The sequence below is a fragment of the Anomaloglossus baeobatrachus genome, chromosome 4 (genome assembly GCF_048569485.1).
Source record: "Anomaloglossus baeobatrachus isolate aAnoBae1 chromosome 4, aAnoBae1.hap1, whole genome shotgun sequence".
Taxonomy (NCBI): domain Eukaryota; kingdom Metazoa; phylum Chordata; class Amphibia; order Anura; family Aromobatidae; genus Anomaloglossus; species Anomaloglossus baeobatrachus.
This window is the reverse complement of record NC_134356.1, coordinates 394195028-394483385: the sequence shown is the minus strand read 5'-3', so window position 1 is coordinate 394483385 and position 288358 is coordinate 394195028. Positions and strand designations below refer to the sequence as shown.

At 49.9% G+C, this 288358-nt stretch overlaps 1 protein-coding gene across 3 annotated transcripts; it reads right to left on the bottom strand.

Moving 5' to 3' along the window:
- Nucleotides 1-62316: 62316 nt before the first annotated feature.
- UPF2 (UPF2 regulator of nonsense mediated mRNA decay) lies at nucleotides 62317-286465 on the bottom strand. 3 transcript variants are annotated; one of them, XM_075345277.1, is made up of 22 exons: nucleotides 286234-286465; nucleotides 278766-279115; nucleotides 277522-278301; nucleotides 274513-274673; nucleotides 257060-257257; nucleotides 244262-244408; nucleotides 198077-198180; nucleotides 183871-183956; nucleotides 180613-180721; nucleotides 160994-161107; nucleotides 152189-152305; nucleotides 139583-139768; nucleotides 131029-131232; nucleotides 130599-130874; nucleotides 129015-129198; nucleotides 126644-126789; nucleotides 113322-113426; nucleotides 100549-100647; nucleotides 90139-90306; nucleotides 88453-88594; nucleotides 72346-72466; nucleotides 62317-63458 (listed from the first exon to the last, which is right to left on the bottom strand). In XM_075345277.1, exons 2-22 carry the CDS (start codon nucleotides 279095-279097, stop codon nucleotides 63449-63451), a joined length of 3789 nt encoding a protein of 1262 aa, XP_075201392.1. In that variant the 5' UTR covers nucleotides 279098-279115; nucleotides 286234-286465; the 3' UTR covers nucleotides 62317-63448. The 3 variants fall into 3 exon arrangements, with proteins under 3 accessions (XP_075201392.1, XP_075201390.1, XP_075201391.1); XM_075345275.1 differs by lacking the exon at nucleotides 286234-286465 and adding an exon at nucleotides 286065-286120; XM_075345276.1 differs by lacking the exon at nucleotides 286234-286465 and adding an exon at nucleotides 285822-285884.
- Between the last annotated feature and the right edge of the window lie 1893 nt (nucleotides 286466-288358).

Below are 288358 nucleotides of genomic sequence, written 5' to 3'. Positions count from 1 at the left end.
TTTTGATCCAGAGAAAGGCAAAAACCCCAGGACACCTTCAGCCAAGTTGTGTCACAGGGGAAAAATTCCTTCTCGACCTCGGAAAAAAAGTGATCAGTTCTAGAACCCTGGATAAAAACTAATTATGTACGTTATTTTTATTTAATATTACAGTGCTAATTAAACTAGTACTATAGTTATTAGTTTAATGTAGGGTTTTGTGAGTTTTATAGATTTTAGGTATTATACTATTCTTCTGCTGATCTCTTATTACAGTATTATTTTAATTCTATTATAGCGACCTCTGGACCGGGCTATGATCGTCAATGGGATTACAGTGCCTGTGGGCCACATGAAGCAGCCTCAGGAGCCATATGTGGCCCTTGGCCCACGCGTTTGAGGTTGCTGGGTTAAGGAGTTAAACTAATGCACTTTGAGCTAGTTCACTGCATCAATAACTGTAAGGTGCCAGCTAGGTAACATAGCCAACATATGTGCTACATGGAGCAGGATCAGTTCCTGGTTGATTTATTTTTTTTGCATAAGTGTAATGAATGATTCTTGGAATTCTTATGATATGTTGCATCTAGTTGAAACCATTAAAACATTAATTTCAATATATTCCTGTTTTTATCAGAAAGGTGATTTAATGGTAATAGACTAATTCAACCCTTTTGCTGCAAAACACAGACCAGATGCATCATATCCAACATGACATTTTGGTATTTCATATTACACATCCGTGATTTTGTGTACTAAGAGGAGAACACTTGAATCACTGATAATTCTGTTATAAAGAATGCAAATGTTTACTATCTGAACAAAGAAAAGAATAAAAAAGGAAAAAAATAACCACCATCGAAATAAAGGTCCTGGAGTTGCTTTATCTATATTTATTTTCTTAAATTAAAGTTACAAACTTGCAAAAAAATAAGGTGCCACTTCCCATGCTCAGAGCCTCAGTAACCTCCTCCCCCACTCTTGAGGGCGTGTCCCTCTTCCTTTTTCTCTACTTTTTTCCTCTCCAATACCTTAACTTTTGCTAATCTTTTTCTTATGATTTATGTGCATGCACTCAATTATTTGTATTCATGATGGTTCTCCATGTGTCTTGTTAATGAGTGTTATATGGTTCCTTTTTTTGCAAATCAATAAAATTTATAAATTGAAAAAAATAAGATGCATATCCATGTAATCTGTTAACAAGGGCAAAAATATTATTATCCCAAATTATCCATCACTTTCTAAAGCTCAAATATGTATATATTTATGCTCTGTAAGAACACTAACAGAGCATCAGTTCTGAAAATGTATATGTTATTGTATAACCTGCTACTAATGATCTAAAGGCTTATAGTAAAGTTTTGATTAAAAAAAAAAAATCAAAGTTTAGCTAAAAATTCTTCTTCTTCAGTGATGTTTTTCTAAAGTTAGCCCATGGTTCTCATCTTGTACCCAGGTCTAGGAAGTAGCTAGCTTACAGCAGCCATATTAAGTAGATATGGAGCTATAGTTCTGTCACAGGGTCACTGGTTGTTTAGGGAAATTAAAGCCTTGTGAACCTATGCACATCTCTATGTTAATTTACATATAGGGCAAGGCTGGATCTATATAAATATCTAGTCATTTCAAATTAGAAAATTGGATACTACATATGAAGCTTGATAATAATGACTGATAAGATATAGATGTGCACTACTGACCTGAAAATACAGAATGGAAGTTTTTGTAGTACTAAAGTAGTTTATCCAGATTTTTCAACACATTCTAAAAAGTTGTTTTGTTAGGTGATGATTTATCCATTTTCTCAAAAATCCTAGGGCCCAAAAATGTCAGTCTGAATATACAGCTTAACTTTGTCTATTTCATTTTATTTACTTTGAAAAAAGGGATTTTTTTCAACATGTATTCCTATTGACATTGTAGTTCAGCTGCCCCCACAGACAGAGAACCAACCAGTGGAACCGGATAGGTGTCTAAATATTGTGTGTTGTTGAACCATAACTGTAGTTCTTTCTTCCTGCATGCTAAAATAACTATGTTTAGCTAGTCTAGTAAATGAACCCGCAGAATAACCAAAAACTGAAATGTCATTGTTAGTATGAAAGTGTGGACATAAACAATGCAAAAGAACTCTAAAAGACACTAGCCTAACATCAAAATACTCCCAAGTATGAAGGGAAATATATGCTGTGATTTCCATTTTAGAAAATCCTGATTGCCATACTTCAAAAATGCAGTGAAACATTTTATTCCAACATTACAAATGTGGAATAATAAAAACAAACATTTACAGTGAAGAAAAGGGTTAGCACACAAGCTGGAGAAAGACTGTATTTGGGTATGTTGCACATTGAGTTTTTGAGGAGTTTTGGGAGCAGAAAATAAGGGGAAAATTAGCAAAAATCTTCAAATTATTTTTAAAAAACGCAAAGCTCATCAAAAGCTTGGAGTTTCTGGTCAGTTTCCACTCCAAAAAGTCAGTAAAGAGCCTTTAACGTCTGGCTTCTTAACTTTCACCAAGGCATTCCTCAAAATCATACGAACTGAAGTTCTCTTGTCAAGTCCTCTCAAGCAATTGGATCAAAGTGCTTATCCACATGGTTCAAGAAGCTGATCCATAAGTGAACAGAAGCTATACAGAGCAATATAAACCATTTTTTTCATCCTGATTTTGAATAAATTTAATAGAAATCCACTCCAAAAAGCTCTTCCTGTTCATATATATGGGAAATCTTCTTTGAGGTTTATGTAAGAAGATTTTTAAGCATTTGTTCCCCAAAATGTTTACAAAAATTACTTGTGGAAAAAAAAGTAGGTCATGACATTTTTTTTATGTGGATACTGATGGAATCTGCTCCATAATAGGTTGTCAAATCAAAGGATACAAAAAAATGCTTCAGGAATTTTTCTTACAAAACTCTTCATGAAAAGAAAAACTCCTCCAAACATTCACCCACAACCCGGTCCTCTTCAAAAACTCCTAGTGAACATAGCTTTCCTGTATATAGTATTTCCTTTATATTTCACTCTTTTTACCTTGGCTCAAAAACTCCTCTGGCATTATATGTGAAACGATCAGAAAACGACCAAAAAGCTACGTACACACACACACACACACACACACACACACACACACTTGTTTTGCTGCGTTTTCAGGGTAGAATTAATTAATTAAGAGTGACAGCATTCCCAATAGTGTGAATAGGTGTGTATCTGATCATGATATATTGACAGAAAAGAAAGGAACAGCCGCACACTGAAATGCCAAAAACTTTAAACTACTGGAAAAGAAATAAAAAAACAATTTTTTTTTAGGTGTTTCGCATATAAGAATTCTCCATTTCCGTACCTGCCCAGTTGCCTTGCTACGGCAACCTCCTTATACTCTATCCTACTGCCTCTGTCTAGGGTGCGCAGTTAGTCAAAAGGACATCACTACATATTAAATACAAAGATACAAATAAAACACTGAATGCCGATACGCACCTATTCACACTATTGGGAGTGCTGTCAGTCTTTTTTGTATCTATGTGTTTAATATGGAGTGATGTCAATTTGACTAGCTATGCACCCCAACTTTAGCCATTAGCCACATGTGTTTTTATCCTCTAATAGCAGGTCACTCGTCACCTATACATATAGGTTGTATTTATTTTTTAAATCCAGACAGAGGCAGTAGGATCCCAAAGTAGGACTAGGACAAATGAATAGTGTCATTCAAAAGTACAACTCGTCCCGCAATAAAGAAGCCCTCATATGTCTATATTGACAGAAAAATAAAAAAGTTATGGCTATTACAAGAGCGGGTGAATAAACTAAAAGAAAAAAAATAGAAAATGGCAAGGTGGTAAAGAGGTTAATTTTTTTTATTATGAGATCTAAAAAGAATCAGATTATAATATATTCTGAATTATCATATGATCATTGACAAGCTTATAACTTGAGGGGTGGACCTCATGGTAATTTCATTTTTAGCATGATTACCTCACAAATTTAAGGTACCGTCACACCTAACGAGATCACAACTGAGTTACGGTTTCCGTGACGCAGTAGCGATCATGTTAGCGATCTTGTTATGTGTGACACCTACCAGCGATCAGGCCCCTGCTGTGAGATCTCTAGTCGTTGCAGAATGGTCCAGGCCATTTTCTTCAAAGGCGATGTCCTGCTGGGCAGGACACATCGCTGTGTTTGACACTTTGTGACAGGGTCACAGTGACTGCTGAGATCGTTATACAGGTCGCTACTTCGACCTTTATTGTTCCTGCATCGCTGGTAAGATCTGACTGGGACGTCTCACCTGCGACCTCCCAGCGACTTACCTGCGATCCCTATCAGGTCGCATCATTTTCGGGATCGCTGGTAAGTCGTTGTGTGTGACTGGGCCTTTAAAGTTCACTATCTGATTATAAGTGATGAAGCCAAAACTTGACCATAGTCATTATACATGATACTTATGGGTTGATTTCCTGTTAAATTGTTCATATTGTGCCTATTGTCGATCAAGCTGAAAACATGACGTTACTCATGTGACTGCAATGAAAAGTACAGGCCAGAAACTGTCATGCCGCTTGTAAATTATACATAATTAGTAATTAGCGAGCATGAGTAATCTGCATAGCACAAGCTGTGTGTACATCATCTCACATACCAAGCAGAAGAAACATGTCATGAGTGTGCTAGTACAGTTATGATATGTGACCTGCCTGCTGCCTACTTCTGGGTTCTTATCTTTTTGCCTGGAGAGCCATTCACTTTACACAAACAATATTTCTATAATAATTCACTGGTCCAGTCTCTTGTATCTTCCATCTTCGCTATTCAAATAGGAATGTTTGAAGCCTTACAACTGTTGTGCAGTATTCTTCCATACTTAATAGTGTTATCTAGGACTATATTATATACACATAATATATATATATATATATACACATTTTTTTTATATTTTATTTTTTACTATAGGCTTAAAATAGCTGCTGCTTATTCTACTCGGTCACCGACCAATTTTGTTGATCATTCAACTGCTTCACATTAACACAGCAACTGTTCCACTTACAGACTGTTATGTTGATGGGGTGTGACTGCCGACATTATGCCGAATGACAGCTGGCTCCCTGCAGTTAGGCAGTGGACAGCCGTCTGTCAATCAGCATGACATCAGCAGTCACACCCCTTCAGTAGAGCAGAGCTGAAGAGATTCTGCTGCTCTCTTGATGTGACATAAGTGGAAGCCACTAAATTGCCGGCAGGAGCAATCTGTGACCACTCTGTGCTGGCAGAGATCGGGCCCAAGAGCAACTGGCAGCTGGGTGGCAATTCCCTGACTGTTAGCTTTTAGCGCTTAGGCCCATAGTAAAAACATTATATAGTTCCTGATAATCCCTTTACGACTTGGACCTGGGATGAATGGAGGCTTATAGGCAGGCGTGAATTCAGCCGGTTCTTAATGGCTCAGTGGTACTGTATATTAAAATAACTTGTTCCCCAATTCGGGAAGAAGCAGTGCACCAATCCTTTAATAAGGTTGGCTCAACTTCAATGCCAAGTAGGCGCATGCGCACTCTGCTCCTTTGCTCTCTGCAAACTTTGAGAAGAGCACAGGTGGTGCAGTTCTTTGGAGAATGCTCCTGTAATCACGGCTGTGCTTGAACTATGGAGACTTTTTTTGTTGTGACTACAGAACCAAACTTCTATCAGAGACTGAAAACTGAGAACTGAGGGGAAATGAAGAGAAAAGTAGTGGGCGTAGGCGGAGAGGTGGAATAAGACACTGGCTGCCTCCTCCTACGTGCCTTATCGCACACTTCTCCCTCTTGTGTGCAGTCCAGTAGCAATATATACAGGCTACAGTACTGCATGGTTACTAGAAGAGACGAAAGTGCACTAGCACATTGGGGTGCTCAGTACTTATAACAACCAGTTAGATGCACGGATGCGCGTGACTCGAGTACCTGACTATAATGGAAGTCAATGGGATACTCGAACATTTTTCCTGGAAATCTTCAGTAAAAATGCTCATGTCCCTCATTGGGCGGCACGGTGGCTCAGTGGTTAGCACTGCAGTCTTGCAGCGCTGGGGTCCTGGGTTCAAATCCCACCAAGGACAACATCTGCAAGGAGTTTGTATGTTCTCCCTGTGTTTGCGTGGGTTTCCTCCGGGTGCTCCGGTTTCTTCCCACACTCCAAAGACATACAGATAGGGACTTTAGATTGTGAGCCCCAATGGGGACAGCATTCCTGATGTATGTAAAGCGCTGCGGAATATGTTAGCGCTATATAAAAATAAAGATTTGATTTTTTTTTTTTGATTTCCATTATATTCTGGTGCTCAAGTCGCGAGCATCCAACTGCTCTTTACTAGTCACTTTAGAAGTTCTTTTCTATTGGCTGGCAATCTATGATGTCGTAGGCTGTCATCAAACAGAAAAGGACATATTACTGTTTCTAGTGGCAGCAGGAAGAGCAAAGAAAAGCCAAACCAATAATGGATCCATTGGGCAGACTGAAAGAGATGGGTTGCTTTTCATCCATGGGATTAAGATCATACAATTTTGCTAAAGCCAGGAAGTCAAGTCATTGCAGAGGAAGGATCAAGTTCAGGTCAGAAAACAGAACAGAGGTTGGATGCAGGGAGATCAGGTATGCACAGGGAAATACAAAGGGCACTGGAACTGAAGACAAGACTAGAGGGTGGGGAGACACAAACACAGGAAGGAGGATGAACCAGAATGGGTAAACAACTGACAGGAGTGGGAAGTCAGGGACTGGGACACATGGACAAACGGGGGAGGGTACAGGTAAGGGCATAATAACAAGGAGTCAGATCAAACAAGAAATCTCACCAGAGCCAATCACAGGCTGCAGAGCAAAACTATAACCAGCACTGGAATGCTGATGCAGCAACCTGATGTAGTGTCTCATGAAACTGGAATGAGGCTAATGGGAGTTAACCCCTGACATGACCAGGCCGGGTCCGGGAAGCTCTGGAGAGGGGAATACCGGCCCTGGATTATGACAATCACTAAGTGGACTGGTGAACAAAACATTGCACTGATTAGGTAAGAATGGGTGTCAGTAAGGATTTGGCCTAGAAGCATGCCAGTGTGAGTTGCAGAAATCTTATAAAATAAGTCAACACTATACATATTGAGTCTTTGCATTAACTTGATGTACCGTATTTTTCGGACCATAAGACGCACTTTTTTTCCTCCAAATTTGGGAGGAAAGTGAGGGGTGCGTCTTATGGTCTGAAGCTGCGGGGTAGGGAGCTGTGGGGAGTCAGCGCTGTGGAGTGGGATCACAGGAGGCAGGGAGGGTCGCTGCTGCAGGAAGCCGGCGCTGGAGAAACCACGTGTGCCCGCTGCTTAAAGTAAGTGAATATTCATTAGCTGCTCCCCGCCCACCTCTCTCTGCAGTCAGCGGGGATGAGCAGCAGCAAATCAATAGTTTAATGTAAACAGCGGTCACACGTGGGAGCTCCAGACGCCGGCTTCCTGCAGCGGCTGCAGAGACTGTGTGTCCGCTGTTTAGGAGGCAGGAGCAGGGGGCCGCTGCAGTCATATCTGGCCCGGAGGAACTGCACATCACTGCAGTGTCCGGGCCAGAGCACGGCATACCTTCACAGCACAGCCGCAGTCTCTGTGCTGAGGGCTAAAATTACTTTCACTTTGATCCTTCCTCTGCACTAGAAACGAAGTCTCCCGTAGCTGACAAGGACCTACAGTGATGTAATGCAGAGGGGTGGCCAGAGCAGCACAGAGCAGCACAGTGCCCGCCTCTTCATTACATCACTGCAGGTCCTCGAGCACATCAGTAAAAGTAAGGCAATAAATAATATAGTATATAAAGACATTACTGTACACCTGGATGGGGTTGGATCATATATATATTGCACACACACACACACACACTCTATAACTATATACACACACACACACACACTAATATCTATATCTATCTATATATATATCTATATATATATATATATATATATATATATATACACACACACACACACACACACACACACACACACACTCTCGCATACAATATAACCATATATACACACACACACACACACACACACACACACACACGCACACACACACACCAGATTGGAGGATCACATATAATGATGGGGAACATACATATTCCACGATGGGGGCCATACATACCTGGAAGGTACCCAGAATGGAGGATATGAGGACAGAATTTGGTGATATTATTACCTCAGTAACACTGTCAGCAGTAAAATAACAGTGTGTCATGACCACATTCTTTTACTTTAATTTTATTTTTTTTCTATTTTTTCCTCCTCTAAAACAAGGGTGCGTCTTATAGTCCGGTGCATCTTATAGTCCGAAAAATACGGTATTTCTCAATAATAGTTTAAAAATACTTGTTATAAAATTGTACTTCAGTAGCCATAGAAAAATCAGACTAAAAGATTAAAAAACACAGAAGCAGCAAACTTTGTGAAAATCAAAATTTATGTCAGTCTCAAAACTTTAGGCCAGGCGTGAGAGATCATTAGATTATTGTGCCATTATCCACGCTATTGCTCAAACTGATAATAATGTTCCTCTTCCTATAAAATATAATGCCAGTCAATTTCTTTAATGCTTCCATGCTTCCAATGCCTGGATCGGTAATCACTCAGAACATGGTATTTTAGGTATGTCAGTTACATAAATATGATCTAATGCGTACAATATTTGTAAATGCATCACTGTGTCCAAATAGAACCTGTTATTTCAGGTATGAACTTACAGATTTATGTATCTACTTACTTGATACAAGCACAAATACAGGAAGAAAAAAAATACATGCAAAGTTAAAATATTTTGGTTTAAATAGAAGGAAGCCAGAGCAATGTGTCAGCACCATCTATAGATCCTCTGTGCAATCTTTGGCTCCATTGTTCAACCACCTGAGAACACAAAATCCAAGCCCTGAAAATACCTTGTGTCCCCAAAAATAAGCCCTACCCCAAATATCTATGATATTGGTGATTGCTTCTTGTCCTGATGATGGAGACTTTGTTCTCTGAAACACGTAGACCTGAATTAAACAAAAAAGAATCTACATATAATCAACAGCCTATTCATTTGGCGTCAGCGTGGCATTATAACCCTGTCTTCTCTCCAGTTTTGAACTTCATTATCAAAAGCAGACACCCCCAAAAGAGAAGAAAACCCTGCAAATCATACTCACCAGACCCCGAGCAGGAAGACCTGCGTTGGAACACACACACACACACACAGTGATACTGTGCTGCTCCTGGGACCTGGGATGCAGTGGAATGCAAAAATGTGTGGTGGAAACCATGGAGGACCTGGTGCCAGGTCCCCCTGCCGGCTGAAGCAATACGGTATTACCAAAGTTGTGTGTGTGTGTGTGTTGGCTAGAAGCAGGGGACAACCACTGTGGAGCACATCTACTGGGACGCAGATGTCCAGGGTTTGGTAAGTATGATTCTCCTGAGAGGGGGTGTGTGGGGGGCTATGGGGGGAGTTTTGCCTTACTTGGGGGGGGGGGGATGAACTTACTTCGAACCAGTGTTTCTCCTGAAATTAACCCCACCCCAAAAAGAAACCCTTGTGCATTTTATAGGGCAAAAAATAATATAAGACATCATCTTATTTTTTGGGAAACATGGTAGTCATTTGCTCACCTATTCTGTATGCACATACTGTATGAATGTGACGCCCCTGGACTATTCATGTCGTCACAGGGTACTGCAGAAACTGCCCTCCCCCTGCGGTATTCAACCCCCCATGGTTCTGGGTCTCCATCCTACAGTACTGCCTCCATCAGCATTCACAAATCCTAGATACACTTTGCACCACACCTGTCAGGCACACCAGTGGGCTACTTAAGCAGGAATAGGGCCGCTCATCTAGGGATCAGACAGGGAGGTGGGAGGTGTCAAGTCGGTTGAGTGAGCTCTGAGGAAGCTGGGAGTTGTAGCTCCCAGGGGAGAATTAAACTAGGTTGCAAACGGTGGTCTGGGCCTAGAGGAGTCGGACCCCCGGTCGCAGGGGATTGAGGTTAGGTGCCTGGTACCCATCGAGGAGGATGGCCAGCAGCCTGGTCCTATCACCGGTCCAGGACCGAAGGCACGTCGGGGTACATGGACCCTAGGTCGGGAAGAAACTTCAGACGACCCGGCAATTAACCTTCGGAGGTCAGGGCCTTTATGGACTGTTCCCACCAGCTCAGAGATCGGGGGCACTAGCGCAACGAGGGGGATAGGGCTTTCCTAGCAAGCAGCCCACTGAAATCCCAAGCGTGAGCTCCTGAGAGCAGGCTCCTTCACTTAGCCACAGTGGGAAGCGGGGCCCGGACAGCTCCGAGCTACCGGGCCACAACAAACAATCTAAAACTTTTGTGCTAGGAGGCAGGTTACGGACCACCGGCAGTACTGCAAGGGACGGGACCCGAACGAGCTCCCCTCAAAAGGCAACGGCGTACAGAGACTTTGTTTACCCTGTTGTCAGCGTCTGCTTCATTGCTGAGTGAGTACCCGTCTGACTACTGCACTGCATCCCCGCAACTCCATCCAGAGTCCCGGGGCCTACCCCTACCCGTGGAGGGTAACATCATTTAGCTGCCCCACTCCATCACCCCGGGTACTCTCAACGGCAGCGGCGGTACTCCCAATTACCTCACACCACGGGTGGAAACACAAACTATACCAAATCCCCTGTAAATATTCCCTTTTCATTTGAGTGTGGCCCCTAAGCCCCCGGGTATGGAGACCTGTGACGCCCTGGGCAAGCCAGGGGTCACAGGTCACAACACCACACGCACCCCACATTCCCTGCAGGTACACAAGGTCAAAACTAAAATCCTTGTTGCCTTCCTCCAGGGGCTGATGTCCACACCAGGGGGTGGGCCAGGCGGTTGGCTCCGCCCACCGAGGAGTTCACAGCCCTGGAGGCGGGAAAACCAGGCAGTTGAAGTCTAGCTGAGGGCTAGAGTAGGAGTTGAAGTCTAGCTGAGGGCTAGAGTGGAGTTGAGCTCAGGCAGAGCTTGAGTGAGAACAGAGAACAGTGAGGGAAGTGAAAGGAGAAGGAAGTGAAGTAATAGTGGAGCTAAAGTAAGAGCAACAGAGAAAGTGACAGAAAGAAGCCTGAAGTTGGTCCGGGTGTGGGCCCTGGACTGAGACAGCAAGGTTGGCAGACGGCGGTGACTGTCTGCAGGCGAGACTGACTGGAGGTTGCCGAAAGGACCGTGGACGGGTGGTGACCCGGCGGTACCGGAGCGGTATACGAAGATTAGTCAGCACAAGGGCAGGGGCCTTTCGGATCCCGGCAAGGCTAGGAGTCGCCGAATTTGCCAAATCCGTCAGTGAAGGGGACGACTGTCTCCCAACAACCAAGTCCTGTTGAAGGCAACAGTCCAACCGTTAAGGGGAGACACCGCCACCGCCAAGGCACCAGTTTCCCAGGGCCAGCGCCTGCGGGCAAGAGTGGAGCTCCTCCGGCTCATATCCAAGCTGGGGAGCGGGTTACCGGTGGGAACCCATCGCTACCAAACAACAACACATGGGTGCAGGGAAGAGACCGTCACCGTCAACTGCAGGGGAAGTCAGCACCGTGAACCGTCCGAGGGACCCGTCCAACCAGCCGTTTGTTTACCGAGAACTGTGTCGTGTTTACTGGCTGAGTGAGTACCTCCGTGCCGTGCGGCACAGCGCTGCCCCTGCACCTCCACAGGCCCCAGACCCGCCTGTCCACCATCCCAAACCCATCACTGGGCCCCGGGTTCACCAACCCCTACCCACGGAGGGGCAACACAACAACTGGCTGCTCCACACCATCACTCCCGGGATCCCCCAGCCAGAGCAGCGGTGGTGTACATACAATCACCACAACCGTGGGTGGCGTCACGGACAATAAACTATCCCAAAACAACAATTCCCCTTTTCACTCACGGGCGAGGAGTGCTGCTCGAGTCCCCGGGATCCGGCCCATCGCTCGAGCCACCGAGCAGCGGCAGCGGCAGGCCGCAGCAGCCGCAGCGGCAGCCGGACCCGAGCAGTGGGAGAGCGTGGCGTCCCCTCCTCCGCCCGCGACAGACCCTCGAGCCACGAACGATCACCACCCCCGGATCCGAGTGGTTCGATCCGCTGCAGGGGTGGCACATGAACATGAACTCTACGCTGTTACCACAAATTGCAATTTTGGTGTTTTTGCATTCCTTATTGATTTAAGTAGAGGTTGAATTTTTTTTCCAAACAACATTACATCCTTTAGGTTGCGTTCACATGGTGCGTCCACATTGCATTTTTTGGCCAAGATTGCAGTAGAACCTTTTGAGAAAGCTTACACTGAAAAGCAGGCTAGTGATGGGCATCTCAGAGGACTGGACCGAGGCAGCTCCATGGCAGCGTCTCCCTGCTCCTCTTGACTAGCAGGTTTTTTCATGTGTGTCTGTACAGTAGGGACAGACGCATAGTCCCTGACCAGCTTTTCAATGTATCTCTTCTCTGAAACCCCTGCAGCATTTTAAAATAAAATGTACACAGCTGCAAAAATGCAGCAAGTGTCTGATTAATGCTGCCTATGGTTAGGGGCTGCATGAATTTACTGTCAGGTTCCTTTAAAGTCCCAACTTCCGACAACATATGTATAATTAAGAATGTTGTCCACTAGTTTTTCTTTGTTTTTCTCTTAAAACCTAGCCCAGCATTGCCGAACAATAAAAATCACTTATACTCACTGCAGTATAAAATAAAATAAGCAAGTATTCTGTTAATAGTTTTCAGACTGAATCCACATTAGTATAGGAAAATCTATTCATGCTGTGCGGTTTTGACATGGTCATTGGTTCTAGACTAGCTGGGGCCAGCTTTTTAAAAAACAGACAACCTTGTGGGGCTTTCTTGTCCAATGGTGTCAGGAGTGTACAGAAAATGCTGTAATTGAGGAAAAGAAAGAAAAGGGATCCTGTGGACATAGAGATCTTGCGGAACTGGTTAATGCTCTGATAGATCTTCACTGCAGTGAAGCAAACAACTGTTCTGAATGCCGATGCTTCAGCTACATATGTGATAACATACAATCCTTTGTTCTATAGCACGGAAATGCTATATCAGTATATGACTGCTTTCACCAACAATGCTGTCTAAAGGCCCAGTCACACACAACGACTTACTAGCGATCCCAAAAACGATGCGACCTGATCGGGATCGCTGGTAATTAGCTGGGAGGTCGCTGATGAGATGTCACACAGTCATACCTTACCAACGATGCAGAAACAATACAGGTCGCAGTAGCGACCTGTATAACGATCTCAGCAGTCACTGTGACCCTGTCACACAGTGTCAAACACAGCGATGTGTCCTGCCCAGCAGGACATCGCCTTTGAAGAAAATGGCCTGGACCATTCTGCAACGACTAGCGATCTCACAGCAGGGACCCGATCGCTGGTAGATGTCACACATGAGATCGCTAACGGGATCGTTACTGCGTCACAGAAACCGTGACTCAGCAGCGATCTCGTTATGTGTGACGGTACCTTTAGGCTGGGTTCAGATAGGCATATTTCATGGTCTGTATACAGGCCACAATGCCCAGACTAACCGCAAGTTCCACAACCCAAACCTATAGTTTATACACACCTACCCACACACTATGAAAATGCACAGCCCACTATACACAGTATAATGATGCTCCACAGCCACCCATGTACAGTATGATGCTCTACAGCTTCCTTAAGACACAGACCTCACAACTCCTCCTTTCAGACATGCACAATATAATGGCCCCCAAAACATAATATGATGTATAGTACAAACAACCCTCACACAGTATGATGTCCTCACAGCAACCAGCAAATACTATGGTGCACCCATGACTCCCCCACAGAGTATGATGTCCCCAACAGCACCCCACAAACAGTATGATGCCACCATGACTCCCAACACAGTATGATGGCCTCCACAGTTTACTTCTACCTGTACAAACAAAAAAAACCCTTGCACTGCTCTGCACAGTGTATGCACTGAGACGCCATGCAGCAGGCATGAACTAGTGATGTAATTATTCCTGTTATTCTGACAATCAGACACATAGGTTGGGGTCATCGCCATTTGGTACAGTATGCCAAGGTTTCCAGCCCGTTTGCAAACCCACTCTGTAGTTTGCTGAGGTCCGCGATAGAGCATCTGTACCATGCTGTAGAACATTCTGTTCAGAGCAGGTCAGTACTTTCATGGCAAGCTATCACATCCATATGGGCCAATATTCCTACAGAATGCTCCACAGCCACCCATGTACAGTATGATGCTCTACAGCTTCCTTAAAGGCTACTTTACACACTGCGATATCGGTCCAGATATCGCTAGTGTGGGTACCCGCCCCCATCTGTTGCGCGACACGGGCAAATCGCTGCCCGTGCCGCACAACATCGCCCAGAGCCGTCACACATACTTACCTGTCCGGCGACGTCGCTGTGACCGGCGAACCACCTCCTTTCTAAGGGGGCGGTCCGTGCGGCGTCACAGCGACGTCACTGAAGCGTCACTGAACCACCGCCCAATAGCAGCGGAGGGGCGGAGATGAGCGGGACGTAACATCCTGCCCACCTCCTTCCTTCCGCATAGCGGCCGGGAGGCAGGTAAGGAGAGCTTCCTCGTTCCTGCGGCATCACACGGAGCGATGTGTGCTGCCGCAGGAACGAGGAACAACTTCGTTACTGCTGCAGTAACGATTTTTAAGAATGGACCCCCATGTCGCCGATTAGCGATTTTGCATGTTTTTGCAACGATGCAAAATCGCTTATCGGTGTCACACGCAACAGCATCGCTAATGCGGCCGGATGTGCGTCACAAATTCCGTGACCCCAACGACTCCGCATTAGCGATATCGCAGCGTGTAAAGCCCGCTTAAGACACAGACCTCACAACAACTCCTTTCAGACATGCACAATATAATGGCCCCCAAAACATAATATGATGTATTGTACAAACAACCGTCACACAGTATGATGTCCTCACAGAAACCAGCAAATACTATGGTGCACCCATGACTCCCCCACAGAGTATGATGTCCCCAACAGCACCCCACAAACAGTATGATGCCCACATGGCTCCTCCACACAGTATGATGTTCCCTCAGCACCCAACAAAACAGGATAATGCACCATTTCGCACTGATTGCCGATGCTTCTACGGGTCCGTAGAAGCATCGTCAATCAGTGCGAAACGGCGGACGTTTTTGTGCACGCCATCCCAATACCATCCCCCTATGCCTGATTAAAGGATACATCTGATTTTTCTGCAATCGGTGAGTGCTTTTTTGCTTCTCAAATATTGGCATTTTATGTTACTTAAACTTTGGATTGCACCCCGAGCAGCAGATCCAAGCTCAGGCTGCATGCTAAATGTTCACACAGGTGATACATAATAGTGGTTGAACATTTGTCCGCTGAGTAGTGGTTTGAAATAGATTTTGTTCATTTTTCACAAGTAAAAATAGTGCCCAGTGTTCCTTCTATATTTCTGGATTAAAACAGGATGATGCACCCATGACTCAGCCACACAATATGATGTCCCCACAGCACCCAGCAAATAGTATGGCACACCCATGACTCCCCCACAGAGTATGATGTACCCAACAGCACCCCGTAAACCGTATGATGCCACCATGACTCCCAACACAGTATGATGGCCTCCACAGTTTACTTCTACCTGTACAAACAAAAAAAAAAACCTTGCACAGCTCTGCACAGTGTATGCACTGAGACGCCATGCAGCAGGCATGAACTAGTGATGTAATTATTCCTGTTATTCTGACAATCAGACACATAGGTTGGGGTCATGGCCATTTGGTACAGTATGCGAAGGTTTCCAGCCCGTTTGCAAACCCAGTCTGTAGTTTGCTGAGGTCCGCGATAGAGCATCTGTACCATGCTGTAGAACATCCTGTTCAGAGCAGGTCAGTACTTTCATGGCAAGCTATCACATCCATATGGGCCAATATTCCTGCAGAAAAATGTCAACACCAAGTAAAATTCTTCAGTTCTGAAGGCTAAAGCAGCTCCAACATGCTAATAAAGTGGTCATTCAGTGTACATCTGAAAAAGAAAGCATTTCTATCCCAAATGTAACTAGTCTTTCCAAAAGCATTTAAAACAAAAATGGCTTTAAGATCAAGGGATACTTTGTTAGGCATAACAAAACTTTGGACCAATATTATATATCATACCCCATTGCACCAGAGAATTGTTAAGGAGTGCCATTTGTAACCCTGTTCTGAAACACATGACAGATATCAAAATTATACACTGATGTGGTGCGGTGAGAATAACAGCTAGCAGTATTGTGTGCAAAATACTCAAAAAGCCTCTTGAAAGAAAAAGAGCACAGGAACCCTAGTGCAACCTCTTGAGGGTAGCAATCCTTAAAGTCAGTATCGACCCTTTCAAGAGCCTAGCCCTAGATAGAGGACTCTGGATAGGAAACAAAACCAGACACTCCATTTTTAGATAAATGTTTCAGGGTTTTTGCCCCTCCTCAGTGTAAAGCAGGAGATCTGTTTTGGCTTACGTGTGTACCGTACTTATTTTACATGAGTAGTAATTATATACTATATAATATATACTATATAATTATATACTATATATATACTATATAATGTTATATAAACGTTTGCTAGAGTGATACATTCAATAGCAGTCTCGTCCAAGTTTGCAAAGTTTTACTTTTACAACAGTATTGATAAATAACTTCCGAATATATTGTACATTATAGTGGAACCACAATGTTCCACTTATTTGCATTTGATAGTCTACGATTAGAGTTGATATTCGGGAATACTGACATTTCGAAATATAAAAATAAGGTACGGATTATTCAACACATACATTATATCTTATAAAAACTTATGTTGCCCCCTTATTCAGAATATTGAATTCACTGACAAGCAAAATGGTAATGTTTTGAACTTTTGACTTTCAGGCTCCATATCTCACCATCCACTACAGTTTCGAAAGTGAGATTACCTTTATTTTACAGACAATCATCTTGACTATCTCGTACATAAATTTGACTTTTAACTATTTAGCATATGATTAATTATTTTTAGATTTCAAACATAAACACTAGGCAGTAAATAAAATTTAAACAAAATCTATCTTATCTCTATGGTTAAAAAACTAATTTTATTTATCAATTATCAATTGGTTGGCTATCACACGCAATCACATATACCGGCCAGAGGCGCCATCTTTTGCGCCGTATGAGCAACTTGAGAAAGTCACTGTGATTGTGCCACTTTTCTTTGTCTCCTGATGAACCCCAAAATATAACTGGGGAAAAACGCGTCGAGCCTGGGATTTTTTTCCCGTCAAGATGAAAAAAATACTGGGATATCTGGGTATCATCAAGTACCTATTAAGATAAGAAAAATACCAGGCAGATGTGGCCTTTGAATGCTCCTATGAGATAAGTGAATGAGAACTTTAATGTCCATGGGTCTTTGAAGCTGAGAATGAGATATTTAGTTCACACTATAATTCTATAGGAAGATTAAGAACAAGGGAGGGATAGCCGCCGTGGAATGGGGACACCACTCGAATCCTAGGGTGCGTGTGACTTGAATGTCATATCTCCATTGACAGGTAGCAGTCAGTTACCCTTGAGGGATATTTAGATTGCCCACTAATTCTTGTCTTGATGTTTAAATCCCTTAACTGATGATTATTGGATTTGATTTTTTCCTTTCCTGAGATAACCTTTAGTTAAATTGTGTTTGTCTAGTAGTGTGAGGGGTATTTTTGTGTTTTTTTAATTTTAATAATTGATAAATAAAATTAGTTTTTTAACCTTAGAGATAAGGTAGAATCTGTTTACACCTAATCTGAGAGCACCATAACGTAGGGGCAGAGATCCTAATTCCAGTGGTGTGTCACTTATTGGGCTGCTTAGTGTAGTTTTGATAATCTACTACTGATTAAAACAGTGATTTTATAATTAGAGGACTACTTGGCGTGCTGCCAGGTAGTCCAGCATATTCAAGAGCTCTGTATAACTGAAAACACTGCAGCAGAGAAAACATTAGTTTTATCAAAATGACAGCAAACAGCTCAGTAAGTGACATCGCTGGAATCAGGGTCACTGTCTCTAGATTATGCTGCTCTCAAATGGGATAGCAAACACCGGATGACAGATTCTCTTTAAGTTGATTTCCAAGTGAAAGGTCACCGTTTTGAATCGAAGAGCAGCCATGAAGAAGATTTGTCAATGAAAGACAAACTGCATCATCCAGCTCATTGATCGCAATCTCTTGACCAAGAAAATTGCCAAGCTGCATCATGTGAGTGTCATGACAGTCGTAATAATATGATATGAAGTCCATCCATCCATTCAAAAGCGAAGAGGTGAACGTCCAGGCAAAACACCAAAGTCAACAAGTTGGTTCATCATAAGGTTTATCAATTGTGGCGCGACAAACACAACAGTGGAGGAGGCTCATATGCTTCCTAATAGTGAGATCACAGATGTCCATTCAATCACCGTGTGCCACAAGTTACATAAGTCTGGAATGATGGTTCGAAAAAAGGTGAAAAATCCTTGACTTCAATATTGTAATAAGAAGTGTCGGCTTGAGTTTGCAAAAAAATCTGAAAAGAGGGCAGTAGAAGATTAAAATGGATGATTTGGACCAATGAGACTAAAGTCAATAGTCTAGGCTCTGATGGGTGCAAATGAATCTGGAAGAAACAAGGAAAAAAGGGGCTAACTGATCGAGAAATTGAAGGAACTGTCTAGTTCGGTGGAGGAAGCTTGATGATATGGGGTTGTTTCACAGCCAACGGAGTTGGATACTTGGCCAGGATCGATGGTGATTTCAATTCTGAGCATTATGTGAGTATCCTAAAGGACGAGTTACTTTGTACACTTGAGTGTTATGGGTATGAAAAGGACAGTGTTCTAGCTGGACAAAAACCCAAAGGAAACATCAAGATTGGCCAAGAAATAGTTCAATGAAAATGAAGAATAGGTGCTGGATTGGTCCCCAAAGTCCCCAGACCTCAACCCAATCCAACATTTGTGAGTAGAGTTGAAGGGAAAGCTGTTTACGTCCCCAAGTGAGTTGACCAGTATGACCCAACATTGGGACCGTGTAGAGAGCATTTCCAGGATTCAGACAGTGTTGAAAGACAAAAAGGTGGATTTACAAGTTACTAACAAAATAAAAATTTAAATTTAGATTTTTAGAAACAAAACAGTAACAAAGCAGTGATATGACGAGAATCTGAATAACTAAAATCATATGCTAAATAGTTGCAAGTCAAGATTATGTATGAGATGGCCAATAAAATCAAGGTAGTCTCACGGTGAAATCGTAGTGGATGGGATATTTGGAGCCTGAAAGTCAAAACTTCAAGATTAGTTACCCTTTTGCGCGTCAGTATAAGAAACAGTGCTAAGAAGGTTAAATGTCTGACTCTTGTCACAAAAAGTCATGGGTATAATGACATATATAAATAACAGCTATTTCAAATGTCACTGTACCTTTGTCTCTGTACATCTACCATAAAGGAATGTGTCTCTTGACAGACCGCAATTTCAGCTTTTTATGTTAGCCAGCTAATCCCTGACTGCCTGTAAACTAGTTTCATACAATACGATCTATTGTTCTGGTCAGGTCTGCTCAAATCAGTAAACACCCAAATACTTTTTTTTATCAGGGTCACTGTAGAGAAATGTCAGTCTTGATAAATTCTCCAAGTTAGGGTACCTTCACACTTTAGCGATGCAGCAGCGATCCGACCAGCGATCTGACCTGGTCAGGATCGCTGCTGCATCGCTACATGGTCGCTGGTGAGCTGTCAAACAGGCAGATCTCACCAGCGACCAGTGACCAGCCCCCAGTGACGAGCAAGCGACGCTGCGCTTGCACGGAGCTGGCGTCTGGAAGCTGCGGACACTGGTAACTAAGGTAAACATCGGGTATGGTTACCCTATGTTTACCTTAGTTACCAGCTCACACCGCTTAACTTAGCGTGTGCAGGGAGCAGGAGCCAGCACTGGCAGCATGAGAGCTGCGGAGGCTGGTAACGAAGGTAAATATCGGGTAACCACCTTGGTTACCTGATGTTTACCTTGGTTACAGCTTACCGCAGGCTGTCAGACGCCGGCTCCTGCTCCCTTCACATTCAGGATTGTTGCTCTCTCGCTGGCACACACAGCAATGTGTGCTTATCAGCGGGAGAGCAACAATAAAAAAACGAACCAGCACTGTGTGTAACGAGCAGCGATCTCAAAGCAGGGGCCAGATCGCTGCTCAGTGTCACACACAGCGAGATCGCTAATGAGGTCACAAAAAACGTGACTCAGCAGCGATCTCAGTAGCGATCTCACTTTGTGTGAAGTACCCCTTATAAATTCTCCAAGTTAGGGGTACTTCTCACATAGCGAGATCGCTGCTGAGTCACGGTTTTTGTGACACATCAGTGACCTCATTAGCGATCTCGCTCTGTGTGACACTGAGCAGCGATCTGGCCCCTGCTGTGAGACTGCTGCTCGATGCACACACTGCTGGTTAATTTTTTTTATTGTTGCTCTCCCGCTGTTAAGCACACATCGCTCTGTGTGACAGCGAGAGAGCAACAATCTGAATGTGCAGGGAGCCGGAGTCTGGCAGCCTGCGGTAAGCTGCAACCAAGGTAAACATCGGGTAACAAAGGTTTGCTTATTAACCCGATGTGTACTGTGGCTATGAGTGCAAGGAGCCAGCACTAAGCGGTGTGCGCTGGTAACCAAGGTAAATATCGGGTAACCATACCCGATGTTTACCGTGGTTACCAGTGTCCGCAGCTTCCAGACGCCGGCTCCATGCAAGCGCAGCATCGCTTCCACATCGCTGCTGGCTGTGGGCTGGTCACTGGTCGCTGGTGAGATCTGCCTGTTTGACAGCTCACCAGCGACCAGGTAGCGACGCTCCAGCGATCCTGACCAGGTCAGATCGCTGGTGGGATCGCTGGTGTGTCGCTAAAGTGTGACGTCACCCTAAGATACAGAGGATTTTCCGTAAGACACCATCTTTTAATCTATTAAATCACTAAATGGGAATATGTCAAAGCTTTTGCAAATTTTTTGTCAAAAAGTTGTACATTTTGTTACATGGATTTTTACAGAAAAAAATTAGCAAATTTTATGCCACTCTCAAAAAGTGGGTATGGCTCACACTAGGCAAATTGGTCTAAGACAGATTTACAAATTGCAACTTTGTAAAAAGTCGCAATTTTCGCTCCAGTATGCATAGAAAGTGGAAAGCTGGCATATATATATAATCTCAAATATATAAACATACATACATGTGGTCGAAATTTTTGGGACCCCTCGTTTAATGAAAAAAAACCCACAATGGTCACAGAAATAACTTGAATCTGACAAAAGTAATAATAAATTAAAAATCTATGAAAACAAACAAATGAAAGTCAGACATTAGTTGTCAACCATGCTTCCATAGACTTTTTAAAAAAAATAAAACTCATGAAATAGGCCTGGACAGAAATGATGGTTCCATGGTTCCTAAACTTAATATTTGGTTGCCCAACCTTTTGAGGCAATCACTGCAATCAAACGATTCCTGTAATTGTCAATGAGACTTCAGCACCTCTTGACAGGTATTTTGGCCCACCCCTCAAGAGCAAAATGCTCCAGTTGTCTCGTGTTTGAAAGTTGCATTTTCCAGATGTTTCAGCGCTTTCCAAAGATTTAGGTCAGGGCTCATAGAAGGCCACTTCAGAAAAGTCCAATGTTTCCTCTTAGCCATTCTTGGGTGTTTTTAGCTGTGTGTTTTGGATCATTATCCTGTTGCAAGACCCATGACCTGCGACTGAGACCAAGCTTTCTGACACTGGGCAGCACATTTCTCTGTACAATCTCTTGATAGTCTTGAGATTTAATTGTACCCTGCACAGGTTCAAGACACCCTGTGCCAGATGCAGCAAAGCAGCCCTAGAACACAATAGAGCCTCCTCCATGTTTCACAGTAGGGACAGTGTTCTTTTCTTGATATGCTTCATTTTTCCATCTGTGAACATAGATCTGATGTGCCTTCCAAAAAGTTTAATTTTTTTCTCATCTGTCCATAGCACATTGACCCAGAATCTTTGTGGCTTGTCAACATGTAGTTTGGCAAATTCAAATTTTCAACAATGTTGTCCTCCTTGGTTGTCTATAATGAAGTCCACTTTAGCTCAAACAACAATGGATGGTGCAATCTGACACTGATGTTCCTTGAGCTTGAATTTCACCTTTAATCTCTTTGTAAATTTTCTGGGTTCTTTTGTTACCATTTGTATTAGCCGTTTCTTTGATTTGTCATCAATTTTCCTCCTGCGGCCATGTCCAGGGAGGTTGGCTACAGTCCCACGGATCTTAAATTTCTTTATAATGTGTACACCTGTAGTCACAGGAACATCAAAGCTGCTTGGAGATGGTTTTATAACCTTTTACAAGTTTGTCTATAAATTTTCTTTCTAATCTCCTGAGACAACTCTTTCCTTTACTTCCTCTGGTCCATGTTGAGTGTGGTACACACCATGTCACCAAACAGCACAGTATCTGTAGCCTTTTACACAGGCCCACTGACTGATTAGAAGATTGTAGACACCTGTGATGGTAATTAGTGAACAAACCTTGATTTAACATGTCCCTTTTGTGACATTATTTTCAGGGGTACCATCATTTCTGTCCAGGCCTATTTCAGGAGTTTTATTTTTTTTTTAAATTCTGTGGAAGCATGGTTGAAAAGTAATGTCTGACTTTCATCTGCTCATTTTCATAGATTTTTTTGTGTATTATTACTTTTGTCAGGTTCAAGTTATTTCTGTGACCATTTTGGGTTTTTCTTTCATTAAACGAGGGGCACCCACAATTTTGACCACGTGTGTGTGTCTATACATATACAGAGTGGGTATGGAAAGTATTCAGACCCCTTTAAAGTTCTCACTTTGTTTCATTGCAGCCATTTGGTAAATTCAAAAAAGTTTATTTTTTTCTCACCCCATCTTGTCAGAAAAAATCTTAATTACTTACCGGTAATGGGATTTTCAGGAGCCCATGACCACATAAGAGAATGGTTCCGCCCACCTCTGGACTGGAAACCCACTGAAATAAAAGGGGCGGCACCTCTCCTTCGCATCAGTAGGTTTACAGAGTCAGGGAGGACCAACAAAAAAAAAATAAAAATTGGTTAATCATGCCACCACCAAAGAACAAACACCCTCAACTCTAATTCTCCCCGAAGAGTGCCCATAACCAGTGAATAGGGGGCAACTAAGGGTGCTGTCATGGGCTCCTTAAAATCCCATTAACGGTAAGTAATTAAAATTATACCCTTCCGCCCATGACAGCACCACATGAGAGAGATTAAAGAGAACAGTCACCTTAGGGAGGGACCACCACCTGTAACACCCATCTACCAAAAGAAAAGTCAGCCGTATATGATAAGTCAAGCCTAAAGTGACGGAAGAAGGTAGAGGAAGAGGACCAAGTGGTGGCCCGACAGATTTGTTCAATAGAAACCTCTGCCCTCTCTGCCCAAGAGGTGGACACTGATCTCGTGGAATGGGCCCTAATCTGGAGAGCGACCGGGACACCTTTAGAAGAATAGGCCAGAGAGATAGCATCCAGAATTCACCTAGTCAAAGTGCTTTTGGATACCTTACAGCCCCGTGATGCTCCCTGAAAGGCAACAAACAGGGCCTGAGATTTCCGCCATTCTCCAGTCCTATCCAAGTAGGTCATAAGGGCATGTCTAACATCCAATCTATGTAGTCTAGCTTCTTTATCATTTGAAGGCGGATCACAAAAGGACGACAGAATAATTTCTTGGGACCTTTGGTTTTACCAAAGGTTTGGTTTTGGTTTTAATGGTTTTACCATTTTAGGAAGGTAGGAGGGGTCCGTATATAACACCACTCTATCTACAAAAATCTGGGTAAATGGCTGGGTAATGGAAAGTGCCTGTAGGTCACCAACTCGTCTAACTGCCGTTAAGGCAATAAGAAGTACTACCTTTAAGGACAGTGTCTTAAGTGAAATGTCTGATAGGAGCTCCAATGGGGGGTCCAGGAGTGCATGAAGAACCAAATTTAAGTCCCAGGGAGGCATATGAGGAGAGGTAATAGGGGCAGCTCTAGCGCAAGACATAATGAATCTGCTAATCCACCTATCCTCTGCTAGGTTGTGGTTATATAGGGCCCCCAAGGCTGAGACCTGCACTTTTAGGGTGCTAGTAGATAACCCTAATTCCAATTCCTTCTGAAGGAATTCTAATATAGCCGGGAAGGGAAAAGGGCCACCTAACTGTGCTCCTGAAACCTGTAGAAATTTCCTCCAGACCCTACCATAAATGATGGTGGTGACAGGCTTTCTACTTTTAAGGAGTGTCTCTACTAGGTTCCTAGAGAACCCCTGTTGCATTAGGAGATGCCTTTCAAATGCCACGCTGTAAAGTGGAAGGCAGGATCCCTGGGGTGACTCAATGAAACGGGGTAGGAACCTTTGGAAGAAAATCCGGAAGGGGGTGGAGAACCACCTTTTCCTAGTGAAAGATCAGAAAAGGCTCGCGGCAAAAGAGTGCTGCCAGCTCCGAAATCCGTCTGATGGACGTAATTGCCACCAGGAATGTTACCTTCCAGGACAGAAGAGCAAGGGCGGATTCCTTGAGAGGTTCAAAGGGAGACCTCTGGAGACCGTCCAGAACGAAATTGAGGTCCCATGGGTCCAGCGGCCATTTGTACGGGGGAACTAGATGGGAAAACGCCCTGGAGGAAGGTCTTGACTTGCGGTTTTTGAGCCAGGCGGCATTGGTAGAAGATTGAGAGCGCTGAGACCTGCCCTTTAAGGGAACTGAGAGCCAACCCCGCTTGCAAGCCAGACTGTAGAAAGTCGAGAATTTTGGGGATGGCCAGAGGCATAGGCTGGACGTTAGTTTCCCTGCACCATGAAAAGAAGATTTTCCACATACGGTAAATGCGGGATGAAGCAGGCTTTCGGGCCCTGATCATGGTGGAGATAACCGCGGGGGAGAATTCCGCTCTTGTTAATACCCAGGTCTCAATGGCCATGTCGTCAGCTTCAGGGCTCTGGAGTTCTGATGGGAAATGGGCCCTTGGGTCAGCAAGTCTGGGATGTCTGGAAGGCGCCACGGTACGTCTGCGAGCATTTGTACTAATTCGGCGTACCAGGCGTGCCTGGGCCAGTCCAGTGCTATCAGTATCATTGGGACTCCCTCTGCCTTGATCTTCCTGATTACCCGCGGCAGCAGGGGTAGAGGTAGAAATATGTAAGGCAGGCGGAGGTGGTGCCAGGAGCAGACTAGAGCATACACGCCGATGGATTGCGGGTCGCATGACCTGGCTATGAACGCGGGTACCTTTGCGTTCAACCTTGAGGCCATTAGATCCACATCTGGTGTGCCCCAGCGAGTGCAGATGTGTAGAAACACTTCTGGGTGGAGAGACCATTCTCCGGCGGCCAGTCCTTGGCGACTTAGAAAATCTGCTGCCCAGTTCTTTACCCACGGTATGTGTACCGCTGATATCACTGACCCCGTCGATTCGGCCCAGCTGAGGATCTTGTGGGCCTCGAGATAATCCGCTTTGCTGCGGGTGCCCCCCTGCCGATTGATATAGGCTACAGCTGTCGCATTGTCCGATTGGACTCGAATCTGAAGACCCGCTAGCAGAGGGCAGAACGCCCTGAGCGCAAGGAAGATTGCGCGGATTTCCAGGATGTTTATGGGTAGGGGAGACTTGTGGGGCGTCCAACGTCCTTGAGAAGTGTGGTGCCGGTACACCGCACCCCAGCCTAGGAGGCTGGCGTCCGTAGTCAGGACCAGCCAGTTCACTGGGAGAAAAGATCTCCCCTTCGATAGGGATGAGGGCCGAAGCCACCAGCGGAGTGTATACCTGACTGAAGGAGTCAGGTGAAGATGTCTGTCCAGGGAGAAGGGGCTCTTGTCCCAGGCAGCTAGAAGGGCTATCTGCAGTGGGCGGAGGTGCAGTTGAGCAAAAGGTACTGCCTCCATAGCCACCACCGTCCTGCCGAGCACCTTCATGCTGAATCGAATGGAGCGAGACGGAGGACGTAGAAGGCAGCGTACCGCTTGTCGAAGAGCGATCGCCTTGTCCTGAGGGAGATAGATCAAGCCCCGACGGGTGTCCAGGGACATGCCCAGGAAGGTGATGGATCGTGCTGGGACCGTGGATGATTTGTCTAGATTCAGTAACCACCCTAAGCGGGATATGGTGTCCATGGTGATCTGTACGCTGGTTGAGCAGTCGCGGAAGGAGGGGGCCTTGATGAGGAGGTCGTCCAAGTAAGGGAGAACGACTACTCCCCTGGCGTGAAGGACGCTCATGGCGGTGAAGACCCTTGGTGCGGTGACAAGGCCGAAGGGTAGGGCTACGAATTGAAAGTGGGAGTCCTGAACTGCGAAGCGGAGGAACTTTTGGTGATCTGGAGCGATGGGTATGTGCAGGTACACGTCCTTGATATCTATGGAAGCGAGGAATTCCCCTCAGACCATGGATGCAATAATGGACCTTAGGGACTCCATTCTGAATCTCCGTACGTGCACATGCTTGTTCAGGTGATTGAGGTCCAGGATGGGTCGAACTGACCCATCCTTTTTGGGGACCACAAAGAGGTTGGAAAAAAAACCCCTGAACTTCTCGTCGTCCGGGACGGGTAGTATCACTCCTGCTGTTTGGAGCGAGTGGATTGCTGAGAAAAAGGCCTCGCTTCGTTTTCGAGTCTTTGGGGGGTTTGAGAGAAGGAACCGACTCGGGGGTCTGGTCCGAAATTCTATGTGGTAACCGGAAGACACAAGGTCTTGCACCCATTTGTCGTCTGAGGCGGCAGCCCAGATGTGTTGAAAGAGCCGCAGTCGACCTCCTATTATGAGTGTCTTCCGGGGCGCCAAAGGAGTCATGAGGGGGGAGAACGTCGTGGACTAGTCTCCCTAGTCCTGGACTGTTTCGGTCTAGGCTGCCATGACAAAGTGGGTTTCGGGGAGAGCTGAGACGGTCAGTCCCTGCGTAGTCCGCAGCTAGTGGCGGGGGCAGAGCGGGACGTCGACCAACCACATGAGTTCCGAAAGGAGCGGAACGAGGACTGTGGACGTCTGGCGAAGGTCGTCCTGGGCTTCAGCTGGGGACGGGAGGTACTTTTTCCTCCCGTGGCGTCAGAAATGAGCTTGTCCAGATGTTCGCCAAACAATCGGTCTGGAAAAAAGGGAAGGCCCGTGAGGGACTTCTTGGAAGCAGAGTCCGCTCGCCATTGTCGGAGCCAGAGAGCTCTACGGATGGCTATGGTATTGGAGGCGGCAAAAGCTGAGCAGGTAGCAGCATCAATGGAGGCCTGCATGAAGTACTCCGCCGCAGCGGCAATTTGAGCGGTTACCTCTGTGACGGTATGAGTGAACTGGGATTCCTCAAGCGAAGTGTTAGGGGATTCTGCCCAGACCGAGATCGCCTTTGCTACCCACACAGAGGCAAAGGAGGGCGAGAGGGAGGAACCCGCAGCCTCAAAGGGAGAGCGGGCGAGGTGCTCCACCTGTCTGTCTGTCGGGTCCTTGATGGAGGAACCATCGGGTAAAGACAGGAGCATTTTTGTGGCAAGGCGGGAGACCGGGGGGTCGACCGAGGGCGGATCGGCCCAGCCCTTAGGGGCAGGTGAGGCAAAAGGGTACCGGGACTCCATGAGTTTACGGTTACCGAAGCGCCTGTCAGGCTTCTCCCTTTGCTTTGTGAGGATATCCTGAAACTCTGGGTGATCAGCGAAAACCTTTTGGGGTTTCCTTGCCCTCTTAAAGGAGACCACATGGTCAGTGGTAGTGGATGGGGGGGTCCTCCACATGCAGAGTTTGGTTGATTGCTGCTATAAGGGAGTCTATTGCAGTTTGATCATCTGGGGAGGGTGAAACCAAGGAATCCTCCTGGTACAAACAGCATTCTCCCTCCTCCAGCTCTTCAGAAGCCATGGAGCGTGTGGGAGAGCCTGCCCTGTGTGCTCCCGAGGGAGAGCCATGGGGGCCATGAGACAGTGCTGTTGACACCCGGCCAAGTGCTCTTTTCCTGATCCCTGCAACCGGTGAAGCATGGGCCCGGATTACCTCAGAAGAATCCTCCATAGGGGTATCCTCAGGCTGCTTTCCGTCCAGGGACCCAGAAGGGTGTGGAGGACGACATTGCATAGCCAGCACCAGGTTCTGTAACTGTTTTTCCATGGATTGTGACAAACTGTGCCCATTCCGGTGGGCTGGGAGCCCTAGGCTCTGGGCTGACGGTTGCGGCGGTGGTGGCGGGGGAGTCTTGGGGGGGCTATAGGGACACAGGAATCACAGAGAGAAGAGAGGTGTGTTTACGTGGTAGCTCAGCGTGGCATGCAGTGCAGGCTGAATAATAGACTATGTGAGCCTTAGCACTCTTAGTACCCTTAGAATTCTGCATGTTCCTAATAGGAGTATGTCAGGAGAGGGAGCAATGATATGCAGAGCTACAAGTGAAGCAGTGGGAAGCAAGGATTGTATTTGCTTCCCACACCAGAATCAGCCGATGGCCCTGCGTCCTCAGGAAGGAGTCTCTGAGGAGATCTTCGCGCGTTTTCCTGGGGGGCCGGGGCTTATTGTGGCCTGCGAGGGGCGGGGCTTAGTGCTAAAAGAGCGCCAAGAAGAAGTCAGTGTGCCCCCATGCTGTCGGCAGTAAAAAAAATGACAGGAAGGGAGCCTCTGAGACAGTTTTTCTCCCCCTTTCTCCAGTCAGCACACAGCTACCAGTAGATTATCTCTGCAGGATTCCCTGCAATCAGCAAGGGACTTTCCCCTCCTCCAGCCAGCACGCAGCTATGGTGGGAATAAAGTCTGTAAATTCAGCAGTCCTGGGAGCCTTCCCTGCACAGTCTTTCTCCCTTTGTCTGGGAAACCAGTTAGGGGGGATCTCACCTTAACACTGCCTCAGTCCAGGCAGTGGAAATAGCAGAGTCAGCCTGCTGTGTCCGGCCACACAGGTGCAATGTATCAACTCAGAGCCTGCAAAGAGGGGCTGAGGAATTGTGCCTCTGCCCTGGGCTCTGGAAAATCAGTGTCTGTGGGACCCGTTGTCCAGTAAAAGGCAGCCCAGGATTCAGCGTCGCAGGAGGGGGTACGTGGAGGCAACACTCCGCGTTCCCGCCCATTGGTGGTATTGGGAGATCGGTCCCTAAGGGAAACAGTCACCCTCAAAAAATAACAAAACCTTGAAAGGATGTGCCTCCTACAGACACTAAGCTAAAACTGGGGTTGCCTGGCCCGGCCAGAGGGTGTATACTGCAGAGGAGGAGCTAATGCTTTTTGCATCTACTTAGTGTTCTCCTATGGATAGGCAGCATAACACCCATGGTCCTGTGTCCCCAAATGAGGCGTCAGAGAAAAATGATATCTTTGTCTCATCAGACCAGAGAAGCTTATTTGTCATAGTCTGGGAGTCTTTCAGTTTTTTTTGTTGCAAACTCTATGTGGGCTTTCATATGTCTTGCACTGAGGAGAGGCTTCTGTCGGGCCATTCTGCAATAAAGGCCCGACTGGTGGAGGGCTTCAGTTGACTTTGTGGAACTTTCTCCCATCTCCCTACCACATCTCTGGAGCTCAGCCACAGCGATTTTGGGGTTCTTCTTTACCTCTCTCACCAAGGCTCTTCTCTCACGATTGCTGACTAGGAAGAGTTATGATAATCCAAAACCTCTTCCATTTAAGGATTATGGAGGCCACTGTGCTCTTAGGAAACTTGAATACTGCAGAAATTCTTTTGTAACCTTGGCCAGATCTGAGCCTTGCCACAATTCTGTCTCTGAGTTTCTTGGGAAGTTCCTTTGACCTCTTGATTCTCATTTGGTCTGCATGTACTGAGAGATCTTATTTAGATAACACTTGATATGGAAAAGCGCACACCTATCAGTTTAATTAAATACAGCTGAACTCTAATGAAGGCGTAGAACCAGCTCAAGGAGGATCATAAGGAAATGGACAGCATGTGACTTAAATATGAGTGTCTGAGAAAAGGGTCTGAATACTTATGACCATGTCATTTCAGTTTTTTTTCCAAAAATTTCTACATTTGTTTTTTTTTCCTGTCAAGATTGAGTGCAGAATGTACATAATGAGAAGAGAAAAAAAAATGAACATTTTTGAATTTACCAAAAAGCTGCAATGAAGCAAAGTGAAAAATTTAAAGCGATCAGAACACCTACTGTATGTGTATAATAGAAGGATTTTTGTGTACTCACCGTAAAATCTCTTTCCCGGAGTCTTCATTATATATATATATATATATTACATAAATAAGCTGGGTACAGAAGAACGTGTTTCCATAAAGAACCAGCAACATCCGGCAACTAAGAGCAACCCAATATCCAAACAGGGTGGGTGCTGTGTCCCCCAATGAAGACTCAGAGAAAGATTTTACGGTGAGTACACAAAAATCCTTCTTTCTCTATCGCTTTCATTGGGGGACACAGGACCATGGGACGTCCAAAAGCAGTCCCTGGGTGGGTACAGGAGTAATCATACAGATTCAAAACATATCCAAAACTCTGTAAGAATGCTCGGTGCAAAATTAAACCGGCCTATCATAGGTGTGCGACAGCCCCTGCTGTATCCTGGAAACCCTGGAAAAGGTAAGAAAAGCTTGACTATGCGGCGGCTCTGTAGACTTGCTTGGCTGCCGCCTGGCGTCTGATTGTCCTAGACGCCCCAATTGCACAGGTGGAAAGGTTTTTACACCCCTCGGAGAAAACCTGACTAATCCCGTAGGCCTCTGAAATGGACGGCCTGATCCAATTTGCCGTAGGTAGCCTTGGACGCCAGCATGCCCCTCCTGGGTCCAGTAGACAGGACGAATAGGCCGTCCAAGATGCAGAAGGGCGCGGATCTCGAAACGTAACTCCTCCGAGCTCGCACTAGATCCGGTGTAAGCCGTGACCTCTCCAAGGATCGAATGGAGGCTGGACCGAAGGATGGAAGCACAATCACCTCATTCAGATACTACCTCCGGTAGGAAAAAACCTGAGACGGGTGCCGAACAATCTCGTCTTGGTGAAAAAAACAAGAAAAAAATGACCCGCATGAGAGGGCTGACAGAGCAGACCTTCCTCCGATTGAAGTGACTGTCCTCAACCAAGCCACCTTCCCGGATAGGCGTGAGATTGAGGATCGAACGGAGCTAATTGACGAGACCCTAGAGCCAGCTGGAGGTCCCATGGCTCTAGCGGGGAACGATCTAGCGGTGCCAGATGGACGACTCCTTGGATGAACGTCCTGACTTGCAGCCGAGATGCAAGATTTCTCTGGAAAAGAGAGATAGATCCAACACCTGCCCTTTGAAGGTTGCTGGCGAGAGACCCGCCTGTAAACCTGAGTGTAGGAAGGTCAGTAACACTGGGAGTGACAGATCCAGTGTAGAGGAGTTGACATTGACCTCACACTCTTGAAAGGAGGCCTTTCCGGTGCGGTAGTAGATGTTTGAAGACAGAGGATTCTGAGTTCTGACCATGGTCTGTAACACCTGTGGGGTAAAGCCTGCCTGGGCTAGTAGCCATGGTTCCACAGCCATGCAGTCAAATTGAGAACCCCTGAATATTGATGGCAAAGAGGACTTTGCGACAGAAGGTTCAGACGATCTGGAAGCTACCATGGGGTATCTGATGAGCTGCGTGAGTTCTGCGAACAACGCTTGCCTGGGTCAATCCATGGCAATGAGAGACACTGGGATGCCCTCTGCTCTGAGTTTCTTGAGGACTCTTGTGACTTGATTGTGGAATCGAGAAGCCATCAGGTCCACATTCGGAATATCTCATCTGAGGCAGATCCATTTGAAAGCCTCTCTGTTGAGGGATCATTCGCCTGCCGCCAGACCTTGCTGATATAGTCTGCTGTCCAATTCTCCACGGCGGGGAAAATGATTGCGGACAAAATCTGGAGTGGTGAGGATCTTCTTCACCTATGTCATCGCCATGACGCTCCTTGTTCCGCCCAGGTGATGACCGACTGGATTCTGGATGGCGATTCTTGTATGAAGGGCTGAAAAAAATCTGTAGGGGTCGAAGAAAAAAAAAACTCTGATCCCTAAAAAAAAAAAAATGATAGGCAGACGGCTCTCCTGGGAGGACCACCGACCGTGAGCCGTGTGTTTCGGAACACTGCTCTCCAGTCAGAAGACTGGTCTCGGTGGTGACTGCCTGCCAGTGTACTGGTATGAAAAGACATTCCACTGGAGCGATGAGGGCTGCTGGTCCACCATAAAAATGAGCGGCGGGTTCCCGGAGTCAATTGGATCCTGCGATTCAAGGTGAATAGGGAATTGCCCAGCTGAAGGAGACGAAGGTGGAAGCGGCAAACGGAACCGCCTCTATTGCCGCCACCATCCGACTGAGGACTCTCCGGCTTGGAGTGACGGAGGATCTGGAGGTCTCTTTGGAGGGACACGCGTCCTTGGATGGTATCGAACTCCATGCCTAGACAGGTAATCCTGCTGGCCTGGGGTCATTGATGAGCTAGCCGAGTCGGGACAGGATATCGATGGTGACCTGAACACTTAGGAGACAGTCGTCAAAAAGAAGAACCCCTGATCAACAAGGCGGCCAGATACGGAATCACCAAAAATGACCGTCTGCTATTGCGATACGCAGGAACATCTGTTGGCACATTAGGTGCGACCTGTATGTCCGACGATAGACCTGCTGAAAAACTATTATGTACCCTGAGTCCAGCATCTCTCCGACCCAGGCGTCCGTGATCCAAGTCGTGACGTGATTGAGATGAGACAGGCCCCCCCCCACACCTGGTCTGCGCCCGCGCGCAACGACAAAGAGTCATCTTGCGGGGTAGCACTGTGATCCGGACGTCGTCGTCGATGGCTGGCGTGGCTGAGAAACCCGCCTGAGGTACGGTGCGTTGAGGTACGGAATCTACCTGTTCCTCTGCGGGGACCTGGTTTTCTTGTGCGTGTGGAACCGAAGCTCCCGTGATCTCGTCGATAATCTGATCCAGCCAGTCCCCAAACAAACAACCTCTTGTACAGGGGAGGGCTGTAAGGGATATCCTAGAAGCCGCGTCCACATACTAGGCTCTGAGCCAGATCGCCCGACAGATGGTCCCCGTGCTGCTAGCCGCTTTCACTGGGCAGTAAGCTGCTGACAGAGATGCGATGAGTATGTACTCACCTGCTAGAGCAAACTGTGTGCCAGGTTGTGAACTCCGGATTGCTCGATCCCGCGCGAAAAACCGCTGTGGAGGTTATCAGACCCGGACATCATGGATGCTGCCAGCTAGATGGCAGCGAGGGCAGTAGGAGTACCGTGTCTGCCGTCTGAAGAAAAACTGAACGGGCAACTCTCCCGGTGTCTTGATCTGTGGCGTCTCGGAGCGATGCCCCGTGCGGGAGAGATAGTACTGGAAGATGACCGCCGGAAAAAAAACCAGCAGGGCGACCATAGGAGAGCCTGGGAAAAAGAAAATCAAACGACTTACCCTTGTTGAATATCTTGACCAGTTGTCGTCTGTGCTTGTACAGACTTTCAGCAACGACTAAATGGTCACCGAATTGCCTGTGTGTCCGCTTAACATGTTTTAAGGAGACATGCAAGCAGTGGGTAGCCACAGAGTTCGTCTGGAGCTCTAGCGTATGACTTACCGCTTTGGCCGGACTATCCACCCTACCTCTGACATCAGCCCTCTGATCTGGAATCAGCATCGAGGCTGCATCCGACTCTTCTCCTGAAAAAAGGGTCGGCCGGTCTCGGGGCCGAGGAACACTCGGGGCCTGGAGGTGATGAGATCTCCGGGAGGGCTTGAAAGGAGGCCCAGCAGGTCCTCTTCTGCGCTCCAGTGGTAGGGTCTGGATCAGACCGACTGTTGCCCAGAGCCAGCTGGACCGGGGGAGCATGGCCGGGCGTAGCGCCCTTGAGAGAGTGTCCACAGACTGGGATAGAGGGTCTACTCCTCCGTATAAGGGAGCGCAGCGGAGCTCGGGTGCTGGCGGTGACATGGGGCGCAAGCCGAGCGGTGGGCGTAGCCTGGATTAGGAGGATTTTACCTAGCAGGCTGTGCATGCATAAAAAGCTATAAAGGTGCTTAGAAAAAAAAACCCCACTAGTGACGCTAGGGGGGAGACAGGAGAAAAGGGGAAAAAAGTTAAAGAGATATCGTCTGTTCCTAAGTAGGAACAGCATTCACCCAGGTCCTGTGTCCCACCCAGGTACGCAGAGGTCTCAGAACCTGCGGGGGCAGCATTGCTGAAGAAGAAAAGCAGCCCTTCATTTTTTTATTATTTTTTTTTGCAGTAGGGGGGCTGGCCGGCTTGGGACCGAGCAGGACCTGCAGGGGTCATGCTTGGGAAAAAACACGCACGCGCGCAACACGGGGAGGCGGAGGCCTGATGGTCTGAGGTAGGCCGAAGCAGGGGACTAGATTAGTGGGCGGCCCGCCGGGAGCGCAGCGCTGAGCGCAGAGAAGTCTTACCTGCGCTCTGCCGGCGTCGCTGTGATCCTCGGTCCCATCCTGCCTGCTGGAGAGTTGCCGAACTGCTGAGCACTCCTGCGCTGTGTAACTACGATCCCCTGTGAACGCTGGGGAGGCCTGGGTGTTGCTGAGCGCTCCTGCACTGCAGCTATGATCCGCTCCCTGGATCCTGCATCGTAGGGGACGCTGGGAGGAATGGGGGCGTGCTGCAGCACTGAGCTGGCTGTCTCCGGGCAGAAGTTGAGGGGGGCGTGGCCGGAAAAGCGCGAGCAAACAGGGGGGCGGAGTGCACCGGCCCGAGGTAGGCCCGAAGCAGAGAGCTAAATTAGTGAGCGGCCGCCGGGAGCGCAGCACTGCTGGAGAAGATCCTACCTGCGTCCTGGCGTCGTCGCTCTGATCCACGGCCCCATCCTCTGATGCTGCGGCTGCCGGTGAGTCCAGTCTGCCCCTGGGAGACACCAGGGGGGGGAAGCGCTGGGGAGCTTGGGGAACGCTGCAGAGCGCTCCTGCACTGCCTGAAGAAATCCACTGCCTGAGCCCAGGGTAGGAGGAAGAACGCTGGGGGAGGCCTGGTGCTGTGAGCTCTCCTGCGCTGCAGCCTGCGATTGACATCGGGTCCTGGTTAGCAGAGATCCCTCGTCGCCTCCACCAGAAGCACCCCTTGGGACAGTACCATAGGGGTCGACGGGGAGTGTGTGCCCTTAAAAATTTAACCATGTCGGTCCCCAAGCAGCCCCTGGAGTGGTACCATGGGGCAGGAGGGGGATAGGGCCTGGCGTCTCGAGCTCTCAGACAACCCTGGGGACGGTACCCCGTGGGGGAGGAGAAGGCGAGGGTTCTCTCTGATGCAGGGACTTTAACCCTGCAGAAAAGACAAAAAACCTAGAAGAGATGAGAAGGCTGAGCGGCGCCGTATAGCACGAAAAAAACGGAAAAAAGGAATAGCCTAGGCTGAGGTTGGCCCACAGAGATATGGGCCCACTTCAGCCTCCTACGACACTAAGCAAAAAACTGGCATAGGTCCGCCTCCGGCTCAGGGTGTACACTGCTAGGGAGGAGCTAACTTTTTTTATGTCTACTTAGTGTCAGCCTCCTAGTCACAGCAGCATACACCCATGGTCCTGTGTCCCCCAATGAAAGCGATAGAGAAATATATTTTATACATATTATGCGCAAACTTTATCAAACAATGTGCGAGACACATACAATGCAGCCTCAAGCAAAACTAACTTTAAAAATTACCCACTATTTTTAGGGCTCATTCAGATGAGCATATTATTTATTTTATAGAACCTTTAATTCAAGAGTGCTGTACATGAGGTTTACGTACATTTAATACATATATAATATTCATGTACAGTAAACTGACATGCTATTATAGAAGTGGAAAGCATCCTGCCTTTGTGGGTAAATCTATAGGGTAATTGATTAAGGCAACAGTAGGTTGGAGCATCTTTGATGGTGGTGAGGTGGCAGTGGGGTTATTGCAGATTGTAGACTTCTTTGAAGAGATATTTTCAGACTTGGTCTGAAGATTTCAGCTATGTGAGACAATTAGATGTGCTGAGATACTGAAGATGGAGGATGCTCGGGAGAAATCTTGGAGGCCATTGGGTGAGAAACGAAGAAGTACAGAGTGAAGAACAAAACCTTGTAAGGACTGGGGATTCCATATGGGGAGGCATCAAGAAATTAGTTCAGAGATGTATGGTGAAGACAGATTATGGACAGACTTGTAAACCATTGTTAGTAGTTTAAACTGAATTTGTTGAGAGTTGTGGAAGCCAATGAAGATATTAGCACAGCGGAGAGGCGGAGTAGTAGTAAGGAGAGAGGTGGATTAAAAGGACAGTGGACAAGTGTCAAGAGGTCACAGACGTTTATTGCAGTGATCGAAATGGGAGATGAGGAGGACATATACTAAACATTTTAGAAGATTTAGGATGGAGGAAAGGACAAATTCTGGAAATATTTTAGAGCTGGAAATGGCAGGACATGGTAAGGGCTTGGATGTGTGGTTGGAAGGACAGAGCAGAGTGAAGAGTTAGGGCCGTTTCACACATCCGGCATTTCCCCGGATTCGTCACACTTCAGTACAGTGTTACTGTACAATAGCATCGCAGCAAGCCCCGGTCACATGACAGCATGTGACCGGAGTTTGCCGCGATGCCATTGTACTGTATTACACTGTACTGGAGTGTGAGGGATACGGCAAAATGCCGAATGTGTGAACCGGCCCTTACATTGGAGCAGTGGACATGTGATACAGAGAAACCGTGATATTTACGGTGATAGATTGATGTGGTAGGGTGTTGACCAAGAGGAGTTTGGTTTTGTCCACATTTAGTTTTAAAAAGCATGATGAGATGGATATGGACAATAGACACTCAGATTCTGGACAGTAGAGAGGTGATGTCTTGGCCAGAGAAGTAAATCTGAGTATCAGCATATAAATTGTACTGGATGCAATTGGACTTTGAGTTGTGCCAAGGTCAAAAAGGTAGAAGTGGAGAAATGTAGGTGTCCCATCACAGAGCCATATGGGACACCAAGAGAGAGGGTCTGTGCAGAGGTAGTGTAAAAATGGGAGACACTAAATGTGCAATTATTGAGGTGTGAGGAGATCCCACAGAGAACAAGATCATGCTAAAGGATGAGAGGATTTGAAGGTGGAAGTAGGTAACTGTGTCAAAGGTAGAGGACAAGTCAACAAGGAGATTTATAGAGTATTGGCTTTGGCAGTTAGTAGATTACTTTCTATTTTGGTTAGGGCAGTTTCAGTGAAGTGATGAGGACAGAAGATAGATTGTAGTCAGTTGAAGAGATTGTTCAATGAGCAACTAGGAGAGTTTAAAGTAGACATGGTTTTCAAGAGGTTTTGAGGCAAATGGGTTTGTCTTGTTTGTGTGCACCAGACTGCACAAGTACCATTCTAGCCACTGCTCCTCGACAATTTCCCAATGGGATAAATTGTTTGCTTGGAGAAGTAAAATAAAAATCACGGCATGATCTACTCTAGTCCGTTTTACAGGTCAAAATAATTGATGCAGTGTAAAAAAAAATGCAGCAATGGCACAAGTCTGCAATGTGGATGAGCGCATGAAGTTGGATGCCTCTGGCCCACTAAAAGAACCCAATTTTAGACTATATAGCACTTTCTTTCATGACATGTGCATCTAAGAGTTGGAATGTCGCAAGGGTAATTAAACATTTGCAAATGAACATCTTGAAACATGATTCCTAACATAGGATGCTGTTCTGTACCATACAGGTATTAGCTCAGAAAATAATGGAGCTCAATATTTGTGGCAAGTCCATTCTTCTCCCATATTTCTCTGACTTGTAGGTTTGTGGCTGTAGCCTGTTGAACGTAGGTGTTAGATGATTTTAAGTGTGAATATATTTTGTATTATTAAAGGTATACTGGAGACATAACAGAAAGGCATGTACTATTTTTATTACCATTGTTGCAGATTTGTTTTTCTGTCATTTCTAAAACTTGTTTTTGGATTGGTGATGCCAATATGATTTTAATATAAAGAAAAAAAGAGAATTTTGTTTACTTACCGTAAATTCTTTTTCTTATAGTTCCGTATTGGGAGACCCAGACCATGGGTGTATAGCTTCTGCCTCCGGAGGACACACAAAGTACTACACTAAAAAGTGTAGCTCCTCCCTCCGAGCATATACACCCCCTGGATAACCAAATCTAGCCAGTTTAGTGCAAAAGCTGAAGGAGGACATCCACCCACAAGTAGAGATAGAGCAAAACCCGGAACAACTGGAACCTCTGTCTACAACAACAGCCGGTGAAAACACACGGAACAAGAAAACTGCCAACAGGCAACAGGGAGGGTGCTGGGTCTCCCATGTCGGAACTATAAGAAAAAGAATTTACGGTAAGTAAACAAAATTCTCTTTTTCTTCATCGTTCCTTATGGGAGACCCAGACCATGGGACGTCTCAAAGCAGTCCATGGGTGGGAAATAAACAGAAAATTGAGAAGTAGGCAAAACCTAACTTCACAAATGGACGACAGCCGCCTGAAGGATGCGTCTGCCCAAGCTCGCATCTGCCGAAGCATGAGCATGCACTTGGTAGTGCTTCGAAAAGGTGTGCAGACTAGACCAAGTGGCAGCCTGACAGACCTGCTGAGCCGTAGCCTGGTGCCTGAAAGCCCAAGAGGCACCGACAGCTCTGGTCGAGGGCGCCTTGATCCCCGGCGGGGGAGGCACCTGAGTACACTGGTAGGCATCGGATATGGCCGACCTAATCCAACGAGCTAGGGTCGGTTTAGAAGCCGAGAGACCCTTGCGCTGACCTGTGGTCAGCACAAAAAGAGAGATGCACCGCCTAAGAACAGCGGTGCGGACACATAGATCCGGAGCGCCCGCACCAGATCTAAAGTATGCAACGCTTTCTCAAAGCGATGCACAGGAGCCGGACAAAAGGAAGGCAATGAAATGTCCTGGTTAAGGTGAAAAGGAGACACCACCTTAGGGAGAAAGTCCGGAGTCGGACGGAGAACCACCTTGTCTTGGTGAAAAACCAAAAAAGGTGACTCCGAAGAGAGCGCAGCCAAATCAGAGACTCTCCTGAGAGAAGTTATGGCCACCAGAAAGACGACTTTCTGTGAAAGTCGAACCAAAGAAACCTCCCTAAGAGGCTCAAAAGGGGGTTTCTGCAAGGCCGTGAGGACCAGATTAAGGTCCCAGGGATCCAGAGGCCGCCGGTAAGGCGGAATGATGTGAGATGCGCCCTGCATGAAGGTGCGCACCTGAGACAGCCGGGCGATACGCCGCTGGAACAACACTGACAGAGCCGAGACCTGTCCCTTGAGGGAATTGAGGGATAGTCCTAGTTGCAGACCAGACTGCAGGAAGGACAGAAGGGTCGGCAGGGAAAAAGGCCAAGGGGCATGGCCGGAAGAACGACACCAGGACAGGAAAATTCTCCAAGTCCTGTGGTAAATTTTGGCCGAGGAAGACTTCCGAGCCTGAGTCATAGTGGAGATATCTTCGGGAGGAATGCCGGAAGCCGTCAGGATTCAGGGCTCAAGAGCCACGCCGTCAATCTGAGAGCTGCAGAATTCTGGCGGAAAAACGGACCTTGTGAGAGAAGGTCTGGGCGGTCCGGGAGATGCCACGGCACCTCTACGGACAGACGGAGCAGGTCTGGGTACCAAGCTCGCCTGGGCCAGTCTGGAGCAATGAGTATAACCCGACGGCCCTCCATTCTGATCTTGCGCAGGACTCTGGGCAAGAGAGCTAGAGGGGGAAACACGTAAGACAGACGGAACTGGGACCAATCCTGAACCAGCGCGTCAGCTGCAAAGGCCTGGTGATCGTGGGAGCGAGCCACGTAAACCGGGACCTTGTTGTTGTGCCGGGATGCCATTAGATCCACTTCCGGAGTGCCCCACTTGCGGCAGATCGACCGGAACACTGCCGGATGCAGAGCCCACTCGCCGCTGTCCACGGTTTGACGGCTGAGATAATCTGCCTCCCACTTTTCCACGCCTGGGATGTGGACTGCGGATATGGTGGACTTGGAGTCCTCCGTCCACTGAAGGATGCGTTGAACCTCCAACATTGCCAGGCGGCTGCGAGTCCCGCCCTGGTGATTGATGTAGGCAACTGCTGTCGCGTTGTCTGACTGGACTCGAATGTGCTTGCCCGCCAACAGGTGGTGAAAGGCTACGAGAGCTAGGAGCACAGCTCTGATTTCCAGCACATTGATCGAGAGGGCTGATTCGGACGGAGTCCAAGTGCCCTGTGCTCGGTGGTGGAGAAATACTGCTCCCCAGCCGGATAGACTGGCATCCGTGGTGAGAATCACCCAGGACGGGATCAGGAAGGAGCGTCCCTGAGACAGAGAGAGGGGCCGAAGCCACCACTGAAGAGAGCTCCTGGTCTGTGGCGACAGAGCCACCAACCTGTGCAAGGAAGAAGTCCGCTTGTCCCAACAGCGGAGAATGTCCAGCTGCAGAGGACGCAGATGGAACTGGGCAAAGGGAACCGCTTCCATTGACGCCACCATCTGACCCAGCACCTGCATGAGGTGACTGATGGAATGACGGCGGGGCCTCAACAGAGAGCGCACCGCCAGATGGAGGGACTGCTGTTTGACTAAGGGCAGCTTCACAAGTGCCGGCAGAGTCTCGAATTGCATCCCTAGGTACGTAAGTTTTTGGGTCGGGGTCAGAGTGGACTTGGGCAGATTGACAAGCCACCCGAATTGAACAAGCGTGGCGAGAGTGAGTGAGACACTCCGCTGAAAGTCTGCACTGGATGAAGCCTTGACAAGAAGGTCGACCAGGTAAGGAATCACTGCCAACCCCTGGAGGTGCAGAACCGCAACCACTGCTGCCATGACCTTGGTAAATACTCGAGGGGCCGTGGCTAACCCGAAGGGGAGAGCCACGAATTGGAAATGTTCCTCTCCCATGCTATGAAGAAAAAGACATGGATCGCACATCCCAAAAATACAATGATCTAAAGCCGCTAGGCAAAAAATTAAATAGAACATGAGGTTCTTTTGTTACCATTAGAGTTGAGCACGGTTCGTGGTTCGTGGTTCTCCAGTTCGCGGCTCGAGTGATTTTGGGGCATGTTCTAGATCGAACTAGAACTCGAGCTTTTTGCAAAAGCTCGGTAGTTCTAGAAACGTTCGAGAACAGTTCTAGCAGCCAAAAAACAGCTAAATCATAGCTTGGTTTCTGCTGTAATAGTGTAAGTCACTCTGTGAATCAAACTATTATCACATTTCAGTGTATAGTGTGCGTGAACAGCGCCTTCAGATCACTGCTGTTTCTATAATGGCGATCGCCATTTTTTTTTTTTTTTTTTCTTGTCTTCCTTCCCTAAGCGCGCGCGTCTTGTGGGGCGGGCCAGCATGTCAGCCAATCCCAGACACACACACAGCTAAGTGGACTTTGAGCCAGAGAAGCAACGGCATGTGTGATAGGATCTGCATGTCACATGTCCCTGCATTATAAAACCGGACATTTTCTTCACGGACGCCATTATCTGCCTTCTGCGTCTTTGGTGTCAGACATCACTGTCGCAGCTCCGTCTTCCTGAGTCCTATAGCCGATACAGCTGTATGCGCTGCATACACAGCGTTAGACAGCTTAGGGAGAGCACTTTATAGCAGTCCTTTTAAGGGCTCCAACCGGCAGGGTCAGAGAGCCATAGGTGACAGGTCCTGCAAACAGCAACAGCGTCTGTGTAGCCCAGGTCAGGGATTTCCTACCTGCATTTCACCATTAGGAGGGAATAGAAAGGCAGTCTTCCATTCCTCTACCCAGATCACCACAATCCTGCCACTGTACCCTCTTGTCCTCTGCACACTCCAACTGATAACTAAGCCATTATACTAGCAAACACTCAGTGTACCTAGTGGCATCCTATACGTGGCTATTGGACTTTGCTATAGTCCCACTAGTGCAAAGACATTTGCAGAGCGCGTCTGCCTGCGTTGCACACTACAACTCATTCTAACCAAGCCATTATACTAGCAAACACTCAGTGTACCTAGTGGCATCCTATACGTGGCTATTGGACTTTGCTATAGTCCCACTAGTGCAAAGACATTTGCAGAGCGCGTCTGCCTGCGTTGCACACTACAACTCATTCTAACCAAGCCATTATACTAGCAAACACTCAGTGTACCTAGTGGCATCCTATACGTGGCTATTGGACTTTGCTATAGTCCCACTAGTGCAAAGACATTTGCAGAGCGCGTCTGCCTGCGTTGCACACTACAACTCATTCTAACCAAGCCATTATACTAGCAAACACTCAGTGTACCTAGTGGCATCCTATACGTGGCTATTGGACTTTGCTATAGTCCCACTAGTGCAAAGACATTTGCAGAGCGCGTCTGCCTGCGTTGCACACTACAACTCATTCTAACCAAGCCATTATACTAGCAAACACTCAGTGTACCTAGTGGCATCCTATACGTGGCTATTGGACTTTGCTATAGTCCCACTAGTGCAAAGACATTTGCAGAGCGCGTCTGCCTGCGTTGCACACTACAACTCATTCTAACCAAGCCATTATACTAGCAAACACTCAGTGTACCTAGTGGCATCCTATACGTGGCTATTGGACTTTGCTATAGTCCCACTAGTGCAAAGACATTTGCAGAGCGCGTCTGCCTGCGTTGCACACTACAACTCATTCTAACCAAGCCATTATACTAGCAAACACTCAGTGTACCTAGTGGCATCCTATACGTGGCTATTGGACTTTGCTATAGTCCCACTAGTGCAAAGACATTTGCAGAGCGCGTCTGCCTGCGTTGCACACTACAACTCATTCTAACCAAGCCATTATACTAGCAAACACTCAGTGTACCTAGTGGCATCCTATACGTGGCTATTGGACTTTGCTATAGTCCCACTAGTGCAAAGACATTTGCAGAGCGCGTCTGCCTGCGTTGCACACTACAACTCATTCTAACCAAGCCATTATACTAGCAAACACTCAGTGTACCTAGTGGCATCCTATACGTGGCTATTGGACTTTGCTATAGTCCCACTAGTGCAAAGACATTTGCAGAGCGCGTCTGCCTGCGTTGCACACTACAACTCATTCTAACCAAGCCATTATACTAGCAAACACTCAGTGTACCTAGTGGCATCCTATACGTGGCTATTGGACTTTGCTATAGTCCCACTAGTGCAAAGACATTTGCAGAGCGCGTCTGCCTGCGTTGCACACTACAACTCATTCTAACCAAGCCATTATACTAGCAAACACTCAGTGTACCTAGTGGCATCCTATACGTGGCTATTGGACTTTGCTATAGTCCCACTAGTGCAAAGACATTTGCAGAGCGCGTCTGCCTGCGTTGCACACTACAACTCATTCTAACCAAGCCATTATACTAGCAAACACTCAGTGTACCTAGTGGCATCCTATACGTGGCTATTGGACTTTGCTATAGTCCCAGTAGTGCAAAGACATTTGCAGAGCGCGTCTGCCTGCGTTGCACACTACAACTCATTCTAACCAAGCCATTATACTAGCAAACACTCAGTGTACCTAGTGGCATCCTATACGTGGCTATTGGACTTTGCTATAGTCCCACTAGTGCAAAGACATTTGCAGAGCGCGTCTGCCTGCGTTGCACACTACAACTCATTCTAACCAAGCCATTATACTAGCAAACACTCAGTGTACCTAGTGGCATCCTATACGTGGCTATTGGACTTTGCTATAGTCCCACTAGTGCAAAGACATTTGCAGAGCGCGTCTGCCTGCGTTGCACACTACAACTCATTCTAACCAAGCCATTATACTAGCAAACACTCAGTGTACCTAGTGGCATCCTATACGTGGCTATTGGACTTTGCTATAGTCCCACTAGTGCAAAGACATTTGCAGAGCGCGTCTGCCTGCGTTGCACACTACAACTCATTCTAACCAAGCCATTATACTAGCAAACACTCAGTGTACCTAGTGGCATCCTATACGTGGCTATTGGACTTTGCTATAGTCCCACTAGTGCAAAGACATTTGCAGAGCGCGTCTGCCTGCGTTGCACACTACAACTCATTCTAACCAAGCCATTATACTAGCAAACACTCAGTGTACCTAGTGGCATCCTATACGTGGCTATTGGACTTTGCTATAGTCCCACTAGTGCAAAGACATTTGCAGAGCGCGTCTGCCTGCGTTGCACACTACAACTCATTCTAACCAAGCCATTATACTAGCAAACACTCAGTGTACCTAGTGGCATCCTATACGTGGCTATTGGACTTTGCTATAGTCCCACTAGTGCAAAGACATTTGCAGAGCGCGTCTGCCTGCGTTGCACACTACAACTCATTCTAACCAAGCCATTATACTAGCAAACACTCAGTGTACCTAGTGGCATCCTATACGTGGCTATTGGACTTTGCTATAGTCCCACTAGTGCAAAGACATTTGCAGAGCGCGTCTGCCTGCGTTGCACACTACAACTCATTCTAACCAAGCCATTATACTAGCAAACACTCAGTGTACCTAGTGGCATCCTATACGTGGCTATTGGACTTTGCTATAGTCCCACTAGTGCAAAGACATTTGCAGAGCGCGTCTGCCTGCGTTGCACACTACAACTCATTCTAACCAAGCCATTATACTAGCAAATACTCAGTGTACCTAGTGGCATCCTATACGTGGCTATTGGACTTTGCTATAGTCCCACTAGTGCAAAGACATTTGCAGAGCGCGTCTGCCTGCGTTGCACACTACAACTCATTCTAACCAAGCCATTATACTAGCAAACACTCAGTGTACCTAGTGGCATCCTATACGTGGCTATTGGACTTTGCTATAGTCCCACTAGTGCAAAGACATTTGCAGAGCGCGTCTGCCTGCGTTGCACACTACAACTCATTCTAACCAAGCCATTATACTAGCAAACACTCAGTGTACCTAGTGGCATCCTATACGTGGCTATTGGACTTTGCTATAGTCCCACTAGTGCAAAGACATTTGCAGAGCGCGTCTGCCTGCGTTGCACACTACAACTCATTCTAACCAAGCCATTATACTAGCAAACACTCAGTGTACCTAGTGGCATCCTATACGTGGCTATTGGACTTTGCTATAGTCCCACTAGTGCAAAGACATTTGCAGAGCGCGTCTGCCTGCGTTGCACACTACAACTCATTCTAACCAAGCCATTATACTAGCAAACACTCAGTGTACCTAGTGGCATCCTATACGTGGCTATTGGACTTTGCTATAGTCCCACTAGTGCAAAGACATTTGCAGCACGTCTGCCTGCGTTGCACACTCCAACTAATTATAACTAAGTTGCATTGTCAGGGATATTTATTCTTTATTATTCTGCTGTTAATAAAGCTAGACCACCACTGCAATCTTCACCACCTCTCAATTTTTACTACCACATTTTCAGTCCACAATCTTGTCGCAATCAACATGAGTGGCAAAATGACAGATGCTGGTGGAAAGGGGAAGAGGCGTGGTGGAAAAGGCAAAAAAGGTTTTGTCCGTGGGGAAGGTGGCAAAGCTCCATTATCATCTGCTGAAGATAGACCATCTACCAGCAAAAGTAAGATGTCTACTACTTACCGTGGACAATCCGATGTGCTCCCTTTTTTACGGACACGAACAACAGGAAGAAAGGTAGATGATGGGCAAAAAAGGAAAATGCTTGAATGGATCTCAAGTGGTCCAACAAGTGCCCTCTCAGCCACTTCAAGTACCGCATCCAAAAAACACCAGTCCTCTGAGTTGTCATCCCAATCACACTTGATTTCTCCCAGCTCTGAAGTCTCCATCAGCCCTGCACAGTATGGTGGAACTGAGATGGCTGAGTCTGCAGAGCTGTTCAGTCACACTATAGCCTGGGAATCAGAGGTCTGCTCCCAAGCTACAGTGAGTACAGAACAGGAAATGGTCTGCAGTGATGCCCAGAACCTTTGTGACTCAGATTCAGGCCGTGAGGACCAAGTTTCTGAGCATAATGTTGACCCTTTGTCACAAACTGTAACACCTGTGGTTATAGACAATGAGGAACATACTGATGAAGATGAGACGCAGATACCCGATTGGGATGACAACTTAAATATTCCGTCAGGGCAAGAAGAGGCTCGGTCTGAGGGGGAGGGGAGTGCAAACACAACAATTGATGATGACGTTCTAGATCCCACCTACTGTCAACCCCCAGTCAGGCACTCGAGGAGGTCAACAGAGGCGGTGGAGGAGGATGCAACCGACGACAAAGTTACCTTGCGCCTTCCTGGACAGAGTCGGAGCACTGGTAGCACGTCTACAACTGCATCCTCAGCCACCACTCTGCCTATGAGCATTATTCGGGGTGGATCAACAGGTCGCATGGCCTCTAAGCCTTGCCTAGCCTGGTCCTTTTTTCACATCGAAAAAGATCGCCCAACTCATGTGATATGTAACATTTGTCATGATTCTCTTAGTAGAGGTCAAAAGCTCAGCAGTTTGACAACTTCTTCCATGAATCGTCACATGAATAAATATCATAAGTCCCGGTGGGAAGCTCACCGTGCTGCAATGCGGCCTAGCGGAGCGAACCATCCACCGCCCGCCCCTTCCACTGCATCCGCGCGCTCTTCATCTTCTAGGACTGTGGGGACAGCTGCCACACCTGTTTTTCCACGCAAAACTTCCACCACTGTAACGGCAACAGGCAGTTTGCTTGTAAGGTCGTCAGTTGGTTTGGAAGGGGAAACAAGTGAGTGTGTACAGCTCTCTCAGACATCGATAGCACCAACGTTGGATGAAGGCAACATCATGTCTCCGCCTGCACTTTCCTCACAAACCTGCATTTTTCCAGGGACACCCTACTCAACACCGTCTACACACAGCAGCCAGATCTCTGTCCCTCAGATGTGGTCAAATAAAAGGCCACTTCCTCCGACCCATGACAAAGCTAAGAGGTTGACTCTATCCCTCTGTAAGCTGTTGGCTACCGAAATGCTGCCTTTCCGCCTAGTGGACACACAGGATTTTAGAGACCTTATGTCTGTCGCTGTGCCCCAGTACCAGATGCCTAGTCGCCACTACTTCTCTAAGAAAGGTGTGCCCGCGCTACACCAGCATGTCGCACACAACATCACCGCTTCCTTGAGAAACTCTGTGTGTGAACGGGTGCATTTCACCACCGATACTTGGACCAGTAAGCATGGACAGGGACGTTACATGTCGCTGACTGGGCACTGGGTAACTATGGTGATAGATGGTGAAGGGTCTGCTGCACAAGTCTTGCCGTCCCCACGACTTGTGTGTCAATCCTCTGTCTGTCCAAGTTCCGCCACTGCTTCTGCATCCTCCACCTCATCTGGGTCCTCCACCTCCGCCCCAAGCCTGCCTGGTCAGGCCACCAGCGTTCTCACTGCGCAGAAGGAATCACGCACCCCTCATTACTATGCTGGCAGCAGAGCGCAACGGCATCAGGCGGTCTTTAGCTTGACATGTCTTGGTAATAAGAGTCACACAGCTGAGGAGTTGTGGTCAGCTTTGCGGTCCGAGTTTAATAAATGGTTGTCTCCACTCAAACTGCAGCCTGGTAAGGCCGTGTGCGACAATGCTGCAAACCTGGGTGCGGCACTTCGCCTGGGCAAGGTGACACACGTACCTTGTATGGCTCACGTGTTGAACCTTGTCGTGCAGCAATTTTTAACACACTATCCCGGCCTAGATGGCCTTCTGAACAGGGCACGAAAACTGTCAGCTCACTTCCGCCGTTCAAGCGCCGCAGCAGAGCGACTTGCATCGCTCCAGAAGTCTTTCGGCCTGCCGGTTCATCGCCTGAAATGCGATGTGGCGACACGCTGGAATTCAACTCTCCACATGTTACAGCGACTGTGGCAGCACCGCAGAGCCCTGGTGCAATACGTCATGACGTATAGCCTGGGCCAACGAGATGCAGAGGTGGGGCAGATCACCCTGATGGAGTGGTCTCAGATCAAGGACCTATGCACCCTTCTGCACAGTTTCGACATGGCGACGAATATGTTTAGCTCTGACAATGCCATTATCAGCATGACGATTCCAGTCATTTACATGCTGGAGCACACGCTAAACACTATTCGGAGTCAGGGGGTGGGACAACATGAAGGGGAGGAACTACAGGAGGATTCATATGCGCAAGGGACAACAACATCACGAAGGTCCAGACGTTCATCATCACCAACGCAGCAGGCATGGGACCATGGGGGACAGGGATCGACAAGGGCGCATAGTAGCAGGCGAAATGTTGAGCAAGGTGCAGGAGAACATGAAGAAATGGAGGACGAACTGTCCATGGACATGGAAGACTCAGCGGATGAGGGAGACCTTGGTCAAATTTCAGTTGAAAGAGGTTGGGGTCAGATGTCAGAGGAAGAAAGAACGGGTAGCACCTCTATGCCACAAACACAGCATGGACTTGGTCCGCATGGCTGCGCAAGACACATGAGTGCCTTTTTGTTGCACTACCTCCAACATGACAGTCGTATTGTCAAAATTAGAAGTGATGATGACTACTGGATTGCCACACTATTAGATCCCCGGTACAAGTCCAAATTTTGTGACATAATTCCAGCCATAGAAAGGGACGCACGTATGCAGGAGTATCAGCAGAAGCTGTTACTAGATCTTAGCTCGGCTTTTCCACCAAACAACCGTGCAGGTGCAGGGAGTGAATCTCCCAGTTGTAACTTGACAAACATGGGACGGTCTCGTCATCTTCAACAGTCTACCCGTACCAGTAGGACCTTTTCTGGTGCCGGTAACAGCAATTTTATGGAATCTTTTCATAATTTTTTTAGACCCTCTTTTGCAAGGCCACCAGAGACAACAAGTCTGACACATAGTCAACGGCTGGAGAGGATGATACAGGAGTATCTCCAAATGAACATCGATGCCATGACTGTGCAACTGGAGCCTTGCTCCTTTTGGGCTTCAAACCTACAAAAATGGCCAGAGCTCGCAACTTACGCCTTGGAGATTTTGTCGTGTCCAGCTGCCAGCGTTGTCTCTGAACGTGTATTCAGTGCTGCTGGGTGTGTGCTGACAGATAAGCGCACGCGTCTGTCCAGTGACAATGTGGACAGACTGACGTTCATCAAAATGAACAAGTCATGGATCCAGAAGGAATTTACTACCCCTGTGTCATCCTGGGGAGAGTAAATGCTTGTGGATTTGGAATGTGCTTGATGCAAATCAAAACATCCTGTTTGCAACTAGGGCCCAAGTGCTGCCACTGATGGGGTGGGTGTCTGTGTGGCCCAATTTTTGGAAAAAAGGGAGACTCCGCTTGGAGTAACCCTTGCTTGCTGTGTTTTTAAAAGAAGCCAAGATGAACAGAGCTGGGATCAGGAAAGACTTTGCTACCTACCCCGGTGTCATCCTGGGGACGGCTAAGAATAGCGTATTTTTGAATGTGCTTGATGCAAATCAAAACATCCTGTTTGCAACTAGGGCCCAAGTGCTGCCACTGATGGGGTGGGTGTCTGTGTGGCCCAATTTTTGGAAAAAAGGGAGACTCCGCTTGGAGTAACCCTTGCTTACATTGTTTTTAAAAGAAGCCAAGATGAACAAGTCATGGGTCAGCAAAGACTTTGCTACCTACCCCGGTGTCATCCTGGGGACGGCTAAGAATAGCGTATTTTTGAATGTGCTTGATGCAAATCAAAACATCCTGTTTGCAACTAGGGCCCAAGTGCTGCCACTGATGTGGTGGGTGTCTGTGTGGCCCAATTTTTGGAAAAAAGGGAGACTCCGCTTGGAGTAACCCTTGCTTGCTGTGTTTTTAAAAGAAGCCAAGATGAACAGAGCTGGGATCAGGAAAGACTTTGCTACCTACCCCGGTGTCATCCTGGGGACGGATAAGAATGGCGTATTTTTGAATGTGCTTGATGCAAATCTAGCTGTGAAGTGTACAACTGGGGCACAACTGCTGCCACTGAATGGGTGGGTGTGTGTGGGGCCCAATTTTTGGAAAAAAGGGGAGACTCCGCTTGGAGTAACCCTTGCTTACATTGTTTTTAAAAGAAGCCAAGATGAACAAGTCATGGGTCAGCAAAGACTTTGCTACCTACCCCAGTGTCATCCTGGGGACGGCTAAGAATAGCGTATTTTTGAATGTGCTTGATGCAAATCAAAACATCCTGTTTGCAACTAGGGCCCAAGTGCTGCCACTGATGGGGTGGGTGTCTGTGTGGCCCAATTTTTGGAAAAAAGGGAGACTCCGCTTGGAGTAACCCTTGCTTGCTGTGTTTTTAAAAGAAGCCAAGATGAACAGAGCTGGGATCAGGAAAGACTTTGCTACCTACCCCGGTGTCATCCTGGGGACGGCTAAGAATAGCGTATTTTTGAATGTGCTTGATGCAAATCAAAACATCCTGTTTGCAACTAGGGCCCAAGTGCTGCCACTGATGGGGTGGGTGTTTGTGTGGCCCAATTTTTGGAAAAAAGGGAGACTCCGCTTGGAGTAACCCTTGCTTGCTGTGTTTTTAAAAGAAGCCAAGATGAACAGAGCTGGGATCAGGAAAGACTTTGCTACCTACCCCGGTGTCATCCTGGGGACGGCTAAGAATAGCGTATTTTTGAATGTGCTTGATGCAAATCAAAACATCCTGTTTGCAACTAGGGCCCAAGTGCTGCCACTGATGGGGTGGGTGTCTGTGTGGCCCAATTTTTGGAAAAAAGGGAGACTCCGCTTGGAGTAACCCTTGCTTGCTGTGTTTTTAAAAGAAGCCAAGATGAACAGAGCTGGGATCAGGAAAGACTTTGCTACCTACCCCGGTGTCATCCTGTGGACGGCTAAGAATAGCGTATTTTTGAATGTGCTTGATGCAAATCAAAACATCCTGTTTGCAACTAGGGCCCAAGTGCTGCCACTGATGGGGTGGGTGTCTGTGTGGCCCAATTTTTGGAAAAAAGGGAGACTCCGCTTGGAGTAACCCTTGCTTGCTGTGTTTTTAAAAGAAGCCAAGATGAACAGAGCTGGGATCAGGAAAGACTTTGCTACCTACCCCGGTGTCATCCTGGGGACGGCTAAGAATAGCGTATTTTTGAATGTGCTTGATGCAAATCAAAACATCCTGTTTGCAACTAGGGCACAAGTGCTGCCACTGATGGGGTGGGTGTCTGTGTGGCCCAATTTTTGGAAAAAAGGGAGACTCCGCTTGGAGTAACCCTTGCTTGCTGTGTTTTTAAAAGAAGCCAAGATGAACAGAGCTGGGATCAGGAAAGACTTTGCTACCTACCCCGGTGTCATCCTGTGGACGGCTAAGAATAGCGTATTTTTGAATGTGCTTGATGCAAATCAAAACATCCTGTTTGCAACTAGGGCCCAAGTGCTGCCACTGATGGGGTGGGTGTCTGTGTGGCCCAATTTTTGGAAAAAAGGGAGACTCCGCTTGGAGTAACCCTTGCTTGCTGTGTTTTTAAAAGAAGCCAAGATGAACAGAGCTGGGATCAGGAAAGACTTTGCTACCTACCCCGGTGTCATCCTGGGGACGGCTAAGAATAGCGTATTTTTGAATGTGCTTGATGCAAATCAAAACATCCTGTTTGCAACTAGGGCCCAAGTGCTGCCACTGATGGGGTGGGTGTCTGTGTGGCCCAATTTTTGGAAAAAAGGGAGACTCCGCTTGGAGTAACCCTTGCTTGCTGTGTTTTTAAAAGAAGCCAAGATGAACAGAGCTGGGATCAGGAAAGACTTTGCTACCTACCCCGGTGTCATCCTGTGGACGGCTAAGAATAGCGTATTTTTGAATGTGCTTGATGCAAATCAAAACATCCTGTTTGCAACTAGGGCCCAAGTGCTGCCACTGATGGGGTGGGTGTCTGTGTGGCCCAATTTTTGGAAAAAAGGGAGACTCCGCTTGGAGTAACCCTTGCTTGCTGTGTTTTTAAAAGAAGCCAAGATGAACAGAGCTGGGATCAGGAAAGACTTTGCTACCTACCCCGGTGTCATCCTGGGGACGGCTAAGAATAGCGTATTTTTGAATGTGCTTGATGCAAATCAAAACATCCTGTTTGCAACTAGGGCCCAAGTGCTGCCACTGATGGGGTGGGTGTCTGTGTGGCCCAATTTTTGGAAAAAAGGGAGACTCCGCTTGGAGTAACCCTTGCTTGCTGTGTTTTTAAAAGAAGCCAAGATGAACAGAGCTGGGATCAGGAAAGACTTTGCTACCTACCCCGGTGTCATCCTGTGGACGGCTAAGAATAGCGTATTTTTGAATGTGCTTGATGCAAATCAAAACATCCTGTTTGCAACTAGGGCCCAAGTGCTGCCACTGATGGGGTGGGTGTCTGTGTGGCCCAATTTTTGGAAAAAAGGGAGACTCCGCTTGGAGTAACCCTTGCTTGCTGTGTTTTTAAAAGAAGCCAAGATGAACAGAGCTGGGATCAGGAAAGACTTTGCTACCTACCCCGGTGTCATCCTGGGGACGGCTAAGAATAGCGTATTTTTGAATGTGCTTGATGCAAATCAAAACATCCTGTTTGCAACTAGGGCCCAAGTGCTGCCACTGATGGGGTGGGTGTCTGTGTGGCCCAATTTTTGGAAAAAAGGGAGACTCCGCTTGGAGTAACCCTTGCTTGCTGTGTTTTTAAAAGAAGCCAAGATGAACAGAGCTGGGATCAGGAAAGACTTTGCTACCTACCCCGGTGTCATCCTGGGGACGGCTAAGAATAGCGTATTTTTGAATGTGCTTGATGCAAATCAAAACATCCTGTTTGCAACTAGGGCCCAAGTGCTGCCACTGATGGGGTGGGTGTCTGTGTGGCCCAATTTTTGGAAAAAAGGGAGACTCCGCTTGGAGTAACCCTTGCTTGCTGTGTTTTTAAAAGAAGCCAAGATGAACAGAGCTGGGATCAGGAAAGACTTTGCTACCTACCCCGGTGTCATCCTGTGGACGGCTAAGAATAGCGTATTTTTGAATGTGCTTGATGCAAATCAAAACATCCTGTTTGCAACTAGGGCCCAAGTGCTGCCACTGATGGGGTGGGTGTCTGTGTGGCCCAATTTTTGGAAAAAAGGGAGACTCCGCTTGGAGTAACCCTTGCTTGCTGTGTTTTTAAAAGAAGCCAAGATGAACAGAGCTGGGATCAGGAAAGACTTTGCTACCTACCCCGGTGTCATCCTGGGGACGGCTAAGAATAGCGTATTTTTGAATGTGCTTGATGCAAATCAAAACATCCTGTTTGCAACTAGGGCCCAAGTGCTGCCACTGATGGGGTGGGTGTCTGTGTGGCCCAATTTTTGGAAAAAAGGGAGACTCCGCTTGGAGTAACCCTTGCTTGCTGTGTTTTTAAAAGAAGCCAAGATGAACAGAGCTGGGATCAGGAAAGACTTTGCTACCTACCCCGGTGTCATCCTGGGGACGGCTAAGAATAGCGTATTTTTGAATGTGCTTGATGCAAATCAAAACATCCTGTTTGCAACTAGGGCCCAAGTGCTGCCACTGATGGGGTGGGTGTCTGTGTGGCCCAATTTTTGGAAAAAAGGGAGACTCCGCTTGGAGTAACCCTTGCTTGCTGTGTTTTTAAAAGAAGCCAAGATGAACAGAGCTGGGATCAGGAAAGACTTTGCTACCTACCCCGGTGTCATCCTGGGGACGGCTAAGAATAGCGTATTTTTGAATGTGCTTGATGCAAATCAAAACATCCTGTTTGCAACTAGGGCCCAAGTGCTGCCACTGATGGGGTGGGTGTCTGTGTGGCCCAATTTTTGGAAAAAAGGGAGACTCCGCTTGGAGTAACCCTTGCTTGCTGTGTTTTTAAAAGAAGCCAAGATGAACAGAGCTGGGATCAGGAAAGACTTTGCTACCTACCCCGGTGTCATCCTGTGGACGGCTAAGAATAGCGTATTTTTGAATGTGCTTGATGCAAATCAAAACATCCTGTTTGCAACTAGGGCCCAAGTGCTGCCACTGATGGGGTGGGTGTCTGTGTGGCCCAATTTTTGGAAAAAAGGGAGACTCCGCTTGGAGTAACCCTTGCTTGCTGTGTTTTTAAAAGAAGCCAAGATGAACAGAGCTGGGATCAGGAAAGACTTTGCTACCTACCCCGGTGTCATCCTGGGGACGGCTAAGAATAGCGTATTTTTGAATGTGCTTGATGCAAATCAAAACATCCTGTTTGCAACTAGGGCCCAAGTGCTGCCACTGATGGGGTGGGTGTCTGTGTGGCCCAATTTTTGGAAAAAAGGGAGACTCCGCTTGGAGTAACCCTTGCTTGCTGTGTTTTTAAAAGAAGCCAAGATGAACAGAGCTGGGATCAGGAAAGACTTTGCTACCTACCCCGGTGTCATCCTGTGGACGGCTAAGAATAGCGTATTTTTGAATGTGCTTGATGCAAATCAAAACATCCTGTTTGCAACTAGGGCCCAAGTGCTGCCACTGATGGGGTGGGTGTCTGTGTGGCCCAATTTTTGGAAAAAAGGGAGACTCCGCTTGGAGTAACCCTTGCTTGCTGTGTTTTTAAAAGAAGCCAAGATGAACAGAGCTGGGATCAGGAAAGACTTTGCTACCTACCCCGGTGTCATCCTGGGGACGGCTAAGAATAGCGTATTTTTGAATGTGCTTGATGCAAATCAAAACATCCTGTTTGCAACTAGGGCCCAAGTGCTGCCACTGATGGGGTGGGTGTCTGTGTGGCCCAATTTTTGGAAAAAAGGGAGACTCCGCTTGGAGTAACCCTTGCTTGCTGTGTTTTTAAAAGAAGCCAAGATGAACAGAGCTGGGATCAGGAAAGACTTTGCTACCTACCCCGGTGTCATCCTGGGGACGGCTAAGAATAGCGTATTTTTGAATGTGCTTGATGCAAATCAAAACATCCTGTTTGCAACTAGGGCCCAAGTGCTGCCACTGATGGGGTGGGTGTCTGTGTGGCCCAATTTTTGGAAAAAAGGGAGACTCCGCTTGGAGTAACCCTTGCTTGCTGTGTTTTTAAAAGAAGCCAAGATGAACAGAGCTGGGATCAGGAAAGACTTTGCTACCTACCCCGGTGTCATCCTGGGGACGGCTAAGAATAGCGTATTTTTGAATGTGCTTGATGCAAATCAAAACATCCTGTTTGCAACTAGGGCCCAAGTGCTGCCACTGATGGGGTGGGTGTCTGTGTGGCCCAATTTTTGGAAAAAAGGGAGACTCCGCTTGGAGTAACCCTTGCTTACATTGTTTTTAAAAGAAGCCAAGATGAACAAGTCATGGGTCAGCAAAGACTTTGCTACCTACCCCGGTGTCATCCTGGGGACGGCTAAGAATAGCGTATTTTTGAATGTGCTTGATGCAAATCAAAACATCCTGTTTGCAACTAGGGCCCAAGTGCTGCCACTGATGTGGTGGGTGTCTGTGTGGCCCAATTTTTGGAAAAAAGGGAGACTCCGCTTGGAGTAACCCTTGCTTGCTGTGTTTTTAAAAGAAGCCAAGATGAACAGAGCTGGGATCAGGAAAGACTTTGCTACCTACCCCGGTGTCATCCTGGGGACGGATAAGAATGGCGTATTTTTGAATGTGCTTGATGCAAATCTAGCTGTGAAGTGTACAACTGGGGCACAACTGCTGCCACTGAATGGGTGGGTGTGTGTGGGGCCCAATTTTTGGAAAAAAGGGGAGACTCCGCTTGGAGTAACCCTTGCTTACATTGTTTTTAAAAGAAGCCAAGATGAACAAGTCATGGGTCAGCAAAGACTTTGCTACCTACCCCAGTGTCATCCTGGGGACGGCTAAGAATAGCGTATTTTTGAATGTGCTTGATGCAAATCAAAACATCCTGTTTGCAACTAGGGCCCAAGTGCTGCCACTGATGGGGTGGGTGTCTGTGTGGCCCAATTTTTGGAAAAAAGGGAGACTCCGCTTGGAGTAACCCTTGCTTGCTGTGTTTTTAAAAGAAGCCAAGATGAACAGAGCTGGGATCAGGAAAGACTTTGCTACCTACCCCGGTGTCATCCTGGGGACGGCTAAGAATAGCGTATTTTTGAATGTGCTTGATGCAAATCAAAACATCCTGTTTGCAACTAGGGCCCAAGTGCTGCCACTGATGGGGTGGGTGTCTGTGTGGCCCAATTTTTGGAAAAAAGGGAGACTCCGCTTGGAGTAACCCTTGCTTGCTGTGTTTTTAAAAGAAGCCAAGATGAACAGAGCTGGGATCAGGAAAGACTTTGCTACCTACCCCGGTGTCATCCTGGGGACGGCTAAGAATAGCGTATTTTTGAATGTGCTTGATGCAAATCAAAACATCCTGTTTGCAACTAGGGCCCAAGTGCTGCCACTGATGGGGTGGGTGTCTGTGTGGCCCAATTTTTGGAAAAAAGGGAGACTCCGCTTGGAGTAACCCTTGCTTGCTGTGTTTTTAAAAGAAGCCAAGATGAACAGAGCTGGGATCAGGAAAGACTTTGCTACCTACCCCGGTGTCATCCTGGGGACGGCTAAGAATAGCGTATTTTTGAATGTGCTTGATGCAAATCAAAACATCCTGTTTGCAACTAGGGCCCAAGTGCTGCCACTGATGGGGTGGGTGTCTGTGTGGCCCAATTTTTGGAAAAAAGGGAGACTCCGCTTGGAGTAACCCTTGCTTGCTGTGTTTTTAAAAGAAGCCAAGATGAACAGAGCTGGGATCAGGAAAGACTTTGCTACCTACCCCGGTGTCATCCTGGGGACGGCTAAGAATAACGTATTTTTGAATGTGCTTGATGCAAATCAAAACATCCTGTTTGCAACTAGGGCCCAAGTGCTGCCACTGATGGGGTGGGTGTCTGTGTGGCCCAATTTTTGGAAAAAAGGGAGACTCCGCTTGGAGTAACCCTTGCTTACATTGTTTTTAAAAGAAGCCAAGATGAACAAGTCATGGGTCAGCAAAGACTTTGCTACCTACCCCGGTGTCATCCTGGGGACGGCTAAGAATAGCGTATTTTTGAATGTGCTTGATGCAAATCAAAACATCCTGTTTGCAACTAGGGCCCAAGTGCTGCCACTGATGTGGTGGGTGTCTGTGTGGCCCAATTTTTGGAAAAAAGGGAGACTCCGCTTGGAGTAACCCTTGCTTGCTGTGTTTTTAAAAGAAGCCAAGATGAACAGAGCTGGGATCAGGAAAGACTTTGCTACCTACCCCGGTGTCATCCTGGGGACGGATAAGAATGGCGTATTTTTGAATGTGCTTGATGCAAATCTAGCTGTGAAGTGTACAACTGGGGCACAACTGCTGCCACTGAATGGGTGGGTGTGTGTGGGGCCCAATTTTTGGAAAAAAGGGGAGACTCCGCTTGGAGTAACCCTTGCTTGTTTTTAAAAGAAGCCAAGATGAACAAGTCATGGGTCAGCAAAGACTTTGCTACCTACCCCAGTGTCATCCTGGGGACGGCTAAGAATAGCGTATTTTTGAATGTGCTTGATGCAAATCAAAACATCCTGTTTGCAACTAGGGCCCAAGTGCTGCCACTGATGGGGTGGGTGTCTGTGTGGCCCAATTTTTGGAAAAAAGGGAGACTCCGCTTGGAGTAACCCTTGCTTGCTGTGTTTTTAAAAGAAGCCAAGATGAACAGAGCTGGGATCAGGAAAGACTTTGCTACCTACCCCGGTGTCATCCTGGGGACGGTTAAGAATAGCGTATTTTTGAATGTGCTTGATGCAAATCTAGCTGTGAAGTGTACAACTGGGGCACAACTGCTGCCACTGAAGGGGTGGGTGTGTGTGGGGCCCAATTTTTGGAAAAAAGGGAGACTCCGCTTGGAGTAACCCTTGCTTGCTGTGTTTTTAAAAGAAGCCAAGATGAACAGAGCTGGGATCAGGAAAGACTTTGCTACCTACCCCGGTGTCATCCTGGGGACGGATAAGAATGGCGTATTTTTGAATGTGCTTGATGCAAATCTAGCTGTGAAGTGTACAACTGGGGCACAACTGCTGCCACTGAAGGGGTGGGTGTGTGGGGCCCAATTTTTGGAAAAAAGGGAGACTCCGCTTGGAGTCACCTTGCGGTGTTTTACATGACTTTAGAAGGGCGTGCCATGCCTATATCTGTGTGTCCTCCTCTTTTTCCTTGTCCAGCTGTTTTGTTTTCGCATGAGTACATGTCCTTGTCACTTTCCCATGTGTTTGTGTTGTGTTGTGAGTTGTTTGTCACCTTTTGGACACCTTTGAGGGTGTTTTCTAGGTGTTTTACTGTGTTTGTGATTGCCTGCCATTGTTTCCTATGGGCTCGAGTTCGGTTCGTCGAACGTTCGACGAGCCGAACTCGAGCCAGACCCCCCGTTCGGCGAACCGCCTCGAGCCGAACCGGGACCGGTTCGCTCATCTCTAGTTACCATTCTGATCAGATTGTATTAAGCCCACTGCCACGTCACGGCAAACCTCTTGAGTGGGTCCCTAACCTGACCTTTTTGTGTGGCACCGTGCACTGACCACCGCTGCAGCGACAAAGCGCCAGCAAGGCGGGCAACCTGGTGCCTCACAGCACCCATCTGCAAGGCAAAGCCCCCAAGGCTCCAGGCCGTGCCGCCCCACCGACACCACGCCACCACAACAGCAGCCATCACACAGCACCAGCACACAGTGAGAGGAGCTGTGCACTCACCTCCCACTGGCTCCCATATGTGAACTGGGAGCAAAAAGAAGGCTGACCCCTCTTGCAGTCTCCTGCTGATTAAAATCACCTGTGCCAAATGGGGAGAGTGCAGATCCAAGCAAAAAAAGAGGGGGATAGACTGATATAAATACCATGCTATGAAGAAAAAGACATGGATCGCACATCCCAAAAATACAATGATCTAAAGCCGCTAGGCAAAAAACTAAATAGAACATGAGGTTCTTTTGTTACCATTCTGATCAGATTGTATTAAGCGGTTTTAGTCCTGGTTTTAGTCTGTGGCAAGGAAGTACTCTTCCCGCCAGTAGCCTCCTTAATTATTTCATCCAGTTGTTCACCGAACAGCCTGGACCCAGCAAATGGGAGCCCAGCAAGGTACTTCTTTGAGGAAGCATCTGCCTTCCACTGTCGAAGCCACCAGATCCTGCGGATAGCGAGGGAATTAGCGGAGGCCACCGCAGTGTGGTGAGAAGCCTCCAGCATGGCAGACATGGCGTAGGCTGAAAAGGCTGAAGCCTGGGAAGTTAAGGCAACCAATTCAGGCATAGAGTCCCTAGTGAGGGAATGCATCTCCTCTAGGGAAGCAGAGATGGCTTTGAGAGCCCACACTGCTGCAAAGGATGGGGAGAACGAGGCCCCTGCCGCCTCATAGACAGACTTGGCCAGGAGGTCAACCTGGCGGTCAGTGGGATCCTTAAGTGAGGTGCCATCAGCCACAGATACAACTGTCCGGGCTGAGAGTCTAGACACCGGAGGGTCTACCTTTGGTGAGTGAGCCCACTCCTTGACCACCTCTGGTGGAAAAGGAAAACGGTCATTAGAACCACGCTTTGGGAAGCGTTTGTCAGGACAGGCTCTGGGCTTGGACACAGTGGCTTGAAAACTGGAGTGGTTAAAGAACACACTCCTTGTTCTCTTAGGCAAGGTAAACTGGTGCTTTTCTGCCAGAGAGGGTTGCTCCTCTGATACTGGCGGATTGAGGTCCAGTACGGAATTAATGGACGCAATCAAATCACTAACATTCGCATCACCCTCGGTCAGATCAATGGGGCACATGGAGGTAGCGTCCGAGCCCCCAGTAAAGACATCCTCCTCGTCCTGCGAGTCGGCTCGTGAATCGGAGCCGCGGGACGAGGAAGGAGAGGGGACCCTGCGTCTCCTTTTAGGAGGACGGGGTCTGGGAGCAGATGAAGAATCCTCTGTGAGCTCTGCAGAGCGAGCCGAAGCAGCAGAGGCGCCCTGAGAAGGGGGCTGATGCATGCTCAGCAGAGTCCGGGACAGCTGTCCCATGGAGTCGGCAAAGGACTGGGAGATAGCCTTAGAAAACGATTCTACCCAAGCCGGGGGTTCAGCCACCGGGGCCGGAGCAGCCGGAGGGACCACTGGGGAGACTCCAGGCTGAGGCACCACCATGTTAGAGCAGGCATCACAATGTGGATATGTGCTCGGTTCAGGCAGTACGAGCTTACATGCAGTGCATATTGAGTACAGCCTTGCTCCTAGTGTGAGACATGCTGCTGAGGTGGAGGCTCTGCAGTAAAGAACACACTCCTTCAGAATGACCCCCAGAGAGTGTATAAGAAAGTCCACAACCAGAGGTTGTGGCTTACCAGACCGTTTTGTGTGCCCTCCGAATCCCACAGCTCGGACCCCCAGACAGGTTGCAGAGATGCAGCAGCCAGCGCCGATCAGTGTTTGAACGCTGATAAAATGGCGCCGGAGTGCGGAGGGGGGGCGGGGCCTAGTCCAAGAGCGGGAACCGGAGGGCCAAGGGGATATACAGGGGAGAAAAACATCTCCTCAGAGAGGAGTGTCCTCCCCTGTGCTGAACGGCCGGTGGGCGGCGCCGCACTGTCCCTCTGCATGACTGACATGCAGGGGCAGTGAAAACGAAAGTAGGCCGCAGCTGAAGCCGGGGCCTAAATTTTACAATGCGGCCGGCGAGCAGGCACCCTCGGCGCGGTTCTCAGGTGAAAACCAGAGAACCGGCCGGAAATGTCCCCAAAGTAACCTGACACACTCTCCCCAACAATAAAGATGCAAAGGACCCCCTGCAATAACGTCTCAAATACTTAGCTTGTGAGACGCAGGGCCAGGTCCCTGAGGGATGAGTGCTCCGTCCGGCAGGGTCCTGAAAGGGCTGCGGATGGAGACCGGTCTCCTGCAAAGCAGTGAGAACCGTGCTGGCTCCCACTTCAAACCAGAGCCCGAGGGATGGTGAAGGAGCGCGGCATCTAAGGCTCCAGCCTTGTAAATCAACCTTAACAACACCGCCGACACAGTGGGGTGAGAAGGGACATGCCGGGGGTCCAGCTAGGACCCGCTTTTCTTCCAACTCTTTAAAATCAAAAATCAGATGAGAATGCATGTGTGGATGTATGCCTCCTGAACACAAAGCAATGAACTGGCTAGATTTGGTTATCCAGGGGGTGTATATGCTCGGAGGGAGGAGCTACACTTTTAGTGTAGTACTTTGTGTGTCCTCCGGAGGCAGAAGCTATACACCCATGGTCTGGGTCTCCCATAAGGAACGATGAAGAAAGAATAACTGTTGGGTATTAGACCCACTACTTATTTTTTGCCAATAGTACCAAGGTTAAAAGGGATATTCCCATCTCTAAGGTTATATGTAAAATATGCAGTAGGTATATTCTTCTTCTTCTTATAATATTAGTATTAAAAAATAATTAGCAAATACCTTCAACTAAAAATGTAGTACAGTTCTTCTGAAAAGCTGTGTCACTTACCGTATTTTTCGGACTATAAGACACTTAAATTTTGGGGGAAAGTGGGGGGTGCGTTTTATTGCTGCTGTGAAGGACGGTGCGGTGGTGGTGGAAAGGGTTATCAGAAGCAGGAGCAGGCTGTAGCAGCGCCTACGGTGACCATGTGGGCCCGCTCATTTGCCTCATTTCATATGCACTGCATCCCGACGCCCATCATCTCTCAGCCCTGAAGCCGGCGTTGAGAGGTGGGCATGATGATGGGCGGGGGTGTGCGCATAATAAACAGCCGGCCCGCGTGATCATCCCTGGCTCCTACAGCCTCGAGTGAACGTGTGTGGCTATATTCACTGGCCCCGCGCATCATCATCAGTGCAGGGGGGCAATGAATACATATACTCACTGGTCACTGATCCTTGCAGCATTGCGATGTCCTCATGTCTGCCGGCCTGCTGATGTGTGTGGAGAGCGATGCGCACAGCGATGACATCTCTGTGCGCACGGCTCCACACAGGTCAGTGGCACTGCTGCTGACACAGACAGGAAGACGAGCAATACTGCGTGGAGTGAGGAAAGGTGAATATAAACATTTATGTTTTATGTGTGCCACAGGATGAGGGCCATATAGCAGGATGAGGGCTATACCAGGATGGGGGACATGTATACAAGGATGGGGATAATATACAAGACAGGAAGATCATTACCAGGATGGGGTACCTTAGTAGAGAATTTGGGGACATTAGCCCCATAACAGTGTCAGCAGCAGATCCTCGCCCCATAACCGTGTGTCATGACCACATTTTTTGCTTAAAATTTTATTTTCCTATTTTCCTCCTCTAAAACCAGGGCACGTCTTATGGTCCGGTGCGTCTTATAGTTTGAAAAATACCGTACCTCATGTTCAGGGCATTGCAGGACCTTAGTTGCTAGTGGACATAACCATGGATACCAAACTGTGACTATATGCGTGGTCATATGATAAAAAAATATAAAAAAAACAAAAACAAAAAACAATTCAGATTTACAATTCTTTATTGCAGCGCTGGCAAAGTTTTTTTAAGCTGGTGAAGATCGTGCAGCATTTCTGTTGGAAATGGTACAACTTTACAAGTTTCAATGTGATTTTCCAACATGCAGAATTAACCAAAAGAGGCAAAAGAAAACATTAGGTAAAGCAGAAATGTGCTTTTTTAGGCATTGTAAATACAAGACAGACTGAAAAGAAAGAAGTGCCCGTAAATAAAGAGGGAAAAGAAAACAATACAATTTTGCTACTCCAAAAGGAAAATCAGTGTTCCATTGCCACCAATACTTGTGCACCCGGCATAACTATCAGCTTTAATCATTTGCTTCCTTTCTTATTGTGTTATGTGGCATAAGAAGCCAACACAGTGCTAGGAATTTCACGCAATTGTTGTGCTGTTCCTGGCATTAGACTGGGAGCCAAGTGAATTTCGTCTTTCTCAGTACAACAGTTGGTTAGCGCTGCCTTTTCATAGGCTGATTTCACTAGATAAGTATTAAACTGAGCAGATACCTCTTACCTATATATATTCAACATATTCCTAACCACAAAACTGCCTGAAGGTGTGTATATAAAAAAAAAAAAAAAGTTTTATTTTCTGTTTGTAAAGGTGTTTTTAGCTCTTTTCCACTTCTAACGTTCACCACAACATGGCGTGCGTCAAAGTTTTCATTGTGTCTCCCCCATCGGTGTTGTATCAGCTGCCGTTTGAAGTTCTTTGCCCGCTCTGCTGCAGAGGACAACTTCTTGTCGATAGCTTATTTTGCAAATTTTTTAAAATTCATTTGCAATTCAAGAAAACAAGTCTTTCTAAAATATCGGAGACGCTCGCTAAATAATCCATTTTGCTCTTTCCCCTGCAGTGTAAGGCCACTGATGTCTCATCAGCAAATAGTGCTCCCTCTAGGTGTATCGATTATTTCTAGGCTGGAAGCTTCTTCTGATCAGATGGAAGCAGAAGTGGGAATTCCTGCCTCTCCTCATTACCAGCTCGGTTCCAGGTTGCTCAACTGACCACGCTCTCTCCTGAACATGCTGCGATGTGCTGCTGATCTGACGCAATATCTGTAGGACTCCACTAGCCATGTTGTCAGATGTAGGGCCCAATAGAATAACACTGGATCAACGTCTCCTGTTTAACACCACAAAATAAAAGTAAAGCAGTTATTTATTTTATGCAAAGCTAAAAACTGGCATTTTACATACAAAAATATTAGATTTTTAATCAACAGGAAATAAAGACTTAAAACAGTACATCATCAATTAGTATTTGTAAACTCAATACTGTATGATATGAGGATATAGAATTGCTGCTACTTTATTTAGGAGGCTTTCGCACTGTTTTTAGCATATAGTTGTAGCTAGGAGTTTGGAGTAGATTTCAAGAGGAAAGAAAGACATAAATGAAGGATTAATGCATTTTCTTCCAGCATGAATCTCTTTTGGCTTTGGATTAAAAAGATGGGTTTCTATTAGGTTAATCAAATGTTAGAAGGGGACACTGTTCCAGATCTCCATCAGTAGGCTGAAAGACCACTGGCTCTGAACAGTCACAGAAGTTTGGGCATTGTTAGAAGAAAAAGAAGGGAATTTTGTTACTTACCGTAAATTCCTTTTCTTCTAGCTCTTATTGGGAGACCCAGACGATTGGGGTATAGCTACTGCCCTCTGGAGGCCACACAAAGCACTACATCAAAAGTGCAAGGCCCCTCCCCCTCTGGCTATACCCCCCCCGTGGTATCACGGGTTCTCCAGTTTTAGTGCCAAAGCAAGAAGGAGGAAGCCAATAACTGGTTTAAACAAATTAACTCCGAATAACATCGGAGAACTGAAAAACCGTTCAACATGAACAACATGTGTACCCGCAAACAACAAAAAAACATCCCGAAGGACAACAGGGCGGGTGCTGGGTCTCCCAATAAGAGCTAGAAGAAAAGGAATTTACGGTAAGTAACAAAATTCCCTTCTTCAGCGCTCTATTGGGAGACCCAGACGATTGGGACGTCCAAAAGCTGTCCCTGGGTGGGTAAAGAAATACCTCATGTTAGAGCTGCAAAACAGCCCTCCCCTACGGGGGTGTCACTGCCGCCTGCAGGACTCTTCTACCTAAGCTGGCATCCGCCGAAGCATAGGTATGCACCTGATAATGCTTGGTGAAAGTGTGCAGACTGGACCAGGTAGCTGCCTGGCACACCTGTTGAGCCGAAGCCTGGTGACGTAATGCCCAGGACGCACCCACGGCTCTGGTTGAGTGGGCTTTAAGCCCTGAAGGAACCGGAAGCCCCGCAGAACGGTAGGCCTCTAGAATTGGTTCTTTGATCCATCGAGCCAGGGTGGCTTTAGAAGCCTGCAACCCCTTGCGCGGACCAGCGACAAGGACAAAAAGTGCATCGGCCCGGCGCATGGGCGCCGTGCGGGAAATGTAGATTCTGAGTGCTCTCACCAAATCTAGCAAACGTAAATCATTCTCATACCGGTGAACCGGATGAGTGCAAAAAGACGGTAAGGAGATATCCTGATTAAGATGAAACGAGGATACGACCTTAGGGAGAAACTCCGGAATGGGGCGCAGCACTACCTTGTCCTGGTGAAACACCAGGAAGGGAGCCTTGGATGACAGAGCTGCCAGCTCAGACACTCGCCGAAGCGATGTGATCGCAACGAGAAACGCCACCTTCTGTGACAGGCGAGAAAAAGAAACTTCCTTCAGAGTCTCGAAAGGCGGCTTCTGGAGAGCAACTAGAACCCTGTTCAGATCCCATGGATCTAACGGCCGCTTGTACGGGGGTACGATATGACAAACCCCCTGCGGGAACGTGCACACCTTAGAAAGACGTGCTAGCCGCTTCTGAAAAAACACGGATAGTGCTGAGACTTGCCCTTTGAGGGAGTCGAGCGACGAGCCCTTTTCTGACTCCTATTGTAGGAAGGAAAGAAAAGTAGGCAATGCAAATGGCCAGGGAGACACTCCCTGAGTAGAGCACCAGAATAAGAAAATCTTCCACGTTCTGTGGTATATCTTAGCAGACGTGGGCTTCCTAGCCAGTCTCATGGTGGCAACGACCCCTTGGGATAATCCTGAAGACGCTAGGATCCAGGACACAAAAGCCACCCAGTCAGGTTCAGGGCCGCAGAAGTCCGATGGAGAAAACGGCCCTTGGGACAGTAAGTCTGGTCGGTCTGGTAGTGACCACGGTCGGCCGACCGTGAGATGCCACAGATCCGGGTACCACGATCTCCTCGGCCAGTCTGGTGCGACGAGTATGACGCGGCTGCAATCGGATCTGATTTTTGCGCAGTACTCTGGGCAAGAGTGCCAGAGGTGGAAACACATATGTGAGCCGGAACTGCGACCAATCTTGCACTAAGGCGTCTGCCGCCAGAGCTCTGTGATCGCGCGATCGTGCCATAAATGCCGGGACCTTGTTGGCGTGCCGAGACGCCATTAGGTCGACGTCCGGCACCCCCCAGCGGCAACAGATTTCCTGAAACACGTCCGAGTGAAGGGACCATTCCCCCGCGTCCATACCCTGGCGACTGAGGAAGTCTGCTTCCCAGTTTTCTACGCCCGGGATGTGAACTGCGGATATGGTGGATGCTGTGTCCTCCACCCACATGAGGATTCGCCGGACTTCCTGGAAGGCTTGCTGACTGCGCGCCCCTTCTTGGTGGTTGATGTATGCCACCGCTGTGGAGATGTCCGACTGGATTCGGATCTGCTCTCTTTCTAGCCACTTCTGGAAGGCTAATAGGGTAAGATACCCTGCCCCGATTTGAACATCGATCTGAAGGGTGGACTCCTGCTGAGTCCACGTCCCCTGAGCCATGTGGCGGAGACAAACTGCTCCCCACCCTGACAGACTCGTATCTGTCGTGACCAGTGCCCAGGATGGGGGCTATGGCCACTATAGCAGAGAGTCCTCGGCCGTCTGGGAAAGGGAGACTTCCCTGTCCAGGGAGGTTGACTGCCCGTCCCATTGGCGGAGAATGTCCCATTGCCGTTGGCGCAGATGAAACTGCGCAAAGAGAACTGCCTCGATGGCTGCCACCATCTTCCTTAGGAAGTGCATGAGGCGCCTTAAGGGGTGCGACTGGCCTTGAAGGAGAGACTGCACCTCTGTCTGCAGTGAACGCTGCTTGTTCAGCGGAAGCTTCACTATTGCTGATAGAGTATGAAACTCCATGCCGAGATACGTTAGTGATTGAGTCGGAGACAGATTTGACCTTGCCAAATTGATGATCCACCCGAAAGTCTGGAGAGTCTCCAGCGTAACATTCAGGCTGCATTGGCATGCCTCGAGGGAGGGTGCTTTGACGAGTAGATCGTCCAAGTATGGGATCACCGGGTGTCCCTGAAAGTGCAAGACTGCTACCACTGCTGCCAGGACCTTGGTGAACACCCGTGGGGCTGTCGCCAGACTGAATGGCAGAGCTACGAACTGAAGATGTTCGTCTCCTATCACAAAACGTAGAAAACGTTGGTGCTCCGTAGCAATTGGCACGTGGAGATAGGCATCTTTGATGTCTGTTGAGGCAAGGAAGTCTCCTCGAGACATTGAGGTAATGACGGATCGGAGGGATCCCATCCGGAACCGCCTGGAGTTCGCATGCTCGTTGAGCAGTGTCAGGACCAGAACGGGACGGAAGGAACCGTCCTTTTTTGGAGCCACAAAGAGATTGGAGTACAAACCCTCGCCCTCGTTCCTGAGGGGGGACAGGGATCACCACTCCTTCTGCTCTTAGAGCATCCACCGCCTGCAGCAGGGAAATGGAGTCGGAGGACGAGATTAGAACACTGTCCTGTGCACGTGAGCACAATGTTCGCCACCCACCGGTCTGTGACCTGTGGCAGCTAAATGTCGCCAAAGGCGGGGGGTTCTGCCATCAACCGCGGATGCGGAGAGAGAGAGAGAACTGAGAGTCCTGAGGAGACCGCCTTGTAGCGGTTCCTCCGACTGCCTTCCTTGGGCGTGATTGAGCCCGGCCGGAATCTGAGCCCGTCTGAGGTTTAGTAGCCCTTTTGCCCGAGGACAATTGGGACCTACCGGAGCTTGGGAAGGACCGAAACCTCGACTGTACTTTTAGGACAGTATTAACAGGGTAAGTCGCAGTGCAGACATTGCGGGTTACGGACGCCTCTGCGGTACAGATGTCCCTGTGCTCAAGGCCAGCTGCGCAAGAACAGCTGAAAAGGTTATGTTGCCTATACGGCTGTGGATGCCGGAGCAACCGACACGCCGATAGCTTCCTAGACAGATTTCAACCAGAGTCCATCTGTCTGTGACTGGCGTCTTTAAGTGAAGCCCCATCTCCAGTGCAACTATGTCTCTAGACGCAAGCCTGGAGATTGGAGAATCCACCTTTGGACCCTGGGTCCAGCACTGACCGCGTCAGGGGAAAAGGGATAACGTGTATCCTAAAAACGTTTGGAGAAGACGCTTATCTGGTAAGCGTGGTGTTCCTGGACTGCTTCTCTGAAGTCAGCGTGGCCAGAAAAATACTCAACATCTGTGTGAGATACTGAAAAGGGACTTCTCCTGTTCGTCTCCTATCTCCACTGGGGGAGCTGAGGGAGAAAGATCCAACCTTCCATTGATGGACGGTATAGGATCATTCCGTATGGCGTTACCACCCGGTGTATCCGGATCGATAGCTATGTCAGAATCAAAGCCCTGAAGAGCTGCCTTTTGGTCCAGTAGATTGCCCATGGCCTGTCTGGACTGCAAGTCTCTATATTATGACTACTCCGTCCCTGTCCATGGACAGGGTTGACAGGTGGTTTCTTTGGCCACAACTAGTAGAGACCCAGGCAGACGAAGTGCTAGAGACCCCGGCACGTGCTACGGGGGAGCATGCACACAATGGGACGGTGTCATGAACAGCCTCCCATGTAGTAAAAACAGCACTGAAAATCTGTGTTGCTGTTTTGCCGCTGCCGACTAGCTATCTAGAATTATATAGCCAAGATTGGTGACCGTACAGTGCAATGTATAGCATACAGGCATAAAGTACAAATGACCACTGCAGCACAAGCAATACAAGCAGCATAGAAGCCTGTGCCCTGGCACCCCTGCTCCTATGCTGCTGTATACTAGTCATCTAGGGGAATATAGCCAAGAGTGACCCTACAGTGCAATGTATAGCATACAAGCACAAGTACAAATGAACACTGCAGCACATGCAATACAAGCAGCATAGAAGCCTGTGCCCTGGCACCCCAGCTCTTCTGCTGCTGTAGACAAGTCATCCAGGGGAATATAGCCCAGAAGAGTGACCATACAGTGCAATGTATAGCATACAAGCACAAGTACAAATGCACACTGCAGCCCATGCAATACAAGCAGCATAGAAAAAAACCTGTGCCCCAGCACCCTTGGTTTTCTGCTGCTGTAGTCTAGCCATTCCAGGAGAATATAGCTAAGACTAGCGACTGTACAGTGCAATGTATAACACATAAACACAAATGAACACCTCAGTCGTGCAATACAAGCAGCCTAGAAAGCCTGTGCCTTAGCACACCTGCTTTCCTGCTGCTAATGTGTCGCTCCCCAAGCGGGCATATAGCGACCTGTGCAGTTAAAAACAACACATGTACACACTGCAGTTATCTGTGGTCAGCACTATGTGTGCCGCTTACCGCCCGCCTATAAGCGGGTGTATGATCGCCACCGTCCTGCCTGGTTGCCGAAATCCGAGCTCGGACTTCAGTAATGGCTGCCGGCTTCTTCCCCAGCTCATGTGAGGAGGGGCGGGCCGTGGGCGTGCCCCCAAGGCAGAGCGGGAATCCGGCGCCCGACAGTGTGCAGTGAGAGGGCTGGAGCATGTAAAAAGGCTCCAGCCCTCGGCGCTGCTGATTGCTCAGCGTCTGTCCCCTTCCCTGAGTGACAGGGAGGGGGCGGGAACGAAGCGGCACTAGGCCGCAGACGCCGGGGACTGGATTTATAAGCGCCGCCGCCGTAAAAGCGCGGTCGGCGCCCAGTCCCCGGCGAACTACAAGTCCCAGCCGCGCCGCCGCTCCCGGAGCGTCCGGCGCGGTAGTTCCCAAAACACAAAGTCACTCAGCAAAGCTGCAGTGACTGTAACCCATTACTGTCCCCGGCGCACTAGCACACCCAGCAAGTCTGGAGTGTGCTGTGCCTGTGTGTACGGGGACACAGAGTACCTGTAATGGTGCAGGGCCATGTCCCTGAACGGTACTCCAGCTCCGAATCCAGCAGGTTCAAATGGGTCTGTGGATGGAGCCCGGCGTCAGAGCTTTGAGGCCGGCAGGATCCCACTTCCACAGAGCCCCTCAGGGGGATGTGGAAGGAAAACAGCATGTCAGGCTCCAGCCCTGTACCAGCAATAGGTACCTCAACCTTACAACACCATCCAGGGGTGAGAAGGGAGCATGCTGGGGACACTATGTGTGTCCTCTTTTCTTCCATCCGAAATAGTCAGCAGCTACTGCTGACTAAAATCTGTGGAGCTATGCGTGGATGTCTGACCTCCTTCGCACACAAAGCTAAAACTGGAGAACCCGTGATACCACGGGGGGGGTATAGCCAGAGGGGGAGGGGCCTTGCACTTTTGATGTAGTGCTTTGTGTGGCCTCCAGAGGGCAGTAGCTATACCCCAATCGTCTGGGTCTCCCAATAGAGCGCTGAAGAAATTACACTCATCACAATCTTAATGCAGGATACTTGGAGCACGGAGTCGTCATTGGCGAGATGTGAAAATCCAGGGATAAGGAAAATTGATCCAGCTTCAGTAGTAAAAAAAAATCCTTATTGTAGATAAGTCCAAGAAGGATTACAAAGATTAAAATCATTTAATGTCCATGGCACCCTCAGTGCGTTTCTGGTGTGTGAACACCCTTAATCATGATGCAATGATGGACTTATAAATTTAACTACAATAAAGGAAATTTTACTTCTGAAGCTGGATAAATTTTCCTTTTACTTCTAGGTTTGGGCATTACCCAGACGATCCATTGGATTAAACCGCACAATGTAATGCACTAGCTTTCCAGTAATAGAGCTGTGTCAGAACTTGACACCTGCTGCTCGGGTCCCCTGCAGATCGTTTGAGGTCTCAGCATCAGGACTACATGCAATCAATCTATTTTAATGGGAACTTTTCTAAGGCTGCTTTCACACTACGTTCCTCTCTCCGTTTGCTTTCACACTACGTTCCGCTCTCCATTCAGTGGTCCAGTCAAGGCTTCCGTCCGAACCCCTCACAAAACAGGTGTTTCGCACATATGCAGGGATGGGGCCCATTGACTATAATGGTGCAAACAAAGTCACCATGTGCTTTGTTGTGCACCATTTCAGGGAGTATACGCTTTCTGGAGACTGACACACAGACGCAGTCTATCATGTCTGGGTATCAGTCTCTAGTAAGTGTATACTCCTGAAAATGGTGCACGACAGGGCACACAGTGACTCCATATGCACCATTGTAGTCAATGGCCCTGTTGCCCCATGCATCCAAAACCAGTTTTGCGGGGGGTTCGGACGGAAGCCCTGACGTGAACACGACCAAGGATTGGATTGCAGTGTGAAAGTGGCTTAACAGAATTAAAGTAGAATCCAGAACATGTCTAAAATAAAATATTCTAAGAAATCCGTACCATCCAGGAGAATACAGACATTAAAGGAGAGTACTTGAAGCATACAGGTAGCGCCGCCTGGTGGTCATATATTCATGCATTGAATATAAAATGACGGGAAATAGAATTAAGGAAGCTCTAAAAATATAAAAAGGGGGAAAAAAAATGTCCTGGCAATGAATAAACCACAGCAACACTATGATCACGTATCACAAAACCTCTATATAATAATTTTTTAAAAGAAAATAGTAAAAATAAGAAAATTCTGTCACTTTTAGTTGTGCAAGTTACTTTATTTAAAGTGGAATTACTACCTAAAGCATCTAACAAATAACATCCATAACAGACGTTAAGGATAAGCCTGGCTCAACCACTAAAAGTAGGTGCTGATGGGGTAAATAGTATAACGTATTAAAATGGGAATCCCAGCACTCAATGTAAAATACAGGAAACGTACATAAATTGAGAATGTTTATTAGTTTTGAAATTCTACAAAAAGTGCACCAAAACAGGGGGAGCCGCATTTGCCACTGCCAGCATTGTTACACAGGACTCTTCCTCTCTCCCGGGCATCAAACCAAGGTGCACTTCCCACATCTCATTTTCCTGCCTCTTCATCCCTGGCTGATTTTGAAAAGCTGAAAAATTGGAGCACCTCACATAACACTCTTGATGGCTGTCCGTTTGTGAGCCATGCTGCTCCCATTCATTTAGTACGCAAAACCTTGAAACAGGCTCTAGTAGCCGAAACGTTGGGTTTTTGCTCCCCCCGTTTTTGGTGCACTTTTGCAGAATATCAAAATTAATAAAAATTCTCAAAATTTACTCTGCATCATAGAAGATATGTGTGACATTTCCAGATTAGAGACCCCTACTCATCCCTCACTCTCCTGACACGACTATGGTAAATGGGATTTTAAACTGAGCGTCAGGGCAGTAAAGTGCTGAAGAGGTAAATGATGGAGATGGTGTCCACACCTTAGTATGTGGATGGCTGACTTTGCGCTACAGTCATTTAAACTAGTGAAGCAGATTTAGAAACTTACATTGACTTTCGATGTGCCTGGATTTTTAAAAGCATAAATTTTTAGACGTACTAGGAGCAAGCAATGATGGGGTTCGGTTGCTGGGTTAAGTCTGGACTTGGTTGATTCCCCAACATCTGAGCAAGGGTCTGTAGTGGTATTGAGAAATTTTACATCTCTGATGTGAACTAGAAATGAATGGGTGAAAATCTCTGAATACCAACACAACCCACAGGGTGGGGACCATTCTGTCAAGTCTCAAAGCACCATGTAGAGTTTATAACTAAAAGCATGAAGAACAACAACTCTTTCAGTAAATGGAGACAACTATTCTAAGTAAAAGGTCAAAAAAAATGAAAAAGAAAGAAATTTTGCAAAAAGCTTTCAAAGTGTGGTCTCACCTGCCACCAGTCTTGAAGATGAGATCTGCATTTGGTGCCCCTTTAGGATGCTGGTACCGAGGTCGGCGGTCCCTGTTCGTATTTGCTGGAGCTGGACGTTGTGCCAGAGATTGAAGCATTTCTGCAAATAAGCCAAGGGGATAAAATGACACTGTGTCAAATTCTCTAGTTAATTCATATAAAAAGCCTTCTAATTAGAGAATATGCCATATCAGAGTTAATTTACCCATATTAAACCTTTGGACCTGCTGTTTGGTGATCCAAACCACAGATTCTGAGCTGCAACCAGAACAGCTCTGAATACAGAGCAGATATGCTGAACAAGCAGTGAACAGTTTATGGAATCATTCTTACAAGACTATGCTTTTGAAGAAAGCTGGACATGTGTTAGAAGCATGGACGCTCCGGGAGAGGAGCCTTACATGGTGCCATGGCACATGTGCAGACTGAAGCCGGAATCATTTGTCAGTTTAAGACATTATTTCTACACGAAACTGATAGAATCATAAACATTTTGCTTTATGGACATTAATTTATCAATTAATTAACTTAGAATCCCTTTTGGGTGAAACTAAATTTTAGGGGAAATTTTAAAGGTGGGAAATGAAGAAGACAAACGAAAGAGGTCATGAGACAAGCAACCAATATAAAACGTACATGGTGGACCCTATACGACATGACACCCCTCTGCACAGTAGCATCAAATTGCCTTTGGACATGACATCTACTTTGGGTCAGATTTCGCTTTGCCTTAAGATGTTCTCCCCGATACCTCCAAACCAACCCACAAGGACAGACATTTTTGCGTACAGTCATGCTTCCCACACAATTTGCCAAAGTTTGTGACGTTTATCCATCCATATTCATACACATTTGCCTTGTGACACCTCTCAACCATCAGTCAGCAATACCGGAATAAAAATCATGTGTCCTGCTGGCTACAAATTTTACTTAATCAATTGTGAATTACCAAAAAAAAAAAAAAGACAATCATAAAAAGGTATTCCGTGTCTAGACACTCATGGTATATGCATAGGATAAGTCAGAAACGTCTGGCAGGATCTAGCTTGTCGGATTGCCCGGTGAAAACAAGTTACCACCTAGCCACTGGGTAGGAGATAATGTGCTGATCAATGGGAGCCCCACTGCTGTGATTTACACTAAAGCTGGTGTCACACATAACGACGACGACAACGACGTCGCTGCTACGTCACCATTTTCTGTGACGTTGCAGCGACGTCCCGTCGCTGTCGCTGTGTGTGACATCCAGCAACGACCTGGCCCCTGCTGTGAGGTCGCCGGTCGTTGCTGAATGTCCAGCTTCATTTTTTGGTCGTCACTCTCCCGCTGTGACACACACATCGCTGTGTGTGACAGCGAGAGAGCGACGAAATGAAGCGATCAGGAGCCGGCACTGGCAGCTGCGGTAAGCTGTAACCAGCGTAAACATCGGGTAACCAAGGGAAGACCTTTCCCTGGTTACCCGATGTTTACGCTGGTTACCAGCCTCCGCTCTTGCTGCCAGCGCCGGCTCCTGCACTGTGACATGTGGCTGCAGTACGCATCGGGTAATTAACCCGATGTATACTGTAGCAAGGAGAGCAAGGAGCCAGCGCTAAGCAGTGTGCGCGGCTCCTTGCTCTCTGCACTGTGACATGTAGCTGCAGCACACATCGGGTTAATTAACCCGATGTGTGCTGCAGGAGAGCAAGGAGCCAGCGCTAAGCGCGGCTCCCTGCTCTCTGAACTGTGACATGTAGCTGCAGCACACATCGGGTTAATTAACCCGATGTGTGCTGCAGGAGAGCAAAGAGCCAGCGCTAAGCGTGGCTCCCTGCTCTCTGAACATGTAGCACAGCGACCTTATGATCGCTGCTTCTGCTGTGTTTGACAGCTAAGCAGCGATCATAACAGCGACTTACAAGGTCGCTGTTACGTCACCGAAAATGGTGACGTAACAGCGACGTCGTTGTCGCTGTCGTTTAGTGTGACACCAGCTTAACTAGCAAATTGGGAAATATTTATGAGGTACTTATCACCGCTCCAAAATGGCGTGGCAGATCAGACACCTGACAACCACTCCAGCTATTCTCTATGGGTCTGCTGGAAAAAGAACAGTGCAGCATTCTACAACCCCATAGGGAATGGATGGAGAAGGGGTTACGCATGGAAACTGGACTAATAGAGCCCTTACCTGACCATCTGTGTGGGTCCGTAGTAGTCAGATCTCCACCGAACCACAAGTCATCACCTATCACCTGGATAGGTGATAACTAGTTCTCATAAGAAAACCCCGTTAACGTGTTTCTTCATAATTTCTTTAAAAGAGGTCTCTTACAATATATAGAGCAGACAGCAAGTAGTAAAACAAGGATTAGACTTGACAGCTAGAATCAGTTTTGGGAATACGTCCAAATCCATGTCAAACAGCATTTCTCACATTGATTCTGGTGGAATTTATGAATTTAGAAGAAAACTATCAAGAAGAAACGTTCCACTAAGGCCGCAAGAAAAAAAATTACCACGTGTGATTCATCACCATAAGGAAAATAAGGGATGTTCTTCTCTTGAATGTCAAGCACAGGAAAAATCTAAGACATCCAGTGGTGTTTTATAGCCCCTTTTTTACATGGATAAAAAGCAATAAAGTAAACTACAGCTGGTATGGATTACATTCACAAAATATACACATAATATTTGGGCCTATTGATTAATATAATTATTAAATAGTCTCATTTATTTATTGTACAGTCATTTACAAACAAGTAGTCTCTCTCTTCAGTTTATCTGAACACTTTCCTAAGTAGGGACAAGCTGCGTGGAGAGTGGGTGATGTATTGCGTACAAGAGGGAGCTGGCTCACACAGCCAGGTAGGGTCTAGTTCAGGAACAGAATAGGGAGAGTAGTGGATTTTCGTGAATATTTACTCATGTTAGTCTTTGGTGTTGCCCTAAGAAACTTCAGTTCGTAGTGACTCTTTTGGGAGATGTGAACTTCATTCTTACCTATACAGTGGAACCTCGGTTAACGAGTAACCCGGTTTACGAGTATTTCGCTATACGAGCAAAGCTTGCTGTAAATTTGTAACTCAGTTTACGAGCAAGCTTTGCCATACAAGTAAAATACTCACCGCACACCTTTCCGGTTCCATACTTCCACCGGGCTCTGACCCGCTCTTGCAGTCCACACAAACCCACACAAATATTATGCTCACCTTACCTTCTGTTCCATCGCCGGCCTCCCGGTTCTTGTAGTTCGCCGCTACAGGATATATATCAGGTAACCTTTGCGACGAGGGAGGAACTTCCTCTGTCAGCCGCTTCTCAAAGGCAGCAGAAGTTCCTCCATAGTCATGATGGTTACCCGATACACATCCTGTACAGGCGAATTACAAGAACCAGGAGGCCGGCGATGGAACGAAAAGGAAGGCGAGCATAATATGTGTGTGTGCGCGCATGTGTTTGTGTGTGTTTGTGCATGTGTGGAATGGCACAATAGGGGACCAGGATGGGACATTAAACAATGTGTGGAACAAACTGTCTGTGTTGCAATGATTTCCTATGGGAAATCTTGCTTTGCTAGACGAGTAACTTGGTTTACAAGCACACTCCCAGAACGGATTGTTCTCGTTAACCAAGGTTCCAATGTACAATTTTCATGGTGGTCATTTTCTCTTATCTTCCATTCCCATTTCCTTTGGACCCTTTTCATGCTAAGACTGATCAGGGCATGCAAAGGGTCGACCGACGTTTAGTGCAGGTTCCATATTTCCAAGAGGGTGCCGTTCAGGTAAAGTCCAGACTAGGGACTACTTTATAGTTCCCAATATTTTGAAAATTTTAGTGGTGGCAGTTTTTCAAATCTTTTTTATCGATTACATTTTAACTATTATTGACTATTTTTTTTTAGTAGTATATATTATGTGAATGTAGACCTTAGTGTCATACACAGTCTGTTACTCCAATCGGTGATATATTTAATACTATGGATTACGGGCACATTTTTTGTTTTTATATCAGTGTCATCATTACAGTACACTACACCCGCACTTTAGACCACTGGTAATGAAGGCCAGTATATTAATGTGATGATGGCAAGGCTGGAAAGCAATCCAATAGTGTTGACATGTTAGCTTTTTTTTTTATAATCAGGTTCATTTTTTTTATCGACAAAATTACATAACATAGATAACAGTATTTCCCTGTTAGAACAGTACGGAGAAAAGAAAGACCGTATTCAGTCACAAAAGAAGGGAATTTTGTTTACTTACCGTAAATTCCTTTTCTTCTAGCTCCTATTGGGAGACCCAGACAATTGGGTGTATAGCTTCCGCCTCCGGAGGCCACACAAAGTATTACACTCAAAAGTGTAACCCCTCCCCTCTGCCTATACACCCTCCCGTGCATCACGGGCTCCTCAGTTTTGGTGCAAAAGCAGGAAGGAGAAAACTTATAAATTGGTCTAGGGTAAATTCAATCCGAAGGATGTTCGGAGAACTGAAAACCATGAACCAAAAGAACAATTCAACATGAACAACATGTGTACACAAAAGAACAACCAGCCCGAAGGGAACAGGGGCGGGTGCTGGGTCTCCCAATAGGAGCTAGAAGAAAAGGAATTTGCGGTAAGTAAACAAAATTCCCTTCTTCTTTGCCGCTCCATTGGGAGACCCAGACAATTGGGACGTCCAAAAGCAGTCCCTGGGTGGGTAAAAGAATACCTCGATAAAGAGCCGAAACGACCCTCCTCTTACAGGTGGGCAACCGCCGCCTGAAGGACTCGCCTACCTAGACTGGCGTCTGCCGAAGCATAGGTATGCACCTGATAGTGTTTCTTGAAAGTGTGCAGACTAGACCAGGTAGCTGCCTGACACACCTGCTGAGCCGTAGCCCGGTGCCGCAATGCCCAGGACGCACCCACGGCTCTGGTAGAATGGGCTTTCAGCCCCGAAAGAAGCGGAAGCCCAGAAGAACGGTAGGCTTCAAGAATCGGTTCCTTGATCCACCGAGCCAAGGTTGACTTGGAAGCCTGCGAACCCTTACGCTGGCCAGCGACAAGGACAAAGAGCGCCTCTGAACGGCGGAGGGGCGCCGTGCGAGACACGTAGAACCGTAGTGCTCTCACTAGATCTAATGAGTGCAAATCCTTTTCACATTGGTGAATTGGATTAGGGCAAAATGAAGGTAAGGAGATATCCTGATTGAGATGAAAAGGAGATACCACCTTAGGGAGAAATTCCGGAACAGGACGCAGAACCACCTTATCCTGGTGAAAAACCAGGAAGGGGGCCTTGCATGACAAAGCTGCCAGCTCCGACTCTCTACGGAGTGATGTAACTGCCACTAGAAATGCCACCTTCTGCGAAAGACGTGATAAAGAGACATCCCGCAGCAGCTCGAAAGGTGGTTTCTGAAGAGCCGATAGCACCCTGTTAAGATCCCAGGGTTCCAGCGGACGCTTGAAAGGTGGGACTATGTGGCAAACTCCCTGCAGAAACGTGCGGACCTGCGGAAGCTTGGCCAGACGCTTTTGAAAAAATACGGATAGCGCCGATACTTGTCCCTTGAGAGAACCGAGTGACAAACCCTTGTCCATTCCGGATTGAAGGAATGAAAGAAAAAAGTGGGTAAGGCAAAAGGCCAGGGAGTAAAACCGTTATCAGCGCACCAGGATAAGAAGATCCTCCAAGACCTGTAATAGATCTTGGCGGACGTTGGCTTCCTGGCCTGTCTCATGGTGGCAATGACATCTTGAGATAACCCTGAAGACGCTAGGAGCCAGGACTCAATGGCCACACAGTCAGGTTGAGGGCCGCAGAATTCAGATGGAAAAACGGCCCTTGTGACAGCAAGTCTGGGCGGTCTGGAAGCGCCCACGGTTGACCCACCGTGAGATGCCACAGATCCGGGTACCACGACCGCCTCGGCCAATCTGGGGCGACGAGGATGGCGCGACGGCAGTCGGACCTGATCTTGCGCAACACTCTGGGCAGCATCGCCAGAGGAGGAAATAAATAAGGTAGTCGAAACTGCGACCAATCCTGAACTAATGCGTCCGCCGCCAGAGCTCTGTGATCTTGAGACCGGGCCATGAATGCCGGGACTTTGTAGTTGTGCCGTGACGCCATAAGATCGACGTCCGGCGTTCCCCAGCGGTGACAGATCTCTCGAAACACGTCTGGGTGAAGAGACCATTCCCCCGCGTCCATGCCCTGACGACTGAGAAAATCTGCTTCCCAGTTTTCTACGCCCGGGATGTGAACTGCGGAGATGGTGGAGGCTGTGGCTTCCACCCACTGCAGAATCCGTCGGACTTCCTGGATGGTGGAGGCTGTGGCTTCCACCCACTGCAGAATCCGTCGGACTTCCTGGAAGGCTTGACGACTGCGAGTGCCGCCTTGGTGGTTGATGTATGTGACGGCAGTGGCGTTGTCCGACTGGATACGGATCTGCCTGCCCTCCAGCCACCGATGGAAAGCCAATAGGGCTAGATACACTGCCCTTATATCCAGAATATTGATGTGAAGGGATGACTCTACCGGAGTCCAGGTTCCCTGAGCCCTGTGGTGGAGAAAAACCGCTCCCCACCCTGAGAGGCTCGCGTCCGTGGTGACCACAGCCCAGGTTGGGGGTAGGAAGGATTTTCCTTGCGATAGAGAATTGGGAAGGAGCCACCACTGAAGAGACGTCTTGGTTGCAAGGGAAAGGGAGACGTTCTTGTCGAGGGAAGTCGACCTCCTGTCCCATTTGCGGAGAATGTCCCACTGGAGTGGCCGCAGATGGAATTGCGCGAAGGGCACTGCCTCCATTACTGCCACCATCTCCCCCAGGAAGTGCATGAGGCGCCTTAAGGGGTGTGACTGACCCCGAAGAAGTGATTGCACCCCTGCCTGCAGAGAAAGCTGTTTGTCCAGCGGTAGCTTGACTACCGCTGACTGTGTATGAAACTCCATCCCGAGGTAAGTCAGTGATTGGGTCGGTGTCAACTTGGATTTCGGGAAGTTGATGATCCACCCGAACTGCTGGAGAGTCGCCAGAGCGACGGTAAGGCTGTGTTGACACGCCACCTGAGAAGGTGCCCTGACTAGGAGATCGTCTAAGTAGGGAATCACCGAGTGGCCCTGAGAGTGTAGGACCGCCACAACGGATGCCATGACCTTGGTGAACACCCGTGGGGCTGTCGCTAGGCCGAAAGGCAATGCCACGAACTGAAGGTGTTCGTCCCCGATGGCGAAACGCAAGAAACGTTGATGTTCGGGTGCGATCGGCACATGGAGATAAGCATCCTTGATGTCGATCGATGCTAGGAAGTCTCCTTGTGACATCGATGCGATGACCGAGCGGGAGAGATTCCATCCGAAACAGTCTGGTGCTCACATGTCTGTTGAGTAGTTTGAGGTCCAGAACGGGACGGAATGAACCGTCCTTTTTTGGCACCACGAACAAGTTGGAGTAAAAGCCGCGACCATGTTCCTGAGGGGGAACAGGGATCACAACTCCTTCTGTCTTCAGAGCGTCCACCGCCTGAAAAAGTGCGTCGGCCCGATCGGGGGGCGGAGAGGTTCTGAAGAAACGAGACGGAGGACGAGAGCTGAACTCTATCCTGTAACCGTGAGACAGAATGTCTCTCACCCATCGGTCTTGAACATGTGGCCACCAGGCGTCGCAAAAGCGGGAGAGCCTGCCACCGACCGAGGATGCGGTTCGGGGATGCCGAGAGTCATGAAGAGGCCGCCTTGGAGGCATTGCCTCCGGCGGCTTTTTGGGGGCGAGACTTAGCCCGCCACGCATAGGAGTTCCTCTGGCCTTTCTCCGGCCTGCTGGACGAAGAGGCCTCCTTCCACACAAAGCATAAAACTGAGGAGCCCGTGATGCACGGGAGGGTGTATAGGCAGAGGGGAGGGGTTACACTTTTAAAGTGTAATACTTTGTGTGGCCTCCGGAGGCAGAAGCTATACACCCAATTGTCTGGGTCTCCCAATGGAGCGACAAAGAAACAACACCTAAATTATACAATAAGCAGTGCACCTGCAGTCTATACCCCACATCAGTATAGGTCACACAGTAAGTATTCCATTGCAATATACTGCCCATAATATGAGTTAACCAACATTTTTTAAAGCAACCACATAAGTCCCAGCCATTCGCAGTTCACCTCGTTCCAGCAATAATATTATTCAGTTATGAGAAGAAGAACCTAATCCTCCATACTGTCTTGCAGCAGTGCCGAGAAGGGAAAACCCAGAGTATCCAACCACACCCCCAGATCTTATGGAACTTCTTCAATGTATTTCTTTTCAGGTATACCCCAATCTCCAATCAAAGTACCGCATTAACTCTTTCCCTAAGTTCCTCGATGGCTGGAGGAGCCGAATCCAGCCAGTGGTAGACCAACAGTTTCCTGACCACATATAAGAGACGCGTAATACCAATCGTCACCACCGAGCTCAAGTCCATCCCCCCTCCGGGAGACCCAGAATACATGTACAGTAACAGGCCTTGGCTGTAGACATATATTAAAAACCTGCCCGATCAGTTCTAATACTGCCCTCCAGTAGTCCTCGATATTCCCACAAGATTACATCATGTGAAACAGATTAGCATTCTCCCGCCTGCACCTAGGACACAGATCATCTGTTCGGATCCCCATCTTATGTAATAGACTAGGTGTCATGTACACTCTATGCAGCAGAAATAGCTGCGACAATTGTTGGCTTTCAGAGACAGCAAGGCTTGGAGTCTGAGACAGGACATCTTCCCATTCCTTATCCATCATAGGGCCAAAGTCCCTCTCCCACTTTTCTCTAGCTTGCAAAGGGAATTGGTCAAGGTACCTAGATAGCATGGCTGTATATAACCTAGAGATAATACCGTAGGAGCAGTCAGCTGTCCATAAGAGTGCGATTCCGCCCTATATTAATACCCCCATGATGTGTGTCTTGTAGGTGTGCCAGAGTGTACTGGTAGAAGGAACTATGCTCCCAAATTCAGCTTGGAGCTGTCCAAAACTTTCAAGTACGTTATTTTGAGGTATCTGAGACAGCAGATGTACACCCCTACTCACCCACATTCTCCAGCCCAGGAGTTTCTGCAGCTCTACTAGTCCGTGATTATGCCACGAGGGCCAGTATTCTGTTACTCCTGGTATTCCCAGCAACTCTTTCCCTCTATCCCATAACTTGTACAGCAATGCTAATGTTTGATGTAGTGGTCGGGCTTTGGGAGAGTATCCTGCATCCAAAAATGCCACCGGGTGTCCCTATTTTGCAAGGCCCTTCACTAATTTGCCCCCAACGTCTTATGCCTCATCTTTTCCCCATCCCCTAAAATGCTGCACCTGTGCCGCAACATAATAAATCCATGGGTTGCGGACTGCCGGACCCCCCTCCTCCTCCCCTCTCTGCAGAGTCTCAACATGAATTCTGGCCTGTTTTTTCCACAAGAGTTCCCAAAACAGAGTATTGATTTTGCGAAAAAAAATTCCAATGGATCCATATCGTGGCATTGTGGAGAAGGTACAGAAGTTTGGGAATCAGCACCATGTGTAATAGATTAGTTCGGCCAGTAAGGGACATCGGGAGTCGACACAAAGCATCTATGTTATTCCTAAACTGAATTAACACCGGCTCCAGATTGTGAGCACAGTAATCTCGTGGTCGGGCACCAACCACTATCCCCAAATATTTAAATGTATCCACCGTCTGAATTGGCAGCCCCAGAGTAGTGAAATTAGATGGGAGCAGATCGATAGGGAGCAGAGCTGACGTCTCCCAGTTTATTAGGAATCCCGAGCGCCTGCAAAATTCTTTAATATTAATTGCTGGGTCCATGCTGGCTTCTTTCTGAAGACTCCAAAGTTGGGAAAGTGACAGATGTCTGGAAAGAAGGGAATTTTGTTACTTACCGTAAATTCCTTTTCTTCTAGCTCCAATTGGGAGACCCAGACTATTGGGGTGTATAGCTACTGCCTCCGGAGGCCACACAAAGCATTACACTAAAAAGTGTAAGGCCCCTCCCCTTCTGGCTATACACCCCCCGTGGGATCACGGCTGCTCCGTTTTAGTGCTAAAGCAAGAAGGAGGAAAGCCAATAACTGGTTTAAACAAATTCAATCCGAAGTAACATCGGAGAACTGAAACCGTTCAACACGAACAACATGTGTACCCGAAAAAACCAAAAATCCCGAAGGAAACAGGGCGGGTGCTGGGTCTCCCAATTGGAGCTAGAAGAAAAGGAATTTACGGTAAGTAACAAAATTCCCTTCTTCTTCGGCGCTCCATTGGGAGACCCAGACTATTGGGACGTCCAAAAGCAGTCCCTGGGTGGGTAAAGTAATACCTCAAGTTAGAGCTGCAAAACAGCCCTCTCCTACGAGGAGGCAACCGCCGCCTGCAGGACTCTTCTACCTAGGCTGGCGTCCGCCGAAGCGTAGGTATGCACCTGATAATGTTTGGTGAAAGTGTGCAGACTCGACCAGGTAGCTGCCTGGCACACCTGTTGAGCCGTAGCCTGGTGTCGTAATGCCCAGGACGCACCCACGGCTCTGGTAGAATGGGCCTTCAGCCCTGATGGAACCAGAAGCACAGCAGAACGGTAGGCTTCAAGAATTGGTTCCTTGATCCATCGAGCCAGGGTGGATTTGGAAGCCTGCGATCCTTTGCGCTTACCAGCGACAAGGACAAAGAGTGCATCCGAGCGGCGCAGGGGCGCCGTGCGGGAAATGTAGATTCTGAGTGCTCTCACGAGATCCAACAAATGCAAATCCTTTTCATACCTATGAACTGGATGAGGACAAAAGGAAGGCAAGGAGATATCCTGATTGAGATGAAAAGAGGATACCACCTTAGGGAGAAACTCCTGAATCGGGCGCAGCACTACCTTGTCCTGGTGAAAAACCAGGAAGGGAGCTTTGGATGACAGCGCTGCCAGCTCGGATACCCTCCGAAGAGACGTGACCGCTACCAGAAAGGCCACTTTCTGTGAGAGCCGAGAAAGTGAAACATCTTTCAGAGGCTCGAAGGGCGGCTTCTGGAGAGTAACTAGTACCCTGTTCAGATCCCATGGATCTAACGGCCGTTTGTACGGAGGGACGATGTGACAAACCCCCTGCAGGAACGTGCGTACCTGAGGAAGTCGTGCTAGACGCTTTTGAAAAAATACCGATAGCGCTGAGACTTGCCCTTTAAGGGAGCCGAGCGATAAGCCTTTTTCCAAACCAGATTGCAGGAAGGAAAGAAAAGTAGGCAATGCAAATGGCCAGGGGGACACTCCCTGTGCCGAGCACCAGGATAAGAAAATCTTCCACGTTCTGTGGTAGATCTTAGCAGACGTGGGCTTCCTAGCCTGTCTCATGGTGGCCACGACCCCTTGAGATAATCCTGAAGATGCTAGTATCCATGACTCAATGGCCACACAGTCAGGTTCAGGGCCGCAGAATTCAGATGGAAAAACGGCCCTTGTGACAGTAAGTCTGGCCGGTCTGGTAGCGCCCACGGTTGGTCGACCGTGAGATGCCACAGATCCGGATACCACGACCTTCTCGGCCAGTCTGGGGCGACGAGCAGGGCGCGGCGGCAATCGGACCTGATCTTGCGTAGCACTCTGGGCAAGAGTGCCAGAGGGGGAAACACATAGGGCAGTTGGAACTGCGACCAATCTTGCACTAAGGCGTCTGCCGCCAGAGCTCTGTGATCGCGAGACCGTGCCATGAAAGTTGGGACCTTGTTGTTGTGCCGGGACGCCATTAGATCGACGTCCGGCCTTCCCCAGCGGCGACAGATTTCCTGAAACACGTCCGGGTGAAGGGACCATTCCCCTGCGTCCATACCCTGGCGACTGAGGAAGTCCGCTTCCCAGTTTTCTACGCCGGGGATGTGAACTGCGGATATGGTGGAGGCCGTGGCTTCCACCCACATCAGAATCCGCCGGACTTCCTGGAAGGCTTGCCGACTGCGTGTCCCGCCTTGGTGGTTGATGTATGCCACCGCTGTGGAGTTGTCCGACTGAATTCGGATCTGCTTTCCTTTCAGCCACTGCTGAAAGGCTTGTAGGGCAAGATACACTGCCCTGATTTCCAGAACATTGATCTGAAGGGAGGACTCCTGCTGAGTCCACGTACCCTGAGCCCTGTGGTGGAGAAAAACTGCTCCCCACCCTGACAGACTCGCGTCTGTCGTAACCACCGCCCAGGATGGGGGTAGGAAGGACCTTCCTTGTGATAATGAGGTGGGAAGAAGCCACCATTGAAGAGAGTCCTTGGCCGTCTGGGAAAGGGAGACTTTCCTGTCCAAGGACGTCGACTTCCCGTCCCATTGGCGGAGAATGTCCCATTGAAGTGGGCGCAGATGAAACTGCGCAAACGGGACTGCCTCCATTGCTGCCACCATCTTCCCCAGGAAGTGCATGAGGCGTCTTAAGGGGTGCGACTGGCCTTGAAGGAGAGAATGCACCCCTGTCTGTAGTGAACGCTGCTTGTCCATCGGAAGCTTCACTGTCGCTGAGAGAGTATGAAACTCCATGCAAAGATATGTTAGTGATTGGGTCGGTGACAGATTTGACTTTGAAAAGTTGATGATCCACCCGAAAGTCTGGAGAGTCTCCAGCGCAACGTTCAGGCTGTGTTGGCATGCCTCTTGAGAGGGTGCCTTGACAAGTAGATCGTCCAAGTAAGGGATCACCGAGTGTCCCTGAGAGTGCAAGACTGCTACCACTGCTGCCATGACCTTGGTGAAAACCCGTGGGGCTGTCGCCAGACCAAACGGCAGGGCTATGAACTGAAAATGTTCGTTTCCTATAACGAAGCGTAGAAAACGCTGGTGCTCTGGAGCAATCGGCACGTGGAGATAAGCATCTTTGATGTCTATTGATGCTAGGAAATCTCCTTGAGACATCGAGGCAATGACGGAGCGGCGGGATTCCATCCGGAACCGCCTGGTTTTCACGTGCTTGTTGAGCAGTTTTAGGTCCAGAACAGGACGGAAAGAGCCGTCCTTTTTTGGCACCACAAATAGATTGGAGTAAAAACCCTGACCTCTTTCCTGAAGAGGAACAGGGATCACCACTACCTCTGCCCTTAGCGAGCACACCGCTTGCAGAAGAGCATCGGCTCGGTCGGGACGTGGGGAAGTTCTGAAGAACCGAGACGGAGGACGAGAACTGAACTCTATCCGGTACCCGTGAGACAAAATGTCTGTTACCCACCGGTCTTTGACCTGTGGCAGCCAAATGCCGCAAAAGCGGGAGAGCCTGCCACCGACCGAGGATGCGGAGGGAGGAGGCCGAAAGTCATGAGGCAGCCGGCTTGGAAGCGGTTCCTCCGGCTGCTTTCTTTGGACGTGAGTGAGTCCGCCAGGAATCTGAGCTCCTCTGCTCCTTCTGAGTCCTTTTGGACGAGGAGAATTGAGTCCTACCCGAACCTCGAAAGGACCGAAACCTCGACTGTCCCTTCCACTGCTGAGGTTTGCTTGATCTGGGCTGGGGTAAGGAAGAGTCCTTACCCTTGGACTGTTTAATGATTTCCGCCAATTGCTCACCAAACAGCCTGTCTTGAGATAATGGCAAACTGGTTAAGCATTTTTTGGAAGCAGAATCTGCTTTCCATTCTTTTAACCATAAGGCTCTGCGTAAAACCACCGAGTTGGCGGACGCCATTGACGTACGGCTGGTAGAGTCCAAGACCGCATTGATAGCGTAAGTTGCAAACGCAGACATTTGCGAGGTCAAGGACGCCACTTGCGGCACTGATGGACGTATAATCGAGTCCACCTGCGCCAGACCAGCTGAAATAGCTTGGAGTGCCCACACGGCTGCGAATGCTGGAGCAAACGACGCACCGATAGCTTCATAGACAGATTTCAACCAGAGGTCCATCTGTCTGTCATTGGCATCTTTAAGTGAAGCCCCATCTTCCACTGCAACTATGGATCTAGCCGCAAGCCTGGAGATTGGGGGGTCCACCTTTGGACACTGGGTCCAGCGTTTGACCACGTCAGGGGGAAAGGGATAACGGGTATCCTTAAGACGTTTGGAGAAACGCTTGTCTGGAGAAGCATGGTGTTTCTGGACTGCTTCTCTGAAGTCCGCGTGGTCCAGAAAAGAGCTCACTTTACGTTTGGGATACCTAAAATGGAATTTCTCCTGCTGTGCTGCTGCCTCCTCCGCTGGAGGAGAAATATCCAGCAGTCTATTGATGGCCGCTATAAGATCATTCACCATGGCGTCACCATCAGGGGTATCCAGGTTGAGAGCAGTCTCAGGATTAGACTCCTGATCACCTATTTCTGTCTCATCATACAGAGAATCCTCTCGCTGAGACCCTGACCAGCGTGATGACGCCGAGTGTCTCTCCCAGCGAGCTCGCTTAGGCTGCCTGGGACTGTCGTCCGAGTCCGAGCCTTCAGCCTGTGATGTCTGGGACCCCCTTGGAGCACGGATTAGTTCCAACTGAGGGGGACCTGAATCAGCAGTGCCCATGGTCTGAGTGACCGGCCTGGACTGCAAGGTTTCTAGAATTTTTGTCATAGTCACAGACATCTTATCAGCAAAAACTGCAAACTCTGTCCCCGTCACCGGGGCAGGGTACACAGGCGTCTCTGCCTGGGCCACTACTAGCATAGACTCCGGCTGACGAAGTGGCACAGGGACCGAACATTGCACACAATGGGGGTCAGTGGAACCTGCCGGTAGATCAGCCCCACATGCGGTACAGGCAGCATATGAAGCCCGTGCCTTGGCACCCTTGCTTTTTGCGGATGACATGCTGTTGTCTCCTCAGAGCAATATAGGGGTATAAGCCAAGAAGCGACCGTACAGTGCAATATATATATATATGTACAAACAAAAGTACACAAAACAACACTGTGGCACTAGTGGGGTCAGCACTTAGGTGCTGCTTACCGCCCGCCTAATAGCGGGTGTGTGGTCGCCAGAATCCCCTGTCTGGGTCTCCCAGGGCTATGTCCGTTCTCCAGCTCAGACTGCGTGCAGGAATGGCTGCCGGCGTCCTGTGAAGAGGGGCGGGCCCGTGGGCGTGTGCAGACAACGAGCGGGAAACTGGCGTCCTACTGTGCCCAGTGAGAGGGCTGGAGTATGTAAATAAGACTCCAGCCCTCGGCGCTGCTATTGTACAGCGTCTCTCCCCTGCCCTGACTGACAGGGCTGGGGGCGGGAACGAACGTAACTAGGCCACAGAAGCCGGGGACTAGATTTATCAGCGCTGCCGTCGTAAAAGCACGGTCGGCGCGAAGTCCCCGGCGCACTACAAGTCTCAGCCGCGCCGCTGTCTCCATGGCGGCCGGCGCGGTAGTTCCCCACATAAACTCACTCAGCTAAGCTGCCGTGAGTAAAACCCAGGCGCACAGCGCCACTGTCCCCGGCGCACTAGAACGCCCAGCAACGCTGGAGTGTGTCTGTGCCTGTCTGCACGGGGACACAGAGTACCTGAATGTTGCAGGGCCTTGTCCCTGATGGTACCCAGCTCCGTATCCAGCAGGATCTCCGGGTCTGTGGATGGAGCCCGGCCTCAGAGTCTGGAGGCCGGTAAGATCCCACTTCACCAGAGCCCTCAGGGGGATGGAGAAGGAAAACAGCATGTGGGCTCCAGCCTCCGTACCCGCAATGGGTACCTCAACCTTAACAAACACCGCCAACGAAAGTGGGGTGAGAAGGGAGCATGCTGGGGGCCCTAGTATGGGCCCTCTTTTCTTCCATCCGATATAGTCAGCAGCTACTGCTGACTAAACAGTGGAGCTATGCGTGGATGTCTGACCTCCTTCGCACAAAGCTTGAAAACTGAGCAGCCGTGATCCCACGGGGGGTGTATAGCCAGAAGGGGAGGGGCCTTACACTTTTTAGTGTAATGCTTTGTGTGGCCTCCGGAGGCAGTAGCTATACACCCCAATAGTCTGGGTCTCCCAATGGAGCGCCGAAGAAAACTCAAATGGTTCAATAACCACATATATGGTGGTGTAAATGTAAAACTGCCAAACGTGATAATCAACTATCCTAAAAACATGCACCCTTGACTTTTTAAAGGAAAAAAAAAAAAAACAAACAGGATGGCCCCATGTATGGTCTTCTGCTAACCAAGACCAATTAATTAACCCTTACCTTGATAATCCTCCTGCTCCTGACGTTCATTGATGTCTAGAGTGAGCTTCTTCATCCTCATTCTTTCTTCTTGCTCTGCTTGCTGCTGACTCCAGTGATTTGCAGCTAATTGTGAAGACATGGGCACATTCAGAATCTTAAACTGTGGAGACACAAACAAAGAACAGACAATTATTGAACCGCACTACACTCCGGCAAAAATTCACATAGCATTCTACTTTAGATCTGGTTATGCCATGTATGAGCATTAAAACACAAAGACCACTATTGATTCTGAATAATGCCTCCAGAACATTACTTAGGACCAATTATTAAAACAACAGAGGGGTTTTATTGCAGTTCTCCTAACATCACTGTAGACCATCTACGTTTTGGACGAAGAACAAAGATGTGCGGTGATTCTGTAATCCCCGCCATTGATTATATTATCAGAGATCTGTTTCCGTTTCAGTAAATAATACTTGGTAGAAGAGATTAGCATTGATGTGCAGAGTATTTGCCAGGACTGCAGATTACCAGAAAGAACCTAGAATCGGTAACACAATACTGTGAGTGTTTTATCCACCGATGGATCAGGAGTCAGGAAATGAAACCTCCTCTAGTCTTCCATCTGATTTACTGCACAATTTCTCCATAGTATTTCAGGTACAATTTCTGTCTCATTTACAAGATAGTAACCAAAATGATTGCTCCCAGCTTGATTATCTCAGTGACTATTCTATCTATCCTTTACTTTTATCAAAGTCTCAAAAACTAATTTTAGACATACACCAACAGCTTAACCTATATCCACAGGTGGCCGACTTTTGTCATCATTGTCACCCCCCTCCCATCCTTTCCTCACTCCTCCTCGTCAAATGCTACCTTTGTTAAAGTATTGCACCTCTGCTCACTTGCATCTACTGATATATGCCAGGTCTCATGAGTGAGCGAAGACCGGTATCGCGGACTGGTCCTATTGAGCAGGTCAATTCACTAGTATAGGGAAGGTACTCAATACTGGCCGATCGCACAAATGGCTTGGCAGGTATCTGTGGAAGTGAGGTGACAAGCCCTGCTCACCTCTCAATACATAAGTACAGCTGGAATACCCATTTGCTGAATTTCCATCTTGAATGCCAACTTCTAAAGGTGGCTTTACACGCTACGATATATTGTACGATCGCACCCGCCCCCGTCGTTTGTGCGTCACGGGCAATTTGTTGCCTGTGGCGCACAATGTCGTTAACCCCCATCACACGTAATTACCTCCCTAACAACGTCGCTGTGGGCGGCGAACATCCTCTTCCTGAAGGGGGTGGGACGTTCGGCGTCACACAGCGGCCGCCCAATAGAAGCGGAGGGGCGTCGATGAGCGGCCGGAACACCCCGCCCACCTCCTTCCTTTCTCATTTCCGGCGGGACACAGGTAAGCTGTGTTAGTCTTTCCGGGGGTGTCACATGTAGCGATGTGTGCTGCCTCAGGAACGACGAACAACCGGCGAGCAGAAGGAGGAACGACATTATGAAAATGGACGAGTCAACGATCAGGTGAGTATTTTTGCTCGTTAACAGTCGTTCAGAGGTGTCACACGCTACGACATCTCTAACGATGCCGGATGTGCGTCACAAATTCCATGACCCCGACGACATATCGTTCGATATATCGTAGTGTGACGGTGTCTTAACACTTGACATAACACTTGCCTGGCGCTTGTTGCCTCTCCTTGTCAGCATTACAAACGGCATTGTGTCTCCGCACTCAGTCTCTCCTTCCCCACTTGCCAATGTTGGTCCTTTCTTTAGCTGACTTTTAAGCTGTAGGGGAATTGCAACGTCCAGTTGATGCACTTTCACAGATTCTCCAGTACGCTGCTACAATTATGCAGAGAAAACCAAAGCAAATCATAATTTTACTGAATAACAGAGGATACATAGACTGGAAAAACAAATAAAATGCAAGTATGGAACATTCTTCATCTGTCAATCCGTTACCAAAAGTGCATTCAGCCATTTCTTAGTTTCACTATTAAATATATAAAAGGCCCTACTAGAGATGAGCAGACACGTGAAAGTTTGGGTCCGTCTGGACTTTAAAGTCTGGTTCAGGACTTGGATGCCGAACAGCATATAAGTCAATGAAGAATTAGACTTGTGTGCTGTAAAATAGTTGTGGTAAGGGCCAGGGGGCTGCAAAAAAAAAAAAAAAAAAAAAAAAAAAAAGCAAAAGGGGACAACTGCTTTGCAAACAAATGTGAATAGGGAATAAAATAAATGAGTAAATAGAAGTAGGCTGCCACCTATTTTTGATAAACAGATAGGGTAAACCAGATAGCTGCGGGCTGCATCCCTCATCTGTCAGCTTTACCTTGGCTGTTAGCAAAAATAGAGGGGATCCCATGCTGTTTTTTTTTCAAATTAATGTATATATATATAAAAAAAAAAAAAAAAAGTGTGGGCTCCGCTCTATTTTTGATAACTAGCCAAGGTAAAGCAGTATTGCAAAATTTGCGTTGCCCCACACTTACAGATTGCCTTGGTGCTGTGGGAATTGGGGTCATACTTTAGGGGTTTATGTCAGCTGTGAAGTGACAGCTGGCATCAAGCCCAGGGGTTAGTGATGGATAGATATCAGACATAGCCATTACTAACATGGCAAGCACAGAGTTAAAAATAGACAGGAAAAAAAAACGGATTTTTGTGTACTCACCGTAAAATAGTTTTCTCTTATCCATCATTGGGGGACACAGGACCATGGGTGTTATGCTGCCTATCCATAGGAAGACACTAAGTAGATGCAAAAGCATAGCTCCTCCTCTGCAGTATACACCCCCTGGCCGGGCCAGGCAAACTCAGTTTTAGTACACAAGCAGGAGAAAAAAAAACAGTAAAAACTTCTCAACAGAGGAACATGAGAAAAAAAAGAGTCATAACCAAATAAGGTACTGAGAGAACCAAGGCCCAACAGGGCAACAGGGTGGGTGCTGTGTCCCCCAATGATGGCTAAGAGAAAACGATTTTACGGTGAGTGCACAAAAATCCGTTTTTCTCTAACACCTCATTGGGGGACACAGGACCATGGGACGTCCTAAAGCAGTCCATGGGTGGGAAACAAAAGAAGACAACACAACCCAAAGACTAGGAACCAGTCCTGGACAGCCTGGAGCGCCTACTGAGAGAGGTGCTCTACTGCCGTTTGCACAATTTTCCTACCCAGATTTGCCTCAGCTGAAGCCTGGGTATGGACTCTGTAATGCTTTGAAAATGTATGTAGGCTAGACCAGGTCACAGCCTTACACACACCTGTTCCACTGAAGCCTGATGCCGAATGGCCCACGAAGCGCCAACTGCTCGCGTGGAATGAGCCCGCAGCTCACTAGGAATGGGCTTGAGTTGCAAGCGGTAGACTTCCTGGATCGCAGAGCGAATCCAGCGAGCCAGCGTTGCCTTTGAAGCTGCTTGTCCCTTCTTAGGCCCCTCAGGAATGACGAACAAAGAGTCCGTTTTCCTAAATGGGGCTGTCCTGGATATGTAATATCTGAGAGCTCTGACGAGGTCTAACGAATGCAGAGACCTTTCCACCCTATGAACTGGGTGTGGACAAAAGGAAGGCAGGACAATGTCCTCGTTCAAATGAAACTGGGTAAGAACCTTTGGAAGGAAATCTGGGAGAGGGCGCAGAACCACCTTGTCCTGGTGAAAGATCAGAAAAGGCTCGCGGCAAGAGAGTGCTGCCAGCTCCGAAACTCGTCTGATGGACGTAATTGCCACTAAGAATGTTACCTTCCAGGACAGAAGAGTAAGGGAGGATTCCTTGAGAGGTTCAAAGGGAGACCTCTCTGGAGACTTTCCAGAACGAGGTTGAGGTCCCATGGTTCCAGCGGCCGTTTGAACGGGGGAACTAGATGGGAAACGCCCAGGAGGAAGGTCTTGACTTGCGTTTTTTGAGCCAGGCGGCATTGGTAGAAGATCGAGAGCGCTGAGACCTGCCCTTTAAAGGGAACTGAGAGCCAACCCCGCTTGCAAGCCAGACTGTAGAAAATCGAGAATTCTGGGGATGGTCAGAGGCATAGGCTGGACGTTAGTTTCTCTGCACCATGAAAGGAAGATTTTCCATGTACGGTGGTAAATGCGGGCTGAAGCAGGCTTTCGGGCGCTAATCATGGTGGCAATAACCGCGGGGGAGAATCCCGCTCTTGTTAATATCCAGGTCTCAATGGCCATGCCGTCAGCTTCAGGGCTCTGGAGTTCTGATGGGAAATGGGCCATTGGGTCAGCAAGTCTGGGATGTCTGGAAGGCGCCACGGTGCATCTGTGAGCATTTGTACTAATTCGGCGTACCAGGCGCGCCTGGGCCAGTCCGGTGCTATCAGTATCACCGGGACTCCCTCTGCCTTGATCTTCCGGATTACCTGCGGCAGCAGTGGTAGAGGTGGAAATATGTAAGGCAGGCGGAATTGGTGCCAGGAGCAGACTAGAGCATCCGCGCCGATGGACTGCGGGTCGCGTGACCTGGCGATGAACGCGGGTACCTTTGCATTCAACCTTGAGGCCATTAGGTCCACGTCTGGTGTGTCCCAGCGAGTGCAGATGTGTAGAAACACATCTGGTTGGAGGGACCATTCTCCGGCAGCCAGGCCTTGGCGACTCAGAAAGTCTGCTGCCAAGTTCTCTACCCCTGGTATGTGTACCGCTGATATCACTGATCCCGTCGATTCGGCCCAGCTGAGGATCTTGTGGGTCTCGAGATAAGCCGCTTTGCTGCGGGTGCCCCCCTGCCGATTGATAGGCTACAACTGTCGCATTGTCCGATTGGACTCGAATCTGACGACCCGCTAGCAGAGGGCTAAACGCTCTGAGCGCGAGGAAGATTGCGCGGAGTTCCAGGATGTTGATGGGGAGGAAAGACTCCTGGGGCGTCCGACGTCCTTGAGCAGTGTGGTGCAGGTACACTGCTCCCTAGCCTAGGAGGCTGGCGTCCGTGGTCAGGACCAGCCAGTTCACTTGGAGAAAAGATCTCCCCTTCGATAGGGACGAGGACCGAAGCCACCAGCGGAATGCGTACCTGACTGAAGGAGTCAGGTGAAGATGTCTGTCCAGGGAGAAGGGGCTCTTGTCCCAGGCCGCTAGAAGGGCTAGCTGCAGTGGGCGAAGGTGCACTTGAGCAAAGGGTACTGCTTCCATAGCTGCCACCATCCTGCCGAGCACTTTCATGCTGAATCGAATGGTGCGAGACGGAGGACATAGAAGGCAGCGTACCGCTCGTTGAAGAGCGAATTCCTTGTCCTGAGGGAGAAGGATCAAGCCCCGACGGGTGTCCAGGGACTTGCCCAGGAAGGTGATAGATCGTGATGGGATCGGGGATGATTTGTCCAGATTCACTAGCCACCCTAAGCGGTATAGGGTGTCCACAGTGATTTGTACGCTGGTTGAGCAGTCGCGGAAGGAGGGGGCCTTGATGAGGAGGTCGTCCAAGTAAAAGAGAACGACTACTCCCCTTGCGTGAAGGACGCTCATGACTTTGGTGAAGACCCTTGGTGCGGTGGCAAGGCCGAAGGGTAGAGCTACGAATTGAAAGTGTGAGTCCTGAATTGCGAAGCATAGGAACTTTTGGTGATCTGGGGCGATGGGTATGTGCAGGTACGCGTCCTTGATGTCTATGGAGGCGAGGAATTCCCCTTCGACCATGGATGCAATAATGGACCATAGGGACTCCATTCTGAATCTCCGTACGTGCACATGTTTGTTTAGGTGTTTGAGGTTCAGGATGGGTCGAACTGACCCATCCTTTTTGGGGACCACAAAGAGGTTGGAATAAAAACCCCCGAACTTCTCGTCGTCTGGGACAGGTATTATCACTCCTGCTGTTTGGAGCGAGTGGATTGCTGAGAAAAAAGCCTCGCGTCGTTTTTGAGTCTTTGGGGGGTTTGAGAGAAAGAACCGACTCGGGGGTCGCGTCCGAAATTTTATGTGGTAACCGGAAGACACAAGGTCTGGCACCCATTTGTTGTCTGAGGCAGGAGCCCAGATGTGTTGAAAGAGCCGCAGTCGACCTCCTACAATGAGTGCGTCTTCCGGGGCGCCGAAGGAGTCGTGAGGGGGGAAAACGTCGTGGCCGAGTCTCCCTAGTCCTAGACTGTTTCGGTCTAGGCTGCCATGACGAAGTGGGTTTCGGGGAGGGCTGAGAAGGTCGGTCCCTGCGTAGTCCACGGCTAGTGGCGGGGACAGCACGGGATGTCGACCAACCAAATGAGTTTCGAAAGGAGCGTAACGAGGACTGTGGACGTCTGGTGAAGGACGTCCTGGGCATCAGCTGGGGGAGGGAGGTACTCTTTCCACCCGTGGCGTCAGAAATGAGTTTGTCCAGACGTTCGCCAAACAATCGGTCTGGAAAAAAAAGGAAGGCCCATGAGAGACTTCTTGGAGGCAGAGTCCGCTCGCCATTGTCGGAGCCAGAGAGCTCTACGGATGGCTATGGTATTTGAGGCGGCAAACGCTGCGCAGGTAGCAGCGTCCATGGAGGCCTGGATGAGGTACTCTGCCGCAGCGGCAATTTGAGCTGTTACCTCTGTGAAGTTGTGAGTGAACTGGGATTCCTCAAGCGAAGTGTTAAGGGATTCTGCCCAGACCGAGATCGCCTTTGCGACCCACACAGAGGCAAAGGAGGGCGAAAGGGAGGACCCCGCAGCCTCAAAAGCAGAGCGGGTGAGGTGCTCCACCTGTCTGTCTGTCGGGTCCTTAATGGAAGAACCATCGGGTAAAGACAGGAGTGTCTTTGTGGTAAGGCGGGAGACCCGGGGGGGGGGTGTCGACCGAGGGCGGATCGGCCAAGCCCTTAGGGGCAGGTGAGGCAAAAGGGTACCGAGACTACCGAAGCGTCTGTCAGGCCTCTCCCTTTGCTTTGTGAGGATATCCTGAAACTCTGGGTGATCAGCGAAAACCTTTTGGGGTTTCCTTGCCCTCTTAAAAGGAGACCGCATGGTCAGTGGTAGTGGATGGGGGATCATCCACATGCAGAGTTTGGTTGATTGCTGCTATAAGAGAGTCTATTGCAGTTTGATCATCTCGGGGTGATGAAACCCAGGAATCCTCCTGGTACAAACAGCATTCTCCCTCCTCCAGCTCTTCAGAAGCCGTGGAGCGTGTGGGAGAGCCTGCCCTGTGTGCTCCGGAGGGAGAGCCCGCTGGAGACACCCGGCCGTGTGCCCTTTTCCTGATCCCTGCAACCGGTGAAGCATGTGCCCGGATTACCTCAGAAGGATCCTCTATAGGGGTATCCTCAGGCTGTGTTCTGTCCAGGGACCCAGAAGGGTGTGGAGGACGACATTGCATAGTCAGAACAAGGTTCTGTGACAGTTTTTCCATGGATTGGGACAGAAACTGTGCCCAATCCGGTGGGCTGGGGGCCCTAGGCTCTGGGCGCCCTAGGCTCTGGGCTGCCGGTTGCGGCGGTGGTGGCAGGGGGGTCTTGGGGGGCTATAGGGGCACAGGACTCACAGAGAGAAGAGGTGTGTTTACGTGGTAGGTCAACGTGGCAGGCAGTGCAGGCTGAATAATAGACTATGTGGGCCTTAGCCCTCTTAGTGCCTTTTGAATTTTGCATGTTCCTAATAGGAGTATGCCAGGAGGGGGAGCAATGCTCAGCAGAGCTACAATTGATAGCAAGCACCTCACCAGAATCAGCCGATGACCCTGTCCTCAGGAAGGCTTAAGCTCTATGAAGATATTGCAGGCTTCCCTGGGGGAGGGGCTTATTGCGCCCGCGGGGGGCGGGGCTTAGCACTTAAAGAGCGGGAAGATGAGTCAGTGTGCCCCCCCCTGCTGTGGGTAGTAAAAAACGGCGGGAAGGGAGCTTCTGAGTTTTCCTCCCTCTCTCTACAGTCAGCACACAGCTTGTCGGCTGTGGTTATCAGCCGGCTTTTGCTGGAGCAATTAAACAGAGCGGATAACACACAGCGTGAGTCCCTGAGCCCTGGGTCCTCCCCCCTGCCACCGGGAAGTTATCTGCAAGACTTTCTGCAAACAGCAGAACTTCCCCCCAGTCAGCAAGCTAGAGAAAGTTAACACTGTGTGTGCAGGATCCTTGCTCCTTGCACATAAATACTGTAAATGGCCTGGGAGCCTTCTGCAGCGTCCTTTCTCCCTTTGTCTGGGAAACCAGTCAGGGGGGATCTCACCTGCTTTCCAGGTAGTGAAAATAGAGCCAGCTTGCTGTGGCGTTGTCATATTCAACTCAGAGCCTGCAGAGAGGGGCTGAGGAATCAGTGCCATCTTCAGCTCAGAGCCTGCAGAGAGGGGCTGAGGAATTGGGCTATAGGGCACAGGCCTCTACCCTGGGCTTTGGAAAATCAGTGTCTGTGGAACCCGTCGTCCAGCCCAGGATCCAGCGTCGCGGGAGGGGGTACGTGTAGGCAAAGCTTCACGTTCCCACCCATTGATGGTAGTGGGAGATCTGTCCCAAAAGGAAACCGTCGCCCTCAAAAAATAACAAACCTTGAAAGGAAGTGCCTCCTACAGACACTAACCTAAAACTGAGCTTGCCTGGCCCGGCCAGGGGGTGTATACTGCAGAGGAGGAGCTATGCTTTTGAATCTACTTAGTGTCCTCCTATGGATAGGCAGCATAACACCCATGGTCCTGAGTCCCCCAATGAGGCGTCAGAGAAAGTTTAATTTGAATAAACACTTCCCCACACGCCCTCGTTCAGCAAATTATTTATGAAAGGAAAGTAAATCCTCAACGTTGACATAATCCAATTGGGGAATAAACATACCCTCGTCCACCAATTTATTAATTAAAAATTAAATCCGGGAAGTTTAGTTGTTATCCAAAGAGTAATTTCCCACAACATCCATCGATTCCTATGGAGAACCTTCTCAGAACAAGGCTCCATAAGCTCATTTCTGGGTCAGCGGCAGGGTCGGAATTTCTCAGGAGTGTGAGAAATTCCAGGTCTGATGCTGACCGGCAGCGACTTATGCAGCGTTGCTCTGGGAATGTTCTTAGAATGACACTGGGATCTGGGATCCCCTGTATTTTTGATCAACAGCCAAGGTAAAAACTAACAGCTGAGAGTTGCAGCCCGCAGTTGTCTATTTTACCTGCACTGGTTATCAAAAATAGGCAGGAGCCCACGTCTTATTCTTTTTCACTTTATTGTTCACAGAAGCAGACAGGCAGATTCTGCATGCAATAAAGCTTTTTGACTGTTGAAAGGCTGCAGCGCAACCAAAATTTAACATACGAACAGTACCCAAACACCGAACTATTTTTGTTGTTTTTTTTTTTTTAAAAAAAAAACAACAAATCAGTGTTCGGGTCTGTCACTGACACTCGCTGTTCTTGTACAAACCTCAAACTTTACAGTTTGTTCATCCCTAGACCCTACATAGGGTCTGTTCCTGAGATATTGTGTCGGCGAGCAAAGAATTAAGCAGATTGATTTAATAAACCAGGCTCTTTTGTTTATGTGTGAGATAAATTGCTGTCTTAGAGGTTTAACACTGGTTTACTCTTTTCTCCCCATTAAAAATACATTAACACTCAGTTGATCAATGGGAGATAAGAGGGTGCATCTTAAAGAGGTTTTCCACTTTAACCCCTTCACGACCGGCCGATTTTTCGCTTTCCGTTTTTTTTTTTCGCCATTCTTTTTCTGAGAGACGTAACTTTTTTATTTTTCAGTCAATATGGTCATGTGAGGGCTCATTTTTTGCGGAACGAGCTGTACTTTTAAATGAAACCATCAGTTTTCCCATATAGTGTACTAGAAAATGGCAAAAAAATTCCAAATGCTGAAAAATTGCAAAAAAAGTGCGATAGCACTATGGTTTTTGAGATATTTTATTCACTGTGTTCACTATATGGTAAAACTGATGTGTGGGTGTGATGCCTCAGGTCAGTGCGAGTTCGTAGACACCAAACATGTATAGGTTTACTTTTATATAAGGTGTTAAAAAAAAATCGGAAGTTTGTCCGAAAAAAGTGGCGCACGTTTTACGCCATATTCCGTGACCCGTAGCGTTCTCATTTTTCGGGATCTTAGGCTCAATGACAGCTTATTTTTTGCGTCTCGAGCTGACGTTTTTAACGGTACCATTTTTGCGCAGATGCTACGTTTTGATCGCCTCTTATTGCATTTTGCGCAAAAGTTGTCGCGACAAAAAAACGTCGTTTTGGCGTTTGGAATTTTTTTGCCGCTACGCCGTTTACTGATCAGATTAATTGATTTTATATTTTGATAGATTGGGCGTTTCTGAACGCGGCGATACCAAATGTGTGTATATTTTTTATTTTTTTAACCCTTTAATTTTCAATGGGGCGAATGGGGGGTGATTTGAACTTTTAGGTTTTTTTGTTTTTTTTTAATTTTTTAAAACTTATTTTTTAACTTTTTTTTTTATTTTACTAGTCCCCCTAGGGGGCTATTGCGATCAGCATTCCGATCGCTCTGCAGTATCTGCTGATCACAGCTGCAAGGCTGTAAACAGCAGATACGCTCTCTTTCTCTTTTGCTGTGCCCCGGGCACAGCGAAAGTGAAACTAAGTCAGGTGTAGTACAGGAGTCAACTCATCACATGACCCTGTGCTACCATGACAACTATCGGGAGTCACGTGATCGCGTCACGTGACTTCCGGTTTCGGCGGTAAGTAAAAACTTTACCGCGATCGCGCTTATAATGGCACTGTCATGTATTGACAGCGCCATATAAGGGGTTAATCGGCACGAGCAGATAACGATTCTGCTCGTGCCTAGCAGGCACACATCTCAGCTGTGAAAATCAGCTGAGATGTGTGCCGATCGCGGCATGCTGCCGCCGGAGGACCGCGGGCAGTAAGATTATGTCATTTAGGACGTAATTTTACGGCCCGCGGTCGTTAAGGGGTTAAAGAAAGTAGAACCCAAATGTTCTTATATACTTAAAATAATAAACTTTGCAGAAATTCACCCTCCTTTGGTCTGGGAAGGTCAAGCACCTGCTCTTTTTGGTATACAACAGCATTTTGTATCCACTTTCCTTAAAGTAGAAAACCCCTATAAATTATACATTCCCTCCGATAAAGAACTAAACCATCAATCTATCCGGTCTCGGCTTACTTTGCAGTTATCTATTGATGGACAAATATACCATTCAGAAGCTCTTTATTCAAGCTCTTCCTGACCAAAAAATGTCTAAGGCTGCTTTCACACATCCGGTTTTTGCAGTGCGGCTCAATCCAGCTAAAAAACCTATGCAACGGATGCAGCGAAAAAAACGGATCCATTGCATATGTTTTTCGATGCGGCCCGTCCATTTTTTGACGGATGCGGCTTGATACTGAGCATGCACAGTGCAAAAAACCGCATCCGGCGGCCATAGGCTTGCATTGTAAATCGCACCGGATCCAGCGTGATGCTTTTTTTTCGCTGCACAAAAAAACGTGCCAGGCAACGTTCCCCATCCGGCCGCCGCATGGGCTAAATATGTCGCATCCGGCAAAAAGCGGACGCAACGCAAGGCCATGCAGCACAATACGACGCTAATGCATGTCTATGTGAAAAAAACGCAACCGGCGGCAAAAAAAAAAAAATGGTTGCGTTTTTTCTGCAAAGCACCATATTGTGCTGCACTGCAAAAACCGGATGTATGAAAGCAGCCTAAGTGACAGTAAGTGAAGAATAATGTGTATCTACTTTATTTCCCATTTCCTAGTCCTTAGAATCTATAAAAGCATGCACACATTCATATACAAATGGCATAAGTAGATCTCACTATCCTTTAGTTAGAAGTTTCTCATACAACACTTTTTGCTAAGAAAGCACCAGTCTGTATATGTTGTGTCTGGAGTTGCAGCCAAGACCTATTCAAACAAATGAGGCAAATATTGCAGTAACTGACAATCAAGGATAAGAGTTGTGCTGATCCAAGGTGAACATAAAATAAAATAAAAAAAAAAAACAAAAACAAACCCAGAAATTCATAAAAACAAAAAAAATTGGATATATATATCTAGGTTACAAAAAGGTCCCCGGGATTTCAGAAACATCAAAGCAGACAGATGCTCACCATGACAGTATTCAGAAAGGTTTCATAAATGGCCTAAGATGGGAGAAATGTTTGGCACATGGCCACATACCTGAAGATTTTCCAGCATCATCTTATCAAGAGCCTGAATGAAGTCTTCATCCTCTGCACAAGGTACATGTTTGATCCCACCTCCTTTAATCATCACCTCCTGAAAAAGAAGCAACTCTCTCAACAATGCCAAAAAGATTGGAATTTAGATGTAACATTTCAAAAAGCAAAATTACTTCAGTGAATGAGAAAATTCTAATGAAGGTATGTGACATCTGATAAAACTGAATCCTTGAGCATTTAATCAAGATTTAATTCAATCTGAAAATAACCCCTTAATGCTCCATTAGTGATATATATGTCACAGAGGACGTTTGGGTGTACGGAGCAAGCTCAGGAGCGGAGCCTGCTCCACACAGGCTCGGTATTGGCTGTTCTATAATGGGAGCCAGTCTCTAATAGTAGCAATCAGTTCCGATTGCTACTGTTAACCTCTTAAATGCCTCTATCAATCACTGACCGATGCATTTCTGTCACGCCATCTCAATTTGGGTAACTATCGGCAACCTACGACACGATCGTGGGGTGCTGATGGGTTGCTGTGTGGCAGCCGGTGGGTTGCTTTACAACTTGGCTGTTGGCATTATGGTAATATAACAACTTGCAAAATTGATGTTTTTTTTGTCACACCTCCCACAAAAATAAATAAATAAAAATAAATAAATAAATAATAATAATAATAATAATAATAATAATAATAATAATAATAATAATAATAATAATAGATACCACTGAAGGCTACATCCCCAAAACAAGCAATCCTAGAGGTTTGATGTGGGGGAAAAAAATAAGTCACAAATTGTAAAACAAGAAAAAACAAAAACGGATTTTTGTGTGAGTTACGGTGAGTTAAGTACACAAAAATCCGTTTTTCTCTGACGCCTCATTGGGGGGGTCACAGGACCATGGGACGTCCGATAGCAGTCCATGGGTGGGAAAAGTAAAAAACAAGATAATGCAACCCAAGGACTAGAAACCAGTCCCAGACAGCCTGGAGTACCTACTGAGAGAGGTGCTCTACTGCCGTTTGCAGCATTTTCCTACCCAGATTTGCCTCAGCTGAAAACTGGGTATGGACTCTGTAATGCTTTGAAAATGTATGTATGTAGGCTAGACCAGGTCGCAGCCTTACATACCTGTTCCACTGAAGCCTGATGCCGAATGGCCCACGAAGCGCCAACTGCTCGCGTGGAATGAGCCCGCAGTCCACTAGGAATGGGCTTGAGTTGCAAGCGGTAGACTTCCTGGATTGCAGAGCAAATCCAGCGAGCCAGAGTTTCCTTTGAAGCTGCCTGTCCCTTCTTAGGCCCCTCAGGAATGACGAACAAAGAGTCCGTTTTCCTAAAGGGGGCTGTCCTGGATATGTAATATCTGAGAGCTCTGACGAGGTCTAACGAATGCAGAGACCTTTCCACCCTATGAACTGGGTGTGGAAGAAAGAAAGGCAGAACAATGTCCTTGTTCAAATGAAACGGGGTAGGAACCATTGGAAGAAAATCCGGAAGGGGGCGCAGAACCACCTTGTCCTGGTGAAAGATCAGAAAAGGCTCGCGGCAAGAGAGTGCTGCCAGCTCTGAAAACCGTCTGATGGACGTAATTGCCACAAGGAATGTTACCTTCCAGGACAGAAGAGCAAGGGAGGATTCCTTGAGAGGTTCAAAGGGAGACCTCTGGAGACCGTCCAGAACGAGATTGAGGTCCCATGGTTCCAGCAGCCGTTTATACGGGGGAACTAGATGGGAAACGCCCTGGAGGAAGGTCTTGACTTGCGGTTTTTGAGCCAGGCGGCATTGGTAGAAGATTAAGAGCGCTGAGACCTGCCCTTTAAGGGAGCTGAGAGCCAACCCCGCTTGCAAGCCAGACTGTAGAAAGTCGAGAATTCTAGGGATGGCCAGAGGAATAGGCTGGACCTTAGTTTCTCTGCACCATGAAGAAGGGAATTTTGTTTACTTACCGTAAATTCCTTTTCTTCTAGCTCCTATTGGGAGACCCAGACAATTGGGTGTATAGCTTCTGCCTCTGGAGGCCACACAAAGTACTACACTTTAAAAAGTGTAACCCCTCCCCTCTGCCTATACACCCTCCCGTGGACCACGGGCTCCTCAGTTTTGGTGCAAAAGCAGGAAGGAGAAAACTTATAAATTGGTCTAGGGTAAATTCAATCCGAAGGATGTTCGGAGAACTGAAGACCAAGAACCACAAGAACAATTCAACAACATGTGTACACAAAAGAACAACCAGCCCGAAGGGCACAGGGGTGGGTGCTGGGTCTCCCAATAGGAGCTAGAAGAAAAGGAATTTACGGTAAGTAAACAAAATTCCCTTCTTCTTTGTCGCTCCATTGGGAGACCCAGACAATTGGGACGTCCAAGAGCAGTCCCTGGGTGGGTAAAAGAATACCTCGATAAAAAGAGCCTAAAACGGCCCCCTCTTACAGGTGAGCAACCGCCGCCTGAAGAACTCGCCTACCTAGACTGGCGTCTGCCGAAGCATAGGTATGCACTTGATAGTGCTTCGTGAAAGTGTGCAGACTAGACCACGTAGCTGCCTGACACACCTGCTGAGCCGTCGCCCGGTGCCGCAATGCCCAGGACGCACATACGGCTCTGGTAGAATGGGCTTTCAGCCCTGAAGGAAGCAGGAGCCCAGAAGAACGGTAGGCCTCAAGAATCGGTTCCTTGATCCACCGAGCCAAGGTTGACCTGGAGGCCTGAGAGCCCTTACGCTGGCCAGCGACAAGGACAAAGAGCGCCTCTGAACGGCACAGGGGCGCCGTGTGAGACACGTAGAACCGGAGTGCTCTCACTAGATCCAAAGTGTGCAAATCCTTTTCACACTGGTGAATTGGATTAGGGCAAAAGGAAGGCAAGGAGATATCCTGATTTAGATGAAAAGAGGATACCACCTTAGGGAGAAATTCCGGGACAGGACGCAGAACCACCTTATCCTGGTGAAAAACCAGGAAGGGAGCTTTGCATGACAGCGCTGCCAGCTCAGACACTCTCCGAAGTGATGTGACTGCCACCAGGAAGGCCACCTTCTGCGAAAGACGGGAGAGAGAGACATCCCGCAGCGGCTCAAAAGGCGGCTTATGAAGAGCCGTCAGGACCTTGTTAAGATCCCAAGGTTCCAACGGATGTTTGTAAGGTGGGACCATGTGACAGACCCCCTGCAGGAACGTGCGGACCTGCGGAAGCCTGGCTAGACGCTTTTGAAAAAATACGGAGAGTGCCGATACTTGGCCATTGAGAGAGCCGAGTGACAAACCCTTGTCCATTCCAGATTGTAGGAATGAAAGGAATGTGGGTAAGGCAAACGGCCATGGAGGAAAACCGTTATCAGCGCACCAGGATAGGAAGATTTGCCAAGACCTGTAATAGATCTTGGCGGACGTTGGCATCCTGGCTTGTCTCATGGTGGCAATGACATCCTGAGATAACCCTGAAGACGCTAGGAGCCAGGACTCAATGGCCACACAGTCAGGTTGAGGGCCACAGAATTCAGATGGAAAAACGGGCCTTGTCACAGCAAGTCTGGGCGGTCTGGAAGTGCCCACGGTTGACCCACCGTGAGATGCCACAGATCCGGATACCACGACCGCCTCGGCCAGTCTGGAGCGACGAGAATAGCGCGACGGCAGTCGGACCTGATCTTGCGTAGTACCCTGGGCAGCATCGCCAGAGGGGGAAACACATAAGGCAGTCGAAACTGCGACCAATCCTGGACTAAAGCGTCCGCTGCCAGAGCTCTGTGATCCTGAGACCTGGGACCTTGTTGTTGTGTCGTGACGCCATGAGATCGACGTCCGGCGTTCCCCAGCGGCGACAGATCTCTCGAAACACGTCTGGGTGCAGAGACCATTCCCCCGCGTCCATGGCCTGACGACTGAGAAAATCTGCTTCCCAGTTTTCTACGTCCGGGATGTGAACTGCGGAGATGGTGGAGCCTGTGGCTTCCACCCACTGCAGAATCCGCCTGACTTCCTGGAAGGCTTGACGACTGCGAGTGCCGCCTTGGTGGTTGATGTAGGCGACGGCAGTGGCGTTGTCCGACTGGATTCGGATCTGCCTGCCCTCCAGCCACCGCCAATAGGGCTAGATATACTGCCCTTATCTCCAGGATATTGATCTGAAGGGACGATTCTATCGGAGTCCAGGTTCCTTGAGCCCTGTGGTGGAGAAAAACCGCTCCCCAACCTGACAGGCTCGCGTCTGTGGTGACCACGGCCCAGGTTGGAGGTAGGAAGGATTTCCCCCGAGACAGAGATGTGGGTAGGAGCCACCACTGAAGTGATGTTTTGGTTGCAAGGGAAAGAGAGATGTTCTTGTCGAGGGAAGCCGCACTCTTGTCCCATTTGCGAAGAATGTCCCATTGGAGTGGCCGTAGATGGAATTGCGCGAATGGCACTGCCTCCATAGCTGCAACCATCTTCCCCAGGAAGTGCATGAGGCGCCGTAAGGGGTGTGACTGACTCCGAAGAAGTGATTGCACCCCCGCCTGCAGAGAAAGCCGTTTGTCGCGCGGCAGCTTGACTAATGCTTGCTGGGTATGAAACTCCATCCCGAGATAAGTCAGTGATTGGGTCGGCGTCAACTTGGATTTCGGGAAATTGATGATCCACCCGAACAGCTGGAGAGTCGCCAGAGTGACGGTAAGACTTTGTTGACACGCCACCCGAGAAGGGGCCCTGACTAGGAGATCGTCCAAGTAGGGGATCACCGAGTGGCCCTGAGAGTGCAGGACCGCCACGACAGATGCCATGACCTTGGTGAAAACCCGTGGGGCTGTCGCCAGGCCGAAGGGCAATGCGACAAACTGGAGGTGTTCGTCCCCTATGGCGAACCGCAGGAAACGTTGATGTTCGGGTGCGATCGGCACATGGAGATAAGCATCCTTGATGTCGATCGATGCTAGGAAGTCTCCTTGTGACATTGAAGCGATGACTGAGCAGAGAGATTCCATCCGAAACCGTCTGGTTCTCACATGTCTGTTGAGCAGCTTGAGGTCCAGAACGGGACGGAATGACCCGTCCTTTTTTGGCACCACGAACAAGTTGAAGTAAAATCCGCCACCACGTTCCTGAAATGGGAAGGGAATCACAACTCCTTCCATCTTCAGAGCGTCCTTTGCCTGAAGAAGTGCGTCGGCCTGTGCAGGGGTTGGGGAGGTTCTGAAGAAACGAGCCGCAGGACGAGAGCTGAACTCTATCCTGCAACTATGAGACAGAATGTCTCTCACCCAACGGTCTTGAACGTGTAGCCACCAGGCGTCGCCAAAGCGGGAGAGCCTGCCACCGACCGAGGATGTGGGTAGATGAGGCCGAGAGTCATGAGGAGGCCGTCTTGGAGGCAGTGCCTCCTGCGGCCTTTTGGGGGCGTGACTTGGACCGCCACGCATAGGAGTTCCTCTGGCCTTTCTCCGGCCGGTTGGACGAAGAGGTTTGGGGCTTGGCGGAGGGACGAAAGGACCGAAACCTCGATTGGATCTTTCTCTGCTGAGGTCTCTTAGGTTTGGACTGTGGTAAGGAGGAGTCCTTTCCCGAGGATTCCTTAATAATCTCATCCAGCCGTTCGCCAAATAAACGTTCGCCAGAAAAAGGCAAACCGGTTAAGAACCTTTTGGAAGCAGAATCTGCTTTCCATTCGCGCAGCCACATGGCCCTGCGGACAGCCACGGAGTTAGCGGATGCCACGGCCGTACGGCTAGTGGAGTCCAGGACGGCGTTCATGGCGTAGGACGAAAAAGCTGATGCCTGAGAGGTCAAGGAAGACACATGCGGAGCAGAATTCCGCGTGACAGCATTAATCTCAGACAGACATGCCGAGATTGCTTGGAGAGCCCACACGGCCGCAAAGGCCGGGGCGAAAGATGCGCCCGTGGCCTCATAAATAGACTTCACCAAGAGCTCTATCTGTCTGTCAGTGGCATCCTTCAGGGATGAGGCATCGGCAACAGACACAACGGACCTAGCAGCCAATTTAGAGACTGGCGGATCCACCTTGGGTGAGTGAGCCCAGCCCTTAACGACTTCAGGTGGAAAGGGATAACGTGTGTCAGATTGCCTTTTAGCAAAGCGCTTGTCCGGGACCGCTCTGGGCTTCTGGACAGCGTCCCTGAAGTTAGAGTGATCAAAAAACGTATTGCGCGTACGTTTGGGGAATCGAAATTGGTGTTTCTCCTGCTGAGAAGCAGACTCCTCTACCGGTGGAGGCGGGGGAGAGAGATCCAACACCTGGTTGATGGACGAGATAAGATCATTTACAAAGCGTCCCCCTCAGGGGTATCAAGGTTGAGGGCGAAGTCAGGGTCAGAGCCCTGAGCTCCCACGTCCACCTCGTCATCCTGAGAGTCCTCAAGCTGAGATCCAGAGCAGCGAGAGGAGGCCGGGGAAGAGTCCCAGCGAGGCCGCTTAGCCGGGCTGGGACTGCGATCCGGGCAGGAGTCCTCCGCCTGGGACCTAGGAGCTATCCTGGGAGCGCGCTGCGGCGCGGACCGAGAAGGCCCTGGAGGAGACAAACTAACAGGGGCCGGGGCCTGTGAAGAGCCCGGTCTGGACTGCAATGCCTCAATGAGCTTAGATGACCATTTGTCCATAGACTGTGCAATGGATTGAGAAAGTGACAGTTTCTCAGCGAAAGAGGCCAATGACGGTGACTCTGTCCCTGTCGCCTGCTCAGGGGGAGCAGGGGGGATCTACATGAGCCGATGGGCCCACGAGTGCCCTAGGCTCCGGCTGAGCAAGCGTGGCAGGAGTCTAGCATTGATCACAGTGAGGGTAGGTGGATCCCGCAGGCAACATAGCCCCACAAGAGGTACAGGCTGCGAAAAAAAACCTGTGCCTTAGAGACTTTGCTCCTTGTGGATGACATGCTGTAAGCAATAAGTGTCCATCAGGAAAGCGAGCACAGAGGGTATATAGGAAAAGGCTCTACAGCCGTTCCGAATATATATAATATATATAAATATATATATCTATATCACGGCACCCTAGGGGAACCAGCACCGGAGACCGGTGTGGCTTACCAACCGCTGGTGACCTCCAGATTCCCTGTCGTGGGTCCCCCGGAGCTGTAGAGCTGTGCAGCTGCAGCATACAACGGCAGAATGCCAAACATGGCCGCCGGAGCTCTCAAGGGGGGAGTGAAGCCATGGGCGGCGCCAGTAAAAGGCGGGAATCTGGAGGCCCCATAGTGGTCCATGAGAGGGGAGGGGAGACATGCAAAGATGCTCCAGCCCTCTGTCGGTAATCCCGCCCTTACCCCTGACAGGCAGGCCCGGGACCGGGATTTTTCGCGACTAGGCCGCGATGAAGCCGGGGACTAAATTTAAGGCCGTGCCCGACAAGCAGGCACGGTCGGCGCGGAAGTCCGATGAAAAAACAACGGACGGCGCTACTGGGGGGAAAGGCGACCTCTCTCCCCGTACCGTCCCCATCTGGGGACACAGAGTACCTTCAAGGTTGCAGGGCCCGGTCCCTGGGGATGAAAACGCTCCGGTCCAGCAGGTTCCACCAGGGGCTACGGATGGAGCACGGTCTCAGCAGGTGAATGACTGGTGAAGCTCCCACTTCTCCCAGAGCCGCATAAGAGATGGTGAAGGAGACGGCATGTGGCTCCAGCCTTGGTACCCGCCATGGGTACCTCAACCTTAACAACACCGCCGACATAGTGGGGTGAGAAGGGAGCATGCCGGGGACCCCATAGGGGACCTCTTTTCTTCCATCCGTCATACTATGTATGAGAAATCTTTTTTTTTTTTTCTATGAGTGGATGTGTGCCTCCTTCCACAGAAAGCATAAAACTGAGGAGCCCGTGGTCCACGGGAGGGTGTATAGGCAGAGGGGAGGGGTTACACTTTTTAAAGTGTAATACTTTGTGTGGCCTCCAGAGGCAGAAGCTATACACCCAATTGTCTGGGTCTCCCAATGGAGCGACAAAGAAAGGAAGATTTTCCAAGTACGGTGGTAAATGCGGGATGAAGCAGGCTTTCGGGCGCTGATCATGGTGGAAATAACCGCGGGTGAGAATCCCGCTCTTGTTAATACCCAGGTCTCAATGGCCATGCAGTCAGCTTCAGGGCTCTGGAGTTCTGATGGGAAATGGGTCCTTAGGTCAGCAAGACTGGGATGTCTGGAAGGCGCCGCGGTACGTTTGCGAGCATTTGTACCAATTCGGCGTACCAGGCGCACCTGGGCCAGTCCGGTGCTATCAGTATCACCGGGACTCCCTCTGCCTTGATCTTCCTGATTACCCGCGGCAGCAGGGGTAGAGGTGGAAATATGTAAGGCAGGCGGGAGTGGTGCCAGGAGCAGACTAGAGCATCCGCGCCGATGGACTGCGGGTCGCATGACCTGGCTATGAACGCGGGTACCTAGGCGTTCAACCTTGAGGCCTTTAGATCCACGTCTGGTGTGCCCCAGCGAGTGCAGATGTGTAAAAACACTTCTGGGTGGAGAGACCATTCTCCGGTGGCCAGGCCTTGGTGACTCAGAAAGTCTGCTGCCCAGTTCTCTACCCCCGGTATGTGTACCGCTGATATCACTGACCCCGTCGACTCGGCCCAGCTGAGGATCTTGTGGGCCTCGAGATAAGCCGCTTTGCTGCGGTTGCCCCCCTGCCGATTGATATAGGCTACAGCTGTCGCATTGTCCGATTGGACTCGAATCTGACGACCTGCTAGCAGAGAGCAGAACGCCCTGAGCACGAGGAAGATCGCGCGGATTTCCAGGATGTTTATGGGTAGGGAAGACTCCTGGGGCGTCCAACGTCCTTGAGCAGTGTGGTGCCGGTACACTGCTCCCCAGTCTAGGAGGCTGGAGTCCATGGTCAGGACCAACCAGTTCACTGTTCGGAGTGCATACCTGACTGAAGGAGTCAGGTGAAGAGGTTTGTCCAGGGAGAAGGGGCTCTTGTCCCAGGCAGCTAGAAGGACTAGCTGCAGTGGGCGGAGATGCAGTTGAGCAAAAAGGTACTGCCTCCATAGCCGCCACCATCCTGCCGAGCACCTTCATGCTGAATCGAATGGAGCGAGACGGAGGACGTAGAAGGCAGCGTACCGCTTGTCGAAGAGCGATCGCCTTGTCCTGAGGGAGATAGATCAAGCCCCGACGGGTGTCCAGGGACATGCCCAGGAAGGTGATGGATTGTGCTGGGACCGGGGATGATTTGTCTAGATTCAGTAGCCACCCTAAGCGGGATAGGGTGTCCAAGGTGATCTGTACGCTGGTTGAGCAGTCGCGTAAGGAGGGGCCTTGATGAGGAAGTCGTCCAAGTAAGGGAGAAAGACTACTCCCCTGACGTGAAAGACGCTCATGGCGGCCGCCATGACTTTGGTGAAGACCCTTGGTGCGGTGGCAAGGCCGAAGGGTAGGGCTACGAATTGAAAATGGGAGTCCTGAACTGCGAAGCGGAGGAACTTTTGGTGATCTGGAGCGATGGGTATGTGCAGGTATGCGTCCTTGATATCTATGGAGGCGAGGAATTCCCCTTCGACCATGGATGCAATAATGGACCTTAGGGACTCCATTCTGAATCTCCGTACGTGCACATGTTTGTTTAGGTGTTTGAGGTCCAGGATGGGTCAAACTGACCCAATCCTTTTTGGGGACCACAAAGAGGTTGCAATAAAAACCCCTGAACTTCTCGTCGTCCGGGACGGGTATTATCACTCCTGCTATTTGGAGCGAGTGGATTGCTGAGAAAAAGGCCTCGCGTCGTTTTCGAGTCTTTGGGGGGTCTGAGAGAAGGAACCGACTCAGGGGTCTGGTCCGAAATTCTATGTGGTAACCGGAAGACACAAGGTCTTGCACCCATTTGTCCTCTGAGGCAGCAGCCCAGATGTGTTGAAAAGAGCCGCAGTCGACCCTCCTACAATGAGTGTGTCTTCCGGGGCGCCAAAGGAGTCATGAGGGGGGAAAACGTCGTGGACGAGTCTCCCTAGTCCTGGACTGTTTCAGTCTAGGCTGCCATGACGAAGTGGGTTTCGGGGAGAGCTGAGAAGGTCGGTCCCTGCATAGTCCGCGGCTAGTGGCGGGGGCAGAGAGGGATGTCGACCAACCAAATGAGTTCCGAAAGGAGCGTAACGAGGACTGTGGACGTCTGGTGAAGGTCGTCCTGGGCTTCAGCTGGGGAAGGGAGGTACTTTTTCCTCCCGTGGTGTCAGAAATGAGCTTGTCCAGACATTCGCCAAACAATCGGTCTGGAAAAAAGGGAAGGCCCGTGAGAGACTTCTTGGAAGCAGATTCCGCTCGCCATTGTCGGAGCCAGAGAGCTCTACGGATGGCTATGGTATTTGAGGTGGCAAAAGCTGCGCAGGTAGCAGCATCTATGGAGGCCTGCATGAGGTACTCCGCCGCAGCGGCAATTTGAGCTGTTACCTCTGTGACGGAATGAGGGAACTGGGATTCCTCATGCGAAGTGGTAAGGGATTCTGCCCATACCGAGATCGCCTTTGCGACCCACACAGAGGCAAAGGAGGGCGAGAGGGAGGAACCCGCAGCCTCAAAGGCAGAGCGGGCGAGGTGCTCCACCTGTCTGTCTGTCGGGTTCTTGATGGAGGAACCGTCGGATAACGACAGGAGCGTTTTTGTGGCAAGGCGGGAGACCGGGGGGGGGGGGGGGGTCGACCGAGGACGGATCGGCCAAGCCCTTAGGGGCAGGTGGGGCAAAAAGGGTACCGGGACTCCATGAGTTTACGGTTACCGAAGCGCCTGTGAGGCTTCTCCCTTTGCTTTGTGAGGATATCCTGAAACTCTGGGTGATTAGCGAAAACCTTTTGGGGTTTCCTTGCCGTCTTAAAGGAGACCGCATGGTCAGTGGTAGTGGATGGGGGATCCTCCACATGCAGAGCTTGGTTGATTGCTGCTATAAGGGAGTCTATTGCAGTTTGATCATCTGGGGAGGCTGAAACCAAGGAATCCTCTTGGTATAAACAGCATTCTCCCTCCTCCAGCTCTTCAGAAGCCGTGGAGCGTGTGGGAGAGCCTGCCCTGTGTGCTCCCGAGGGAGAGTCCGCTGGAGACACCCGGCCGTGTGCTCTTTTCCTGATCCCTGCAACCGGTGAAGCATGTGCCCGGATTACCTCAGAAGGATCCTCCATAGGGGTATCCTCAAGCTGCGTTCCGTCCAGGGACCCAGAAGGGTGTGGAGGACGACATTGCATAGCCAGCACCAGGTTCTGTGACAGTTTTTTCATGGATTGGGACAGAAACTGTGCCCATTCTGGTGGGCTGGGAGCCCTAGGCTCTGGGCTGGGAGCCCTAGGCTCTGGGCTGACTGTTGCGGCGGTGGTGGCAGGGGGGTCTTGGGGAGCTATAGGGACACAGGACTCTCAGAGAGAAGAGGTGTGTTTACGTGGCAGGCAGTGCAGGCTGAATAATAGACTATGTGGGCTTTAGCACTCTTAGTGCCCTTAGAATTCTGCATGTTCCTAATAGGAGTATGCCAGGAGGGGGAGCAATGCTCAGCAGAGCTGCAAGTGAAGCAAGCACCTTACCCGAATCAGCCTATGGCCCTGTCCTCAGGAAGGATGAAGCTCTATGGAGATCTTCGCACGCATTCCTGAGGGGGGCGGGGCTTATTGCGGCCGTGGGGGGCGGGGCTTAGCGCTAAAAGAGCGCGAAGATGAAGTCAGTGTGCCCCCCCCCCGCTGTGGGAAGTAAAAAACGGCGGGAAGGGAGCTTCTGATAGTTTTCTTCCCTCTCCCTCCAGTCAGCACACAGCTTGTCACTGGTGGTTATCAGCCGACTTTTCTGCTAAAGCAAATAAACAGAGCAAATAAACATGAGTCCCTGAGCTCTGTGCACTCCTCTGTGTGCAGATTCTCTGCAAACAAACAGGAGTGACTTCCCCCTCCTCCAGCCAGCAAGCTAGAGGAAAGTTAACCCTGTGTGTTCAGGATCCTTCTCTCCTCCTTGCACCCAGCAAGGGACTTTCTCATAATAAATACTGTAGATGTCCTGGGGCCTTCCCTGCAGCGTCTTTTCTCCCTTTGTCTGGGAAACCAGTCAGGGGGGATCTCACTTTAAACACTGCTTTCCAGGCAGTGAAAATAGCAGATTCAGCTTGCTGTGTCCAGTCACGCCGGTGCCATATTCAACTCAGAGCCTGCAAAGAGGGGCTGAGGAATTGGTGTCATATTCAACTCAGAGCCTGCAAAGAGGGGCTGATGAATTGGTGTCATATTCAACTCAGAGCCTGCAAAGAGGGGCTGAGGAATTGTGCTATAGGGGCATAGGCCTCTACCCTGGGGTTTGGAAAAATCGGTGTCTGTGGAACCAGTCATCCAGCCCAGGATCTAGCGTCGCAGGAGGGGGTACGTGGAGGCGACACTCCACATTCCCACCCGTTTATGGTAGTGGGAGATCGGTCCAAAAAGGAAACCGTCACCCTCAAAAAATAACAAACCTTGAAAGGAAGTGCCTCCTACAGACACTAAGCTAAAACTGAGGCTGCCTGGCCTGGCCAGGGGGTGTATACTGCAGAGGGGGAGCTATGCTTTTGCATCTACTTATTGTCCTCCTATGGATAGGCAGCATAACACCCATGGTCCTGTGTCCCACAATGAGGCGTCAGAGAAAAAAAAAAAAACAAACAAAAAACAAGCGCATTTTTTCTCCCCAAACATGCTTTTGTATGTGCAGAAAATTTGCACATAAAAAGCAACACGTGCATATAGCCTTTTAATCACTAGCCCCAATTTCAATGGCTGGCTACACCACACATGCAGCAGAATGGAAAGAGATACAGAACAACAAAGACAACAGGGTTAACATACAGTGTTTTCTTCATCAGTCTCATTTTCCTTGTTAGAATCAGTCATGTAATCGGTATTTTCCTCATCTTCTTCCTCCCTTTCTTCTTCCTCATTTTCTGAAGCATCCTATAAATGGAGATGTTAATGTTATTTAGTGTTGGATGTCACAAGAGCAATAACTGAAACAATATTAAAAAGCCAAGTAGTAGGTAGTCTTTCTATAACTAGGGGCAAAGGTTTGCCTGCATGCATATATCCTGGCACATGCAGGTGACCTGTTGCCCCATCTACCTTGGCAGCTAGCACCCAGTAATGTCCTGCTAGTACCCACCTACTTTTCACATTACAATATGATAATATATTATATATATATAATATAAATATATATAAGTATATATAATGAAGGGAATTTTGTTTACTTACCGTAAATTCCTTTTCTTCTAGCTCCTATTGGGAGACCCAGACAATTGGGTGTATAGCTTCTGCCTCTGGAGGCCACACAAAGTATTACACTTTAAAAAGTGTAACCCCTCCCCTATGCCTATACACCCTCCCGTGGATCACGGGCTCCTCAGTTTTGGTGCAAAAGCAGGAAGGAGAAAACTTATAAATTGGTCTAGGGTAAATGCAATCCGAAGGATGTTCGGAGAACTGCAAACCATGAACCAAAAGAACAATTCAACATGAACAACATGTGTACACAAAAAAACAACCAGCCCGAAGGGTACAGGGGCGGGTGCTGGGTCTCCCAATAGGAGCTAAAAGAAAAGGAATTTACGGTAAGTAAACAAAATTCCCTTCTTCTTTGTCGCTCCATTGGGAGACCCAGACAATTGGGACGTCAAAGAGCAGTCCCTGGGTGGGTAAAAGAATACCTCAATAAAAAGAGCCGAAAAACGGCCCCCTCTTACAGGTGGGCAACCGCCGCCTGAAGGACTCGCCTACCTAGACTGGCGTCTGCCGAAGCATAGGTATGCACTTGATAGTGTTTCGTGAAAGTGTGCAGACTAGACCACGTAGCTGCCTGACACACCTGCTGAGCCGTAGCCCGGTGCCGCAATGCCCAGGACGCACCCACGGCTCTGGTAGAATGGGCTTTCAGCCCTGAAGGAAGCGGAAGCCCAGAAGAACGGTAGGCTTCGAGAATCGGTTCCTTGATCCACCGAGCCAAGGTTGACTTGGAAGCCTGCGAGCCCTTATGCTGGCCAGCGACAAGGACAAAGAGCGCATCTGAGCGACGCAGGGGCGCCGTGCGAGACACGTAGAGCCGGAGTGCTCTCACAAGATCCAAAGAGTGCAAATCCCTTTCACACTGGTGAATTGGATTAGGGCAAAATGAAGGTAAGGAGATATCCTGATTGAGATGAAAAGGGGATACCACCTTAGGGAGAAATTCCGGGACCGGACGCAGAACCACCTTATCCTGGTGAAACACCAGGAAGGGGGCTTTGCATGACAGCGCTGCTAGCTCAGACACTCTCCGAAGTGATGTGACTGCCACTAGGAAGGCCACCTTCTGCGAAAGACGTGATAGAGAGACATCCCGCAGCGGCTCGAAAGGTGGTTTCTGAAGAGCCGTTAGCACCCTGTTAAGATCCCAGGGTTCCAGCGGACGTTTGTAAGGTGGGACTATGTGGCAAACTCCCTGCAGGAACGTGCGGACCTGCGGAAGCCTGGCTAGACGCTTTTGAAAAAACACGGAGAGCGCCGATACTTGGCCCTTGAGAGAGCCCAGTGACAAACCCTTGTCCATTCCGGATTGAAGGAATGAAAGAAAGGTGGGTAAGGCAAACGGCCATGGAATAAAACCGTTATTAGCGCACCAGGATAGGAAGATTTGCCAAGACCTATAATAGATCTTGGCGGACGTAGGCTTCCTGGCCTGTCTCATGGTGGCAATGACATCCTGAGATAACCCTGAAGACGCTAGGAGCCAGGACTCAATGGCCACAGTCAGGTTGAGGGCCACAGAATTCAGATGGAAAAATGGGCCTTGTGACAGCAAGTCTGGGCGGTCTGGAAGCGCCCACGGTTGACCCACCGTGAGATGCCACAGATCCGGGTACCACGACCGCCTCTGCCAGTCTGGAGCGACGAGAATGGCGCGACGGCAGTCGGACCTGATCTTGCGTAACACTCTGGGCAGCATCGCCAGAGGAGGAAACACATAAGGCAGTCGAAACTGCGACCAATCCTGAACTAACGCGTCCGCCGCCAGAGCTCTGTGATCCTGAGACCGTGCCATGAATGCCGGGACTTTGTTGTTGTGCCGTGACGCCATGAGATCGACGTCCGGCGGTCCCCAGCGGCGACAGATCTCTCGAAACACGTCTGGGTGCAGAGACCATTCCCCCGCGTCCATGCCCTGACTACTGAGAAAATCTGCTTCCCAGTTTTCTACGCCCGGGATGTGAACTGCGGAGATGGTGGAGGCTGTGGCTTCCACCCACTGCAGAATCCGTCGGACTTCCTGGAAGGCTTGACGACTGCGAGTGCCGCCTTGGTGGTTGATGTATGCGGCGGCAGTGGCGTTGTCCGACTGGATACGGATCTGCCTGCCCTCCAGCCACCGATGAAAAGCCAATAGGGCTAGATACACTGCCCTTATCTCCAGAATATTGATCTGAAGGGATGACTATCGGAGTCCAGGTTCCCTGAGCCCTGTGGTGGAGAAAAACCGCTCCCCACCCTGACAGGCTCGCGTACGTGGTGACCACAGCCCAGGTTGGGGGTAGGAAGGATTTTCCCTGCGACAGAGAATTGGGATGGAGCCACCACTGAAGTGACGTCTTGGTTGCAAGGGAAAGAGAGACGTTCCTGTCGAGGGAAGCCGAACTCCTGTCCCATTTGTGGAGAATGTCCCATTGGAGTGGCCGAAGATGGAATTGCGCGAACGGGACTGCCTCTATAGCTGCCACCATCTTCCCCAGGAAGTGCATGAGGCGCCGTAAGGGGTGTGACTGACTCCGAAGAAGGGATTGCACCCCTGCCTGCAGAGAAAGCTGTTTGTCGCTCGGAAGCTTGACTAACGCTTGCTGGGTATGAAACTCCATCCCAAGGTACGTCAGTGATTGGGTCGGTGTCAACTTGGATTTCGGGAAGTTGATGATCCACCCGAACAGCTGGAGAGTCGCCAGAGCGACAGATAGACTTTGTTGACACGCCACCCGAGACGGGGCCCTGACTAGGAGATCGTCCAAGTATGGAATCACCGAGTGGCCCTGAGAATGCAGGACCGCCACAACGGATGTCATGACTTTGGTGAAAACCAGTGGGGCTGTCGCCAAGCCGAAAGGCAATGCCACGAACTGGAGATGTTCGTCCCCGATGGCGAAACGCAGGAAACGTTGATGCTCGGGTGCGATCGGTACATGGAGATAAGCATCTTTGATGTCGATCGATGCTAGGAAGTCTCCTTGTGACATTGAGGCGATGACCGAGCGGAGGGATTCCATCCGGAACCGTCTGGTTCTCACATGTCTGTTGAGTAGCTTGAGGTCCAGAACGGGATGGAATGACCCGTCCTTTTTTGGCACCACGAACAAGTTGGAGTAAAATTCGCGACCACGTTCCTGAAGGGGAACGGGGATCACAACTCCTTCCATCTTTAGAGCGGCTACTGCCTGAAAAAGTGCGTCGGCCTGAGCGGGGGGCGGAGAGGTTCTGAAGAAGCGAGCCGCAGGACGAGAGCTGAACTCTATCCTGTAACCATGAGACAGAATGTCTCTCACCCATCGGTCTTGAACATGTGGCCACCAGGCGTCGCCAAAGCGGGAGAGCCTGCCACCGACCGAGGATGCGGTCAGGGGAGGCCGAGAGTCATGAGGAAGCCGCCTTGGAGGCAGTGCCTCCTGCGGCCTTTTGTGGGCGAGACTTGGATCGCAACGCATAGGAGTTCCTCTGGCCTTTCTCCGGCCTGTTGGACGAAGAGGATTGGGACTTGGCGGAAGGACGAAAGGACCGAAATCTCGATTGAACCTTTCTCTGTTGAGGTCTCTTAGGTTTGGCCTGGGGTAAGGAGGAATCCTTTCCTTTGGATTCCTTAATAATCTCATCCAAGCGTTCGCCAAACAAACGGTCGCCAGAAAACGGCAAACCGGTTAAGAACCTCTTGGAAGCAGAGTCTGCCTTCCATTCGCGTAGCCACATGGCCCTGCGGACTGCCACAGAGTTAGCGGATGCTACAGCTGTACGTCTAGCAGAGTCCAGGACGGCGTTCATGGCGTAGGATGAAAAGGCTGACGCCTGAGAGGTCAAAGACGCAACTTGCAGAGCAGAATTACGTGTGACAGCATTAATCTCAGTCAGACAAGCCGAGATAGCTTGGAGTGCCCACACGGCTGCAAAGGCCGGGGCAAAAGACGCGCCCGTGGCCTCATAGATGGACTTCACCAGGAGCTCTGTCTGTCAGTGGCATCCTTTAGCGATGAGCCATCTGCAACCGACACCACGGATCTAGCCGCCAATCTTGAGACTTGAGTATCCACCTTGGGACAGTGAGCCCGACCCTTAACTACTTCAGATGGGAAGGAGTAACGCGTGTCAGTGAGGCGCTTAGTAAAGCGCTTGTCCGGGACCGCTCTGGGCTTCTGGACAGCGTCCCTGAAGTTAGAGTGATCAAAAAACGTATTGCGTGTACGTTTGGGGAACCGAAACTGGTGTTTCTCCTGCTGAGACGCCGACTCCTCTACAGGAGGAGTCGGGGGAGCGAGATCTAACACCTGGTTGATGGACGAGATAAGATCATTTACTAAGGCGTCCCCCTCAGGTGTATCAAGGTTAAGGGTGACGTCCGGGTCAGAGCCCTGAGCTGCGACGTCCGCCTCGTCCTCCAGAGAGTCCTCAAGCTGGGATCCCGAGCAGCGAGAGGAAGTCGGGGAAGAGTCCCAGCGAGCCCGCTTAGCCGGTCTAGGACTACGGTCCGGGCAGGAGTCCTCCGCCTGAGACCGAGGGGCCAACCTGGGAGCGCGCTGCGGCGCGGACCGAGAGGGGCCTGGAGGCGACGAGCCAACAGGGGCCAGGGCCTGTGAAACGTCCAGTCTGGACTGCAAAGCCTCTAGCAGCTTAGAAGACCATTTGTCCATAGACTGTGCAATGGATTGAGAGAGTGACTCAGAGAGTTTCTCAGCAAAAGAGGCGAACTCTGTCCCTGCAGCCTGGTCAGGGGGAGCAGGGGGGTCTACATGAGCCGAGGGGCCCACCAGTGTCCGAGGCTCCGGCTGAGCAAGCGAAACAGGGGTCGAGCATTGCTCACAGTGAGGGTAGGTGGAACCCGCAGGTAACATAGCCCCACAAGAGGTACAGGCCGCAAAAAAAAAGAGAATTTTGTTTACTTACCGTAAATTATTTTTCTTATAGTTCCGACATGGGAGACCCAGACCATGGGTGTATAGCTTCTGCCTCCGGAGGAAACACAAAGTACTACACTAAAAAGTGTAGCTCCTCCCTCCGAGCATATACACCCCCTGGATGACCATATCCAGCCAGTTTAGTGCAAAAGCTGAAGGAGGACATCCACCCACAAGTAGAGATAGAGTAAAACCCGGAACAACCGGAACCTCTGTCTACAACAACAGCCGGTGAAAACACACGGAACAAGAACTGCCAACAGGCAACAGGGAGGGTGCTGGGTCTCCCATGTCGGAACTATAAGAAAAAGAATTTACGGTAAGTAAACAAAATTCTCTTTTTCTTCATCGTTCCTTATGGGAGACCCAGACCATGGGACGTCTCAAAGCAGTCCATGGGTGGGTAATAACAAAAACTGCGAAGTAGGCAAAACCTAACTTCACAAATGGGCGACAGCCGCCTGAAGGATGCGTCTGCCCAAGCTCGCATCTGCCGAAGCATGAGCATGCACTTGATAGTGCTTCGAAAAGGTGTGCAGACTAGACCAAGTGGCAGCCTGACAGACTTGCTGAGCCGTAGCCTGGTGCCGGAAAGCCCAAGAGGCACCGACAGCTCTGGTCGAGTGCGCCTGAGTACATTGGTAGGCATCGGAGATGGCCGACCTAATCCAACGAGCTAGAGTCTGTTTAGAAGCCGAGAGACCCTTGCGCTGACCTGTGGTCAGCACAAAAAGAGAGGTGCACCGCCTGAGAGCAGCGGTGCGTGACACATAGATCCGGAGCGCCCGCACCAAATCTAAAGTATGCAACGCTTTCTCAAAGCGATGCACAGGGGCCGGACAAAGGGAAGGCAATGAAATGTCCTGGTTAAGGTGGAAAGGAGACACCACCTTAGGGAGAAAGTCCGGAGTCGGACGGAGAACCACCTTGCCTTGATGAAAAACCAAAAAAAGGTGCCTCCGAAGAGAGCGCAGCCAAATCAGAAACTCTCCTGAGAGAAGTTATGGCCACCAGAAAGACCACTTTCTGTGAGAGGCGAAACAAAGGAACCTCCCTAAGAGGTTCAAAGGGGGGTTTCTGTAAGGCCGTGAGGACCAGATTAAGGTCCCAGGGATCCAAAGGCCGCCGGTATGGAGGAATGATGTGAGATGCGCCCTGCATGAAGGTGCGCACCTGGGCCAGTCGGGCGATACGCCGCTGGAACAACACTGACAGAGCGGAGACCTGTCCCTTGAGGGAATTGAGAGATAGTCCTAGCTGCAGACCGGACTGTAAAAAAGACAGGATGGTCGGCAAGGAAAAAGGCCAAGGAGCATGGCCGGAAGAGCGACACCAGGACAGGAAAATCCTCCAAGTCCTGTGGTAAATCTTGGCCGAGGAAGACTTCCGAGCCTGAGTCATAGTGGAGATGACTTCAGAAGGAATGCCGGAAGCCGTCAGGATTCAGGGCTCAAGAGCCACGCCGTCAATCTGAGAGCCGCAGAATTCTGGCGGAAAAACAGACCTTGTGAGAGAAGGTCTGGGCGGTCCGGGAGATGCCACGGCACCTCTACGGACAGACGGAGCAGGTCTGGGTACCAAGCTCGTCTGGGCCAGTCTGGAGCAATGATTATGACACGACGGCCCTCCATCCTGATCTTGCGCAGGACTCTGGGCAAGAGAGCTAGAGGGGGAAACACGTAAGCCAGACGGAACTGGGACCAATCCTGAACCAGCGCGTCCGCTGCCAAGGCCTGAGGATCGTGGGAGCGAGCCACGTAAACCGGGACCTTGTTGTTGTGCCGGGATGCCATTAGGTCCACTTCCGGAGTGCCCCACTTGCGGCAGATTGACCGGAACACTGCCGGATGCAGAGCCCACTCGCCGCTGTCCACGGTTTGACGGCTGAGATAATCTGCCTCCCAGTTTTCTACGCCTGGGATGTGGACTGCGGATATGGTGGACTTGGAGTCCTCCGTCCACTGAAGGATGAGTTGAACCTCCAACATTGCCAGGCGGCTGCGAGTCCCGCCCTGGTGATTGATGTAGGCAACTGCTGTCGCGTTGTCTGACTGGACTCGAATGTGCTTGCCCGCCAACAGGTGGTGAAAGGCTACGAGAGCTAGGAGCACAGCTCTGATTTCCAGCACATTGATCGAGAGGGCTGATTCGGACGGAGTCCAAGTGCCCTATGCTCGGTGGTGGAGAAATACTGGTCCCCAGCCGGATAGACTGGCATCCGTGGTGAGAATCACCCAGGACGGGGCCAGGAAGGAGCGTCCCTGAGACAGAGAGAGGGGCTGAATCCACCACTGAAGAGAGCTCCTGGTCTGTGGCGACAGAGCCACCAACCTGTGCAAGGAAGAAGTCCGCTTGTCCCAACAGCGGAGAATGTCCAGCTGCAGAGGACGCAGATGGAACTGGGCAAAGGGAACCGCTTCCATTGACGCCACCATCTGACCCAGCACCTGCATGAGGTGCCTGATGGAATGACGGCGGGGCCTCAACAGAGAGCGCACCGCCAGATGGAGGGACTGCTGCTTGACTAAGGGCAGCTTCACAAGTGCCGGCAGAGTCTCGAATTGCATCCCTAGGTACGTAAGTTTCTGTGTCGGGGTCTGAGTGGACTTGTGCAGATTGACAAGCCACCCGAATTGAACAAGCGTGGCGAGAGTGAGCGAGACACTCCGCTGACAGTCTGCACTGGATGAGGCCTTGACTAGAAGGTCGTCCAGGTAAGGAATCACTGCCAACCCCTGGAGGTGCAGAACCGCAACCACTGCTGCCATGACCTTGGTGAATACTCGAGGGGCCGTGGCTAACCCGAAGGGGAGAGCCACGAATTGGAAATGTTCCTCTCCGATTGCAAAACGTAGCCAACGCTGGTGTGAAACTGCAATTGGCACATGCAAATAGGCATCTCTGATATCGATGGATGCAAGAAAATCTCCCTGGGTCATTGAGGCAATGACTGATCGCAGAGATTCCATGCGAAAGTGCCGCACCTGAACATGCTTGTTGAGAAGCCTGAGATCCAGGATGGGCCGGAAGGAACCGTCCTTTTTGGGGACTAGGAAGAGATTTGAGTAGAAACCTCTGAACCGTTCCCGAGCGGGAACCGGTACAATTACTCCGTTGGCCTGCAGGGACGCCACGGCCTGAGAGAAGGCGGCGGCCTTGGAGCAGGGGGGAGTGGACAGACAAAATCTGTTTGGCGGGCTGGAAGAGAATTCTATCCTGTAGCCGTGGGAGATGATATCCCGCACCCACTGATCGGAGACGTGTTGAAACCACACGTTGCCAAAGTGGGAGAGCCTGCCACCGACTAAGGACGTTGCTGGCGCGGCCAGATAGTCAAGAGGAGGCTGCCTTAGTGGCAGCGGCTCCTCCGTTCTTCTGAGGACGCGGCTTCGTGCGCCAGCTGGTTTTTTCGATCCTTGGCTGAGTTAGTGGACGAGGCTGAGGGCTTAGAGGATGACCAGTTAGAGGAACGAAAGGAACGAAACCTCGACTGGTTCCTGCCCTGGACAGGTTTCCTGGTTTTAGTTTGTGGCAAGGAAGTACTCTTCCCGCCAGTAGCTTCCTTAATAATTTCATCCAGTTGTTCACCGAACAGCCGGGACCCAGCAAAAGGGAGCCCAGCAAGGTACTTCTTGGAAGAAGCGTCTGCTTTCCACTCTCGAAGCCACAAGATCCTGCGGATCGCGAGGGAATTAGCGGAAGCCACCGCCGTGCGGTGAGAAGCCTCCAGAATGGCAGACATGGCATAGGATGAAAAAGCCGAAGCCTGGGAAGTTAAGGCAACCATTTCGGGCATAGAGTCCCTGGTGAGGGAATGCATCTCCGCCAGAGAAGCAGAGACGGCCTTAAGAGCCCACACTGCTGCAAAAGACGGGGGGAACGAGGCCCCTGCCGCTTCATATACAGATTTGGCCAGCAGGTCACCCTGGCGGTCAGTGGAATCCTTAAGTGAGGTGCCATCCGCCACAGATACAACTGTCCGGGCTGAGATTCTAGACACCGGAGGATCCACCTTAGGTGAATGAGCCCACTCCTTGACCACCTCTGGTGGAAAGGGAAAACGGTCATCAGAACTACGCTTTGGAAAGCGTTTGTCAGGACAGGCCCTGGGTTTGGTCACAGTGGCCTGAAAGCTGGAGTGGTTAAAAAACATACTCCTTGCTCTCTTAGGTGAGGTAAACTGGTGTTTTTCTACCAGAGAGGCTTGTTCCTCTGACACTGGTGGATTGAGGTTCAGTACGGAATTAATGGACGCAATTAAATCACCAACATCCGCATCACCTTCGGTTAGATCAATGGGATACATAGAGGTAGCGTCTGAGCCCACAGTAAAGGCATCCTCCTCGCCCTGCGATTCATCTCGTGAATCCGAGCCGTGGGACGAGGAAGGAGAAGAGTCCCTGCGTCTCCGTTTAGGAGGACGGGGTCTGGGAACAGATGAAAAATCCTCTATGAGCTCTGCAGAGCGAGTCGGAGCAGCAGAGGCACCCTGAGAAGGGGGCTGATGCATGGTCAGCAGAGTCCGGGACAGCTGTCCCATGGAGTCGGCAAAGGACTGGGAGATAGCATTAGAAAAGGATGCTACCCAAGCCGGGGGTTCAGCCACCGGGGCCGGAGCAGCCGGAGGGACCACTGGGGAGACTCTAGGCTGAGGCACCACCATGTTAGAGCAGGCATCACAATGTGGATATGTGCTCGGTTCAGGCAGTATGAGCTTACATGCAGTGCATATTGCGTACAGCCTTGCAGCCTTGCTCCTAGTGACAGACATGCTGCTGAGGTGGAGGCTCTGCAGTAAGAAACACACTCCTTCAGAATTTCCCCCAGAGAGTGTATAAAAAAGTCCACAACCAGAGGTTGTGGCTTACCAGACCGTTTTGTGTGCCCTCCGGATTCCACAGCTTGGACCCCCAGAAAGTTTGCAGAGCTGCAGCAGCCAGCGCCGATCAGCATATGAACGCTGAGAAAATGGCGCTGGAGTGAGGAGGGGGGGTGGGGTTTAGTCCAAGAGCGGGAACCGGAGGGCCAAGGAGAAATACAGGGGAGGGAAACATCTCCTCAGAGAGGAGTGTCCTCCCCTGTGCTGAACGGCTGGTGGGCGGCGCCGCACTGATCCCCTGCATGACTGACATGCAGGGGCAGTGAAACCGAAAGTAGGCCGCAGCCGAAGCCGGGGCCTAAATTTTTACATGCGGCCGACAAGCAGGCACCCTCGGCGCGGTTCTCAGGAAAAAAAAACAGAGAACTGGCCGGAAATCAAAGCAAAGTTAAACAACACACTCTCCCCACAATAAATGTACAAGGGACCCCTGAATAACGTCTCAATACTTAGCTTATGAGACGCAGGGCCAAGTCCCTGAGGGATGTGCGCTCCGTCCAAGCAGGGTCCTGAAAGGGCTGCGGATGGAGACCGGTCTCCTGCAAAGCAGTGAGAACCGTGATGGCTCCCACTTCAAGCCAGAGCCCAGAGGGATGGTGAAGGAGCACGGCATGTAAGACTCCAGCCTTGTAGAATCAACCTTAACAGCACCGCCGACACAGTGGGGTGAGAAGGGACATGCCGGGGGTCCAGCTTGGACCCGCTTTTCTTCCAATTCTTTAAAATCAAAAATTAAAAAAAAAAATCAGATGAGAATGCATGTGTGTGTGACCTCCTGAAACACAAAGCATTAAACTGGCTGGATATGGTCATCCAGGGGGTGTATATGCTCGGAGGGAGGAGCTACACTTTTTAGTGTAGTACTTTGTGTGTCCTCCGGAGGCAGAAGCTATACACCCATGGTCTGGGTCTCCCATAAGGAACGATGAAGAAAAAACCCTGTGCCTTAGCAGCTTTGCTCCTTGTGGACGACATGCTGTTGTCTCCTAGGAGAGTGATCACTGAGGGTATATGGGAAAGGGGTATACAGCCCACCGAACAGATAGATATAGAGATATACGTATCTAATCCGGCACCCTAGGGGGACCAGCACCGGATGACCGGTGTGGCTTACCGACCGCTAACGAGCGGTGTGTGTCCTCCAGACTCCCTGCCTTGGATCCCCCGGAGCTGCAGAGCTGTTCACTAAGAATCCTCCACCGGCAAAATGCCAAAAAAATGGCTGCCGGAGCTCTCAGGGGAGGAGTGGAGCCGTGGGCGGCGCCAGAAAAGTGCGGGAATCTGGGGTCCCCACAGTGATCAGTGAGGGGGGAGGAAACATGCAGGATGCTCCAGCCCTCACATCCGACGTCAGGTCGGTAATCCCGCCCTTACCCCTGACAGGCAGGCTCGGGGGCGGGATTTTTGCGACTAGGCCGCGATGAAGCCGGGGACTAAATTTGAGACCGCGCCCGACAAGCAGGCACGGTCGGCGCGGAAGTCCACCGGCCTCCTGAATTCAGCAGCCGCCGCGGCTTCCAGGAAGAAGGTGCTCTCCCTGCACAGTCCCCTATGGGGACACAGAGTACCTTTGAGTTGCAGGGCCCGGTCCCTGAGGTTGAAGAGGCTCCGGTCCGGCAGGGTCCCACAGGGGCTGCGGATGGAGCACGGTCCCAGTAAATGGATGACCGCTTAGGATCCCACTTCTCCCAGAGCCGCATAAGGGATGGTGAAGGAGACGGCATGTGGCTCCAGCCTCTGTACCCGCAATGGGTACTTCAACCTTAACAACACCGCCGACGTAGTGGGGTGAGAAGGGAACATGCCGGGGGCCCCGTGGGGGCCCCCTTTTCTTCCAATCGACATAACTAAATTGAGAATGCATGAGTGGATGTGTGCCTCCTTCCACACAAAGCAGAAAACTGAGGAGCCCGTGATCCACGGGAGGGTGTATAGGCATAGGGGAGGGGTTACACTTTTTAAAGTGTAATACTTTGTGTGGCCTCCGGAGGCAGAAGCTATACACCCAATTGTCTGGGTCTCCCAATGGAGCGACAAAGAAAAAAAAAGCTAAATGGGTACTATATGCTAAATATATGACCATGGCTGCAACGTGACTTTCTGAACTAGAACTGAGTGAGGCACAAGTAATATTTGGTGATATGTGCAGATTTCGGCATCAGATTACTCCCCACACTCACTTTATTTTTTTTTCTCTGTACAATCCTTCTACTTGTGCATTAAGACATTACAATGGTTCTAGTTCCCATACTTATCTGCAGCGTTGATGATTAGCGCTTGCTAAGTAGTAGACCAGGTTGGGCACAGCCTTCTGATAACGCTGTCAGAACAACTACACCCCATAAACCTTCACACTCTGATCAGTCACATATTATTCAATACAATGAGCGGAATAAGCTGCTAGATGCTTCTGCAGAAAGAAGTACTGACAATCCAACATGCCCTCTTGTATATACTGATGGCTGCCAGGCTGCTCCTATACACTACAGGACTGGTGGGATCAGACAATGCGTTGCATTTGTCAACATCACAGACAATTTAGGGTCATTGGGACCTACAAACAGGCCGTACACTTTAGATGCCAAATGCTAATTAGGCAGATGGCTTATACCCCGGCGCCGATTGTGCTGGTGTCTTGAATTTGTAGAGGCTAGTAAGCCCCTGCCAGACTGACAAGCCAATAGCCTGATCCTCCTGCCCACGGATATTGTTGTTATAGGGATGTAGGGACTTCTAAACTACCAAGATTTCAGTGGGACCAGCTAATATTACTCTAATGTGTATACTTACACAGCTAGCACTAACTGGACAGCATTAGATTATATTAACCCTTTGCCTAGGTGAAAGGTAAACCCCCCCCAAGTTGTTAATTTAGTCATATATATCCCGGAAAAGGATCCCCTGAATACATGTATTTACAGACATGTGATGACAGATTTCAGGTCTGCTTCCAAGCCTAAGATCAGTTTATGCTCCAACAATAACATTTCTTCGTATTGTATAAGGCCATTACTGAAAAACTCTGGGATCCCCTAAACTAATGTATTATGTAATGGCTTTACTGCAGAGGGTACTTAGGTTTTAAGTGAAGAAATCAAGTTAGAAAGTATACTGACGTCTTCTTCTGGCTCGTTCATTTCGCTCTCATTTCCAGATTGCTCCTCTGTCTCTGCCCCAGCTTCCTCCTCCTCTTCATCATCCTCATACTCTAGAGCTTCTCCTTCAGTAATGGTGTGCTTTGAATCTTTGTCATGCACGAGGCCTGAAGATGAAAAACAAATATTGATACCAGAGAACACTAAAAGAGAAAATACAGAACACGTCAGGAGAGGAGGAGATCAGAGCTGGGGCAGCTAATATGCAACATTACTACAACCAGACTCTACCCCCCACTCCAGCGCCGATGTCACAACCACCCGTCACCTGGCCACTAATTGGCTGCGGGGTCAGTTGACTGGTGGTCCAAAAGTCATGCCTTGCAGTGCAGCAACGATGGAGTTGAGGGAGGACTCTGGTGGGGAATAGAATTTCCTTTCCTTCATTAAGAAGGCTCTGTTAATTTCAAAAGTAAATAAAATAAATACATGGTTGCACCAGCGCTAGGAAGACTTTTTTCCTTCAAAATGTACTGTTTTGCTTTTGTAAGTGGTTTACTTGCACATTAAACTTTAATGCAGTCTGTGGTCATAAATCAACTGAGAGTAGATAAAAAAAAAACCAAAACACGACAGGTAAAAGAAAAACTCCCATTTTATTGTCAGAATGAGCTCACTGATGGAGCCGCAGGTAGCCCATCCTAAAGCCAGTAACAGGTAATGTAACAGAGGCCATAAAAGACAAGCTGTACAAAATTTTAAATGACACATACAAAAATAATTTTTTTGTACTCAAAGATACATTTGTATAAAAAGGGTAAGAAATGTGGGCAACCCATTAAAAGGGAACTTGCCATGTCTCCAAATGCATATATATGGCAAATGTTTAGGTTAATAGCATTCCAATGTTGTCCGGCTGCCTTACTAACCCTATCATGAGGAAATTGATTTTATATTTTTCCCAGGAGCCGCTGGCTTTCAGTCATAGAGGCGCACAGAGAGGCTACAGGCTCTAGCACCTTTGACGGCTTCGCTCTGCAAGGTAAGCTGTCAATCAAAGTGTCTGTGCGAGCATTTGGGACGGGACATGCTCCAGGTAAGGGATACTTACAATTGCATTAGTGATAAATATTGGGTTTCTTTTAACCCAATAATGAATGACAAGCTCTCTAAATAAGACTATCCTTGTAAATGTAAAGAAGACAAAGTATAAACTAGAATAAACAGAGCGTCTACCCATAATTGTGGGAAAGAGGTGGAAAGAATTGCAAGTAATTATTCTTGCCACATAAACCTCCAGGTAATTGGTAATGTAATAATCCTGACTGTGTTTACTTATATTTCTTGTGGTGACAAAATATTCCCTGGAACAGCTCCGGTAAAGCTCAATAAGGGTGAAGAACTTAAAGGAAACGCTACCGTGGACAAGGAAAAGAAAATGGTGAGAACATTCCCAGGTCTGTCATCAATAGATCATTGTACTGAAAAGAGTTTCCATTTTTCTACATTCTTCAAAAGATAACGCAGAATTAAAAGGGAAATTGTCCCCACCAGAAATACTATGCACGGCACATATAGGGGTAATCTGCAAGCAAATGGTGTTTAAACATTGCTTGTCAGCCTTACTGGAGCGGCAGATAGAGGCGGAAAATTACGTTTCTGGTCATCGGGGCGGTGCAAGGAACAATGACAGCTCGTTATACTGTGAGTGTAGCTGTAATCACTCAACGGCATATTGACTGACAGCCAGCTCCGCAGTGTATGTGTGCAGACTCTCAAAGTGTCAGGCAGTGATTACAGTCACACTCACTGTGTGCCGAGCAGTGACTGTAACCACTGCCTGCACCGCTCCAATGACTGCAGGGAGGATATAACACTCTGTAGCTGCTGATATAGTAAAGCAGCCAAGCAATGGTTAAATGCTATTTACCAGATGATTAGCACAATATCTGCATGTAAACCGCATTTGTGGAGGTGACCAGTTCCCTTTAAAAGGGAATCTGTCACCAGGTTTTTGCTCCCCCATCTGAGATCAGCATAATGTAGAGACAGAGACCCTGATTCCAGCGATGTGTCACTTACTGAGCTGTCTGCTGTCATTTTGATAAAATCAATGTTTTCTCTGCTGCAGATCTAGCAGTTATACAGAGCTCATGAATATGCTGGACTACCTGGCAGCACGCCAAGTAGTCCTCTAATGATAATCTACTGCTGATTAATCAGCGATTTTATTCAAACTACACTAAGCAGCCCGGTAAGTGACACACCACTTGAAACAGGGTCTCTGTCGCTACATTGTGCTGCTCTCAGATTAGATGGCAAAAACCTGGTGACAGATTCCCTTTAATGGATAACATTTTCCATAACTGAAAAAGTATTCTAAACTGCTCACCTAGTTTTACCAGAAACTCTCGCTCCAGATCTTGGACTTGTCGGACAGCTTCGGTTAAGGAGGTGCACAGTTTCATCTTCGGCCTCAGCAGCTCCAAGGTGTCACTTATCATATAGTCAATGTCTATAGGAAATGGGTGATCTTTTGTCCATACATCCAGGCTTTTTTTCCACCAGACATAGCGCTAGAAATGTAAATAAAATAAAGCCAATCATGGTAAAGCACATCATTCAAAAACAAATGTGTTGAAATAAAACACTACAAGAATGTTTGTTTCACAGTCGATTTTTAGTGTGTGCATCCAAAAAACCAATGCTTAGGAACGACCCCTTACTTTGGAGGCATTATGTCCCTCATGCTGAGCAGCTGACTATGCAGCGCCCAGTAAGGAGCAGAGCAGGTTCTCAGGAGCAGAACAGTGTGTGAAGACAGCCGGTGTTTTTCCAAAAATAAGACCTCCCCCAAAAATAAGCCCTAGCAGGGAATTTCGGCATTTTTGGAGCAAGGTTTAAATATAAGCCAAAGTCGCGGTTCAATAATGAAGTGTCCGTGCAGCTAAAAAAGTTAAAGATACTATTGGACACTTTATTATAGACAGCAGGCACCCGCAATCACACTCACCAGACGCCGAGCAGAGGACCTGCAGTGATAGCACACACGTCAGATGACACACACACACACACACACACACACGTCAGACGGCACACCCACACACCTGTCAGATCTCACACACAAATCACCCATCAGATCTCACACATCAGATCACACCCACAACCACCCATAAGACTGCACACTCACACTCGCCACATCCAGCGATGCTGATTTCTTCTGGCCGGCAGCATCCTGAGACGCAGTGCGGTGGAAATCAAGGCCTTGCGCCTGCGGATGGAATGCTGACAGGACCTGGGATGCGTAACTTCCACCTATCTGTCCCTCCGGCCGGAGGCATTCTGTACCGCTGAATGTGGTGAGTGACTAGTGAGTGTGTGCGCGCGCGATATGATCGGTGCTTGTGTGTGATCTGTATGTGTACAAGTGTGGTTGCAATCTGATGTATGAGTGTCAGCCAAAATCGGGGGATGCAGCATGGAGCTTACCTGCTGGGCGTGCCCGCCGAAGACCGAAGGGAGAACCTGGGAGCCACGCAAATGTCCGGGGTCTGGTAAGTATAAGTCTCCTGGGAAAAGGGGGTGGTGGGGTGGTGTATGCCTTTTCTTTTTTTTTTGGGAGGGGGGGGGTATTCTCCAAGAATAAGACCCACTCCAAAAATAAGCCCTAGCACTTTCTTGGGGGAAAAGTATAAAACGGTCTCATTTTTGGAAAAACACAGTATACACCCTCACCCTGTAATAGAGGGACATGCAAGGAATGCTCAGTTGGTGAGGGGGGGGGGAAGCACAGCGTTGGGTAAGAACGGAAAATACAAAATAACTACTTCTAACCAATAGTGGTATGACCTGGAGAGCAGTCACACATATGTAGGTAATTTGTGTGTTTTTTTAGAAGCTTGGGAATTCCCTTTAACAATGTTTTTATATCAGTAGGCTCTTCAAGAAAGTAAACAGATGCAGCAACGTGTCATACCTGGAAATAAACAAGGAAGCAATCAAGCTTGCGTTTGCTAGATCCTCTGTCAAAATACTGGCCACAGGTATCAAGGATGGTGCATACCAATCTGATACGGAACAAGTGCTCGGGGGGATCGAGGAGACTGGAGCTGCCATCCGAGTTAACACCAAAGGATATAAAGGAATACAGTGTACGGAATATGACCGCCGATTCCACCATTCTATAGTTGTACAGTTCTCCTAGGAATTTAGCACTGCTGATTCGGCGTTGGTTAAATTTTGGCTGATTAACCTTTTAAAGCAGAAAAAAAAACTATTTTTAGCAGAAGACAACTGGTTTATACTCATTAGCATATTAAATATTTAGATTTTATTTTAAACTGTGATCCTCAAGGTTCACTACACCATCCCCCTTTTGTCATTGTTGAGGTCAGAATGTTTATTACCTCCATCCCTAGACGAATGTCTTCTAATACGCCATCAACCACATGGATCCCAACATCCTCTTGATACAGCACAAGGCCAGCGAGCAGGTTGGCGACACAGTGGATACTGTTGTACTTCACATTCCAAATGTTGATCATGCAGCAAATGACATAATCTTTTACTTCAGAGTCCTGCCAAGACAGCTTCCTCATTTGCCGCAAAACCTAAAAAAGAGGAACCCCATAACCAATATTTAAGAGAAAAACTTTTAAACCTAGTGCAGTATTAAAAGATTTTTCAAGCACAATGTGGATTGGATCCAAAATGTAACCATGAATGTCTATTCTTTTACTCCATCCAAAGCCCCCTTCAGACATCTGTGACTTAACCCCTTCACGCCCGGCCGATTTTTCGCTTTCCGTTTTTTTTTCGCCATTCTTCCGAGAGATGTAACTTTTTATTTTTCAGTCAGTCAATGTGGTCATATGAGGTCTCATTTTGCGGAACGAGCTGTACTTTTAAATGAAACCATAAGTTTAACTATATAGTGTACAGGAAAACTGCAAAAAAAAATCCAAATGCGGAAAAGTTGCAAAAAAAGTGCGATATCACTATTGTTTTTGAGATATTTTATTCACTGTTCACTATATGGTAAAACTGATGTGTGGGTGTGATGCCTTAGATCAGTGCGAGTTCGTAGACCAACATGTATGGGTTTACCTTTATATAAGGGGTTAAAAAAAAAAAAAATCAGACGTTTGTCCAAAAAAAGTGGCGCACGTTTTACGCCATATTCAGTGACCCGTAGCATTCTCATTTTTCGGTATCTATGGCTCAGTGATTGCTTATTTTTTGCGTCTCAGACTGCCGTATTTAAGTGTACCATTTTTGCGCAGATGCTACATTTTGATCGCTTGTTATTGCATTTTGCGCAAAAAAGAGAATTTTGTTTACTTACCGTAAATTCTTTTTCTTATAGTTCCGTCTTGGGAGACCCAGACCTTGGGTGTTTAGCTTCTGCCTCCGGAGGACACACAAAGTACTACACCTAAAAGTGTAGCTCCTCCCTCTGAGCTTATACACCCCCTGGTGAGCCAGTCGCAGCCAGTTTAGTGCAAAAGCTGAAGGAGAATAGCCACCCACAAGTAGAACAGAGCAAGAGCCAGAACAACCGGAGACTCTGTCCACGACAACAGCCGGTGAAAACACGCGGAACAAGGAAATTGCCAACAGGCAACAGGGAGGGTGCTGGGTCTCCCAAGACGTAACTATAAGAAAAAGAATTTACGGTAAGTAAACAAAATTCTCTTTTTCTTTATCGTTCCTTTGGGAGACCCAGACCGTGGGACGTTCCAAAGCAGTCCCTGGGTGGGAAATAAACAGAAAAAACTAAGTAGGCAGAACCTAACTTCACAAATGGGCGACCGCCGCCTGAAGGATCCGTCTGCCCAAGCTCGCATCTGCCGAAGAATGAGCAAGCACTTTGTAGTGCTTCGAAAAGGTATGCAGGCTAGCCCAAGTGGCAGCCTGACAGACTTGTTGAGCCGTAGCCTGGTGCCTAAAAGCCCAAGAGGCACCGACAGCTCTGGTCGAGTGTGCTTTGATCCCCGGCGGGGGAGGCGCCTGCGTACTCTGATAGGCGTCCGAAATGGTCGACCTAATCCAACGAGCTAAGGTCGGCTTAGAAGCTGGGAAGCCCTTGCGCCGACCTGTGGTTAGCACAAAAAGAGAGGTGCAGCGCCTAACAGCAGCGGTGCGAGACACATAGATCCGGAGAGCACGCACCAGATCTAGAGTATGTAGAGCTTTTTCAAAGCGATGAACAGGGGCCGGACAGAAGGAAGGTAAGGTAATGTCCTGGTTAAGGTGGAAGGGAGAGACCACCTTAGGAAGAAAGTCCGGAGTCGGACGGAGAACCACCTTGTCTTGATGAAAGACTAAAAAAGGTGACTCCGAGGAGAGCGCAGCCAAATCAGAGACTCTCCTGAGAGAAGTTATGGCAACCAGAAAGGCCACTTTCTGTGAAAGACGATACAAAGAAACCTCCCTAAGAGGCTCAAAGGGGGGTTTCTACAAGACCGTGGGAACCAAGTTAAGGTCCCAGGGGTCCAAGGGCCGCCGGTAAGGCGGAATGATGTGAGACGCGCCCTGCATGAAGGTGTGGACCTGAGCCAGCTGAGAGAGACGCCGCTGGAACAGAACTGACAGAGCCGAAACTTGTCCCTTGAGAGAGTTGAGGGACAGTCCTAGCTGCAGACCGGACTGTAGAAAAGACAGGAGAGTCGGCAAGGAGAATGGCCAAGGAGGATGGCCGGTAGAGCGACGCCAGGACAGGAAAATTTTCCAAGTCCTGTGATAGATCTTAGCGGAGGAAGACTTGCGGGCCCGAGTCATAGTGGAGATGACTTCAGGGGGAATACCAGAAGCCGTCAAAATCCAGGACTCAAGAGCCACGCCGTCAATTTGAGTGCCGCAGAATTCGGGCGGAAAAACGGACCTTGCGAGAGTAGGTCTGGACAGTCCGGGAGATGCCACGGCATCTCTACGGACAGTTGGAGCAGGTCCGGATACCAAGCTCGCCTGGGCCAGTCCGGTGCAATGAGGATGACTCGACAACCCTACATTCTGATCTTGCGCAGGACTCTGGGCAAGAGAGCTAGAGGGGGAAACACGTAGGACAGACGAAACTGGGACCAGTCCTGAACCAGAGCGTCCGTGGCGAAGGCCTGAGGATCGTGGGAGCGAGCCACATAAACAGGAACTTTGTTGTTGTGACGGGATGCCATTAGGTCCACGTCCGGAGTGCCCCATTTGCGGCAAATCGACTGAAATACTGCCGGGTGCAGGGACCACTCGCCACCGTCCACGCCTGGGATGTGGACTGCGGATATGGTGGACCTGGAGTCCTCCGCCCATTGAAGAATGCGTTGTACCTCCATCATTGCCAGGCGGCTGCGTGTCCCGCCTTGATGGTTGATGTAGGCAACCGCTGTCGCGTTGTCTGACTGGACTCGAATGTGTCTGCCCGCCAGCAGGTGGCGAAATGCTAGGAGAGCTAGAAGCACGGCTCTGGTTTCCAGCACATTGATTGAAAGGGCTGACTCGGACGGAGTCCAAGTGCCCTGTGCTCTGTGGTGGAGACATACCGCTCCCCAGCCGGATAGACTGGCATCCGTGGTGAGAATCACCCAGGACGGGGCCAGGAAGGAGCGCCCTTGGGACAGGGAGAGGGGCCGAAGCCACCACTGAAGAGAGCTCTTGGTCCGTGGCGACAGAGCCACTAACTTGTGTAAGGAGGAAGGCCGCTTGTCCCAACAGCGGAGAATGTCCAGCTGCAGGGGGCGCAGATGGAACTGGGCAAAGGGAACAGCCTCCATGGACGCCACCATTTGACCCAGCACCTGCATCAGACACCTGAGGGTATAACGGCGGGGCCTCAGGAGAGAGCGCACCGCCAACTGGAGCGACAGCTGTTTGTTTAAGGGCAACTTCACAAGTGCCGGCAAAGTCTCGAACTGCATCCCTAGGTACGTGAGACTCTGGGTCGAAGTCAGAGTGGATTTGGGAAGATTGACAAGCCACCCGAATTGGGCTAGAGTGGCGAGAGTGAGCGAGACACTCCGCTGACAGTCTACGCTGGATGGAGCCTTGACTAGAAGGTCGTCCAGGTAAGGGAGCACTGCCAACCCCTGGAAGTGCAGAACCGCAATCACTGCTGCCATGACCTTGGTGAATACCCGAGGGGCCGTGGCTAACCAGAAGGGGAGAGCCACGAATTGGAAATGATCTTCTCCTATTGCAAAGCGTAGCCAACGCTGGTGTGAAACTGCAATTGGCACATGTAGATAGGCATCTCTGATGTCGATGGACGCCAGGAAACCCCTTGGGTCATTGAGGCAATGACTGATGGCAGAGACTCCATGCGAAAGTGCCGCACCCGAACATGCTTGTTGAGAAGCTTGAGATCCAGGATGGGGCGTAAGGTACCGTCCTTTTTGGGAACTAGGAAGAGGTTTGAGTAAAAACCTCTGAACCGTTCCCGGGCGGGAACTGGTACAATTACTCCGTTGGCCTGCAAGGCTGCCACGGCCTGTGAGAAGGCGGCGGCCTTGGAGCAGGGGGGAGTTGAGAGAAAAAAAATCTGTTTGGCGGGCTGGAAGAGAATTCTATCCTGTAGCCGTGAGAGATGATATCTCTCACCCACTGATCGGAGACTTGTTGAAACCAAGCGTCGCCAAAGTGGGAGAGCCTGCCACCGACTAAGGACGTTGCTGGAGCGGACAGAGAGTCACGAGGAGGCTGCCTTAGTGGCAGGACCTCCTGCGGTCTTCTGTGGACGCGCTTTTGAGCGCCAGTTGGATTTCAGGTCCTTAGCTGAGTTAGCGGACTAGGCGGAAGGCTTAGAGGACGACCAGTTGGAGGAACGAAAGGAGCGAAACCTCGACTGAATCCTACCCTGGGCAGGTTTCCTGGTCTTTGTTTGTGGCATGGAAGTACTCTTCCCGCCAGTAGCTTCTTTAATAATTTCATCCACCTGTTCACCGAACAGCCGGGAACCAGCAAAAGGAAGCCCAGCAAGGTACTTCTTTGAAGAAGCATCTGCCTTCCACTCTCGAAGCCACAAGATCCTGCGGATAATGAGGGAATTAGCCGAAGCCACCGCAGTGCGGTGAGAAGCCTCTAGCATGGCAGACATGGCATAAGAAGAAAAAGCTGAAGCTTGAGAAGTTAAGGCAATCATCTCGGGCATAGATTCTCTGGTTAGGGAATGCATCTCCTCTAGAGAAGCAGAGATGGCTTTGAGGGCCCACACTGCTGCAAAAGTTGGGGAAAACGCGGCCCCCACCGCTTCATACACGGATTTGGCCAGAAGGTCAATCTGACGGTCAGTGGCATCCCTAAGGGAAGTGCCATCAGCCACCGACAACGGTCCGGGCTGAGAGCCTAGACACCGGAGGGTCTACCTTTGGGGAGTGAGCCCACTCCTTGACCACCTCAGGTGGAAAGGGGAAACTGTGATCAGAACCACGCTTTGGGAAGCGTTTGTCAGGACAGGCCCTGGGTTTGGTCACAGCAGTTTGAAAACTGGAGTGGTTAAAGAACACACTCTTTACTCTCTTAGGCGAGGTAAACTGGTGTTTTTCTGCCAGAGAGGGTTGCTCCTCTGATACTGGCGGAGTGAGATCCAGTACAGAATTAATGGAAGCAATCAAGTCACTAAGTTCTGAGTCACCCTCGGAAAGATCAATGGGGCACATGGAGTTAGCCTCCGACCCCCCTGTAAAGGCATCCTCCTCATCCTGCGAGTCAGCTCTTGAATCAGAGCCGCGGGATGAGGAGGGAGAGGAAACCCTGCGGAGCCTCTTAGGAGGACGGGGTCTGTGCCCTGATGATGAATCCTCTGTGAGTTCCAGTGGACGGAGGTCAGAGGATAGGGATCCTAAAGGACCCTTAGCAAGAACATTAGAGGCACCCTGTGAAGGGGGCTGATGCATATTCATCAAAGTCCTGGACAGAAGTCCCATGGACTCAGCAAATGACTGGGAGATAGACCTAGAGAAGGACTCTACCCAGGCCGTGGGTTCAGCCACAGGTGCAGAAGCAGCCTGAGAGACCACTGGGGGTGAGACTCCAGGCTGTGGCACCTCCAAGTTAGAGCAGACATCACAATGTGGATAGGTGCTCGGTTCAGGCAGCAGGAGCTTACATGCAGCACATGCAGCATAAAGCTTTGGAGCCTTGCTCCTCGTGTGAGACATGCTGCTGGAGTGGGGAAAACAGCTCCTACCAAAGAGAATGAACCCCAGGGAGTGTATTCCGAGGTCCACAACCAGAGACCAGCTGTGGCTTACCAGACCGCTGGAAGCGGTGTTGTGTGCCCTCCAGATCCCGAAGCCCAGACTCCCAATGCACAGCACCTCAGCAGGGATGCAGAGTGCAGGATGGCCCAGCGCAGAGTGAACCCTGTCCAAGAAAATGGCCGCTGGAGCGAAGAGAGGGGGCGGGACAGGGGCGTCCCTGTAGGAAAGCGGGATCTGGAGGGCCATAGAGACCTGCAGGGGAGGAGTCACGCACAAGCAGTGGGGAGTGTCCCTCCCCTGTGCAGGACGGCCGCCGGGAGGAGCCGTGCCTGTCCCTCTGCATGAGTGACATGCGAGGGCAGGTAACAGAAACAAGGCCTCCGGCGAAGCCGGGGCCTACATTTGAGCAGCAAGGCCGACACACAGGCACCATCGGCGCGGTTCTCGGGCGAAAGCCAGAGGACCCGCCGGAAATGCCAAAACAAATACAGCAAACACACTCTCCCCATACAATAAAGGACATAGACCCCCAACATATGAACGTCTCAGGTACTTAGCTGCTGAGATGCAGGGCCAGGTCCCTGGGGATGAGTGCTCCGGTCCAGCAGGGTGCTGAAGGGGCTGTGGACGGAGACCGGTCTCCTGCCAGGCATGGAGACCTCGCTGGCTCCCACTTCAATCCAGAGCCCAGGAGGAATGGTGAAGGAGCACGGCATGTAAGGCTCCAGCCTTGGAAATCAACCTTACAACACCGCCGACACAGTGGGGTGAGAAGGGATATGCCGGGAGTCGAGACGTGGACCCGCACTTCTTCAAACTTTATCCAAAAGAAAAATCATATGAGAATGCATGTGTGGATGTATGCCTCCTGAACACAAAGCGATAAACTGGCTGTGACTGGCTCACCAGGGGGTGTATAAGCTCAGAGGGAGGAGCTACACTTTTACGTGTAGTATTTTGTGTGTCCTCCGGAGGCAGAAGCTAAACACCTAAGGTCTGGGTCTCCCAAAGGAACGATAAAGAAATTCGTAGCGACCAAAAAACTTAATTTTGGCGTTTGGAATTTTTTTGCCGCTACGCAGTTTACTGATCAGATTAATTGATTTTATATTTTGATAGATCGGGCATTTCTGAACGCAGAGATACCAAATATGTGTATATTTATTTTTTTAACCTTTTAATTTTCAATGGGGCGAAAGGGGGGTGATTTGAACTTTGTTTTTTTTATTTAATTTTTCAAAACATTTTTTTAACTTTTTTTTATTTTACTAGTCCCCCTAGGGGGCTATAGCGATCAGCAATCCGATCGCTCTGCCCTATCTGCTGATCACAGCTACACAGCTGTAAACAGTAGATATACTCGTTTTCTGCCTCACCAGCTCCGGGTCGGGTGAAACCGAAAGTAATTCATGTGAGCTATAGGAGTCATCACATGACCCTGTGCTACCATGAGAACCACCGGAAGTCACATGATCACGTCATGTGACTTCCGGTATCGGCCGGTGAGTAAATGTTTACCGCCGATGTCGTTATAATTGCGCTGTCACATATTGACAGCGCCATTTAAGGGGTTAAACAGCATGAGCAGATAACGATTCTGCTCATACCTGGCAGGCACACATCTCAGCTGTGAAAATCAGCTGAGATGTGCGCCGATCGCGGCAAGCTGCCGGCAGCAGACTGCGGGCAGTGACACTGACCGCTAGGATGCAATATTACTGCCTGCAGTCGTTAAGGGGTTAATGGTAAGAGGTGTTCAGCAATTTTCATCAGTATCGGTTTTTACCATCAGATTTTCATCAGTGGTTTTCATATTTGAAAAAAATAAAAGTACAAAGCTACTCCGACTCATTGCAATGTTAAAGGGAACCTGTCAGGTCAGATAATGCTATTAACCTGCATGTTACTTGCATTAGAAAAGTGCCCGGGTACTAGGAGAAAATTAACTTCATTCCTCCAGGGAGCCGTTGGCTTTCACTCATACAGGCGTGCCTTTGCGCCTACAGTTTGCACGCACGACAATAATTGACAGCTTGCTGTGCAGTGTATAAATGCAGGAGTCGGCTGTCAGTCAAATTTTTGGGGCGTGCTTACAGCCACCGCTCACTATGTACTGAGCGATAACTGCAGCTGCACTGGCACGCCTGTATGACTGAAAGCCAGTGACTTAGAGGAAGAATATAGTTAATTTTCTTTCTGGAGCCATGCTTTCAATATGGGAACCTTTCTAACACTATTATGCTGCAGATTAACCTTATATCTGCAGGTGAATAATGTTATCCGACCTGACAGGTTCCCTTTAATCACAGGCATCACACTTTTTTTCACAGACCTATAGTATGGGTGACTTTGATCCGTAACTCAGAACAAAAACGGACATAGCAGCGTGATTTTTTTGCAGTCCTCAAACCACAAAAAAAACCAAAAACATTGACATGTGAACAGTCCCATAGATTATAATAGGTACCTGGTGTACCAATGAAAAACACAGATATAAAAACACATACATGACACACAAATGTCTAAATGAGAACTAAAACTGTACAAAAATCACTCTCGTCCATGTACTTCGCCTGGTACCACAACACTGGCGGCCCAGCAAGCATCTTGGAACGTTAGTTCTACTGACCTGCAGCGAGGGATCAGAGACCATAGATATTGATGGCCTAGACTAGGACAGACCGTTAATGTCATATTCTGGAAAACCCATTCACTATACACTGTCTATATTGAAATGCTATCTTGAATCTACAAAGCTCAATGAATGTCCTACCTTTTCTGTTGTAACTTTGGAAAGATCTTTGTACAGCAGTTTCCTAATGTACTCCTGCAGAGGGGGCCTTTTCTTTTTAACAGTCTTCTCAGCTGGAGGCGGATTACAGTAATAGTAGGCATTCTCCACCATTGTTACATATCTGGCATCCAAATGCATGGCTTGCTTTTTGCGCATCATTTGTTCCTAAAAAATAAAATAAAGAATTCATAAAATCAATGAAAGACACATCTATGCATCATATATCAATTGACACAGTTTTGTATCTTGACAAGTGAAAATAGTTTGGGTCTCAAAACACTACATACATAGTAATATAAGAAATTGAAAAGTAGAATATACATAGTATATTACACCCCTCACATTTTTGTAAACGTTTTAACATATGTTTTCAGGGAACACTGGAGATATGACTATTTGGTACAATGTACAGTAGTCAGTGTACAGCTTGTATTTGTATAAGTGGAAATTTGGAGTGCCCTCTAAATAACTCAACACAGCCATTAAGGTCTAAACTACTGACGACAAAGCGAGTACACCTAAGTGAAAGTGCGCAAAACTAAGCCAAAGTGTAAAAACTTTGTGTGACCACCATTATTTTCAAGAAATGCATTAACTCTCTTGGGAATGGAGTTCATTAGAGCTTCAAAAGGAGCCACTGGACTCCTGTTCCATTCTCCATGACAACATCACGGAGTTGCTGGATGTTAGAGCCCTTGAGCTTCTCCATCTTCCATATGAGGATGCCCCACAGATGCTCAACAGGGCTTAGGAGACATACTTGGCCAGTCCAGTAAGCTTTACTCTCCTGTTTTTGCCCCACAAGGCACTGGTCGTCTTGGAGGTGTGTTTGGGGTTCTAACCATGTTGGAACACTGTCCTGTGGCCCAGTTTCTGAAGGGAGGGGGATCATACTCTGCTTCATGTCACAGTACATGTTGGCCTTCATGGTTCCCTCATTGAACTGCAGCTCCTCACAGCCAGCAGCACTCATGCAGCCCCCAAATCATGACACTCTCACCACAATGCTTGACTGTAGGCAAGACAGGCTTGTCTTTGTACTCCCCACCTACTTGCTTCCACACATGCTTGACACCATCTGAAAAGAGCAAGTTTATCTTGTCTCCTCAGACCACAGAAAATGGTTCCAGTAACCCATGTCATTAGCCTGCTTTTCTTCAGCAAACGGTTTGTGGGCTTTCTTGTGAATCATCTTTAGAAAAAATCTGCCTTCTGGGATAACGGCTGTGCAGACCAATTTGATGTATTGTGCAGTGTATGGTCTAAGCACTGACGGGCTGATCTCCCACCCTATAACCTCTGCAGCAGTGCTGGCAGCATTTATACATCCAAGTTAAAAAGATAAACTCTGGATATGACGCTGAGCACATGCACCCAACTTCTTCAATTGACTATGGCAAGGCCTGTGATTAAACCGCTATATGATCTTTGCTATTGTGCTGCAGCTACGTTTCAGGGTGTGGACAATCTTTGTATAGCCTATGCCATCTTTATGTAGAGCAACAACTTTTTTTTTTTCTTTTTTTCAGATTCTCAGAGGATTCTTTGCCATGAGGTGCCATGTTGAACTTTCAGTGACCAGTATGAGTGTGTGTGAGCGATAACACCAAATTTAGCACAACTACTCCTCATTCACACCTGACATCTTGTAACACTAATGAATCGCATGACAAAAAGGGAGGGAAAATAGCTAATTGGGCACCATTTGGCCATTTCCACTTAGAGGTGTACTCACTTTCATTGTCAAAATGGTTGTGTATTGAGTTATTTTGAGAGCACTCCAAAATTACACTGTTATACAAGCTGTACACTGACTACCTTACATTGTATCAAATGGGCCCATCTTCAGTGTTGTCCTATGAAAAGATATAATAAAATATTTACAAAAAATGTGTGGGTGTACTTAATTTTGTGATATACTTTAAATACACATTTCAGCTGGAACGCTAACACTGGATACTGAAAATAAATGCATAGTCCTGCAATTGAAGAAATGAGAAAACATCCAAGGTGAGTCTACTCGAAAGGTTAATATAGAAAACGATCCTTTAACCCCTTAACGACCGCGGGCAGTAAAATTACGTCCTAGCGGTCATAACATTATTGCCCGCGGTCTGCCGGCGGCAGCATGCCGCGATCGGCGCACATCTCAGCTGATATGCACAGCTGAGATGTGTGCCTGCTATGCATGAGCAGAATCGTTATATGCTCGTGCCATTTAACCCCTGTAATGGCGCTGTCAATATGTGACAGCGCCATTATAAACGCATTTGCGGTAAAGTTTTACTTACCGCCCGATACCGGAAGTCACGTGACATGATCACGTGACTTCCGGTGGTTGTCATGGTAGCACAGGGTCATGTGATGACCCCTGTGCTAGACATGAACCACTTTCACTTTCGCTTTGTACAGAGGCCAGGGAAGCAGGAAGTGCACGTATCTGCTGTTTACAGCTGTGTAGCTGTGATCAGCAGATAGCGATCAGCAATCCAATCACTCTGCACTATAGCCCCCTAGGGGGACTAGTAAAATAAAAAAAAAAAAAAAAAGTAAAAATTTTTTTAAAAAATTAAAAAAAACCCCAAAACCTAAAAGTTCAAATCACCCCCATTTCAATCCATTGAAAATTAAAGGGTTAAAAAAAAAACCCAAAAACGGATTTTTGTATACTCACCGTAAAATCGTTTTCTCTTAGCCATCATTGGGGGACACAGGACCATGGGTGTTATACTGCTTATCCATAGGAGGACACTAAGTAGATGCAAAAGCATAGCTCCTCCTCTGCAGTATACACCCCCTGGTCAGGCCAGGCAGCCTCAGTTTTAGTACACGAGCCGTAGGAGGAAAAAAAAAAATATCAGTAAAAACTTCTCAACAGAGGAACAAGAGAAAAGAAGAGTAATAACCAAATAAGGCACTGAGAGAACCAAGGCCCAACAGGGCAACAGGGTGGGTGCTGTGTCCCCCAATAAAGGCTAAGCGAAAACGATTTTACGGTGAGTACACAAAAATCCGTTTTTCTCTGACGCCTCATCGGGGGACACAGGACCATGGGACGTCCTAAAGCAGTCCATGGGTGGGAAAAGTAAAAAACAAGATAACGCAACCCAAGGACTAGGAACCAGTCCCAGACAGCCTGGAGCACCTACTGAGAGAGGTGCTCTACTGCCGTTTGCAGCATTTTCCTACCCAGATTTGCCTCAGCTGATAACTGGGTATGGACTCTGTAATGCTTTGAAAAAGTATGTAGGCTAGACCAGGTCGCAGCCTTACACACCTGTTCCACTGAAGCCTGATGCCGATTGGCCCCCGAAGCGCCAACTGCTCGCGTGGAATGAGCCCGCAGTCCACTAGGAATGGGCTTGAGTTGCAAGCAGTAGACTTTCTGGATCGCAGAGTGAATCCAGCGAGCCAGAGTTGCTTTGAAGCTGCCTGTCCCTTCTTAGGCCCCTCAGGAATGACGAACAAAGAGTCCGTTTTCCTAAAGGGGGCTGTCCTGGATATGTAATATCTGAGAGCTCTGACGAGGTCTAACGAATGCAGAGACCTTTCCACCCTATGAACTGGGTGTGGACGAAAGGAAGGCAGAACAATGTCCTCGTTCAAATGAAACGGGGTAGGAACCTTTGGAAGAAAATCCGGAAGGGGGCGTAGAACCACCTTGTCCTGGTGAAAGATCAGAAAAGGCTCGCGGCAAGAGAGTGCTGCCAGCTCCGAAACCAGTCTGATGGACGTAATTGCCACAAGGAATGTTACCTTCCAGGACAGAAGAGCAAGGGAGGATTCCTTGAGAGGTTCAAAGGGAGACCTCTGGAGACCGTCCAGAACGAGATTGAGGTCCCATGGGTCCAGCAGCCATTTGCACGGGGGAACTAGATGGGAAAACGCCCTGGAGGAAGGTCTTGACTTGCGGTTTATGAGTCAGGCGGCATTGGTCGAAGATTGAGAGCGCTGAGACCTGGCCTTTAAGGGAACTGAGAGCCAACCCCGCTTGCAAGCCAGACTGTAGAAAGTCGAGTATTCTAGGGATGGCCAGAGGAATAGGGTGGACGTTAGTTTCTCTGCACCATGAAAGGAAGATTTTCCACGTACGGTGGTAAATGCAGGATGAAGCAGGCTTTCGGGCGCTGATCATGGTGGAAATAACCGAGGGGGAGAATCCCGCTCTTGTTAATACCCAGGTCTCAATGGCCATGCCGTCAGCTTCAGGGCTCTGGAGTTCTGATGGGAAATGGGCCCTTGGGTCAGCAAGACTGGGATGTCTGGAAGGCACCGCGGTACGTTTGCGAGCATTTGTACTAATTTGGCGTACCAGGCGCGCCTGGGCCAGTCCGGTGCTATCAGTATCACCGGGACTCCCTCTGCCTTGATCTTCCTGATTACCCGCGGCAGCAGGGGTAGAGGTGGAAATATGTAAGGCAGGCGGGAGTGGTGCCAGGAGCAGACTAGAGCATCCGCGTCGATGGACTGCGGGTCGCATGACCTGGCTATGAACGCGGGTACCTTTGCGTTCAACCTTGAGGCCATTAGATCCACGTTTGATGTGCCCCAGCGAGTGCAGATGTGTAGAAACACTTCTGGGTGGAGAGACCATTCTCCGGTGGCCAGGCCTTGGAGACTTAGAAAGTCTGCTGCCCAGTTTTCTACCCCCGGTATGTGTACTGCTGATATCACCGACCCAGTCGACTCGGCCCAGCTGAGGATCTTGTGGGCCTCGAGATAAGCTGCTTTGCTGCGGGTGCCCCCCTGCCGATTGATATAGGCTACAGCTGTCGCATTGTCCGATCGGACTCGAATCTGACGACCCGCTAGTAGAGGGTAGAACGCCCTGAGCGCGAGGAAGATCGCGCGGATTTCCAGGATGTTTATGGGTAGGGAAGACTCCTGGGGCGTCCAACGTCCTTGAGCAGTGTGGTGCCGGTAAACTGCTCCCCAGCCTAGGAGGCTGGCGTCCGTGGTCAGGACCAGCCAGTTCACTGGGAGAAAGGATCTCCCCTTCCATAGGGATGAGGACCGAAGCCACCAGCAGAGTGCATACCTGACTGAAGACGTCAGGTGAAGATGTTTGTCCAGGGAGAAGGGGCTCTTGTCCCAGGCAGCTAGAAGGACTAGCTGCAGTGGGCGGAGATGCAGTTGAGCAAAAAGGTACTGCCTCCATAGCCGCCACCATCCTGCCGAGCACCTTCATGCTGAATAGAATGGAGCGAGACGGAGGACGTAGAAGGCAGCGTACCGCTTGTCGAAGAGCGATCGCCTTGTCCTGAGGGAGATAGATCAAGCCCCGACGGGTGTCCAGGGACATGCCCAGGAAGGTGATGGATCGTACTGGGACCGGGGATGATTTGTCTAGCATCAGTAGCCACCCTAAGCGGGATAGGGTGTCCAAGGTGATCGGTACGCTGGTTGAGCAGTCGCGTAAGGAGGGGCCTTGATGAGGAAGTCGTCCAAGTAAGGGAGAACGACTACTCCCCTGGCGTGAAGGACGCTCATGGCGGCCGCCATGACTTTGGTGAAGACCCTTGGTGCAGTGGCAAGGCCGAAGGGTAGGGCTACGATTTGAAAATGGGAGTCCTGAACTGCGAAGCAGAGGAACTTTTGGTGATCTGGAGCGATGGGTATGTGCAGGTACGCGTCCTTGATATCTATGGAGGCGAGGAATTCCCCTCCGACCATGGATGCAATAATGGACCTTAGGGACTCCATTTTGAATCTCCGTACGTGCACATGTTTGTTCAGGTGTTTGGGGTCCAGGATGAATCGAACTGATCCCATCCTTTTTGGGGACCACAAAGAGGTTGGAATAAAAACCCCTGAACTTCTCATCGTCCGGGACGGGTATTATCACTCCTGCTGTTTGGAGCGAGTGGATTGCTGAGAACAAGGCCTCGCGTTGTTTTCGAGTCTTTGCGGGGTTTGAGAGAAGGAACAGACTCGGGGGTCTGATCCGAAATTCTATGTGGTAACCGGAAGACAGCCTCGCACCCATTTGTCCTCTGAGGCAGCAGCCCATATGTGTTGAAAAGAGCTGCAGTCGACCCTGCTACAATGTGTGTGTCTTCCGGGGCGCCAAAGGAGTCATGAGGGGGGAAAACGTTGTGGACGAGTCTCCCTAGTCCTGGACTGTTTTGGTCTAGGCTGCCATGACGAAGTGGGTTTTGGGGAGAGCTGAGAAGGTCGGTCCCTGCGTAGTCCACAGCTAGTGGCGGGGGCAGAGCGGGATGTTGACCAACCAAATGAGTTCCGAAAGGAGCTGACCGAGGACTGTGGACGTCTGGTGAAGGTCGTTCTGGGCTTCAGCTGGGTACTTTTTTCTCCCGTGGCGTCAGAAATGAGCTTATCCAGACGTTCGCCAAACAATCGGTCTGGAAAAAAGGGAAGGCCCGTGAGAGACTTCTTGGAAGCAGAGTCTGCTCGCCATTGTCGGAGCCAGAGAGCTCTACGGATGGCTATGGTATTTGAGGCGGCAAAAGCTGGGCAGGTAGCAGCATCAATGGAGACCTGCATGAGGTACTCCGCCGCAGCGGCAATTTGAGCTGTTACCTCTGTGACGGAATGAGGGAACTGGGATTCCTCAAGCGAAGTGTTAAGGGATTCTGCCCAGTCCGAGATCGCCTTTGCGACCCACATAGAGGCAAAGGAGGGCGAGAGGGAGGAAACCGCAGCCTCAATGGCAGAGCGGGCGAGGTGCTCCACCTGTCTGTCGGATTCTTGATGGAGGAACCATCGGATAATGACAGGAGCGTTTTTGTGGCAAGGCGGGAAACCGGGGGGGGGGGGAGGGGGTCGACCGAGGATGGATCGGCCCAGCCCTTAGGGGCAGGTGGGGCAAAAGGGTACCGGGACTCCATGAGTTTACGGTTACCGAAGCGCCTGTCAGGCCCTTTGTTTTGTGAGGATATCCTGAAACTCTGGGTGATCAGCGAAAACCTTTTGGGGTTTCCTTGCCCTCTTAAAGGAGACCACATGGTCAGTGGTGGTGGATGGGGGATCCTCCACATGCAGAGCTTGGTTGATTGCTGCTATAAGGGAGTCTATTGCAGTTTGATCATCTGGGGAGGCTGAAACCCAGGAATCCTCTTGGTATAAACAGCATTCTCCCTCCTCCAGCTCTTCAGAAGCCGTGGAGCGTGTGGGAAGAGCCTGCCCTGTGTGCTCCCGAGGGAGAGTCCGCTGGAGACACCCGGCCGTGTGCTCTTTTCCTGATCCCTGCAACCGGTGAAGCATGTGCCCGGATTACCTCAGAAGGATCCTCCATAGGGGTATCCTCAGGCTGCGTTCCGTCCAGGGACCCAGAAGGGTGTGGAGGACGACATTGCATAGCCAGCACCAGGTTCTGTGACAGTTTTTCCATGGATTGGGACAGAAACTGTGCCCATTCCGGTGGGCTGGGAGCCCTAGGCTCTGGGCTGACTGTTGCGGCGGTGGTGGCAGGGGGGTCTTGGGGAGCTATAGGGACACAGGACTCACAGAGAGAAGAGGTGTGTTTACGTGGCAGGCAGTGCAGGCTGAATAATAGACTATGTGGGCTTTAGCACTCTTAGTGCCCTTAGAATTCTGCATGTTCCTAATAGGAGTATGCCAGGAGGGGGAGCAATGCTCAGCAGAGCTGCAAGTGAAGCAAGCACCTTACCCGAATCAGCCTATGGCCCTGTCCTCAGGAAGGATGACGCTCTATGGAGATCTTCGCACGCATTCCTGAGGGGGCGGGGCTTATCGCGGCCGTGGGGGGCGGGGCTTAGCGCTAAGAGAGCGCGAAGATGAAGTCAGTGTGCCCCCCCCCGCTGTGGGTAGTAAAAAACGGCGGGAAGGGAGCTTCTGATAGTTTTCCTCCCTCTCCCTCCAGTCAGCACACAGCTTGTCATGGTGGTTATCATCCGGCTTTTCTGCTAAAGCAAATAAACAGAGCAAATAAACAGCGCGAGTCCCTGAGCTCTGTGCACTCCCCCTGCCACCGGGAAATTATCTGTGCAGATTCTCTGCAAACAGGAGTGACTTCCCCCTCCTCCAGCCAGCAAGCTAGAGAAAAGTTATCCCTGTGTGTTCAGGATCCTTCTCTCCTCCTTGCACCCAGCAAGGGACTTTCTCATAATAAATACTGTAGATGTCCTGGGAGCCTTCCCTACAGCGTCTTTTCTTCCTTTGTCTTGGAAACCAGTCAGGGGGGATCTCACCTTAAACACTGCTTTCCAGGCAGTGAAAATAGCAGATTCAGCTTGCTGTGTCCAGACATGCCGGTGCCATATTCAACTCAGAGCCTGCAAAGAAGGGCTGAGGAATTGTGCTATAGGGGCATAGACCTCTACCCTGGGCTTTGGAAAATCGGTGTCTGTGGAACCTGTCGTCCAGCCCAGGATCCAGCGTCGCAGGAGAGGGGTACGTGGAGGCGACACTCTACGTTCCCGCTCGCTGATGGTAGTGGGAGATCGGTCCCAAAAGGAAACCGTCGCCCTCAAAAAATAACAAAACTTTGAAAGGAAGTGCCTCCTACAGACACTAAGCTAAAACTGAGGCTGCTTGGCCTGGCCAGGGGGTGTATACTGCAGAGGAGGAGCTATGCTTTTGCATCTACTTAGTGTCCTCCTATGGATAGGCAGGCAGCATAACACCCATGGTCCTGTGTCCCCCAATGAGGCGTCAGAGAAATAAAAAATATACACACATTTGGTATCGTCGCGTTCAGAAATGCCCGATCAAAAAAATAAAATCAATTAATCTGATCAGTAAATGGCGTAGCGGCAAAAAAATTCCAAACGCCAAAATGACTCTGTCGCCACAACTTTTGCGCAAAATGCATTAACAGGCGATCAAAACGTAGCATCTGCGCAAAAATGGTACCGTTAAAAACGTCAGCTAGAGACGCAAAAAATAAGCAGTCACTGAGCCAAAGATCCCAAAAAATGAGAACGCTATGGGTCACGGAATATGGCGTAAAACGTGCGCCACTTTTTTCAGACAAACTTCCAAATTTTTTTTTAATCCCTTATATAACTGACCTGAGGCATCACACCCACACATCAGTTTTACCATACAGTGAACACAGTGAATAAAATATCTCAAAAACAATAGTGCTATCGCACTTATTTTTGCAATTTTTCTGCATTTGGATTTTTTTTGCCGTTTTCCAGTACACTATATGGTAAAACCTATGGTTTCAGTTAAAAGTACAGCTCACTCCGCAAAAAATGAGACCTCACATGACCATTTTGACTGAAAAATAAAAAAGTTAAGTCTCTCAGAAAAAAAATGGCGAAAAAAAAAACAAACGGAAAGCGAATAATCGGCCGGTCGTGAAGGGGTTAATATACAGTCAAAAACAACACGCTTTGGAGTCATTGTCTCCTTTTTTAAAGGGATGAAGCAGCTCCCAAACACGTTCTGATTTAGGCTGCACAATAAAGTATTCTTTTCTAGATTAACTTTGCGTTAATGGTTGGAGGTTTTCACCTTTCTTCAAAGGACCATTTATTCAGTTCAAGAAAAGCAAGAGGCAACTTCCCCGCTGCAAATTACCCCCATCCCCAAGACATCGGACTAAACCAGCTTAGCTTATTGTCACTTAGGGATATACAGTAGTCTGATAGATCTGCTATGCTATTCCCTTTACTTTTGTTGTTCTGGTTTACTTATATTTCTCACACTTAGGACTGCTTTGGAACGTGGATGGGTTGTTTCTTGGGTCCCCCCCAACTTTAATTTTCCTGCCTCAGACGTCCTTGGGGACACAGCTCCCACCCTTATGGCCCTGCAGGATGCTTTATTTCCATTGTGGCCTATGACTTCTTGCGCTGTTCTCCTTAAGGCTGGAAACACATCTATGCGAGTAAAATTGGTCCGACTGGGCTGAAAAATTCTCGGCTGATTTTAGTTCACGTTAGGTCAGAGTGCAACGCAAGTGCGATGCTTTTTGCTCGCGTGTGTGAGCGAAGTGACCGATGTGTATAATGGTTACCAGCGTTCACCAGCTCCGTCACGATCCCAGCAGCGCAAGGTTATGTCTGGCGATGCGTGCGGAGGGCCAGGGCGAGCGGCCAATCCGTGCGGGGGGGGGCGGAGCCAGGCCGAGGCGAGCGACCAATCCGTGGGGGGGGGGGGGGGGGCCAGGCCGAGCCAGCGGCCAATCAGACGGTTGTCACCGTAAGGACACAATTTTGGAGCAAGACAGACAGACAGACAGAGAGACAGACAGAGAGACAGACAGAGAGACAGACAGAGAGACAGACAGAGAGACAGACAGAGAGACAGACAGAGACAGACAGAGAGACAGACAGAAAGACAGACAGAGAGACAGACAGAGAGACAGACAGAGAGACAGACAGAGAGACAGACAGAGAGACAGACAGAGAGACAGACAGACAGAGACAGAGACAGAGACAGACAGAGACAGAGACAGAGACAGAGACAGACAGAGACAGACAGAGACAGACAGAGACAGACAGAGACAGACAGAGACAGACAGAGACAGACAGAGACAGACAGAGACAGACAGAGACAGACAGAGACAGACAGAGACAGACAGAGACAGAATAAGGCAATTATATATAGATTGCAGATTCTTAACCCCACAGACAAGTGAATTCCTCCCCTCCCAATAACAGGTTAGAGTGTCAAATAAACTAAACTATAGAAAACACACACAAACATATACATTAAACGCCGCCACAATAGCAATGAACAAAATAATAGTGATAAAAAAAAAAAAAACTATATTACCTGACTCAGCAGGGCACCCTCCCAAACCCATAAAGGGAATCAGTACGCAGGTTTTTGCCACCTAATCTGAGAGCAGCATAACGTAGGGGCAGAGATCCTGATTCTAGCTGTTTTTCAACTATTGGGCTCCTAAGTGTAGTTTTGATAAAATCACTGTTAATCAGCAGTAGATCATTAGAGGACTACATGGCCTGCTGCCAGGTAGTCCAGCATATTCATGAGCTCTGTCTAACTGCTAGATCTGCAGCAGAGAAAACAGTGATTTTATCAAAATGACAGTAAACAGCTCAGTAAGTGACATATCACTGGAATCAGGCTCTGTCTCTACATTAGGCTGTTCTCAGATGAGGTAGCAAAAATCTGGTGACAGATTCCCTTTAAGTGACCAGTGCCAGCATTTCTCATTGCTTCAAGGACAGGCTGCCCAGCGCTGCATATACAGAGCACAGCAGTGGAGATTATTTGGTAATTGGCTACTGCACTCTGCATAGGCAGCAACTAAGATGAAGTGTGCTGTGTTACTTTGGCTGCTGCAGAGTACAGCAGCTGAAGATAAAGCCATATCATCTGCTGACCTCTATATAAGCAGGAAACAAGATTAGAAGCTAATGAAGACAGTATTGAATACCATGAAGTGCACATTATTCAATACAGTTTTCATTTATTACTAAAGAGACGCTTTTATGTTTTCACACCACTTCTAATACTAAATAGGGTTAGGCTTCTAACTACGATTAGTTTAATATTAGGAATAGGACTTGGGTTAGACATATAACAAGCTTTAGAGTTAGGGCTAGTGTAATAAAAGTTACATGTTAAAACAAGGTATAACGTCTTAAGGTGTACCTGTCAGGTGCAATATGCACTCAGAGCCAAAAGCAGTTCTGGGTGCATATTGCTAATCCCTGCCTAACCGTCCCTGTATACACTAGCATAAAAGAGCTTTACAAAAAGTATTTCTAAATATTGTTTAATATATGCTAATAAGGCCAGGGACTAGTCGCAAAAGTGTTACTTCCTTTGGCTAGTCGGCCCACGTAGCATGGTGGCATGCCCCTGTGGGCGTACCAACATGCTAATGAATGCACCGCAACGCCACACATACCTCACTCTTAATGGTGGCCGGTGGAGGATGGATGCGCACTGTGCATGATCTGGAGTCCCGGGCACTTCCGATCATGCACATTAAACTCATGTCAGGTGGAAGCTTCCTGGATTCAGTGAGGTATAGTGCACATGACCGGAAATGCTGGGGACTCCGGATCATGCGCAGTGCTCATCCATCCTCCGCCAGCCGCCATTAGTGAGGTATGTGCGGCATTACTGCGCATTCATTACCATATTAGTACACCCACAGGGGCGTGCTAACATGCTATGTGGGCCGACTACCCAAGGGAAGTAACGCCCTTGCAACTAGTCCCTGGCCTCATTAGCATGTAAGAAACGATCTTTAGAAATACTTTCTCTAATGATCCCTTTATCTATGCTAGTGTATACAGGGACGGTGAGGCAGGGATCAGGAATATGCACCCAGAACTGCTCGTGGTTCTGGGTGCATACTGGACCTGATATTCTCTTTAAGTTTGATGATTTGGGCAAAGATAAACATGAAAAAAAGAACCCAAAAACAAAAAACAAAACAGAGTCAAAAGGACAAGTTAGAATGAAATTGGTTTCTTCTTAAAATACAATGCCTATGGTAAAGAGTTGGGGGGTGGAAGGGACTTCGGGATTACGAAGGTTAGGGGTTGCAATATACTAACCTAGGCTCTGGTGCTGGCAACCCAAAAGCTACACTACTGAGCTAAGCACAGATTCAGGTTAGCACATGGTGCCATGCCCGATGCCCTGCAGAGAAATAAAGATTATTCTTACCAAAAGTACACTGGTTCGTAAGTGGGAATCTGAAGATCGGAACAGAAATCTTCCACAGGTTTCAAGAAGTGTACATGCCATCTCAATGTGGTGGTGTGAGAAGTCTGACAGCAGCATCTGTGGACATAAATGGTAGAAGATATGAATAAGAAGATTTTGGGTACTCACAGTAATCTCTCTCTTTCTCGGAGCCTTCATTGGAGACACAGGAAACAATGGGTGTGTAATGCTGTCACTAGGGGGCTCACACTAGGCAATTAAAAAAAAAACAAAAAACAAAAACGGATTTTTGTGTACTCAACGTAAAATCGTTTTCTCTTAGCCATCATTGGGGGACACAGGACCATGGATGTTATGCTGCCTATCCATAGGAGGACACTAAGTAGATGCAAAAGCATAGCTCCTCCTCTGCAGTATACAACCCCCTGGCCGGGCCAGGCAACCTCAGTTTTAGTATACAAGCAGTAGAACAAAAAAAAAAAAAAACAAAACAGTAAAAACTTCTCAACAGAGGAACATGAGGAAAAAAGGAGTCATAACCAAATAAGGTACTGAGAGAACCAAAGCCCAACAGGGTGGGTGCTGTGTCCCCCAATGATGGCTAAGAGAAAACAATTTTACGGTGAGTACACAAAAATCCGTTTTTCTCTGACGCCTCATTGGGGGACACAGGACCATGGGACGTCCTAAAGCAGTCCATGGGTGGGAAAAATAAAAGAAGACAATACAACCCAAGGACTAGGAACCAGTCCCAGACAGCCTGGAGCACCTACTGAGAGAGGTGCTCTACTGCCATTTGCAGAATTGTCCTACCCAGATTTGCCTCAGCTGAAACCTGGGTATGGACTCTGTAATGCTTTGAAAACGTATGTAGGCTAGACCAGGTCGCAGCCTTACACACCTGTTCCACTGAAGCCTGATGCCGAATGGCCCACGAAGCGCCAACTGCTCGCGTGGAATGAGCCCGCAGCTCACTAGGAATGGGCTTGAGTTGCCTGCGGTAGACTTCCTGGATCGCAGAGCGAATCCAGCAAGCCAGAGTCGCCTTTGAAGCTGCCTGTCCCTTCTTAGGCCAATCAGGAATGACGAACAAAGAGTCCGTTTTCCTAAAGGGGGCTGTCCTGGATCTGTAATATCTGATTGCTCTGACGAGGTCTAACGAATGCAGAGACCTTTCCACCCTATGAACTGGGTGTGGACAAAAGGAAGGCAGAACAATGTCCTCGTTCAAATGAAACGGGGTAGGAACCTTTGGAAGAAAATCCGGAAGGGGGCGCAGAACCACCTTGTCCTGGTGAAAGATCAGAAAAGGCTCGCGGCAAGAGAGTGCTGCCAGCTCCGAAACCCGTCTGATGGACGTAATTGCCACAAGGAATGTTACCTTCCAGGACAGAAGAGCAAGGGAGGATTCCTTGAGAGGTTCAAAGGGAGACCTCTGGAGACCGTCCAGAACGAGATTGAGGTCCCATGGTTCCAGCGGCCGTTTGTACGGGGGAACTAGATGGGAAACACCTTGGAGGAAGGTCTTGACTTGCGTTTTTTGAGCGCTGAGACCTGCCCTTTAAGGGAACTGAGAGCCAACCCCGCTTGCAAGCCTAGGGATGGCCAGAGGAATAGGCTGGACGTTAGTTTCTCTGCACCATGAAAGGAAGATTTTCCACGTACGGTGGTAAATGCGGGATGAAGCAGGCTTTCAGGCGCTGATCATGGTGGAAATAACCGCGGGGGAGAATCCCACTCTTGTTAATACCCAGGTCTCAATGGCCATGCCGTCAGCTTCAGGGCTCTGGAGTTCTGATGGGAAATGGGCCCTTGGGTCAGCAAGTCTGGGATGTCTGGAAGGCGCCACGGTACGTCTGCGAGCATTTGTACTAATTCGGCGTACCAGGCGCGCCTGGGCCAGTCCGGTGCTATCAGTATCACCGGGACTCCCTCTGCCTTGATCTTCCTGATTACCCGCGGCAGCAGGGGTAGAGGTGGAAATATGTAAGGCAGGCGGAATTGGTGCCAGGAGCAGACTAGAGCATCGGCGCCGATGGACTGCGGGTCGCATGACCTGGCTATGAACGCGGGTACCTTTGCGTTCAACCTTGAGGCCATTAGATCCACGTCTAGTGTGCTCCAGCTAGTGCAGATGTGTAGAAACAATTCTGGGTGGAGACCATTCTCCGGCGGCCAGGCCTTGGCGACTTAGAAAGTCTGCTGCCCAGTTCTCTACCCCCGATATGTGTACCGCTGATATCACTGACCCCGTCGATTCAGCCCAGCTGAGGATCTTGTGGGCCTCGAGATTAGCCGCTTTGTTGCGGGTGCCCCCCTGCCGATTGATATAGGCTACAGCTGTCGCATTGTCCGATTGGACTCGAATCTGACGACCCGCTAGAGGGCAGAAAGCCCTGAGCGCGAGGAAGATCACGCGGATTTCCAGGATGTTTATGGGTAGGGAAGACTCCTGGGGCGTCCAACGTCCTTGAGCAGTGTGGTGCCGAAACACTGCTCCCCAGCCTAGGAGGCTGGCGTCCGTGGTCAGGACCAGCCAGTTCACTGGGAGAAAGGATCTCCCCTTCGATAGGGATGAGGACCGAAGCCACCAGTGGAGTGTGTACCTCACTGAAGGTGTCAGGTGAAGATGTCTGTCCAGGGAGAAGGGGCTCTTGTTCCAGGCCGCTAGAAGGGCGAGCTGCAGTGGGTGGAGGTGCAGTTGAGCAAAGGGTACTGCTTCCATAGCCGCCACCATCCTGCCAAGCACCTTCATGCTGAATCGAATGGAGCGAGACGGAGGACGTAGAAGGCAGCGTACCGCTTGTCGAAGAGCGATTGCCTTGTCCAGGGGGAGATAGAGATAGATCAAGCCCCGATGGGTGTCCAGGGACATGCCCAGGAAGGTGATGGATCGTGATGGGATCGGGGGATGATTTGTCCAGATTCAGTAGCCACCCTAAGCGGGATAGGGTGTCCACAGTGATCTGTACGCTGGTTGAGCAGTCGCGGAAGGAGGGGGCCTTGATGAGGAGGTCGTCCAAGTAAGGGAGAACGACTACTCCCCTGGCGTGAAGGACGCTCATGGCGGCCGCCATGACTTTGGTGAAGACCCTTGGTGCAGCGGCAAGGCCGAAGGGTAGAGCTACGAATTGAAAGTGGGAGTCCTGAACAGAGAAGCGGAAGAACTTTTGGTGATCTGGGGCGATGGGTATGTGCAGGTACGTGTACTTGATATCTATAGAGGCGAGGAATTCCCCTTCAACCATGGATGCAATAATGGACCTTAGGGACTCCATTCTGAATCTCCGTACGTGCACACGTTTGTTTGGGTGTTTGAGGTCCAGGATGGGTCGAACTGACCCATCCTTTTTGGGGACCACAAAGAGTTGGAATAAAAACCCCTGAACTTCTCGTCGTCCGGGACAGGTATTATCACTCCTGCTGTTTGGAGCGAGTGGATTGCTGAGAAAAAAAGCTTTGCGTCGTTTTCGAGTCTTTGGGGGGTTTGAGAGAAAGAACCGACTCGGGGGTCGCGTCCGAAATTCTATGTGGTAACCGGAAGACACAAGGTCTCGCACCCATTTGTCGTCTGAGGCGGCAGCCCAGATGTGTTGAAAGAGCCGCAGTCGACCTCCTACAATGAGTGTATCTTCCGGGGCGCCGAAGGAGTCATGAGGCGGGAAACGTCGTGGACGAGTCTCCCTAGTCCTGGACTGTTTCGGTCTAGGCTGCCAGACGAAGTGGGTTTCGGGGAGAGCTGAGAAGGTCGGTCCCTGTGTAGTCCGCGGATGGTGGCGGGGACAGCACAGGATGTCGACCAACCAAATGAGTTCCGAAAGGAGCGGAACGAGGACTGTGGACGTCTGGTGAAGGTCGTCCTGGACTTCAGCTGGGGGAGGGAGGTACTCTTTCCTCCCGTGGCGTCAGAAATGAGCTTGTCCAGACGTTCGCCAAACAATCGGTCTGGAAAAAAGGGAAGGCCCGTGAGAGACTTCTTGGAGGCAGAGTCCGCTCGCCATTGTCGGAGCCAGAGAGCTCTACGGATGGCTAAGGTATTTGAGGCGGCAAACGCTGAACAGGCAGCAGCGTCCATGGAGGCCTGCATGAGGTACTCCGCCGCAGCGGCAATTTTAGCTGTTAGCTCTGTGAAGGTGTGAGTGAACTGGGATTCCTTCTGCCCAGACCGAGATCGCCTTTGCGACCCACACAGAGGCAAAGGAGGGCGAGAGGGAGGAACCCGCAGCCTCAAAAGCAGAGCGGGCGAGGTGCTCCACCTGTCTGTCGGGTCCTTGATGGAGGAACCATCTGGTAAAGACAGGAGCGTCTTTGTGGTAAGGCGGGAGACCGAGGGCGGATCGGCCCAGCCCTTAGGGGCAGGTGAGGCAAAAGGGTACCGGGACTCCATGAGTTTTCGATTACCGAAGCGCCTGTCAGGCTTCTCCCTTTGCTTTGTGAGGATATCCTGAAACTCTGGGTGGTCAGCGAAAACCTTTTGGGGGTTTCCTTGCCCTCTTAAAGGAGACAGCATGGTCAGTGGTAGTGGATGGGTGATCCTCCACATGCAGAGTTTGGTTGATTGCTGCTATAAGGGAGTCTATTGCAGTTTGATCATCTGGGGGTGATGAAGCCAAAGAATCCTCCTGGTACAAACAGCATTCTCCCTCCTCCAGTTCTTCAGAAGCTGTGGAGCGTGTGGGAGAGCCTGCTCTGTGTGCTCCCGAGGGAGAGCCCTGGGGGCCATGAGAGAGTGCTGGAGACACCCGGCCGTGTGCTCTTTTCTGATCCCTGCGACCGGTGAAGCATGTGCCCGGAGTACCTCAGAAGAATCCTTCATAGGGGTATCCTATCCTCAGGCTGCGTACCGTCCAGGGGCCCAGAAGGGTGTGGAGGACGCCATTGTATAGCCAGAACCAGGTTCTGTGACAGTTTTTCCATGGATTGGGACAGAAACTGTGCCCATTCCGGTGGGCTAAGAGCCCTAGGCTCTGGGCTGACGGTTGCGGCGGTGGTGGAGGGGGGGTCTTGGGGGGGCTATAGGGACACCGGAATCACAGAGAGAAGAGGTGTGTTTACGTGGTAGCTCAGCGTGGCAGGCAGTGCAGGCTGAGTAATAGACTATGTGAGCCTTAGCGCTCTTAGAGCCCTTAGAATTCTGCATGTTCCTAATAGAAGTATGCCAGGAGGGGGAGCAATGGTCAGCAGAGCTACAAGTGAAGCAAGTACCTCACCAGAATTAGCCGATGGCCCTGCGTCCTCAGGAAGGAGTAAGTTTTGTGGGGATCTTCTCACGCTTTTCTGGGGGGGGGGGCTTAGCGCTAAAAGAGCGCCAAGAAGAAGTCAGTGTGCCCCCCTGCTGTCTGTAGCAAAAAACGGCGGGAAGGGAGCTTCCGTGTCAGTTTTTCTCCCCCTCCCTCCAGTCAGCACACAGCTTGTCACCGTGGATTATCTCTGCCGGCTTTACTGCAATCAGAGCATGCAGCTAGAGCAAATAAACAAACAGTGTGAGTTCCTGAGCTCTGGGTCCTCCCCCCCGCCACCGGTAAATTATCTGTGCAGATTTCTGCAAACAGCGAGGGACTTCTCCCCCCCCCCTCCAGCCAGCAAGCTAGAGAAAAGTTAACACTGTTCAGGATCCCTGGGGCTCTCCTCCTTGCAATCAGCAAGGGACTTTCTCATAATAAAATACTGTGAATTCAGTAGTCCTGGGAGCCTTCCCCGTGTTTTCTCACTTTGTCTGGGAAACCAGTCAGGGGGGGATCTCACCTTAACACTGCTTCAGTCCAGGCAGTGGAAATAGAGTCAGCTTGCTGTGACAGTTTTTCTCCCTGTGTCCCACCACACAGGTGCAATGTTCATTTCAGAGCCTGCAAAGAGGGGCTGAGGAATTGTGCCTCTGCCCTGGGCTCTGGAAAAATCGGCGTCTGTGGGACCAGTCGTCCAGTAAAAGGCAGCCCAGGATCCAGCGTCGCAGGAGGGGGTACATGGAGGCAGCACTCCGCGTTCCCGCCCGTTGATGGTATTGGGAGATCGGTCCCAAAAGGAAACCGTCGCCCTCAAAAAATAACAAAACCTTGAAAGATGTGCCTCCTACAGACACTAAGCTAAAACGGAGGTTCCCTGGCCCGGCCCGGGGGTGTATACTGCAGAGGAGGAGCTATGCTTTTGCATCTACTTAGTGTCCTCCTATGGATAGGCAGCATAACACCCATGGTCCTGTGTCCCCCAATGAGGCGACAGAAAAAAAAAAGTTAGTGCCTGTTCAGTATGATACATCCACCAACTGGAGCTAAGTTGATAGGTTACTGTGAAAACCGGAGGAGAGTCAAGCTAAAATAAAATACAGGCAGGCCAAACAAACATTTAAAAAGGAGCAGGTGCTATGTCCCCCAATGAAGGCTCTGAGAAAGATTTTACGGTGAGTACCCAAAATCTTAGTTTTTCTAATCACTTCATTGGGGGACACAAGAAACCATGGGACGTCCCAAAGCAGTCCAAGGGTGGGAACAGAAAAGACTAGAATCTCAGGTCAGAAACTGGTCATTGTAAGATACAAAACCATTCTGCCTGTCACGAAACCACCAGGCAAAAGGGTAAGATGAGTACTCTGTAGAACCTGAAAAAGGAAGGACAGATAAAGCTAGTTTCACACATCCGGTTTGAGCACTGCGGCTCAATCCGACTGTGAAACCTATGCAACTGATGCGGCGAAAACACCGCATCCTTTGCATAAGTTTTTACATGCGGCCCGTCCGTTTTTTTCCTGTTGCGGCACGCTACTGAGCATGCGCAGTGGAAGAAACCGCATGCGGCGGCCGGATGCGTTTTTTCCGCATCGCGCCGCATCCGGCGTCCATAGGCATGCATTGAAAAATGCGCCGCAGCGGCTAGATGCGTCGCGATGCGGTTTTTTTTGCCGGACAAAAAAACGTTGCAAAATACGTTGCCTCCGCCCGCCGCTTTAATTAATTTTGCCGCATCCGGAAAAAAACGGATGCAACGCAAAGCCATCAGGCACAATCCGGTAACAATGCAAATCTATGGGGATAAAACGGATGCGGTACCGGATCAGTTTTACCCGTTTTTTCCCGGATTGTGCCTGATGGAAAAAACCTGATGTGTGAAAGTAGCCTAACAGAAGCAGCCTAGAGAACTGTCAATAGAAGCCTCACAACAAATGGGGCAGGAGGCCCCAGGCACAGGTGAAGAAAGCAGAAATACAGATGGAGTTAAGTCCCTTGCCAGTATGTGTCCAGAATGGCAGTGAGGAGCCAGACTGGAAGAGTATTATGACTTTCCAGATCACGAACAAAGAATCTAAGCGTGAGAGAAAACGGTCCTACACAGATAGGGGAGCTAAGACGCACCCCGACTAGTTACAATATATCTAAGATATCGATCTGAAGGAACGAAGAACGGACAGAGAGAAGACTATCTTTGTCAGGAAGAAAAGTGAAAAGAAGAGGAAAGCGAAAGAGACACCAAGATCAGATAAAGACAGGGCTGCCAGCTCTGAGACTCACCCAAGGAAGTGAACGTCGCTGGAAAGAGCTTTGCAGGAAACAAAGAAGTATGACTAGAATGGATAGAAAGGGAGAGCGATGCAGAGCATTCAACACTCAATGGGCTACCAGATATCCACGGGGGGCTGCAAGAAATTTACCAAGTGTGCGCACCTCACAGGTCATCTCAAAATGAGGTATATGATGCATCTGACTATATAGCGAACAGACTACTTGTACCTCTGTCACAATTGGCCATGTAGTATGTGGTAGATAGTACATCTGAAATATTGGGTAGCGGACAGAGAACATGGATCGCTGCTGTGATCGGCCATGACGCAGTAGATGGTGTGTCTGACTCACTGGATAGTGGACAGAGTACTAGTACCGCTCCTGCGACTGGCCCTGTGCTACATTGTGTCTGACTTTGTGGCCATTGGCAAATACTCAGCAGATGCAAACGAGGTCTGGACACCATAGATGGATCTGAAAGATCTAAAACAGAGTAGCGACCCCTGAAGGAAGGAACGCACTATAATGACAAGCTGCGGGAAGGCCCTTGAGAAAGATAATGACTGATGTCTGTCCTGAAGCCCTGCCCTGTCCTACTAAATTATTCACTGAAATCGCAGGCAGCGGGCCATGAGGTAGAGGCTCCTGGATGGATTGAAGGGAAAGGAAATAATTATTGTGAAACAAGAGCTCCGGATAGACCATAGAGTCAACAGTGATGAAACCCCACACTGTTCTCTTGGTCTCTAGCTGGGATGACAGAGTGACAACTCAACTCCACAAGCTGTATCTTAAAGAAAAAGGGAAATCATTAGTAAAATACAGCAAACCTATAAAAGATAGAAATGGGGCTGAATGCTGCCCCACGTGTGCCTCCTACGGACACAAAGATAAAATTGATAAACTTGGCTCCAGTTGGTGGGTGTTGAGGAGGAGCTAACTTTTTTACTGTCTAGTGTCAGCCTCCAATGACTGTAGTATACACCTATGGTTTCCCGAATCCCCTAATGAGGCGATAGAGGAAAAAAAAGGGTTTTATTTTAGCAGAAGGCTCTAATGTACTAAACATGTACAACCAAGCCACGCAGCTATAGTAATATTTCATTACATAAAGTCTGTTACTCTCTACAAAATAACAGGAGTCGGATCTGAATATCATATAGAAATACAGAAGAAGGTTTCATAAAAAGGATTATTTGTGTGATACGCACGGTCATGGAGATAAATCTGTATAAATCAATAGTAATGAAATCTGTTGAGATAATAACAGTCTAATGGGAGATAATGTAAACATACAGAGTTAATAGCAAACCTTTAGACAGTGGAGGGTGTCTGTTCTGCTAAACATCTTAAACTTGGCAAGTTCACCGATAAACCTCACAGTCTTGTTCTTGGTTTCAATATTGATCTGATCCTTCTTTCTGACCTAAATTATTAAAATATCATATTAGTTTATTTATAAAATAATGCAAAAAGTATTAAATATGTCACCAAATTTATAAGTAAATATATTTCTAAAGGTGCTAATGACATTAGTTTCTCACCATGTGTTGAGAACAACCCATCCAATTCACACAGGTAAAATAATGAAACCATAGATGACCATAAATTTAGTGATGTGTAATAATGAGAAATGCCTCAGGGAAAAAGTATTGAGAACGCTTACTGACATTTAATACTTTGTACAGAAGCCTTTGACAGCTTTAAGACACCTCATGTATGGAGAGAGAAAAAAAAAAAAAAAAGGCATGCATTGCTCAGATGTGATTTTGGCCCATTCTTCAACACTAACACTCTTCAAATCCAGAATGTTCTGTGGGCTCGTTCTATGAACTCTGAGCTTTAGTTTCTTCCATGCATTTTCTATTGATTCAGGTCAGGTTATCGGGTCAGCCATTCTAACAGCTGTATTTTCTGAAACAAATTCAGCGTTTCCTTGGCTGTGTGTTTGGGATCATTGTCTTGCTGAAATGTCCACCCTCATTTCATCGCCATCATCCTGGTAGATGCAGCAGGTTTTTATCAAGAATAAGGGTACTTTCACACATCCGGATTTTTGCTCTGCGGCACAATATGGCGTTCTGCAGAAAAACCGCAACCGGCTTTTGTAACGCCGATTGTGTTTTTTTTTGCATTGACTTACATTAGTGCCGCATTGTGCCGTAGGGGCTTGCGTTCGGTCCGGTTTTTGCCGCATGCGGCAGATTTAGTCGATGCGGCGGCCGGATCGAACGTACCCTGCAACGTTTTTTGCTCCGGCAAAAAACACCGCATCGCGCCGCATCCGGCCGCTGCGGCGCATTTTTCAATGCATCCCTATGGAGGCCGGATGCGGCGCGATGCGGAAAAAACCGCATCCGGTCGCCGCATGCGGTATTTTCCACTGTGCATGCTCAGTAGCATGCCGCAACCGGAAAAAACCGGACCGGCCGCATGTAAAAACTGATGCAAAGGATGCGGTGTTTTCACCGCATCCGTTGCATAGTTTTCACAGCCGGATTGAGCCGCAGGGCTCAAACCGGATGTGTGAAAGTAGCCTTAGTGGTACATTTGTCCTTTAATCCGTCCTTCAACTATATAAAGTTTGCCTGTGCTGTATGCTGAAAAACAGCCCCGCACCCCGATGTTCCCACCTCCAAACTTCACTGTTGGTAAAGTGTTAAAGGCCTACAAACATGGAGAGTATTATGGCATCCAAAAAAATGGATTTTTGTGTACTCACCGTAAAATAGTTTTTTACTCTTAGCCATCATTGGGGGACACAGGACCATGGGTGTTATTCTGCTTATCCATAGGAGGACACTAAGTAGATGCAAAGATGTTAGCTCCTCCCCTGCAGTATACACCCCCTGGCTCAGCCAGGCTACTTCAGTTTTAGTACACAAGCAGTAGGAGAACAAGTAAAAAAAAAACGAAAAAACGTGAGTGAATACTCGTAACAAAAAAGTACTGAGACAGAAAAAAACTAAGGCCCAACAGGGCAAAAGGGAGGGTGCTGTGTCCCCCAATGATGGCTAAGAGAAAACGATTTTACGGTGAGTACACAAAAATCCGTTTTTCTCTGACGCCTCATTGGGGGACACAGGACCATGGGACGTCCTAAAGCAGTCCATGGGTGGGTAAACAAACAACGCAACCCAAGGACTAGGAACCAGATAGCCAGGAGTGCCTACTGAGATAGTGGAGTACCTATCGTTTGCAGAATTTTCCTACCTAGGTTCGCCTCAGCCGAAGCCTGGGTATGGACTCAGTAATGCTCTGAAACAGTATGTAGGCAAGACCAGGTCGCAGCCCTACACCTCTGTTCCACTGAAGCCAGATGCCTAATGGCCCAAGAGGCGCCAACTGCTCGCGTGGAATGAGTCCGCAGCCCACTAGGAATGGGCTTGAGTTGCAAGCGGTAGACCTCCTGGATCAGAGCGAATCCAGCGAGCCAGGGTTTCCTATGAAGCTGCCTCTCCTTTCTTAGGCCTTTCAAGAATGACGAACAAGGAGTCTATGTTCCTAAAGGGGCTGTCCTAGGTACGTAATATCGGAGAGCCCTCACAAGGTCTAGCGAATATAGAACCCTTTCCACCCCAAGGACTGGGTGTGAACAAAAGGAAGGCAGAACAATGTCCTCGTTCATATGAAACGGGGAAGTAACCTTCAGAAAAAAATCCAGAAGGGGGCGTAGAACCACCTTGTCCTGATGAAAGATCAGAAAGGGTTCGTGGCAAGAGAGTGCTGCCAGTTCCGAAACTTGTCTGATGGACGTAATCGCCACTAAGAATGTTACCTTCCAGGAGAGAAGAGCAAGAGAAGATTCCTTAAGAGGTTCAAAAGGGGGCCTCTGGATACCGTCCAAAACGAGATTGAGGTCCCATGGGTCCAGCGACCGTTTATACAGGGAAACTAGAAGGGAAACACCATTGGAGGACAGTCTTGACTTGCGGATTGCAAGCTAGGCGGTATTGATAGAATATTGAGAGAGATGAAACCTGCCCCTTAAGGGAGCTGAGGGCCAACCCCTTTTGCAACCTGACTGCCAAAAAAAATAAATAAAAAAAATCAAGAATTCTGGGGATCGCCAGAGGCATAGGTTGGACATTAGATTCCCTGCACTGGGAAAGGAAAGTTTTTCACGTACGGTGGTAAAAATGAGATGAAGGCCGGCTTTCGGGCACTGTACATGGTGGAGATGACCGCAGGAGAGAATCTCGCTCTTGTTAAAGTCCAGGTCTCAATGGCCAGGCCGTCAGCTTCAGGGCTCTGGAGTTCTGATGGGAAATGGGCCCTTGGGTCAGCAGGTCTGGGATGCTTACGAGGCGCCATGAGCAATTGTACTAATTCAGCATACCAGGGCACCTGGGCTAGTCCGGTGCTATTAGTATTACCGGGACTCCTTCTGCCTTGATCTTCCTGATTACTCGCGGCAGCAGGGGCAGAGGCGAAAAACATGTAAGGCATACGGAAACGACTTCAGGAGACTAGAGCATCCGCGCCAATGGACTGTGGATCATGTGACCTGGCCAATAACGCGGGTACCTTTGCGTTCAACCTTGAGGCCATTAGATCCACGTCTGGTGTACTCCAGTGAGTGCAGATGTGTGGGAACACTTCTGGGTGGAGAAAACCACTCTTCGGCAGCCAGTCCTTGGCGACTTAGAAGGTCCGCCGCCCAGTTCTCTACTCCCGGTATGTGTAACGCTGAAAACACAGACCCCCGTCGATTCGGCCCAGGTGAGGATCCCGAGGACCTCGAGATAAGCTGTCTTGCTGCTGGTACCTCCCTGCCGATTGACCTACGCCACAGCTGTTGCATTGTCCAATTGGACCCGAATCAAACGACCTGCTAGCAGAAGGGGGGAATGACCCGAGCGCGAGAAGATCGCGCTGATTTTCAGGATGATTTCTGGGAAGGGAAGACTCCTGGGGTGTCCAACATCCCGAAGCAGTGCGCTGCTCCCCAGACTAAGAGGCTGACATCCGTGGTCAGGAGTAGCCAGTTCACTTGGGGGAGAAAAACGCCTTCTCGATATGGAAGAGGACTGAAGCCACCAGCAAAGCGCATACCTGACTGAAGGTGTCAGGTGAAAAGTTCGTCCAAGGAAAAGGGGGCTCTTGTCCCAGGCAGCTAGAAGCGCAAGCTGCAGTGGGCGGTGGTGTGGCTAAGTGAGCAGCACTGCCACTATAGCCGCCGCTATCCTACCTAGCACTCTCATACTGAATCGTATGGAGCGAGAGGAGTACGTAGAGGGCAGTGTACCGCTTGTTGTAGAGCAGTCGCCTTGTCTTGAGGGGAAAATATAAAGCCCGAAGAGTGTCCAGGGACATGGCCAGGGAGGTGACGGATTTTGACGGGACCGGGGATGATTTGACTGGAGTCAGAAGTCGCCCTAAGCGGGATAGGGTGCCCACAGAGATCTGCACGCTGGTTGAGCCCTTGATGAGTAGGTCATCCAAGCAAGGCAGAACAGCCACTCTCCTGGCGTGAAGGGGCACTCATGGCGGCCGCCATGACCTTAGTTAAGACACTTGGTGCTGTGGCAGAGCCGAGGGTAGGGCCACAAATGAAAATAAGAAGTCCTGAACCGCAAAGCGGAGGAACGTTTGGTGAGCTGGAGCGATGGGTATGTGCAGGTACGCGTCCCTGATAGCTAGGGAGGCGAGGAATTCTCCTTCGACCATAAAGGTAATAATGGACCCTAGGAAGTCCATTCTGAATCTCCTTACGTGCACATGGTTGCTCAGGTGTTAGAGGTCCAGGATGGGACGAACTGACCCGTCCTTTTTTGGGGACCACGAGAGGTTGGAAATAGAAGGCCTTGAACCTCTCGCCGTCCGGAACAGGTACCATCACCCCCGCCGTTTGGAGGGAGTGGATTGCTGAGGAGAAGGCCTCGTGGTGTTTTGGAGCCTTTGGGGGGGTTTGAGAGAAAAGACTGACCAGGGGGATCGGGTCCAAAATTCAATGTGGTAACCGGAAGACACAAGGTATCACACCCATTTGTGGTCTGAGGTGGTCGGCCCAGATGGAGGAGGACGAGACTCCTCGGTCTTTGTCTAGACTGCCAGGACGAGGTGGACTCGAGGAGGGCTGAGAAGGTCGGGCCCTGCGTGTCTAGTAAAAAACATCCTGGGCTAGAGTTGGGGGAGGGAGGTACTCTTTTCCTCCCGTAGCGTCAGACAAAAAAAAAAGAGCCTGTCCAGACGATCGGCAAACCATCAGTCTGGAAAGGAGTACTGTGAGAGGCTTCTTAGAGACCGAGTCCGCTCTCCATTATCGGAACCAGAGGGCCTTACGGATGGCTATGGTATTTGAGGCGGCAGTAACTGCGCAGGTAGCAACACCGAGGGAGGCCTGCATGAGGTACTCTGCCGCCGCAGCAATGTGAACTGTTACATCTGTGAGGGTCTGAGGGAAACTGGTAGTCCTGGTACCTGTGCGACCCACACGGAAGGGGAGAGGGAGCCGCGGCCTCGAGGCAGAACGATCGAGCTGCTCCACTTGTCTGTCTGTCGGGTCCTTGAAGGAGGATCCATCAAGTAAAAGACAGGAGTGGTCCTTCAGGCAGGCGGAAGCTGGGTGACGGTCCACCGAGGCCGGATCAGCCCAGCCCTTAGAGACAGCTAAGCCAAAGGGGTACCGGGACTCCATGAGTTTACGGATACCGAGGCGGCGTTAAAATCCCTTTTTTTTTTTTTTTGAGGTTTCTTCACCCTTTTAAAAAGGAGACCGCAGGGTCAGTAGTAGTGGATGGGAGATCTTCCACATGCAGAGTTTTGGTTGATTGCTGCAATAAGGGAGTCCATCGCAGCTTGATCGCTCGGGGAGGTTGAAACCAAGGAATCATCCCGGTACAAACATCATTCCCCTTCCTCCGGCTCCTCAGAGACCGCGGAACATGTGGGAGAACCCCATCTGTGTACCCCAGAGGGAGAACCATGGGGGGGGGTCATGCCCTTTTTCTGATCTGCAACCGGTGAAGCAGAGGGCTGATTCTTATGAGAAGGACCCTCTATAGAGGTGTCATCAGGCTGCGTTCTGTCCAGGGGCCCCGAGGGGTGTGAGGACGATGTTGCATAGCCAGCACCAGGTTCTGGGAACTGTGCCCATTCCGGGGGACTGGGAGCCGTAAGCTCTGGGCTGGCAGCGGTTGCTGCGGTGGTGGCGGGGAGGGTAAGCTACAGGGGCACCGGACTCACAGAAGGAAGAGGTGCTATCAAACCCTAGTAGCTCAGCGTCTTATAGTTGTTGCTGTAGTTGTGCAGGGCATAAAACATGTGACTGCAGCCCCTGGCTGATGAGCCACAAACTGATTGTAATGAGGGAGCAATGCTCTGCACAGCTAATATGCAACTCACCTTGGCCATGTCATCCTTGGCCTGCTGTGCAGGGCCCATGCTAATCTTCTGTGTAGCTCTGCATTTGAGCATATGTGCTGCCGAAGCTAGCACCCTGTGTGAGGGGGGGCGTGGCTTATCGAGTGTTGGAGGGGACGGGGCTTAGCTCTGACAAGACGGCATGATAAAATATAATAAAAAATGGTGGGGACTCCCCTTCCCTCCTCCAGCCCTGCACAACAATGGTGGACGGAAAAACCTCTAAGTGTACCACAGCTGCGGCTGCACTGAGCCCAGGGAGCTCTCCCCTCCCCCCGCCACAGGTGGAAGCTATGTAGGAGTCTGCAATCACAGCCCATGTGCATCCAGTCAGTGTGACCTTTGCTCCAATTTCCTGTCAGGGAGCCAGTGTGCAGATTCTGCCGCCTGCTGGCAGAACTTGTATCAACTCAGACCCTGCCAGAGGGAGTGAGGAAGTTTTCATCTGCTCTGTGCTCTGGAAAAATCGGAATGATCTCTCCTCAGCTCCTGTGGAGATGGCAGTCTGGTCACACTTGGTGCAGAACTTTTATCAACTCAGAGCCTGCAAGAGGGGCTGAGGAAGTTTTCATCTGCTCTGGGCTCTGGAAAATCAGTGCCATGAGACCTGTCATCCAGTGAGTAACAGCCCAGGATCCAGCGTCGCAGGAGGGGGTAGGGGAAGGCGATACTCCGCGTTCCCGCCTGTTGATGGTTTTGGGAAATCGGTCCCCGATGAACCGTTGCCCTCTAAAAACAAAAAATTCTTGCTGCAGTAGTCTGCAGAGATGTGCCTCCTGCAGACACTAAGCTAAAACTGAAGTAGCCTGGCTGAGCCAGGGGGTGTATACTGCAGGGGAGGAGCTAACATCTTTGCATCTACTTAGTTTCCTCCTATGGATAAGCAGCATAACACCCATGGTCCTGTGTCCCCCAATGAGGCGTCAGAGAAATTTAATTTTCATTTCATTTGACCAGACTATATTCTCCCAATATTTCATAGGCTTATCTAAATGTTGTTGAGAAAACTTTAAATGTGCTTGAAGTTAAGCAATGAAGTCTTGTGTGGTGAGCGTGCATACAGGCCATGGAGGTTGAGTGCATTACCTATGGTTTTCTTTGAAACAATTCTACCTGCTGATTCCAGATCCTTCAGTAGCGCTCTACATGTGGTCCTTGGCTCTTGGACAACTACTGATAATTCTTTTCACTCCTCAGTATAAAATCTTGTGGGGAACAACAATGCTCACTGAAACCTTCAGGGGTATAGAAATTCTTCTGCAACCAATGCCATTAGTATGTTTTGCAACAATAATGTTCCAAAAGGTCTTGAAACAGCTCACTGTTTTTATACAATCAATCCATGTTTCTTGTGTGGCACCTTTGTAATGAAACACGTTTTTATAGATCATCAATTGAACTAGCAGATATTTTTGATTTTATCACGTGGCAGCATTGTTCTCTAATTATTGATAGGTCTCAGCTGGTGTCATGACTTTCCATGGCATACTTTTTCCCAGTGTCATTTCTCATTATTACACAACTTAATTTATGGACCTCTATGGTTTGATTTCTTTCTGCCTGTGTGGATTTTTATCGACAACTGATAAGAAAAAGAGAATTTTGTTTACTTACCGTAAATTCTTTTTCTTATAGTTCCGTATTGGGAGACCCAGACATTGGGTGTATAGCTTCTGCCTCCAGAGGACACACAAAGTACTACACTAAAAAGTGTAGCTCCTCCCTCTGAGCTTATACACCCCCTGGAGAACCAGATCTAGCCAGTTTAGTGCAAAAGCTGAAGGAGAATAGCCACCCACAAGTAAAAACAGAGCAAGATCCGGAACAACCGGAGACTCTGTCCACGACAACAGCCGGTGATAACACGCGGAACAAGAAACTGCCAACAGGCAACAGGGAGGGTGCTGGGTCTCCCAATACGGAACTATAAGAAAAAGAATTTACGGTAAGTAAACAAAATTCTCTTTTTCTTTATCATTCCTATGGGAGACCCAGACATTGGGACGTCTCAAAGCAGTCCATGGGTGGGAATAAACAGAAAAACTGAGAAGTAGGCGGAGCCTAACTTCACAAATGGGCGACAGCTGCCTGAAGGATGCGTCTGCCCAAGCTCGCATCTGCCGAAGCATGAGCATGCACTTGGTAGTGCTTTGAAAAGGTATGCAGGCTAGTCCAAGTGGCAGCCTGACAGACTTGCTGAGCCGTAGCCTGGTGCCTGAAAGCCCAAGAGGCACCGACAGCTCTGGTCGAGTGTGCCTTGATCCCCGGCGGGAGAGGCACCTGAGAACACTGGTAGGCGTCCGAAATGGTCGACCTAATCCAACGGGCTAAGGTCGGCTTAGAAGCAGGGAGGCCCTTACGCCGACCTGTGGTTAGCACAAAAAGAGAGGTGCACCGCCTAACAGCAGCGGTGCGAGACACATAGCTCCAGAGAGCCCGCACCAGATCCAGAGTATGCAACGCTTTTTCAAAGCTATGAACAGGAGCCGGACAAAGGGAAGGCAGGGAAACGTCCTGGTTAAGGTGGAAAGGAGAAACCACCTTAGGGAGAAAGTCCGGAGTCGGACGGAGAACCACCTTGTCTTGATGAAAAACCAAAAAAGGTGACTCCGAAGAAAGCGCAGCCAAATCAGAGACTCTCCTGAGGGAAGTTATGGCCACTAGAAAGACCACTTTCTGTGAAAGACGAAACAAAGAAACCTCCCTAAGAGGCTCAAAGGGGGGTTTCTGCAAAACCGTGAGAACCAAATTGAGGTCCCAGGGATCCAAGGGCCGCCGGTAAGGCGGAATGATGTGAGACGCACCTTGCATGAAGGTGCGGACCTGAGCCAGCCGGGCTATACGCCGCTGGAACAGCACTGAGAGCCGAGACTTGTCCCTTGAGAGAGAGTTGAGGGACAGTCCCAGCTGCAGACCGGACTGTAGAAAAGACAGAAGGGTCGGCAAGGAAAAAGGCCAAGGAGCATGGCCGGAAGAGCGACACCAGGACAGGAAAATTTTCCAAGTCCTGTGATAGAATCTTGGCAGAGGAAGACTTACGGGCCCGAGTCATAGTGGAGATGACTTCAGGGGGGATACCGGAAGCAGTCAAGATCCAGGACTCAAGAGCCACGCCGTCAATCTGAGAGCCACGGAATTCTGGCGGAAAAACGGACCTTCTGAGAGAAGGTCTGGACGGTCCGGAAGATGCCACGGCACCTCTACGGACAGATGGAGCAGGTCTGGGTACCAAGCTCGCCTGGGCCAGTCCGGAGCAATGAGGATGACCTTGACGGCCCTCCATTCTGATCTTGCGCAGAACTCTGGGCAAGAGAGCTAGAGGGGGAAACACATAGGACAGACGAAACTGGGACCAGTCTTGAACCAGAGCGTCCGCTGCAAGGGCCTGAGGATCGTGGGAGCGAGCCACGTAAACCGGAACCTTGTTGTTGTGACGGGATGCCATTAGGTCCACTTCCGGAGTGCCCCACCTGCGGCAGATTGACTGAAACACTACCGGATGCAGGGACCACTCGCCACTGTCCACGGTTTGACGGCTGAGATAATCTGCTTCCCAGTTGTCCACGCCTGGGATGTGGACTGCGGATATGGTGGACTCGGAGTCCTCCGTCCATTGAAGGATGCGTTGTACCTCCAACATTACCAGGCGGCTGCGTCTCCCGCTTTGGTGATTGATGTAGGCAACCGCTGTCGCGTTGTCTGACTGGACTCGGATGTGCTTGCCCGCCAATAGGTGGTGAAAAGCTAGGAGAGCCAGAAGCACGGCTCTGGTTTCCAGCACATTGATCGAGAGGGCTGACTCGGACGGAGTCCAAGTGCCCTGCGCTCGGTGGTGGAGACATACCGCTCCCCAGCCGGATAGACTGGCATCCGTGGTGAGGATCACCCAGGACGGGGCCAGGAAGGAGCGCCCCTGAGACAGAGAGAGGGGCCGAAGCCACCACTGAAGAGAGCTCCTGGTCTGTGGCGACAGAGCCACTAACCTGTGCAAGGAGGAAGGCCGCTTGTCCCAACAGCGGAGAATGTCCAGCTGCAGAGGACGCAGATGGAACTGGGCAAAGGGAACAGCCTCCATTGACGCCACCATCTGACCCAGCACCTGCATAAGGTGCATGATGGAATAACGGCCGGGCCTCAGCAGAGAGCGCCCCGCCAGTTGGAGGGACTGCTGTTTGATTAAGGGCAGCTTCACAAGTGCCGGCAGAGTCTCGAACTGCATCCCTAGGTACGTGAGCCTCTGGGTCGGAGTCAGAGTGGATTTGGGCAGATTGACAAGCCACCCGAATTGGGCTAGAGTGGCGAGAGTGAGCGAGACACTCCGCTGACAGTCTGCGCTGGACGAAGCCTTGACTAGAAGGTCGTCCAGGTAAGGAATCACTGCCAACCCCTGGAGGTGCAGAACCACAACCACTGCTGCCATGACCTTGGTGAATACCCGAGGGGACATGGCTAACCCGAAGGGGAGAGCCACGAATTGGAAATGTTCCTCTCCGATTGCAAAACGTAGCCAACGCTGGTGTGAAACTGCAATTGGCACATGCAGATAGGCATCTCTGATGTCGATGGACGCCAGGAAATCCCCTTGGGTCATTGAGGCAATGACTGACCGCAGAGACTCCATGCGAAAATGCCGCACCTGAACATGCTTTTTGAGAAGCTTGAGATCCAGGATGGGCCGGAAGGAACCGTCCTTTTTGGGAACTAGGAAGAGATTTGAGTAGAAACCTCTGAACCGTTCCCGGGCGGGAACCGGTACAATTACTCCGTTGGCCTGCAAGGATTGAGAGAAGGCGGAGGCCTTGGAGCAGGGGGGAGTTGACAGAAAAAATCTGTTTGGCGGGCTGAAAGAGAATTCTATCCTGTAGCCGTGGGAGATGATATCCCGCACCCACTGATCGGAGACGTGTTGAAACCACACATCGCCAAAGTGGGAGAGCCTGCCACCGACTACGGACGTTGCTGGCGCGGACAGATAGTCAAGAGGAGGCTGCCTTAGTGGCAGCAGCTCCTGCGGTCTTCTGTGGACGCGCTTTTGTGCGCCAGTTGGATTTTTGGTCCTTGGCTAGTTAGTGGACGAGGCCGAGGGCTTAGAGGACGACCAGTTGGAGGTACGAAAGGAACGAAACCTCGACTGATTCCTACCCTGGACAGGTTTCCTTGTTTTGGTTTGTGGCATGGAAGTACTCTTCCCGCCAGTAGCCTCCTTAATAATTTCATCCAGCTGTTCACCGAACAGCCTGGACCCAGCAAAAGGGAGTCCAGCAAGGTACTTCTTTGAGGAAGCATCTGCCTTCCACTCTCCACAAGATCCTGCGGATAGCGAGGGAATTAGCCGAAGCCACCGCAGTGCGGTGAGAAGCCTCCAGCATGGCAGACATGGCATAGGATAAAAAAGCTGAAGCTTGGGAAGTTAAGGTAACCATTTCGGGCATAGATTCCCTGGCGAGGGAATGCATCTCCTCTAGAGAAGCAGAGATGGCTTTGAGAGCCCACACTGCTGCAAAAGTTGGGGAGAACGAAGCCCCTGCTGCCTCATATACAGATTTGGCCAGAAGGTCAACCTGGCGGTCAGTGGAATCCTTAAGAGAGGTGCCATCAGCCACTGATACAACGGTCCGGGCTGAGAGTCTAGACACTGGGAGGTCTACCTTTGGTGAATGAGCCCACTCCTTGACCACCTCAGGTGGAAAGGGAAAACGGTCATCAGAACCACGCTTTGGGAAGCGTTTGTCAGGACAGGCACTAGGCTTGGTCACAGCAGCCTGAAAGAAGGGAATTTTGTTTACTTACCGTAAATTCCTTTTCTTCTAGCTCCTATTGGGAGACCCAGACAATTGGGGTGTATAGCTTCTGCCTCCGGAGGCCACACAAAGTATTACATTTTAAAAAGTGTAACCCCTCCCCCTCTGCCTATACACCCTCCCGTGGATCACGGGCTCCTCAGTTTTGGTGCCAAAGCAGGAAGGAGGAAACTTATAAATTGGTCTAAGGTAAATTCAATCCGAAGGATGTTCGGAGAACTGAAACCATGAACCAAAAGAACAATTCAACATGAACAACATGTGTACACAAAAGAACAACAGCCCGAAGGGAACAGGGGCAGGTGCTGGGTCTCCCAATAGGAGCTAGAAGAAAAGGAATTTACGGTAAGTAAACAAAATTCCCTTCTTTGTCGCTCCATTGGGAGACCCAGACAATTGGGACGTCCAAAAGCAGTCCCTGGGTGGGTAAAAGAATACCTCGATAAAAAGAGCCGAAAAACGGCCCCCTCTTACAGGTGGGCAACCGCCGCCTGAAGGACTCGCCTACCTAGGCTGGCATCTGCCGAAGCATAGGCATGCACCTGATAGTGTTTTGTGAAAGTGTGCACACTCGACCAGGTAGCCGCCAGACACACCTGCTGAGCCGTAGCCTGGTGCCGCAATGCCCAGGACGCACCGACGGCTCTGGTAGAATGGGCTTTCAGCCCTGAAGGAATCGGAAGCCCAGACGAACGGTAGGCTTCAAGAATCGGCTCCTTGATCCACCGAGCCAAGGTTGACTTGGAAGCCTGCGACCCCTTACGCTGGCCAGCGACAAGGACAAAGAGCGCATCAGAACGGCGCAGGGGCGCCGTGCAAGAAATGTAGAGCCTGAGTGCTCTCACGAGATCTAACAAGTGCAAATCCTTTTCACATTGGTGAACTGGATGAGGGCAAAAAGAAGGTAAGGAGATATCCTGATTGAGATGAAAAGGGGATAGCACCTTAGGGAGAAATTCCGGGACCGGACGCAGAACCACCTTATCCTGGTGAAACACCAGGAAGGGTGCTTTGCATGACAGCGCTGCTAGCTCAGACACTCTCCTAAGTGATGTGACTGCCACTAGGAAGGCCACCTTCAGCGAAAGGCGTGATAGAGAGACATCCCGCATCGGCTCGAAAGGTGGCTTCTGGAGAGCCGTCAGCACCCTGTTAAGATCCCAGGGTTCTAGCGGACGCTTGTAAGGTGGGACTATGTGGCAAACCCCCTGCAGGAACGTGCAGACCTGCGGGAGCCTGGCTAGACGCTTTTGAAAAAACACGGAAAGCGCCGATACTTGTCCCTTGAGAGAGCCGAGTGACAAACCTTTGTCCATTCCGGATTGAAGGAAAGAAAGAAAAGTGGGTAATGCAAAGGGCTAGGGAGTAAAACCCTGATCAGAGCACCAGGATAAGAAGATCCTCCAAGTCCTGTAATAGATCTTGGCGGACGTTGGTTTCCTGGCCTGTCTCATAGTGGCAATGACATCTTGAGATAACCCTGAGGACGCTAGGAGCCAGGACTCAATGGCCACAGTCAGGTTGAGGGCCGCAGAATTCAGATGGAAAAATGGCCCTTGAGACAGCAAGTCTGGTCGGTCTGGGAGTGCCCACGGTTGACCCACCGTGAGGTGCCACAGATCCGGGTACCACGACCTCCTCGGCCAGTCTGGAGCGATGAGGATGGCGCGGCGGCAGTCGGACCTGATCTTGCGTAACACTCTGGGCAGCAGTGCCAGAGGAGGAAATACATAAGGCAGTCGAAACTGCGACCAATCCTGAACTAATGCGTCTGCCGCCAGAGCTCTGTGATCTTGAGACCGTGCCATGAATGCCGGGACTTTGTTGTTGTGCCGAGACGCCATTAGGTCGACGTCCGGCGTTCCCCAGCGGCAACAGATCTCTTGAAACACGTCCGGGTGAAGAGACCATTCCCCTGCGTCCATGCCCTGGCGACTGAGAAAGTCTGCTTCCCAGTTTTCTACGCCCGGGATGTGAACTGCGGAGATGGTGGAGGCTGTGGCTTCCGCCCACAGCAGAATCCGCCGAACTTCTTGGAAGGCTTGGCGACTGCGTGTGCCGCCCTGGTGGTTGATGTACGCAACCGCCGTGGCGTTGTCCGACTGTATTCGGATCTGCCTGCCCTCCAGCCACCGCTGGAACGCCTTTAGGGCTAGATACACTGCCCTTATCTCCAGAACATGGATCTGAAGGGAGGACTCTGCCGGAGTCCAGGTTCCCTGAGCCCTGTGGTGGAGGAAGACCGCTCCCCACCCTGACAGACTCGCGTCCGTCGTGACCACAGCCCAGGATGGGGGCAGGAAGGATTTTCCTTTTGACAAGGAAGTGGGAAGAAGCCACCACTGAAGAGAGGTTTTGGCTGCCCGTGAAAGGGAGACGTTCCTGTCTAGGGACGTCGACCTCCTGTCCCATTTGCGGAGAATGTCCCATTGAAGTGGACGCAGATGAAACTGCGCAAAGGGAACTGCCTCCATTGCTGCCACCATCTTCCCTAGGAAGTGCATGAGGCGCCTCAAGGGGTGTGACTGGGCTTGAAGGAGAGAGTGCACCCCTGTCTGTATTGAACGCTGTTTGTCCAGCGGTAGCTTCACTATCGCTGAGAGAGTATGAAACTCCATCCCGAGGTAAGTCAGCGATTGGGTCGGTGTCAATTTTGACTTTGGGAAATTGATGATCCACCCGAACATCTGGAGAGTCTCCAGAGCAATGGTCAGGCTGTGCTGGCATGCCACCCGAGAGGGTGCCTTGACTAGAAGATCGTCTAAGTAAGGGATCACCGAGTGGCCCTGAGAGTGTAGGACCGCCACTACTGCTGCCATGACCTTGGTGAAGACCCGTGGGGCTGTCGCCAGGCCGAAAGGCAGTGCTACGAACTGAAGGTGTTCGTCCCCGATGGCGAAACGCAGGAAGCGTTGATGTTCGGGTGCGATCGGCACATGGAGATAAGCATCCCTGATGTCGATGGATGCTAGGAAGTCTCCTTGGGACATCGAGGCGATGACAGAGCGGAGAGATTCCATCCGGAACCGTCTGGTTCTCACGTGTCTGTTGAGCAGTTTGAGGTCCAGAACGGGACGGAATGATCCGTCCTTTTTTGGCACCACGAACAAGTTGGAGTAGAAGCCGTGACCATGTTCCTGAGTGGGAACGGGAATCACCACTCCTTCTGCCTTCAGAGTGTTCACCGCCTGAAAAAGTGCATCGGCTCGCTCGGGGGGCGGAGATGTTCTGAAGAAACGAGTCGGAGGACGAGAACTGAGCTCTATCCTGTAACCGTGAGACAGAATGTCTCTCACCCATCGGTCTTGGACATGTGGCCACCAGGCGTCGCAAAAGCGGGAGAGCCTGCCACCGACCGAGGATGCGGTGTGGGGAGGCTGAAAGTCATGAGGAGGCCGCCTTGGGGGCGGTTCCTCCGGCGGTCTTTTTGGGACGTGACTTAGACCGCCATGCAGAAGAGTTCCTCTGGCCCTTCTCTGACCTGTTGGACGTGTAGGAATGGGACCTGGCTGAGGGCCGAAAGGACCGAAACCTCGGTTGAATCTTTCGCTGCTGAGGTCTGTTTGGTTTGGACTGGGGTAAGGACGAGTCCTTTCCTTTGGATTGTTTAATAATTTCGTCCAATTGCTCGCCAAACAAACGGTCGCCAGAAAATGGCAAACCGGTTAAGAACTTCTTGGAAGCAGAGTCTGCCTTCCATTCGCGTAGCCACATGACCCTGCGGACTGCCAGCGAATTGGCGGATGCTACCGCTGTACGGCTCGCAGAGTCCAGGACGGCGTTCATGGCGTAGGACGAAAAGGCCGACGCCTGAGAAGTCAAAGACACAACCTGCGGAGTAGAGGAACGTGTGACCGCATTAATCTCAGACAGACAAGCTGAGATGGCTTGGAGTGCCCACACGGCTGCGAATGCCGGAGCAAAAGATGCGCCTATGGCTTCATAGATGGATTTCATCAGGAGCTCTATTTGCCTGTCAGTGGCATTCTTGAGCGATGAGCAATCTGCCACTGATACTACGGATCTAGCCGCCAGTCTAGAGACTGGAGGATCCACTTTGGGACACTGAGCCCAACCCTTAACTACGTCAGGGGGGAAGGGGTAACGTGTGTCATTAAGGCGCTTAGTAAAGCGCTTGTCCGGAAATGCTCTGTGCTTCTGGACAGCATCTCTGAAGTTAGAGTGATCGAAAAACACACTCCGTGTACGTTTGGGAAACCTAAACTGGTGTTTCTCCTGCTGTGAAGCCGACTCCTCTACAGGTGGAGTTGGAGGAGAAAGTTCTAGCACCTGGTTGATGGACGCTATAAGGTCATTTACTATGGCGTCCCCTTCAGGTGTATCAAGATTGAGAGCAACGTCAGGGTCAGAGCCCTGAGCTGCGACCTCCGCTTCATCCTCCAGAGAGTCCTCATGCTGAGACCCTGAGCAGCGTGATGAAGTCGAGGAAGGTCCCCAGCGAGCCCGCTTAGCCGGTCTGGGACTGCGGTCCGAGTCGGAGTCCTCACCGTGGGACCTAGGAGTCACCTCAGGAGCACTTTGCAGCGCCAACCGAGGGGGGCCTGGGGGCGATGAACGCACAGTGCCCTGGGCCTGTGTTACCGGTCTGGACTGCAAGGCTTCTAGTATCTTAGCAGACCATTTGTCCATAGACTGAGCCATGGATTGTGAAAGCGACTCAGAGAGTTTCTCAGCCAAAACTGCAAACTCTGTCCCTGCCCCCTGGACAGTGGAAGCCGGTGGTTCAACCTGAGCCGAGGGTCCCACCAGTGCCTGAGGCTCCGGCTGAGTGAGTGCCACAGGGGCCGAGCATTGCACACAATGAGGGTAGGTGGAACCTGCAGGTAACATAGCCGCACAAGAGGTACAGGTTGCAAAATAAGCCTGTGCCTTGGCACCCTTGCTCTTTGCGGACGACATGCTGTTGTCTCCTCTTAGAGTAATCAGTGAGGGTATATAGCCAAGGGGAATAATGCGGCCGAACAGAGAAAAGTATACAATATATCTATATATATATATATATCTATATATATAATATCTATATCTATATCTATATCTATATATATATATATATATATATATACACACACACACTTCGGCACCCAAGGGGGCCAGCACCTGGTAACCGGTGCGGCTTACCGACCGCCCAAAGCGGTTGTGTGTCCACCAGATTACCTGCCTGGGCCTCCCAGCGTTACAGAGCTCGTTCTGTATTCCTCCACCGGCAGAAGTGATTATAACAATGGCTGCCGGCGTTCTAAGGGGAGGAGGGAGCCGTGGGCGTGTTCAATAAAGTGCGGGAATCTGGTGCCCCAGAGTGATGAGTGAGGGGGGAGGAGGACACTAAAGTATGCTCCAGCCCTCACAGTCGGCGTCACGCCGACCATCCCGCCCTTACCCCTGACTGGCAGGCCCGGGGGCGGGAGTTTAATGCACTAGGCCGCAAAAGCCGGGGACTAGATTTAATACCGCGGCCGGCAAGCAGGCGCGGTCGGCGCGGTAGTCCCGATCGTGACACAAAAAACAGCAGCCGCTGCAGCGTCTGAGATCAAGTGCTCCATGCACCGTCCCCAAGGGGACACAGAGTACCTTTATGATGCAGGGCCTGTCCCTGATGATACCCAGTCTCCTGTCCGGCAGATTCCCCCAGGGGCTGCGGAGGGAGCCCGGTCCCAGTGCCTGGATGACCGGTTAGGATCCCACTTCTCCCAGAGCCTCTAAGGGATGGGGAAGGAAAACGGCATGTGGCTCCAGCCTTTGTACCCGCAATGGGTACCTCAACCTTAACAGCACCGCCGACTTAGTGGGGTGAGAAGGGAGCATGCCGGGAGCCCTGGGGCCCTCTTTTCTTCCATCCGATATAATCATCAGCTGCTGCTGACTAAAATGTGGAGCTTGCGTGCATGTGTGCCTCCTTCAACACAAAGCAAAAAACTGAGGAGCCCGTGATCCACGGGAGGGTGTATAGGCAGAGGGGAGGGGTTACACTTTTTAAAGTGTAATACTTTGTGTGGCCTCCGGAGGCAGAAGCTATACACCCCAATTGTCTGGGTCTCCCAATGGAGCGACAAAGAAACTGGAGTGGTTAAAGAACACACTCTTTGTCCTCTTAGGTGAGGTAAACTGGTGCTTTTCTGCCAGAGAGGGTTGCTCCTCTGATACTGGCGGATTGAGATCCAGTACAGAATTAATGGACGCAATCAAATCACTAACATCTGAGTCACTTTCGGACAGATCAATGGGGCACATGGAGTTAGCCTCCGAGCCCCCTGTAAAGGCATCCTCCTCGTCCTGCGAGTCAGCTTCTGAAACAGAGCAGCGGGACGAGGAAGGAGAGGGAGCCCTGCGTCTCCTCTTAGGAGGACGGGGTCTGGGACCAGATGATGAATCCTCTGTGAGCTCCGCTGAGAGAGCCCTAGCAGCAGAGGCACCCTGTGAAGGGGGCTGATGCATGTTCAGCAAAGTCCTGGACAGCTGTCCCATGGAGTCGGCAAAAGACTGGGAGATAGACCTAGAAAAGTATTCTACCCAAGCCGGGGGTTCAGCCACAGGAGCCGGAGAGACCACTGGGGGTGCGATTCCAGGCTGAGGCATCGTCAGGTTAGAGCAGGCATCACAATGTGGATAGGTGCTCGGTTCAGGCAGTAGGAGCTTACATGCAGTGCATACTGAATACAGCTTTGGAGCCTTGCTCCTCGTGTGCGACATGCTGCTGGAGTGGGGGCTCTACCAGAATGACCCCCAGAGAGTATATACAGAAGGTTCACAACCAGAGGTTGTGGCTTACCAGACCGCTGGAGCGGTGTTGTGTGCCCTCCAGATCCCGAAGCCCGGACCCCCAAGCACCTCAGCAGGGATGCTGCAGACCAGTGCTGATCGCAGGGAAAAATGCTGAGAAAATGGCCGCCGGAGCGAAGAGAGGGGACGGGACTCACTCTGAGAGCGGGATCTGGAGGGCCATAGAGACTTACCGGGGAGGAGACATGTACCCAGTGAGGAGTGTCCCTCCCCTGTGCAGAACGGCCGCTGGGCGGAGCCGCGCTGTCCCTCTGCATGAATGACATGCGAGGGCAGTGAAACCGAAAGTAGGCCTCCGGCGAAGCCGGGGCCTAAATTTGAGCGGTGCGGCCAGCGCGCTGGCACCATCGGCGCGGTTCTCAGGCGACAGCCAAACAACCCGCCGGAAATGTCATAAAAGTCACTCAGCACACTCTCCCACAACAATAAAGTACAGGGACCCCCAATATATAAACGTCTCAGGTACTTAGCCAAGCATGGAGAACCGTGCTGGCTCCCACTTCAAGCCAGAGCCCAGGAGGGATGGTGAAGGAGCACGGCATGTAAGGCTCCAGCCTTGGAATCAACCTTAACAGCACCGCCGACACAGTGGGGTGAGAAGGGACATGCCGGGGGTCCAGGCTTGGACCCGCTTTTCTTCAAACTCTTTCCAAAAATGAAAAATCAGATGAGAATGCATGTGTAGATGTATGCCTCCTGAACACAAAGCGATAAACTGGCTAGATCTGGTTCTCCAGGGGGTGTATAAGCTCAGAGGGAGGAGCTACACTTTTGAGTGTAGTACTTTGTGTGTCCTCCGGAGGCAGAAGCTATACACCCAATGTCTGGGTCTCCCATAGGAACGATAAAGAAATTCATGTCAATGGCATACTTAGCAATATATTTACATAGAAAATTATTGAAGAACTCAATAGTTATTTCAGCAGCTTATATGTGTATATAAAATATATTCACAATAAACACTTACATGGAATCTGAAATCCCCCTTTAGCATGGAACAAAGATCTTCTGCAACATCTGACATACATGGGTGCAGGGTAGCAACCAATCTTGCATAAAATGGCAACAAATCCAATCTAAAAACAATAATAAAAAAAAAAGGTAAGGCCCTATACAAGTTAGACTAACGTAGGGTTTGGCTTAAGTCTGAGGTGTATGGTGTGGGGGGGCCCTTGAAAGAGGATTGCCAGGGGAGATAAGAATCCTACATGTCCGATTTCATACCTCGTATCCTTTTGCTCTCTTATAGAAAAGCCTCTGTTGGAGATGTCAGCAGCTACTCTCTCAGAACACAGGGGCGCACACTCTGTTGGAGTCAGGAAAGATAGCTGCAGGCCAAACCATTGTTCGGCTAACCGCTACCTGAAGTGTATGTGAGGTGCTTTACATAAAGAGCAGGAAGGGATTGATAACAGCACACAGTCAGACGCCACTAGCTGCTGAGTTCAGTGATTGGCTGCAGTGGTGATGCATGCTACTGTGGTGTTGACATCACTAATGCAGCCATAATAGGATACTGGAACAGAGAGCCAGCACTGGAAACATGGAGGGCGAGTATCATCTGGCTTTATTATTTTACCTGATGACAAATGCTTGGGGTCCACTATGTTCAAAGCAAAAAACAGAATACTGTCCCTTCTGTGGGCCAAGGGACCTGTTGAAGTTTGTTTAGGCACATGAAACAGCCGTCGTCCATTATGTTCCAGCTACTCCCTGTATTTATGCTTTTAAGATTAATTTATAAATAAAGAAAAAACCTTTAATTCACAAGGACGGTGCGTGCTACTCCTATTTTTCATCTTTTTGGAATTTGAACTTCACTACTGCTTGGAGGAGTAATAGCACCTTTAAAGAAGTGGTTCACCCATATTTATTACTGGAAATAGGCCCGATGCTAACACATCGGGAGTGCGGTGACCTGAACATCTGTCTATGCTTAGTGGTGCTGACAGGAGCAGTGGTGAGTGGGGCTGGAGGCATGCAGATCTGGTGGAGGGGAGGGCTGGAGGCATGCAGATCTGGTGGAGGGGAGGGCTGGAGGCATACAGATCTGGTGGAGGGGAGGGCTGGAGGCATACAGATCTGGTGGAGGGGAGGGCTGGAGGCATACAGATCTGGTGGAGGGGAGGGCTGGAGGCATACAGATCTGGTGGAGGGGAGGGCTGGAGGCATACAGATCTGGTGGAGGGGAGGGCTGGAGGCATACAGATCTGGTGGAGGGGAGGGCTGGAGGCATACAGATCTGGTGGAGGGGAGGGCTGGAGGCATACAGATCTGGTGGAGGGGAGGGCTGGAGGCATACAGATCTGGTGGAGGGGAGGGCTGGAGGCATACAGATCTGGTGGAGGGAGGAGCTGGAGGCATACAGATCTGGTGGAGGGGAGGGCTGGAGGCATACAGATCTGGTGGAGGGGAGGGCTGGAGGCATACAGATCTGGTGGAGGAGAGGGCTGGAGGCATACAGATCTGGTGGAGGAGAGGGCTGGAGGCATACAGATCTGGTGGAGGAGAGGGCTGGAGGCATACAGATCTGGTGGGGGGGGGGGCTGGGGGGAATAAAGATCTGGTGGGGGGTTGATGTCCCCTGCAGTAATGATCGCATTGTTTAGTAATGTGCTCCTGCTGGTTCCCTTCTGTCCCCTATTATGTCGTGTCTCACCTGTCCTCTGTGCCCACGGTGCCTCCAGCTGCAGCACACAGACCCCTCCGTGATAGCGTCCGGAGCGGCTGCTGCAGGATGTTGTTATGGCTTTACTGCAGTAGAATGCTTTACGACGCCACAAAGCATTCAACTGCAGTAAAGCGCTGAGAGCAGAAGCGGCGGCCCCGGACAGGTGAGTATACAGCAGTGTGTCTGTGTTCAGTGTATACATGCATGTGCACTATATGTGTGTATGTGCGTCTGCTGTGAGTGAGTGAGTGAGTGAGTGAGTGAGTGAGTGAGTGAGTGAGTGAGTGAGTGAGTGAGTGAGTGAGTGAGAGAGAGAGAGAGAGAGAGAGAGACAGACCTGGAAGCCGGAGCATCATTCGAACTGCGGCTGCACAACTGACAGTGCCGCAGTGCATGCCGGAATAGGTGGACATTCACAACTGCTGATTATGTATGTAGATTTGCTAGATCGATATGTTGAGAAACTGTTTCTCTCAAATACCTTATGTTGCCAATAGTGCCTGTGAGTGGCGTTATTGTTGACCAGCCTTCCCCATCGCCTGACCCCTGGGCTCCGTGACCTTGGGGATCCTGTGATGTCACGTCAAATTCCTGATCACGTGACATCACTTTGGCCGGCCGCAGTCTTCCTGAGTCACTGGGCAGTGTTTCACCGCTCATCACAGCCCAGCGTGTCTCCTGCTTGCAGTGCTCTGCTGTGAGGGAGGGGGGAGCTGATGGGCTGTCACGCTGGGCTGTGCTGAGAGGTGAAACACCGCCCACAGCCAATCACTCACGGAGACTGCGGCTGGCCGCGGTGATGTCAAGTAATAAGGAACTTGACGTGACATCACTGGATCCCCGAGGTCACGGAGCCCGGGGGTCAGGCGATAGGGGGAACAGCGGTCCGCAATAGCATCTCTCACAGGCACTATTGCTAACATAAGGTATTTGAGAAAAACATTGTTTCAACATAATATCGATCTAGCAAATAAATATGGGCGCTCCACCCCATTAAGTCCTGAAGTTTCTGTAGGGATGTCTTTTCACTACTGATTGCATGCATGTGTTGTGGTGCAGGATTTCTTTCTGGTTGGACCATTTATATGCCATAAAGTGGTTGTCCCAGCTGGGGCATTTAAAGGGTTATTCCCATCTCCAAGATCCTGTTCAACAATATGTAGTAGGTGTAATAATTATAATATTAGCAAATACCATCTAATTAGAAATGTAATCTAGTTCTTTTGAAAAGCTCCGTCAATTAACTCATTTCAGGGCATTGCAGGACCTTAGGTATCCATGGTTATGACCACTAGCAACTGACTATATGCATGGTTGTAACCATGGATACCTAAGGTCCTGCAATGCCCTGAACAGAAGGTAAGCAACAATGAATCAGAAGAACTATATTACAGTTCTAATTGGAGGGATTTAATAATATTATTCCACCTACTACATATTAGGATAAGATCTTGGAGATGGGAATACCCTTTAAGTGTATTTTATTTACATTATGTATCTTGCTCTGTGACATTTGCAAACAAACGTAATAACCATGTGATTTGTTTTAGTTACCTTTGTCTAGGAACAATGAACAATGCTCTCACTAGTTTTCTTCTGTTTGCTTTTGTATTCATATTCATGCAAAAATCCATAGCAGCCTAAAAATTCACAAAAAAAGGAAATAGAAAAACACACCCACACGACATTAGATTTTTATACTACACAAACTAAAGCATGAATTAATACATACAGATTTATATGAGGTTTACAAATATACCGTATTTATAGGACTATAAGATGCTCCATCCTAAAAGATGCAGCCTAGGTTTAGACAGCATAAAATAGGAAAAATACTTTTCCTATTAAACCTTCTTTGGTAGTGTTAAGTAGAGGGGTCATTAGCATTCATTTTAGTGTACTATGTTAGAATAGGGAGATAATTAACCTTTGTTAGGCTACTTTCACACTTGCGTTGAACGGTATCCGTTGCATTGCGTTGTGTAACGGATGCAACGGATGTGTTGCATATAGTGACACAACGGATGCAACGGATGCTGCAAAACAACGCAATTCGTTTTGATTTTTTTTTTTTTTTTTTTCCCGGTTTTACCAGCGGCAGACTATAGTGAACGATCAGCTGATCGTTCCCTGCAGCCGGCCGCTGGGTGATCAGCTGATTGCTCCCAGTAGCCGGCCGCCGGGTGATCAGCTGATCGCTCCCGGCTGCCGGGTGATCAGCTGATCGCTCCCTGCAGCCGGCTGCCGGGTGATCAGCTGATCGCTCCCGGCCGCCGGGTGATCAGCTGATCGCTCCCGGTCGCCGGGTGATCAGCTGATCGCTCCCTGCAGCCGGCCGCCGGGTGATCAGCTGATCGCTCCCTGCAGCCGGCCGCCGGGTGATCAGCTGATCGCTCCCTGCAGCCGGCCGCCGGGTGATCAGCTGATCGCTCCCTGCAGCCGGCTGCCGGGTGATCAGCTGATCGCTCCCTGCAGCCGGCTGCCGGGTGATCAGCTGATCGCTCCCTGCAGCCGGCCGCCGGGTGATCAGCTGATCGCTCCCTGCAGCCGGCCGCCGGGTGATCAGCTGATCGCTCCCTGCAGCCGGCCGCCGGGTGATCAGCTGATCGCTCCCTGCAGCCGGCCGCCGGGTGATCAGCTGATCGCTGTCACTTGCCGGCGCCCGGGCATGCCGGCGGGCGGGCGCTCAGCTGAGCGCTGTGACTTGCCGGCGGCCCGGGCATGCTGGTGGCCGGTCATTCAGCTGAGCGCTGTCGCTTGCCGACGGCCGGGCGCTCAGCTGAACGTTCGGCCACCGCGAGCCAAAATAGTTTGATTTAAAAAAAAAAAAAAAAAAAAAAAAAAAAAAAAAAAAAAAGAGCATGCGCAGTGAAATCCAGAGGATTCCGCTGCTCAAAATAACGTTACATGCTGCGTTCCTCCCGCTGGGCGGAAGCAACGGAGCGTCGCCCAGCGGAAGCAACGCAGCTCCTTTTGGTACAATCCGTCAACCATACAAGTCTATGGGAAACAGCGGAATCCGTTAACGGATTCCGCTGTTTCCCAAAAGGGCGGATTGTAACGGAAGGAAAATAACGCAAGTGTGAAAGTACCCTTAGTGTCTCTTTGCTGTGTGCATAATACACACACACAGCTCTGCTCCATGCAAACTACATGCACATATAGACACACATACAACTTTGCTACATGTGGAAAAGAATCTGATCTATGACAAGGTAAGTTATAGACTGGCCAGGGAAATGCAGTGGATGTTGTCTATATGGATTCTTCAAAAGGCGTTTGACACAGTGCTACACAAAAGTGCATCTTAACCCCATAGCGACGGCCTAACGTCTCAAGACGTCGGAAAAAGAGGGTACTTATTCTGTTCCGACGTCTTGAGACGTCAGGCCGGAAAAAGCTTGTAGCGCCCCCCAGTGACAGAAAATCTCGGGGGTTTCAGCTACCGGAGGTAGCTGAGACCCCCAAGATTATGAATTGGGGTGTTTTTTTTGGACCCCGATAATGTGATCACCGGTATACACCGTATACCGCCGGTCACATTAAAAAAAAAAAAATGGCAAATAATACTAATTTCTTTCTCATCTGACATGATCAAACATGTCAGATGATAAAGAAATATAAGCCCCTAGTGCCCCCAAAGCCCCCGGTACCGGAGAAATCAACCCCCACCCCCCCCCCGGACATCCAAAATGGCGCCGACGCGTGGCGAAAACTCCCGCCCCCGCCGGCTCTGCATTCATTTCCCTCCGATCTGAAATGATCAAACATTTCAGATCGGAGGGAAATGTCCTCCCCCTGACCCCTCCTCCGGTCCACCGGAGCTGTCTGGTCCCCCGGAGCCCCCTCCGGTTCTCCAGACCTTGCAAGATGGCGCCGACACGCGCTGAAAACTGCTGCTGCCGCCGCCGGCTCTGCATTCATTTACCTCCGATCTGAAATGATCAAACATTTCAGATCGGAGGGAAATGTACTCCCCCTGATCCCTCCTCCGGTCCACCGGAGCTGTCTGGTCACCGGAGCCCCCTCCGGTTCTCCAGAGCCCTCCCTCCGGTCCACCGGGGTCCGATCCGCTATATCCCGGTATCTCCCACCGATCTGGGATCCCCCGTTCCCCCACCGCCCCCGCACAGTACCTCAATAAAGAATCGTTGGGTCCCCCGGTCCCCCGCGGCCCCCTTCCTCCCTTCTCCGGGAAAATGGCGGGCGCATGCGCAGTTTGCTTGGCATAATCTGCCTCCTGCACCCGGGCAACAAAAAAAAAAAATTCTGATTGGCTGTTTAGATTTGAATACTGTGATAGATCCGATCACAGTAGTCAAAATGCCAATATTTGATAAATATGGCAGCATTTAGGTCTGCCTTTCTCCTCTCTCCCTTGTAGTTGATCTGGGAGAGAAGAGAGAGAGACTACGTGCTGCCATATAGAGAGAAAAAGTTATCAATTCACAAAGATCATCATAATCAATTCCCAATTTTTCTGATCATCCCCTCCTCCATCATTCCGTCATCCTTCGCTGCGTCATTCCCCTAAATATTTTTTTTTATAATCTTTATAAAAAAATTTAGGGTTTATATAAAAAAAAAAAACAAAAAAACAAAAAAAAAAAAACAAAAAACATACTAGTGTTAGGTTTAGGTTTATTTTTTGTTAGCCAGGGCTAAACAAAAACCATGGCCCGCAGAATGTTTACGGCAGAGCAAGCGTACTCACTGCTTGCCTCCGACAGTTCTGGGTCAGAGACCGAATCGGCCTCACCTCAGAAAGAGATTTTTCGGATAGCGGTGACGATTCGGCTACCTCCACGGGGTCCCACACCCCGCCAGTCGCCACTGCTGAAGCGTCAGGGGCAGGACCTAGTTCTGCAGTCCCCCATGCTCTCTGGTACCCCGACCCGTCCTTTACCCCACAAATTCCCCCTTTCATAGGAGACCCTGGCATCAAAATAAATGTCACCAATTTTGCCCCACTGGATTTTTTCCAAATTTTTGTTACCCAGCAAGTAGTTGAGCTCATCACCCACCACACCAACTTATACGCCCGCCAATATATTGCCCAAAAGCCAACATCTGTCCATTCCCGTTCCTGGATCCCCACAAGCGTCCCGGAAATCAAAAAATTTTTAGGCATTACCCTCAACATGGGAATAGTGAAAAAACCCAGTTTACGCTCCTATTGGGCAACTAAATCAGTCCACACCACCCCTGTATTTGCAGCCGTAATGCCCAGAAGCCGATATGAGAACCTATTGAGATTCCTCCATTTTAGTGATAATTCCCAAGTCCCCCCAAGAACTGACCCCAATTATGACCGCCTTAATAAATTGAAACCCCTAATATCCCTCCTGAAAGAGTCCTTCCTAACTTCCTACAGCCCAGAGGAGAATGTTTCGGTTGACGAGTCCCTAATGAGCTACAAGGGCCGTCTCTCATTCCGTCAGTTTATTCCCTCCAAAAGAGCCAAGTATGGCATAAAATTATATAAAGTGTGCGAAAGCACCAGCGGGTACACGTGTAACTTTATCATTTATGAGGGTAGGGACCGCCAAATAAGCCCACCCAACTGTCCCCAGACAATTAGCATCCCAGGAAAAATTGTCTGGGAGCTAATGACGCCATTTCTTGGTAAAGGTTACCACGTGTACACCGACAATTACTACACCAGTATCCCCCTATACCAATCCCTCCATGCTGCAAATACAGGGGCCTGTGGGACAATAAGGAAAAACAGTGTTGGTTTGCCGGCACAGTTAGTGTCCAGACGTCTAGAGAAGGGGGCGTCATTCGCACTGGCAAGTGACAAACTGCTTGCCGTAAAGTGGAATGACCGCAAGGACGTCTTCATGCTCACCACCCTGCATGAGGACACCACTGTGTCGGTCAGAGAGAGGGGAGCCACCAGGGACAAACAAAAACCCTTCTGTGTGACCCAATACAACAGGTTTATGGGTGGCGTGGACCTGTCTGACCAGGTGCTCCAACCATACCTGGTAAAGCGGAAAACGAGGGCCTGGTACAAAAAGGTAGCAATCTACCTGATACAGATTGCTACCTACAACAGTTTTGTACTGTATAAAAAAATCACAAGGGGCCCTCACATTTCTGCAATACCAGGAAATAATTATTGAGTCCCTCATGTTTGACTCAGCGGCACCAGAGGCAGCCTTCGAGTCAGAGAATGCCCGGAGACTAACGGAACGGCATTTTATGCGTCTCATGCCTCCTACTTCCACCCAAAACCGTCCTAAAAAAAGGTGCCGGGTCTGCAGCAAACAGGGCAATAGGAGCGAATCTAGATATTACTGTCCCATGTACCCTTCCCAGCCAGGACTTTGTGTTACCCCCTGCTTCGAGATCTACCACACATCTCACAATTATTAGACATCATACACTATTCCCAAATTGTGTGGTAGGGTTTTTCTTTCACATTTATATTTTCTATGTATTGAGCCCCTGTGTTACTTGTCAAATAAAATTTACTATTTTCATCAGTAAAACACATTTTACCCCATTTCACAAATAATTCCAGGACTTGATCACTCACATACCAAAGTGTTATGCAGACAAATTCTCGTTATATGCCCACATCTGCGTACTCCAGAATGTGGACCCCGCAAATGTTCTTGAAACATCTGATCATCTAACAAATAATTCCAAGATTTGATCACTCAAAGTGTTAGCACCAGTCATCTTAGTCTGACTGCTATTACAACTATGTCTTGGTGATACGGGCATGATAATTTTATTGGAGGATCTGAAGCTGTTCTGTAATTTTACACCATGGGCTTTACTGCATGGTTCTTGCCGAACCTCCTGTACTGGACAATACTTTTATAACCCTGTAGGGGACTGGTTGTTTTGTGCATATAGCGGTTCCGACCTTGGCAGGTAGGAGCCTGTTATGATGTACCATGTCGGCTGGCACAATTGTCCCTCATATAGGGATTGATGGTGCTAAACAGACATTGTACGACCAGTCTCTGAAAAATTAACGTGTCCTTCCAGCCCTCCTGGTGTTCCTTCATCTCTGGAACAAGCACAAGTCTGCCATATAATTGGCTGTATTTTCCTCCACATTTTGCCCTTCACTCCAAGATAAAATGTACAAAAAATCCATTTATGTGGCTTTTCAGTTGTTCTGATAACACATAGGCTCTGCAAATCAAATAATCCAAAATTTGAAAAGTGCACCTTCCCTTCCAAGTCCTGCCGTTTGCCCAAACAGACGTTTTTGACTACACGTTGGACTCGTAAGAAAGTGGGTAACAAAATGAGGGGTCCACGTTTTGGTGTTACATCTTGTAAAAGTGGAAAATTTGGTGCTAAAGCATCACTTTTGTGAAAAGAAGGGAATTTTGTTACTTACCGTAAATTCCTTTTCTTCTAGCTCCTATTGGGAGACCCAGACGATTGGGTGTATAGCACTGCCCTCCGGAGGCCACACAAAGCATTACACTAAAAAGTGTAAGGCCCCTCCCCTTCTGGCTATACACCCCCAGTGGGATCACTGGCTCACCAGTTTTAGTGCAAAAGCAAGAAGGAGGAAAGCCAATAACTGGTTTAAACAAATTCACTCCGAAGTAACATCGGAGAACTGAAAACCATTCAACATGAACAACATGTGTACCCGAAAAACCACCAAAAATCCCGAAGGACAACAGGGCGGGTGCTGGGTCTCCCAATAGGAGCTAGAAGAAAAGGAATTTACGGTAAGTAACAAAATTCCCTTCTTCTTCGGCGCTCCATTGGGAGACCCAGACGATTGGGACGTCCAAAAGCTGTCCCTGGGTGGGTAAAGAAATACCTCATGTTAGAGCTGCAAAGACAGCCCTCCCCTACGGGGAGGCAACTGCCGCCTGCAGGACTCTTCTACCTAGGCTGGCGTCCGCCAAAGCATAGGTATGCACCTGATAATGTTTGGTGAAAGTGTGCAGACTCGACCAGGTAGCTGCCTGGCACACCTGTTGAGCCGTAGCCTGGTGTCGTAATGCCCAGGACGCACCCACGGCTCTGGTAGAATGGGCCTTCAGCCCTGATGGAACCGGAAGCCCAGCAGAACGGTAGGGTTCAAGAATTGGTTCCTTGATCCATCGAGCCAGGGTGGCTTTGGAAGCCTGCGACCCTTTGCGCTGACCAGCGACAAGTATAAAGAGTGCATCCGAGCGGCGCAGGGGCGCCGTGCGGGAAAAGTAGATTCTGAGCGCTCTCATCAGATCCAACAAATGCAAATCCAATTCATATCGATGAACTGGATGAGGACAAAAGGAAGGTAAGGAGATATCCTGACTGAGATGAAAGGGGGATACCACCTTAGGGAGAAAACCCGGAATCAGGCGCAGCACTACCTTGTCTTGGTGAAAAACCAGGAAAGGGGCTTTGGATGACCGCGCTGCTAGCTCGTACACTCTCTGAAGAGACGTGACCGTTACCAAAAAAGGCCACTTTCTGTGACAGTCGAGAAAGTGAAAAAACATCCCTCAGAGGCTCAAAGGGCGGCTCCTGGAGAGCAAGTAGTACCCTGTGCAGATCCCATGGGTCTAACGGCCTCTTGTACGGAGGGACAATGTTACCAACCCCCTGCAGGAACGTGCGTACCTGAGGAAGTCGTACTATGCGCTTCTGAAAGAATACAGACAGCGCTGGGACTCGTCCGTTAAGAGAGCCGAGCGACAAACCTTTTCCCAAACCAAATTGTAGGAAGGAAGGAAGGAAAAGTAGGCAATGCAAATGTCCAGGGAGACACTCCCTGAGCAGAGCGCTAAGATAAGAATATCTTCCACGTCTTGTGGCAGATCTTGGCAGACGCCGGCTTCCTAGCCCGTCTCATGGTGGCAATGACGTCTTGAGATAATCCTGAAGACGCTAGGATCTCGGACTCGATGGCCACACAGTCAGGATCAGGGCCGAAGAATTCAGTGGAAAAAACGGCCCTTGGGACAGTAAGTCTGGCCGGTCTGAGAGTGCCCACGGTTGGCCGACCGTGAGATGCCACAGATCCGGGAACCACGACCTCCTCGGCCAGTCTGGGACGACGAGGATGGCGCGGCGGCAAGCGGAGCTGAGCTTGCGTAGCACTCTGGGCAACAGTGCCAGAGGTAAAACACATAGGGTAGCTGGAACTGCGACCAATCCTGAACTAGGGCGTCTGCCTCCAGAGCACTTTGCTCGTGAGACCGCGCCATGAAAATCGGGACCTTGTTGTTGTGCCGAGACGCCATTAGGTCGACGTCCGGCATCCCCCAGCGGCTACAGATTTCCTGACACCATTCTGGGTGCAGAGGCCATTCCCCTGCGTCCATACCCAGGCGACTGAGGAAGTCTGCTTCCCAATTTCCTACTCCCGGGATGTGAACTGCGGATATGGTGGATGCTCTGTCCCCCACCCACATCAGAATCCGCCGGATTGCCTGGTAGGCTTGGCGATGCGTGTTCCGCCTTGGTGGGCGATGTCTGCCACCGCTGTGGAATTGTCCGACTGAATTCGGATCTGTTTCCCTTCCAGCCACTGCTGAAAGGCTTGCAGGGCAAGATACACTTCCCAGATTTCCAGAACATTGATCTGAAGGATGGACTCCTCTGAAGAGAGTCCTTGACCGTCTGAGAAGGGAAACGTTCCTATCTAGGGACGTCGACTCCCCAACCCAGTGGCAAAGCATGCCCCATTGAAGTGGACGCAGATGAAACTGCGCGAAAGTGACTGCCTCTGCATGAGGCGTCTTAAGGGGTGTGACTGGCCTTGAAGGAGAGACTGCACCCCCGTCTGTAGTGAACGCTGCTTGTCCAGCGGAAGCTTCACTATCGCTGAGGGAGTGTGAAACTCCATGCCCAGATATGTCAGCGATTGGGTCGGTGCCCGATGTAACCTTGAAAAGTTGATGATCCACCCGAAACTCTGGAGAGTCTCCAGCGCCACGTTCAGGCTGTGTCGGCATGCCTCTTGAGAGGGTGCCTTGACAAGTGGATCGTCTCAGTAAGGATCACAGAGTGACCCTGAGAGTGCAGGACTGCTCCCACTGCTGCCCTCAACTTGGTGAAAACCCGTAGGGCTGTCGCCAGACCGAAGGGCAGGGCTACGCACTGAAGATGCTCGTCTTCAATAACGAAAACGTAGCAAACGCTGGTGCTCTGGAGCAATCGGCACGTGGAGATAAGCATCCTGATGTCTATTGATGCTAGGAAAGCTCCTTGCGACATTGAGGCAATGACGGAGCGGAGGTTACATCCGGAACCGCCTGGCCTTCACGTGCTTGGTGAGCAGTTTTAGGTCCAGAACGGAACGGAAAGAGCCACCCCTTTTTTGGCACCCCAATCAGATTGGAGGAAAAAACCGTGTCTTGTTCCTGAAGAGGAACAGGGATTACCACTTCTTCTGCCTGCAGAAGAGCATCGGCTCGGTGGGGGGAGGGGTGGAGTTCTGAAGAATCGAGTCGCAGGACGAGAACAGAGCTCTATCCTGTACACGTGAGACAAAATGTCTCTCACCCACCGGCCTGTGACCTGTGGCAGCTAAATGTCGCCAAGCGGGAGATTCTGCTACCAACCGCGGATGCGGAGAGAGAGAGAGCTGAAAGTCATGAGGAGACCGCCTTGGTAGCGGTTCCTCCTGCTGCCTTCCTTGGGCGTGATTGAGCCCGGCCGGAAACTGAGCCCCTCTGAGCCTTTTGAGTCCTTTTGGACGAGGACAATTGGGACCTGCCCCAGCCTGGGAAGGACCAACCTCGACTGTCCCTCCAGGACAGCATTACTAGGGTAAGTCGCAATGCAGACATTGCGAGGTTAAGGACACCACCTGCGGCACAGATGTACATGTGCTCAAGACCAGCTGCGCAAGCCCAGCTGAAATAGGATAGAGTGCCCATACGGCTGCGAATGCCGGAGCAACCGACACGCTGATAGCTTCACAGACAGATTTCAACCAGAGGTCCATCTGTCTGTCAATGGCATCTTTAAGTGAAGTCCCATCTCCACTGCAACTATGGATCTAGCCGCAAGCCTGGAGATTGGGGGATCCACCTTTGGACCCTGGGTCTAACGCTTTACCACGTCAGGGGAAAAGGATAACGTGTATCCTTAAAACGTTTGGAGAAAACGCTTATCTGGTAAGCGTGGTGTTTCTGAACTGCTTCTCTGAAGTCAGCGTGGCCAGAAAAATACGCAATATACGCATGAGTACTGAAAAAGGATTTCTCCTGCTGTGAAGCTGACTCCTCCAATGGGGGAGCTGAGGGAGAAATATCCCACATTCCATTGATGGACGCTATAAGATCATTCACTATGGCGTCACCATCCGGTGTATCCGGATTGAGAGCGGTGTCAGGACCAAAGACCTGATCAGCTACGTCTGCCTCATCATACAGAGAGTCCTTGCTGGGACCTTGACCAGTGATGAAGCCGAGTGCCACACCCAGCGAGCTAGCTTAGGCTGTCTGGGACTGCCGTCCGTGTCAGAGCCTTCACCCTGGAATGCCTGGGACCCCCCCGGAGCACTGATTACGTTCCAAATGAGGGTGGTCAGGGGGCATTAATCAAGATTGTCCATGGCCTGTCTGGACTGCAAAGTCTCTATCCCATGACAATCTATCAGCCGAAACTGCAACTCCGTCCCTGTCCCTGGACAGGGTAGAGACCCCGGCTGACCCAGTGCTACAGGGGAGCTTGCACACAATGGGGGTCATGCCGGTGGAACAGCATCACATGCAGGAAAAAACAGCATAGGAAGCCCTGTTGCTTTTTTGCTGCTGTATTCAAGCCATCTATGCAAAGTATGGCATACAAGCATAAACACTTCAGCACATGCAATACAAGCAGCATAAAAAACCTGTGCCTTGGCACCCTTGCTTTTTTGCTGCTGTTGTCCAGCCATCTAGGAGAATATAGCCCAGAGTAGCGACCGTACAGTGCAATGTATAGCATACAAGCATAAGTACAAATGAACACTTCAACACCTGCAATACAAGCAGCCTATACAGCCTGTGCCTTGGCACCCATGCTTTTTGCTGCTGTTGTCCAGACCTCTAGGAGAATATAGCCCAGAGTAGCGACCGTACAGTGCAATGTATAGCATACAAGCATAAGTACAAATGAACACTTCAGCACATGCAATACAAGCAGCCTAGAAAACCTGTGCCTTAGCACCCTTGCTTTTTGCTGCTGTTATCTCGCCATCTAGGAGGGCATATAGCCAAAGATAGCGACGTACAGTGCAGTGTATTAAAAAAGGATTTCTCCTGCTGTGCATACAAGCATAAAATACAAATGGACACTTCGGTATTTAGTGGGGTCAGCACTTCAGGTGCTGCTTACCGCCCGCATATAACGCGGGTGTGTGGTCGCCAGAGCCCTGTGTTGGTTGCCCAGAGCATGTCTCCGTTCCCCAGCTCGGACTGCGTGCAGGAATGGCTGCCGGCGTCCTTCTCCAGCTCGTGTGACGAGGGGCGGGCCGTGGGCGTGCCCCAGCCAAGAGCGGGAAACTGGCGTCCCACTGTGTCCAGTGAAGGGGGCTGGAGAATGCAAAGCAGACTCCAGCCCTCGGCGCTGACTGTCTGTACAGCGTCCCGCCTCTCCCCTGACTGGCAGGGCTGGAGGCGGGAACGAAACGAAAACTAGGCCGCAAAGCCGGGGACTCGAGTAATAAGCGCGGCCGTCCATGTGCACGGCCAGCGCGGAAGTCCCCGGCGCACCACAAGTCCCAGCCGCGCCACAGTGTAAAAACACCCAGCAGCGGCCGGCGCGGCAGTTCCCAATACATAAATTCACTCAGCTAAGCTGCAGTGAATAATAGCACGAGCGCACCGCGCTGTTACCCTCGGCGCACTAACACTCCCAGCAATGCTGGTGTGTGCGCGCTTGCCCGGGGACACAGAGTACCTTAATGTAGCAGGGCCTGTCCCTGACGATACTCAGCTCCATATCCAGCAGGTTCTCTGGGTCTGTGGATGGAGCCCGGTCTCAGTGCCTGGAGACCTGTAAGATCCCACTTCGCCCAGAGCCCTGAGGGGGGATGGGGAAGGAAAACAGCATGTGGGCTCCAGCCTCCGTACCCGCAATGGGTACCTCAACCTTAACAAACACCCGACAAAAGTGGGGTGAGAAGGGAGCATGCTGGGGGCCCCATATGGGCCCACTTTTCTTCCAACCGACATAGTCAGCAGCTGCTGCTGACTAAAAACAGTGGAGCTATGCGTGGATGTCTGACCTCCTTCGCACAAAGCAGAAAACTGGTGAGCCAGTGATCCCACTGGGGGTGTATAGCCAGAAGGGGAGGGGCCTTACACTTCTTAGTGTAATGCTTTGTGTGGCCTCCGGAGGGCAGTGCTATACACCCAATCGTCTGGGTCTCCCAATGGAGCGCCGAAGAAAGAAGAAAATTGTCAATATGACAACCTATTGTTATAAAATTCTGTGAAGTACCTGTGGGTTCAAAATGCACACTATACCCCTAGATAAAATCCTTGAGGGGTATAGATTCCAGAATGGGGTCAGTTGTGGGGGAGCTCTACTGTTTAGCCACTTTAGGGGGTCTCCAAACACAACATGGCGTGCGGTAATGATTCCTGCCAATTTTGCAGTCAAATGGCGCTCCTTTCATTCCGCACCCTGCTGTGTACCCAGACAGTTGATTTCCGCCACATATGATGTATCGGCGAACTCAGGAGAAATTGCACAATACATTTTATGGTGGTTTTTTTCCTTTTACCCTTGTGAAAAAAAAAGCTACATGGTTGAAGTAACAATTTTGTGTTAAAATTTAATTTTTTTATTTTCATGGCTCAACGCTATAAAATTCTGTGAAGCCCCTGGGGGTTCAGGGTACTCACCAAACATCTAAATAAATTCCTTGAGGGGTCTAGTTTCCAAAATGGGGTCAGTTGTGGGGGGTTTCTGCTGTTTAGGTACCTTAGGGGCCCTACAAATGCAACATGGTGCCCACAATCTATTTCAGCCAAATTTGCTTTCCAAACTTCAAATATTGCTCCTTGTGTTCCCAGCCCTCCCATTTGCCCAAACAGAGGTTTCTGACCACATATGGGGTATCACCGCGCTCATAAGAAAGTGGGTAACAAACGTTGGGGTCCAATTTTGGGAATTACCTCTTGAAAAAGTAAGAAAAATTAATGCTAAAGCAACATTTTTGAGAAAAAAATGAAAATTTTCAATATGACAACGTAACGTTATCAAAATCTGTGAAGTACCTGTGGGTCCAAAATGCTCACTATACCCCTAGATAGAAGCCTTGAGGGGTCTAGTTTCCAGAATGGCATCACTTGTGAGGGGTTTCTGCTGTTTAGGTACCTTAGCGAACATGTAAATGCAACATGGTGCCCACAATCTATTTCAGCCAAATTTGCTTTCCAAACTTCAAATATTGCTCCTTGTGTTCCCAGCCCCCCCATTTGTCCAAACAGAGGTTTCTGACCACTTATGGGGTATCACCGCGCTCATACGAAAGTGGGTAACAAGTTTTGGGGTCCATTTTGTTGTGTTATTTCTTCTAAAATTGATTACATTTGGGGTAAAGCAACATTTTTAGGTAAAATTTTATTTTTTGCTTTTTTCATTCCACATTGCTTTAGTTCCTGTGAAGCACCTAAAGGGTTAATAAACTTCTTGAATGTGGTTTTGAGTACTTTGAGGGGTGCAGTTTTTAGAATGGTGTCACTTTTGGGTATTTTCTGTCATCTAGGCCTCTCAAAATCACTTCAAATGTGATGTGGTCCCTAAAAAAATGGTTTTGTAAATTTTGATGTAAAAATGAGAAATTGCTGATAAACTTTGAACCCTTCTAACTTCCTAACAAAAATTTTTTTTTTACAAAATTGTGCTGATGTAAAGTAGACAAGTGGGAAATGTTATTTATTAACTATTTTGTGTCACAGAACTCTCTGATTTAGCGGAAAAAAAAATTCAAAAGTTGAAAATTTCAAAATTTTCAAAAAATTTGCCAAAATTCATATTTTTCACAAATAAACGCAAAAAATTTTGTCCAAAATTTGGTACTAAAATGAAGTCCAATATGTCACGAAAAAACAAATCTCAATATCAGTGGGATCCATTGAAGCGTTCCAGAGCTATAACCTGATAAAGTGACACTGGTCAGAATTGCAAAATTTGGTTTGATCATTAAGGTGAAAATTAGCTCCGTCACTAAGGGGTTAAGGCCTCGGTACACGGAACGACATAATATATCGTCGGGGTCATGGATTCTGTGACGCACATCCGGCATAGTTAGCGACGTCGTTGCGTGTGACAGCAAGGAGCGACCGTTAATGGAAAATACTCACCAAATCGTCCATCGTTGACACGTTGTTCCTTTTCAAAAAATCGTTGATTGTTGTGCACGCAGATTGTTCGTCGTTCCAGAGGCAGCACACGTCGCTACGTGTGACACCTCGGGAATGACGAACTACAGCTTACCTGCGCCTGCCGGCAATGCGGAAGGAAGGAGGTGGGCGGGATGTTATGTCCCAATCATCTCCACCCCTCCGCTTCTATTGGCCGGCCGCTTAGTGACGCCGCACGAACCGCCCCCTTAGAAAGGAGGCGGTTCGCCGGCCACAGAGACGTCGCTAGGCAGGTAAGTATGTGTGACGGCTCTTAACGATGTGCGCCACAGGCAGCGATTTGCCCGTGACGCACAAACGACGGGGGCGGGTATGCTCGCAAACTATATCGCTGCGTGTATCGGGCCCTTTATGGTGCAAAGAATATGGCAATAAGAATATTTAGGTACTTTTCCCCATTAAACATGGTTGATAAGTACCTTGTCTATTAGATCACGATTAACACAGTTTGGCAATTGCTGAATAAATGCGTCAACGATGAGCTTCAAATGAGACCCAGTGCTTGCTTCTTCATCTTCTTGTTCTGCAAAAACAAAAAAAAAAAAAATTATGATTATTCAGCCAATATACAGTAATGAAGATTTGGAGACATATTGAACCAAATTTTTAACATTTTAATATTGCTAAACTCAGTATGATTGGTCCCTTTGCATAAAAGGGTTAAACTTTACAAGATATTTGCAAAGTAAATTCAAATTAGTTTTTCTCCTACTAATAAAGTTTTCTTCGTTACTCTTGCGATTTTGTATGTGGTTACAGAAAAAGGTTTCAAAGTCATAAAAGAGGGTAATTTCTATGAAAAACTCTGATCTCTTTGTTCCTTAAAAGGGAATGTGTCAGACTTCCAGCACTCGGAGGACTATGGTGCTCTGGTGGGCAGTGTTGAGGCGGCTGAGGGAACCACAGAAGGTAGTACATAAGCGGATCCCCAGACCCCCCCCACCCCTTGTTACCCTCACCTGGCCCCTCCACCTCCCAGCCCCCCCACCACCCCTTCTTACCCTCACCTGGCCCCTTCACCTCCCAGCCCCCCCACCCCTTCTTAACCCCACCTGGCCCCTCCACCTCCCAGCCCTCCCCCCCACCACCCTCCTCCTTTTCCCCAGTTTCTCACTCTTTTCTATTCTGTTTTATTTCTCTTGCTTTCTTTCTGGTCTTTTCCTCTTTCGCTTCTTACTATTCTTGGTGAGTTACGTATGTTACCTGTTAAATGTGAATTTATTCTTTGAAAAAGCTAGATGGAACCTTGAATGTCTATACACCTGAAAGGGGGCATTTGCGGGGACATTTTCTGTCACCATGTAAAAATGTAAAGTGTGCCTTATGTCCTATTTTTTGGTGTGTTGAATGTATCTTACAAAGGTCCATTTGATCTTAAGAACTGTTACGTGTACTGTTAAAGGATTACATTTATAAATAAAAGAATTTGAAAGGGAATGTGTCAGCAGGTTTTTGCTAGCTCACCTGAGAGCAGCATGATGTAGGCAAAGAGACTCTGAATTCAACGATATATCACTTAGATAACTGGATGCAGCAGTTCTGGCAGAGTTCTTAGATTTAGCAATGAAGTAGAGAAGAGAAAGTTAACCACACCCACATCAGGCTCTCTATGTACAAAGACTATAGACAGCGAGCTACTAATCAGAGGGGGCACGGTCAGACTGATGTAGTCTGGCAATGTTACTCCCAGGTGATAAAACATTCACCAGGAGAAAACACCAAGCATGGTAATAAATGACACATAATTGAACTGTGTCTCAGTGTCTATCTTCTGAGATTTTCAGCCTACTTTTTTATGCTGAAAACGCCTCCAAGGCTTATACTCAAGTCAGGTTCCCACAAAAAAAAAAAAAAAAAAAAAAAAATTATTCGCACCTATCCTCCGTTCCTGCAGTGTCCTCTTACCTACTTCTTGCAGACCACAGGCACATAGACACATGATTGCGTCTGGTGCACGGGACCGCCGCTGCCATCTGCCATCATTGCGTTACTGCAGTTGAAAGCTTTAGCCCCTTCACGACCGGCCAATTTTCCACTTTCCGTTTTTTTTTCGCCATTTTTTCGAGAGACGTAGCTTTTTTATTTTTTTTTCAGTCAATATGGTCATGTGAGGGCTCATTTTTTGCGGAACGAGCTGTACTTTTCAATGAAACCATTAGTTTTACCATATAGTGTGCTGAAAAATGGCAAATTCCAAATACGGAAAAATTACAAAAAAAAGTGCAATAGCACCATTGTTTGAGATATTTTATTCACTGTGTTCGCTATATGGTAAAACTGATGTGTGGGTGTGATGCCTCAGGTCAGTGTGAGTTCTTAGATACCAAACATGTAAAGGTTTACTTTTATATATAAAAAGGTACAAAAAAAAATCAAAAAAAAAAAATCAGGCGTTTGTCCGAAAAAAGTGGCATAAGTTTTACGCCATATTCCGTGACCCGTAGCGTTCTTATTTTTCAGGACCTATGGCTCAGTGATTGCAAAAATGGTACAGCTAAACAGCAGCCTGAGATGCAGAAAATAAGCACAGATGCTACGTTTTTATCACCTGTTATTGCATTTTGCGCAAAATTTGTGGCGACCAAAAAACAATTTTTTACATAGTTACATAGGTTGAAAAAAGCCTTAGGTCCATCTAGTTCAACTTTCCTCCACCGATTCTACATTTTGTTCCTAAGTCACTTATAACCAACAATGTTTTGTGTACTGAGGAAATCATCCAGCCCTTTTTTGAAAGCTGTTATAGTATCTGCCATTACTACCTCTTGTGGTAGGGCATTCCACAGTCTGACTGCTCTAACTGTAAAGAACCCTTTCCTATTTAGCTGTCGGAATCGCTTTTCTTCCACTCGCAGTGAGTGCCCCCTGGTCCTTAGTATTGTCTTTGGAAGAAATAATTCATGTGCCAGTCCTTTATATGGACCACGCATGTATTTATAAATATAAATGAGATCTCCTCTGAGACGTCTTTTTTCTAAGCTAAACATATCTAACTTTTTCAACCTGTCATCATATGTGAGGCCTTCCATCCCTTGTAATAGTCTAGTTGCCCGCCTTTGAACTGACTAACTTCTGGATGTGCCTTTTAAAATGTGGAGCCCAAAACTGGATCCCATATTCCAGATGTGGCCTTACAAGTGATTTATAGAGGGGTAACAATTCGTTGGGATCACGGGATCTAATCTCTCTTTCTATATAACCTAAAATCTTGTTTGCTTTAGCAGCTGCTGCTTGACATTGAGTGCTGCTGCTCAGCTTATTTGTAATGAGAATACCCAAGTCCTTCTCCTGTTCTGTAGTCCCGAGTTTACTTCCATTTAATGTATACGCAGTTATAGGATTACTCCGTCCAAGGTGCATTACTTTACATTTATCAACATTAAATCTCATTTGCCAAGTATCTGCCCATTCTGACATCTTATCCAGATCTTTTTGTAATATTGTACTATCAAGGTCAGTTTTTAATATCCTACATAGTTTGGTGTCATCAGCAAAGACTGACACTTTAGTATCAATCCCATCCACAAGGTCATTAACCCCTTCACCCCCGGCCACTAAAACACCCTAATGACCGGGCCATTTTTTGCAATTCTGACCAGTGTCACTTTGACAGGTTATAACTCTGGAACGCTTCAACGGATCCTGGCGATTCTGACATTGTTTTTTCGTGACATATTGTACTTCATGTCAGTTGTAAATTTAGGCCAATACTTTTTGCGTTTATTTGTGAAAATTTAGGAAAATTGTGCGAAAATTTTGAAAATTTCGCAATTTTCAAACTTTGAAAATTTATGCCCATAAATCTGAGAGATATGTCACACAAAATAGTTACTAAATAACATTTCCCACTTGTCAACTTTACATCAGCGCAATTTTCGAAAGAATTTTTTTTTTTTCGTTAGGAAGTTAGAAGGGGTCAAAGTTCATCAGCAATTTCTAATTTTTCCAACAAAATTTACAAAATATTTTTTTTAGGGACCACATCACATTTGAAGTGACTTTGAGAGGCCGAGGTGACAGAAAATACCCAAAAGTGACCCCATTCTAAAAACTGCACCCCTCACACTGCTCAAAACCACATCCAAGAAGTTTATTAACCCTTTAGGTGCTTCACAGGAACCAAAGCAATGTGGAAGGAAAAAATGAAAATTTTACTTTTTAACACAAAAATGTTACTTTAGCCATAAAATTTTTATTTTTACAAGGGAGAAAAGAGAAAGTGCACCCTACAATTTATTGTGCATTTTCTCGGGAGTACGCTGATACCCCATATTGGGTAAAAATCAATTGTTTGGGTGCACGGCAGAGGTCGAAAGGCAAGGAGCGCCATTTGAATTTTTGAACGCAAAATTAGCTGCACTCATTAGAGGACGCTATGTCAGGTTTGAAGACCCCCTGAGGTGCCTAAACAATGGAGCTCCCCCACAAGTGACCCCATTTTGGAAACTAGAGCGCTCAAATAATTTTTCTAGATGTTTGGTGAGCACTTTGAACCCCTGGGGGCTTCACAGACGTTTATAGCGTTGAGCCGTGAAAAGAAAAAAAAAATTTTTTTTACCACAAAACTGTTGCTTCAACTAGGTAGCTTTTTTTTTCACAAGGGTATCAGGAGAAAATGGACAATACATTTTATGTTGCATTTTTTCCCCGAGTACGCAGATACCTCATATGTGGTGGAAATCAAATGTTTGGGCACACGGCAGATCTCGAAAGGGAAGGAGCGCCATTTGAATTTTTGAATGCAAAATTAGCTGCACTCATTAGCGGACGCCATGTCAGGTTTGAAGACCCCCTGAGGTGCCTAAACAATGGAGCTCCCCCACAAGTGACCCCATTTTGGAAACTAGAGCCCTCAAATAATTTTTCTAGATGTTTGGTGAGCACTTTGAACCCCTGGGGGCTTCACAGAAGTTTATAAAGTTGAGCTGTGAAAAGAATTTTTTTTTTTACCACAAAACTGTTGCTTCAACTAAGTAGCTTTTTTTTCCACAAGGGTATCAGGAAAAAAAATACACCATGAAATTTATAGTGCCGTGACAGCAGCGGCAGCAGCAGCGGTGGCGTGGTACCACTAGTACCAGCCAGTGCTGCACGCTGCAGACATGTTGGGGGAGGCTCCCCAGACCAGCACAGGCCTTATTAGGGCGGCCACCAGCAAATCAAACCGCCCCACTGCACACTGATTGGAGCGATTGCGCGTCATAGCACGATCGCTCCAATCAGTGCTGCAGGGGCTGGGGGTGGCATGTTTGAGATCCACCTATGATCTGCTGTACCTGCTACGGCATCTCATAGCCGGATCTCACAGTATCGCACTATTTCCGGCATTATTTTTACCGAAATCAGTGCGAAAGATGTGGTTGGCGGTTCAGATTTGAACAGCCAATCACATCGATCGTCGATGGGGGGTGGCGATGCCCCCCCCCCCCGGGTGAAGCAAAGGTCCCCTGCTGTAAGAAACAGCAGGGGACATCATTTGAAAGCCGTTGCTATGGCCACGGCAATGAAATGAACTTTAGGCAGTAAAATTACGTCCCTGGTAGTTAAGTCACGTTAAAATAGGACGTAATTTTACTGCCCGCGGTCGTGAAGGGGTTAATAAAGAGATTAAAAAGAATAGGTCCTAGCACAGATCCCTGCGGCACCGCACTGCTGACTATAGCCCATTTAGAGAATGTAACATTTATGACTACTCTTTCTTTCCTATCTTTTAGCCAATTCCTTACCCAGTTGCATATACCTTCCCTTAGTCCTTGCTTCTGGAGTTTAAGTATAAGGCTATTTTGTGGTACAGTATCAAATGCCTTTGCAAATTCCAAATAAATCACATCAGCTGCATTACCAATATCCATTTTTGCACTTACAAAGAATCCCAGCAGGATGGTTAGACACGACTTATCTTTCATGAATCCATGCTGTCAGTTATTATATTATTTTCTGCAATATATTTTTGTATGTCATCCATTAAAATGCCCTCAAAAACTTTGCATACTACTGATGTCAGGCTTACTGGACGGTAGTTGCCTGGATCTACCCTCTTACCTTTCTTAAAAATCGGTACCACATCAGCAATCCTCCAATCCTGAGGCACCAGCCCTGTTACAAGTGAGTCTAAAAAGATGACATACAGCGGTCTGTCGATTACAGAGCTCAATTCCCTCAATATTCATGGATGAATGCCATCTGGCCCGGGGGATTTGTCAATGTTTAATTTACTCAGACGCAGGCGTACTTCTTCTTGTGTTAAATTAATTATATCGGGTGGTGAACTTTGATTTTTCACTTGTTGAATGATCCCTGGAACAGTCTGCTCCTTGGTGAACACTGATGAGAAGTGCCTGTTTAATATCTCAGTCTTTTGTTTGTCCTCTATAACTAACTTGTTATTATATTTTAAGAAGCCGATACTATCCTCTTTCCTTTTTGCATTAATATATTTATAAAAGATTTTGGGATTTATTTTAATGTCCTTGGCGATTTTTGTATCAATAGCTAATTTTACTTGCTTGATTTCTTTTTTACATTTCCTATTGATATCTTTATACTTCTGAAATGCTATTTCTGTATTCTCAGCCTTTAAGATTTTAAACACCCTTTGTTTTTGTTTTATTATACTTTGTACAGTCTTATTTATCCATAGTGGTTTCTTTTTATTCCGGGACATTTTATTACCAGAGGATATAAGTTTTTTACAGGACTCTAGTAGTATATCCTTAACCCCTTCACCCCCGGCCACTAAAACACCCTAATGACCGGGCCACTTTTTGCAATTCTGACCAGTGTCACTTTGACAGGTTATAACTCTGGAACGCTTCAACGGATCCTGGCGATTCTGACATTGTTTTTTCGTGACATATTGTACTTCATGTCAGTTGTAAATTTAGGCCGATACTTTTTGCGTTTATTTGTGAAAATTTAGGAAATTGTGCGAAAAGTTTGAAAATTTCGCAATTTTCAAACTTTGAAAATTTATGCCCATAAATCTGAGAGATATGTCACACAAAATAGTTACTAAATAACATTTCCCACTTGTCTACTTTACATCAGCGCAATTTTCGAAATAATTTTTTTTTTCGTTAGGAAGTTAGAAGGGGTCAAAGTTCATCAGCAATTTCTAATTTTTCCAACAAAATTTACAAAATATTTTTTTTAGGGACCACATCACATTTGAAGTGACTTTGAGAGGCCGAGGTGACAGAAAATACCCAAAAGTGACCCCATTCTAAAAACTGCACCCCTCACACTGCTCAAAACCACATCCAAGAAGTTTATTAACCCTTTAGGTGCTTCACAGGAACCAAAGCAATGTGGAAGGAAAAAATGAAAATTTTACTTTTTAACACAAAAATGTTACTTTAGCCATAAAATTTTCATTTTTACAAGGGAGAAAAGAGAAAGTGCACCCTACAATTTATTGTGCATTTTCTCCGGAGTACGCTGATACCCCATATGGGGTAAAAATCAATTGTTTGGGTGCACAGCAGAGGTCGAAAGGCAAGGAGCGCCATTTGAATTTTTTAACACAAAATTAGCTGCACTCATTAGCGGACGCCATGTCGGGTTTGAAGACCCCCTGAGGTGCCTAAACAATGGAGCTCCCCCACAAGTGACCCCATTTTGGAAACTAGAGCCCTCAAATATTTTTTCTAGATGTTTGATGAGCACTTTGAACACCTGGGGGCTTCACAGAAGTTTATAACGTTGAGCCGTGAAAAGAAAAAATTTTTTTTTTACCACAAAACTGTTGCTTCAACTAGGTAGCTTTTTTTCTCACAAGGGTATCAGGAAAAAGTGCACCATAAAACGTATTGTCCATTTTCTCCTGAGTACGCAGATACCTCACATGTGGTGGAAAGTAATTGTTGGGCGCATGGCATGGCTCAGAAGAGAAGGGCACCATTTGACAGCAAAATTGATTGGAATCATTAGCGGACACCATGTCACGTTTTTAGACCCCCCCATGGTGCCTAAACAGTGGAGCTCCCCCACAAATTACCCCATTTTGGAACTAGACCCCTCAAGGAATTTATCTAGATGTTTAGTGAGCCCCTTGTACCCCCAGGGGCTCCACTGAAAGTTGATAACGTTGAACCGTGAAAATTATTTATTTTTTTTTAATTTTTTTTTTACATTTTTGCAGCAACAAGGTAGCTTTTTTTCTTTTCTTTTTACAATGGTATCAGGAAAAAATGCACCATAAAACGTATTGTGCAATTTTTCCAGAGTACGCAGATACCTCATATGTGGTGGAAATCAATTGTTTGGGCGCATGGCGGGGCTCAGAAGACAAGGAACGCCATTTGACTTTTCAAACGCACAGACGCAGTGCACTGATCGGCCGCTGCAGGAGGCACGGTCGGATGAGATACAAAAAGCGCTGGGGATACGGAAAAAAAAAAAGTCACGCCAAAAATGGAGCAGGGATGTTGATCCGCGCTCAGCGGGACGCACGGACAGATGCGATACTTTTTTTTCCGTATCCCCGACGCTTTTTGTATTGCATCAGTCCGTGCGTCCCGCCGAGCGCTGATCAGGGATGCACATAACGGATCGGCATCCCTGCTCAATTTTTGGCGTGACTTTTTTTTCCGTATCCCCGATGCTTTTTGTCACGCCAAAAATTGAGCAGGGATGCCGATCCGTTATGTGCATCCCTGATCAGCACTCGGCGGGACGCACGGACAGATGCAATACAAAAAGCGTCGGGGATACGGAAAAATAAGTCCCGCCAAAAACTGACCACGGATCCAGATACGTTATCTGCATCCCTGATCAGCGCGGGACGCATGAGGTGTAAAAATGGACAGGGGATAGAGGAAAAAAAAGAAAAAAAAAAAAAGTTATACTCACAGTACCCAGAGGATTAGCAGGAGGAACAGAAGTCAAGGAACAGCTTTACAGCAGCAGCCAGCAGGCAGGAAGTTGGACAGCTCAGCAGAAGACCCAGGAAGAAGGACCCAGCGATGGAGGCAGATGTGATCGGCCGGTGAAGACAGGTAAGAGAACGTCGGGGGGACAGCAGAGGGGGACGGGGACAGCAGAGGGGGACGGGGACAGCAGAGGGGGACGGGGACAGCAGAGGGGGACGGGGACAGCAGAGGGGGACGGGGACAGCAGAGGGGGACGGGGACAGCAGAGGGGGACGGGGACAGCAGAGGGGGACGGGGACAGCAGAGGGGGACGGGGACAGCAGAGGGGGACGGGGACAGCAGAGGGGGACGGGGACAGCAGAGGGGGACGGGGACAGCAGAGGGGGACGGGGACAGCAGAGGGGGACGGGGACAGCAGAGGGGGACGGGGACAGCAGAGGGGGACGGGGACAGCAGAGGGGGACGGGGACAGCAGAGGGGGACGGGGACAGCAGAGGAGGGAGATACCGGAGGAGCTGCAGAATAGAGATCACGGGGGAGGGGGGCAGATTGGGATGTGGGGGGGCAAATCGGGATGTGGGGGGGGGCAGATCGGGATGTCGGGGGGGCAGATCGGGATGTCGGGGGGGGCAGATCGGGATGTCGGGGGGGGCAGATCGGGATGTCGGGGGGGGGCAGATCGGGATGTCGGGGGGGGCAGATCGGGATGTCGGGGGGGCAGATCGGGATGTCGGGGGGGCAGATCGGAATGTCGGGGGGGCAGATCGGGATGTCGGGGGGGCAGATCGGGATGTCGGGGGGGCAGATCGGGATGTCGGGGGGGGCAGATCGGGATGTCGGGGGGGGGCAGATCGCAGGGGGGCACGGGCAGGGGCCATTACGGGAGCGCGCAGGAGCAATCACAAGAGCGCGCAGGGGCTGCAAGGTGAGCACAATACTCACCGCTCCGAGACGTGACAGCTGCGGCAGCAGCAGCGGTGGCGTGGTACCACTAGTACCAGCCAGTGCTGCACGCTGCAGACATGTTGGGGGAGGGTCCCCAGACCAGCACAGGCATGGGGAGGGCGGCCACCGGCAGATCAGACCGCCCCACTGCACACTGATTGGAGCGATTGCGTGTCATAGCACGATCGCTCCAATCAGTGCTGCAGGGGCTGGGGGCGGCATGTTTGAGATCCACCTATGATCTGCTGTAGCTTCTACAGCATCTCATAGCCGGATCTCACAGTATCGCACTATTTCCGGTATTATTTTTACCGAAATCAGTGCGAAAGATGTGGTTGGCGGTTCAGATTTGAACAGCCAATCACATCGATCGTCGATGGGGGGTGGCGATGCCACCCCCCCTGGGGTGAAGCAAAGGTCCCCTGCTGTAAGAAACAGCAGGGGACATCATTTGAAAGCCGTTGCTATGGCCACGGCAATCAAATGAAGTTTAGGCAGTAAAATTACGTCCCTGGTCGTTAAGTCACGTTAAAATAGGATGTAATTTTACTGCCCGCGGTCGTGAAGGGGTTAAACTTACCCCATTTATGTTCGGTATCCCCAGTTACCATGACTTTGTCCCAATCTACACACTTAAGCTCTTCCCTTAGGCTATGTGCGCACTTTGCGTCGAGGTAGTTGCAGTTCAAAAAGCATCCTCTGGCAGAAAGGACAATTCTTTTGGCTTTAAAATTACATGTAAAATGCAAAGAAAGTAGCCTATGCGCACCTTGCGGTTTTCATGAGTTTTTAGTGCTTTTCCGGGGCTTTTAGAAACGCTGCAGTTTTGTATTAAAGAAGTTGTCCAGTTACCAAAACTGATTTTTTTTTTTTCTGATAAATCTTGCTAATATGTGCCCCTCAACACATCTATTAGGTTTTTTCAGCAAAATTACCTTTCATTGTGCACTAGCAGCACACGGTCATTGCTCCAGCTCTGATGGGGTTAATCTCTCCTCTGACTTCCTGTGTTCAGTTCCTACAAGTCCCAGAATTCTTTGTGGCTCTAAGGCGGTGTCTGGCTTATCTAACACACCCATTGTGTCTAATACACCCACTCTGCTCCCACCCAAACCCTCCTCCCTGCCTCTTCCCAGTGGATGTGCACTGAGATCAATTACACAGACAGCAGCAGCTCTACACAGCCAGGGGAAGAAAGTGTGTGTGCGCGTATATACAGTGTATGTGTATGCGTATATACAGTGTGTGCGCGTATATACAGTGTGTGCGTGTATATATACAGTGTGTGTGCGTATATACAGTGTGTGTATATACAGTGTGTGCGCGTATATACAGTGTGTGCGCGTATATACAGTGTATGTGTGTATATATACAGTGTGTGAGTGTGTATGTGTGTGTTTATGTCATACTCACCTGTCTGCAGGGTCCCGGTGCCATGCCTGCTTCCAGCCCCTGTCTCGGTCCCGCCGCTTCGGCTGTGTGCAGTCTCCCCGGGGCACGCACGAAGCTTGCAGGACTTGGCGGTGGATCACCTGATGCAGTCACCTGACGCATCAGCTGATCGATTCTCGTGGTGTCGCCGGCTTTTTCGCGCCCGGCCGGCTATCAGCTGATCCTGTTGTCAGGGGACTTCATCAGCTGATTACCGGCAGCTCCTGCAGTAATGGGCCATGATCAGACTCCCCTGCAGGAGCTGCCGGTAATCAGCACAGACGTGAGTATTTATTTTTTTTTTTTTTTGCACTGATGCTTCAGCTGATTGTATAATCGGCTTTTATACAATCAGCTGATGTGTCATGTGATTCACGTAGTTTAACCTGACACATCATCTGATCGCTTTGCCTTCCAGCAAACCGATCAGATGATATTGGATCCGGATTGGGCGGCGCGGGACCCTAACCCAGGATTACTGCGGAGGGGGGTTTATTTCAATAAAGATGGAGTCACTAATTGTGTTGTGTTTTATTTCTAATAAAAATATTTTTCTGTGTGTTGTGTTTTTTTTTTTATCATTACTAGAAATTCATGGTGGCCATGTCTAATATTGGCGTGACACCATGAATTTCGGGCTTAGGGCTAGCTGATAATATACAGCTAGCCCTAACTCCATTATTACCCGGCTAGCCACCCGGCATCAGGACAGCTGGAAGAGTTGGATACAGCGCCAGAAGATGGCGCTTCTATGAAAGCGCCATTTTCTGGGGTGGCTGCGGACTGCAATTCGCAGTGGGGGTGCCCAGAAAGCTTGGGCACCCTTCACTGTGGATTCCAATCCCCAGCTGCCTAGTTGTACCCGGCTGGACACCAAAATTAGGCGAAGCTCACGTCATTTAAATTATTTCATGAAATTCATGAAATAATTAAAAAAAAAAAAAAAAAAAAAAAAGGGCTTCTCTATATTTTTGGTTCCCAGCCGGGTACAAATAGGCAGCTGGGGGTTGGGGGCAGCCCGTACCTGCCTGCTGTACCCGGCTAGCATACAAAAATATGGCGAAGCCCATGTCATTTTTTTTTTCTTTTTGGGTAAAAAACTGCATACAGTCCTGGATGGAGGATGCTGAGCCTTGTAGTTCTGCAGCTGCTGTCTGCTCTCCTGCATACACTAGTGAATGGAGGATGCTGAGCCTTGTAGTCCTGCAGCTGCTGTCTGCTCTCCTGCATACACTAGTGAATGGAGGATGCTGAGCCTTGTAGTCCTGCAGCTGCTGTCTGCTCTCCTGCATACACTAGTGAATGGAGGATGCTGAGCCTTGTAGTTCTGCAGCTGCTGTCTGCTCTCCTCCATTCACTAGTGTAAGCAGGAGAGAAGACAGCAGCTGCAGAACTACAAGGCTCAGCATCCTCCATCCAGGACTGTATGCAGTTTTTTACCCAAAAAGAAAAAAAAATGACATGGGCTTCGCCATATTTTTGTATGCTAGCCGGGTACAGCAGGCAGGTACGGGCTGCCCCCAACCCCCAGCTGCCTATTTGTACCCGGCTGGGAACCAAAAATATAGAGACGCCCTTTTTTTTTTTTATTTCATGAATTTCATGAAATAATTTAAAAAAAAAATGACGTGAGCTTCGCCTAATTTTGGTGTCCAGCCGGGTACAACTAGGTAGCTGGGGATTGGAATCCACAGTGAAGGGTGCCCAAGCTTTCTGGGCACCCCCACTGCGAATTGCAGTCCGCAGCCACCCCAGAAAATGGCGTTTTCATAGAAGCGCCATCTTCTGGCGCTGTATCCAACTCTTCCAGCTGCCCTGATGCCGGGTGGCTAGCCGGGTAATAATGAAGTTAGGGCTAGCTGTATATTATCAGCTAGCCCTAAGCCCGAAATTCATGGTGTCACGCCAATATTAGACATGGCCACCATGAATTTCTAGTAATGATAAAAAAAAACAAAAAAAAAAAAAACACAACACAGAAAAATATTTTTATTAGAAATAAAACACAACACAATTAGTGACTCCATCTTTATTGAAATAAACCCCCCTCCGCAGTAATCCTGGGTTAGGGTCCCGCGCCGTCCAATCCGGATCCAATATCATCTGATCGGTTTGCTGGAAGGCAAAGCGATCAGATGATGTGTCAGGTTAAACTACGTGAATCACATGACACATCAGCTGATTGTATAATCGGCTTTTATACAATCAGCTGATGCATCAGTCGAAAAAAAAAATAAATAAATACATACTCACTTATGTGCTGATTACCGGCAGCTCCTGCAGCGATCGATTGGACAGGAGTATGATCCTGTCCCATCGCTGCAGGAGCTGCCGGTAATCAGCTGATGAAGTCCCCTGACGGCAGGAGCAGCTGATAGCCGGCCGGGCGCAAAAAAGCCGGCAACACCGCGAGAATCGATGAGCTGATCCACCGCCAGGTCCTGCAAGCTTCGTACGTGCCCCGGGGAGACTGCACACAGCCAGAGCGGCGGTACCGAGACAGGGGCTGGGAGCGGACATGGCACCGTGACCCTGCAGACAGGTGAGTATGACATTTTTTTTTTTTCTACTGTTCACTTTGGTTTTCGCCGCTGCCTCCACATCCCGCCCAGACATGGCGCCGCACGGAGCTGACATGGCACCGGGCGGGTTGTGGACGCAGCGGTGACGGTACCGGGAGGATTCATGCTTCTGTGTTTACCAACAGAAGGAATCCTCTTCCTGTACACGTCACTGTAGTACCCACCCCTTGCGTTTATAGCTGCGTTTTTAGTCATAGAAACGCAGCTATATGCGTTTTTCATTGCGTTGTTGAACATCTCATTGAACTCAATGGGTGAAAAACGCAGTGAAAAACGCAGAAATAATTGACATGCTGCATTTTTGTGGTCAACACAAAAACGCAGCTACAAAAAAACGCTGTCTGCGGACAGCACTTCTGAATACCCATAGACATTGCTGGGGAAGCAATGTCACTGCGTTTTCAGCACAAAAATGTGGTAAAAAACGGCGCAAAAAACGCAGGAAAAACGCCTAGTGCGCACAATGGCATAGACTTTACTCGGGAAGCAAAGTCATGCAGTTTTCTGAGTAAAAACGCACCAGAAAAACGCGCAAAAACGCCACGAAAAACGCACTGTGTGAACTTACCCTTAGTTGGTGACATGCAGCATCGCAGGTGACAGAGCAGAGCAAGTTGGTGACATGCTCTGCTCTGACACATAGTGTGCTGCATGTCACTGTATCCACTCTGGGACTTGTTGTGCAGGTGACCGGATGCTACATGTCACTAACTGTCTCCACTGTGGTACTTGTTCTGCAGGTGAGAGTGTATACAGTTGGTACTATGCAGCAGAAATCACAGAGTGGAGACAGATAGTGACATGTAGCATCCGGTCACCTGCACAAGTCCCAGAGTGGATACAGTTAGTGACATGTAGCATCCGGTCACCTGCACAACAAGTCCCAGAATGGAGACAGTGACATGCAGCACACTATGTGTCAGAGCAGAGCATGTCACTGTCTCCACTCTGGGACTTGTTGTGCAGGTGACCGGATGCTACATGTCACTGTCTCCACTGTGGGACTTGTTGTGCAGGTGACAGAGTGGAGCAGATTGGTCCCATGCAGCGTCCGGTCACCTGTGCTGCTGGTGGGAGTATATGATCACACTGCCGACACCGCCCGCTCTCCTGACAGCTGAGCACAGCGGGCGGGTGGACAGTGTGATCACATACTTGCGTGACAGGGGGGATTTCAGTGGAGGAAACCCCCCCTGTACTCCACACTGGAGCCCATACCTCCCACAGCTGAATGCTGGTAAGCGCACGCTCTGCCTTCACCGCTCCACACACTGGCGTCCTCCGGATCCTCCCCTCGATGCTGGGCTGTGACGTCAGGTAGTCACCGCCCACAGCCCAGTCAATCACTGTGAGTGGCGCCGGCATCCTGTGACGTACCCGTCCAGTTTGAGAGCCCGGAAATGCCGGGACGTCAGAGGATGCAGGCGGCCACAGCTCCAGGGGGTCATGTGACTGGCACTGAGCGTGCAGGATAGCGCCGCTCAGTGCCAGAAATGGAAACAGAAGCCAATGCAGAAGATGCAGACAATGGTAAGTGAGAATCATTGGGGAAAAAAAAAAAAAAATGGGTGAACCACCCCTTTAAATTGATCGGATGGGAAACGCAGCCAAAATGGAAAAAACAATTGACATGCTGCTTCTTTAAACGCTGAGTTTTTGCCCAAATTTATGCAAATTAAACGCAGCGTTTTGAACAGCAAAGTGTGCACAAGAAAGCTCAATGTCCCATTGACTTTGCTTGAAAAGCATAACGCAAGCATTTTGGCAGGAAAACGCTGCAGTTGAAAAAGCATTGAAAAAGCAGGTAAAAAAGCAAAGTGCACACAGCCTTAATTTGTTGAAATCCGCTTTTCTAAAATTCCAGGTTTTAGTATACCCCCTTTGAAATCTTCTATTGAATATTACGTTGAAGCTTACCATATTATGATCGCTGGTGCCCAAGTGCTCCCGGACCTGTAGATCTGAAATTGTATCCGGTCTATTTGACAGGACCAGATCTAGCAAATTATCTCCCCTTGTCTGTTCATCTACCATCTGACAGAGAAAATTGTCTTGAATAGTAGATAACAACTTACAGCTTTTAGCACAACCAGAAGATTCTATGTGCCACTGAATGTCTGGATAGTTGAAATCCCCCATAATAAGAACCCGATTATTATTATTAGCTGCCTTTTCAATTTGTTCCAGCATTTCACCCTCTACCTGTTCAGGTATGTTAGGAGGCTTACAGCAAACTCCTACTAGCATTTTTCCATTATTCCCCTCCCCATGTACATTTACACATACTGACTCTACATTGTTGCAGTTCCCCCGAATGTCATCATTCAACACAGGTTGTAGGTTAGATTTGATAAATATACACACCCCACCACCTCTTTTGTCTTTACTGTCCTTCCTAAATGTACTATAACCCTGTATGTTTGTCACCCAGTCATGGCTTTAACCCCTTCACGACCTTGGAGGGATATATCCGTCATGGAGCGTGTCCCGTTAAGCCCCGCCCCCTGCTGCGGGCAAGCGGCGGCGGTCGGCACACATATCAGCTGTTTTCAACAGCTGACATGTGTGCCTGCTAGCCGCGGGTGGAATCGCTTCCACCCGCGGCCATTAACCCCTTAAATCTATATGCGCGAGGCCATGTTTTTTTACTTACCGCCGCCCCCACTGGAAGTCACGTGCGTGATCACGTGACTATCGGTGGTTGCCATCGTAGCACACGGTCATGTGATGACGCCTGCAGCTATGAAGTTTCACTTTCGTTTTCCCTCGGCCGCGAGCAGAGAGAAACAGAAAGTGACTGAATCTGCGGTTTACAGCTGTATAGCTGTGATCAGCAGATAGATAAGAGCGATCGGATTGCTGATCGCTATAGCCCCCTAGGGGGACTAGTAAAATAAAAACAAAAACAAAAAAAAAAAAAAAACCTAAAAGTTCAAATCATCCCCCTTTCCCCCCATTGAAAATTAAAGGGTTAAAAAAATAAATAAATATACACATATTTGGTATCGCCGCGTTCAGAAATGCCCGATCAAAATATAAAATCAATTAAGCTGATTGGTAAACTGCGTAGTGGCAAAAAAATTCCAAACGTCAAAATTACGTTTTTTGGTCGCCGCAAGTTTTACGCAAAATGCAATAACAGGCGATCAAAACATAGCATCTGTGCAAAAATGGTACCATTAGAAACGTCAGCTCGAGACGCAAAAAATAAGCCGTCTCTGAGCCATAGATCCCAAAAAATAAGAACGCTACGTGTTTCGTAAAATGGCACAAAACGTGCACCACTTTTATTGGACAAACTTGTGAATTTTTTTTAACCCCTTAAATACAAGTAAACCTATACATGTTTGGCGTCTACAAACTCGCACCGACCTCAGGCATGATACCCACACATCACTTTTACCATATAGTGAACACCGTGAATAAAACATCCCAAAAACTATTGTGCCATCACATTTTTTTTGCAATTTTTCCGCATTTGGAAATCTTTGCTGTTTTCCAGTACACCATATGGTAAAACTTATGGTTTCATTTAAAAGTACAACTTGTCCTGCAAAAAACAAGCCCTCATTTGACAAGATTGACGGAAAAATAAAAAAGTTACGGCTCTTGGAAGAAGGGGAGCAAAAAACAAAAACGGAAAGTGCCCCAGGACTGAAGGAGTTAATCCAGCCAGGTTTCCGTAATACCCATCACATCATAATCCATGGTTGATATAAAAGTCTCCAATTAATTCATTTTGTTTGCAAGACTTCTTGCATTTGCCAGTAGACATTTAATACTACTAACACCTTTATTACTCCTAGCCTCCCTACGTTCCTTGCATGTCCCATCTCCCCCTAATCCTTCATTGACCCCTACCATCTCACTGTCTCTATCCCCTTATTTGCTCCACTACCCTCGCTCCCCCCAGATCCTAGTTTAAAAGCTCCTCCATCCGTCTGACCATTTTCTCCTCCAGCACAGCTGCACTCTCCCCATTGAGGTGCAGCCCGTCCCTACCGTAGAGCTTGTAGCCAACTGAGAAGTCGGCCCAGTTCTCTATGAACCCGAACCCTTCCTTCCTGCACCAATTTCTAAGCCACATATTTATCTCCCTAAGCTCCCGCTGTCTTTCTAGTGACGCTCGTGGCACCGGTAGTATTTTTGAAACCACCTTGGAGGTCCTGGACTTCAGCTTCTCTCCTAGTTCCCTGTAATCATTTTTAAAAGGACCTTCCACCTGCCTCTAACGTTGTCATTAGTACCAATGTGCACCATGACCGCTGGGTTTTCCCCAGCCCCACCCAGCAATCTGTCTATCCGATCCGCAATATGCCGAACCCGAGCACCCGGCAGACACACTGTTCGGTATTCACGGTATCGGCGACAGATGACCATGTCTGTCCGCCTAATTATTGAGTCCCCTACCACCAACATCTATCTGGCTTTTGCTGCACTCCTATTTCCCTCCTTCCTACCGCAGTCATTTTCCTGGTTGCTAGGAGCAACATCCTGCTGTAGTGATCCTGGTCCTGGCCCTTCATTCCTAATATCAGCCAAACAGGCAGATTTACTAGGCTGTGCCAGATCAGGGCTAGGCTCCCTGACACTTTTACCCCTACCTCTTCTTCTAAAGGTCACCCAACTACCTACCTCTGGGTCCTGACCTTCCTCCATCTCCACCCTCACCCATAGCACTGGCCACAGCCAGAGAAAGCTCAGTGAGCTCTAAACTCCTCTCCAGGTTTGCAATGCTTAGTGTTGCAAGCTGCTTATTTAGATTAGTTACCTGGGCTTCCAAATATGCAACATACTTGCATCGAGTGCAGACATATTCATCCTCGAATGGCTGCTCAAGGCATGCATACATCTGACAAGATACACACCTGGTAGCATTGTTCATGGAGCCGCTATTAAATGGGAATAAACAGTACAGAGAAAAATAGAAAATCAAAGAAAAAACAATGGGAAACTTCAAAACTATGCTCTTGAGTCAAACTATTAACTTGTGCTTTTCTGCAATCCCCGCACTTTACTGCAGACCCTCACATGCTCAGCAACCTCACTTACTTTGGCTGCAATATATAGTTCCACAAGAACTACCAGTAGTTTCCAGGCGTTTGGAATGTTTTTGTTTCTACACCAGGCACCGGACAGATCGGTCATTTATGAACATGGCAATACAAAATGTGTGTATATTTTTTTAACCCTTTAATTTTCAATGGGGCGAAAGGAGGTTGATTTGAACTTAAGTTTTGTTGTTTTTTTTTTTTAATATAAAACTTTTTTTAACTTTTTTTTTATTTTACTAGTTCCCCTAGGGGGCTATATGGATCAACAATCCGATCGCTCTGCCATATCTGATGATCACAGCTATACAGCTGTAAACAGCAGATATGCTCATTTTTTTGCCTCATTCAGCTCCAGGCCGGGTGAAACAAAGTAATTCATGTGAGGTACAGGAGTCATTACATGACCCTGTACTACCATTAAACCAATACCGGAAGTCACGTGACTGACTTCCGGTATTGGCTGGTAAGTAAACGTTTACTGCCGATGCCGTTATAATGGCGCTGTCACATATTGACAGCACCATTTAAGGGGTTAAACGGCACGGGCAGATAACGATTCTGCTCGTGCCTGGCAGGCATACATCTCAGCTGTGAAAACCAGCTGAGATGTGCGCCGATCGCGGCATGCTGCCGGCAGCTGACCGCGAGCAGTAACACTATGACCGCTAGGACGTAATATTACTGCCCGCGGTCGTTAAGGGGTTAAGGTGCAGCAAAGCATTCAAATGCAGTAAAGCACTGATGGCAGCAGCAGACCCATATATAATATAATAAAAAAGAGAATTTTGTTTACTTACCGTAAATTCTTTTTCTTATAGTTCCGACATGGGAGACCCAAACCATGGGTGTATAGCTTCTGCCTCCGAAGGACACACAAAGTACTACACTCAAATGTGTAGCTCCTCCCTCCGGGCTATATACACCCCCTGGATGACAATCTACCCAGTTCAGTGCAAAAGCTGAAGGAGGACATCCACCCATAAGTAGAGATAGAGTAAAACTCGGAATAACCGTAACTCTGACTACTAACAACAGCCGGTGAAACACACGGAACAAAAAAACTGCCAACAGGCAACAGGGAGGGTGCTGGGTCTCCCATGTCGGAACTATAAGAAAAAGAATTTACGGTAAGTAAACAAAATTCTCTTTTTCTTTATCGTTCCTTATGGGAGACCCAAACCATGGGACGTTCCAAAGCAGTCCATGGGTGGGAATAAACCAACTGAGAAGTAGGCAAAACCTAACTTCACAAATGGGCGACAGCCGCCTGAAGAATGCGTCTGCCCAAGCTCGCATCTGCCGAAGCATGAGCATGCACTTGGTAGTGCTTCGAAAAAGTGTACAGACTGGACCACGTGGCAGCCTGACAAACCTGCTGAGCCGTAGCCTGGTGCCTGAAAGCCCAGGAGGCACCGACAGCTCTGGTCGAGTGCGCCTTAATCCCTGGCGGGGGAGGCACCTGAGAACACTGGTAGGCATCGGTGATAGCCGACCTGATCCAACGAGCTAGGGTCGGTTTAGAAGCAGCGAGACCCTTGCGCTGACCAGTGGTTAGCACAAAAGAAGGGAATTTTGTTTACTTACCGTAAATTCCTTTTCTTCTAGCTCCAATTGGGAGACCCAGACAATTGGGTGTATAGCTATGCCTCCGGAGGCCACACAAAGTATTACACTAAAAGTGTAAAGCCCCTCCCCTTCAGCCTATACACCCCCCGTACTGCTACGGGCTCATCAGTTTTGGTGCAAAAGCCAGAAGGAGGAAAAAATTATAAACTGGTTTAAAGTAAATTCAATCCGAAGGAATATCGGAGAACTGAAACCATTTAACATGAACAACATGTGTATACAAAAAACAGGGGCGGGTGCTGGGTCTCCCAATTGGAGCTAGAAGAAAAGGAATTTACGGTAAGTAAACAAAATTCCCTTCTTCTTTGTCGCTCCTAATTGGGAGACCCAGACAATTGGGACGTCCAAAAGCAGTCCCTGGGTGGGTAAATAATACCTCATAATAGAGCCGTAACGGCTCCGTCCTACAGGTGGGCAACTGCCGCCTGAAGGACTCGCCTACCTAGGCTGGCATCTGCCGAAGCATAGGTATGCATCTGATAGTGTTTCGTGAAAGTGTGCAGGCTCGATCAGGTAGTTGCCTGACACATCTGCTGAGCCGTAGCCTGGTGTCGCAAGGCCCAGGACGCTCCCACGGCCCTGGTAGAATGGGCCTTCAGTCCTGAGGGAACCGGAAGCCCCGAGGAACGGTAAGCTTCGAGAATTGGTTCCTTGATCCACCGAGCAAGGGTTGATTTGGAAGCTTGTGTCCCTTTACGCTGGCCAGCGACAAGGACAAAGAGAGCATCGGAGCGGCGCAGGGGCGCCGTACGAGAAATGTAGAGTCTGAGTGCTCTCACCAGATCTAACAAGTGCAAATCCTTTTCACATTGGTGAACTGGATGAGGACAAAACGAGGGTAAGGAGATGTCCTGATTGAGATGAAAAGTGGGCAAGGCAAATGGCCAGGGAGAAAACACCTGAGCAGAGCACCACGACAGGAATATTTTCCACGTCCTGTGGTAGATCTTGGCGGACGTTGGTTTCCTAGCCTGTCTCATAGTGGCAATGACCTCTTGAGATAATCCTGAAGACGCTAGGATCCAGGACTCAATGGCCACACAGTCAGGTTGAGGGCCGCAGAATTCAGATGGAAAAACGGCCCTTGAGACAGCAAATCTGGTCGGTCTGGCAGTGCCCACGGTTGGCCGACCGTGAGATGCCACAGATCCGGGTACCACGACCTCCTCGGCCAGTCTGGAGCGACGAGGATGGCGCGGCGGCAGTCGGCCCTTATCTTGCGTAACACTCTGGGCAACAGAGCCAGAGGAAGAAACACATAAGGAAACTGAAACTGCGACCAATCCTGAACTAAGGCGTCTGCCGCCAGAGCTCTGTGATCTTGAGATCGAGCCATGAATGTTGGGACCTTGTTGTTGTGCCGTGACGCCATTAGGTCGACGTCCGGCATCCCCCAGCGGCAACAGATCTCCTGAAACACGTCCGGGTGAAGGGACCATTCCCCTGCGTCCATGCCCTGGCGACTGAGAAAGTCTGCTTCCCAGTTTTCTACGCCCGGGATGTGAACTGCGGATATGGTGGATGCTGTGGCTTCCACCCACAGCAGAATCCTCCGGACTTCCTGGAAGGCTTGCCGACTGCGTGTTCCTCATTGGTGGTTGATGTAAGCCACCGCTGTGGAGTTGTCCGACTGAATTCGGATCTGCTTGCCTTCCAGCCACTGCTGGAACGCTTTTAGGGCAAGATACACTGCCCTGATCTCCAGAACATTGATCTGAAGTGAGGACTCTTGCTGAGTCCACGTACCCTGAGCCCTGTGGTGGAGAAAAACTGCTCCCCACCCTGACAGGCTCGCGTCCGTCGTGACCACCGCCCAGGATGGGGGTAGGAAGGATTTCCCTTTCGATAATGAGGTGGGAAGAAGCCACCACCGAAGGGAATCTTTGGTTGCTTGAGAGAGGGAGACGTTCCTGTCTAGGGACGTTGGCCTCCTGTCCCACTTGCGTAGGATGTCCCATTGAAGAGGACGCAGGTGAAACTGCGCGAAAGGGACTGCTTCCATTGCTGCCACCATCTTCCCCAGGAAGTGCATGAGGTGCCTCAAGGGGTGTGACCGACCTTGAAGGAGAGATTGTACCCCTGTGTGTAGTGAACGCTGTTTGTCCAGCGGAAGCTTCACTATCGCTGGAAGAGTATGAAACTCCATGCCAAGATATGTCAGTGATTGGACCGGTGTCAGATTTGACTTTGGAAAATTGATGATCCACCCGAAACTCTGGAGAATCTCCAGAGTAACGTTGAGGCTGTGTTGGCATGCCTCTTGAGAGGGTGCCTTGACCAGCAGATCGTCTAAGTAAGGTATCACTGAGTGACCCTGAGAGTGGAGGACCGCAACTACTGTAGCCATGACCTTGGTGACAACCCTTGGGGCTGTCGCCAGGCCGAACGGCAGTGCCGCGAACTGAAGGTGTTCGTCTCCTATGGCGAAGCGCAAGAAGCGCTGATGCTCTGGAGCAATTGGTACGTGGAGATAAGCATCCTTGATATCGATCGATGCTAGGAAATCTCCTTGGGACATTGAGGCGATGACGGAGCGGAGGGATTCCATCCGGAACCGCCTGGTCCTTACGTGTTTGTTGAGCAGTTTTAGGTCCAAAACAGGACGGAAGGACCCGTCCTTCTTTGGAACCACAAACAGGTTGGAGTAGAAACCGTGACCCTGTTGCTGAAGAGGAACCGGGACCACCACTCCTTCTGCCTTCAGAATGCCCACCGCCTGCAGAAGAGCCTCGGCTCGCTCGGGAGGCGGAGATGTTCTGAAGAATCGAGTCGGAGGACGAGAGCTGAACTCTATCCTGTAACCGTGAGACAAAATGTCTCTCACCCAATGGTCTTTTACTTGTGGCAGCCAGGTGTCGCAAAAGCGGGAGAGCCTGCCACCGACCGAGGATTCGGTGTGAGGAGGCCGTAAGTCATGAGGAAGCCGCCTTGGTAGCGGCACCTCCGGCGGTCTTTTTAGGGCGTGATTTAGACCGCCATGTGTCGGCGTTCCTCTGATCCTTCTGAGGCCTTTTGGACGAGGAGAATTGTGACCTGCCCGCACCCCGAAAGGACCGAAACCTCGACTGTCCCCTCCTCTGTTGGGGTGTTTTTGGTTTGGCTTGGGGTAAGGATGTTTCCTTTCCCTTGGATTGTTTGATGATTTCATCCAATCTCTCACCAAACAAACGGTCGCCAGAAAATGGCAATCCAGTTAAGCACTTTTTGGAAGCCGAATCTGCCTTCCATTCCCGCAGCCACAAGGCCCTGCGTATTACCACCGAATTGGCGGCTGCAACCGCCGTACGGGTCGCAGAGTCCAGGACAGCATTAATAGCGTAGGACGCAAATGCCGACGTTTGAGAGGTTATGGACGCCAACTGCGGCGCAGACGTACGTGAGTGCGTCAATTTTGCGCCTGACCAGCTGAGATAGCTTGGAGTGCCCATACGGCTGCGAATGCTGGAGCAAAAGACGCGCCGATAGCTTCATAGATGGATTTCAACCAGAGCTCCATCTGTCTGTCAGTGGCATCCTTGAGTGAAGCTCCATCTTCCACTGCAACTATGGATCTAGCCGCCAGTCTGGAGATTGGAGGATCCACCTTGGGACACTGAGTCCAGCCCTTGACCACGTCAGGGGGAAAAGGGTAACGTGTATCCTTAAGGCGCTTGGAAAAACGCTTATCTGGATAAGCTCGGTGTTTCTGGACTGCCTCTCTGAAGTCAGAGTGGTCCAGAAACATACTCTTTGTACGCTTGGGAAACCTAAACGGAATTTCTCCTGCTGAGAAGCTGACTCCTCCACTGGAGGAGCTGAGGGAGAAATATTCAACATTTCATTGATGGACGCAATAAGATCATTCACTATGGCGTCCCCATCAGGAGTATCAAGGTTGAGAGCGGCTTCAGGATCAGAATCCTGATCAGCTACGTCCGCTTCATCATACAGAGAGTCCTCTCGCTGAGACCCTGAACATTGTGATGATGTCGAGGGAATTTCATAGCGAGCTCGCTTAGTCGGTCTGGGGCTGCGGTCCGTGTCAGAGACCTCACCCTGGGATCCATGAGACACCCCGGGAAGACATTGCTGTTCCAACTGAGGGGAACCAGGGGACAATGATAACACAGTGCCCCTGGCTTGAGATGCCGGCCTGGACTGCAAGGCTTCTAATATCTTAGCCATAGTCTCAGAAAGTCTTTCAGTAAAAACTGCAAACTCCGTCCCTGTCACCTGGACAGTGTTAACAGGTGGTTCTCCCTGGGCCACCCCTAGCAGAGGCTCCGGCTGAGAAAGTGCCACAGGGGCCGAGCATTGCACACAATGAGGGTCAGTGGAACCTGCCGGCAGTATAGCCGTACATGCTGCACAGGCAGCATAGTAAGTCTGTGCCATGGCACCCTTGCTATTTGTGGACGACATGCTGTTGTCTCCTCTGAGCAATACAGGAGGGTAAATAGCCACAAATCAACAGTGCACCATACAGTGTAAAGTATAGACTATAATCATATAAACTATAAATACACTTCTGCACTAGTGGGGCCAGCACCACAGGTGCTGCTTACCGCCTGCGCAAAGCGTTTGTGTGGGCACCAGAATTCCTGCCTGGGTCTCTTTGAGCTTGTCTCTCCTCTCCAGCGTTAGCAGAGCTGAGAGGAATGGCTGCCTGGGGAGAGGAGGGAGCGTGGGCGTGACCCAGAAAAGTGCGGGAACTGGTGCCCCACTGTGCAGAGTGAGGGGGGTGGAGTATGCAAAGCATGCTCCAGCCCTCAGTGCTGCCGACCTGTACAGCGTCCCGCCCTTCCCTTGACTGGCAGGGCTGGGGGCGGGAAAAGAATGAGACTAGGCCGCAGAAGCCGGGGACTATAGTTATAAGCGCGGCCGCCGTATAAGCGCGGTCGGCGCGGAAGTCCCCGGCGCACTAACAGTCCCAGCCGCGCCGCAGGGATAACCATGGCAGCGGCGGTCAGCGCGGCAGTCCCCCTACACAAATACACTCAGCGACGCTGAAGTGTATAGTGGCACAAACGCAAGTCAGCGCTGCTGTCCCCGGTGCACTAGCACACCCAGCAATGCTGGAGTGTTGCTGTGCGCGGTCCCCACGGGGACACAGAGTACCTCCAAGTAGCAGGGCCATGTCCCTGAACGATACTCGGCTCCTATCCAGCAGGGTCCTCAGGAGCTGTGGATGGAGCACGGTCTCCTGTGCCTGGAGACCGATGGGATCCCACTTCACCCAGAGCCCTAATTGAGGGATGGGGAAGGAAAGCAGCATGTGGGCTCCAGCCTCCGTACCTGCAATGGATACCTCAACCTTAACAACACCGCCGACAAAAGTGGGGTGAGAAGGGAGCATGCTGGGGGCCCTGTTATGGGCCCTCTTTTCTTCCATCCGACATAGTCAGCAGCTGCTGCTGACTAAGCTGTGGAGCTATGCGTGGATGTCTGACCTCCTTCGCACAAAGCATAAAAACTGATGAGCCCGTAGCAGTACGGGGGGTGTATAGGCTGAAGGGGAGGGGCTTTACACTTTTAGTGTAATACTTTGTGTGGCCTCCGGAGGCATAGCTATACACCCAATTGTCTGGGTCTCCCAATTAGGAGCGACAAAGAAAGTGAGGTGCACCGCCTAAACACGGCGGTGCGTGACACATAGATTCGGAGCGCCCGCACCAAATCCAAGGTATGCAACGCCTTTTCAAAGCGATGCACAGGGGCCGGACAAAGAGAAGGCAATGAAATGTCCTGGTTAAGGTGGAAAGGAGACACCACCTTAGGGAGAAAGTCCGGAGACGGACGAAGAACCACCTTGTCTTGGTGAAACACCAAAAAGGGGGATTCCGAAGAGAGCGCAGCCAAATCAGAGACTCTCCTGAGAGAAGTTATGGCTACTAGAAAGAACACTTTCTGTGAAAGTCGAAACAAGGGAACCTCCCTGAGGGGCTCAAAGGGGGGTTTCTGTAAGGCCGTAAGGACCAGATTAAGGTCCCAGGGATCCAAGGGCCGCCGGTAAGGAGGAATGATGTGAGATGCGCCCTGCATGAAAGTGCGCACCTGAGCCAGTCGGGCGATACGCCGCTGGAACAATACCGACAGAGCCGACACCTGTCCCTTGAGGGAATTGAGGGACAGTCCTAGCTGTAGACCGGACTGTAGAAAAGACAGGATGGTCGGCAGGGAGAACGGCCAAGGAGCATGGTCGGAAGAGCGACACCAGGACAGGAAAATCCTCCAAGTCCTGTGGTAAATCTTGGCCGAGGAAGACTTCCGAGCCTGAGTCATGGTGGAGATGACCTCAGAGGGAATGCCTGAAGCCGTCAGGATCCAGGACTCAAGAGCCACGCCGTCAATCTGAGAGCCGCAGAATTCTGGCGGAAGAACGGACCTTGAGAGAGAAGGTCTGGGCGGCCCGGGAGATGCCACGGCACCTCTACGGACAGACGTAGCAGGTCTGGGTACCAAGCTCGCCTGGGCCAGTACGGAGCAATGAGTATGACTCGACGGCCCTCCATTCTGATCTTGCGCAGAACCCTGGGCAAGAGCGCTAGAGGGGGAAACACATAGGCCAGACGGAACTGAGACCAATCCTGAACCAGTGCGTCTGCTGCGAAGGCTTGAGGATCGTGGGAGCGAGCCACGTAAACCGGAACCTTGTTGTTGTGCCGTGATGCCATTAGGTCCACTTCCGGAGTGCCCCACTTGCGGCAGATTGATCTGAACACTGACGGGTGCAGGGCCCACTCGCCGCTGTCCACGGTTTGACGGCTGAGGTAATCGGCCTCCCAGTTTTCCACGCCTGGGATGTGGACTGCAGACATTGTGGACTTTGAGTCCTCCGTCCACTGGAGGATTCGTTGAACCTCCAACATCGCCAGACGGCTGTGAGTCCCGCCCTGGTGATTGATGTAGGCAACCGCTGTCGCGTTGTCCGACTGAACTCGAATGTGCTTGCCCGCCAACAGGTGGTGAAAGGCTAGGAGAGCTAGAAACACAGCTCTGATCTCCAGCACATTGATCGAGAGGGCTGATTCGGACGGAGTCCAAGTGCCCTGTGCTCGGTGATGGAGAAATACTGCTCCCCAACCGGAGAGGCTGGCATCCGTGGTGAGGATCACCCAGGACGGAGTCAGGAAGGAGCGTCCCTGAGACAGAAAGAGGGGCCGAAGCCACCACTGAAGGGAGCTCCTGGTCTGTGACGACAGAGCCACCTGCCTGTGCAAGGAAGAGATCCGCTTGTCCCAACAGCGGAGAATGTCCAGCTGCAGGGGACGCAGATGGAACTGAGCAAAGGGAACCGCTTCCATGGACGCCACCATCTGACCCAGCACCTGCATGAGGCGTCTGATGGAATGACGGCGGTGCCTCAGCAGAGAGCGCACCGCCAGACGAAGGGACTGCTGTTTGACTAAGGGCAACTTGACAAGTGCCGGCAGAGTCTCGAATTGCATCCCTAGGTACAAAAGCACCTGGGTCGGGGTCAGAGTGGACTTGGGCAGGTTGACAAGCCACCCGAACTGAACTAGCGTGGCGAGAGTGAGAGAGACACTCCGCTGGCAGTCTGCACTGGATGAGGCCTTGACTAGAAGGTCGTCCAGGTAAGGAATCACTGCCAACCCCTGGAGGTGCAGGACCGCAACCACTGCTGCCATGACCTTGGTGAATACTCGAGGGGCCGTGGCTAAGCCGAAGGGGAGAGCCACGAATTGGAAATGTTCCTCTCTGATCGCAAAGCGTAGCCAACGCTGGTGTGAAACCGCAATAGGCACATGCAAATAGGCATCTCTGATGTCGATGGATGCCAGAAAATCTCCTTGGGTCATTGAGGCAATGACCGATCTCAGAGATTCCATGCGACAGTGCCGCACCTGAACATGCTTGTTGAGAAGCTTGAGATCCAGGATGGGTCGGAAGGAACCGTCCTTTTTGGGGACTAGAAAGAGGTTTGAGTAGAAACCGCTGAACCGTTCCCGGGCGGGAACCGGAACAATTACACCGTTGGCCTGCAGGGATGCCACGGCCTGAGAGAAGGCGGCGGCTTTGGAGCAGGGGGGGGTGGACAGAAAAAATCTGTTTGGCGGGCTGGAAGAAAATTCTATCCTGTAGCCGTGGGAGATGATATCCTGCACCCACTGATCGGAGACGTGTTGCAACCACACGTCGCCAAAGTGGGAGAGCCTGCCACCGACCAAGGACGTTGCTGGCGCGGCTAGATAGTCACGAGGAAGCTGCCTTAGTGGCAGCGGCTCCTCCGGTCTTTTGAGGACGCGGCTTTGCGCGCCAGTTGGATTTACGATCCTTGGCTGCGGTAGTGGACGAGGCCGAGGGCTTAGAGGACGACCAGTTAGAGCAGGGGTGGGGAACCTTTTTTCTGTCGGGGGCCATTTGGAAATTTCTACCAACCTTCGGGGGCCGCACAAAATTATCAATGTTTAAATGACCCTGCTATATTGGGTGAAGCAATTAATTAACTGGGGGCATGGGGCTGGGGGCACAGACACCACACGCGGGGCTGGGGGCACAGACACCACACGCGGGGCTGGGGGCACAGACACCACTGGAGGGGCTGGAGGCACAGACACCACTGGAGGGGAGGCACAGACACCACTGGAGGGGAGGCACAGACACCACTGGAGGGGAGGCACAGACACCACTGGAGGGGAGGCACAGACACCACTGGGGGGGAGGCACAGACACCACTGGGGGGGAGGCACAGACACCACTGGGGGGGAGGCACAGACATCACTGGGGGGGAGGCACAGACATCACTGGGGGGGAGGCACAGACATCACTGGGGGGGAGGCACAGACATCACTGGGGGGGAGGCACAGACATCACTGGGGGGAGGCACAGACATCACTGGGGGGGGTTGCACACAGGACTGGGGGGGGGCAGCACACAGGACTGGGGGGGGCAGCAAAACATGCAGAGAAGCCAAAACCGAAACTAGGCCCAAACTGAAGCCGGGGCCTAGATTTTAAAATGCGGCCGACGAGCAGGCACCTTCGGCGCGGTTCTCAGGGGAAACCCCCAGAACCGGCCGGAATTTACAGTAACGCTAAAACACATACTGTCCCCCTAATAAAAGTACCCGGGACCCCTGAAAAACGTCTCAATACTTAGCTTTTTGAGACGCAGGGCCATGTCCCTGGAGAGGGGGGAATGCTCCTTCCATCAGGAACCAGACAGGGCTGCGGATGGAGACCGGCCTTCTGCAAGCAGAGAGGACCGTGGAGGCTCCCACTTCAAACAGAGCCTCGACAGAGGGTGTGAAGGAGCGCGGCATGTGAAGGCTCCAGCCTTATAAAGTCAACCTTAACAGCACCCGACAGAGTGGGGTGTGAAGGGACATGCCGGGAGTCCGGACTGGACCCGCTTTTCTTCCAAATCTTTAAAATTAAAATAAAAAAATATCAGAGAATGCAAGTGTGTGTACCTCCTGAAACACAAAGCATTGAACTGAACTGGGTAGATTGTCATCCAGGGGGTGTATATAGCCCGGAGGGAGGAGCTACACATTTGAGTGTAGTACTTTGTGTGTCCTCCGGAGGCAGAAGCTATACACCCATGGTTTGGGTCTCCCATAAGGAACGATAAAGAAGAAGGGAATTTTGTTACTTACCGTAAATTCCTTTTCTTCTAGCTCCTATTGGGAGACCCAGACGATTGGGTGTATAGCACTGCCCTCCGGAGGCCACACAAAGCAATTACACTAAAAAGTGTAAGGCCCCTCCCCTTCTGGCTATACACCCCCAGTGGGATCACTGGCTCACCAGTTTTAGTGCAAAAGCAAGAAGGAGGAAAGCCAATAACTGGTTTAAACAAATTCACTCCGAAGTAACGTCGGAGAACTGAAAACCATTCAACATGAACAACATGTGTACCCGAAAAACAACCAAAAATCCCGAAGGACAACAGGGCGGGTGCTGGGTCTCCCAATAGGAGCTAGAAGAAAAGGAATTTACGGTAAGTAACAAAATTCCCTTCTTCTTCGGCGCTCCATTGGGAGACCCAGACGATTGGGACGTCCAAAAGCTGTCCCTGGGTGGGTAAAGAAATACCTCATGTTAGAGCTGCAAGACAGCCCTCCCCTACGGGGAGGCAACTGCCGCCTGCAGGACTCTTCTACCTAGGCTGGCGTCCGCCGAAGCATAGGTATGCACCTGATAATGTTTGGTGAAAGTGTGCAGACTCGACCAGGTAGCTGCCTGGCACACCTGTTGAGCCGTAGCCTGGTGTCGTAATGCCCAGGACGCACCCACGGCTCTGGTAGAATGGGCCTTCAGCCCTGATGGAACCGGAAGCCCAGCAGAACGGTAGGCTTCAAGAATTGGTTCTTTGATCCATCGAGCCAGGGTGGCCTTGGAAGCCTGCGACCCTTTGCGCTTACCAGCGACAAGGACAAAGAGTGCATCCGAACGGCGCAGGGGCGCCGTGCGGGAAATGTAGATTCTGAGTGCTCTCACCAGATCTAACAAATGTAAATCCTTCTCATAGCGATGAACTGCATGAGGACAAAAAGAAGGCAAAGAGATATCCTGATTAAGATGAAAAGAGGATACCACCTTCGGGAGAAACTCCTGAATGGGTCGCAGCACTACCTTGTCCTGGTGGAAGACCAGGAAGGGAGCCTTGGATGACAGCGCTGCTAGCTCAGACACTCTCCGAAGAGATGTGATCGCTACCAGAAAAGCCACTTTCTGTGATAGTCTAGAAAGTGAAACCTCCCTCAGAGGCTCGAAGGGCGGCTTCTGGAGGGCAACCAGTACCCTGTTGAGATCCCATGGATCTAACGGCCGCCTGTACGGGGGTACGATATGACAAACCCCCTGCAGGAACGTGCGTACCTTAGAAAGTCGTGCTAGACGCTTCTGAAAAAAGACGGATAGCGCCGAGACTTGCCCTTTAAGGGAGCCGAGCGACAAACCTTTTTCTAACCCAGATTGCAGGAAAGAAAGAAATGTAGGCAATGCAAATGGCCAGGGAGACACTCCCTGAGCAGAGCACCAGGATAAGAATGTCCTCCACGTTCTGTGGTAGATCTTAGCGGACGTGGGCTTCCTAGCCTGTCTCATGGTGGCAACGACCCCTTGGGATAATCCTGAAGACGCTAGGATCCAGGACTCAATGGCCACACAGTCAGGTTCAGGGCCGCAGAATTCCGATGGAAAAACGGCCCTTGGGACAGCAAGTCTGGTCGGTCTGGTAGTGCCCACAGTTGGCCGACCGTGAGATGCCACAGATCCGGATACCACGCCCTCCTTGGCCAGTCTGGGGCGACGAGTATGACGCGGCTGCAGTCGGATCTGATCTTGCGTAGCACCCTGGGCAAGAGTGCCAGAGGTGGAAACACATAAGGGAGCCGGAACTGCGACCAATCTTGCACTAAGGCGTCTGCCGCCAGAGCTCTGTGATCGCGAGACCGTGCCATGAAGGTTGGGACCTTGTTGTTGTGCCGGGACGCCATTAAGTCGACGTCCGGCCTTCCCCAGCGGCGACAGATTTCCTGAAACACGTCCGGGTGAAGGGACCATTCCCCTGCGTCCATGCCCTGGCGACTGAGGAAGTCTGCTTCCCAGTTTTCTACGCCGGGGATGTGAACTGCGGATATGGTGGAGGCCGTGGCTTCCACCCACATCAGAATCCGCCGGACTTCCTGGAAGGCTTGCCGACTGCGTGTCCCCCCTTGGTGGTTGATGTATGCCACCGCTGTGGAGTTGTCCGACTGAATTCGGATCTGCCTTCCTTCCAGCCACTGCTGGAAGGCTAGTAGGGGAAGATACACTGCTCTGATTTCCAGAACATTGATCTGAAGGGTGGACTCCTGCTGGGTCCACGTACCCTGAGCCCTGTGGTGGAGAAAAACTGCTCCCCATCCTGACAGACTCGCGTCTATCGTGACCACCGCCCAGGACGGTGGTAGGAAGGATCTTCCCTGTGATAATGAGGTGGGAAGAAGCCACCACTGCAGAGAGTCCTTGGCCGTCTGGGAAAGGGAGACTTTCCTGTCCAGGGATGTTGACTTCCCGTCCCATTGGCGGAGAATGTCCCATTGAAGTGGGCGCAGATGAAACTGCGCAAACGGAACCGCCTCCATTGCCGCCACCATCTTCCCGAGGAAGTGCATGAGGCGTCTTAAGGAGTGCGACTGACTTTGAAGGAGAGCCTGCACCCCAGTCTGTAGTGACCGCTGCTTGTCCAGCGGAAGCTTCACTATCGCTGAGAGAGTATGAAACTCCATGCCAAGATACGTCAGTGATTGGGTCGGTAACAGATTTGACTTTGAGAAGTTGATGATCCACCCGAACGTCTGGAGAGTCTCCAGTGCAACGTTCAGGCTGAGTTGGCATGCCTCCTGAGAGGGTGCCTTGACAAGTAGATCGTCCAAGTAAGGGATCACAGAGTGTCCCTGAGAGTGCAAGACTGCTACCACTGCCGCCATGACCTTGGTGAACACCCGTGGGGCTGTCGCCAGACCAAATGGCAGAGCTACGAACTGAAGATGGTCGTCTCCTATCACGAAGCGTAGAAAGCGTTGGTGCTCTGTAGCAATCGGCACGTGGAGATAAGCATCTTTGATGTCTATTGATGCTAGGAAATCTCCTTGAGACATTGAGGCAATGACTGAGCGGAGGGATTCCATCCGGAACCGCCTGGCGTTCACATGCTTGTTGAGCAGTTTTAGGTCCAGAACAGGACGGAATGAGCCGTCCTTTTTTGGCACCACAAAGAGATTGGAGTAAAAACCTTGTCCTTGTTCCCGAAGAGGAACAGGGACCACCACTCCTTCTGCTCTTAGAGAATGCACCGCCTGCAGAAGGGCATCTGCTCGGTCGGGATGTGGGGAAGTTCTGAAGAACCGAGGCGGAGGACGAGAACTGAACTCTATCCTGTACCCGTGAGACAAAATGTCTGTTACCCACCGGTCCTTGACCTGTGGCAGCCAAATGTCGCAAAAGCGGGAGAGCCTGCCACCGACCGAGGATGCGGAGGGAGGCGGCTGAAAGTCATGAGGCAGCCGCCTTGGAAGCGGTACCTCCGGTTGCTTTCTTGGGGCGTGAGTGAGTCCGCCAGGAATCAGAGCTCCTTTGCTCTTTCTGAGTCCCTTTGGACGAGGAGAATTGGGGCTTGCCCGAGCCTCGAAAGGACCGAAACTTTGACTGCCACTTCCTCTGTTGAGGTTTGCTTGATCTGGGCTGGGGTAAGGAAGAGTCCTTACCTTTGGACTGTTTAATGATTTCCGCCAATTGCTCACCAAACAGTCTGTCTCCAGATAATGGCAAGCTGGTTAAACATTTTTTAGAAGCAGAATCTGCTTTCCATTCTTTTAACCACAAGGCTCTGCGCAAAACCACAGAGTTGGCGGATGCCATTGAGGTACGGCTCGTAGAGTCTAGTACCGCATTGATAGCGTATGTCGCAAACGCAGTCATTTGCGTAGTTAAGGACGCCACTTGCGGCACTGCTGGACTTAAGAAAGAGTCCACCTGTGCCAGACCAGCTGAAATAGCTTGGAGCGCCCACACGGCCGCGAATGCTGGAGCAAACGACGCGCCAATAGCTTCATAGACAGATTTCAACCAAAGGTCCATCTGTCTGTCATTGGCATCTTTAAGTGAAGCCCCATCCTCCACTGCAACTAAGGATCTAGCTGCAAGCCTGGATATTGGAGGGTCCACTTTTGGACACTGGGTCCAGCGTTTGACCACGTCAGGGGGAAAGGGATAACGTGTATCCTTCAGACGTTTGGAAAAACGCTTGTCCGGATAAGCATGGTGTTTCTGGATTGATTCTCTGAAGTCAGAGTGGTCCAGAAAAGTACTCAATTTACGCTTGGGATACAGGAAATGGAATTTCTCCTGCTGGGCAGCTGCCTCCTCTGCTGAAGGGGCTGGGGGAGAAATATCCAACAGCCTATTGATGGCCGCTATAAGGTCATTTACCATGGCGTCACCATCTGGCGTATCCAAATTGAGTGCGGTGTCAGGACCAGACTCCTGATCACCCATCTCTGTCTCATCATATAGAGACCCTTCTCTCTGAGACCCTGACCCGCGTGACGACGTGGAGGGTCGCTCCCAGCGAGCTCGCTTAGGCGGCCTGGGACTGTCATCAGAGTCAGAGCCCTCAGCCTGTGATGCCTGGGACCCCCTTGAAGTACGGATTAGTTCCAACTGAGGGGGACCGGGGAACATAGACACAGCAGTGTCCATGGTCTGAGCAACTGGCCTGGACTGCAAGGTCTCCAGGATTTTTGTCATAGTCACAGACATTTTATCAGCAAAGACTGCAAATTCTGTCCCCGTCACCGGGGCAGGGTTCACAGGCGTCTCTGCCTGGGCTACCACCACCATAGGCTCTGGCTGACGAAGTGCCACTGGGACTGAACATTGCACACAATGAGAGTCGTTGGAGCCTGCTGGTAGATTAGCCCCACATGCTGTACAAGCAATGTATACAGCCCTTGCCTTGGCACCCTTGCGTTTTGTGGATGACATGTTGCTGTCTCCTCAGAGCAATATAGGGGTATACAGCCAAGAAGCGACCGTACAGTACAGTATATATATATATATATATATATGTCTGGTACAGAAAAAGAAGGGAATTTTGTTACTTACCGTAAATTCCTTTTCTTCTAGCTCTTATTGGGAGACCCAGACGATTGGGGTATAGCTACTGCCCTCTGGAGGCCACACAAAGCACTACACTAAAAGTGCAAGGCCCCTCCCTCTCTGGCTATACCCCCCCGTGGTATCACGGGTACTCCAGTTTTAGTGCCAAAGCAAGAAGGAGGAAGCCAACAACTGGTTTAAACAAATTAACTCCGAGTAACATCGGAGAACTGAAAAACCGTTCAACATGAACAACATGTGTACCCGCAAACAGCAAAAACAATCCCGAAGGACAACAGGGCGGGTGCTGGGTCTCCCAATAAGAGCTAGAAGAAAAGGAATTTACGGTAAGTAACAAAATTCCCTTCTTCTTCAGCGCTCTATTGGGAGACCCAGACGATTGGGACGTCCAAAAGCTGTCCCTGGGTGGGTAAAGAAATACCTCATGTTAGAGCTGCAAAACAGCCCCCCCCTACGGGGATGTCACTGCCGCCTGCAGGACTCTTCTACCTAAGCTGGCATCCGCCGAAGCATAGGTATGCACCTGATAATGCTTGGTGAACGTGTGCAGACTCGACCAGGTAGCCGCCTGACACACCTGTTGAGCCGAAGCCTGGTGCCGTAATGCCCAGGACGCACCTACGGCTCTGGTTGAGTGGGCTTTTAGCCCTGAAGGAACCGGAAGCCCAGCAGAACGGTAGGCCTCTATAATTGGTTCTTTGATCCATCGAGCCAAGGTGGCTTTAGAAGCCTGCAACCCCTTGCGCGGACCGGCGACAAGGACAAAAAGTGCATCGGAACGGCGCATGGGCGCCGTGCGGGAAATGTAGATCCTGAGTGCTCTCACCAGATCTAGCAAACGCAAGTCCCTTTCATACCGGTGAACCGGATGAGGATAAAAGGAAGGCAATGATATATCCTGATTAAGATGAAACGAGGATACGACCTTAGGGAGAAACTCCGGAATGGGGCGCAGCACAACCTTGTCCTGGTGGAACACCAAGAAGGGAGCCTTGGATGACAGAGCAGCCAGCTCAGACACTCGCCGAAGCGATGTGATCGCAACAAGAAACGCCACTTTCTGTGACAGGCGAGAAAAAGAAACTTCTTTGAGAGGCTCGAAGGGCGGCTTCTGGAGAGCCACTAGTACCCTGTTCAGATCCCATGGATCCAACGGCCGCTTGTACGGGGGCACAATATGACAGACCCCCTGCAGGAACGTGCGCACCTTAGGAAGACGTGCTAGACGCTTCTGAAAAAACACGGATAGTGCTGAGACTTGCCCTTTAAGGGAGCCGAGCGACAAGCCCTTTTCCAACCCTGATTGCAGGAAAGATAGAAAAGTGGGCAATGCAAATGGCCAGGGAGACACTCCCTGAGCAGAGCACCAGGTTAAGAAAATCTTCCACGTTCTGTGGTAGATCTTAGCAGAAGTTGACTTCCTAGCTTGTCTCATTGTGGCTACCACTCCCTGGGATAATCCTGTTGACGATAGGATCCAGGACTCAATGGCCACACAGTCAGGTTCAGGGCCGCAGAATTCTGATGGAAAAACGGCCCTTGAGACAGCAGGTCTGGACGGTCTGGAAGCGACCACGGTCGGCCGACCGTGAGATGCCACAGATCCGGATACCACGATCTCCTCGGCCAGTCTGGGGCGACGAGTATGATGCGGCTGCAATCGGATCTGATCTTGCGTAGTACTCTGGGCAAGAGTGCCAGAGGCGGGAATACATATGGGAGGCGGAAGTGCGACCAATCTTGCACCAAGGCGTCTGCCGCCAGCGCTCTTTGATCTCGCGACCGCGCCATGAATGCCGGGACCTTGTTGTTGTGCCGAGACGCCATTAGGTCGACGTCCGGCACTCCCCATCGGCGACAGATTTCCTGAAACACGTCCGGGTGAAGGGACCATTCCCCCGCGTCCATGCCCTGGCGACTGAGGAAGTCTGCTTCCCAGTTTTCTACGCCCGGGATGTGAACTGCGGATATGGTGGATGCTCTTTCCTCCACCCACATCAGAATGCGCCGGACTTCCTGAAAGGCTTGCCGGCTGCGCGTCCCTCCTTGGTGGTTGATGTATGCCACCGCTGTGGAGTTGTCCGATTGGATTCGGATCTGCTTTCCTTCCAGCCACTGTTGGAAGGCCAGTAGGGCAAGATACACTGCCCTGATTTCCAGAACATTGATCTGAAGGGTGGACTCCTGCTGAGTCCACGTCCCCTGAGCCCTGTGGTGTAGAAACACTGCTCCCCACCCCGACAGACTCGCATCTGTCGTGACTACTGCCCAGGATGGGGGCAGGAAGGATCTTCCCTGAGACAATGAGGTGGGAAGGAGCCACCATTGCAGAGAGTCCTTGGCCGTCTGGGAAAGAGAGACTTTCCTGTCTAGGGAAGTCGTCTTCCCGTCCCATTGGCGGAGAATGTCCCATTGAAGTGGACGCAGATGAAACTGCGCAAAGGGAACTGCTTCCATGGCTGCCACCATCTTCCCTAGGAAGTGCATGAGGCGCCGTAAGGGGTGCGACTGGCCCTGAAGGAGCGATTGCACCCCTGTCTGTAGGGACCGCTGCTTGTTTAGCGGAAGCTTCACTCTCGCTGCTCGAGTATGAAACTCCATGCCAAGATACGTTAGTGACTGTGTCGGTGACAGATTTGACTTTGGAAAGTTGATGATCCATCCAAAAGTCTGGAGAGTCTCCAGCGTAGCCTGTAGACTGAGTTGGCATGCCTCTTGAGAGGGTGCCTTGACAAGTAGATCGTCTAGGTAAGGGATCACCGAGTGTCCCTGAGAGTGCAAGACTGCTACCACCGCCGCCATGACCTTGGTGAAGACCCGTGGGGCTGTCGCCAGACCAAATGGCAGAGCTACGAACTGAAAATGGTCGTCTCCTATCACAAAACGTAGAAAACGTTGATGTTCTGTAGCAATTGGCACGTGGAGATAAGCATCCTTGATGTCTATTGAGGCAAGGAAGTCTCCTTGAGACATTGAGGCAATGACAGAACGGAGGGTTTCCATCCGGAACCTCCTGGCGTGCACATGTTTGTTGAGCAGTTTTAGGTCCAGAACAGGACGGAATGAGCCGTCCTTTTTTGGCACCACAAAGAGATTGGAGTAAAACCCTCTCCCTTGTTCCTGAAACGGTACAGGAACCACTACTCCCTCCGCTCTTAGGGAGTCCACCGCCTGCCGCAGGACATCTACACGGTCTGGGTGTGGGGAGGTTCTGAAGAACCGAGCTGGAGGACGAGAACTGAACTCGATTCTGTACCCGCGCGACAAAATGTCCGTCACCCACCGGTCTTTGACCTGTGACATCCAAGTGTCGTAAAAGCGGGAGAGCCTGCCCCCGACCGGAGATGCGGAGGGAGGGGACTGGAAGTCATGAGGTAGCCGCTTTGGAAGCGGTTCCTCCATTTGCTTTCTTGGGGCGTGAATGAGCCCTCCAGGAATCTGAGTTTCTTTGCGTCCTCTGAGTCCCTTTGGACGAGGAGAATTGTGTTTTGCCCGAACCTCGAAAGGACTGAAACTTCTGCTGCCACTTTCTCTGCTGAGGTTTGCTTGATCTGGGCTGGGGTAAAGAGGAGTCTTTACCCTTGGACTGTTTAATGATGTCAGCCAGTGGCTCGCCAAACAGTCTTTCTCTAGACAAAGGCAAGCTGGTTAAACATTTTTTGGAACCAGCATCTGCTTTCCAGTCCTTTAACCACAATGCCCTGCGCAAAACTACCGAATTGGCAGACGCCATTGAGGTGCGGCTGGTAGATTCTAGGACCGCATTGATAGCGTAAGACGCAAACGCGGACATCTGCGAGGTAAGGGACGCCACTTGCGGCACCGCTGGATGTAAGATAGCATCCACTTTCGCTAAACCAGCTGAAATAGCTTGTAGCGCCCATACGGCTGCGAATGCTGGAGCAAACGACGCGCCGATAGCTTCATAGACAGATTTTAACCAAAGGTCCATCTGTCTGTCATTGGCATCTTTAAGTGAAGCGCCATCTTCCACTGCAACTATGGATCTAGCTGCAAGTTTGGAAATCGGGGGATCCACCTTTGGACACTGGGTCCAGCGCTTGACCACCTCAGGGGGGAAAGGATAACGTGTATCCTTAGAACGTTTAGAGAAACGCTTTTCTGGATGAGCATCGTGTTTCTGGATTGATTCTCTGAAGTCAGAGTGATCCAACAGAGCACTTAATTTACGCTTGGGATAGAGGAAACGAAATTTCTCCTGCTCTGCCGCTGCCTCTTCTGCTGAAGGGGCTGGGGGAGAAATATCTAACAGTCTATTGATGGCTGAGATAAGATCGTTTACCATGGCGTCCCCATCCGGGGTATCCAGATTGAGAGGGGTTCCAGGATTAGACTCCTGATCACTCTCTTCAGACACATCACAGGGAGACTGATTGCGCTGAGACCCTGAGCAGTGTGATGACGTTGAGGGTCTTTCCCAGCGAGCCCGCTTGGGGTGGCTGGGGCAATCATCTGAGTCATCATACTCATCCTGAGAGGCCGGGGACCCCCTTGCAGTCTGGATTAAATCCAACTGCGGAGGGTTAGAGGACATAGACCTCGCCGTGTCCATAGACTGAGCCCCAGGCATGGATTGCAAAGTTTCCAGGATTTTTGCCATAGTCACCGACATATTAACCGCAAAAACTGCAAAGTCTGACCCTGACACCGGGGCAGGACTTACAGGCGTCTCAGCCTGGGTCACTATCTCTCCTGACTCCGGCTGGCGAAGCAGCACCGGATCTGAGCATTGCACACAATGGGGGTCTTTGGAACCTGCTGGTAGAGCAGTCCCACAAGCAGCACACACAGTGCACACAGCCCTAGCCTTGGCAGCTTTGCGTCTTGTGGATGACATGCTGCTGCTTCCTCAGAGCGATCTGGGGTATTCAGCCAGGAAGCGACCTCACAGTGCAATAAATCAATAAATAACTATGTCCAGTGACACAATACACTAACATACACTGAGGCACTAGAGGGGCCAGCTGAAAAGCCGCTTACCGCCCGCTAAAGAGCGGGTGTGTGGTCTTCCAAAGCCCCTCAGTCTAGGTCTCCCAGAGCCTTGCGTCCTTCTTCCAGCCAGCCATGCATGTAATGGCTGCCAGCGTCCTGAGGGAAGAAGGGGGGCGGGCCCTGGGCGTTCCTGGCCAAGAGCGGGAAGCCTGCTCCCTCTGTGCCTAGTGTGAGGGCTGGAGCATGTAAATCAGGCTCCAGCCCTCCTCGCTGCCGTGAAACAGCGTCTCTCCCCTACCCTGATTGACAGGGTGGGGGCGGGAACGATCGGAGCTGCCGGCGTCCTAGGCCCAAAAGCCGGGGACTAGAGTTATAAACGCCGCCGCCGTAAAAGCGCGGTCGGCGTATCCCCGGCGCACCACAAGTCACAGCAGCGCCGCCCGGTCCAGTGAGGGTCGGCGCTGCGTTCCCAGAACACAAAGTCCCCCAGATGACTGTAGGAACACCAGCTCAGTGTACGGTCCCCGGCGCACTACAACACCCAGCCAGCCCGGAGTGTGTCTGTGCCTGCCGGGGACACAGAGTACCTGTATGATGCAGGGCCCGGTCCCTGATGGTACTCCTGCTCCGTATCCATCAGGTTCTGATGGGTCTGTGGATGGAGCCCGGCGACAGAGCTTTGAGGCCGGCAGGATCCCACTTCCACAGAACCCCCAAGGGGATGTGGAAGGAAAACAGCATGTCAGGCTCCAGCCCTGTACCAGCAATAGGTACCTCAACCTTACAACACCATCCAGGGGTGAGAAGGGAGCATGCTGGGAACACTATATGTGTCCTCTTTTCTTCCATCCGAACTAGTCAGCAGCTACTGCTGACTAAAATCTGTGGAGCTATGCATGGAATGTCTGACCTCCTTCGCACACAAAGCTAAAACTGGAGTACCCGTGATACCACGGGGGGGTATAGCCAGAGAGGGAGGGGCCTTGCACTTTTAGTGTAGTGCTTTGTGTGGCCTCCAGAGGGCAGTAGCTATACCCCAATCGTCTGGGTCTCCCAATAGAGCGCTGAAGAAAGTACACCAATACTACACTGTGGCACTAGTGGGGCCAGCACTAATGTGCTGCTTACCGCCCGCTAAACGCGGGTGTGTGGTCGCCAGAAATCCCTAGTCTGGGTCTCCCAGAGCCTGTGTCCGTCCTCCAGCCAGACTGCATGCAGGAATGGCTGCCGGCGTCCTGTGGAGGGGGGGGGCGGGCCCTGGGCGTGCTCAGACCAAAAGCGGGAAACTGCGTCCCACTGTGCCTAGTGAGAGGGCTGGAGCATGTAAATAAGGCTCCAGCCCTCGGCGCTGACGATTGCACAGCGTCTGTCCCATTCCCTGATTGACAGGGAGGGGGCGGGAACGAAGCGGAGCTAGGCCGCAAAAGCCGGGGACTAAATTTATAAGCGCCGCCGCCGTAAAAGCGCGGTCGGCGCTAAGTCCCCGGCGCACTACAAGTCCCAGCCGCGCCGCCGCTCCGAGAGTGGCCGGCGCGGTAGTTCCCAGCACATGAAGTCACACAGCTAAGCTGCTGTGACTCAAACCCCCGCGTGCAGCGCTACTGTCCCCGGCGCACTAACACACCCAGCAAGTCTGGCGTGTGCGTGCCTGTCTGTACGGGGACACAGAGTACCTGAAAGTTGCAGGGCCTTGTCCCTGAACGGTACCCCCGGCTCCTTATCCAGCAGGTTCAATGGGTCTGTGGACGGAGCCCGGCCTCAGGGCTTGGAGGCCGGTAAGATCCCACTTCCTCAGAGCCCCTCAGGGGGATGAGGAAGGAAAACAGCATGTGGGCTCCAGCCTCTGTACCCGCAATGGGTACCTCAACCTTACAAACCACAAGTGGGGAAAGAAGGGAGCATGCTGGGGGCCCCATATGGGCCCTCTTTTCTTCCATCCGACATAGTCAGCAGCTACTGCTGACTAAACAGTGGAGCTATGCGTGGATGTCTGACCTCCTTCGCACAAAGCAGAAAACTGGTGAGCCAGTGATCCCACTGGGGGTGTATAGCCAGAAGGGGAGGGGCCTTACACTTTTTAGTGTAATTGCTTTGTGTGGCCTCCGGAGGCAGTGCTATACACCCAATCGTCTGGGTCTCCCAATGGAGCGCCGAAGAAATTATATATATACACACACATATATACATACATATATACATACATATACACACACACACACACACACACACACACACACACACACACATACATACATACATACATATATATACATATATACAAATACACACACACACGTACATACATACAAACGGCATAATAGGGGACAAGACCAGAATGAGGACATTACTACAGGGTGGGCCACATTTACCACAGGGTGGGGATATTTTTACAGGATGGACACAAGGTTGGGTACATTACATTCTATTGGTATCCATTTTTATTATTGAAATGTACCAGTAGTTGCTGCATTTCCCATCCTAGGCCTATACGACAGTCAATACATTTTCCCAGTTTTTTGTGATAAAATTAGGGGCCTGGCCTTATACTCGAGTACGTACAGTACACAGCAAAAATCTGCTGACATTTTCTTTCATCAAAATATAATCCAAGGAGCCAAGTAAGAACATGCCATGCTTCACAAAAACACCACAGTCTGAAATTATGAACGGTATACAAATAAAGTATTATATGCATCTCACATTCATAACCCAGGGAGGAATAAATCTAGGTCACTGGCAAAACAGGAAGAAGAAAATAAAGCCCTCTACTTTTAGATTTCACACTGCATAAAAGTGGGGCTTGGGGTTATAATGGGCCAGAAGAAAACTACAATTTGCAATTCCACAGACCGTGTCGATCTGTGGGATTTCCAATCCAATCCACTTTCACATCATTTGCAGTTGGTCTGCGCATCCCACTGAGCAGAAGGATAAGCGGGTGGTGTATTACTAAAGTGTACGCATACCTCCCTTTGTCTATATATTAGAGCCTCTATGTATGTATTGTACTGCTCCACCTGTGCAAGGACAAGGTGTCTACATTTATTTATTACTAGAAGGTGGCCCGATTCTACGCATCGGGTATTCTAGAATTTACGTATTGTGTAGTTCATGTATGATTTTTGTTATATATATATATATATATATATATATATATATATATATATATATATATATATATATATATAGATGTTGTTGTGTGTAGTTACCAAGTGTTTGTGTAGGGCGCTGTACATGTTCTGGGTGTTGTCTGGGTGTGATGGGGGGTGAGAGCGGTGTTGTTTGTGTGTTGCGTTGTTTGTGGAGCGCTGTGTGTCTGTAGTGTTGTGTGTGTGTTGCGCAGTTTGTGTGTGTGTGGTGTGTTTTGGGGGGAGGTATGTTTTGTGCAATGTGCGTGTTGTGCGGTATGTGCGTATATTTGTGTGTGCAGCGTTGTCTGTGTGTGTGGGTGTCTGTGTAGGGCAGTTGTTTGTGGTTCCCAGTGTGTGTGTGTGGTGTGGTGTGTTGTGCAGTGCGCGCGCGCGTATGTGTGTGTGTTGGGGGGAGGTGTGCACTTCCCATCGTGCTCCATCCCCCATGCAGCGCACTCCCCATCGTGCTCCATCCCGTATGCTGCGCACCCCCCATCGTGCTCCATCTCCCATCCTGCGCACTCCCAAACGTGCTCCATCCGCCATGCTGTGCACTCCCAAACGTGCTCCATCCGCCATGCAGCGCACTCCCCATCGTGCTCCATCCGCCATGCAGCGCACTCCCCATCGTGCTCCATCCGCCATGCTGCGCACTCCCCATCGTGCTCCATCTCCCATGCTGCGCACTCCCAAACGTGCTCCATCCGCCATGCTGCGCACTCCCAAACGTGCTCCATCCGCCATGCTGCGCACTCCCAAACGTGCTCCATCCGCCATGCTGCGCACTCCCAAACGTGCTCCATCCCCTATGCTGCGCACCCCCCATCGTGCTCCATCTCCCATCCTGCGCACTCCCAAACGTGCTCCATTCGCCATGCTGCGCACTCCCAAACGTGCTCCATCCGCCATGCTGCGCACTCCCAAACGTGCTCCATCCGCCATGCTGCGCACTCCCCATCGTGCTCCATCCCCCATGCTGCGCACTCCCAAACGTGCTCCATCCGCCATGCTGCGCACTCCCCATCGTGCTCCATCTCCCATGCTGCGCACTCCCAAACGTGCTCCATCCGCCATGCTGCGCACTCCCAAACGTGGTCCATCCGCCATGCTGCGCACTCCCAAACGTGCTCCATCCGCCATACTCCGCACTCCCCATCGTGCTGCATCCTCCATGCTGCGCACTCCCAAACGTGCTCCATCCGCCATACTCCGCACTCCCCATCGTGCTGCATCCCCCATGCTGCGCACTCCCAAACGTGCTCCATCCGCCATGCTGCGCATTTCCAAACGTGCTCCATCCGCCATGCTGCGCACTCCCAAACGTGCTCCATCCGCCATGCTGCGCACTCCCAAACGTGCTCCATCCCCTATGCTGCGCACCCCCCATCGTGCTCCATCTCCCATCCTGCGCACTCCCAAACGTGCTCCATTTGCCATGCTGCGCACTCCCAAACGTGCTCCATCCGCCATGCTGCGCACTCCCAAACGTGCTCCATCCGCCATGCTGCGCACTCCCCATCGTGCTCCATCCCCCATGCTGCGCACTCCCAAACGTGCTCCATCCGCCATGCTGCGCACTCCCCATCGTGCTCCATCTCCCATGCTGCGCACTCCCAAACGTGCTCCATCCGCCATGCTGCGCACTCCCAAACGTGGTCCATCCGCCATGCTGCGCACTCCCAAACGTGCTCCATCCGCCATACTCCGCACTCCCCATCGTGCTGCATCCTCCATGCTGCGCACTCCCAAACGTGCTCCATCCGCCATACTCCACACTCCCCATCGTGCTGCATCCCCCATGCTGCGCACTCCCAAACGTGCTCCATCCGCCATGCTGCGCATTTCCAAACGTGCTCCATCCGCCATGCTGCGCACTCCCAAACGTGCTCCATCCGCCATGCTGCGCACTCCCAAACGTGCTCCATCCGCCATGCTGCGCACTCCCAAACGTGCTCCATCCGCCATGCTGCGCACTCCCAAAGGTGCTCCATCCGCCATGCTGCGCCAGCATCAGCCTCTCCGTCTCCAGCATCAGCCTCCCCATCCCAGCCTTCCCCAGGTTCAGCCTCTCTCCTCTCAGCCTCCTCCAGCACGCCGTGCTCCTCTGCCGACACTCACAGATCCGATCGCATACACTCACACACACCCACCCGATCGCATACACTCACACACACCCGATCGCATACACTCACACACACCCGATCGCATACACTCACACACACCCGATCGCATACACTCACACACACCCACACACCCCCACCCGATCGCATACACTCACACCCACCCGATCGCATACACTCACACACACCCGATCGCATACACTCACACCCACCCGATCGCATACACTCAAACACACCCGATCGCATACACTCACACACACCCGATCGCATACACTCACACACAAAGACACACACACTGACGATATTGCACATACGCGCTGATACTCACAACATCCGGGGATATCACATGCTTCTGGCCATGTGATCCCCCGGCAGGTCCTGGAAGCTCACAACAGCACAGTATCGCCGCCGAGAAGCAAGCGATATCCCAGGATGTTGTGAGTATTTGGATGCGATGTGATGTGTGAGGTATGTGTGAGTGTGATCTGAGTGTGTATGTGTGTGTGTGTGTGTGCTGTTATCTGTGTGTATGTTCCGCAGCTGCAGGATCTTGATGTGTGGATGCGATGTGATGTGTGTGTGAGGTGTGTGTGAGAGTGAGTGTGAGCCGGTGTACACTGGTAACTATGATACACATCGGGTAACTAAGGGACCTTAGTTACCCGATGTGTATAATGGTTACCAGCTTTCACGGCCTCCGTCAAGATCCCAGCATCGCAAGGTTATGTCTGGCGCTGCCGGGATTCTGACGGAGCCGGTGTAGAAGCAAGCGATATCCCAGCATGTTGTGATGTGTGAGGTGTGTGAGAGAGTGAGTGTGAGAGTGAATGTGATCTGATGTGTGTGTGTGTGTGTGTGTGTGTACTCACCTGGGAATCGGAGCTCCGTGTCAGTTGGGCCAGAGCGAGCGTGCATTGCGTGAGGGGGGCGGGGCCTGCAGAGAGCCGGGGCGAGAGGCCAATCCGTGTGGGGGGGCGGGGCCATGGCGAGCCCAGCGGCCAATCAGCTTTGTGTCACCGTAAGGACACAATTTCGGAGCATGACAGACAGACAGACAGACAGATAGACAGACAGACAGACAGACAGACAGAATAAGGCAATTATATATATAGATTGCACATGGTGTTCCACATGAAAAAGCACCCGTCTTCTACACCAACCAGAGGCTCCTTCTGTCTCCATCAGGGGACAACTGCTCCAGCAAATCAATTTTGTCATCTGCGGCAGCGCTGTATTATTGTACAAGAATATCTTAGATGTTATGGCCAGGTGATTTTCCTTACCTTGTTCATCAAGCAGTTTTTTGGTCAGGTCTTCGGCTTCCTCAACCCCTTCCAGCTCCATGGCATCATCAGTTATATCCAAGTTTTCCAGTTCCATTTCTAGTTCTTCTGTAGTGGAGACCTCCCTGTCTTTACAGTCTTTGGAATCTGATAATAAGAATGAAGATATATTAATAATAAAGTAATATGTCCAAGAAGTTCAGTTAAAAGCAGAGTAAATGGTTATATTAGGCATTTAGAGAAAAAAAAAAACAAAACAAAAAAAACCACAGGTTATACAGTGGTTATACCTTCCCCATGCAATTCTCAAGGCTGCAGCTTTTTTTTTTTTATAAATTATCTTTTGATTGACAAGAAAAGGTCACAGAATAAAAGAATATAAATTGCACATTGTAGCAGGGCTTTACAGGCCAATGTTAAGTTTGTGGCATTAAAAGTAAGGGTGTATAGCACTTTTAGGCCATGTTCACACTTGCGTTGTTTTGCATCAGTCACAATCAGTAGTGTGACTGATGCAACAGATGCATTGCAGATATTGGCACAACTGATGTGACTGATGCTGCAAAAAAAAAAACAAAAAAACAAAACAACGGATTTTTGTGTACTCACCGTTAAATCGTTTTCTCTTAGCCATCATTGGGGGACACAGGACGATGGGTGTTATGCTGCTTATCCATAGGAGGACACTAAGTAGATGCAAAAGCATAGCTCCTCCTCTGCAGTATACACCCCCTGGCCGGGCCAGGCAACCTCAGTTTTAGTACACAAGCAGTAGGAGAAAAAAAAAAAAACAGTAAAAAACTTCTCAACAGAGAAACATGAGGAAAAAAAAGAGTCATAACCATTAAGGTACTGAGAGAACCAAGGCCCAACAGGGCAACAAGGTGGGTGCTGTGTCCCCCAATGATGGCTAAGAGAAAACGATTTTACGGTGAGTTCACAAAGAAGGGAATTTTGTTTACTTACCGTAAATTCCTTTTCTTCTAGCTCCAATTGGGAGACCCAGACAATTGGGTGTATAGCTTCTGCCTCCGGAGGCCACACAAAGTATTACACTAAAAGTGTAAAGCCCCTCACCTTCTGCCTATACACCCCCCGTGCTCACGGGCTCCTCAGTTTTGGTGCAAAAGCAAGAAGGAGGAAAAAATTATAAATTGGTTTAAAGTAAATTCAATAGGAAGGAATATCGGAGAACTCAAACCATTCAACATGAACAACATGTGTACACAAAAAAACAGGGGCGGGTGCTGGGTCTCCCAATTGGAGCTAGAAGAAAAGGAATTTACGGTAAGTAAACAAAATTCCCTTCTTTGTCGCTCCATTGGGAGACCCAGACAATTGGGACGTCCAAAAGCAGTCCCTGGGTGGGTAAATAATACCTCATAATAGAGCCGCACCCGGCTCCGTCCTACAGGTGGGCAACCGCCGCCTGAAGGACTCGCCTACCTAGGCTGGCATCTGCCGAAGCATAGGTATGCACCTGATAGTGTTTCGTGAAAGTGTGCAGGCTCGACCAGGTAGCCGCCTGACACACCTGCTGAGCCGTAGCCTGGTGCCGCAAGGCCCAGGACGCGCCCACGGCCCTGGTAGAATGGGCCTTCAGCCCTGAGGGAACCGGAAGCCCCGAGGAACGATAAGCCTCGAGAATTGGTTCCTTGATCCACCGAGCCAGGGTTGATTTGGAAGCTTGTGTCCCTTTACGCTGGCCAGCGACAAGGACAAAGAGTGCATCCGAGCGGCGCAGGGGCGCCGTACGAGAAATGTAGAATCTGAGTGCTCTCACCAGATCTAACAAGTGCAAATCCTTTTCACATTGGTGAACTGGATGAGGACAAAAAGAGGGTAAGGAGATATCCTGATTGAGATGAAAGGGGGATACTACCTTAGGGAGAAAGTCCGGAACCGGACGCAGAACCACCTTGTCCTGGTGAAACACCAGGAAGGGGGCTTTGCATGACAGCGCTGCTAGCTCAGACACTCTCCGAAGTGAAGTGACTGCTACTAGGAAAACCACCTTCTGCGAAAGGCGTGAGAGCGAGATATCCCTCATTGGCTCGAACGGTGGTTTCTGAAGAACCATCAGCACCCTGTTCAGATCCCAGGGTTCTAGCGGACGCTTGTAAGGAGGGACGATGTGACAAACCCCCTGCAGGAACGTGCGTACCTGTGGAAGTCTGGCTAGGCGCTTCTGAAAAAACACAGAGAGCGCAGAGACTTGTCCCTTAAGGGAGCCGAGCGACAAACCCTTTTCCAATCCAGATTGAAGGAAGGACAGAAAAGTGGGCAAGGTAAACGGCCAGGGAGAAAAACCCTGAGCAGAGCACCACGACAGGAATATTTTTCCCCGTCCTGTGGTAGATCTTGGCGGATGTTGGTTTCCTAGCCTGTCTCATAGTGGCAATGACCTCTTGAGATAACCCTGAAGACGCTAGGATCCAGGACTCAATGGCCACATAGTCAGGTTGAGGGCCGCAGAATTCCGATGGGAAAAAACGGCCCTTGAGACAGCAAGTCTGGTCGGTCTGGTAGTGCCCACGGTTGGCCGACCGTGAGATGCCACAGATCCGGGTACCACGACCTCCTCGGCCAGTCTGGAGCAACGAGGATGGCGCGGCGGCAGTCGGCCCTGATCTTGCGTAACACTCTGGGCAACAGTGCCAGAGGAGGGAACACATAAGGGAGTTGAAACTGCGACCAAACCTGAACTGAGGCGTCTGCCGCCAGAGCTCTGTGATCTTGAGACCGTGCCATGAATGTCGGGACCTTGTTGTTGTGCCGGGACGCCATTAGGTCAACGTCCGGCATTCCCCAGCGGCAACAGATCTCCTGAAACACGTCCGGGTGAAGGGACCATTCCCCTGCGTCCATGCCCTGGCGACTGAGAAAGTCTGCTTCCCAGCTTTCTACGCCCGGGATGTGAACTGCGGACATGGTGGAGGCTGTGGCTTCCACCCACAGCAGAATCCGCCGAACTTCCTGGAAGGCTTGCCGACTGCGTGTCCCGCCTTGGTGGTTGATGTATGCCACCGCTGTGGAGTTGTCCGACTGAATTCGGATCTGCTTGCCTTCCAGCCACGGCTGGAACGCCTTTAGGGCAAGATACACTGCCCTTATCTCTAGAACATTGATCTGAAGGGAGGACTCTGAGTCCAAGTACCCTGATCCCTGTGATGGAGAAAGACCGCTCCCCACCCTGACAGGCTCGCGTCCGTCGTGACCACCGCCCAGGATGTGGGCAGGAAGGATTTCCCCTTCGACAGAGAAGTGGGGAGGAGCCACCACTGAAGGGAAGCTTTGGCTGCCCGAGAAAGGGAGACGTTCCAGTCGAGGGACGTCAACTTCCTGTCCCATTTGCAGAGAATGTCCCATTGAAGAGGGCGCAGATGAAACTGCGCAAAAGGAACTGCCTCCATTGCTGCTACCATCTTCCCTAGGAAGTGCATGAGGCGCCTCAGGGGGTGTGACTGACCATGAAGGAGAGATTGCGCCCCTGTCTGTAGTGAACGCTGTTTGTTCAGCGGAAGCTTCACTATCGCTGAGAGAGTATGAAACTCCATGCCAAGATATGTCAGTGATTGGGCCGGTGTCAGATTTGACTTTGGAAAATTGATGATCCACCCGAAACTCTGGAGAGTTTCCAGAGCAATGTTCAGGCTGTGTTGGCATGCCCCTTGAGAGGGTGCCTTGACAAGGAGATCGTCTAAGTAAGGGATCACCGAGTGTCCCTGAGAGAGTAGGATTGCCACCACTGTTGCCATGACCTTGGTGAAGACCCGTGGGGCTGTCGCCAGGCCAAAAGGCAGTGCCACTAACTGAAGGTGTTCGTCCCCTATGGCGAAGCGCAGGAAGCGCTGATGCTCTGGTGCAATCGGTATGTGGAGATAAGCATCTTTGATGTCTATTGATGCTAGGAAATCTCCTTGGGACATTGAGGCGATGACGGAGCGGAGCGATTCCATCCGGAACCGCCTGGTTTTCACATGCTTGTTGAGCAGTTCTAGGTCCAGAACGGGACGGAAGGATCCGTCCTTTTTTGGCACCCCGAACAAGTTGGAGTAAAAACCGTGACCCCGTTGCTGAAGAGGAACAGGGATCACCACTCCTTCCGCCTTCAGGGTGCCCACCGCCTGCATAAGAGCCTCGGCTCTGTCGGGGGGCGGAGATGTTCTGAAGACACGAATCGGAGGACGAGAGCTGAACTCTATCCTGTAACCGTGAGATAGAATGTCTCTCACCCATCGGTCTTTTACTTGTGGCAGCCAGGTGTCGCAAAAGCGGGAGAGCCTGCCACCGACCGAGGATGCGGTTTGAGGAGGCCGAAAGTCATGAGGAGGCCGCTTTGGAAGCGGTGCCTCCGGCGGTCTTTTTAGGACGTGACTTAGACCGCCATGCATCGGAGTTCCTCTGACCTTTCTGAGGCCTTTTGGACGAGGAAAATTGAGACCTGCCCGCGGTCCGAAAGGACCGAAACCTCGATTGTACCGTCCGTGGTTGAGGTCTGTTTGGTTTGGACTGGGGTAAGGATGAATCCTTTCCCTTGGATTGTTTAATGATTTCATCCAATCGCTCACCAAACAAGCGGTCGCCAGACAATGGCAAACCGGTTAAGAACTTTTTGGAAGCAGAGTCTGCCTTCCATTCACGTAGCCACATGGCCCTGCGGAGTACCACCGAATTGGCGGATGCCACCGCCGTACGGCCCCCCGAGTCCAGGATAGCATTAATGGCGTAGGACGCAAACGCCGACGCCTGATTGGTTAAGGACACCACTTGCGGGGCAGATGTACTACTGCATTAATCTGCGCCTGACAAGCTGAGATAGCTTGGAGCGCCCATACGGCTGCGAATGCTGCGCGCCTATAGCTTCATAGATGGATTTCAACCATAGTTCCATCTGTCTGTCAGTGGCATTTTTGAGTGAAGCCCCATCTTCCACTGCAACTATGGATCTAGCCGCCAGTCTGGAGACTGGAGGATCCACCTTAGGACACTGAGTCCAGCCCTCAACAACCTCGGGGGGGAAGGGATAACGTGTGTCCTTAAGGCGCTTGGAAAAACGCTTGTCTGGACAGTCTCGGTTTTTCTGGATTGCCTCTCTGAAGTCAGAGTGATCCAGAAACATATTTAATGTACGCTTTGGAAACCTGAAACGGAATTTCTCCTGAGAAGCAGACTCCTCAATTGGAGGAGCTGGGGGAGAAATATCCAACACCTGATTGATGGTCGCTATAAGGTCATTCACTACTGCGTCGCCTTCAGGTGTATCTAGGTTGAGAGCGGCTTCAGGATCAGAATCCTGATCTGATACCTCCGCTTCATCCTCCAGAGAGTCCCCCTGCTGGGACCCTGAACAGTGTGATGAAGTGGAGGGAATTTCCCAGCGAGCCCGCTTGGGCGGCCTGGGACTGCGGTCCGTGTCAGAGACCTCACCCTGTGACCTATGGGTTACCCCAGGGGCACTTTGCTGTTCCAAATGAGGGGGACCAGGGGTCAAGGATTGGACAGTGCCCGGGGCCTGAATCACCGGTCTGGACTGCAATGCTTCCAGTATTTTAGCAGACCATTTATCCATACTCTCAGACAGTTTGTCAGCAAAGGCTGCAAACTCCGTCCCTGTCACCTGGACAGTGGTAGCAGGTGGTTCCACCTGGGCCACCTGTAGCAGAGGCTCCGCTGAGTAAGTGCCACAGGGGCCGAGCATTGCACACAATGAGGGTCAGTGGAACCTGCCGGTAGTACAGCTGTACAAGAGATACAGGTTGGTAGCCAAAAATAAACAGAGCGACCGTACAGTGCAAATGTATAGCCTATAAGCCTATATATTATATTATATATATATATATATATATATATATATATATATATATATATATATATATATATATATATATATATATATATATATATATATATATATATATATATATATATATATATACACACTTCGGTACTCAGTGGGGGCAGCACCACAGGTGCTGCTTACCGACCGCTCAGAGCGGTTGTGTGATCACCAGATTCCCTGCCTGGGTCTCCCTGTGTTGTCTCTCCTCTCCTGCATCTGAAGCGCTGACAGGAATGGCTGCCGGCGTTCTGTGGGGAGGAGGGGACCGTGGGCGTGCCCAAGAAAAGTGCGGGAATCTAGTGCCCCAGTGTACTGAGTGAGGAGGGAGGAGGATACAAATGTATGCTCCAACCCTCGGCGCTGACGATCTATGCAGCGTCCCGCCCTTCCCCTGACTGGCAGGCCTGTGGGCGGGAATAAACGACACTTGCCTCCTTCGCACAAAGCAATAAAACTGAGGAGCCCGTGAGCACGGGGGGTGTATAGGCAGAAGGGGAGGGGCTTTACACTTTTAGTGTAATACTTTGTGTGGCCTCCGGAGGCAGAAGCTATACACCCAATTGTCTGGGTCTCCCAATGGAGCGACAAAGAAAACACGTTTTTCTCTGACGCCTCATTGGGGGGCACAGGACCATGGGACGTCCTAAAGCAGTCCATGGGTGGGAAAAATAAAAGAAGACAATACAACCCAAGGACTAGGAACCAGTCCCAGACAGCCTGGAGCACCTACTGAGAGAGGTGCTCTACTGCCGTTGCAGAATTTTCCTACCCAGATTTGCCTCAGTTGAAACCTGGGTATAGACTCTGTAATGCTTTGAAAACGTATGTAGGCTAGACCAGGTCGCAGCCTTACACACCTGTTCCACTGAAGCCTGAAGCCGAATGGCCCACGAAGCGCCAACTGCTCGCGTGGAATGAGCCCACTAAGAATGGGCTTGAGTTGCAAGCGGTAGACTTCCTGGATCGCAGAGCGAATCCAGCGAGCCAGAATTGCCTTTGAAGCTGCCTGTCCCTTCTTAGGCCCCTCAGGAATGACGAACAAAGAGTCCGTTTTCCTAAAGGGGGCTGTCCTGGATATGTAATATCTGAGAGCTCTGACGAGGTCTAACGAATGCAGAGACCTTTCCACCCTATGAACCGGGTGTGGACAAAAGGAAGTCAGAACAATGTCCTCGTTCAAATGAAACGGGGTAAGAACCTTTGGAAGGAAATCCAGAAGGGGGCGCAGAACCATCTTGTCCTGGTGAAAGATCAGAAAAAGCTGGCGGCAAGAGAGTGCGGCTATCTCCGAAACCCGTCTGATGGACGTAATTGCCACCAGGAATGTTACCTTCCAGGACAGAAGAGCAAGGAATGATTCCTTGAGGGGTTCAAAGGGAGACCTCTGGAGACCGTCCAGAACGAGGTTGAGGTCCCATGGTTCCAGCGGCCATTTGTACAGGGTTACTAGATGGGAAACGCCCTGGAGGAAGGTCTTGACTTGCGTTTTTTGAGCCAGGCAGCATTGGTTGAAGATTGAGAGCGCCGAGACCTGCCCTTTAAAAGGGAACTGAGAGCCAACCCCGCTTGCAAGCCAGACTGTAGAAAGTCGAGAATTCTAGGGATGGCCAGAGGAATAGGCTGGACCTTAGTTTCTCTGCACCATGATAGGAAGATTTTCCACGTACGGTGGTAAATGCGGGATGAAGCAGGTTTTCGGGCGCTGATCATGGTGGAAATAACCGCAGGGGAGAATCCCGCTCTTGTTAATACCCAGGTCTCAATGGCCATGCCGTCAGCTTCAGGGCTCTGGAGTTCTGATGGGAAATGGGCCCTTGGGTCAGCAAGTCTGGGATGTCAGTCCGGTGCTATCAGTATCACCGGGACTCCCTCTGCCTTGATCTTCCTGATTACCCACGGCAGCAGGGGTAGAGGTGGAAATATGTAAGGCAGGCGGAAGTGGGCCAGGAGCAGACTAGAGCATCCGCGCCGATGGACTGCGGGTCGCGTGATCTGGCTATGAACGCGGGTACCTTTGCGTTCAACCTTGAGGCCATTAGGTCCACGTCTGGTGTGCCCCAGCGAGTGCAGATGTGTAGAAACACATCTGGGTGGAGAGACCATTCTCCGGCGGCCAGGCCTTGGAGACTTAGAAAGTCTGCTGCCCAGTTCTCTACCCCCGGTATGTGTACCGCTGATATCACTGATCCTGATGATTCAGCCCAGCTGAGGATCTTGTGGGCCTCGAGATAAGCCGCTTTACTGCGGGTGCCCCCCCTGCCGATTGATATAGGCTACAGCTTTCGCATTGTCCGATTGGACTCGAATCTGACGACCCGCTAGCAGAGGGCAGAACGCTCTGAGCGCGAGGAAGATCGCACGGAGTTCCAGGATGTTTATGGGTAGGAAAGACTCCTGGGGCGTCCAACATCCTTGAGCAGTGTGGTGCCGGTACACTGCTCCCCAACCTAGGAGGCTGGCGTCCGTGGTCAGGACCAGCCAGTTCACTGGGAGAAAGGATCTCCCCTTCGATAGGGATGAGGACCGAAGCCACCAGCGGAGTGCGTACCTGACTGAAGGCGTCAGGTGAAGATGTCTGTCCAGGGAGAAGGGGCTCTTGTCCCAGGCCGCTAGAAGGGCTAGCTGCAGTGGGCGGAGGTGCAGTTGAGCAAAGGGTACTGCTTCCATAGCTGCCACCATCCTGCCGAGCACTTTCATGCTGAATCGAATGGAGCGAGACGGAGGACGTAGAAGGGAGCGTACCGCTCGTTGAAGAGCGAACGCCTTGTCCTGAGGGAGAAGGATCAAGCCCCGACGGGTGTCCAGGGACATGCCCAGGAAGGTGATGGATCGTGATGGGATCCGGGATGATTTGTCCAGATTCACTAGCCACCCTAAGCGGGATAGGGTGTCCACAGTGATCTATACGCTGGTTGAGCAGTCGCGGAAGGAGGGGGCCTTGATGAGGAGGTCGTCCAAGTAAGGGAGAACGACTACTCCCCTGGCGTGAAGGACGCTCATGGCGGCCGCCATGACTTTGGTGAAGACCCTTGGTGCGGTGGCAAGGCCGAAGGGTAGAGCTACGAATTGAAAGTGTGAGTCCTGAATTGCGAAGCGGAGGAACTTTTGGTGATCTGGGGCGATGGGTATGTGCAGGTACGCGTCCTTGATGTCTATGGAGGCGAGGAATTCCCCTTCGACCATGGATGCAATAATGGACCTTAGGGACTCCATTCTGAATCTCCGTACGTTCACGTTTGTTTAGGTGTTTGAGGTCCAGGATGGGTCGAACTGACCCATCCTTTTTGTGGACCACAAAGAGTTTGGAATAAAACCCCCTGAACTTCTCGTTGTACGGGACGGGTATTATCACTCCTGCTGTTTGGAGCGAGTGGATTGCTGAGAAAAAAGCTTTGCGTCGTTTTCGAGTCTTTGGGGGGGTTTGAGAGAAAGAACCGACTCGGGGGTCGGGTCCGAAATTCTATGTGGTAACCGGAAGACACAAGGTCTCGCACCCATTTGTCCTCTGAGGCGGCAGCCCAGATGTGATGAAAGAGCCGCAGTCGACATCCTACAATGAGGGTGTCTTCCGGGGCACCGAAGGAGTCATGAGGGGGGGGAAACGTCGTGGCCGAGTCTCCCTAGTCCTGGACTGTTTCGGTCTAGGCTGCCATGACGAAGTGGGTTTCGGGGAGAGCTGAGAAGGTCGGTCCCTGCGTAGTCCGCGGCTGGTGGCGGGGACACCACGGGATGTCGACCAACCAAATGAGTTCCGAAAGGAGCGGAACGAGGACAGTGGATGTCTGGTGAAGGACGTCCTGGACTTCAGCTGGGGGAGGGAGGTACTCTTTCCTCCCGTGGGGTCAGAAATGAGCTTGTCCAGACGTTCGCCAAACAAATCGGTCTGGAAAAAAAGGGAAGGCCTGTGAGAGACTTCTTGGAGGCAGAGTCCGCTCGCCATTGTCGGAGCCAGAGAGCTCTACGGATGGCTATGGTATTTGAGGCGGCAAACGGTGCGCAGGTAGCAGCGTCCATGGAGGCCTGCATGAGGTACTCCGCCGCAGCGGCAATTTGAGCTGTTACCTCTGTGAAGATATGAGTGAACTGGGATTCCTCAAGCGAAGTGTTAAGGGATTCTGCCCAGACTGAGATTGCCTTTGCGACCCACCCATCGGCAAAGGAGGGCGAGAGGGAGGAACCCGCAGCCTCAAAAGCAGAGCGGGCGAGGTGCTCCACCTGTCTGTCTGTCGGGTCCTTGATGGAGGAACCATCTGGTAAAGACAGGAGCGTCTTTGTGGTAAGGCGGGAGACCGGGGGGGGGGGGGGGGGGGGGGGTCGACCGAGGGCGGATCGGCCCAGCCCTTAGGGGCAGGTGAGGCAAAAGGGTACCGGGACTCCATGAGTTTACGGTTGCCGAAGCGTCTGTCAGGCTTCTCCCTTTGCTTTGTGAGGATATCCTGAAACTCTGGGTGATCAGCGAAAGCCTTTTGGGGTTTCCTTGCCCTCTTAAAGGAGACCACATGGTCAGTGGTAGTGGATGGGGGATCCTCCACATGCAGAGTTTGGTTGATTGCTGCTATAAGGGAGTCTATTGCAGTTTGATCATCTGGGGAGGCTGAAACCAAGGAATCATCCTGGTACAAACAGCATTCTCCCTCCTCCAGCTCTTCAGAAGCCGTGGAGCGTGTGGGAGAGCCTGCCCTGTGTGCTCCCGAGGGAGAGCCCACTGGAGACACCCGGCCGTGTGCTCTTTTCCTGATCCCTGCAACTGGTGAAGCATGTGCCCGGATTACCTCAGAAGGATCCTCCATAGGGGTATCCTCAGGCTGCGTTCCGTCCAGGGACCCAGAAAGGTGTGGAGGACGACATTGCATAGCCAGCACCAGGTTCTGTAACAGTTTTTCCATGGATTGGGACAGAAACTGTGCCCATTCCGGTGGGCTGGGAGCCCTAGGCTCTGGGCTGACGGTTGTGGCAGGGGGGGTCTTGGGGGGGGGGGGGGGGTTTACGTGGTAGCTCAGCGTGGCAGGCAGTGCAGGCTGAATAATAGACTATGTGGGCCTTTGCACTTTTAGTGCCCTTAGAATTCTGCATGTTCTTAATAGGAGTATGCCAGGAGGGGGAGCAATGCTTAGCAGAGCTACAAGTGACGGAAGCACCTCACCAGAATCAGCCAATGGCCCTGTCCTCAGGAAGGATTAAGCTCTATGGAGATCTTCGCATGCTTTCCTGGGGGTGGGGAAGCTTATCGCGCCCGCGGGGGCGGGGCTTAGTGCTGAAAGAGCGCGAAGAAGTCAGTGTGCCCCCACCTGCTGTGGGTAGTAAAAATACGGCGGGAAGGGAGCTTCTGATAGTTTTGCTCCGTCTCCCTCCAGTCATCACACAGTATGTCACTGGTGGTTATCAGCCGGCTTTTCTGTTAGAGCAAATAAACAGAGCAAATAAACAGCGTGCATCCCTGAGCCCTCCCCCTGCCACCGGGAAATTATCTGCAAGACTTTCTGCAAACAGGAGTGACTTCCCCTCCCTCCTCCAGCCAGCAAGCTAGAGAAAATTTAACACTGTGTGTGCAGGGGCTCTCATCTTTGCACTCAGCAATGGACTTTCTCATAATAAATACTGTAGATTTCCTGGGAGCCTTCCCTGCAGCGTCTTTTCTCCCTTTGTCTGGGTAACCAGTCAGGGGGGATCTCACCTTAAAACACTGCTTCCGTCCAGGCAGTGAAAATAGCAGAGTCAGCTTGCTGTGTCCGGTCACACCGGTGCCATATTCAACTCAGAGCCTGCAAAGAGGGGCTGAGGAATTGGGCTATAGGGGCACAGGCCTCTACCCTGGGCTTTGGAAAATCGGTGTCTGTGGAACCCGTCGTCCAGCCCAGGATCCAGCGTCGCAGGAGAGGGTACGTGGAGGCGACACTCCACGTTCCCGCCCGTTGATGGTAGTGGGAGATCGGTCCCAAAAGGAAACCGTCGCCCTCAAAAAATAACAAACCTTGAAAGGAAGTGCCTCCTACAGACACTAAGCTAAACTGTGGTTGCCTGGCCCGGCCAGGGGGTGTATACTGCAGAGGAGGAGCTATGCTTTTGCATCTACTTATTGTCCTCCTATGGATAGGCAGCATAACACCGATGGTCCTGTGTCCCCCAATGAGGCGTCAGAGAAAGATCCGTTTTTGTTTTTTTTTTACTGTTTACCGGCGGCCGGCTATTGAGAACGAACAGCTGATCGCCCGACGGCCAGCTTTAGCAGCAGTGCAGAGCCAGGCAGCGGACAAGAGAGAAAGTGCTCCCCCCTTCCTCCACAGCAGTGATCTGATCGCAAGATCGGATTACAGTCACATGACCCTTGACTGACGCTCACAGCAGGGGGTCATTTGCATATCGCTTCTGATGCTCTCACATCGGAAGCTATGCGCAAGTTTAACCTAGGCCTAAACGTGGAAAATCCCTTTAATGGTAGTACTAAAGACATGTAATTGGCTACAATAGAGCTTCTGCAATCACTGCTACCATAATAAGCCCACACCGCTAATTCTCCTGTTGCACTAATGTCTGCTCAGTCTCCCTCTTTTCTTTAGGCAGGATCCCTCCTCTCACTTTAGGTGTAAAGCCTATTTAGCATAATTTGGAGCTTATGATTAAATCCATATTGAATGGTTATTCCCATGGCCATGACCAGGATAACGACTGAAAAATCCAAGAGCGGCTGAGCTACGCCTATTCAGGTCTACATGGGTTACAGACACAACGTAGCTCCCTTGTTTCCGTAATCCCAACCCAAGTGGTCAGAGCCTGGAGTTATTCTCATCTCAGTCACAAGAGGCTGAGATGGTGAGAACCCTTTAAAGTAATAGAGGTCTATCAATGATTTCAGGATAATACATGCTGGTCATGTGCAGCTATGGCTGCCTATACTAGACCGACCAAATCACACAATCCACAGATAGTCTAGTAGTGCAGCCGTCACACGGATTTACCTTTTAAATCATCCTTGCCGGTGTCCTTGGCTTGGAAACTTTTTTCATTGTCCTTAAACAATATAGCAGGGACAAAAGCTTTCAGATCAATCAAATTTTCATAAAAGTTTCGGGCATCTTCATCTTCCCAGATGCCGCCTTCCAAATCATAATCACCAGGCTTCCCAGGTGGGAATATGTCAATGCCAGGTCCATGTTCTGAAAAACAGAGGTCATGTCAAAATCCAAAGCATTAAAACTGGAAAACACAATGCTAAATCTGGCGTTCTCCATGGATGTGCCATTATGAATAAATTAAGACAGAGCCTTAAAGCCCCATCACACACAGAGATAAATCTTTGGCAGATCTGTGGTTGCAGTGAAATCATGGACATTGTTCCAATTGTACAAAGCCACAAACCTGGCACTGATTGTCCACAATTTCACTGCAACCACAGATCTGCCGCAGATCTACCTGTGTGTGACAGGGCCTTTAGGCTACATGCGCACGCTGCTTTTTTTCCTGCTTTTTTGGCTGCAGTTTTGTCAGCTGAACTTTCTGACATCTGACTTCCCAGCAAAGTCTATGAGAAGTCAGATTTTCTATGCGCACATTGCAGTTTGTCAGCGTTTTTTTTGTCAAAAGTTTGTGATAAAAAAAATGCAGCATGTTCATTCTTCCTGCGTTTTTGTCAAGATTTGTCACCCATTGAAATCAATGAGGGCATCAAAAACGCAGGAAAAATGCATGTTAATCAAAAGTGGTGCATTTTACCTGCCTTTTACCTGCGTTTTTGGTACCAAAAACGCAGGTGATTTGTCAGGAAGGGAGGTAACAGGCAAGTGATCCCGTCCCGTCCTCCACGTGTTCTCCGAAGTACCGGTGTCCCCAGGGGAGATGATGTGGAAAACGGGACTATCAGCGGCGGCGGCAGCGAGGGAAAAATCAATGTTTTCAGCTGCCAATGTCCATCCCCCTCTCGCCACCGCCGCTGATAGTCCCGTCCTCCACATCATCTCCCCTGTGCGTGCACGCTGGGGACAGCGGTACTTCGGGGAACACGTGGAGGACGGGACTAACAGCGGCGGTGGCAAGAGGGGGGGGGGGGGGGATGGACATTGGCAGCTGAAAACATTGATTTTTCAATCTCGCTGCCGCCGCCGCTGATAGTCCCGTCCTTCACGTGTTCCCCGAAGTACCGCTGTCCCCAGCGTGCACGCACAGGGGAGATGATGGACCCCTCTCGCTGCCGCCGCTGATAGTCCCGTCCTCCACGCTCCTGTCAGCTTCACGCAGTAGCGCGATCAGCTGAGCTGTCACTGAGGTTACTCGCGGCCACCGCTGGATTCAGCGGTGGCCGCGGGTAACCTCAGTGACAGCTCAGCTGATCGCGCGGCTGTCTTCAGTTGCTGCGTGGAGTTAACAGGAGTGGCGGTGTCTGCTGCTGCTCCAGTCACCTCCATGCAGCAGAGCTGGAAGCGACGCTGGACCATCCTGGATTACGCCGGACATGGAGGGCTTTTTGGGGCTTATTAAATGGGAGAACGAGGGAATTTGTTGGTGTTTTTTATTTCTAATAAAGGATTTTTTCAGGTGGGTGTTTATTTACTGTAACTTACAGATTAATCATGGAAGGTATCTCGGGGAGACGCCTGACATGATTAATCTAGGACTTATTGGCAGCTATGGGCTGCCAATAACTCCTTATTACCCTGATTTGCCAACGCACCAGGGCAAATCGGGAAGAGCCGGGTACTGTCCCAGAACAGCCGCATCTAATGGATGCGGCCATTCTGGGCGGCTGCTGACTGATATGGTTAGGCTGGGGGGCTCCCCATAACGTGGAGCTCTCCATCCTGAGAATACCAGCCTTCAGCCGTATGGCTGTATCTGGCTGGCATTAAAATTGGGGGGGACCGCGCGCCAGTTTTTTTAAATTTATTTCTTTCTAATTTTTTTTTTTTTTCAATTTAACAAGCTTTATGGGATTGTTTGAACTAAATAATACATGAAACATTGTTGACAAAACTGCAGCCAAAAACGCACCAAAAAAGCAGCAAAAACGCACCAAAAAAGCACCTACATTTTTTGTGACATTTCCAGGCTCTCTCTGACAAGGTGCAGTTTGTGAACAAGAAAAAGAAGCAGCGTGCGCATGTAGCCTTAGTCTCTCACACTCTCTCGAAGTGATTCAGTGAAAAAAAAAACCACAAGAAAGTTGAAGGACTTAGGCCTGAGAGCCACTCTATGTAAACACTTTATAATTAAAAAGGGGTGGTTCACCCATATTTTTTTATTGTCTAGATCGATATTATATTGAGAAACAATGTCTCTCTCAAATACCTTATGTTGGCAATAGTGCCTGTGAGAGGCGCTATTGCAGACCGCTGTTCCCCGCTCCGTGACCTCTGGGATCCGGTGACGTCACGTCAAGTTCCTGACACAGCGGCCGGCTACAGTCTTCCTGACTTATTGGGCTGTGGGCGGTGTTTCACCGCTTGTCACAGCCCATCAGCTCCCTCCTCCCTCACAGCAGAGTGCTGCAAGCAGGAGACACGCTGGGCTGTGACAAGCGGTGAAACACTGCCACAGCTCAGAGAGTCAGGAAGACTGTAGCTGCTGTGTCAGAAACTTGACGTGACGTCACCGGATCCCCGAGGTCACGGAGAGGGGAACAGCGGTCTGCAATAGCGCCTCACAGGCACTATTGCCAACATAAGGTATTTGAAAGAAGAAGGGAATTTTGTTACTTACCGTAAATTCCTTTTCTTCTAGCTCTTATTGGGAGACCCAGACGATTGGGTGTATAGCACTGCCTCCGGAGGCCACACAAAGCAATTACACTAAAAAGTGTAAGGCCCCTCCCCTTCTGGCTATACACCCCCAGTGGGATCACTGGCTCACCAGTTTTAGTGCAAAAGCAAGAAGGAGGAAAGCCAATAACTGGTTTAAACAAATTCACTCCGAGTAACATCGGAGAACTGAAAACTGTTCAACATGAACAACATGTGTACCCGCAAACAAACCAAAAATCCCGAAGGACAACAGGGCGGGTGCTGGGTCTCCCAATAAGAGCTAGAAGAAAAGGAATTTACGGTAAGTAACAAAATTCCCTTCTTCTTCGGCGCTCTATTGGGAGACCCAGACGATTGGGACGTCCAAAAGCTGTCCCTGGGTGGGTAAAGAAGAAGGGAATTTTGTTTACTTACCGTAAATTCCTTTTCTTCTAGCTCCAATTGGGAGACCCAGACAGTGGGTGTATAGCTACTGCCCTCTGGAGGCCGCACAAAGAACTACACTCAAAAGTGTAAGGCCCCTCCCCTTCTGGCTATACACCCTCCCGTAGGAGTACAGATTCCTCAGTTTTAGTACCAAAGCAAGAAGGAGGAAAGCCAATAACAGTTTCAAAAACAAATTCAATCCGATAACACGATCGGAGAACTTAAGAAACAACATGAACAACATGTGTACCCGAAAAAACGAAACCCTAAGAACAAATAGGGCGGGTGCTGGGTCTCCCAATTGGAGCTAGAAGAAAAGGAATTTTGCGGTAAGTAAACAAAATTCCCTTCTACTTTTTCGCTCCTAATTGGGAGACCCAGACAGTGGGACGTCCAAAAGCAGTCCCTGGGTGGGTAAAAAGATACCACATGAACGGGCTGTCAGACAGCCTCTTCCTACAGGTGGGCCACCGCCGCCTGAAGGACCTGTCTACCTAGGCTGGCATCTGCCGAAGCGTAGGTATGCACTTGATAGTGTTTGGTAAACGTGTGCAGACTCGACCAGGTAGCCGCTTGGCACACTTGCTGAGCCGTAGCCTGATGCCGCAATGCCCAGGACGCACCCACGGCTCTGGTAGAATGGGCCTTCAGTCCAGATGGAATCGGAAGCCCAGCAGAACGGTATGTGTGAAGAATTGGTTCCTTGATCCACCGCGCCAGGGTGGATTTGGAAGCTTGCGATCCCTTATGCTGACCAGCGACAAGGACAAAGAGCGCATCAGAACGGCGTAGAGCCGCCGTGCGAGAAATGTAAATCCTGAGTGCTCTCACCAGGTCCAACAGATGTAAACCCTTTTCAAATTGGTGAACTGGATGCGGACACAAAGATGGCAAAGTGATATCCTGATTGAGATGAAAGGAAGAAACCACCTTGGGAGAAAACTCTGGAATTGGACGCAGTACTACCTTGTCTTGGTGAAACACCAGGAAGGGAGATTTGCAAGATAACGCCGCTAGCTCGGACACTCTTCGAAGAGACGTGACCGCCACAAGAAACACTACCTTTTGTGAAAGCCGAGAAAGGGGAACCTCTTTCAAAGGCTCGAAAGGCGGCTTCTGGAGAGCAATGAGAACCTTGTTCAGATCCCAGGGTTCCAATGGCCGTCTGTAAGGAGGAACGATATGACAAACTCCTTGGAGAAACGTGCGTACTTTAGAAAGCCGTGCCAAGCGCTTCTGAAAGAATACGGATAGCGCGGAGACTTGACCCTTAAGAGAGCTAAGCGACAAACCTTTTCCAACCCAGACTGCAGGAAGGAAAGAAAAATTGGCAATGCAAATGGCCAGGGAGAAAACCCTTGAGCCAAGCACCACGCTAAGAATATCTTCCACGTTCTGTGATAGATCTTAGCTGAGGATGGTTTTCTAGCCTGTCTCATTGTGGCAACAACCTCATGAGATAAACCTGAGGCCGCTAGGATCCAGGACTCAATGGCCACACAGTCAGGTTCAGGGCCGCAGAATTCAGATGGAAAAACGGCCCTTGAGACAGCAAATCTGGACGGTCTGGTAGTGTCCACGGTTGGCCTACCGTGAGATGCCACAGATCCGGGTACCACGACCTTCTTGGCCAATCTGGAGCGACGAGTATGGCTCGATGGCAGTCGGACCTGATTTTCCGGAGAACTCTGGGTAACAATGCTAGAGGTGGGAACACATAGGGGAGTCGGAATTGCGACCAATCCTGAACCAAGGCGTCTGCCGCCAGTGCTCGGTGATCGTGAGACCGTGCCATGAAAACTGGGACCTTGTTGTTGTGCCGTGACGCCATCAGATCGACGTCCGGCGTCCCCCAGCGGCAACAGATCTGCTGAAACACGTCCGGGTGAAGGGACCATTCTCCTGCGTCCATGCCCTGGCGACTGAGAAAGTCTGCTTCCCAGTTTTCCACGCCTGGGATGTGAACTGCGGATATGGTGGACGCTCTGCTTTCCACCCACGTCAAAATCCGTTGGACTTCTTGAAAAGCTTGGCGACTGCGTGTTCCCCCTTGGTGGTTGATGTACGCCACCGCTGTGGAATTGTCCGACTGAATCCGAATCTGCTTGCCTTCCAGCCATTGTTGGAAGGCTCGCAGGGCAAGATAGATTGCTCTGATTTCCAGAACATTGATCTGCAGGGTGGACTCTTCCAGAGTCCACATCCCCTGAGCCCTGTGGTGGAGATACACCGCTCCCCACCCTGATAGGCTCGCATCCGTCGTGACCACTGCCCAGGACGGGGGAAGGAACGACTTTCCCTGTGACAATGAGGTGGCTAGGAAATGCATGAGGCGCCTCAGTGAGTGCGACTGGCTCTGAAGGAGAGATTGCACTCCAGTCCGTAGCGAGCACTGCTTGTCCAGTGGAAGCTTCACTATCGCTGAGAGAGTATGAAACTCCATGCCAAGATAAGTCAGAGATTGGGTCGGGGTTAGATGAGACTTTGGAAAGTTGATAATCCACCCGAAACTCTGGAGAGTGTCTAGTGCCACCTTCAGACTGTGTTGGCATGCCTCTTGAGAGGGTGCCTTTATAAGCAGGTCGTCTAGATACGGGATGACCGAGTGACCCTGCGAGTGCAGAACAGCTACTACTGCTGCCATGACTTTGGTGAAGACCCGGGGGGCTGTTGCCAGACCGAAAGGTAACGCTACGAACTGCAGGTGTTCGTCGTGTATGACGAAGCGTAGGAAACGCTGATGCTCTGGTGCGATCGGCACGTGGAGATACGCATCTTTGATATCTATTGATGCTAGAAAATCTCCTTGAGACATTGAGGCTATGACGGAGCGTAGGGATTCCATCCGGAACCTCCTGACTTTTACGTGTCTGTTGAGCAACTTTAGATCCAGGACGGGCCGATACGATCCGTCCTTTTTTGGGACCACAAACAGATTGGAGTAAAAACCGTGACCTTGTTCCTGAAGAGGGACGGAGGTCACCACTCCTTCCGCCTTTAGAGCGGCCACCGCCTGGAACAGAGCATCGGCTCGGTCTGGTGGTGGAGAAGTTCTGAAGAAACGAGTTGGCGGACGAGAACTGAACTCTATCCTGTACCCGTGAGACAGAATATCCCTCACCCAACGGTCTTTGACGTGTGACAGCCAGATGTCGCCAAAGTGGGAAAGCCTCCCACCGACCGCGGGTGTGGGAATCGGAGACCGCAAGTCAGGAGGACGCCGTCTTGGCAACGGTTCCTCCGGCTGTCCTTTTTGGGCGTGACTGAGACCTCCAAGAATCTGAGCGTCTCTGGTCTTTTTGAGTCTTTTTTGACGAGGCGAATTGGGACCTGCCCGGTCCTCGAAAGGACCGATAACCAGACTGACCCTTCCTCTGTTGGGGTCTGTTTTGTCTGTGTTGCGGTAAGGATGAGTCCTTACCCTTGGAGTGTTTGATGATTCCATCCAAACGCTCTCCAAACAATCGGTCACGAGAAAAAGGCAAATTGGTTAAGCACTTCTTGGAATGAGAATCTGCTTTCCAATGTCTCAACCACAGGGCCCTACGCAAAACAACGGAGTTGGCTGACGCCACTGCCGTGCGGCTTGTAGCGTCAAGAACAGCATTAATCGCGTACGACGCGAATGCCGCCATTTGCGAGGTCAATGGTGCTACCTGCGGGGCAAATGCACGTGTGACGGAGTCAACTCGCGCAAGCCCGGCTGAGATAGCTTGGAGTGCCCATACGGCTGCAAAAGAAGGCGCTAATGACGCTCCAATCGCTTCATAGATGGATTTCAGCCAGAGCTCCATCTGCCTGTCAGTGGCATCTTTAAGTGCCGCTCCATCTTCAACTGCAACCAAGGATCTAGCTGCAAGCCTGGAAATTGGAGGATCCACTTTTGGACACTGGGTCCAACCCTTGACCACCTCAGGGGGAAAAGGATAGCGTGTATCTTTAAGCCGTTTAGGAAAACGCCTTTCAGGATAAGCGTGGGGTTTCTGGATTGCGTCTCTAAAGTCAGCGTGGTCCAGAAAAGTGCTTAAAGTACGCTTAGGGTATCTGAAATGGATTCTCTCGTGCTGCGAAGCTGACTCCTCCACAAGAGGAGCTGGTGGGGAAATATTTAACATCTTATTGATGTTAAATATAAGATCATTAACTATGGCGTCACCATCTGGTGTATCTAGATTGAGAGCGGTCCCAGGATCAGAATCCTGATCAGTTACGTCCGCCTCATCACCCATAGATTCATCTCGCTGGGATCCTGACCATTGAGATGAATGTGAAGGCCCGTCATAGCGAGCCCGCTTAGGCTGCCCGGGGCCATCGTCCGAGTCAGAGTCTTCACCCTGAGGTGTATATGCCCGTCCCGGAGCTTGGAGCTGAGGGGGACCAGGGGGCAATGATTGCACAGTGTCCGTGGCCTGAAGCACAGGCCTAGCTCGCAATGTGTCAAGAATTTGTGACATAGTGAGAGACATTCTGTCAGCAAAAGCTGCAAACTCAGTTCCTGTCACCTGGACAGCATTCACAGGTGGTACACCCTGGGTCACGTCCAGCAGAGGTCCCGACTGTGCAAGCGCCGCAGGTGGCCGAGCACTGCACACAATGGGGGTCCGTGGAGCCTGCCGGTAGAAAAGTCCCACATGCGGTGCAGGAAGCATATAATGTCTGCGCCTTGGCACCCTTGCGTTTTACGGGCGACATGCTGCTGGCTCTCTGCAATGTGAGAGAGTCTATAGCCAAAGGGCGACCAGCGCTATGCAATACAAAGTATTTGTAGAAACAAAATACTAAGAATACTACTGGCACAAGAGGGGGTGAGCCCTGAGGGCTGCTTACCGCCCGCTGAATAGCGGGTAAGAGGCTGCAGAATTCCTTGTCTGGGTCTCCCCGACTCCCCTCTGCAGCGCAGCGTGTCAGCAGGAATGGCTGCCGGCGTCTGTGGAGAGGGGCGGTCCGTGGGAGTTCCCAAACAAAAGTGCGGGAAACAGTGTCCCCTCTGTGCCGATTGTGAGGGCTGGAGTATGTAAAAACGACTCCAGCCCTCGGCGCTGATGCACTGGCCAGCGTCCCGCCCCTCTCCTGACTGGCAGGTCTGGGGGCGGGAACGAACGGAAGCAGGCCGCAAAAGCCGGGGACTCGAGTTATCAGCGCGGCCGCCGTAAAAGCGCGGGCCGCGCTGAAGTCCCCGGCGCACCACAAGTGCCAGCCGCGCCGCAGTCCCAGCGGCCGGCGTGACCGATTCCTAGACGTGGCCAGCGTCCCGCCCCTCTCCTGACTGGCAGGTCCGGGGGCGGGAACGAACGGAAGCAGGCCGCAAAAGCCGGGGACTCGAGTTATCAGCGCGGCCGCCGTAAAAGCGCGGGCCGCGCTGAAGTCCCCGGCGCACCACAAGTGCCAGCCGCGCCGCAGTCCCAGCGGCCGGCGCGACCGATTCCTATAAGTGTGCCTGCTTCAGCGAAGCTGAATGAGGCCATGGCACAAGCGCCGTAGCGCTGCTGTCCCCCGGCGCACTACAACACCCAGCATGCTGCGGTGTGAGCGCCTGCACGGGGACACAGAGTACCTTGAGGAAGCAGGGCCATGTCCCTGATGTACTCCGCTCCATCCAGCATCTTCTCCAGGGGATGTAGATGGAGCACGGTCTCAGTGCCTGGAGACCAGTAAATCCCACTTCACCCAGAGCCCTGTAAAAAGGGATGGGGAAGGAATCAGCATGTGGGCTCCTGCCGCCGTACCCGCAATGGGTACCTCAACCTTACAAACACCTCCGACATACAGTGGGGTGAGAAGGGAGCATGCTGGGAGCCCTGTATGGGCCCTCTTTTCTTCCATCCGACATAGTCAGCAGCTGCTGCTGACTAAAAACAATGGAGCTATGCGTGCGTGTCTGACCTCCTTGCGCACAAAGCTAAAACTGAGGAATCTGTACTCCTACGGGAGGGTGTATAGCCAGAAGGGGAGGGGCCTTACACTTTTGAGTGTAGTTCTTTGTGCGGCCTCCAGAGGGCAGTAGCTATACACCCACTGTCTGGGTCTCCCAATTAGGAGCGAAAAAGAAATACCTCATGTTAGAGCTGCAAGACAGCCCTCCCCTACGGGGAGGCAACTGCCGCCTGCAGGACTCTTCTACCTAGGCTGGCGTCCGCCGAAGCATAGGTATGCACCTGATAATGTTTGGTGAAAGTGTGCAGACTCGACCAGGTAGCTGCCTGGCACACCTGTTGAGCCGTAGCCTGGTGTCGCAATGCCCAGGACGCACCCACGGCTCTGGTAGAGTGGGCGTTCAGCCCTGATGGAACCGGAAGCCCAGCAGAACGGTAGGCTTCAAGAATTGGTTCTTTGATCCATCGAGCCAGGGCGGCCTTAGAAGCCTGCAACCCTTTGCGCTTACCAGCGACAAGGACAAAGAGTGCATCCGAACGGCGCAGGGGCGCCGTGCGGGAAATGTAGATTCTGAGTGCTCTCACCAGATCTAACAAATGTAAATCATTCTCATACCGATGAACTGCATGAGGACAAAACGAAGGCAAAGAGATATCCTGAGTAAGATGAAAAAAGGATACCACCTTCGGGAGAAACTCCTGAATGGTGCGCAGCACTACCTTGTCCTGGTGGAAGACCAGGAAGGGAGCCTTGGATGACAGCGCTGCTAGCTCAGACACTCTCCGAAGAGATGTGATCGCTACCAGAAAAGCCACTTTCTGTGATAGACTAGAAAGTGAAACCTCCCTCAGAGGCTCGAAGGGCGGCTTCTGGAGGGCAACTAGTACCCTGTTCAGATCCCATGGATCTAACGGCCGCTTGTACGGGGGAACGATATGGCAAACCCCCTGTAGGAACGTGCGCACCTTAGAAAGTTGAGCTAGACGCTTCTGAAAAAAGACGGATAGCGCCGAGACTTGTCCTTTAAGGGAGCCGAGCGACAACCTTTTTCTAACCCAGATTGCAGGAAAGAAAGAAAGGTAGGCAATGCAAATGGCCAGGGAGACACTCCCTGAGCAGAGCACCAGGATAAGACTATCCTCCACGTTCTGTGGTAGATCTTAGCAGACGTGGGTTTCCTAGCCTGTCTCATGGTGGCAACGACCCCTTGGGGTAAGCCTGAAGACGCTAGGATCCAGGACTCAATGGCCACACAGTCAGGTTCAGGGCCGCAGAATTCCGATGGAAAAAAGGCCCTTGAGACAGTAAGTCTGGTCGGTCTGGTAGTACCCACGGTTGGCCGACCGTGAGATGCCACAGATCCGGATACCACGCCCTCCTCGGCCAGTCTGGAGCGACGAGTATGACGCGGCTGCAGTCGGATCTGATCTTGCGTAGCACTCTGGGCAAGAGTGCCAGAGGTGGAAACACATAAGGGAGCCGAAACTGCGACCAATCTTGCACTAAGGCGTCTGCCGCCAGCGTTCTTTGATCGCGAGACCGTGCCATGAAGGTTGGGACCTTGTTGTTGTGCCGTGATGCCATTAGGTCGACGTCCGGCACCCCCCAGCGGCGACAGATTTCCTGAAACACGTCTGGGTGAAGGGACCATTCCCCTGCGTCCATGCCCTGGCGACTGAGGAAGTCTGCTTCCCAGTTTTCTACGCCGGGGATGTGAACCGCGGATATGGTGGAGGCCGTGGCTTCCACCCACATCAGAATCCGCCGGACTTCCTGGAAGGCTTGCCGACTGCGTGTCCCTCCTTGGTGGTTGATGTATGCCCCCACTGTGGAGTTGTCCGACTGAATTCGGATCTGCCTTCCTTCCAGCCACTGCTGGAAGGCTAGTAGGGCAAGATACACTGCTCTGATTTCCAGAACATTGATCTGAGGGGTGAACTCCTGTTGAGTCCACGTACCCTGAGCCCTGTGGTGGAGAAAGCCTGCTCCCCACCCTGACAGACTCGCGTCTGTCGTGACCACCGCCCAAGACGGTGGTAGGAAGGATCTTCCCTGTGATAATGAGGTGGGAAGAAGCCACCATTGCAGAGAGTCCTTGCCGTCTGTGAAAGGGATACTTTCCTTTCAGGGATGTCGACTTCCCGTCCCATTGGCGGAGAATGTCCCATTGAAGTGGACGCAGATGAAACTGCGCAAACGGAACCGCCTCCATTGCCGCCACCATCTTCCCGAGGAAGTGCATGAGGCGTCTTAAGGAGTGCGACTGACCCTGAAGGAAAGTCCGCACCCCAGTCTGTAGTGACCGCTGCTTGTCCAGCGGGAGCTTCACTACCGCTGAGAGGATATGAAACTCCATGCCAAGATACGTTAGTGATTGGATCCTGACAGATTTGACCTTGAGAAGGTGATGATCCACCCGAACGCCTGAAGAGTCTCCAGCGCAACATTCAGGCTGAGTTGGCATGCCTCTTGAGAGGGTGCCTTGACAAGTAGATCGTCCAAGGAAGGGATCACAGAGTGTCCCTGTGAGTGCAAGACTGCTACCACTGCTGCCATGATCTTGGTGAACACCCGGGGGGCTGTCGCCAGACCAAATGGCAGAGCCACGAACTGAAGATGTTCGTCTCCTATCACGAAGCGCAGAAAGCGTTGGTGCTCCGTAGCAATCGGCACGTGGAAATAAGCATCTTTGATGTCTATTGATGCTAGGAAATTTCCTTGAGACATTGAGGCAATGACGGAGCGGAGGGTATCATCCGGAACCGCCTGGCGTCCACGTGCTTGTTGAGCAGTTTTAGGTCCAGAACGGAACGGGAAGAGCCATCCCTTTTTTGGCACCACAACCAGATTGGAGGAAAACCGTGTCTTGTTCCTGAAGAGGAACCGGGACTACCACTCCTTCTGCCTGCAGAAGAGCATCTGCTCGGTGGGGAGGTGGGGACGTTCTGAAGAATCGAGTCGGAGGACGAGACCAGAACTCTGTCCTGTGCACGTGGGCACACTGTCCCTCACCCACCGGTCTGTGACCTGTGGCAGCTAAATGTCGCCAAAGGCGAGCGAGTCTGCCATCAACCGCGGATGCGGAGAGATGAGAGAGCTGAGAGTCATGAGGAGACCGCCTTGGTAGCGGTTCCTGCGGCTGCCTTCCTTGGGCGTGATTGAGCCTGGCCGGAAGCTGAGCCCCTCTGAGGCTTTTCAGACCTTTTGGACGAGGACAATTGGGACCTGCCCGAGCCTGGGAAGGACCGAAACCTCGACTGTCCCTCCAGGACAGTAATAATAGGGTAAGTCGCAATGCAGACATTGCGAGGTTAAGGACACCCCCTGCGGCACCGATGTACATGTGCTCAAGACCAGCTGCGCAAGCACAGCTGAAAAGCTTAGGGTGCCCATACGGCTGTGAATGCCGGAGCAACCGACACGCCGATAGCCTCATAGACAGATTTCAACCAGAGTCCATCTGCCTGTCAATGGCATCTGTAAGTGAAGTCCCATCTCCACTGCAACTATGGCTCTAGCCGCAAGCCTGGAGATTGGGGGATCCACCTTTGGACCCTGGGTCCAACGCCTGACCACGTCAGTCTGCCTCATCATACAGAGAGGCTCCTGGGACCCCCCCCCCCCGGAGCACCGATTCTATTCCAAATGAGGGTGGCCAGGGAGCAATCTATATATATAATTGCCTTATTCTGTCTGTCTGTCTGTCTGTCTGTCTATCTGTCTGTCTGTCTGTCATGCTCCAAAATTGTGTCCTTACGGTGACACAAAGCTGATTGGCCGCTGGGCTCGCCATGGCCCCGCCCCCCCCACACGGATTGGCCGCTCGCCCAGGCTGCGCCCCCACACGGATTGGCCAGCCGCTCGCCCAGGCTCCGCCCCCCCCACAGATTGGCCTCTCGCCCCGGCACCCTGCAGGCATTGGCAATTCAGCCACGCCACGCCCCGCCCCCCTCACGCAATGCACGTTAGCTCTGGCCCCACCCCCTCCCTCCCCCCGCGCATTTCTCTAACTGACACGGCTGTCACGGAGGTGAGTACGGTACTCCCTATCCCCCCCCAACCCCCCCCGGCCCCCGCTCCCAAAGGGGTGGTGTGGATACTCGCATGGTTACAAGCGCTGTCACGGAGGTGAGTACTGTACTCCCTCCCCCTCCCCCGGCCCCCGCTCCCACGGCAGTGGTGGGAGTGGTGTGGATACGTTGGTAACCATGCTCGCATGGTTACAAGCCCATCAAGGTCCTGCTGCGCCGGAAGGTCCACACGCACACACACAAACATACACACACATCAGATCACACTCACACTCACTCTCATACACACCTCACACACACCTCACATCGCATCCACATACTCACGACATCCTGGGATATCGCTTGCTTCTCGGCGGCGAAAATGTGCTGTTGTGATCTTCCAGGACCTGACGGAGGATCACATGGCCAGAAGCATGTGATATCCCCGGATGTTGTGAGTATGAGCGCGTAAGTGCGATATCGTCAGTGTCTGTGTGTGTGAGTGTATGCGATCGGGTGTGTGTGAGTGGATGCGATCGGGTGTGTGTGAGTGGATGCGATCGGGTGTGTGTGAGTGGATGCGATCGGGTGTGTGTGAGTGGATGCGATCGGGTGTGTGTGAGTGGATGCGATCGGCTGTGTGTGTGAGTGGATGCGATCGGCTGTGTGTGTGAGTGGATGCGATCGGCTGTGTGTGTGAGTGGATGCGATCGGCTGTGTGTGTGAGTGGATGCGATCGGGTGTGTGTGTGAGTGAATGCGATCGGGTGTGTGTGTGAGTGCATGCGATCGGGTGTGTGTGTGAGTGCATGCGATCGGGTGTGTGAGTGTCGGCAGAGGAGCAGGGCGTGCTGGAGAAGGCTGGGAGCAGAGAGGCTGATCATGGAGAAGAGGGAAATGCTGATGCTGAAGGAGGCTGGGATGGGAAGGCTGGGAAGAAGGAGGCTGGGAGGAGAGAGGCTGATCCTAGGGAAGGCTGGGGAGAGGAGGCTGATGCTGAGGGAGGCTGGAAGGAGAGAGGCTGATGCTGAGGGAGGCTGGGACGAGGGAGGCTGATGCTTAGGGAAGCTGATGCTGGAGGAGGCTGGAAGAACAGAGGCTGATGCTGGTGGAGGCTGATGCTTTGGGAGGCTGATGCTGGGGGAGACTGGGAGAGGAAGGCTGATGCTGAGGGAGGCTGGGAGGGGGAGGCTGGGAGGAAGGAGGCTGGGAAGAGAGAGGCTGATCCTTGGGAAGGCTGGGAAAGGGAGGCTGATGCTGAGGGAGGCTGGAAGGAAAGAGCCTGATGCTAGAGACAGAGACGCTGATGCTGGGAGGAGAGAGGCTGATGCTGCGGGCAGAGAGGCTGATGATGCGGGTAGAGAGGCTGATGCTGGCGCAGCATGGCGGATGGAGCACGTTTGGTAATGCGCAGCATGGCGGATGGAGCACGTTTGGGAGTGCGCAGCATGGCGGATGGAGTACGTTTGGGAGTGCGCAGCATGGCGGATGGAGCACGTTTGGGAGTGCGCAGCATGGCGGATGGAGCACGTTTGGGAGTGCGCAGCATGGCGGATGCAGCACGATGGCGAGTGCGGAGTATGGCGGATGGAGCATGTTTGGGAGTGCGCAGCATGGCGGATGGACCACGTTTGGGAGTGCGCAGCATGGCGGATGGAGCACGTTTGAGAGTGCGCAGCATGGGAGATGGAGCACGATGGGGGGTGCGCAGCATAGGGGATGGAGCACGATAGGGAGTGCACTGCATGGGGGATGGAGCACGATGGGGAGTGCCCAGCATGGCGGATGGAGCACGTTTGGAAGTGCGCAGCATGGCGGATGGAGCACGTTTGGGAGTGCGCGGCATGGCGGATGGAGCACGTTTGGGAGTGCGCAGCATGGATGATGGAGCACGATGGGGGGTGCGCAGCATAGGGGATAGAGCACGATGGGGAGTGTGGAGTATGGCGGATGGAGCACGTTTGGGAGTGCGCAGCATGGTGGATGGAGCACATTTGGGAGTGCGCAGCATGGCGGATGGAGCACGTTTAGGAGTGCGCAGCATAGGAGATGGAGCACGATGGGGAGTGCGCAGCGTGGCGGATGGAGCACGATGGGGAGTGCGCAGCATAGGGAATGGAGCACGATGGGGAGTGCGCAGCATGGCGGATGGAGCACGTTTGGGAGTGCGCAGCATGGCGGATGGAGCACGTTTGGGAGTGCGCAGGATGGGAGATGTAGCACGATGGGGGGTGCGCAGCATAGGGGATGGAGCACGATGGAGAGTGCACACCTCCCCCCCAACACACACACACGCGCGCGCACTGCACAACACACCACACACACACACTGGAAACCACAAACAACTGCCCTACACAGACACCCACACACAGACAACGCTGCACACACAAATATACGCACATACCGCACATATATATAACAAAAATCATACATGAACTACACAATACGTAAATTCTAGAATACCCGATGCGTAGAATCGGGCCACCTTCTAGTGATCCAGATTGCCCATGGCCTGTCCGGACTGCAAGTCTCTATTCCATTGCAACTCCGTCCCTGTCCATGGACAGGGTTGAGAGGTGATTCTCTTGGCCACGTCAAGTAGAGACCCCGGCTGACCAAGTGCTACAGGGGAGCATTGCACACAATGTGCCGTGGAATAGTATCACATGCAGTAAAAACAGCATCGAAAGCCTGTGTAGCTTATATGCTGCTGCCGACTTATAGAGCCAAGAATGGCGACCGTACAGTGCAATGTATATCATACAAGCATAAAGTACAAATGAACACAGCAGCACATGCAATACAAGCAGCATAGAAAGCCTGCTTTTCTGCTGCTGTAGACTAGCCATCTAGGGGAACATAGCCCAGAATAGCGACCATACAGTGCAAGTATAGCATACAAGCATAAGTACAAATGAACACTGCAACACCTGCAATACACGCAGCATAGAAAAAAACCTGTGCCCCAGCACCCTTGCTTTTCTGCTGCTGTAGTCTAGCCGTTCTATGGCGAATATAGCCAAGACTAGTGACCGTACAGTGCAGTGTATAGCATACAAGCATAAATACACATGAACACTTCAGTACGTACAATACAAGCAGCATAGAAAGCCTGTGCCTTAGCACCCATGCTTTCCTGCTGCTGATGTGTCGCTATCTAAGAGGGCATATAGCCCGAAATAGCGACCTATGCAGTGCACTTAAATACAAATAGACAAACTGCGGTATTTAGTGTCAGCACCCCAGGTGCCGCTTACCGCCCGCCTATAAGCGGGTGTGTGGTCGCCCTATTCCTGTTGGTTGCCCAGAGTCCGTTCTCTCAGCTCGGGCTGCAGGAATGGCTGCCGGCGTCTTCTCCAGCTCGTGTGAGTAGGGGCGGGCCGTAGGCGTGCCCCTAGTCAGAGCGGGAAACCGGCGTCCCACAGTGTCTAGTGAGAGGGCTGGAGCATGTAAATAAGGCTCCAGCCCTCGGCGCTGCTGATTGTACAGCGTCTCTCCCCTACCCTGATTGACAGGGTGGGGGCGGGAACGAAGCTGAGCTAGGCCGCAAAAGCCGGGGACTGGATTTATGAGCGCCGCCGCCGTAAAAGCGCGGTCGGCGCTAAGTCCCCGGCGCACTACAAGTCCCAGCCGCGCCGCCGCTCCCGGAGCGTCCGGCGCGGTAGTTCCCAATAAATAAAGTCACTCAGCTAGGCTGCAGTGACTGTAACCCTTTACTGTCCCCGGCGCACTAGCACACCCAGCAAGTCTGGAGTGTGCTGTGCCTGTGTGTACGGGGACACAGAGTACCTGAATGGTGCAGGGCCATGTCCCTGAACGGCACTCCCGCTCCACATCCAGCAGGTTCAATGGGTCTGTGGATGGAGCCCGGCCTCAGGGCTTTGGGGCCGGTAAGATCCCACTTCCTCAGAGCCCCTCAGGGGGATGGGGAAGGAAAACAGCATGTGGGCTCCAGCCGCCGTACCAGCAATAGGTACCTCAACCTTACAAACCACCAGTGGGGTGAGAAGGGAGCATGCTGGGGGCCCTATATGGGCCCACTTTTCTTCCATCCGATATAGTCAGCAGCTACTGCTGACTAAACAGTGGAGCTATGCGTGGATGTCTGACCTCCTTCGCACAAAGCCGAAAAACTGGTGAGCCAGTGATCCCACTGGGGGTGTATAGCCAGAAGGGGAGGGGCCTTACACTTTTTAGTGTAATTGCTTTGTGTGGCCTCCGGAGGCAGTGCTATACACCCAATCGTCTGGGTCTCCCAATAGAGCGCCGAAGAAACATTGTTTCTCAACATAATATCGATCTAGCAAATAATAAATATGGGTGAACCACCCCTTTTAATAGGTCATACATATAGAAAAACTTCTAGTACCTTCTGGCATGGGTTTGTCTTGAGGAAGCTCAGGCATATTTTCATCTAGAAGATCAGCAAGAGACTGGGAATTGGCCAATAATTTTTGATAAGATGTTGCAAACTCCTCATATTGCTTGTGTCTGTCTTCACTCAATTCTCCCTTTGTGTGAAGAATGCGTCTGCCAAAAGACAAAAAAAAAACACAAATCCGCATTATTAATAAACTTAACTAGAGAGAAGGAGTTAGAAAATGCGATGTACTGTGGCACTGGTCCAGTTTTATCTCAAAGGGGTTGTCCATCTTTGGGCACTAAAGGCCGCTTTACACCCTGCGATATCGGTACCGATTTCGCTAGCGTGGGTACCCGCCGCCATCTGTTGTGCGACACGGGCAAATCGCTGCCCGTGCCGCACAACATCGCCCGGACCCGTCACACTACTTACCTGTCCGGCGACATCGCTGTGACCGGCGAACCGCCTCCTTTCTAAGGGGGCGATTCGTTCAGCGTCACAGCGACGTCACAGCTGCGTCACTGAATTGCTGCCCAATAGAAGCGGAGGGGCGGAGATGAGCGGGACGTAACATCCCGCCCACCTCCTTCCTTCCGCATAGCGGCCGGGAGGTAGGTAAGGAGAGTTTCCTCGTTCCTGCGGTGTCACACGCAGCGATGTGTGCTGCAGCAGGAATGAGGAACAACCTCGTTACTGCTGCAGTAACGATTTTTGAGAATGGACCCCCATGTCACCGATGAGCGATTTTGCACGTTTTTGCAACGATGCAAAATTGCTCATAGGTGTCACACGCAACGGCATCGCTAATGCGGCCGGATATGCGTCACCAATTCCGTGACCCCAACGAGTTCGCATTAGCGATGTCGTAGCGTGTAAAGCCCCCTTTACACATAGGGAAGTGAGCAATGCCAAGGTGTTCACTTCTACACATAAAAACTGGGATGTTGTAATTGTCCTACTCACGTAATAGGACCTACCCCAGGAATACCCGCCATTACAATAACATTAGTAGAAATGATGGAATCAATATGAAGAACCCTAGTCCAATAGCCATGTCAGCATCCTGTGGCCGCTGGATAGGAACCCTGCTAACGCTCTCGATCAGCTAGCATCACTGGCACCACATCATGTGCGATATGCCATAATTAGGACATCACGCTGGGCATAAAAATCAGAAGAGGAGCAGTGGATGTCGACAGGTAGAAGTCGATTCATAGGGCTCCCATAGGATGGCCACTGAACACCAAAGAGGCACTGCTCATCTACCAATGCATAAGTGAGAGAAGGACAACCCCTTTAAGCAATATTAAAAACCAACTGTGGAGTTCAATACCAGGTCCATAAACCTTTCACTTACAAGACCCGTTTAATCTAGGGCCCATTTGACCCTCAGTTTCGCATTTAATTTATGCAAGCGAAATTTAACACTCAGTTGAAATAGATTTCCTGGGATTCTATATTGGTGGATTTTGCTTAGCTTTAAAAGGGATAGTGCACTTTCAGGAAATATAAAAATAAACTCACCCTCCCTGGGTCCAGCTCCAGCTCCACACCCCTACTCTGGTTCTGATGTTTTGACTACAGCGGTGACATCAAGTCAATGACACCGCTCTAACCAGTCACTGAGTGCATGCGATTTTGAGCTCAGTGACTGGTTAGAGCGGTGACACGTGCTGCTGAAATCACGTCACCGCTGTTGTCATACACCAGACCTGAAGCAGCAGCTGCAGATGGACCAAGGGAGGTAGAGCACCTGCAGATTTTTTTATTTTACATAATTGGGGGCCTATTGCTTGGAAAGAGGACAACACCTTTAAATCTAAATTTTATTAAAGCACCACTCCAGAGACTTTTTTTCCCCAGTGCAGAAGTCTAGGTACCCAGGTTTCTTGACTTTATACTCAATCTCCAGCATATTCACTTTTTCTCAGTGTCACTGTGGTCCTGTAGCGCCATCTTGGGACGGTAACTTCAGACTGTCCGGAAGTCAGACGGTAAATTACAAACTCTCACTACATCTCGGAGAGCCAGAACAGGGCTCTCAAATAGTTTCATACAGTTGTGACCTCTGGTGCGCTCCATGCTCCAGCAGGTCACAAACTGCAGAAGACAGAAGGGAGCAACACTGATAACACATGAAGATGCTGGAGGGTGTGTATAAGACTAGAGGCAGGGGACAGATTTAAAGTACCACTCCAGTGGTGAAACTAAATAATAACACTGGAGTGGTGCTTTAACACTTGCCGTTTAGGATGGTTTTCCATGTCAAACATTCATTATACAAGTAAGAACTGCGATGTTGAGAATGGCTGCAGGTCTACTGACCCAAGCATAGGCTTATGTGACGCTGTTGCGTTAAAGTCAGGAGTTCCAGACATCATGAGCTGTACTTGGATTGCGAATGTTGCACATGCAAAGCCTGCTTTACACGTTACAATTAATCGTGCGATCGCATTTGCGATCGCACCCGCCCCCATCGTTTGTGCGGCACTGGCAATTTCTTGCCCGTGTCGCACAATGCTGTAAACCCTCGTCACACGTACTTACCTTCCAAACGACCTCGCTGTGGGCGGTGAACATCCACTTCCTGAAGGGGGAGGGACGTTCAGCGTCACAGCGACGTCACACAGCGGCCTGCCAATAGAAGCGGAGGGGCGGAGATGAGCGGGACGTAAACATCCCGCCCACCTCCTTCCTCTAGCATTGCCGGCGGGACGCAGATAAGCTGCAGTTCAACGTTCCCGGGGTGTCACACGGAGCGACGTGTGCTGCCCCGGGTACGATGAACAACAGGACGTGCGATTTTTAGAAAATGAGCGACGTGTCAGCGATGAACGAGAAGGTGAGTATTTCTGCTCGTTCAAAGCTGTCACATGCTACGATATCACTAACGATGCCAGATGTGCGTCACTTACGACGTGACCCCGCCGACACATCGTTAGATATATCATAGCGTGTAAAGCCCGCTTTAGACCAGCTTTTGCCCTTGGTTTCAAAGATGCCCCCCAGCCTTACCTGTTCTGTCGTTCTATGTTCTGCAGCTCCCGATGGTCCCTCTTCAGGTGCTTTGTTAGAGAAGTGAAGTACTCCTTCAGTAAGTTCTGAAAAGGCTGCTGCTTCTCGGGGCTGATAATCTCACTAGGTGGGAAGTTTAGATTAAATTTGTCAGCTGCACACTTCACTTTTCTTGGAACCAATCCGGCAATATCATCTCCACAGTGACGACAGAAGCTTATGACCACCGAAACATGAGTGTGTGACTCCCGATCAGCATTTATGATGTTCTTCAGTTGTTCATAGATCAATGAGAGGCCCTCTTTATCAGTGAAAATGCCAATTATGGTTAGTTCAGCAATGAAGCGCAAATCTGTTCTCAGTTTAGTAATGTTCGGGGTTTTATCTTCTTTGCGAGCTTCAAAGTGCTTCTTCCAAACCTGAAGCAGAGACTGGGCAAAATCGGCATATCGCTGGTGGAAGAGAGAACACAAGTGCACTGCGCAGTTAACATCAGAGATTTTTAGCTTTGCTTCTACTATTGAAGCCGCGGCTTCGGCAATGTACTTGCTAAGGTTAAGGCCATTGAAATCATGGGACAAAGAATCTCTCTGCTGCTCAGTGATGGTTCTCAGTTTTTTCACAAAGGCAGTGTTTTTCTTTAGACTAGAATCCAGACGGCTAAAAAAGTGCTCTTCAGGACGATGCTCAGAAGCATTTTGATTTTTGCTCCGAAGCTCTTTTCTAGCCTGATGTCTTTCCCAGGCTTCCTGGTGCAACTGATGGGCTTCTTCTTTCTCCCTGTATATATAAAAACAAACAAAAAAAATATAATATCAGTTCACATTTATTCTCCTCTGTTAGAATTACAAAACCATAATACTAATCAATGACCATAGACTGATGTCAGAAAATAAATAAAATTATATAATTATATATATATGGCTGCTCGTTGTCCTGCACCCTGATAGTTGAATAACATGAGCATATTTAAAGGGTTTGCCTGCTACTTTGATATTTCTGACATATTTTATATCCTTTGAAAAGGTCCCCAGTATCAGATTGGTGGGGGTCAGACACTCAGCCCTTACACTGGTCAGGAGATATAAGCTGTGGCGGAAAGGTGTATACATTATACTGAGCCGTGACTCCATAGCGCCATACACTCTGAAGTGGCCGTTTCTGGGTACTGCAGCTCAGCTCCTATTGAAGTGAACTGAGCAGAGGAAACCCCACACTCGATTTTTCAGCCCCTATGTACTTACTTTATTAGGGCAGCAGCCTCTTCTTGATGACTCAGTTCTTCTTCCCGCTTTTTTCTTTCCTCCTCTTGAGCACATTTTTCCTCCTCCAATGTTTTTCCTGAATCCTCCTCCTTCTTCTTGCCATCTTTGTCGTCCTTCTTGCGCTTTTCCTCTTCTGTTTTCTTCTTCTTCTCTTCTGTGGTCTTTGAGGAGGAGTCTTTCTTGCTTCCCACCTTTAGCTCATCTTTCGCTCGCTCTCGGCCTCCTGCTGCCCGCTTATCGGCACAGTCTTTGGAAACTCCTGCAGAATCTCGCTCTTCCATGCTTGGTGGGTTTTTACGTTCTGCCGGCATTATCTGAGCAATGCGAACCTTTGAACAAAAAGTGAAAGTGAAACATTTATAAAATATAATTGTAGTAAATGTTATAATTCACCCTGCAGCAAGAAGACCATAACATTAAGATTCCATCAATGCCGGATGTGAAGGGAATTTCATGATGTTATCTCCAAAAAGTGTGCATGTGTTTCAGCCGCATAAAGGCTAGTTATATTTTTGGGTTAATCATTTGTTCGTGGTGGCGTGCCTAGAGATACACTATGAAAAAGGAACTGAGCATGCTGGATTTATTGGAGCTATGATGTTGATGAGCTATCCGTCCGATGGGTCATCAATGTCAGATTTGTGGAGATCTGACACCTGGTACCCCATCAGATCTGGAAGCGACTTGAAACAATAAGGAGTAAAGAACCGTAGCTTCACCATCAGATTACTGGCAGCTTCCGGGTACTGCAGATAAGCACGGGCTCAAATGAATTTTCATTCTATGTGCAGTGCCCGGTAGCAGCCAATAAACAGTTAACCAAACTATAGTGTTCTGCTCCACAATTCACACCCGACTGCATCAAGAGCGGAGAACAGCTGATGTTGGAGGAGCATGCGGTAAGGGTACCGTCACACTTTAGCGACGCTCCAGCGATCCCACCAGCGATCTGACCTTGTCAGGATCGCTGGTGCGTCGCTACATGGTCGCTGGTGAGCTGTCTATCAGGCAGATCTCACCAGCGACCAGCCCCCAGCGACGTGTGGAAGCGATGCTGCGCTTGGTAACTAAGGTAAATATCGGGTAACCAACCGCTTGGTTACCCGATATTTACCTTGGTTACCAGCGCACACCGCTTAGCGCTGGCTCCCTGCACTCATAGCCAGAGTACACATCGGGTTAATAAGCAAATAGCTTTGCTTATTTACCCGATGTGTACTCCGGCTACGTGTGCAGGGAGCCGGCACTGGCAGCCTGAGAGCGGCGGACACTAGTAACCAAGGTAAATATGGGGTAACCAAGCAAAGCACTTCGCTTGGTTACCCGATATTTACCTTGGTTACAGCTTACCGCAGGCTGCCAGTCGCCGGCTCCCTGCACATTCAGATCATTGCTCTCTCGCTGTGAAACACAGCGATTTGTGCTTCACAGCGGGAGAGCAACTACCAAAAAATGAACCAGAGCAGTGATTTCACAGCAGGGGCCAGATCGCTGCTCAGTGTCACACACAGCGAGATCGCTAATGAGGTCACTGCTGCGTCACAAAAACCGTGACTCAGCAGCGATCTCGCTATGTGAGAAGTACCCCTAAGACACCAACCTATCAGATATAGATTACCCATCAGATGGATAGGTCAGCAATATCACAGATCACAGTAATGAAAGATTCAATGAAATCCAACAATCCAATTCCATTTTACCCCCGTAGATATAGGAGCAGCAAATCTTTGCTATGTAATCTAACAGCAGCATGAGGTAGGGATAGAGACCCTGATTCCAGCAATGTATCACTTAATTAACTGGGTACAGCAATTATGAGAGAGTCACAGTTTTCTCAGCTGCAGATCTAGCAGAGCTGACTAGTTCATCTGTGTATAACCCTGCACACATCACAGCTTTTATGTATACATTGTATACAGTAGTAACAGAGCTGCTTATCAGTGCTGGGAGACGGGGTTACACCGAGCAGATGACTAGGAGGCAAAAGACAGTCCTATAATGATAATCTCCTGCTGATGAAACATTGACTGTATTTAAACAGCAAAACACAGTCCATTAAGTCAGAGGCCCCCAACTCCAGTCCTCAAGGCCCACCAACAGTGCAGGTTTTTGGGATTTCCTTAGTATTGCACAGGTGTTAATGTAATTACCTGCCCAGGTGCTGGTTCCAACAGCAGTGCAATGCTAAGGAAATCCTGAAAACGTGCACTGTTGGTGGGCCTTGAGGACTGGAGTTGGGGAACCCTGCATTAAGTGACACATACTGTAATCAGGGACATCACTGAGATTTGTGTTTCAACCAGTTTCCAGTGGTGTGTAGATTATATAGCAAAAAACTGCTGACAGATTCCCTTTAAACTTGCTCAGCTCCCTGTTGCCTAGGAAAGGGTGTAGGAAGCTACTTATCTGATATACGTGAGCTTCAATCAAGAACACATTAAGACCTACAGGAGCAGCCCTGAAAACAGATGGAGACACCAGAGGGGGGAGTATAAGACTAAGGGCAGGGGACTTATATTTAAGAGCACCATGACAGTGTTTTTGGAAGGAGGAAAGGGGGGGGGTCACCGCTAAAGTGAAGCATTAAATATGTGGTTTAGCCTAATTTTTTTTTAATTGGGTATCATTAAAAACATGGCATCAGTTGACATACGGTTGACATCACATGAGCCCTGTGTCTAATCAGCTCTGGCTTCGCTCTCCCCACCTTCCAACAAACAAGTTAATCAACAGGACGAGAGCGCTGCGGCTGCCACTCACTTCCTGTTGATTGTTTCTGTGTCCGAAGGTGGTAGCTGGCGCTGATAGGACAAGAGGCTTGAGTGACGTCAGAGGAGCCGTGGAACCGGTGAATATAGGCTTTTATACTTCACTCGTGAGAAACATGTGGAATCAGAAGGGGGTTGTCCAAGTAGTGGACAACCCCTTTAAGAGCTCTGGGACTGTCAAAGCACTGGCCAAGCCGCCACCACATTCTCTCTGATTGACTACACAGTGTACAGGGCTGTCAGTCACGGCAGCGGAGGCTGAGCTGTGGGAACGGCTTTGATACTTTTTGCATATGGATTAACACAGCAATATTTCAGTCAGGGAGCAACAGGTGTGGCTAACATTATCTGTCAGGGAGTAACAGGACCAAAACACCATTTTGGAGTTGGTGTGGTGAAAGAGAATAACAAATAACATTACTATCGATGAAAATGCCATAAAATTACAAAAGAACCGTAACTTGCTTGATAAGTTTCTAGTAGAGTTAAGCATAAGGATTCGAGGGAATCTGGTTTAGCGGCCACATCAGTAGCCCATGTCATCTGACCAGAGCCTTGTGAGACGCCTCCTTCCTGGTGCCTCATCATTGCAGTAAGGTGCACACACAGGCAGTGCATGGGTCCAGGGGCCACACACTACCAATGTGGCCCCAGAGCAGTCCCGATAAGCTTTTTACTCCAGTCTCCAGTGGTTCTGATGGCATTTATTTACCCCACAGCCATGAGGTCTGCTAGCCAAGCATCTGCTGCATCCAGTCACAAGCTCAGCCGCTTTTTCCCCTAGACACCTGGGGCTAGTGACTGGCTGCAGCAGTCAAGCCATCGCTATAGCAGGAGTAAAGCAGGCTTTACACACTGCGATATCGGTCCTGATAGCGCTAGTGTGGGTACCCGCCCCCATCTGTTGCGCGACACGGGCAAATCGCTGCCCGTGCCGCACAACATCGCCCAGACCCGTCACACATACTTACCTGCCCGGCGACGTCGCTGTGACCGGCGAACCGCCTCCTTTGTAAGGGGGCGGTCTGTGTGGCGTCACAGCGACGTCACTGAGCGGCCGCCCAATAGCAGCGGAGGGCCGGAGCTGAGCGGGACGTAACATCCCGCCCACCTCCTTCCTTCCGCATAGCGGCCGGGAGCCAGGTAAGGAGAGCTTCCTCGTTCCTGCGGTGTAACACGGAGCGATGTGTGCTGCCGCAGGAACAAGGAACAACCTCGTTACTGCTGCAGTAACGATTTTTGACAATGGACCCCCATGTCACCGATGAGCGATTTTGCAACGATGCTAAATCGCTCATCGGTGTCACACGCAGCGGCATCGCTACAGCGGCCGGATGTGCGTCACCAATTCCGTGACCCCAACGAGTTCGCATTAGTGATGTCGTAGCCCCCTTTAGGCTATGTTCACACAGGGCGGTTTTGCTGCGTTTTTTAGCTGCAGATTTGCCTTGGTTTTATGCAAATCCATGCTAATAAAAAGCTGTTTTTTTGCAGTCCCAGCAAAGTATGAGATTTCTAAAATCTCATGCATTCACCTGCAGATTTTTTCCTGTTTTGTCAAATATCTGTGTTTTTGCTGCAGATTTCAAAGAAGGAGCATGTTAATTCTTTGCAGCGATTTTGCAACGTTTTTTCATTGATTCAACCCATTTTGTAGAGAAAAAAACAAAAAAAAAAAAAAAAACATCAAAAACGCAGATGACTCAGAAGGAGATTTCCTGCCACAAGATCAGGTTTTGGTCAGGGAAAAAAAAAAAAAAACAACAAAAAACAAAAACTTACCAAGAAAGCCCTGTGTGAACAAGCCTAAGGAGCAGTGGCATGTCCTTTGTCTGAACCATACACTGGAGTGTCAGTATGTTCAGAATTCCTGTACGTACATTTTTCAGGCTAAAAAGATCCACTGAAGGGTGAAAAAAAGTTGTGTTCATTTATTTATTTTTTTTTTATCTCCAGTTTTCCCTTAAAATCAGAAGAAAAGATGGATGAAATGATTGCGTGTAATTCAAACATGATCAGTGGCTACATTTTTTTTTTCTTTAAAAAAACTGAAGTGATTTATTCAAACTGTTGAGATCAAATGTAGTCCAAAAAAAAAAAAATTAAAAATACTTTGTATGACCTCAGAAGGCTCCTCAGTCGAAACGCGTAGTCGTTTCGTTAATTGTTTACACTGTCAGATGATTATTCCACTACTGCTATGTTCTCATGTTTTCAATATTTTTCAATAAATGTTTTTTATCTTATTTTTTGCCCACTCGCTGGACCTTCCTTATCTTTTTGATTATTAAAAAATTTAGTGCAAAAAGCATAGTATGAGAACATCACAACAACTCTCATAATGATAACTCTGACAGCAGCATCTCCCAGCACAAGATTCACAGTGACCGCACAGAGGGACAGAAGTCACTCCAGACATAATGTAAGGCCGGAGAGGTGAACTGGGCCTACTGCCTCCACCGCAATCAGGCTGTCCACTACTGCTATACTGATGGCCGATTTTTGGGCTAGGACTTGAATGTCAGGTCGTGAGGCTCGGCCCCCCAAATGATCGGCTGTTCTCAGCATTGGCCGCATGTAAATACTCTATGGAGCCAAAACACCAGAACTTCATACACTGTAGTAGCCACTGCTGGGTACTGAAGAAAAAAAATATACATATCTGCAGAAGCCGGCAGAGCAGCTAAAGTGTACGATGATTTAGTGTTACAGCCCATGATGATCTGATGAAGTACTGGAAAACCCCTTTGACCAATCAGTATTTCAAATTGCAGTCAGCATTATTCTTGCTATAAAATTTAAGGGAACCAGTCACTAAATTGGTTGAAGCCAATTAGGTTTTACTCTGAATTACTGCGGCAGAGAAAGGTAGCTTGAAAATTCATCTATGCACCATAGTGGGAGATCTGATTAGTGGGGTATGGCCGGCCTGCCTGCCTTGTGGAAGGGGTTTGACAGGTCTTGTGTGTCTACATAGGGAAAAAGCTGTCAGTCAACTGGAGCAAACTAGGGAGAAGCCGGCCAGAGGCAGCCCTGGACTAGTCCGGTCTCTTGCTATAGTCCAGGCTGGACCTTCATACTATGTTTTTCAGAGAAAGACATAAATGGCAGCAATTTCTTTATCTGAAACCTCAGATAGACCACTTTACAGTAACACCGCACCAAAGACCACCCCCTGATCCAGCCCAGATTCCTATGGATTGTAGGTGTCACCATATATTCACACTGGTGACACCTAACCAAAAGACCCCCCCTCCCCCTGATCTAGCCCACATTCCTATGGATTGTAGGTGTCACCATATATTCACACTGGTGACACCTAAACAAAAGACCCCCCCTCCCCCTGATCTAGCCCACATTCCTATGGATTGTAGGTGTCACCATATATTCACACTGGTGACACCTAAACAAAAGACCTCCCCCTCCCCCTGATCTAGCCCACATTCCTATGGATTGTAGGTGTCACCATATATTCACACTGGTGACACCTAACCAAAAGACCCCCCCTCCCCCTGATCTAGCCCACATTCCTATGGATTGTAGGTGTCACCATATATTCACACTGGTGACACCTAACCAAAAGACCCCCCTCCCCCTGATCTAGCCCACATTCCTATGGATTGTAGGTGTCACCATATATTCACACTGGTGACACCTAACCAAAAGACCCCCCTCCCCCTGATCTAGCCCACATTCCTATGGATTGTAGGTGTCACCATATATTCACACTGGTGACACCTAACCAAAAGACCCCCCCTCCCCCTGATCCAGCCCAGATTCCTATGGATTGTAGGTGTCACCATATATTCACACTGGTGACACCTAACCAAAAGACCCCTCTCCCTGATCCAGCTCAGATTCCTACAGATTGTAGGGGTCGCCATGTATTCACACTGGCCAGGTTCTTGGATTACACTGCTGCCCAGGCCACCGTCTCAGGCAATGTTGGGTGGTCGTACCATGGTTGTTTAGTGTATGATAGCATGGTTTGGAGCTCGGATCTGTCGGCACATCTACCACATCAGTGCTACGGGGATGACCAGTACTAATGATGGAGAAGTTCCATCTACAACTCTTTATATAGCTGAAAAAGGACATTTCACATTAAATGCATGGATCTTGTGTGGCTTCAGACCTAAGGGATGGTAACAGTAACCTGGGTGACCCTGCACACCGCACACCACAGGAGTGACCGCACAGAGGGCCAGGTACACCAGTGATGGGTGCCCACAGCAGCAGCAGCCACATCCCCAGCAGCTGCACCCACCTGGCGCCACCCCGATCACCGATGGCTCCCTCCAGCTGAGCAGACACATACGGTACCTGTCACACCCCCGGGCACGTCGCAGTAGCCCATGTGCGGCCCAGGATGTGACAAGGAGGAAACTAAACGAGAATCCCCGCTGCTCACAGAAACTCTCACTGATAATGCCTTGTACTGTGTGGGCGGCACAACGGAAACCACGGCGAGCAGTAACGGACGCCCCGGAGCGGGCACCGAGCCGTTTACCTTTGAATTTGTAAACACTCCGCTCCTAACACGACTCCAGCACTAGGACCCCACCATACAGCTGTCTGCAGGAGCGCCGGTCAGCAGCCTGCACACACCACGGGGGTCCTGACCAAAATCACTCAGCGGGACACTTAGCTGCCTATAACTAGTGCAGTACGATGCTTACCTATCTGCACGCCGAAGCAGGGTCATTTACCAGGTGCATTGCTGTGGACAGGCAGTAAGCAGGCAGCTACGCGAAGGACCCGCGCACTGTGCTGTATGTGCTTGTAGCTGGCCGCTGAAGGACGCGGAAGTCAGTATGCAGGGCTGCGATACGGAGGGGGCCACGGCTGAAAGATGCGCTCCTCCGCGCAGAGCTTGTGAAGGGAAGCCCTGCATCTGCCTCATCTCTTTGTATTATTATTTATTATTATTAGGCCTCAGTCCTGCTACTAATGAGCATGTGTGCTGCCAGAACACTCATCCTGTGCAACTAGAGGGAATTGCAACTGGGCGTTACAATGCTTGGTGTGTCACTACAGTGTGAAGCTGGCAGCTCTGATTGGGCAGGATCAGCATGCAGGGAGACGCCCCCTCCACTGGTACCACCCAGATGTCAATTATTCATTCATTGGAGGATTGAAGGGAACCTGTCACCAGTTTTTTGCCCTATAAGCCGCAGCCACCACCAGTGGGCTCTTGTATATAGCATTCTAACATGCTGTATATAAGAGCCCAGGCCGCTGTGTAAAAAAGACTTTATAATACTCACCTAACTTGCTCTGCAGTGGTTCACAGTCAGATAGGCGTCTCCACTGCCGCCTCTTTAGGCCATCTTCGTCCTCCATCTTCTGAAGCCTGTGTGCATGACGCGCCTACATCATCCACACTCGCCAGTCCCGCGCATGCGCACTATAACACTTTGATCTGCCCTGCAGATCAAATTGCGCAAGAGCAGGACCTCAATGTCGGTGAGTGTGGATGACGTAGGCGCGTCATGCACCGCGGCTTCAGAAGATGGAGGACAAAGATAGCCGAAAGAGGCGGCACCGGAGATCTAAGACGCCCATCTGACCGTGAACCCTCGCAGCGACCGTTAGGTGAGTATTATAAAGTGTTTTTTATGTTCTGCACAGCGGTCTGAGCTCTTATATACAGCATGTTAGAATGCTGTATATAAGAGCCCACTGGTGCTGGCCGCGGCTTATAGGCCTCAAATCTGGTGACATGTTCCCTTTAACAGAGGAGCGGCACAACAGAGCGCTAAGAGATGGTTCAGAATTATTAGGCTATGTGCCCACGGGCGCTTGTACCTGCGGATGTATCCGCTGGTACGAGTGCATGTTTCCCGCAGCTGCCCGCCGGCGTCCGCAGCTATTTTTAGCTGCTATATTACAGCAGAATAGCTGCAAGAAACATGCGGAGATTCATGCGGCTTACCTGCGGACGTCCCGGCCTCTTATCTCCATAGCAGAGGGCCGGGACATCCGCAGGTAATTCCGCATGAATAATTGACATGCAATTATACATGCGGATGCCTACATCCGCAGCATGTTTGGCAGCCGTACTTTCCGCAGCGTGGACACAGCACTCCCCATGTCCCATAGGATAACATGGGGAGTGATTGTACATGCTAAAGCCTGCGGATTTATCTGGAAAATCAAGAAAAATCCGCAGAAACAAGGTCCCGTGGGCACATAGCCTTAGGCTACAAGCCCACTATACAGAGTGCCAGCGTTCTGGGCATAGCGTACATTCTTTTAGACTTCTTTCACACATCCGTGGTGTAGGTGCATATGTGTGCGTGTGTGTTCAGCGTGTGCTATCAGTGTGTTAGCCGTGTGACATCCGCATAGCACATAGACAGCGTGAGTTTTTGTACTTACCTGTCCATGGGGCTGCAGTGTCCAGCGCTGCTGCTGCTTCCGGTCCGAGGTGCAGTGAATATGCAATGAGCATAATGAGCCGTGGTCGGAAGCAAGTGACAGCAGCACTGGAGAAGGTGAGTGTAGAAATTTTTATTTCACAGATATGTGGTTTTATCCAGTACATGTCATGCTGATGTAACATGGAGCACATCAGTGTGCGGTCCGTGTGACACCCATTCTGCCGGAGAAAACCAGACACGCACATGTGCACAGACCCATTGATTTTAAAGGGTCTACGTGTGTCCGTGTCTCTGGTATGTGTAAAAATGGTCCTCGCATGTACCGGAGACACGGCTGTGTGAAGGGGGCCTTACAGAGACCCACGATCATAGTGACTGATACAGCGTAATTTCACTGTGTTCTCGTGAGAACATTAGCATT

Bases quoted from the DNA above. Each gene is read 5' to 3' on its own strand.
- UPF2 (XM_075345277.1), bottom strand. From the start codon at position 279,097: ATGCCGGCAGAACGTAAAAACCCACCAAGCATGGAAGAGCGAGATTCT. The intron at 278,302-278,765 runs GTAAGTACATAG...TTATATATACAG, and splicing joins GAGGCTGCTGCCCTAATAAA to GGAGAAAGAAGAAGCCCATC. The intron at 88,595-90,138 runs GCAAGTGTTATG...GTGTCTCCACAG, and splicing joins GGAGAGGCAACAAGCGCCAG to TTTAAGATTCTGAATGTGCC.